Genomic DNA, 281,237 nt, shown 5'->3' with positions numbered 1-281,237 from the left:
ATCATTAAAATAAAAATATCACCAAAACCAAAGGCCTTTAAAGCATCAAAGAGAAAAATGTGATCCACCCAATCGAAACCCTTATCTTGGTCTAATGATAAAAGTCCCATTTCAATCTTGTTATCAAAAGCATAGTCATACACGTCTCTCACTAAATGTAGATTATCTACAATAGATCTATCTTTTATGCAATAAGATTGATCTTCATGTATGATTTCATGCAGTACATTACTTAATCTTGTGGCCAAACATTTGGAAATGATTTTATAATCCAAACACAAAACTGCCACAGGCCTCCAGTTCTTTAAGAGTGTTAGATCCCCCTTCTTAGGGAGTAGTGTGAGCACTGCACGCTGAAAGCTCTTCGGAAGAATTCTTTCAGTGACACTTTTTTGCAGAACTTCAAAGTAATCATGACCAATAACATGCCAGAAGCCTTATAGAAATCAGCAGACAGTCCATCTATCCCAGGTGCATGACCTACAGAGAGCCCCATAACTTCTTCATAGGTGAGTTCAGTCTCTAAAAAAAGTTTGTGCTTCGGGGTTAAAACCGAAAGGTCAAAAAGCAGTTATTTTCTACATTGTTCTTCTGATTCCTCAGAGGTGTATAAACTTGAATAGAAGTCCACAGCAATTTTTCGCATCTCTGTTTGATCAGAAATATCTTGACCATTACAGTCTTTTAAACAGTACATCAATTTTTCTTGTCCTTTTCTACGCTCTAGATTAAAAAAAAAGTAGGAGCATCCATATCTCTTGTTGTTACAAAACGACTCCTTACAAGAGAAATCTTTCATTTATTGTCAGAAATATGTTTTTAAAAGCATCACTTTCATAAAATTTTATGTGACATAATTTCCAGTAGGCAACTGACTGCAAACAGGCACATCAGGACACAAACGAGCAGGCTTATGTGCCGGGGCTGTGCCCCGGAGAGGCCCCGGCCCAATTTAACCACTGAGTGCTACTACCCTTCACATCGCATGTTCCGGCGATGTGACTATCGCTCATGCGCACATCGCAATGTTGATGTTAAAACAGAATATCGTTCAGCCCTACTTTAAATCCTACCTGTTGCCTTTCACCATCCACTTATTTAGCTGCTTTTGGTATCCCTTGACATGCCATCTCACTTTCCCTCTTTCTTTTTCTATCTTTAGCCCCAACAGTTTTTTTTTTGCTTTATCCATCTTTTTCAACAACAATTCACTACTCGTACCTGCTCGCTCAGTCAAGTCAAGTCAAGTATATTTGTATAGCGCTTTTCACAATACAGATTGTATCAAAGCAGCTTCACAGTATTAAATTAAAATAATACAACAAGGTTTGTTTCTAGTGGAATTTATTGATTGATAAAATAAAGTTAAATATCCCCAAATATTTAGCTCAGTGCTCACGGCGCCCCTCGCAATATTACGCTCGCGATATCTTCAATGTCAAAATTCTATGATGGAATCTTATGAGGGCGCCTACTCTAACCTGTTAGTCCTCTAAAATGTTATATAACATTGAGGAAATGCAGAAATGATTTAGAAATGCACAACAGCAGCTACATATAGCACAGAGGACCGGGACAGGATATTTTCAGTATTTTCAATAGCAGCCGCAACAGAAAGTCATTAAAACGAGGCAAAAAAAAAGTGCTGCGTTAATTGCGTTATTATTTTTTTAACGCGTTAACCATCTCAAATTAATCGCAAAGATTAACGCGTTAATTCCCCCAGCCCTAATATATATATATATATATATATATATATATATATATATATACACACACACACACACACATATATGAATACTTAAGATGTAAAAGCCTCTAAGTGCCATCTGAAATTTTCTTCTAGTTTGATCATTTTTATCAAGCTTGTATGTTTATGTTCAGTTATTTCACTTTAATGGCAATGAAAAAGACCTATTAATTGTCATTAAAGTGAAATTACTGAACCTAAATATACAAGCTTGATAAAAATGCTCATTTTAGAAGATCTTTTTTTCTTTTGCATCTGAAGTCTTCATGTATACACATGTATATGAATGTGTGTGTGTATATGTGTATATTGTATCTGACCTCAGTGTGTTACCCTACATGTATATGTATATATATATATATATATATATATATATATATATATATATATATATATACTGTATATGTATATGTGTGTGTTGGTATATATATACACTGTATATACACACACACACTGCTTGTGATATTGCCATCCATGAATGAATCAACAGAGATACACACACGCATACTATTGATTCATTCATGTTTATTCATTGGTGGTAATATCACAAGCAAATAAATTACTTTTTTCTTACCAAAAATCAACATCTGTCATTGTTCACAGGTTTATGTGTGTGTGTTTTTTTTTTTTTTTTTTTCTGAGGTAAAATGTATTGGCTAAATGATATTTAACTTATTTGAGAAATTACACAAAAGCTCTCGACAAAGGCGTGATCTGCGAGCAGCTGACCGACGACTCCTCTGAATTGTAAGCACGAACGACGTAAAAACGCAGACGAAAGCGGAAAGAAGAACTAAAAACATTGCTCTAAGTTCATACTACCCGTATTCATACTATATAGAGCGTACTTTTTTAATGGTCGCGAAGTACGTTCTAATTTAAATGTAGTACCTACTCCCATAGTACGCGATTTCGGACGCAGCTTTAATCCATATATGGAACACATGAAAAAGTGCCATAATCATCTGACATTCTGGGGATTTTTCAAAAGTGGGGTTGCAGCTTAATAGTTTAATTGACTGTTTAATTTTATAACTTTAAATTGTTCTGATTGAGGGAAAAAATTCTTAAAAGTAATATAATAAATAAATGAGCAATACTCACGTCAGTGTGTTGAGTTGACAGTGTTTATCCTGCAGTAGAGCAGCGATCTGATTCACTCGTGTGTCTCCTAGTTCATGTCCTCTTAGATTCAGCTCTCTCTGGAGTAACGGGTTTATACCCACAACTCTATTCACATACTGACAGGCTTCCTCTGCAGCAGGACTCGCAAACCTGCAGAAGAGGCAATTCAGGTATCAACTAAATGTCCACTGCATTACAAAAAATGATTGATACGATAAAAAACGTAATTATTGTTTTAAAGACCAGCTTAAATTAGTTATTTAGATGTCAAATTTTTCTTTAAACATTTAAATACACAAATATATATATATTTAAAAGAAACTAGAGCAACACTCAGTCCTAAAGCAAACATAAGCATAAGAACAGAAACGTCTCACAGAGCAGAAGGGCAAAAGCTCACTAGATCATGATTTTCAGTATGAATACAGAGTGTGAAATTAAGATCTTTCTGTCTTTAAAGCAGAAGGAGTGAGAAACGTCAGCACAGAGAAAACTGGCTTGTGAAACTGCATGTTTGAGAACGTCTCCGGTTACTTAACTGTAACCTTGTTCCCTGAGAAAGCGGAACGAGATGCTGCGCTGCTCAGCGCATTGGGAACGTCTTTAGTCGTGACCAGCTGTGAATATTGTGTGTAACACGTCGATAGAATTGACCCGGAGGTAATATAGCCTCGGTCGATGACGTCATCGGCGCGCACCCGCAACACGAGGCTATAAATAGATGAGCCACAGGTGCATCGTCAGGATATTTTGTCTGAAGAGCAGTCCTGGGACATCTTCAGCACGGCAAAGCAGCGCAGCATCTCGTTCCGCTTTCTCAGGGAACAAGGTTACAGTTAAGTAACCGGAGACGTTCCCTTTCGAAAGCTACAATCGATGCTGCGCTGCTCAGCGCATTGGGAACGAGAATACCCACGCCGCCGTGCTTGAACATGTCTGGACTCCCACACTTGTGCGTGTGTGTTTCACAAGAACGCAAGAAGGCCTAGACATTAGCTTGTGATGTCGACTCAAGGACATGAGAGCCCGGAGTGGCATGAACATCCAAACTATAAAATCTTATGAATGTGTGCGGAGAGGACCAACCTGCCGCATCACAAACCTGTTGCAAAGGGGCCCCCCTTGCCAAAGCACTAGAAGAGGCAACCCCCCTGGTGGAGTGAGCCCTAAGGCCTATAGGCGAAGCTTGGCCGCGCGCCTCATAAGCAAGAGCGATAGCATCCCTGACCCAATGAGACATAGTCCACTTGGTAGCAGCTCCTCCTCTGTTGCTGCCCCCATAACAGACGAACAGTTGCTCCGACTTACGCCACTGGCTAGTGCGGTGGACGTAAGCCTGAAGAGCACGGACTGGACACAGCTTGTGAGATCTTTCCTGCTACGGCGTTGTGAACGGCGGGGAGCAGAAAGCCTCAAGAGTGACAGGATGTACAGCCGAAAATGGAACCTTAGGCAGGTAATCAGGATGTGGATGCAAAATCACTTTCACCAAACCTGGGGCAAAGTCTAAGCAGGATGGAGAGATAGAAAGAGCCTGCATATCCCCAATTCTTTTCAAGGAAGTTATTGCCATCAGAAAAACCATTTTTAGAGTCAGAAGTTTATCAGACGCTGATTCTATTGGTTCAAAGGGGGTGTCAACCAGACCCTCAAGAACTATAGCTAAGTCCCATGAAGGGATCTTGGTTCTTACTGGAGGCCTCAGTCGCCTGGCTCCCCGAAGGAAGCGTGAGAGCAGAGGGTGTCTCCCAAGTGGCGCCCTGTCAACTAAGGCGTGGCAAGCCGAAAGAGCGGCCACGTAAACCTTAAGAGTGGCAGGACATGTGCCTGTTGATAATTTCTCTTGCATGAAGTCCAGCACTGAAGCAATCTGGCAGTTAACTGGATCTACATTGTGTTCAACGCACCACCTTTCAAAAACACCCCATTTAATAGCATAACTTCTTCTAGTAGAGGAAGCCCTAGCACTCAGAATGGTCTCAATAACATCCGGCGAAAGTCCAGTGTCTCTTAATTGGTTCCCATCAGGGGCCAAACATGAAGATTCCACAGGTCGGGCCTGGGATGGAATATCGTGCCCTCCGCCTGAGACAGATGGTCCCTCCTCTCCGGAATCGCCCACGGCGAGCCGTCGAGGAGAGCTATTATCTCCGAGAACCACACTCTGTTCGGCCAACGTGGCGCTATCAGCAAGAGGCAAGACCCTTGTTGGCGAACTCTGGCTAGAACTCCCGGGAGCAGAGAAACTGGAGGAAACGCATACAGGCGCATCTTGGGCCATGTGTGCGCCATCGCATCCAGACCCAGAGGAGCCGGGTGACTCAGAGAGAAGTAGAGGGGACATTGCGTTGTCTGCTGGGAGGCGAAGAGGTCCACCTCCGCTTCGTAAAATTTGGTCCAAATCTGTTTCACTACTTCCGGGTGGAGTTTCCATTCCCCCGTCGGTAGTGTCTGTCTGGACAATAGATCTGCTCCCACAATCAAATGCCCTGGGATGTATACTGCCCTGAGTGACAGGAACTTGCCCTGGGCCCAGAGAAAAATCTGCCTCGCTATTCTGTTCAGATTGCGTGAGCGCAGACCTCCCTGGTGATTTATATACGAGACTGCTGCTGTGTTGTCCACCCGCACTAGGACATGACAGCCCCTCAAATGATGGAGAAAATATTTCAGAGCCAGAAATATAGCCATCAGCTGGCAATTGATGTGCCAATCGAGCTGATGACCCTCCCATTCCCCTTGAGCTGGACGGCCATCCAAGACCGCTCCCCAGCCTATCAGGGAGGCGTCCGTCGTTAGCAGTTTGCGACGACACGGCGCCCCTAGAGTGGGACCCAAGGCGAGGAACCGGGGTCTGAGCCACAGAGATAGTGTACGAAGCCCGCGGCGCGTCACTTTTATTTGCCTTAGAGGATTGGCTCTTGGATGAAATCCTCTGGCTTTTAGCCACAACTGAAACGGTCTCATGTGCAACAGCCCCAGAGGAATTACCGTGGAGGCTGATGCCATGAGACCTAACATTCTTTGATACTGACGAACAGTATGCACTTGGCCTAGCTTGACTTTGGTCATGGTTTGCCGAATGGTCTCGATTCGAGCGGGAGACATTTGTGCCCGCATCGTAATCGAATCCCAAACGATCCCGAGATAAATCGTTCTCTGAGCAGGAGAAAGAACACTTTTCTTGGTGTTTAGTTTCAGCCCTAGAGAAACCAGATGAGCTAACACGATGTCTCTGTGTTGGAGCGCCATCTCTCGTGATTGTGCTAGTATTAACCAATCGTCTATGTAATTCAAAATGCGAATGCCCTGGAGTCGTAATGGAGCCAGTGCTGCATCCATGCACTTTGTGTATGTGCGGGGTGACAGTGCTAGACCGAACGGAAGAACCCGAAATTGGTACGCTTCGCCCCCGAAAGCGAACCTCAGGAATTTCCTGTGTTGTGGCAATATTTCTATGTGAAAATATGCGTCCTTCAGATCGATCATGACGAACCAATCGTGATGTTATATTTGCGACACGACCGTCTTGACGGTTAACATCTTGAACTTGAGTGCTTTGACTGTGCGGTTTAAGCCTCGAAGATCTAAGATTGGACGCAACCCCCCATCCTTTTTGGGTACTAGGAAGTATCTGCTGTAATAACCTGACTCCCTCTCTGGAAGAGGAACACGTTCTATGGCCTCTTTGATCAGAAGAGTTTGCAGCTCTTGCGACAGTACATGCATCTGCTCCGGTTTCACGGTAGTGAAAATCACGCCGTTGAAACGCGGAGGACGACGAATAAATTGGATTCTGTATCCTAACTGTACTGTGCTTAATACCCACGCAGAAACGCCCGGCAGAAGTTTCCACGCTGCCAGACTTTCCGAGAGTGGTATTAATTTTAATACTTCCTTTTGAGGGGATATTAGATGTTCCGTGTCCAGAATGACGGCCGGAAACGACGGAACATCTAATATTTCGCTGGAAACCGCTGCCCCCCGAGGCACGAGAGGTGGCGGGGATGGAGTGGTTTTGTGAGGGTAGCGGGAAGGGACGAATAGGTCTTGAGCGCGCCCCATCCCGCGGGGGACTACCCCCACTAGATTGGGCGCCAGAACATCAGGACTTCCGCTTCTTGTTAATAATAGTCCTGAGGTCTGGCTTGGGAGGCTGCTGAGTCTGGCGAGTCTGTCTCCAGTCTCTCTGAGGGGGAGCACGACTCGCCACACTCTGCTTCTTTACCTCCCTGGCTTTTGAAGGACCGGGGCGAGGCTGGGTGGCAGACGGCCCCTCCCCTTGAGTGCGGCGAGGAAGGAACTGAACGAAAGCTTCTTCGTGTTTCTTCACCTCTTTAAATCTGGTCACTACGGTGTTAACAGAGTCGCCAAACAAACCAGAGGGAGAAACAGGGGAATCTAACAGAAACAAACGATCTTTCTCTTTAATACCTGTCAGATTCAGCCACAGGTGCCTCTCCGTGCTGACTAAAGCACTCATTGAACGGCCGATGGCACGGGCCGTTTGCTTGGTCGCACGGAGAGACAGGTCTGTGGCTCGACGAAGCTCAGAGAACGCTTCCTCGTCGATGGTACTGCCCACACTCAAATCCTTCAATAGGTCAGCCTGGTATGCCTGTAACACTGCCATAGTGTGCAGCGCAGCACCAGCCTGACCTGCAGCTTGGTAAGCTTTACCCACAAGTGAAGATGTTATGCGACACGGTTTATTGGGGAGGGTAGGTTTCTTTATGGAAGATGCGGCTTCGGGCGAGAGATAGCTCGCGAGCGTCTCTTCAACCCGAGGCATCTCCGCATACCCCCGCGACTTCGCACCCACGATAGTCGAAAAAGTCGACGTCGAAGGCACAAAGACACGAGAAGTATACGGTTTACTCCATGACTTAGACAGCTCATCATGGAGGTCCTCGAAAAAGGGAAGAGACTGATGTTGTGGTCTCTCCCCCCTGCCACCGGACAGAAACCTATCCTCTAGCTTACTACGTTTGGGGGTCTCTTGTTCGCGTGGCCAGTCAAGCTGTAACCTGGCCACCGCGCGAGTAACCACCTCTAGCAATTCCTCGACAGATTTCTTTTCGCGCGAGGAATGCTCAGAGGCTGCCTGCTCGTGATCTGAAGAACCAAGAGATATCTCATCCCCCTCGTGAACCGAAGAAGCACCGGAGCGCGCTTCGAGATCACGAGAAGGGATGTTAGGATCTGGTGACGCAGCAAGCGAAAGGGACGGACCCGTCTCTTGCTCGTCATGCAGATCCATACGAGAGCCCCACGATGGTAATGCGGGTGCGGACTGGAAATAGTTCAGACGGGAGCGAAGCATCTTAACTGTGAGCTGGTCACAATGCTCGCACCCGCCTTTCTCTATAGCCAGAACCGCGTGCTCTTCCCCAAAACAAACAAAACAGTAATCGTGTGTATCCAGCTCAGACATGGGACGGGAGCATGGAGGAACACAACGCTTACTGATTTGTTGGCTCATTTCTCTTTCTTTTTTTACTTTTTAAACTCTTTGTTGTAACGTGAGAGAAAAAGATTTGAGAATGAGAAATTTCTGCACACTGCCTGACAAAAACTAACTCCTAACAAAAGATCTGAGAACAGATGAGAGTAGAGAGAGTGTTTTCAACGCACACATGCACAGAATGGTCTGAAGACAAAAGACCTGACGATGCACCTGTGGCTCATCTATTTATAGCCTCGTGTTGCGGGTGCGCGCCGATGACGTCATCGACCGAGGCTATATTACCTCCGGGTCAATTCTATCGACGTGTTACACACAATATTCACAGCTGGTCACGACTAAAGACGTTCCCAATGCGCTGAGCAGCGCAGCATCGATTGTAGCTTTCGAAAGGGAACATCTGGAGACTCATAGACCTGGTGTAGAGAGATGCAGTGAATCTGGGCTTGATGGAAAACTATTATTGTTAATTATCAAGGTATACTCCTGAATGTCAGCACACATATACTGACCCACAATGTCTATTTGACCTGTAGCTCGTATCAAAACTAAACTGTGTTGACGGTTATCATCATCATCATCACAGAACCTGCAGCATCTGATCTGATCTTGATCATTTTGATGCAACAAATTGTACAGCTTATTTTAAAACTAAAATAATATATTAGTTATGAATATTTAGCCTGCATATAGCTAATTTAGTTAATTATTTGATCCCGTCTCACCTCAGTGTCTTCAGTTGACAGTCTGGATCCTGCAGTAAATCACTGAGCTCCTTCACTCCTGATTGTCCAGGATCATTTCCTGTAAGATCCAGCTCTATCAGGTGTAAAGGGTTTGATCTCAGAGCTGAAGCCAGAGCTTTATAACCTTCTTCTGTCACACTGCAGTTAGAGAGTCTAGAACAGAGAGGAAAACATTCAGCTGATTAATCAGTTAAACCTGAACAATATAAATCCTTAAACTGAATTTAATTTTATTCTTCATACAAATGTATTGAAAGTCAGTAGCACAAACTGACAATTGAATATGGAGGCAAACAAAAGGCTCAGTGAACTTTAATATGTTAGACATCAACATCCCTTTCAAGATTGCAATTAACTAAAACTGTACAACTCTGAAAGTCTATGATCTGAAAATGGTTGGAAAATTAGAAAATTAAAGTTTGGGAATGGCCCAATAAAGTCCAGACTTCAATTCCATTAAAATGCTGTGGAAGGACTTCAAACACAGCTCATGTTGGAAAGCCTACAAATGTCACTGAGTTGAAGCAGCTTTGCAAGGATGAGTGAGACCAGGGGCACAGCTACCCAGTGTCAGAGGGGTATGAAGCAACAAATTTGGCAAACAATTTAACAATTCTTTGAGTGGTGGAGTTGAAACGGGTTACATGCTTATTTCACAGATAAGAATAAAATGTTAATTTGATTCAATGGTTATTTAAAGTTTTACTTGGCTTTTTCAGCCACACTTCAGAGGACTTTAGAGTGCTAATGTCTGTTAACATGAATATTTGAAAGCCTCCAAGCACAGACATCACACTTTAAATTAGGGCTGCACAATATTGGGAAAAAATTACATTGTGATATTTTTTTCCCAATGATATATATTGCGATATTGCGAGCCATCAATCCAGGCTATAAGACTGCTTTAAAACTTTCACAGAGACCTCAAACAGAAAGCACAAAGCCTTTCTTTAAAGCGAATTTCGTTTTGTATTAATTGTATCTTAATTTTAATCAGTGTTTCATTATCCAATTTCCTACATTTAATAAATAAAAAGTAAATATAGCAGACAATAGATAATCACGACATGGAGGCGCCAGCGCCTGAACTGGAGCTTAAGCTATCATCCATAAATCGAAACTCAGCGTATAAGGTAGCCGACTCGCCTCACACACCTAAAAAAAAATTGAAATATATCTATTATCTACAGAAATCTCTACTTTTAAACAGAACCATTCAAAACAACATAAAACTATGTAATTCGTATGAAATGTGCATTTCTCTCTGGCGCGTTCACTACTGCGAAGATCGCGAGCCAATATTGTCAACTTCATCTTTACAGCCGACACAGAAAACACTTGTTTATTAATAAACAATTAAAATGTCTCATTGCAATATTTTACATACTCATAATTAGGGCTGACTTCTAATAGTCGAGGATTCGACGATTCGATTCGGAGGTCTGATTCGACTATGAACCTCATAGTCGAATACATGGGCGTCATTTTGGTTTGAAATGTGCTGGGGACAGAGACGCATTCGCATTTTCATAAGGGCTGGGTACCACTTTTATTTTTATTTTTTCGCTATCGCGCAGGTCATGTTTTGAAAGACGATGTCCTGTAGCTTACTAATGTAAATAAATAAAAATGTATTCAAAAACCTGCTTCACGTTTTCAGCAGGGCTGCGGAGCGGCTGTGAGTTGATTCCACACGGTTCTCATGTGCGTTAAAAAGCTTTACGTGGTTTAATGTACCTAAACAATGATTACCAAATTCCCCTCTCATGTTGCTCCTCATAACCACTTAAAATGGTAAAAAAAATCGAACCCAGAGTCCAATTATTATGGACGTTAACTGATATTAAGCGTTTCTGCTTCACATTTTCAGCAGGGCTGCGGAGCGGCTGTGAGCAGACTCCACACGGTTCTCATGTGCGTTAAAAAGCTGACTCCACACGGTTCTCATGTGCGCTAAAAAGCTGACTCCACACGGTTCTCATGTGCGTTAAAAAGCTGACTCCACACGGTTCTCATGTGCGTTAAAAAGCTGACTCCACACGGTTCTCATGTGCGTTAAAAAGCTTTACGTTGTTTAATGTACCTAAACAACGATTACCAAATTTCCCTCTCATATTGCTCCTCATAACCACTGAAAATGGTCAAAAAATCTAGCAGGGCAGCGGAGCGGCTGTGAGTTGACTCCACGCGGTTCTCATGGGCGTGAAAAAGCTTTACGTGGTTTAATGTACCTAAACAACCATCACCAAATTTCTCTCTCATATTGCTCCTCATGTTTATGAAATGTTATGATATATGTGTGATATATATGTGTTTTTTAGCTCTTTTGTTTGAAATGGAAAAAATCTAGCTGCTATATCTAAAAAAAAAAAAAAAAAAAAAAAAGGTTCGACTATCAGTCGACTACGGCAAAATCTAATGAATCAGATTCGACTATGAAAATCCTTAGTCGAAAACAGCCCTACTCATAATAATTACTTTTGCTGGTTCTTTGTGACAGCTTTTAGGTGCCGTTTACATGAACGCGTCACTGCATCAGCACCGAAAACATAGAGAGTGGGGGAGAGAGAAGGAGAGAGGGAGAGAGAGAGAGAGAGAGAGAGAGAGAGAGAGAAATACTTTGACTTTAACAATCACTTTAATATAAGTCAAATTATTTCCTTCCTTTTTCTTCTTCTATTCTAGACAATTATACAGACAATGAGGCATCACAAAAAAAAAACTAACAAAAAATTAAATTTCCATCGTAATCAACATCACAAATACATTGATTCACACCCCATTTATATTTAAACGTTTCAATGTCATTAACCAATTTATAATAAGTGTACTCAATTTTTAATCGTGACCTTATTAACACACTTAGGACAGATTCAACATCACAAGACTCATTACCATTCATTTTTTCTTTCTGTGACACCCAAATGGCCATTTTAGCTTGTCCACATAAAAAGTTCATTAAGACATGGGCCTCTTTTTTACTCTTTTTATACTTCGGACCATATATGAAAACCATAGGTGAGAAAAACTTCTCCCAAGGTCTGACACCACCCTTCTATTATTGGAAACAACTGTTGTAATCTAGTACAGTCTAAAAATAAATGAAAAACAGTTTCTGGTATCCCACAGAAAGGACATCCCTCCCTCACCTGTGGATCAAGACGTGCTCTGTGTCTGTTTGTAGCTATTATACCATGCACTAACCTCCACTGAAGATCTCCAGCTCGTTTTTCAATAGGAGGTTTGTACAAGGTCCTCCAGCTGCCCTTGGGGGAAGCACCTAATCCAAACACCTCTTGCCATTTAGACTCTTTTAAACTCATAAGAGCCTGAAAATGCAGTATCTTGACACACAATGTGTACAATGATTTTTTTATCCGTTTTGCTGAAAAGTCCCAACTGAGGTGTCTTAAAAGTTAATAGTCCACCCTCAGTTTCTTCCCAGCTTCCAGTCTCAGCTGCAATGTTTACTTCTGGAAAATCACATATATTCAGTTCTCCATTATACGTTTCTAAGGAGAGTCTGTAACTCTGTGGCAAAAACTCAACTATGCGAGTCAAAATTTTCTTTGCCACTCGAATAGATCGTATGTCCATTTTTTCAGCAAAAATCTCAGCTGATATCCATTCACCTTCAGGTATTAAGTGTCCAATTTTTGTAATTTTTGCAGCCCACAGACTTTTCCTGAGTGATGCAGAGTTAAAAAGCAATGGTTCTTCTTTCTGCCACAAACTTTGTGCATTGCTTGACTCCCGGGAAATCTTAAAAAGTGTCCATGCTTTTAGGAGTGATCTATAAAACGATGTTAATCCTGCAAGATCCAACCTATTTATGTCCATCAGGAACAAGTGGCGATCTAGTCCCATGTCCCCTGCTTTCCTCAATAGGATGCACGCTATCCCAGCCCAGCTCACGTCCTTCCCATAGAGAAGTCTCTGAGCCACTTGAAGCCTGAAAGTCTTTAGTCTGGATCTGATGTCCACTAGGCCTTGTCCTCCTTCCTGTCTGGGCAGAGACAACACTGAAGCCTTCAGCCAATCAGGGATGGGACGGTATGAAAATTTAATATCACGATAATAGTGACCAAAATTATCGCGATTATCAATATTATCACGGTTTTGTTAAAACAAGATGAGAGTGTTCAAAAAGAGTTTATGCTCACACTGAAGACATTTCAACAAGTTTTATATTTGAAAATCAACAAACAACAAATAAAACAAGCAGCTCTATGCACTTTTTAAAGCAAGATTCTATTATGTGGTATTTCCTTCCTTATAATGACGGTCGTCAATAGCAACGCATTATAACACCGCGCACATCCATTGTAACGACCACCTAGTGTTAAGTAGTGTTCATGACATGAATGTGGATGTGCCTTTAAGATAACTTCTTCTATGGCGTATGTTATTGTATGCATGCTGTTTGTATGTGAGCGCGCACGCACAGTGAGAGTGAGATTGATCACGCAAAGAGGAAGATGACCGCTCTACTGCTGACCGTTGTTTTATTATAATGTGTTTACTTCCACTTTGATTTGTAGCGTGTTTTAGAGTGTTTTCTTTTCCTTTTTAGCATTCGCTCTTCGACATGTATGTGAAGAGTGTGCTTAACTGAGAGAAAACATCTATAAAAGTCTTGTGGAACTACCAGTTCATTTGCACTGTCATGTATTCTTTATCTGGGCAGACTTCAAACTCTCTGACAGACGTTACAACATGCATCACAATGGACGCGCTCTCTCGTTTCATTCAAATACAACTTGCCGTCTTGCGTCTCCGTTTTTAATTGTATTGAAAATTAATAAATCAGAGTTGATTTATTGTTTACAGAGTTTGATAATATTGTTGTGATCATCTTGTCTGAACGATTGTTTTGTACGCCGTACATGATTTATAAAAAGGTAAGAAAACATTAATCTCAATTCAATGTCCCCGTAATTATGTGGTAAAAAAAAAAACGGTGTAATAAGTGTATAATGAATATAAATTATTATCCCTTAAATGTCACTCTTAATAGTCTAGTTTGAACTTGTTCGTTCGTCTTTGGCTAAGCCACTTGCTGCCAACTTTTCTTTGCGGAAGCCTCACGTTTATTGATATAAAATAGTTCAACTTAAAACAACATTTCATGCCCAATTATTTCCCAGACGTAGTTTTGGTTTTGAGGTCAAAGTTAACTTGCCTTGCGTTCGCTATACAACAGTCGGTGATGGTCACACAAGACGACTCGGCAGATCTGAAGTTATTGCAGCGACTTTTTCTTGTGCATGTTCTGCTGACAGGGTGACTATCCTCGATTAAGTTTCCCTCAGGACTTTTGTTAAAGCCAAAATATGACCACACCTCAGAATTGGTTATTTTAAAAGGCTGAAAAATCTCCCGAGCACGGTCACTGCCTTCCGCAATTCCTTCTTGAATAAAAAAAATAACATTGCGCCTGCGGCTGCGTCAGACCGTTGCTGGCTGAACAGGATCTAAAATCTCGATAATCAAACACGGTTTTAATGATAATTAATTTTTAAACGATATTACTAACCGTTAGTACATTTTATCGTGGTTTATCGTGAAACCGGTAATCGTCCCATCCCTACAGCCAATGCTGTCCCGACCAGAAAAAATCCACCAGACATTGTCTCACAAGTTCTTCTGGAGGTTCAAGGATCATCATTCTGTGGCAAAGGGAAGAGGCTACAAGGTTGTTACATATCAGCACCCTTCCCCTATAGGACAGCTGGGGCAGCAACCATTTCCAATGAGACAACCGCGCACGTACTTTCTCCAACAGGCCCTCACAATTTTGCTTTCTGTATTCAGTTGTCCCCCAAAAAAACTCCCAGATATTTAAAACCTGCCCTTCCCCATTGTAGACCACCAGGAAGTGGTGGACTATTTACAATTTGGCCACACCACACAGCATCGCTTTTACACCAGTTAACTCTGGCAGATGATGCCTTTCCATAACATTCTAGAGCATGCTTTACCACATCAACATCTCTATCTTAAAATTTCTAAACTTATTGCTATACTGTGTAAAATAAAAACCTCTGTGAATCAAAATGCATTATATATACTGTACAATTCCCTCATCCTTCCATACCTTAGCTATTGTGTGGAAATATGGGGGAATACTTATAAAACTAATATACAACCCATTTTCTTATTGCAGAAGAAAGCAATTAGAGTGATTAGCTATGCAGAATACGTTGCTCCAACAAATCCACTTTTTATTAGATTAAATATATTAAAATTTCATGATCTTGTTGATGTTTACACAGCAGTTGTGATGTACAAGGCTCACAATCTCATGCTTCCTCACTGTTTACAAGAGATGTTTCAAACTAGAGAATCTAGATACAGCCTTAGAGGAACTGATCTGTTTCAAAAACCCATGGTGAAGAGTAATACTAAGAGGAGGTGTTTATCAGTTAAAGGAGTTGATCTATGGGACAGTCTTCTTATTCAACTTAAGGGCTCTAAAACTACTAATGCATTTAAGAAAATGTATAAGTTAAACATTATGGAAAAGTATAGAACACTTGAATGAAGAACATTAGAAAAGAAGTTGAAAGAGGATGCATAATATAATTTTGATTGTGAAGTTTAAGTTCTGTGCTTACATGTTACCATCGTTGGTATAAGAGAAACGGTAAAATTGTGTCATCTTGGGACATAGTGTCTCAGTTGTAAAAGGGGTTAGGCAAAATAAGTCTTGACTTCAGCCTAAATCCCTTCGGTCAGGCATTATTTAGCATTTAAATTCCTAATGTACACATTTTGTATTTTTCTTTCTAATGTACACATTTTTATTTTTTATTTTTTTTTATTTTTTTGTATTATGTACAGGATCTTTGAATAACATGTGACCTAAGATTTAAATGTTTATAATGGGGACTTCCGGTTCGACGAACCAGGAGATGGCAGCTTAGAGAACGTGCTCCCGACAATTTCGGACATAGTTACCCACTACAACTCGAAAATTTAGAAACAAACTTAGTTTACAGAGTGATTTAAGACAGTGGGTCTCGAGAATGCCCAGAGGGAAAAATAAAAAGTTAAAGCAGAAGGAGTTACTCGACGTTGAAGGAGCTAGCCAAACTTCATCGCCTAGCAGCGTAATGGAGGACGATGATGACGATACGCAATCGCAACTCGGAGCGGGTCAAAGTGAGACCGGGGACTTAGGCCTCATACTTGAAGAGTTGAGAGAGTTCAGAAAAGACAGCAGTCAGCAGCTGAATGCGATACGAGAAGAAATTAATAAATCCAATACTAGGATCGAAGAGGCGGAGAAGAGGATTGACGCGACTGAAACACGGTTACAAGTGGTGGAGGATACCGTGCAGGAGCTGCTACACCTTCAGATACACCTAGATGCTAAGCTGACTGATTTAGAGGGCCGCTCCAGACGAGAAAATATCAGAATTCACGGCGTTAAAGAGGGAGCGGAGGAAAATTCCCAATCGATGGTGATGTATGTGGAGCGCTTGCTGCGGGAGGGCTTGGAGCTTCCGGCTACATTTGAACTTCGAGTGGAAAGAGCTCACCGCGCCTTGATGCCGAGGCCGCCTGGGGAAGCCCCGCCGAGGTCCATCGTTGTCAAGATGTCAAGCTACAGGCAGTGGCGGATTTAGCAAATCGGGGGCCCAAGGCAAGGTAGAGCTATGGGCCCCCTCCCCATCCAATCTTTAAAAGAGAGCGAAAAAAATATGTATGGACTGAATGGTGGATAGGCATGTAAAGCTAATCTACGGGGATGTAAAGGTTAGAGAGGAGAAAAAACGTCCCCTTTAAACCCTGCATACACTTCTTTACTCCTAAACAGAAACATGTTACAATGTTTAGCCTACATGGTACAATTTCTGGTAAGCTATGTTTTTTTGTTTTTTTTTTGCTTGACAAATTTCACCATTTCGATTCAATTCTTGTGATTTGATTCAATATTGACTTATTTGGATAAATATTAGGTAACGTTTCACAAGATAGGCGTTACTTTTTCTCAAGAATAAAAAGCCCTATCAGCTGGTATAATTTAAGGTTAAAATAAGTAATATAGTAGCCTACACATATTTAGCCAAATACTCTCTAATAGCTCTTATTTTTCTAGCCAATTAAATGGCTTTCCTGAGGTAAAGTTATGTGACGATTGTTCTCCAGCTGTTTTACAGCTTTCCACGGTTGAAAAACACTTATTGATCGATATTATGAAAGAGGATTATACATTTCGGTAAGTTATACTGTATCTTTCAACATTGTTAATTCGTGTTTATTTACTATTAGCTAGAGATGATCAGTTCACGTGCCGCTATAGGAATCTGTCACGTAACATTAAAACGGCAAAACGGTATTTATTGTTTGTATTTCGTTATAGAATTGACAGAATCTGAGAGCTGAGATTTTTTTAAATATCATGATTCATAAACTGCTCAGTTTTGTCTGTCGATCTCCGTGTCCTCTTTGCTTCACGATTTTTCTGTGCGTTGGACTTGGACGTTGTTGTTCCTGATCTGTATCCCCAACAGTAGCCGTAATAATACTTATCAGCGTCTTTTCACTTATTTCTTTTATTTGAGCCGCTTGGGTAACCTCGAAACTTTAAATTTTCGCGTTTAGACTCGTCTTGCTCTGTTTGTGTATTTCCCAGTCCTCCTGTTACTGCGTGTTGTTTATCTTTCGCGCCGCGCACCTTTACGGACTTTTTGCTTTCCTCCCGCTTCCTCCTTTTTTCAGCACCGCTTGGGTAGCTAGCTTCGCTTCATTTTTACTCTGTCTACTACTCTGTACACTCTGTCTGTCAATCACTTCTTTTCTCCGTCAGTTTTTTGGCACAGCCTTGTCACTTTCGCAGATGCGCAGTAAGTGAGATAATGGAATAATCCAATGTAGTGAGGCGGGGGGGGGCCCCCTCCTGTCTGCGACACTAATGATTTGATGCCATTTTTCGCAAATGGAGTTTTAGAAATATATAATTAAAAAAAAAAACTTAGACATAAGTTAATAGGGCATTTTGGGGGCCCCTAGGTAGCTCGGGGCCCAAGGCAATTGCCGACCTTTGCCTAATGGTAAAGTCCGCCCCTGGCTACAGGATGAAAGAAGAGCTGCTGAGAATGGCCTGGCAAAAGCGAGGATTTCAATATCTCGGGAAAAGAGTCAACCTCGATCACGATTATGCCCCGGATGTCTTGAAAAAGCGAAGGGAGTATGCCGAAGCAAAAGCGATATTGAAGGAGAAAAAAAATCCGATTTCAGACGCCGTTCCCCGCCAGGTTCAGAGTTTTCTACCAGGAGGGAGTTGTGATGTACGGTTCGGCGGAGGAGGCTACGGAAGATATGGCGAAGAGGGGGTTCCCAGTTTCGGTAATTAAACACCCGGACTCGCTTTTGGAGCAGATTCAGCGGTTCACGTGGCATACCGTCAAGAGACCAGGGAACCGGCACAGAGCTGGCAGGGCTTTGGATTATAAGAAAAAATTACAGGCTTTTAGACACCAGGATTCAGGATGACTGTTAGTGAAATGAAAAATGCTGTGTACGAGTTTACTGGGAATATAACGGGTGAGTCCGTTGAGTTGTTATTTTCTTTTTCTTTTTTCGCTCGGGACTCCCGGAAGAGAGAGGAATTAAGACCTTTAACTCGTCCTGTTTATTAAAGAAACTTTGAACGGGCTGCATAACCAAGGGTATAATGTAAATGTCGGGGTTTTTTTCTTTTATATGTTGCCAAGACAGAGACGATATCATGCATGAAGGCCCTCTCTCACCTGTTAGGGGGGAGGCTTTACCTCAGAGCCCTTTTTCCATCAGGGCTTCATCAGGGTCAATATTAAGACCCCACAGTTGGAAGTCTTTTTATTTCTGTTTTTATTGTTCTTATTGTGTTTTGAGTGTTGCAGCAGTTCTTGCTGCGGTTCTTTGTAGTTTGTGGGATATAACCTGTGATTCTTTTTGTTACTCATGGTCACTATGGGATGAATTTTTTTTTTTTTCTAATTTTTCCCCTTAGTATACACTGAATGCAATCAGTTAAAATAGCAACTTATAATGTGAATGGCCTTGTCAACCCCATCAAGAGAAGTAAGATATTAACTAAACTAAAAAGAGAGAGAGTTGAGGTGGTGTTTTTACAAGAAACACATCTTTCGGAAACAGAACACGCTAAATTAAAATGATTGGGCTTTAAACATCAGTACTCATCATCATATAAGGGGGGGCACAGGAGGGGGTGGCAGTATTGATATCTAACAAGACTAGTTTCGAACCCATTTTTGAAAAAAAGGACATAGAGGGAAGATTTATTCTCGTAAGGGGAAATTTAGGGTGCTCATTGGTTATTTAACATCTACGCTCCTCCTAACTCTGACTGGAAGTTTTTCAAACAGATATTCGATTTAATAACAGCAGAGACCCATGGGGTCCTAATCTGCGGGGGGGATCTCAGCATTAGGTTAAATCCTAAACTGGACACCTCAAATACACACACAGTCCAGCCCAATTTGATAAGTAAAAAGATCAATCTGGCTTTGAAAGAAATCGGGTTAATTGATATCTGGAGAGAATTAAACCCTTCAAAGAGAGACTACACTTTTTTTTCAAATCCACACTTGGCGTATTCGAGGATTGATTATTTTCTTACTTTTGCTCAAGATCTAAACAGGGTAGTTGGTTGCGATGTAGGGAGCATGGACCTTTCAGACCATAGCCCCATGTATTTAAAACTAAATCTTGAACAATACCCGAAAGACACCTTATGGAGGTTGAACACATTTGTACTGAGTCAGATGAAGGAACAAATTAAGAAGGATATTGCTGAATACTTAGAACAGAATGACAATGGGGAGATTGGATACAGTGCTCATCTAAAGAGAATAGGACAAAAAGAGCTAATTCAGTTGGAAGTAGAATTAAAACAATTGGAACAACACCACAAAGACACAAATGATAAAAAAAATGGAGAGCTACTAAGGAAGAAAAAGAACGAAATAAATGAGATTTATACAAAGGATATACAAAAAAAGTTAATTTTTACAAAACAGAAATATTATGAAGGGGGTGGGAAAGCCAGCAAATTATTAGCTTATAGGCTGAAAAAACAACAAGCAGAGAATTCAATTCATAAAATAAAAAATCCTATTACTAATTCTATGCATTACAAATTAAACGAAATACAAGATTGTTTTGAAAATTATTATAAAAAACTATATTCCCAACCTCAAATAGATGGAGAGAAAATGGAAGATTTCTTTCAGAAAATTCATCTGCCTAAATTGAATAGTGAACAAAGTAGGAATCTCGTAGCAGAAATAACAGAGAAAGAAATTCGCTCAGCCATATCGCATCTTAAACCAAATAAGGCTCCAGGTCCGGACGGGTTCCCTCTCGAATGGTACAGAGTCATGGAGGGTTCTTTGACCCCTGTGCTGCAGTCCACCTTTAACTGGGTACTTAACCCTCAGAGAGTCTTCGGTCGCTTCTGACCGAAAAATTTTCTGTTTTGAATTTTAAAAAATCACAGCTTCATCGGAAGGTTATGATACTGTAATGCCAAACCAGCAGAGGGAGCCCTCGCCTGAGTACTGACTGTGTTCCACTCCCTCTGCTTCTTCTGCACTCATTTCCTGTTTGACTGCTATTTAACCAGAGACCATTCTTGTACTCATTGCGAAGTATTGCCAGTTATCTGCCTTACCGAGCGTTATTTTCCTGTTTATCCTGCCTGTCTACTGTGTATGATTCTGCCTGGTCCTCTGTTTATCGATTTTCTGGATTATCCCCTTTGTTTTGGTTGCCTGATCGGACTGATGTTTTTGCTTGGACCTATTGCCTGCCTACTCACTCTTGCCTTTTGGAATTCCCCTTTGTACGTTGAAAGATCTGACTGCTACCTTGGTTTTGACCCTCTGCCTGCCTCATCGTATTTGTCTGTGGAAACTTTCTTTAATAAACTTCTGCACATGGATTCCCACTCAGCCTCAGCGTCCTCGTTACAGAATACTTCGCCTCCCCTGAATCCAGCAGAAGTTTCGAACCTGCAAGCAGCATTCGCTTATCAAAGCAATATGTTAAAGGAATACCAGGAACAATTAACCAAGCTCCAATCAGTCAACGAACATCTAACGCACTACATCCAATCACTTCCACAACCCACGCCAAGAACGGTAAGCTTTGCCCTTCCTGAAAAGTTTGATGGTACTGCTGAACAATGTAAAGGCTTCGTTCGTCAGATCAGACTGTACTTTGATCATCAAGGGGATAAATTTGAGTCAGAGGAAAAGAAATGTGCATTCTTAATGACGCTGTTAACGGGGAGAGCTATCGACTGGGCTGCAGCAGTTTGGGACTCTGATTCACGGTTCAGATATTCAGTGGATTATTTCATCCAGCAACTCCGTGAAGTGTTTGAATACCCCGCCGGAGGCAAAGATGTGTCTACACAAATCATTAACATCACACAAGGTAACCGCACCGCTGCTGAATATGCTATTGAATTCAGAACACTTGCTGCACAGAGTGGTTGGAATGATATCGCTTTAAAAGCCATGTTTCAACGTAGTCTCAACACTGAACTGCAAACTGAACTAGCTTGTAAAGGAGAGAATTCCTCCTTTTCTGAATTTGTCACTCTTGCCATTAAAATTGATAACCTCATGAGATCAGGCAACCAAAACAAAGGGGATAATCCAGAAAATCGATAAACAGAGGACCAGGCAGAATCATACACAGTAGACAGGCAGGATAAACAGGAAAATAACGCTCGGTAAGGCAGATAACTGGCAAGCAGATGCCCTCTCCAGACGATACGACCTTCCCACAAAACATCTCACTCCAGAACCCATCCTTCCTTACTCTGTCATCCTCGCTCCAGTTTCCTGGGACATCATGGAGGAATTACAAGAAGAGCAACAACGTGAACCACCACCTGCTCACTGCCCTCATGACAAACAGTACGTACCACTATGTCTACGTCAACGCATCATGCAATGGATTCATACTTCCATTAGTGCAGGCCACCCCGGTATTTCTCGTACTATTCATCTGCTACAAAATTCATTTTGGTGGCCTGCAATGGCCAAAGAGGTCACCGCTTATGTAAAGTCTTGTCAAGTCTGTGCCCAGTCTAAAACCCCTAAAGAATTACCCTCCGGTCTCCTACAACCACTACCCATCCCACAACGCCCCTGGTCCCACCTATCCATAGACTTTGTCACTGATCTACCTCCCTCCGACAATTGTACCACTATCCTAGTCATTATAGACCGTTTCTCAAAATCCTGTCGCCTAATCCCATTAAAGGGACTACCTACCGCCATGGAAACAGCCCAAGCCCTGTTCCACCATGTCTTCAGAGTATATGGTCTCCCAGAAGATATTGTCAGCGATCGGGGCACACAATTCACTTCCCAGGTCTGGAGAGCTTTCTGCAAACAACTGGATATTAACGTTAGTCTCACGTCAGGATATCATCCTCAAGCCAACGGCCAAGTTGAACGCCTCAATCAAGAAATCGGCAGATACCTACGAACCTACTGCAGTCGAGAGCAACACCGATGGTCTGAGTTTCTACCTTGGGCAGAATATGCTCAGAACTCTCTCACACACACATCCACTGGCCTGACCCCCTTTCAGTGCGTCCTGGGGTTCCAACCTCCCTTGTTCCCGTGGTCTGGCGAACCTTCCTCAGTCCCAGCGGTGGACGACTGGATTCAACGTAGCGAGAGGGTGTGGGACAGTGCACACGTCCGTCTCCAGCGGGCCGTGAGAACACAGGAGTTCCAGGCCAACAGACGACGTCGCCCACATCCTCCCTACCAACCAGGACAACGGGTCTGGCTCTCGACAAAGAACATCAAGTTACGGCTGCCAAGCAGGAAGCTCAGTCCAAGGTATGTTGGCCCTTTTAAGATTCTTAAGAGAATTAATGAGGTCACTTACCAATTGGAGCTTCCTGATAACTACCGAATCTCTCCCTCCTTCCATGTCTCCCTCCTCAAACCGGTCCACCTGAATGCTGACCCTGGCCATGAGACCCCAGAACCACCACCTCCATTGGACATTGATGGAACTCCTGCCTATCAAGTGAATGAGTTACTAGACTCACGACGAAGAGAGGGTCAGCTCCAATATCTGGTGGACTGGGAGGGCTATGGACCTGAGGAGAGATCGTGGGTAGCTGCCCGGGACATTTTGGATCCATCTCTCATCGAGGAATTTCATCGAGCCAGACCCGACCGACCAGCGCCACGACCACGGGGACGCCCACGTCGAGCTCCAGGAGTCGCTCCTAGAGGAGGGGGTTCTGTAATGCCAAACCAGCAGAGGGAGCCCTCGCCTGAGTACTGACTGTGTTCCACTCCCTCTGCTTCTTCTGCACTCATTTCCTGTTTGACTGCTATTTAACCAGAGACCATTCTTGTACTCATTGCGAAGTATTGCCAGTTATCTGCCTTACCGAGCGTTATTTTCCTGTTTATCCTGCCTGTCTACTGTGTATGATTCTGCCTGGTCCTCTGTTTATCGATTTTCTGGATTATCCCCTTTGTTTTGGTTGCCTGATCGGACTGATGTTTTTGCTTGGACCTATTGCCTGCCTACTCACTCTTGCCTTTTGGAATTCCCCTTTGTACGTTGAAAGATCTGACTGCTACCTTGGTTTTGACCCTCTGCCTGCCTCATCGTATTTGTCTGTGGAAACTTTCTTTAATAAACTTCTGCACATGGATTCCCACTCAGCCTCAGCGTCCTCGTTACAGATACTTGGTGACTTTTATGGCATTAGGTATGTGTATGCAAAAAAAAATTGAGGTCATGATCCGAGCATGCTAAGTGGTCGTAAAAAAAATAGTCACACTCAGTGCCTTCAGTCAAAAATGACCGACCCATAGGAAATGAAAGGGAAATTTACAAAAACACAAAAATTCTCTGAATTTTTGTCTGTACAATCTACAAATCGGCCACGATTCTAAAAAAAAGTACACCGCAGTAAAGGGGTGACACTCTACAACATCAAGAGTGCAAAAAATTCACACCCACCCACACACACACACACACACACACACATACAAACACACTTTTATACACATACACACCAATAAATTCAGATTACAAAAAATCGGTTTTGAATTTTTAAAAATCACAGCTTCATTGGAATGTTACGAAACTTGGTGACTTTTCTGGCATTAGGTATGTGAACACAAACAAAAATTGAGGTCATGATCCGAGCATGCTAAGTGGTCGTAAAAAAAATAGTCACACTCATGGTCTTCGGTCAAAAATGACCCCCATAGGAAATGAATGGGAAATTGACAAAAACTCAAAAATTCGCTACAAATCGGCCACGATGCAGAAAAAAAGTGCTCAGCAATGAAGGGGTGAAACTCTTAAACATCAAGAGTGAAAAACATAACATAATTAATAATTATAATTAATATATATATATATATATATATATATATATATATATATATATATATATAATAATTATTAAAATTATTAAAATAATAATTAATAAAATGTTATAAACCTTGGCAAAAAGTATTATTTGAGAATTTCTAAAAAAATACAATCAATCCACATCTTAAAAGTAAGTAATTTGGTTCAAAAACAACTAGAATTCACAAGCAACTCCATTTAGAGCTATTACAGGCATCTAGTGGTAAACCCATGCAATAACATGATTTATTTAATTTTATGTTTAATAAATTTATTTATTTATTTATTTATTTATTTTTCTGAAAGCCTAGTCTCTATTTTAACCGAAAATAGCGCATAGAAAAAAAACAAAAAAAAAACAAACATTATTTTCAATGGCAAAAAATGGACAATAAATATTGCATAAATATTAATAAGTTCAATCAAATTGTCTCAAAATACTAAATTAAAAAGAATAAATATTATAGAACAAAAATAAATTGCATTGGTTTTTACTGGGATGGAGGAAGTTTCATTTTTAGGTGTCCGGTCACTTCTGACCGGGAAGGCACTGAGTGTGACTGCTAAACGAAGACTCTCTGAGGGTTAAAGAGAACAGTATACCTCCCTCCTGGAGGGAGGCGGTAATATCTTTAATTCCGAAGGAGGGGAAGGACAAGTCTGAATGCGGTAATTTTAGACCAGTAAGCGTGTTGAACCAGGATTATAAAATATTTACCCATATACTAGCCAAACGAATAGAGGGACTGCTACCATTAATTATTAGTCTTGACCAGACGGGTTTTATTCGTGGAAGACAAACTCAAGACAGTATCAGAAGGACTTTACACGTAATTAACCATATAACAGAATATAATTTAGATGCAGTACTAGTGGGGCTGGACGCAGAAAAAGCGTTTGACTGTGTAAATTGGTCTTTTTTATATAAAGTTTTGGACAAATTTGGATTTCATAGTACATTTATTAAAACATTACAAGCTCTCTACGATAACCCAAGGGCAAGAATTAAAATAAATGGGGCTGTCTCTAGCCCCTTTACATTAGAAAGAGGAACAAGACAGGGCTGCCCAATTAGCCCCCTCCTGTTTGCAATTTTTATTGAGCCCCTGAGCCAATGGATCATTCAGGACAACAATATTAAAGGAATCACTATGTATGGGGGAGAACAAATTATTTCGTTGTTCGCTGATGATGTACTGGTGTATTTAACTGACCCTGAGCAATCTTTGGCACGGCTATTGGAATTATTGGAGCAATATGGATCCTTCTCTGTATATAAGCTGAATGTTCCAAAAACACAAATTCTCTGTTTTAAAGCTCCAATATGTAGGAATTTTGTAATAAAATTTCCAAAAATAACTTGCACAGTGTGATATATTTCCTCCAGTTGTGTACTTACAATATCTCAAAAGTCTCCAAAGATTTTTTATTTCAGAGAAATTCCGATTTTAAATAACTGGCCGTCCCGGAAAAGAAATGTCACGCCTCAGTGACGCAATATCCCTTTTTTCCGGTGTGGACCATGTGATAGGATATTCCACCACACCGGATTTTTTTTTTTTTTTTTTTTTTTTTAACAACAACTTTATTGAGTTTTTTTTTCTTATCACAATAAACAATAAAGACGTCTGAAAAAGAATAAAAAAAGAATAAAATAAAAAATATGACCCACCACACCGGAATATCGCATGGTCAAATGCGGAAGTGGTGGTTAAAGCGTTATAGCCATAGACTGTATGGTTATAGCTGTTATGGATCACGAACTCTTTGGCGAGTATGGAAGTGCCAACAAAACGAAAGCGTCCATATTCGGATACACTCAGACTGTGTGACAAACGGAGGAATAAAACCTGGATAAATATCGGCAGGCGTTTTCGAGATGGAGAGAGCTGCGCGTCAATCTTGGACTTGACCGAGACTCTGGTCTCGCGAGTGTATTGATAGACAGGTAAGACATGCAACTGTCAATAATAGCACTTATAAACAAAGTTATATTGCTCTTTGTACTTTGGTAAGGCTTTTTATCACGTGTGGTGACCGAGCTTATGGCAGTACAATTAAATACAATCGGATATTATGTTAAAAAAATATATTTAGTCATTACTTGCAAATGTTCGTTCAAATTTACTTTTAGATATTGGTTTGAACACGTTACACAACACGGCATTAACCATAAAAACGTAAAACTGGACAACATTAACCAAACAAATCATTTGACAAATAGCTGTATGTTGTAACGGGATAATATAGCATAACATTTCACGTTCCTTGCAGTTCATTAATTATGATGAAATAAAATAATACGATCAGACATACAGGTAATACAAAAACGAATAAATTACCTCATCCGTGATCATGATTCATTAATTCCATGTAGATATATCGCTAGATGGTGAAAACGCATTAAAAAAAACGACATCTCCCATCGTCACCTCCTTCATAGCGTCATCAAGCTTCGCCTTTGTTATTGTTGAAACTGCGCCCTCTTGTGGTCAAATACCAAAGTCGCATACTGGAGCTTTAATTACAGCCCTTCTGTAAATATGAAAAATAAGTATAATTTGAAATGGGACTCGGTTTCAATTAGGTATTTGGGGGTAAACATTCCAATAGACTTGACAAATTTGTTCTCACTTAACTACCTCCCCTTGAATAAAAAGATTAGGGAAGACATAAGGAGATGGGATCTTCTACCATTTTTAGTTTCGGATCACGCGTGGAATCTGTCAAAATGGTTATTTTGCCGAAATTGCTGTATCTCTTTCAATCTCTTCCACTAGATATACCTGACCAACAATTTCAGGAGTGGGACAAGTATATTTCAAGGTTCATTTGGCAGGGACGAAGGCCAAGAATTAGATACAAGAGTTTACAATTGACAAAAAACAAGGGCGGGGTCGCTCTCCCATGCTTAAAAGACTACTATACTGCTGCTCAATTGAGGCCATTAGTATGCTGGTGCAATCCAGATTACTGTGCTAGATGGAAGGAGATTGAAGGTGCTATGTCAGATGAATTTCCAATTCAGGCTGCAATTGGGGATAAGGACCTATTGTACAATTTAAAGGAATTGGGAAACCCATGGATATGTTTGTCACTTAAGATATGGAGCAAGGTAATAGCTCAAAGTAACCTGAAGGATGGGGTAAAGGTTCTGAGATGGAGTGCATTTGATGCCGATTTTTTGCCTAATAGATGGGACGCAAGATTTAAGAGATGGACTTTGCAAGGTTTAACAGCGTACTGTACATTTTTGCATAAGGGGACTATAAATAGCTTTCAAAATCTGAAGAGGCAATTTGGCTTAGTTAAGGACGATTTTTACAGATTCTTTCAGGTCCGGCATTTTATTGACCAAATGCAGAAGAGGTGTACAGTGGGCTGGGATAACATTTTGTTAAAAGTGTTTATAGAGGCTTATCTGGCTGGCTCTAACCGGAAGCTCATCTCAAGAATATACAAGGGGCTACAACAAACAAAAGGTAGTTCACTGTATGTAAAGCAAAAATGGGAACGGGAAGGAAATTTTGTTCTAAAGGAAGAAGATTGGGAGAACTTATGTGAGATACAGTGGAAAACTTCCAGTTCATCTTTATGGCGAGAATTTTGCTGGAAAAACCTTATAAGGTTTTTCATTACTCCAGCTCAGAAGAAGCACTACACCAATTCTTCGGCATGCTGGCGACAATGTGGGTGCCTCGAAGCAAATCATTTTCACATTTTCTGGTCCTGTACATTATTGATTCTATTTTGGTGGGAGGTTTATAAAATTTTGCAAAGCATTTTTCAGATGGACATTCAATTTAAATTTGAGTCTTTATATTTAGGTGCCTTAACAACAGAAAATGTTTCTTCTCATGTCAAATACTTATTTCAGATCCTAAGTGCTGCTAGTAGAAAAGCTATTAATAGAAGGTGGTTAAAACCAGGAAAACCTACCGTGGAGGAATGGATTAATTTTGCTTTGAGATTGCAACAGGGGACTTTTTTGAAAAGATGGGAAAGATGGATAACGTATATCACTCCATTACGACCATCATTTGTTTAAAATGTATTTCGATGTTGTTGTTTTTTTTGTTTTGTTTTTCTCTTTTCCCTCTATTCCCCCTCGGAAGAGGGCTTTGTGAGTCATTGAAGTGTATCCCACCATGTTTGTTTTAGTTCTCGTTCTGATTTTACTATGTCTAAAAATTATAATGCATATGTAATGTAGAATGAAGGCCTATTGGGTCCTTGCTTACTTTAGTACTACTTACCGAGCCTGTGATGCTTTTTTTTTTTTTTTTTATGGGTTATTAATGTACATTTGCAGATGGCTTAGTGAGAAGTATGACAGTTATTATCATTGATTGTATTGTATGGACCTGTAAAATCAAAATAAAAAGATAATAAAAAAAAAAGGTTTATAATGACCGAAGAAATAAATTACTACTACTACTACTACTAGTTTTAGACTTACCAGATTTTAAATATAATATGGTCACACATGTGGCTTTAGCTGCAGTGCATTTCTAGATTGCTACAGTGCCAACTTCAATTTTATTTTCATGAATATGTTTCATAAAAATAAATTTCTAATAACTTTACAAAACTTTGAAGCTATTTAAAAAAAAAAATTCATTATGACAATAATTAATTCTACATTTACAATAAACTACCAGGTGCCAGCTTTCAAATGAGATCATACTTGTGCTTTTAGTGCAAAGGGATCATGAACTGTATCTGTTTCAGTTTGGGTATGTCATTTCTGGAGATTTTTCAAAAGTGGGGTTGCAGCTTAACAGGTTAAATATTATAATCCCCTGCAATTATTTGCATTACAGTGCAGCACCAAATGAATGCAGCACAAAATGAACGCTTAATGTCACTTCAGTATTACTCACTGAAAAAACACAACAACAGTAAAATGGCACAATGACAACCTCGCTTATATTGAACATCAAACTTTTATCAACAAAACAAATAGGACAGATGGCATAGTACACCCCCATTGTAACACTGAGAAATGAAGGTCTTATTGTTTTCCCCTAAATTTAAAACAAATGCTTAGTTTGTGGTTCATTAGTATTAATGAAAATACATCAATAATAAAATAGTACAATGATAAATTCACTTATATTAAACATTGGACTTTTATTAACCCTCTGAGGTCTGAGCTGTTTTCTGGGCCCTGGAGGTGTTCTGACATGCTCTGACATTTCTGGTTATTTCTGTTACTTGTGATATTTTCATGGCTAAAGTCTAATTACACTGTATTCAGCACAAACTCTGCTACAATAATATATCAACAGCATATATGTAAAAGTGTGTAGTTTTGAGATAATGACATTTATGCGTGGTTTGTGAAAATACAAAAAAAAATTCTCACTGAAATAAGGCCATGAAACCCATACTGATTATTTCTTCACAAGACTTTTGAAAATTGTATGACGTAGCCTAGAATATTTGCTGCAAAACTATGTGAAAATCACCCTGACGGCTCATTCAGAGAAGACAATATATTGATTTAAAATTTTTACGACGTGTTTTGTGTTAGAAAGCCTTATGCGGAAGGTGTGATCACCTCATTAATATGTAAGTTTTTCTCACCTGAGAAAGACAAAGAACCTCCCCAACGGCCCTATTAGGAGCTATCCTAATAGCTCCTAATAGCCCTGTCATTCTGAGCAACCTTGCACAAAACTGTAAATGAGGAGATTTAAAAAAGAATGGCTTTTAAATTGTTTGGATTTATTTACAACACAACATAACCCAAAGATACACAACACATGCCAAAAATAAAACACTTCAAAGACAGACCTTCGTGCCATTCCTAAAAACATTGTACATACCTTTAATTTCCAAGGTGTTTGATTTTCACTTTACCATGTTCATGTACAGAGACATGTACTGTGAATGTTGAAGTCAGCAGGACTCAGTGGCATCTGGGCCCTGAAAAAAAAGTGAACATACTGATATTAAGAGAAAGGCCTGCACGATTTTGGAAATAAATATTAGATTTTTCTGGTTAAAATTGCTTTTTAAAGTTCACAAAATACACACACACACACACACACACACACACACACACACACACACACACACACACACACACACACACACAAATGTTTCCAACAATATATAATATAATGAACACAAGGTTTATTGTGCCTTGTAGGCATAGGCTATGCGCAGTGCTGGGTAAAATAATAATAACAATAGATAGCAGTATAAATCTTCCAAAATATTTCAGTAACAACCAAGCTAGAGAAAAATATATTGATTATCATGTTACTTCAAATGTTTCCATTCGTTATGATGATATGAAATGAGATACTGTAATAGTAAAAACATGAAGCCGTTTGGTGCGTTTTGCTTTTCAAATTTTCAAATGATACATTCAAACGCGATCGCGCTCAAATATAAAACATTATGGTTACCATATACATATCTACGTTTGACCAGATATCCACAAACACAGTAGGCTTAACAGTAAACACGGGTCTAGATATTATCATATTCCCCATATATCTAGCAACAGTTCAACTGCAATGTGACATTTATGCAACAATAACAAACTAATATGTAAAAATTTCTTACCTTACATCCTTCTTGTCTTCATATCGCGTTGACAAGGAGTAAGTTACGAAGTCTCTGCTTCTTTGTTTTGAGGTGATGAGGGCGTTTACAGGTCTGCGTTTCTCCGCATGGATCATTTGCATGTCAATCGCTCGTGCGCTCGTAGGCGTGTTCAAATTAAATTTAATGAGGACGCGTTTGAAAAACTGTACATGCCGCTGCTTTCGTATGGATTACTTAAAAATAGAATATTTGTTTTTTATATTATTTACATACTTTAAAAATAGAGATTCCAAGTGTTGAATAGACATGCGTTTCAAGTCTGTGTGACAAACATTCGCTGAGTTACAGGTCATTTTCTTCGCGTTTCAGAATGAGTTTCACATTGAGAGAGACGGCAGAACGCGCATCATGTTTATTTTCTTTGTTTTGCGAAAAACACAACATTTTATTTTTATTATGAGTGTACACAAATAAAAGAAGACATTTAACAGTTTTGAATGTTGTACAATACAAGTATGTAAAATCAAAATCAACAGAGTATTTTACACTGATATAAAAAAAAACGAGCAGATCACGCCGGCGTGATTGTCGACCTCAGGGGGTTAACTAAATTGATAAGAAGGATGATATGCTATACCCACGTTGTAACAAATAAATAAAAGATCTTTGGACTGCTTAGTTTGTGGCTCATTATTATTTTGAATGAAAAACACAACAACAATAGAACAAAGACAAACTTACTTATATTAAACAAAGAAATGCAACTTTTATTAATAACTTTTAGCCTCTGGGATCGTCCCGTCAGTCATTGCACCTTACTTTAGTCATGTGACTCATGTGGCTCAACTTACCTCAGTATCTCCAATTTACACTTTATATTTTTCAGTCCAGTGCAGAGCAGCTTCACTCCTGAATCCTGCAGATTATTATTGTTCATGTTCAGCTCTTTCAGATTGGTATCTGATCCAAGAACTGCAGCCAGAGCTGAACAGCTTTTTTCTGTTAAGTTACAATCATTTAACCTACAATAAATCACAACACAGAATTAGATGGCACACATACAATACATTTTCTATAAGCAAATATTAAATACATTTTCCTTTTTTATTTTTTTTACATAAACAGCATACAATGCATTCAAACAGCATTCATCTACAAAAAAAATACTATTTCCAGTACATTAGCATTTTTTATTCAGTGACAAATTTCCTAGATAAAATTAAGCATGTTTGAAAAAAAATATTTGCATTAAGATTTATAGCTATAGGATTTCTTCTCTATTTCTGTCACCTGATGGAGTTTGGGTTCTTGCCACTGTTGCCTTTGGCTTGCTTAGTTGGGGACACTTAAAATTCAAAAATATTATTGACTTGACTTGATTGCACTGACACTATTAGATGAGACAGTTCACAGTTTTATGGCAAGTTAAAGGCCTTTCACTATAATTCTAAAAATGCCTTCATTCACATGTACATGTCTTTTTGTTATAAAATCTTTAATGATTTAAGTAAAGCTAAGATTACTTAAACCTAAGATGGGGTGTCCGATATAACGATTTTGATCATGGACGATTAAAATGTCTCCACGATCTGCTTTTGAAGAAATATCGCAGAATCATGCATTATATCTGTTCTGGCGCCTCTGTCCCAACATACTGAATAACGCGACATATATTCACATAAAATGTTAAAGCAGCGGAACGGGACACTGCAGTTCAGAAAAGTTCACAATTTGCATGTGTTTTAATGCCTTGTCGGTTAAACATTTAATTCGCATGCTGATGCACTGTTCTAACGTGTGCGTTTCTCAGCGCGTACATGTGAAGCTCACATGCACTAAAAGCCTGTCTACCAGCGCCTGGATACTGGACTAAGTTATCTTTCGAGTCTTATTGTGCTTATACTGTTAAATACACACAAGGTTTACATAAACAAAGTCGGTTATGTCTAAAGTGAAAGCAAACTTGAGAAAATTGAGAGAAAATCTGCTTGTCAAATGCGTGTATATTAGACGCGTTGCGTGCAACTCTTAAAGAGACAGTAGTAATAGTAAACACGCTGCCGCTTGTCCTTAAAGGGATAGTTCACCCAAAAATAAAAAATTATCTCATCATTTAGGCACTCTAATGTTTTTCCAAACCTGTATTAATTTCCTTCTAATATTTTCTAATACTTTTCTAATATTAATATTTTGAAGAATGTGGCTATCCAAACAGTAGCTGGTCCCCATTGACTTCCATAGGAGAAACATACACTATGGAAGTCACTGGGGTACATCAACTGTTTGGTTACCCACATTCTTCCAAATACCTTTTATTTTCAACAGAAGAAAGAAACTTATTCGAGTTTAAAACAACTTGAGAAAGTAAATTATGATAATTTGAATTTTTAGGAGAATTAACCCTTTAATGTTAATAAAACAAAACAATGCAAAGAGAAAATCACTCACTGCCCTTGACTGATAACTTTAATAGTAGCTTTAATAAGTATCAATGTATAATTTATACAGTGAAGTCTGTTTTGTTTTATATTCATATTTGTTCATTTAATTACTTTCTTCAATGCTACTGTTAAATACACCTACTGTAGCTGAAAATATAAAGCACTGTTTAGCCTACTTAATTTGTATATTAAGTTGTGTATGTGTAATGTGTATCTTTGATCTCAATATTTAATAACAAAGAAAATAATTACAAATATTTTTATCTTCTCCCCGTCTGCCTTTTTTTTTGTTACCTAAGGCTTTGTTTTTAAAATAGTGACATTAGATTGGCTGTAATGCTAAGTCACAAAATAGTAAAACCAACATAAAAAGAATTGTGATAAAATCGTGAATCGTGATTTTCCTGAAAAAAATTGTGATATGATATTTTTGCCATATCGCCCACCCCTAACCTAAGAACCTAAGAAATTGTATTTGTATTATTGCAAGATTAAGTTTAACCAACGACTGATGCCGATATCTTAGAGAGCAGGGTGATCAATGGGTGATATATCATTAATTTAAAGATAGTAAAAAAGCATCCATAACAATTACTGAAATTACATTTATAGTTTATTTTATTTAAGATTTACTAAATAAATAAATAAAAACATTGAAAAAAAAACTTTTTTGAACTTTTTTTGTAGAAAAAAACAACTTTAAATGTGTACATCACATATTATACAACAGGCTTTTGATTAATGTTTATTTGTAAATCTCTCAATCTACATATTACATTACATTATTATTACATTAAACTACAGAATTACTGATAAAAATAAGCATTTAAAATGTCTAATTACTAGGAGATACAGAGGGACTGTCACGGTGTGGTACAGGCAGAAGAAGACGAAGGAGAATCTAAAGTTCCAATGCAAACATTTACTCAAAATATAAATAATACAGGTACATAGAAGACGGGCAGAAGGTTCACACACACTAAATACGACGGAGATCGGACAAGGACTGACTGAACAGAATGGAACTTAAAGGTGCTCTAAGCGATCCCGGGAGTCAAAACTTCTTGTTGACATTCGAATTGTTGTCAAACAAAATGGAGGCTAGCTAGACCCTCCCTCCTCCTCATCCCGTCTCCTCCCCCCCCTCTCTTCCGGCATAAAGGAAAGTCAAAGTAGTCACAAACAAAGTCAAGTTTTACTGATACTTCATTCAATGTGTAATGTCGCCAAGTTAGAGAAATGCTTTTATATATTGCAGAACAGAATGCAGAAAAAGAGAAACATTATCTTAAAATCGTTTCACCACCTGAGGTTATAACTATAGCTCCCATACAAGGACACAATAATAGCAAGATAATGTTAGCTTCGCGTTTCCCAGTGAGCATAAACAACGGCGGCGTCGTAAACAAATTTAGTCAAAGTTTTTAATAGCCTATAAATAAACATTCAAATTCATAACAAACAGTGGGTGAAAACAATCATTCACACAAATTGTCGCCCTGTTGTGAATTTGCTTGATCATTTACAATAGAGATTGATCGCTAGCTGCTAGAAACATAACGTTATATATTGTATTCACCAAAGTTAACGCTGACTGCATAGTTCTAGCTAATTACATCCTTGTGTTGGTTTGGCGAACATGAACGTCAGTTTAGAAACAAAGATGGATTTAAACCATAGAAAGAATGGTGTGGTCTTAGCGGCCCCTAATTTATTAACAAATGATTGTTGCGACGGAAGCGAATCAATCAAAACTAACTTTAGCTGGAATATAACTTTATTAAAGAACCGCTATAAAGCCCAAACAATCTGTTACCTTAAATTATACGTTTATCTCTGTGAAGCTGCTTTGAAACAATCTACATTGTTAAAAGCACTATATAAATGAAGATGACTTGACTTGACTAAAACACTCATAAACTACAGGAAGTGTTTAGTCAAAACTAGCTGCAAAGCTGAAAGCAGAATCAAAGATACACAGCTCCCTCAAAAGCACTAAAATACATTAATCCTGTTATATACAATCTTTCTCCTGGATCTCACCCTCCTTTCTGTGGCACATTTACCAGCTCTAACAGAATCATCTGAATTCTGACTCAACACTAGGTATGCAAACAACGATTAAATCACTAAATTATAAATTACTATAAACAAAAACAGCACAATTTAAGTCTTAACTTATAAGTAGAATATACATATATGGAAAATACATTATCCATTAAATATTATAATCCCCTGCAATTATTTGCATTACAGTGCGGCACCAAATGAATGCAGCACAAAATTAATGCTTAATGTCACTTCAGTATTACTCACTGAAAAAAACACAACAGTAAAATGGCACAATGACAACCATTTTTTTATTGTTTGTTATATTGAACAATAAAACTTTTATCAACAAAACAAATAGGACAGATGGCATAGTATACCCCCATTGTAACACTGATAAATGAAGGTCTTAGTGTTTTCCCCTAAATTTAAAACAAATGCTTAGTTTGCGGTTCATTAGTATTAATGAAAATACATCAATAATAAAATAGTACAATGATAAATTCACTTATATTAAACATTGGACTTTTATTAACAAAATTGATAAGAAGGATGATATGCTATACCCACATTGTAACAAATAAATAAAATATCTTTGGATTGCTTAGTTTGTGGCTCATTATTATTTTGAATGAAAAACACAACAACAATAGAACAAAATAAACTTACTTATATTAAACAAAGAAATGCAACTTTTATTTATAACTTTTTAACTCTGGCATCGTCCTGTCAGTCATTGCACCTTACTTTAGTCATGTGACTCCTGTGGCTCAACTTACCTCAGTATCTCCAATTTACACTTTATATTCTTCAGTCCAGTGCAGAGCAGCTTCACTCCTGAATCCTGCAGATTATTATTGTTCATGTTCAGCTCTTTCAGATTGGTATCTGATCCAAGAACTGCAGCCAGAGCTGAACAGCTTTTTTCTGTTAAGTTACAATCATTTAACCTACAATAAATCACAACACAGAATTAGATGGCACACATACAATACATTTTCTATAAACAAATATTAAATACATTTTCCATTATAATTTTTTTACGTAAACAGCATACAATGCATTCAAACAGCATTCATCTACAAAAAATACTATTTCCAGTACATTAGCATTTTTTATTCAGTGAAAAATTTCCTAGATAAAATTAAGCATGTTTGAAAAAAAATATTTGCGTTAAGATTTATAGCTATAGGATTTCTTCTCTATTTCTGTCACCTGATGGAGTTTGGGTTCTTGCCACTGTTGCCTTTGGCTTGCTAAGTTGGGGACACTTAAAATTCTACAATATTATTGACTTGACTTGATTGCACTGACACTATTAGATGAGACAGTTCACAGTTTTATGGCAAGTTAAAGGCCTTTCACTATAATTCTAAAAATGCCTTAATTCACTTGTACATGTCTTTTTGTTATAAAATCTTTAATGATATAAGTAAAGCTAAGATTACTTAAACCTAAGATGGGGTGTGTGATATGACGATTTTGACCATGGACGATTAAAATGTCTCCACGATCTGCTTTTGAAGAAATATCGCAGAATCATGCATTATATCTTTTCTGGCGCCTCTGTCCCAACATACTGAATAACGCAACGTATATTCACATAAAATGTTAAAGCAGCGGAACGGGACACTGCAGTTCACAAAAGTTCACAATTTGCATGTGTTTTAATGCCTTGTCGGTTAAACATTTAATTCGCATGCTGAGCGCTGTTCTAACGTGTGCGTTTCTCAGCGCATACATGTGAAGCTCACATGCACTAAAAGCCTGTCTACCAGCGCCTGGATACTGGACTAAGTTATCTTTCGAGTCTTATTGTGCTTATACTGTTAAATACACACAAGGTTTACATAAACAAAGTCGGTTATGTCTAAAGTGAAAACAAACTTGAGAAAATTGAGAGAAAATCTGCTTGTCAAATGCGTGTATATTAGATGCGTCGCGCGCAACTCTTAAAGAGACAGTAGTAATAGTAAACACACTGCCGCTTGTTCACCCAAAAATGAAAATGATCTCATCATTTACGCACTCTAATGTTTTTCCAAACCTGTATTAATTTCCTTCTAATATTTTCTAATATTTTTCTAATATTAATATTTTGAAGAATGTGGCTATCCAAACAGTAGCTGGTCCCCATTGACTTCCATAGGAGAAACATATACTATGGAAGTCACTGGGGTACATCAACTGTTTGGTTACCCACATTCTTCCAAATACCTTTTATTTTCAACAGAAGAAAGAAACTTATTCGAGTTTAAAACAACTTGAGAGAGTAAATTATGATAATTTGAATTTTTAGAACTAACCCTTTTAATGTTAATAAAACAACACAATGCAAAGAGAAAATCACTCACTGCCCTTGACTGATAACTTTAATAGTAGCTTTAATAAGTATCAATGTATAATTTATACAGTGAAGTCTGTTTTGTTTTATATTCATATTTGTTCATTTAATTACTTTCTTCAATGCTACTGTTAAATACACCTACTGTAGCTGAAAATATAAAGCACTGTTTAGCCTACTTAATTTGTATATTAAGTTGTGTATGTGTAATGTGTATCTTTGATCTCAATATTTAATAACAAAGAAAATAATTACAAATATTTTTATCTTCTCCCCGTCTGCCATTTTTTTTTTTGTTACCTAAGGCTTTGTTTTTAAAATAGTGACATTAGATTGGCTGTAATGCTAAGTCACAAAATAGTAAAACCAACATAAAAAGAATCGTGATAAAATCGTGAATCGTGATTTTCCTGAAAAAAATTGTGATATGATATTTTTGCCATATGGCCCACCCCTAACCTAAGAACCTAAGAAACTGTATTTGTATTATTTCAAGATTAAGTTTAACCAACGACTGATGCCGACATCTTAGAGAGCAGGGTGATCAATGGGTGATATATCATTAATTTAAAGATAGTAAAAAAGCATCCATAACAATTACTTATAACAATTATTTAGTTTATTTTACTTAATATTTACTAAATAAATAAATAAAAACATTGAAAAAAAAACATTTTGAACTTTTTTTGTAGAAAAAAACAACTTTAAATGTGTACATCACATATTATACAACAGGCTTTTGATTAATGTTTATTTGTAAATCTCTCAATCTACATATTACATTACATTATTATTACATTAAACTACAGAATTACTGATAAAAATAAGCATTTAAAATGTCTAATTACTAGGAGATACAGAGGGACTGTCACAGTGTGGTGCAGGCAGAAGAAGACGAAGGAGAATCTAAAGTTCCAATGCAAACATTTACTCAAAATATAAATAATACAGGTACATAGAAGACGGGCAGAAGGTTCACACACACTAAATATGACGGAGATCGGACAAGGACTGACTGAACAGAATGGAACTTAAAGGTGCTCTAAGCGATCCCGGGAGTTAAAACTTCTTGTTGATATTCGAATTGTTGTCAAACAAAATGGAGGCTAGCTAGACCCTCCCTCCTCCTCATCCCGTCTCCTCCCTCCCCCCCTCCTCTTCCGGCATAAAGGAAAGTCAAAGTAGTCACAAACAAAGTCAAGTTTTACTGATACTTCATTCAATACGTAATGTCGCCAAGTTAGATAAATGCTTTTATATATTGCAGAACAGAATGCAGAAAAAGAGAAACATTATCTTAAAATCGTTTCACCACCTGAGGTTATAACTATAGCTCCCATACAAGGACACAATAATAGCAAGATAACGTTAGCTTCGCGTTTCCCAGTGAGCATAAACAACGGCGGCGTCGTAAACAAATTTAGTCAAAGTTTTTAATAGCCTATAAATAAACATTCAAATTCATAACAAATAGTGGGTGAAAACAATCATTCACACAAATTGTCGCCCTACTGTGAATTTGCTTGATCATTTACAATAGAGATTGATCGCTAGCTGCTAGAAACATAACGTTATATGTTGTATTCACCTAAGTTAACGCTGACTGCATAGTTCTAGCTAATTACATCCTTGTGTTGGTTTGGCGAACATGAACGTCAGTTTAGAAACAAAGATGGATTTACCAGTTCTGCAAAAACAGAGCAACTGAATGTCGGACTGGAAGCCCTTCTGCCGGCGGAGTTCTCGCCACCTTTAAAAGGTTTTTCCGATGTAAATTCGGTATTTCTCGCGTTCCTTATCCTTGTCCCTCTTCTTTGCAATTTGTTCATCGGAACGTCGTCTCTCTTTGGTCGTGTGTCGGCCATAATTCAAACTTCCCTCTTCATGCTTCTCTCTCCTCCACACGCTCCACACCCACTTCATGTGTACGCGCACTAACCCCCCAAACCCCACCCTCCAATACTTCTTGTCGGTGATTGTCTGGAACACTGTTTGTTGTGTTTCATGGTGCGGGTGAGCCCAGTTTGTTTTTGTTGCTGTTTGTGGAGCCTGTGGTGTCTAGAGAGACCGCGTTTTTTTAATGTGTTCAGGGGACAGGCAGCTAGCGGATAGTGAGATGTTTGCTGTATGTGACAAAAAATGTTTTGTCCTAAAAAACGCGTGGCATCGCTTTGAGCACCTTTAAATACAAACACACATTACACTGATTAACAGAACACAGGTGAGATAGATGACGATTAGTGGTCAACAGATATTGTTTTTTTGATGGCCGATGGCCGATGCCGATGCTGATATCTTAGAGAGCAGGATGGCCGATAGCCGATGTAAAGCCGATATTATTATTATATACTTTATATTTATTTTAATCAATATTTTATAAATTTTAAATAAATTAGAAAACAAATCTTTAAAATAAACATGCTTAGATGGCAACTTCTTGAATCTGCAATCCTATTACAGTATTTTTCACAAATAAAGTAATTGTTTAAAAATATATGAATATGTTAATAAAAAGGAAGCAAACACTGTAACAGGGCACTCAGTAATCTGGTAATATCGTGCGCACTGGTAATCATATTTTTGCAAATAAAGACAAGGTAACACTAATATTACATACAGCACACAGTGAAAACTATATGAACATGACACAGTGGCCAACTGGATATAGCACAGCATATTTTAATATGAAGGATTTAAAGTTTTTCGACCGCGTCTCCTGTGAAGCTGATCTTCTGTTCGCATTCACTCACTTCACTCGACCGTCACTCGCAGTCACACGTGCAAACTATCGCAAATCAAAGTGAAAGTAAATCGCAGACGCTTAACACACAATCATCTTCATTAAAAGTAAAGAAACTAAACGATCTTACCAGGGCTGTTGCCGCTCTCTCTTATTGTGGTCTTTGATTTAGAAAATTTTAGCTGATGATCAATAAAATGCTGCTCATATCTGTTGCTTTCGTGACGTGCACTCCATTAAATCTGCATATAGCGCGGGAATTGAAGATCGGATTTAAATCCGTTTCGCAAAAACACATTTATGTGACCAGGTGTAAATGGAATCATTTTGATAAACCAGATAGCTATCCGATCTGAGAAAACGCATGAAGTGGCCAGGTGTAAACAGCCCCTAAGTGTACACTTGCAGGTGTTTTGTTTCTAATTTACTGTTAGGCCCATTAAATAATAATAAGGATAAACAATATTTAAAAAGTATAGGCTATAATTATCTAACATCTGACTAATTAAAAATGAACATCAAGACATAACAAGCTAAATGGGGGATATCTAGCATAAAAAATTTATTGTCAGAATGTCGTCTCTCAGTTGTTGAATTTCGCGCAGACATTGCCACAACGTAAATGTGTTTACGCAGCCCTTGTGAAAGTGCGAATACCACGAATTGTATTTGTAGTGCTTATGATACGCAGTTTTCGCGTGCATATGAGCATATGCGCGCAAAAAAAAAACATTTTTGGCGTATAAATGGCACGAGAAATTAATTTCGTGGTATAGATACGCACAGTGTGGCCCTTGAGCCAAAAAGTTTGCCCACCCCTGCTCTAAAATGTTTGATATGTATTCCTTTGTTTCTCAGGTGTCTTCACATGCCATAATGGAAATACTGACAATTTTATTGTGTGTTAATCAAACTTTAATATAACATATCTCATGTAACTTTGCATTTCTATAACCTTCATGTGATGTGTCTGATATCTCTGTAATGCTCTCAATCTAACGGAGTTGAATTTCGATAACCAACTGCAGTAATTTGTATCATTTGACACATTTCATATGTCTTGAGCAAATCTTCTTAATTTAATCTCCTTATGACACATTCAAGTGGGCGTGTCTAAACAGGACAAAGGAAAAATCTTTCCGCCCGAGATACTCTAAGATGATTGGTTCACGCACGCGAAGGAGGCGTGAACCCAGCTTCTCCATAAGAGACTGACACCGAAGTTTCTCGGAGAGCACTTTTTCGGTGAGTGGTTTTCTGGGTCCATGGCTCCTTCGGGAGCTTTTCTCCGTTTCTCAATTCTTTTTCTTTAAGTCTTTTCTTTATTTTCGTCTTCGGACTCAGCGAAGCAAACGCAGCAAGCAACTTCAACTCAAAGAAAGAGACTCTTTTGAAAATCCCGTGACCGCGCTCACCGGAAGACACTAGAGCGCGAGCCCTGTTTTCTTAAGGAAACACACGCACGTTGCTCCTAACGACGCACGCACGACTCTGGGTTCTTCGGCAACAAAGAGAACCATTTTGCAAGATAAGTTTATTGAACTTTAATGTGATTTGATTCCTTGTTGTCTTTCAAAAGGTTACTGTCTGTGATTTAGTTTACTGTGATCATTTCAGATGATCTTTTGCTTTCACTTTCTCTCGCTCACTCTTTCATCCTCTCTCTCTCTCTCGCTCTCTCTCATCTGTTATCCGTTTGGTCTTGTAATGTTTTCGTCTGTATGTTTCTGTTGTAAATATATGTATTTACTCTGTGTATACTCGTAGTTTCGATGTAGTATTAGTCCAATTATTAAAATTCCATATATCCTTGATTGTCTCTGTTTTAAATGCCCATATAACCAAGTCAATGAGATGTTTCGATCTTAAGCTATATGCTTTATCTTGTTACGATTTCAGTAACCTAAATTTTATAAGGACAGGAGAGTTGTTTCAATGGCCAGAAAACAGCTTTCCTTGAATTATAAGAAGTGATAACTTTATTGAGAAATTGATAAGTTAATCTTATGGCTGGTTGCTGGACAAAGAACTGTTTGATAATTACATTAATTTCCATTAAGGATTATCTCAAATAAATCGATCTGAGATAAGACGATTGATATATGAATGAGGAATTATAAGTCGTTGTAATTGATTATTCATATGCAATCGATCTATTTTCAACTTTGATAAATTTAATGTAACTGTAAATATTTAATATATTAATTAATTAACATATTCATGATTAATTATTAAAATTCCCTATAGAACATTTGAGCTATTTGTTAATGTACAACCCAGTGTTGCTACAATTATAACCTTTCAGAATTTCATCTTACTTGTTGGCAGGGGCGTCATGCAAGCCAAAATTCTGGGGGGGGGCACAATCTGAGACGTTGCAATTGTTTTCTGACAGGTGATATGGATCATGTTAGGAGGGGTCAGGGGGTTTCTCCCCCTGAAAATGTTTAAATTCTGGCTGCTAAACATACCATTTCAATGCAGTTTGGGAGGGACAGAAATACCTTAACGGAGCTAGCAGCAACCCTCCTCTATCTGAGGACTAAGTTAAAGTATCTATTTTGTAAGTTTATGTAAAAGACAGGTTGATGAAAGAACTGTAAGCTCAAATTCAAAAGCTTTTGAAGTCTACTTCATTAAAGCATGTTTACACACACACTTACTGTACACTTAGGCCTACTACACATGATTTTATAAACAGTACCATTGCAGTTTTTATGTTATGATTTTAAATTGGTATGTGACCTAAGAACGATCTTACATTAAAGGTACATAAAGGTGCTGAGGTCTGACTTTGTGGTGCTCTGAAATTAAGTTATTTTAATATTAATATGTGATGAAGGACTTTGAAAGTGTCCCAACTATGCTGTAGCTATGCTGTAGCTTTCGAACGGGTAGCCTATCTTTTTTCACTGCATTTGAATTAGCTGCCTGATCCGTGAAGAACCGTGAATAACAGTCTATGGGAGAAACATCAAGTCGATGCCTTGATAACGTTAGGTTGGATTTTGTAGTTAGCCTACAACAAATTTAACACCCTCGTTTCTATGAAACTGAAAACAATTGAACCAGCTGGAGACTTTGACACAAGACAAAACAGAACAGATGTTTCAAAACCGATCAGATAACGTTACTATGGCTTTGTATGGCAGTAACGTTAGCCAACTAGTTTACGGTTAGACTAGGCTAGCTATCAATAACGTTACACTGACACAACTTAAGTTAATGCTCTGAATTCGCAGCTAATATCAAATCCATAACTTTTTGATCAAGTTAAAATTTCCAGGTCAACCACAAATAATCCCACTACCTTTTAATATCATCCGATAACTAATTCAATGCTGATTTGTTGCTTTGCCCACTTACCAGTTCAAGACCATCTGTAAAACAATGCCAGCTCAACGTGCGAGACGAGTGAGTTGCTTGAACACACACAGCAAAGATTCTAGAGCGCTCTAGAATCTTTGATACACAGACACCATATTAGGAAAAAGGGCTGATGCTGACCGATTTATTATACATCCAGAAGAATACATTTGAGTCGTTTTTGGCTCTGGTATATTATGGAGCATAATAGGAATAAAGTTGTGACAAAAAAATTATCAGGGAGGAAAAATCTGAGGGGGCACGTGCCCCCTCACTTTGAATGGGCATGACGCCACTGCTTGTTGGCAATATAAATAACATCTGTACCAAATTACATTATTTCCCCCACATTATTTCCCCAATTATTTTTCCACAAGTATTAGTATGAGCTAATATTTAATTCTATACAAGTCATTAAAGTCTGGTGTATCATATGATACAAGACAAACATGCAAACATTTTTACATGGTCTTTTATATTTTGTCTAAAGGTTTGATAAACTGTCTCCACACACACACACCCAAAAAAAATTCAGACTATTATTTCATATGTCAGGGTTTACAGGGATAAGTTCATGTTCATGATGAGGAATCACTATAGAGTAATGTAGATAAGACATTTTTCAGATGAGAGCAAAACATGACAAAATATATTAAAATACTTACAGAGCTCTTCTGGAGGTTTTGATGACTGCCGATAATCTAATGAGACACTCGTCTGATTTCTTGAATTTCTGAAGCTCAAACTCCTCCAGCTCCTCCTCTGATGTCAACAACACAAAGACCAAAGCAGACCACTGGGCAGGTGAAAGGTCACCAGATGAGAGACTTCCTTTGCTAAGGTGGGTCTGAATCTCTTTCACCAGAGTTTGGTCGTTCAGTTCATTCAGACAGTAGAACAGATTGATGGATCTCTCTGCAGGAAGATTATCTTCTAATTTCTGCTTGATGTACTGAACTATTTTCTTGTTGCTCTGGTCATTGTCGTCTTGCTGTGTCAACAGACCTCGTAAGAGTCGTCGATTGGACTGGAGCGACAGACCGAGGAGAAAGCGAAGGAAAAGGTCCAGGTGTCCATTGTCACTCTCGAGCGCCTTGTCCACTGCAGTCTTGAGCAAATCAATCATGGTTTCATTTCTGTTTTCCTGTTCTGTAGACTCATGATCAAACACACTTGTCTTGTTGATGTCTAGAAACAGATGTGCATAAAGGGCTGCAATAAACTCTTGAATGCTCAAGTGAACAAAGCAGTACATGGTACCAAGAACGATCCCTGTTTCCTCCTTAAAGATCTGGGTACACATGCCTGAGTACACTGATGCCTTATCGACGTCAATACCACAGGCTTCCAGGTCTGTGTCATAGAAGATCAGGTTGCTTCTTTCCAGCTGATGAAATGCCAGTTTCCCCAGTGAAAGGATGGTGTCTTTATCCCAGGAAACATCTGGTGCGTATTCTCCATCATACTTTCGGCGGCTCTGCTGGATCTGGAAGCGGAGAAAGTGTGTGTACATTTGTGTCAGAGTCTTGGGAGTGTCTTCAGTGTTTGATTCCGACTGTGTTTTAGAGATCTCATCAGCCTGAGTGTTTTTCACATCATTATTTCTTTTCTCCTCCAGAATGTTCTGGAGAACCGTGGCTGAAATCCAGCAGAAGACTGGGATGTGGCACATGATAAAGAAACTCTTTGATTGTTTAATGTGATCTAGGATTGTGTTGGCCTGATTCTCATCGGTGAATCTTTTTTTGAAGTACTCTTGCTTTTGTGCGTCACTGAATCCTCGTATCTCTGTCAGCCGGTCGATGCAGTCAGGAGGAATCTTACTGGCAGCTGCTGGTCTGGTGGTGATCCAGATGAGAGCAGAAGGAAGCAGATTTCCCTTCATGAGGTTCGTTAGGAGAACATCCAGAGAGGCTGGTGACGATACATCACTCAACGTCTCATTACAGTCAAACTTCAGAGGAAGGCGACATTCGTCCAGTCCATCAAGGATGAACAGCACTTTGAATTGATTCCTTCTTGTAAGGTTCAGTCCTTTTGTCTCTGGGAAAAATTTAGTTATAAGGTCCATCAAACTCAGTTTTTCTTTCTCCTTTAAGTTCATCTCTCTGAAAGGAAGAGGAAATATGAAGCGGATATCTTGATTTTCTTTTCCTTCAGCCCAGTCCAGAACAAACTTTTGCACAGAGACTGATTTCCCGATGCCAGCGACTCCTTTTGTCAGTACAGTTCGGATCTCCTTGTCTTGTTCAGGAGCTTCAAACAAATTTGTGCATTTAACTTGTTTCTCTTGTGCTTCATGACGCCTGGAAGCAACTTCAATCTGTCTCACCTCATGTTCAGTATTGACCTGTTCACTGCCACCCTGAGTGATATAGAGATCTGTGTAGATGTTATTCAGAAGTGTGGAGTCACCTTGCTTCGCAATTCCTTCAAACACACATTGATACTTCTTCTTTAGGCCACATTTCAGCTGATGAATGAGGAACAGCTCACCTAAACACAGGAACAGAAAATAGCCAGTTTTTGTCTCCATTTTCTCTCCTACATTTATAAGAGACAATCAGACAGATGATCATGAGTCTCTTACCTTCTAGAGCATCAGCAGCTTCATCTTGCTTCATCTCTCTCAGGTAATGTAGTGTGAGATCAAGAGCTGATTCTTTGATACTGGATCTGTTCTCAATAAAGTCCTTCACAAAGTGTTGTGTGTTCTCTTTTTGTAATATTTTCTTAAACTTCTCCAGCTCATTCTTCAGAAACGTGATTATTTTGCTCTCAAGATCCTACAAACAAAAGTAAGAGAAAAGACACAATTTAAACCAAATTGTACATCTACATTTTGTCAACACAATTTATTCAATAACTATAATATCTATTAAAAAAATCCAGTTAAAAGACTAACATGTTAACCAGCTGATATTTTTAACAAATAGAAAAATAACAAATATATAAGTGCTTCAAAGGAAAAAATGGATCTGGAGGAATTAAATAAAATGTCTTTGTTCAATAACATATTTGTTTGTTAGAATATTAAACATTTATAAAAATGTGTTTTCCTACTTGGAAGATTCCTAGAAGATTGTCTTTGAAATTCTCGTGGTTCCTGTGAGTCTGAACGTCTGAGTCTAATGTCTCATATTGAAGCCTGTAATCAAATAAATAAAATAAATACTGATTTTCCAGGCAAAATTTCACAGAAAGAGAAAAAGCATTAGCTTTGAATACTCTGATAAATATTTATCAGATCAAACATTTATCAGAGTAGTCAATAAGAAATATCATGATAAATGATTCAATGATAAATAATGATAAATATTGGATCTAAAAATGTTTCATGATTGGTATTCGCTGATATAACTTAAACACAGACAACGCGTGACAAAAAATTAGAAACTTATGAAATACCTTTTATTAGATGATGGTGTTTTCTCACTGAAGTTTGGTGGAAAATCTTTAGACCGATCACTCTTCAGAGAGACAGAGCTGGACACATGTGAGCCTGATCTTACACTGACGACACAAAGAGCAGAGAGAAAACACTTTACAACAGGAGATACTTTAGTCTCATTTGAAAAGGTTTAATGTTGCAAATAGTAATTAAATGCAGTATAGCTGTGCATTTGTCCATTTATGACTACAGTTGGATGGATAAACATATATACATGTTTAGTTTCATGATCTATTTTCCATAGTGTATTTGTGTCTCCTTGTGGCTGCCTGTGTAATTGTGTTACTGGAATGAGTTTCATAAGGTTCCCAGGAATTGAGTTTTATTGAGACTTATTGTTTCATTCAGTCAAGTTCATTCATATACACCACTGTAGACAAATAATACAACAATATAATGTAATGTAAACACACAAAATACCTTTTATTAGATGATGGTGTTTTCTCACTGAAGTTTGGTGCATGACCTTTAGACCGATCACTCTTCAGAGACACAGAGCTGGACACATGTGAGCCTGATCTTACACTGATGACACAAAGAACAGAGAGAAAACACTTTAGTAAAGGAGGATCAACTGTGTGTGAAACACATCTGTGTCTTTATCTAATCCTCCACAAAAAATACACACACACACAATTTACTGTTTTATAGTTAACTACTATTTTATTTTACTGGCTCACATTTCTTTAACATACATGAGAGAGATTTAATATGTTAAAAAATACTTGACTCTAATTTAAGAGACCATGTCAAGTTTTTGTTTATTGACAGAAATAGAGAGCAGAAATGTCTGTGTCTGACACAGTTGTGTTAGCATACTAGAATTAAATTAAGTGTATAGTTGTTTCCTAATGTCTGTCAATAATTGTATGATCTAAAAACTGAAGTCATTTATTTGGATTAATTCAGCGTCTAGAAGGTTATTAACAAATTATTAACTGTGATATTTTCTATAGAGCAAACAGGGCTTTATAGACAATGTCAGAGTTAATCTAAGAAGTTAAAAATAGAAATTGTGCAAAGCATGTGCAAATATGCTTAAAGTTGGGTTATTGACAGGGAAACACAAAGTCCAGTGGAGTTTAAACTGATGAAAACAGACGCAGTCTTACCTGTGTTTCTCTGAGAGACTCTTTTGAGAGAGAGAGTCCTTTCCTCTTTCCTCTGACATACTGCAGCTAAACTGACACTGAAAACTGATCAGCACTGCTTTCTGGAAACACTCAATCCTTCAGCATCACCTGGAAATGACACCATTTTACACAGATGAAGAACATCTTATTTAAGACAATAATGAAGAATGCGGAGTTATCATCAACAACAGCAACAGCAAAAACAATCTATTAAATAAAGTGAGTTACAGACAAATATATTGCCATGTAAAATAACCGAATGGTCTTAATCATTTCTGATTGTTTAATGAGTTTAACTGACTCTAAATATTAATTCATTGGGGAACAGAAATTGTGTTTAAAACTTTGAGTGGGAAAATTGAAGCTGATTTGTTATATTCTCTATTACAGTTTAATATCATTTTACAATCATATTTACCCAATCTTTATTAATTGTTGAATCGTTTGTCATTTAATCATTACTTCAAGTTCACAATGATGATTGATTTCATTACTTTCAAATGATCCTAAAATAACTGATTGAGTAAAAGCAGAATTATAATAGACATACTGTATAACTACTAACCATAATTGCTATATTTGAACTGAGGTATTCAGTTTAATAACAGCAGATTGTTGTTCATTGACGTCAGGCTTCATCTGTCTGTCTACTGTAAATGTCTGCTTCAAAAATACTTTCGATTTCACATCACAAAAACAACAGCCTAAAACTGAAGAGGAAATGGGGGAAAACTTTCAGAAACATATTCGTTTTCAATAAACCTTTCTCAATAAAACTTCATGTTTTAACTTCAAAAGATTGTAATTTCTGGCAGATTCTTCGTCTGTTCGGAGTAGCAGAAGAACAGCCTTCTGTAACTTCACATTTAAATCTCGCTTAATATACAATATGAAGTTCCTAATAATTACAAATGACTTTAATGGAGAATGTATTAATAATAATAATTATATGAATTTATAAGTATTTTAAACTCAGTAACGCTTGTTGTCAGTCCGCGCGCGTCGTTCTCAGAATCTCTTGCTGGTCTCGATGGATTGTGGATTAAACACATAAATGGCCACGAGTGTTATTAGATTTGGAGGCATTGTGCTAAATCTGGAGAAATGTTTTCTGGATCATAGATCAGATCAAATCCAGTGAGTAACAGGTTTGGGTATCATGATGTTTGTGTAATGGGGTAGAAGGGGAAGGACTACAAATCCCATGAATTAAGATACTATAAAGGGAAACCAAACTGTTTAGACTTCCTCTTTGTGGTACCATGTGGCAAACAGGAAAAGCTGTTTGGTGTCTTTCAAGGCTGTGTAATAGCAGATGAAAAACCAAGTTGATTTATAGAACTGAAGTGGGAAGGTAAGGGTTGTTGATTTATGAGACCATAGTGAGTTTGTCTAGTTTTAACATGTTTGTATTTGTTTTCTGTTTTAGTGTTCTTATGGGAATGGTGTTGATTGGTGCCTCAGAGAATTAAGCAGATATATTTGAGAATACAGGTACTGATATTAATTGAATTATTTAATAGGGAGATTTGGTTTTAAGTTTTATTTTATTTTATATTTGTGTTTTATGTTTTAATGATTAAGTTTTTTTTTAATCCTTTTTAAATATTTTATAGGGCAATCATCAATGTGTATTCTTTCTTTGTTTTCTTTACAGATGATGCATGATTGCCGTTTACTTTAGTGAAAGCATTGGTGGCTTATTGGGTGTCTGGAGAGATGACTTTAATGCTGAATTGGGTCTTGTGTATGGAAGTGGCAAAGGGATTGATTTAATCTGTGAAATTGTCTTTGTTTGTTTTGTTTTGTTTTATTTTGTTCTTGTTTTTTTTTGTTGTGGACCTACAACTGACGGTGGGGTTCCCATTTTCTTGTATGTGGTTTACTCTGTAAGGTTTTGGGAACAGATGGTAGTGCTTTGATTTACTTTACACTTGTGGAGTTTGGAATGAAAGTGTGTTTATTAAACTTGTGAGTGTGCACATAGTTTCAGAGCAATTTCCATTGGATAGGATTGGGAACCCTGTTGTCTGTAACGGTTACAATTTTGTTTGTTTGTTTTTTTATTCTCTTTGCCATCTCCAATTACCCCATGTGCTTTTTGTGAATCTTGTATAATAAACTTTGCTATATTTGCAACGAAACACACTGTGGTTGTGGCCCTTTCTGAGTTCTCCTCATCCCTTGTGAGATGATGGGGTTACAAATGGCGTAGTCGACAGGGTGTTTGATTTTTGGGCAGAAAAACGTTTTTTTCTGACTTTTTTTTTTTTGCATGTTCTCATCTTTTTCTTGTGTTGATAGCCACTCTTTTGTGTCGGTATCTAATAGGTAATTGTATAAGTAAACGGCAATCGTGCAAGAAAAACTGTTGCAATGGAGCAGGAGTTGACATAGTTGCGGGAGCAGATACGTAGTTTACGCGCTACGAATCAACAGTTAATGGAAGAACGTGCCGAATCCAACCCTGACACTAATCAACCTGTATCCAACCCTAATGCTCCACCTTCTGTGCCTTTCAGCAGGGTGATGTATGTTCCTCGGGAGCGGAAGTGTCGCCGTTTCTTCGGGGACTTGGACTCTAACTTGAACATTGAGGACTGGATTGAGGAGGCTGAGGCCTGCATTGGGGATGGGAGTTGGACTGTACGAGAAAGGGTAGCATTTCTGATGGACTATTTGGGAGGGGAAGCCAGAATGGAGATCAAACTCCGACCCGCAGCTGAACGAGGAACTCCTGAACTCATTTTTAATGTGTTAAGAAGTATGTATGGTGCAAAACAAACATTTGTGCAGTTGCAGAAGGGGTTTTATGATCGAAAACAAAGAGAGGGTGAATCCCTTGTGGAATTTTCTCATGCACTTATGTCTTTGATGGACTCTATTCTCGCAAGTCGTCCAGATGGTGTCCCAAATGCTGATCAAGTTCTTCGTGATCAGTTTGTTGAGCATGTTAATGATGTAGCGCTTAAACGCGAACTCAAACGGTTTGTAAGACAAACTCCACACTGTACTTTACTTGATGTTCGAAGCGAAGCTATAAGATGGAATGAGGAAGGGAAGAGGGAAGTTATTCCCTCTGCTGCTCAGTTGTGGTGTAATGCTGCTCAGGCTAGAGTAATTGAATCACAGATGCATAAGGAATTTACTGAGTTAAAAGAAATTAAGGAGCTGTTAAAGCAACAACAAGCTCAGATTGACGAGATTACTAAGCGTCTTGATTATCTTAAACCCTTGAGTAATGAACCCTCCATCGTTTCGACAAGACAAAATACTTCTCGAAGGTGTTTACGTTGTAATAAACTGGGTCATATTGCCCGATATTGTAGACAACCATGGCCTGTTGAGTCTGGATCTAGGCCAGCTATGGTGACGACAAGAGAAACACTTGTGGAGGAGAATGATCAATCTATCTCCCCTGTTGCTTCTAGTCAGACTACTGAAGTGGGCAGTGGAGGTTTAAAGACCTCTAGTCTTGTTTGTCCTACGGTGGTACAGCGTCTTATTGGCAAATGTCCTACTGTTACCATTCAAATGGGGAGTGTTCCTGTTTTATGTCTGTTGGATACTGGGTCAATGGTGACCACAATAACAGAGTCTTGTTTTGACCAACATTTTCGACAGCTAGCACCAGACACTTTGAAAAATTGTGGTTGGCTTCAGCTAAAAGCTGCAAACGGTTTGGACCAGGGACGGACTGACAATCTGTGCGTTCTGGAAAAGTCCAGAACGGCCATCCAACCGAGGGCCGTCTGCACAAAAAAAAAAAAGTCTAATAACGCAATATGCTACGTGTAAAAAACAACAACTGAGGAAGAAGAGTCGGCCTATAGCCACTGACACAAAGTTAGTTTTATAAGGCTGCACTTTTAAATTTGCTTACATTATATTTGAACAGCAGTGGTCTCCAACGTGGTGCCCGCTAAACACATTCTATAAATAGCCCCAACTTGCCGTCGGGGTTCCAGACTTCGAATAAATGGTATAATTTTGCGACCTTTTCAACTAAACGTTTCAATTTGAACTTTTGCCTCTACAAAATTACCCAACTCTCTTTAATTATATGCTGTCATTTGCGTTGCGTATGAGAAACATCAAATGGCAAACGCTCAAAAAGCGGAACAAAACTTGTTTGATCTGAGCAGCGCATTATCAGAAAAAAAGTGTTTTTTCGGCCCAAAAAACAGCGATCGCGGTCAAAGCAGCTGTGCGGGCTGATCTCGATCACGCGAACATTATTACACAGAGCTGCGCGATCCACTGAGAACCCAGCAAACATTTGGACGTTTAATGACCGTTGAAAAGACGTCCGTCCGAGACGTCCCGTCATGGTTGAAAAATAGTTCCAAAATGGAAGTTGAACCGACGTCTTTTCTGGCCGTGAATTCCACGTCTTTTCTGGCCGTGAATTCCACGTCTCTTCTGCGCGTCCCTGGACGTCTAAATGCGTCGTCATATGTGTTTAAATGTGTTGCTGCATAATTTAAGTGTATAAGCCTGCATATAAAATAATCACACACCTACTGTGTAACATCGTGAAAGGCAATCAAGTCTTGAGGTTTAGCCTACACATCTTGACAAAGGTTCTAAAAAGGTCCAAAATTGGTCCAGTCAGACCTGAACGTCAATAAAACGTTTTAATCACGTGTACATCAAAAAACAATAACACATTATTTGTGGACATAAGCAAAAAAGAAGCATGTTCTGATTAAGCACAACATTTTATTGATCTTGAACAGCCAAAATTTCTCTTTATTTTTTTCAATGTTTAACATTTCGTGAGCTTAGAATTATAAGGTTCTATCTCCACTTTTGGTCGAAATTGAGTTTTTGACAATCTGATCCATTAGGTGTTTATTAATGCCTGTGTGGTGTTATTTTTGTAAAAAAACATATTTTGTTAGTAGTTATTAATAAAATAAAAGGTTCCATCTCACAAAACATAAACCGAGTTTAAAAACTTTGATGCTCAATAAACTACAATAAACGGAGATAGAACCTTATAATTCTAAGCTCTCGATTTGTTAACCAAACTAAAATACCAATTGCAAAATACTGAATTAATATATAAAGATAGTTCACCCAAAAATGAAAATTATGTAATTTACTCACCAAATTCCAAACCTGTATGAGTTTCTTTCTTCAGCTGAACACAAAAGAAGATATTTTGAAGAATGTTTGTAACCAAGCAAATAGAGCATCCACTGACTACCATTATTGGAGAAAAAATGATTATGGTAGTTAATGGGCATCTGCTTGGTTACAAACATTCTTCCAAACATCTTTGTGTTTAGCATAACATAGAAAGGTATACAGGTTTGAAACATGAGGTTGAGTAAATGATGACAATTTTCATTTTTGGGTGAACTATCCCTTAAACACATTGTTTGGCTCATTTTTTGTATCCACCACCCCCAGCTCTTCCTGGAGCGTGTTTCAGGTGTTCTGCCATTGCTGCATCAATTTCAGTGTCTGTAGCATTTGGGCTCCACCTCTTCACAGCATCTAAGGGAAGAGTATATTTATTTTTAAAATAAATGAAAATGAAAAATTTGAGGTAAATGACATGCACTTATTTTCAAAATATTTGTATGATCTTCAGCTAAATTCAAAACAGCATTTGTCCCCTGCCTCTTCAATACCACTGTGGTGCCCTTGAGAAAGACCCTTAAAGGCACACTAGGTAACTTTTTAACCTTAACTGAACAGCTTCGGAGTCAGTGGAAAGGTTATATTCCTTATTTTGGGTTGAATGGTGGTGGTTTCGCACCCCCCTGGTGCCCGAGAGTGGAAAAAACTCACTTGCAACTTTGGGCTGGCGGGTCGGTGGCCTCGCCGTTAGGAAGTATCGCATGATATCAGGTCTCGCGATGTAACGAATTGCTTTACGGCACTGCACACAAAGCTACAGATGGTGGACAACCAGAATGAGACTTTTACCGCCGCCGTTCCTGCGGCGGCAAAATTGGGATGTGTATTTGCTGCCTTTTACCGCTGAGTGGCGCTGTAATCACAGACTTTGAAAAGTGTCAGTTTATTCTCTTTATGACGTAATCTGCCGCGGCAGTAATCTGAGCTGAGGTCACAGATAAATTCAAGATAAATATTGTGGTTAAACGAATTCAAATGCATTAAATTTAAACAAAGTAGACACACGTTAACATTGTGTGCCCAGTTTTTCTATAATTTAGAAAGGCTATGTCAATAGGTTACTTGTCATTTTCTTCGTGTTATTTTAATGTGTTTGTAGATTTATTAACTGACACATAACAGTGAAATAAATTAAAATAATTTACCGTGAAATTAAAACATTTTCAGGACTTGCAGCTCCTAACCGATGTAGTCGGTTTAAGCATTCTTTGTTATATTCAGAACTAAATTGTCACATGCTTGTCCTGTCTTGTGCTGCACATGGGTGTTTTTGTTGTTTGCCATGTGTTCTTGTTTATTGTCTAGCCCCTCCCATCTTGTTATCTGATTATTTGGTTAATTTGTCCCACCTGTTGTGTTCGTTACCCTCCTTTGTTTGTTCCCCTATTTAGCCTCCTTGTGTTTGTAGTCTTGTGCTGGCTCGTTGTCCGTGTTACCTGTATTTGATGTTCCTGTGCTGTTGGTATCTGAGTTCTGAGTTTTTGTATTTTGTCTATGTTTGTTTATTAAATCTTCTCTGCACTTGAATCCTCGTCTCTCGTTCAGTGTCCCGTGACAGAACGAGCCAGCCAAGTATGTGGATTCAGCAGAGCGAGATTTTTCCTCCGGGGGAGAACAAGGGAAACTCCATTTCCCTGTTTGAATATTTTGCCAGGTGTGCTCAGAGAACTTTGGAGGAGGAGAGCACCATGTCTGACGGTGATCAGATCGGAGGAGGTGGTTCGGTGGTTTCGGAGCCGGTGGTCAGGAGACGGAGGAGGAGGAGAAAGGCGCCACTTCAACGTCACGTCACATCTGCCCAGCCAGAGACTGTTCACGTCACGTCTGCCCAGCCAGAGACGGTTCACGTCACGTCTGCCCAGCCAGAGACGGTTCACGTCATGTCTGCCCAGCCAGAGACGGTTCACGTCACGTCTGCCCAGCCAGAGACTGTTCACGTCACGTCTGCCCAGCCAGAGACTGTTCACGTCACGTCGGCCCAGCCAGAGACTGTTCACGTCACGTCGGCCCAGCCAGAGACTGTTCCTGAGCCTATGTCTTCGGACAAGATGGTCGTCGCTGCCGCCGAGCCTGTTCAAGTTACGCCTGCCGAGCCTGTGTCCCCTGACAAGATGGCCGCCGTCGAGCCTGTGTCTGAGCCGGTGGTGTCTGTTCCTGAGCCGGTGGTGTCTGTTCCTGAGCCTGAGCCCTCTGTGACCGCGACACTGGCCATTATGGCCACAGCCATGTTGTGTGTGTGGGCTACGCACACACTTGAGCCGGTGGTGTCTGTTCCTGAGCCGGAGCCAGTGTCTGTTCCTGAGCCGGAGCCAGTGTCTGTTCCTGAGCCGGAGCCAGTGTCTGTTCCTGAGCCGGAGCCAGTGTCTGTTCCTGAGCCGGAGCCAGTGTCTGTTCCTGAGCCGGAGCCAGTGTCTGTTCCTGAGCCGGAGCCAGTGTCTGTTCCTGAGCCGGAGCCTGTGTCTGTTCCTGAGCCGGAGCCTGTGTCTGTTCCTGAGCCGGAGCCTGTGTCTGTTCCTGAGCCGGAGCCTGTGTCTGTTCCTGAGCCGGAGCCAGTGTCTGTTCCTGAGCCGGAGCCAGTGTCTGTTCCTGAGCCGGAGCCAGTGTCTGTTCCTGAGCCGGAGCCAGTGTCTGTTCCTGAGCCGGAGCCAGTGTCTGTTCCTGAGCCGGAGCCAGTGTCTGTTCCTGAGCCGGAGCCAGTGTCTGTTCCTGAGCCGGAGCCAGTGTCTGTTCCTGAGCCGGAGCCAGTGTCTGTTCCTGAGCCGGAGCCAGTGTCTGTTCCTGAGCCAGTGTATGTTCCTGAGCCAGTGTCTGTTCCTGAGCCAGTGTCTGTTCCTGAGCCTGTGTCTGTTCCTGAGCCTGTGTCTGTTCCTGAGCCTGTGTCTGTTCCTGAGCCTGTGTCTGTTCCTGAGCCTGTGTCTGTTCCTGAGCCTGTGTCTGTTCCTGAGCCTGTGTCTGTTCCTGAGCCTGTGTCTGTGTCTGTTCCTGAACCTGAGCCGGTGGTGCCAGTTCCAGTGCCCGAGCCTGTGGTGCCAGTTCCAGTGCCCGAGCCGGTGGTGCCAGTTCCAGTGCCCGAGCCGGTGGTGCCAGTTCCCGTGCCCGAGCCGGTGGTGCCAGTTCCAGTGTCTGTTCCAGTGCCTGAGCCGGTGGGGTCTGTTCCTGAGCCGGTGGTGCCAGTTCCAGTGCCCGAGCCGGTGGTGCCAGTTCCAGTGCCCGAGCCGGTGGTGTCTGTTCCAGTGCCCGAGCCGGTGGTGTCTGTTCCAGTGCCCGAGCCGGTGGTGTCTGTTCCAGTGCCCGAGCCGGTGGTGTCTGTTCCAGTGCCCGAGCCGGTGGGGTCTGTTCCTGAGCCGGTGGGGTCTGTTCCTGAGCCGCCCGAGGGGTCGTCTCCGCCCTGGCCGCCCGAGGGGCCGTCTCCGCCCTGGCCGCCCGAGGGGCCGTCTCCGCCCTGGCCGCCCGAGGGGCCGTCTCCGCCCTGGCCGCCCGAGGGGCCGTCTCCGCCCTGGCCGCCCGAGGGGTCGTCTCCGCCCTGGCCGCCCGAGGGGTCGTCTCCGCCCTGGCCGCCCGAGGGGTCGTCTCCGCCCTGGCCGCCCGAGGGGTCGTCTCCGCCCTGGCCGCCCAAGAGAGAGTCTCCGCCCTGGCCGCCCGAGGGGTCGTCTCCGCCCTGGCCGCCCGAGGGGTCGTCTCCGCCCTGGCCGCCCGAGGGGTCGTCTCCGCCCTGGCCGCCCAAGAGAGAGTCTCCGCCCTGGCCGCCCAAGAGAGAGTCTCCGCCCTGGCCGCCAGATGGACGGTCTGCACCGCCCTGGACTCTCGAACTTTGTGTCCCGCCCTGGTCTGTCCCTCCCGTCCCGCCCTGGTCTGTCCCTCCCGTCCCGCCCTGGTCTGTCCCTCCCGTTCCGTTCGGGTCTTGTGGAGCGTCTGGTAGCCGCTCCGTAGGGAGGGGGTAATGTCACATGCCTGTCCTGTCTTGTGCTGCACATGGGTGTTTTTGTTGTTTGCCATGTGTTCTTGTTTATTGTCTAGCCCCTCCCATCTTGTTATCTGATTATTTGGTTAATTTGTCCCACCTGTTGTGTTCGTTACCCTCCTTTGTTTGTTCCCCTATTTAGCCTCCTTGTGTTTGTAGTCTTGTGCTGGCTCGTTGTCCGTGTTACCTGTATTTGATGTTCCTGTGCTGTTGGTATCTGAGTTCTGAGTTTTTGTATTTTGTCTATGTTTGTTTATTAAATCTTCTCTGCACTTGAATCCTCGTCTCTCGTTCAGTGTCCCGTGACATAAATAGCCTTACATGTTACTATTTACATGCTACTAAAATAGTAGACGTTGGCGATTCAGACGATAGCTCTGTGGTCAATGTATTAACAATAGCCTCTCGGAGCTTCAAACGATCTGAGATCGAATCTCAGTGTAGCCGACAGTGTTTATGTTTTTCCGTTCTTGGTGCTTAAATATGCATCTGTTTATTAAAGTCAATCATCTTGTTTAATTATCAATTGTACATTACAACATAAATTGGTAACACTTTATAATAACTGCACGCTATTAATCATTAGTTAAGCATTAGCAAACAGTTAATTCATCATTTATAGAGCATTAATAGACATTAATAAGCAGTTTATAAATACAGCTATAAATGCTTTATTCTTGATTTATAAGCATATCTATAATGTGTTTAATAATTGTATTTTCATAATTTATTAATGATCAAATTATAATTTTTAAATGAAATATTGCATTATTTACAAACCCAGTTATTTAGATGTTGTCAGTGATTAATAAGATCACTTAGAAAGTGTAAGTAAATGTAGTAGATTCAGGTAGTTATAAAGCATTTAGTAGTGGTCAGTTAATTATTTTAGTGAGCTCATCTAAAGTGAGGACTAGTTATGCCTTGTAAAGCATTTATAAAGGAGATTTAAAGACTAAGTTTTCTTCTAAACAGAAAAAGGAAACAAACACAACACAGCGATAGAGAACATAGACATATTTAACAGCCTTTAAGTCTCCTTTATAAACGCTTTACAAGGCATAACTAGTCCTCACTTTAGATGAGCTCACAAAAATAGTGAACTGACCACTACTGAATGTTTGCCTGAATTAACTACCTGAATTAACCATGAATTACAGTAGAAATACATGTTAATAAAGCATTTATTAACACACTAGTAAACCACAAGTAACTATTACTGTATGTCTGAATAATAATATGTATTTATTACACAGTTTATTTATCATTTACTTACACTTTCTGTCTTATGAACCACTGACAACACCTAAATAACTACTTTGTAAATAATGCAATACTTCATTTAGAAATGATAAATTGATCATTAATAAAGTATGAAAATACAATTACTAAACACATTATAGATACGCTTACAAATCTAGAATAAAGCATTTATAGCTGTATTTATAAACTGCTTATTAATGTCTATTAATGCTTTATAAATGATGAATTAACTGTTTACTAATGCTTAACTAAGGATTAATAGCGTGCAGTTATTATAAAGTGTTACCCATAAATTTGCTACATTCCCGCTGCAAAGACGACACATCTGATGAAGGAAGACTGTCAGCCGATTGCACCAGAAAATGAAGATGATGAAGCTCGTCTTTAATCTGCTAAATTATTTTTTGTGAATCATTCACGAGATTGAGATGACTGACAGTGATACCCGGCCATAGCAACGGAAGACATTTTTCAAAACAGATCGAACAAATCAGAAAAATACTTTCAATACAGTATTGCTTTCAATTAAAAAAATAAACAATGAAAATGTAAAAGAAAAAGAAAATTAATTAAGTTTGAAAACCCATCGCACATTTCAAGGTATGAATAAAGTGTCGGGACAGTTTATTTATTTAAACAGGGTTGCATCGATAGAGTTTATTCCCTTTGTGATGCAAAATAAGAAACAGAGAATCTTATTCTTGCAACATTTAAAATTTCTATTGTTAATAGTTAATAATTAAAAAATAAAAACGGTACAAAACGGAAAAAGTTCAAAGCAACATAAATTAAGAACAGGCGTTTTTCTTTGCCTCTCTCGCGCTGGATATTTTTTTAGTAAGTTTGGTCTCCCTCACTGCGCGCGGCGGGTCTTTCTCGAAATTAAGCATTTCAGCGTAAAAAAACACCATACAGCTGATAATACTGTATATGTCGCTGTGTGTCATCCACACAAATCACGAAAGAAAAAACTGTAACAAATAGCTTTTGTTCCTTCAAAGATACAACATGCCTTGCTGAATTCACCTTGTAAAACGAGGTGGGTCGCGAATAAAAGAGCTCCATCTGCTAAATTGAAATTGTGTGTGGAAAACCTTTAAATACAATCAATAAAACTACAATATATAATTTAATAAGATATAGGGCCTACTGTACATAGGCTATGGACTTTTGGAGATTTTGAGATTAAACCTTAAAATAACTTTGCCTTTGCCTGCTCATCAGGCTGGCTCCGACACTCTCCATATGAAAGAAGGAACATTAACACCTCTTGTCCTGCACCCCCACGATAAAGCAACTATTGTCTTCTCCAAACCCCCCACAGGCTAGCTGAGTTTGCAAAACAAAACAAAGAGTTTGCCACTCGTCGTGGTGTGCCAAAACACTTAATTATAAACTTCAATATTTCATTCAAAACAATCTCAAAACGCTCTGTGACATTTTGAAAAGCCGTGGATGCATTACTGCCACTGGAACCATGAACGCAACAGAATAGGCTACTGGTTCTGATTTTATTGTTTGTCGTTTAAACGTCATATATAGCCTATGAATTGTTATAGGCTACAGAAGTAAAGTCATTGTATAATATTTGTTCCTTAGTGTAAAATGGAAATGCATGGCGATTTTATTTTGTAAATAGGCAAAAAACTATGTTTTAGAAGACAAATCTCTCTGCATAAACAATAGACTATAAAATGCATTAATAGGCTAATATAAAAACACCAGTAAGTTAGTTCGGGATTCGAACCCGTGTCATCTAAATGATCGTAACGTAAGTTCAACCACTCGGCCACGATTCACTTAGGGCCCTATAATTTCCGCGATCACGGAATCACGGACGGAATCGCGGAATTGGCAAATTAACGCGGAATCTAGTGTCAACGCGGAATTTCGCGGAATTTTACATATTTGGAATAAACTTATGTTTTTGTGTGGGAGAAAAACGTATGTATGAGCAAAATCGCATATTACTGAAAGAACGAGCAGAGAGAGAGGCCCGGTCGCGCGCGTGTCTTGCTCTCTCTCACTCCCTCGCGCTTCTAAATCTAGACAGTTTGAAGACGCGCGCGCGACCGGGCCTCTCTCTCTGCTCGTTCTTTCAGTAATATGCGATTTTCCTCAGAAATGTTTTCTGTGTTGACAAATCTTGTGCGATGTCCTAACTGCCGGGATAATCACACGCGTACAAGTCTTCTAATGATACGTCCGATTCGCGAACTAATGACTCCTTTGAACCGATTCACTTTAATGAATGGAAACAACTGGTCTGTCCAACACTGAATCGGTTCGGTGTATAACAAAATCGGAAACACTTTACAATAAGGTTCCATTTATTAAACTCTAGTTAACTAGATCAGTTAACATTAACTATTAATAAACTGCACTTCTACAGCATTTATTAATCTTTATTAATGTTAATTTCACCAGTAGCCTACATTATTTAAATGAAAAGTTGTAGGCCTATTTGTTAACATTAGTTAGCTTAATGCACTGTGTGAAGTACCATAATACAAATATAGGGTTAGGGTTAACTAAGATTAACAAAGATGAATAAATACAGTAACAAATGTATTGCTCGTGGTTCGTGTTAGTTAGCCTAATAGCCTACATTGAAACAAACCAAACCAGATTTAACATCTCTTAAAATGAGAATTTTGTTTGTTACCTCAATAAATGTAGGGTCATTCCTATTTTATTTGTGTACATTTTAATCATTAACATTAAAAACACTCTTTTTAAGACTAAAATAACAGTAAAGGGTAAAAAAACTGAATTCCCAAAAATTAAAACGGAAAAAACGGAATTTGCAAAAATTAAAACGGAAAAAACGGAATTTGGGAAAAAATAAAACGGAATTTGGGAAAAAATAAAACGGATTTTATAGGGCCCTATTCACTCGTTGCGACATGGCCTAACGTTCCAGTGTGTGTTCGCTCACACGAGCGAGAAGCGCTCTTCATTCAAATGAACGCGTTTGTCGAACACTAATTCAACATGCCAGAATAAAACCTGGCTTTGGAACAATGCATAGCGCCACTCGTCGTGGTGTGCCAAAAAATTACAATAATTTAGTTTAATTGATTTCAGTGTTAATGTTTGAGTTAAAAAAATCCTCTACAAATTAAATTAACCCAAAGTCGGCTGTAAGAGTCCTTTATAGGTTAAGTAAAAAGCAAAGGGCTTACAGTCTTAACATTTAGGCTACTTTGCTTAAATTCGATACATTTATTTTCAGTAGGGCCTAATAAATTTGTAGGGATGTAATTTCAGTATGCTTTACCAACGCTATGTATTCAGTTAAAGTTCCAAGAGGTCTGGTCTCTATATTTCCTTCCCAGCTGACACTAATATGCAAGTGCACAGCAAAAATCACAACTTGTGCTTGCTGCGAACGCAAGTTATTTAAGGTGTCTCAACTGTACACAGTCTACCCTACAGTGTGAATTCATTACAAGGTTTCATTTAATTACATTAATGTGCAGCAATTTGTACAAATAGAGTCTATAGGCCTACTATACTGTTGTAGACATTAAATAATCTCATTTAGTATCATATTTGTTAAAATATTATAATGTTGTTTTTTCCATCTATGTTGAATATGAAAAGTGAACAGCACGAAGATAGGATGCATTATATCGTGAGATGGATATGGAGTGGGTCAGACATGATTTTGACCACTTCATTAAGTTTTGTTTAGTAGAAAACCTTTCTTTAAAGTGAATTTCGTTTTCTATAAATTGTATCTTAATTTTAATCATTTTTTCATCACCCAATTGTCTGGATTCAATAAGTAAGAGAAGCAAACAGACACTAATCATGGAGGCGCCCGCGCGGTCACTTGCATTGCACGTCAGCTGGAGCACATCTCATCCTCCTAACTTAACGAAACTCAGCGTATGCCTCACACAGACATGATAAATACATCAAATACACAAAGCTTGAAATGTCTTCAAACGAAATAATTCAAAACGAAAAAGAAAAAGGCTACTCTCTGATTATGTCTTTGTGCATTTCTCTCTGCGTTCACTACAAAATATGGCGATCGTCAACTTCATCTTTGCAGTCGACACTGTCAGAAAACACTAGTTTATTGATAAAAATCATATGAAGACAAGGCATATATTAAGTTATTTTAGCTGTTATGAGAAAAATAAATCTAACAAAACCTAAAATCTAAATCTTATAAATAAAAAAATAAAAAATATTAACGCCAATTCAACATGCCAGAATAAAACCTGATTTTTGAACAATGCGTAACGCCACTCGGCCTGGTGTGCCAAAACACTACATTTTAAACTTCAATGTTTAAAGGTACCGTATGTAGGATTGTGGCCAAAACTGGTACTGCAATCACTTTAAAAATACTGTAGAGCCGTGTATCCCCTCCCCCTCCCCCCTGACTCGAGGTTGCCAGATAAGCTGCAGGATTCAGCAGAAACGTAGGCTGCTTCAATGAGCTTCCAATGGCAAGTGACGACGAGCCGTACACAGTAAGTTTTTTTTTCTGTTAATTGTGTTTATGCTTTATGAGAGATATTTTGATGAGTAATTACTTATTTAAAAAAAATGTACTAATTGTTGAGGTGCTGGGGCCATAATAGCTGAAGAGATAAGCGTTTTTGATTTGATATTTAATTTGATTTGATTTCTTTATTTTGAACATATAAATACAATTACAATTAAAAAAATCTGAGGAAAAAAAAGGATAACAGTAAAACAAAACAAAAAACATATAGACTTAAACAACAAAATAATACTTCCTTATTTTTCAATACGAAAAAAAAAAACCTCGATTTACAAGTGCTAAAGTTTTTGTCATAAGTAGGCTAAAAACAGAATAAACATTTGCCACAGAAATTATAACACGGGACAAATTCAATATCACCAATGGCTATCACAGGGTTGTTTTCAGTCCCATCAGAAAATATTGTTAGAGTAACTAAATTACATTAGCAATGGTCATACAGGTCAACTTGCAGCATGTGTAACTTAGTCCACGATATACGTGAAGAACGAATGACGGATATTTTTTTCTGAGGTAAAGTTAGGCTTGTCTCAATTACGTTTCAAATTGCCATAATGGGCGTGCTAATGTTTTCATCAGCGTCTCAGCATAATGACAGAGAAACGGGCTCCTATAATGCATTGCAAATGCATACGTCCATGTGAGCTAACGTTACGTTGCTTGAACATGCATAATTTGTTCGACTGTCATGAATATATGAAATGTCCATTGACATCCAGTACAAGTTAGCCAAGCATAGATGAATCTTACCTGTCCTGGAGAAAATTAGCAACGTTGGCGTCTGTGTTCAAATTCTTCTCCGTTTTCAGCCGCCTCCATCTTTCAAAAGCATCTCCTATACAAATTCTGGTTTTATTTCGGACTTTGTCACAACGAATTTCTGAATTATAACGAGGTCTTTTTGATTTAGTAACGTTAGACATTTTTATCCGACTAGAGTTAGGGTAGGTTAGGTTAGTTAGAGCAAAGCTGGCAACCCGTATCCCGAAACACTACTGACTTCGTGATTGGTCGATAGGTGGAGGGAGGCGCGTCAGGCCAAAACACAAAATGACAACATCAACATCAGTTGAGGGCTGCAAGTCCACTTTTTAAATGACAATATCCTAGCCATACTACTGTTGTCAGTGATATAAGTATTTGAAATGAACATGATTTCTTAATGTCTAGTGACACATCAGGGCAATTTTATGATTAATTGAAATAGATTTCTTACATACAGCTCCTTTAATTCAAAACAATCTCAAAACGCGTTGTGAATTTTTTTTTTAAAGCAGTAGCCAAGCCAATATAGATTAAGGGCATTGAAACCAGGATCTTAACTAAAACGTGTTCCGCGTAATCTCTCAAAAATTATGCCACTCTACTCCATGTTTTTTTTTTATTTTTTTTTTAAGGACTGCTTTTGAAATCACTATAAATTACTGTGCAATTGTATCGCTCACGAGAGCTCTTCGTTTATCTAATTCCTCAATAGAATAGTAAAAATATTCAGCGTCGTTGCTCCTAACATCGTCTCTATTTTTAACTTTTGATTCTATTTTTTCAGCTGTAAAATTGATTCTATCTTTGGTTCTATTCTGTTGTAGCCTAATAGGCCTATTTATATATATGAAAAATATGCCTATTAGGCTTAGGGTTTTATATTTAACCCACTTACATTTTAAAATACGGCAATGGGCTTTATGCACAGCTACACTACTTCCTGAACTTTAGCCAGCTCTTTGTTTCCTGTCTGTCATTATTGGACAAACTGATTAATCCAGGTGTGCCTGACCTCAGTAACAATAATCAGACACACCTGGATTAATCAGTTTGTCCAATAATGGCAGACAGGAAACAAAGAGCTGGCTGAAGTTCAGGAAGTAGTGTAGCTGTGCATAAAGCCCATTGCTGCTGTTTTGCACAATGTCCCTTTGCGCCACCTGGCGGTCATTTCGGGAACGACTTTGAAATGCGGCTGGTTTATTTTCGCCGCGGTAATTTCGCCGCGGCAGCTGGCGCGGCGGTAATAGGCATTCTGGTTGTCCACCATCTGTAGGAAAGCTTGTCGGAGCGGAGGACGAAAGAAAGAGGAAACGGCAGACTGACCAAGCAAGGAGTCAGACTCGAGTAAATATCGTTCTTGTTGATGGACTAGTAGACATCTTCAGAGGTTATCTGTGCCTGTTCGATGTCCGACGCTTTGTAACGCGTTCTGTCAGGAGGAGAAATAGGGATAGCTCACAGATGAAGTTATTACAGAGGCCAGACAGACTCACGGAGGCGATTGGCATCTCACAACTTGCACTTTATTCCCCAGTCGAACTCGTGTAACAGTCTGTCACCCGTTCTACCATCCACATCTTTACTTGATAAACAAAAGTAGGATAAGAATGAGCATCAAACTGAAATAACCCGCATACGGGTGTTCGAGGTGCACATACAACACAGACTGCCGACAACAGTTCAACAGGGCGCGCGCAGCTCTTAAAGGGGCCACACCTTATTTCCACTCATTACAGCTTCCACCCTATTGAACAGGTACCGGTATAGAGGGCGGAAGGGATCAGGCCGTGAGTGCAGAGACGGCTCTGCGCGAGTGGTATTTACGACAATAACGTTAAATACAAGTACTCCACAGCGACTCTAGGGGTCGCTGTTTGACAAAAACGGAAAGCTGCAAAGTGTGCCTTTAACTAGGTGTGTAACAGTGAGAAAGTGAACAGGACATTTCTGATAAAGACAGGTGGGCTGTGATGTCCCCTGAATAGACATGTTTAGCAATTCTAAAATTACAAAATATTTTTAAAGCAGTTACTGAAAAAATACATGTTCAAATCCAGCTAAACATTTCATTCTACTTCAGATAATTTACTTTCTGAAAGAAACTCTCAAAAGGCTACATTAATAATTTACAGTAATAACTTTGACTGTATCATTAAACATACTTTATACTATGGTATACCGTTGTATAAGTTCAAAGTAACTTTTAGCCTACTAGCTAATTTTAGCCAAACTCAGTTAACGTTAGCCAATTTCAGTTGACAACGTGGGCATCATTTCTTTCGGTTCATTCATGTCAAACAAGTAAAACTCTAGCACTTGAATCTAATAATACAAAATGTACGTACCCAACAGTAGATTTCTAATAATATGGACCTAAATTCCTCTTCTCTTCGTGGTTGTTCAAACTATAGTGTTCCGGAGTGAGTCTATGGGGAAAACGCGTTAACATCTCGCGAGATAATCTAACCTATCGCGGGATTTGGTAATGTCGGGAGATCTTTTGTTACATCTTGGCAGCACAGTTTTGGCAATTACATCCAACTCAGACATAAATGGTGACCAGATATATTTCTGTTTTACATGCATACATTCCATAAAAAAACAAAAAAAACAAAAAAAAACAACTTATACATCAGGTAGGCTACAGGTTGAAATAATGACTAAAATGCAGAGGCTTTGCATTCACTTAACCACACTGGGAACTGTGTGATTATAATTTATTTAAACAAGATAAAGTAAATATATTTATGGGGGGGGGGGGTTCTGTCTTGCTTGACTAGATGTGTAAAGGACGTCAGTGGACGTGTATTCACAGCCTTGACCTGTAAAGGACGTCAGTGGTCTTCACAACCTCTTAAAAACTACTTGGGCAATTAAATTAATTTTTGCAGTATTAACCATGCAAGGATTAAGCACAGCTTTTGCATATTTCACAAGGATTTCATGATGGAGGGTCATGATGGACTATAAATGCATGTGTAAAAGACGTCGCCAGGTGACGTCCTCTCACCCGATACACTATATATTGAACTACACGTAGCTAAAAGTCAAAATAACAATTATACATGCAACCCCAGAGAACTGTAGACATGTACAAATGTATCTGAATGCATTTTTAGGAAATGTTCTGTGATACATATTTTTACCGATTTATGCCGTCATACCGCGACTATTTTTGGCCAGGGACACGACGTTGCCGTCGGACCGATGTTTGCTGGGAAGCATTTCAATTCAGCGCAGAATTCTCTATCTCTATTATAAACCCACAAATGACTATGTGATTTAAGCATGTAAAAAGCCAGATGAAACAGCGCTGATATTCTCAACATATTCACGCAAAAAAACAAAACAAAAAAAAAAAAACAGGTGAAACATTGTTCCGAGAACAAACCAGCTAGAAGACATTTCACACCAAAACTTATGAATTAACTTTAGTAAAACAAACTTTTTTTGGCAGAAATATTCCTGTATTCATATTAAAAATGCTGTTATATTAATATAGTCATGTATTAAATGTAGCCTAATGCAGTAATTTTGTTTAGAAGTTATGGCAGTTTATTTTTCTTTTTTTTTCTTTTTTTTTCTTTTATATTTATACTAAATGTTTGGGCTACTGTTTTTGATAACACATACCCCAATAAATATTTTCATAATTTTTCAGGAATTGCTTTTTTTTTTTTTTTTTTAATGCTTGTAAGTCTGACCCAGAATATCAAGATATTTTATTATTTCCCATATGATGGTGACCAGAGCCATAGAGAGAAAGAGTTGCGACACTCCCATAGACCTCCGTTGTAAATAATGGCGGCGCTTTTAACCGCCTACTTCCGGGATTTGAAGATCGGAATAGTTCCAAACACTGTCATTTTGGCGTTGGACACCATTCACTTACATTCAGGCACGTGCACAGGTAGGGCTCAACCTGTGCAGAGCACATGCCCTTTTTGCCCTTACACTCTGAAGTGCCCTTTTTTTGGTGGTGTTTTGTGTTTTTTTTTTTTTTTTTTTTTTAATGCTATTGGTCACTCTTTACGTCTGTCTGCCTGTTTTAGAAATATTTAGCCAATGAAAGTTCTTAAAACGAGCTTGTGTTATCTTATTTGATCCTCAATCTGTCAGTAAGCTGATAACTCCGCCCCCTCCATATTCACTGAATCAACGGAAGTTCCACAGCAGCCGCACAGTAGACAGCAGCTGAACGAAGTTTTGCGAAGGGTAAATAAATATCTTGTTGTTTGAATAAGTACTACTAAACACTATGTCTATAAAGGCTCATATTTTATCTATTTGATGTCTGACTCACTGAGTGAGACATGTGGGACGTCGCCTGAGAGAGAGGTCTAGGCTAGCATTTGCCATCTAGTCATAGCCAATACATAGCCTACACTTAAATAGCCTGTGCATACAGTAGCATTTCATATTTTATAAAATGCAATTTTGGCCAAATATTTACAACAGGAAAAACTGAGCGCCCCGCCTATAGCCTACGTTAGCTACAAGTTTGTAACCTGTTGATGAGAATGTAATGTGATGCCGCCGGCGCCGTTTTAATGATGGACAAAAAATGCACATTCGCTGGTCAAAAACTATATATTGATAAGTAATACAACAACATAGCCTATAATTTTTTTTTTTTACCATCGGAAAATCATAACAGGCGCGCCCCCGCGCTGTTTCGTACTGGAACTTAAAGCGACGAGTGATCCTCGTCACCTAGGTAACATATATTTCTAAGAAGTAAGAAATTTCTTCTTTGATTTATGATTGTTGATACACTTAATTTATTAACATTTAGGCTAATCATGTTATGGTAATAATATTAAATTATGGTTAATTCAAGGCTGTTGATATGCACGTATTCGCTATCTGGCTAATTTTTTTATCTTAAAGGAACCGTATGTAGGATTGTGGCCAAAACTGGTACTGCAATCACTTTAAAAATACTGTAAAGCCGTGTATCCCCTCCCCCTCCCCCCTGACTCGAGGTTGCCAGATAAGCTGCAGGATTCAGCAGAAACGCAGGCTGCTTCAATGAGCTTCCAATGGCAAGTGATGAAGAGCCGTACACAGTAAGTTTTTTTTCTGTTAATTATGTTTATGCTTCATGAGAGATATTTTGATAAGTAATTATGTATTTAAAAAATGTACTAATTGTCATTAGTTAAATATAATCGTAAAGATTGCTGAAGAGATAAGCGTTTTTGATTTGATATTTAATTTGATGTGATTTCTTTATTTTGAACATATAAATACAATTAAAATTAAAAAAAAATCTGAAAAAAACATATAAACAACAAAATAAAACTTCCTTATTTTTCAATACGAAAAAAAAAAAAAAATCGATTTACAAGTACTACAGTTTTTGTCATAAGTAGGCTAACAAATAACCAAACCATTTGCCACAGCAATTATAACGCGGGACAAATTCAATATCACCAATGGCTATCACAGGGTTGTTTTCAGTCCCATCAGAAAATATTGTTAGAGTAACTAAATTAACGTTACATAAGCAATGGTCATACAGGTCAACTTGCAGCATGTGTAACTTAGTCCACGATATACTGTACGTGAAAAACGAATGACGAATCATTTTTTCTGAGGTAAAGTTAGGCTTCTGTCTCAATTACGTTTCAAATTGCCATAATGGGCGTGCTAATGTTGTTTTCCTCAGCGTCTCAGCATAATGACAGAGAAACGGGCTCCTATAATGCATTGCTAATGTTAGCATACGTCCATGTGAGCTAATGTTATGTTACTTTGCACGAACATGCATAACTTTGTTCAACTGTCATGAATATATGAAATGTCCATATTGACATCAAGTACAAGTTAGCCAAGCATAGATGAATCTTACCTGTCCAGGAGAAAATTAGCAACGTTGGCGTCTGTGTTCAAATTCTTCTCCGTTTTCAGCCGTCTCCATCTTTCAAAAGCATCTCCAATACAAATTCTGGTTTTATTTCGGACTTTGTCACAACGAATTTCTGAATTATAACGAGGTCTTTTTGATTTAGTAACGTTAGACATTTTTATCCGACTAGAGTTAGGGTAGGTTAGAGCAAAGCTGGCAACCCGGATCCCGAAACACTACTGACTTCGTGATTGGTCGATAGGTGGAGGGAGGCGCGTCAGGCCAAAACACAAAATGACAACATCAACATCAGTTGAGGGCTGCAAGTCCACTTTTTAAATGACAATATCCTAGCCATACTACTGTTGTCAGTGATATAAGTATTTGAAATGAACATGATTTCTTAATGTCTAGTGACACATCAGGGCCATTTTATGATTAATTGAAATAGATTTCTTACATACAGCTCCTTTAAGTATTCTATACTCTCCGCTCGTCCTCACATGTATAAAATGTAGTAAAACATGGTTTTACTACAGAAATGTTGTAGTAGTAACAAAAAAAAAAAAACATTAGAGAAGATCACTGTGAAATCTTTATATTTTATCATGCAGAATGTAATTCATGATTTAATTCATTCCAAGGCTTCATTTATTTGATCCAAAATACAGCAAAAACAGTAATATTGTGAAATATTTTTACAATTTAAAATAACTTTATTTGAATATATTTTAAAATGTAATTGATTTCTGTGATCAAAGCTGCATTTTCAGCATCATTACTCCAGTTCAGTACTCTTCAGTGTCACGTGATCCTTCAGAAATGCTTTTCACTGCAACTGTACTTTTCACACTATTTTTTTTTTTTCATTGCTGGCTTATTTTAGGGAAAGCATAGTGAATAAAGAGACCTTCAAGAGACCAACATCCCTGGTTCACAGAAGGTTGCTGTTGTAATTAGGTTTAAAGAAGCCCTTAAAACCCTGTGTTTTCTATATTATCTATATTATTATTATTATTATGGTTGTTATTAATCGTGAATAAATCTAAAGCTTTTGAGACTATTATTTTGTGTTATTGAAAATGGGTGGGGGTGCCCTTTTTCAGTTTCAGCACATGCCCCTCAAAAGGTCTGTGCACGGCCCTGAATGAGCAGGTATCGCGCTGTCTGTGAATGTCCTGACGCACAGACGACGCACAGAAAGACTCGCGCCAGTATCGAGCGCACAGACAGCGCGTCAGAATCAGTTTTGCTGGGCAGTTCTCTTTCGCGCTTGAACGAACAATAACACATGCCAAAATGTCCGTTTTGTCAAGTATCCTTATAACAGAAAAGCAGTCTTAAATTAGTTACATAAAGTCTTAAATGAACAAGAGTAAATGAGAAAATGAGATGCGTGAGAGCCTGTCAGCAGCGGCAGATTTTAAATTGACAGCATCCACTAATTCTGTCTGTCAGTAAAGTTAACCAAAGAACAAAGGGAACAGAGAAAATCACTCACTGCTCTTGACTAAAGAACGCTTGCAGCTTTAATAAGGATTAATCTAATTTAATTCAGAATTTATGCAGTGCGGACTGTTTGATAACCTAATTCAATTTCTGTATATTTCATACCTGTTAGACAGGAAGGGCACATGTAAATATTACATTTATTTTTGAGTTTATGTGAGGATAGTTTTAAGTTCACTTATATTAAAAGTTGTTATAATTTTCAAAAGTCAAAAATCATTTTCATGGAGACATCAGTAGCTACAGTGATACTGGCCTTCATTCATAAAAAAAATGCCATTAAACAATTATTTAAAATATACTGTCTTTATGTTGTTTCTATATTACAGTGGAAATTGAGTCTAACATTATTTAAATTTTATTTGCACACAAAACATTAATGGTGAACATTTTTGACTTTATAAAATGATTCTCTCAAGTCTTGGCAATTGGCCCCTATTAAACAATAAAGAAAGTAAGTCATATTTTTCTTATACATAGTTTAGTAGCCTACTATATTCCTTTTGGCAGAATTTATCATTATAATATATATTCACAGCTTAATTATTTCCTGGATTTTGTATCACCATAGTCACTAAAGGTATGTAAATGCAGTAAATGTGATTAAAATTGTGAAAAACATTGACACCCTAACCCCCCCCCCCCCCCCCCCCCCGCGCGCACTGATGTTTTACAGAGTCTCACTCCAGCCAAAGTCCCAAAACTCCCAACCCTGCCTAAAACTTGTCTCCAAATGCAAAACTGACATTAACAAAATGCAATAACAGCTGAAAAAGTACTTGGGTGTGAGTTTTATTTTATATTTACCATTCAATAATGCAATCGCTGCTGTCTGTCCCATAGAAGAACATGACAGCCAGCGTGTGTTTTGGAACTATTGGGGCTTACATGAACCACGTGACAGCCATAGCGGCGACATCAAAGAGTGTCGCAACTCTTTCTCTCTATGGCTCTGATGGTGACAAGTAAAAAAGCTTCACCATGTTGTGTATAATAAATATTGGAGTATAACAAATAAAAATCCCTTCTATATTATTTTATCCCTTGAGGTAGCCCTCGCACACAAAAAGGTTGTACCCTGGTATAGTAACTATATGTTTTATAATTACAAGTTTGTGTAATTTGGGGTTTCTGTAGCCAGTGACATTTCATTATTTGTATTTTATGGCATTGTACATTTTTTGTTTTTATTTGAAGGCTGAGGCTTCATTAAACACAACCCCAATAATCATCATTGGTTTTGAGATGTTACTTGCTGTGAATACCTTGTCTGATAGGCTACAGTATTGTGGCATATAGTATCAGGACATCCTGGCTATAGTGTCTGTCGCACATGGCTAGAGGCGAATGGCCGGATGATGGGCCTATTTGGGAGAAAGTCCAGGGCTGTTTTTTAGCCCCAGTCCGTCCCTGTCTGTATGTATAATTTTCTTAAAATGCTCTGTCTAAAAGCGACCAAAACGACATTTAACTCCAGCTCACCATCGGTTCGCCAAACTGCTCCGTCTCCAAAACGTTCGTACACATAGGTCACAGTTTGCGTGCAGGTGCGCACATTTTCCCGTCAAGTTTGTTTTTATAAATCACATCTTATGCGTCGGAAGTGTCGTCCGCCTCTCTCAGGGCCTGTTCTGTGCGACGCAGCGGTGATAAACGAGGCCCAGATGCTTTTACTTTCGTTTTCCTCTTCTTCCTGTGTTTCACTGAGGGTTTGGAACAGTTGCACACCGACACCTACTGCACTCGAGCGGGATATTATACCACATATATCTCTAAATCCTGTTTAAAACCTCTTAAATAGACATTTCAACAGTGCATCTGTTATATTCCCTGTTTCTGGACTATCTAAGATGCTGGATATTGTAAATGACTGACATCCTGAGGTTTGCATTTATTCTACATTCAATCATTTTGTTTTGTATAAGGACACAAATGATTCATAATTCATAAAATAGAGCTGGATATGGCCAAAAATATCATCATAATTTGTTTGTTCACAATTAAACTCCACAGAGTAAGCTACCTTTTAATTTAGGGCCCACATTTATTTATTTATTTTCTTCCTAAAGTGTGTTTTATTATATTTTTCTGGATTCTATGTTTTATGATTGAAAACAAATGTAGCATCAAATATGATGTGTTTTGAAATGAATAAAAACTTTCATTTTAAATGTAATCAGACAGTTTCAGTGTGTGTTTGACAGTAGTTTTCCTCAGATGAAACGGGGGAAAGCTTGTGAAGTGACTCTGAAGAGCAGCTCTGGAGATGAAGATCATGTGGAGTGTCCTCATACAGTGAGACTTTGTGTGTGTGTGTGTGTGTGTGTGTGTGTGTGTGTGTGTGTGTGTGTGTGTGTGTGTGTGTGTGTGTGTGTGTGTGTGTGTGTGTGTGCAGATGCTGAAAACACAGAGAGCCTCATACCTGTTTGAGTTTGTGTAGGAGACTGTTGTCATGTTGATTTATACTGTGTGATAGGCTGTTATATTAATCCATTTAGACAATCAGCCATAGTTTCATTAAAACATATATAATTCTTTTAAATTATGTAGATCCCCTTTGTGCATCTGCAGCGGAGAGCCCAGAGAGCCCAGCCGAGGAGTGGACGAGGCTGGCGATAGTGACGACTGCTCAGCTGGAGACGGCTCATCCGGACAATCCCACAGGCAAAAAGCTCAAGAAGAGAGCACAGCTATGGAAGGGCAAGGGGAAATTCACTTCCCAAAAGGCAGGCACCACATAGTCTATCCCAGTGTGTCACTGACTGTGTTGCACTTAGTAAATAGACAATGTCGGAAGTTCAGTGTTTTTCCTTTTTTTTATAAGCCTGAGGTAGTCGTGCTTCTACGGCTGCTGTCTCCTCTGTTACGGCCTCTACTGCGTCCTCATCTGGCTCCAGTGTCCAAAGGACGAGACAGAGTTAGATGACCAGCTTTGTGAGAACAGCAATTGGCCCTGTCAAACAAAGCAAAGTGGATGAGGAGTTGTCTAAAATGATTGCACTGGATTTTCAACCTTTTTCAATCGTCAGTGACACTGGATTTAGAAGATTCTAGAAGGCAATTGATCCATCATACATTTTACCGAACCGAAAGACTATATCAAACACTCTGATGCCACAGCTCTTCAGCAGAATTAAAGAAGAGGTGAAGGTGAAAGTCAGCAATGCCTCTGCTGTGTGTCTGACAACTGATGCCTGGACGTCTCGGACAACTACAAGTTTTATGGCAGTCACTTGTCATTTTATCGATGAACATGTTACTCTTTCATCACCTCTTCTTGACTGCTTTTCATTCACTGACCGACATACTGCTGACAACCTGGCAGCCGAACTTACAAAAGACATGTGAAGAGTGGGAATCTCAAACAAAGTGGTTGCTTGTGTGACTGACAATGCCAGCAACATGAAAGCAGCTTTCCGGAAAGCTGAATGGAAGCACTTGCCATGCTTTGCCCACACATTAAATCTGATTGTGAGGGAAAGCTTAAACCACATTCAAGGGACAGTGACACAAGTCAAGAGTGTTGATGAGTTTGTCTATCTATGTTTGTTCATGTTTATGCAGAGGTGCTATCAGCATCTGGATGTGGTGGACCAGTACCTCTTCCTAACCCTGACCCGACCCTGACCTGACCCTAACCCTAACCCTAACCCTAACCCGACCCTGACCTGACCCTAACCCTAACCCGACCCTGACCTGACCCTAACCCTGACCCTGACCTCACCCTAACTCTAGCTGCACATTGACCTCTGGGTCCAGATGTTGGTGACCACAGGTGCTCAATCATTATGGCTACTCTAACAAGGTGAACTCAGATCCTGGAAATGATGAGCACTGTGTCATAATCACTAGTCTAACACACACCAGTGTATGGATGTATGCAGAACACATGCAAACGTAGATGTCTACAACACACTCTTATTTCTGTTTAAGTTAGGAGTTATTGTAAAGAGTTTCATGTCATTGTGGGAGAATCTGCACCAGTGGCTGAGCCAGAAGGGTGTCCCAGTGTGGAGAAACCACATCAGCGTTTGTTGAATTATTGTTATTCTTACCATAAATTAAATCACGTGATAGTATTTATAACTTGAATTGACAGTTAATTTATTTAGTTTGCAAATAAAGTCTTTCTCCATTCTCCTCTACCTGGCGAACTGCTGTTTAGGTGAGCGCATTTACATTTACATTTATTAATTTAGCAGACGCTTTTATCCAGAGCGACTTACAAATGAGGAATACAACAAGCAGTTTGTGTCGAGAGAAAGCAGTAGCAGGAGAAGTGCTAGCAATACATGGTGTCAGTCATTGTCTGGAACAGTGAAAGCAAGGAGAGCACTTTCTGTGAAGATGTTTGTTGCTATTTTAACAGTCGTGAGGAGAATGCAGTTAAAGAGTTTCAGAATCAGTATACACAGTTTCTAAAGGACGTTATCGTGTGTGGAGGCCTCGTATCCATAGTGTGGTCTCACTTAAGACAAGCCTCACTGCTTTCAAACCTATTTTATTTATCTGACCTCCTCTCAGAGGGTAAAATAATATCTGTTCTGTTGAGTACAAGGTCTTGTAATATTTTTTGTGTTTATGTCAATATTTGTTGTTTAATAATTCCAAATTGGTTCAATTCATTAATGTGTTGTTTTGTAATATTACATTTAATATAAATGTCTTTTAACATCTACATTTTGTCATTTTACTTGTAGGCCTACTTAAAAAAAAACAAAACAAAAAAAAACGTTATATCTGAATACAGAAAATGTATTTATTTTATAACAGCATATAACCTATACACTATATTATCAGAGCATATATGTTCATACATCATTTATATAGAGCATATATGTTCATACTGATACATGGCAACTGCTCATAATCATTGTCATTTAGAAATAAGATCACGTGGGTGTTTGAATCGAGATCACAATCTTTTAACAAGTAATTGTGCTATCATATAGTAGACAAAGAAAACTGAAATTTAAGTCATTATTCACTAAAAATCTTTCCCTCTGCTGCAGCATTTAAATGTCATTCTCCATTCTGCATATTAAACAATTGCAATAGCGTTTTGCAATCAGTGTTGTCCTGTGAAACAGCAACCTGTCTTAGCACGCTGTTTTAGAATCTAAGCACAGATGCAATTGGAAGTTTTGGCTGCACTTGTGTCTGGTCCCTCTTTATAACCACAGTAGGGCTGCTTCTACCTGATCTGCACTCAAATCCAGTCTTAAAACATATCTCTGTTCATTGGCTTTTATTATCTTGTTTTGTTCTTCTCTGCTTTCTTTTATTTGTTATCTTATAGTCTTCTATTTTGTGTTGTACAGCACTTTGGTCTGCCTTGTTGCTGTCATTAAATGGTGTAGAAAATCCTGCTGTGATCTGATTGGCTGACTGAGTCTTGATAAAGAGCACCTGTGCCCCCTTACTAATTATGTCAGTCTCCTCTTGTTTGAACCAAAAAGCTGTCGTTCAGACATGGCTTGTGTGGAATTGTTGCGTTGTTGACCATGTAAGTTTCCTTTTTTGATTGTTTGTTTAGTTTACAGGATTATGTGTGTTTGATATGATATATTGAATTCTAGTTATGTTTAGTAGCTCTTCAGTGTTATACTCATTTGATTGTTAAAGCTGATTTCAGATGTATGATTGAAGGCTTGCAATTATGTTTGTATTTATTAATGGTTTTGGTTATGGGTTTTAGAAACCCACAATTACCATCACTGCCATCTGTGAAATGTCTACTCCTATATGTCACCACAAATATATTGGGAAAAGTACTTGATGACTAAATGAGTTTTAATGGACCCACCATTCCAGTAGCAACAGCCAAATCAGCCTAGAATTTCTGCTAAATTTCTACATGGTCCTTCGAGCCGGAGAGGCTACTGGAATGGAGACTGAGGATGACTGTGTGAAACCTAAACGTTCATCAAGGATTGTAAAACCTCCAAGATGGCACTGTTGGAAACTCAGAATCGAAGACCAGGAGACTTTGGGATCACGCTGTCGAAATCCGTTCCCTTTGGGAAGTTATTCTTTATTGAGGACTTCGCGTTGATGTGGCTGCAGTTCTTCCTAAGTCTGACTAAGTGGACATTCTCATACAGTTTATATACATTTAGGGGCAGATACCAAAACTTTGTGATGAGACAGGTTTAGGAACCTGTTTGAGACTGAGAGTGCTGCCCATCCTAATCCACTCAGCATATCTATTCAAATGCTGAGACCCGAGCACAGGACTGGCAGGACTCTCTTGCTAAAACACAAGCTCCAAGAGCCATTAAGAGTTTCAGTAAAACAGGACTGACCAGAGTCTTTTGTACGGAAGAGGATTAGGGCCAGGCAATAATAAAAAAAATAAAACCATCTCGAGATTAAAGTCATTATAATGCGAGATTAAACTCGTTAAATTTCGAGAAAAAAAGTCAAAATACAATCTTGAGAATAAACTCATTAAATATCGAGAATAAAGTCGTTGTGTTGCGAGAAAAAACTCGTTAAATTTCGAGAAAAAAGTCGAAATACAATCTCGAGAATAAACTCATTAAATATCGAGAATAAAGTCGTTGTGTTTCGAGAAAAAAACTCGTTAAATTTCGAGAAAAAAAGTCGAAATATAATCTCGAGAATAAACTCATTAAATATCGAGAATAAAGTCGTGTTTCGAGAAAAAAAATCGTTAAATTTCTAGAAAAAAGTCGAAATACAATCTTGAGAATAAACTCATTACATTTCAAGAATAAAGTCGTTGTGTTTCGAGAAAAAAAAGTCGAAATGAAATGTAGAGAATAACGCATTCGATCTGTGTTCATTAGCCTACTGATAGAGGACATGGCAGAGTTGGATCACTTAGTCAAGCTATATTTTAGACTTTCTTTCAGTAACAAAGCCGTCTAGGTCGGCTAGAGGAGGAGCTGTAGCCTACTATCATGGAATAATGTCCACTTTAATGCACCCTATAGGCGGGTGAGAAACAGCGCCATGAATTATGCAGAAAATGCAAGACTGCTCTTTGTGCATTGTGTAATGTGTCAAGTTCAAAGCTTCATAAAACAATAATTCCACAGTAAAAACTGCTTAAAATTTGTATTTCGTTAGACAACAGCTCTTCTATAATGGGATAATGTCCACTTTAACGCACCCTCTGATGCGGCCTAAATGCCCAACTAGTAGGAATTATGGCGCAATAAGGCGACTCTGAATTTGTTTGCCCCATTTAAAACTTTAACGGTCCATAAAAAAACCCGGTAGCCTACAGAAATTTGTGCCAATATTTCGGTTTCCACTAGATCAATACAGGTATATGCTCTATTACTCCCAGTCGGATTTAACGCACCCTTACATATGGCTGAGAAATGCAGAATTTCTTCATTCATTTCTAACAGCTTGGTGCGAGCAATGCCATACACACAGGGTGCTTAAGGAAGCGTTGCGTCATTTAAAGGGGAGGTCCGCGCGTCAATAACGAATAAGTAACTGGATTCAGCCTCGTATGCAATGAACTCTGATCGAATGCGTAATTCTCTACATTTCATTTCGACTTTTTTTCTCGAAACACAACGACTTTATTCTCGAAATTTAATGTGTTTATTCTCACGATTATTTCGACTTTTTTCTCGAAATTTAACGAGTTTTTTTCTCGAAACACAACGACTTTATTCTCGAAATTTAATGAGTTTATTCTCAAGATTGTATTACGAGTTTTTTTCTCGAAATTTAACGAGTTTTTTCTAGAAACACAGCGACTTTATTCTCGAAATGTAATGAGTTTATTCTCAAGATTGTATTTCGACTTTTTTCTCGAAATTTAACGAGTTTTTTCTCGAAACACAACGACTTTATTCTCGATATTTAATGAGTTTATTCTCAAGATTGCATTTTGACTTTTTTTCTCGAAATTTAACGAGTTTAATCTCGCATTATAATGACTTTAATCTCGAGATGGTTTTATTTTTTTATTATTACTTGGCCCTAATCCTCTTCCGTACTTTTGCTAGAAAACTCTGATAATAATAATTTAAATATCCCTTAAAGGGATAGTTCGCCCATTTAAGACATGAAGTTGTATGCAATCCTTACCAACACTATAGTGCATACACACTGACCCACTCTGTGGTCACCTCCCTGGTCAGAGTTCTGGCCGCTGGAAGTTTTTCAAGAAAGTAGTCCTGATTAGTTTCCGGGGCCTCAAAACTGTGCGTTTTTACGTGAAATTATATGCGTTTCAAAGCTTGATTAATTTACATCACAAAAAAACACTCCAGACAAAACTGACAAAAATACCTCAGTTTTAATCGGCACTATTTTCTTTCCATTTCTATCAATCCGCGCTGCTGTCAACGTCAACAGTGCGTACGTTCCGATCAGCTGTTCCATAGTGTTTACGCAATCGAATGACAACAACGTAAAAAGTAGAAAATTAACAATGGTGCGAACTTGTAAATTCCCAGGTTGTGACCACAAGAATGTGCCGGGATCACCGTTCAGATTCCATCGTTTTCCTGTTTCGGATATAGCTATAAGAGAGCTTTGGCTGGTTGCCATCGGCTACTCTGCGGGAGCTAAAATATCCAGAATTAAGGATTTTCGTGTGTGCAGTGCTCACTTTAGCGAAGACGATTACATCCCCAACCAAGGAGGAAAAAGAAAAAAACAGATTTTAAAGAATATTTTTTTTGCCTTTTATTATGATAGGACAGTATAGTATCAAGAAAGTTTGACAAAGCAGGACTTGAACTCGGGTCGCAATAAGCTGAAAAGCAATTAATGTTAGGGCAGAGTGTACGGACCACTAGGCTATTGGGTTTGGTAATTTACTGCAATTTGATGAATCTTAGAACCTCATTGTATAAGAAACATAGGGGGAACAGAATCCGACGGCAAATAGTTCAGCTGTCGAAATCCGTTCCCCCACCCCAATGATGAGAGATGTTGATGTATCGGCTTAAAATATGCTTATTCTATTCTGTGTGTGGATGGAGCTTAAACAGCATCAATGTGATAAATATTAGAACCTCAGTTTGTCAGAAATATGGGGGGAACAGAAACCGACAGCAAAAAAAAAAAAACAGCTGTCGGAATCGAACTCGGGTCGCAATAAGCTGAAAAGCAATTATTGTTACCGCAGAGTGTACTGACCAACAAAACTAATGTTGTTTTCCAATGCAAAATCAAAGTCAAAGAACCTTGTACCTAGTACTACTTCACGGGGTTCCAAGATTGAGTTTGTATCGCAGTACAAATATCTCGGTATATTAATTGATGATTCACTTTCTTTTAAACCTCACATTCAGCAGTTGGTGAAAAAACTGAAGCTGAGACTGGGATTTTATTTCAGAAAAAGGTCATGTTTTTCCTTTGAGGCAAGAAAGAGGCTTGTTGCTGCTACTTTCATGTCAGTGCTTGATTATGGTGATGTTATATACATGCATGCATCTCTTACAAGCTTAAAATTGCTGGACACGGTTTATCATGGAGTGCTTAGGTTTGTCACAAATTTTAGAACACTAACACATCACTGTTCTTTGTATGACCGGGTTGGTTGGTCTTCTCTGTCCGCTCGTAGACTTAACCATTGGTGCGTTTTTATCTATAAAGCAATTCTTGGTTTGCTTCCCCCATACCTTCAATCTTACATTATAAAGAAAAACATAGGAAGATATTCTCTTCGTTCCGAGGACTTAATGCTTTTATCTGTCCCTCGTGTACGGACCGAATTAGGAAAAGGGGCGTTTAAGTATGCAGCCCCCTGTGCTTGGAATGAGCTACAAAATGTAGTAAAACTTCAGGAGCGGGTCTCACTTTTTAAGTTTAAAGCAATTTTAAATGAGTTGGAGGCTACCCAAACTACCTGTAAATGTTATGACTGATCATCCGGACGATCCCAGCGAGCATCGCTGTTGTTTTATTGCTTCAGTTAAATATTCGCAACTTTTCTACCTTCATGACCTTGTAATTCACTATTTTTTTTTTACCAGGTTTATTTGTTATACGTTATATGTTAAATGTTGATGTATTTGTTTTATGTCTGCAACTTTGTTAATTGTGCTGCTGCCTGTCTTGGCCAGGACACTCTTGGAAAAGAGATTTTTAATCTCAATGAGTTTTCTTTCTGGTTAAATAAAGGTAATATATATAAGAAACATAGGGGGAACAGAATCCGACGGCAAATAGTTCAGCTGTCGAAATCCGTTCCCCCACCCCAATGATTGGAGATTTTGATGTATCGGCTTAAAATATGCTTATTCTATTCTGTGTGTGGATGGAGCTTAAACAGCATCAATTTGATAAATCTTAGAACCTCAGTGTGTCAGAAATATGGGGGGAACAGAAATCGACAGCAAAAAAAAAAAAAAACAGCTGTCGGAATCGAACTCGGGTCGCAATAAGCTGAAAAGCAACCAATGTTAGGGCAGAATGTACTGACCACTAGGCTATCGGGTTTGATAATTTACTGCAATTTGATAAATCTTAGAACCTCACTGTGTAAGAAACATAGGGGGAACAGAATCCGACGGCAAATAGTTCAGCTGTCGAAATCCGTTCCCCCACCCCAATGATGGGAGATGTTGATGTATCGGCTTAAAATATGCTTATTCTATTCTGTGTGTGGATGGAGCTTAAACAGCATCAATTTGATAAATATTAGAACCTCAGTTTGTCAGAAATATGGGGGGAACAGAAACCGACAGCAAAAAAAAACAGCTGTCGGAATCCGTTCCCCCACTTCCATTATGAGAGGTGTTGATGTAATGGCTTAAAAAATGCTGATTTTATTTTTGTGTGTGGATGGAGCTTAAACAGCATCAATTTGATAAATATTAGAACCTCAGTTTGTCAGAAATATGGGGGGAACAGAAACCGACAGCAAAAAAAACAGCTGTCGGAATCGAACTCGGGTCGCAATAAGCTGAAAAGCAATCAATGTTAGGTCAAAGTATACTGACCACTAAGCTATTGGGTTTGGTCATTTACAGGAATTTGATAAATCTTAGAACCCAATTGTATAATAAACATAGGGGGAACAGAATCCGACGGCAAATAGTTCAGCTGTCGAAATCCGTTCCCCCACCCCAATGATGGGAGATGTTGATGTATCGGCTTAAAATATGCTTATTCTATTCTGTGTGTGGATGGAGCTTAAACAGCATCAATTTGATAAATATTAGAACCTCAGTGTGTCAGAAATATGGGGGGAACAGAAATCGACAGCAAAAAAAAAACAGCTGTCGGAATCGAACTCGGATCGCAATAAGCTGAAAAGCAACCAATGTTAGGTCAGAGTGTACTGACCACTAGGCTATCAGGTTTGATCATTTACTGCAATTTGATAAATCTTAGAACCTCACTGTGTAAGAAACATAGGGGGAACAGAATCCGACGGCAAATAGTTCAGCTTTCGAAATCTGTTCCCCCACCCCAATGCTGAGAGATGTTGATGTATCGGCTTAAAATATGCTTATTCTATTCTGTGTGTGGATGGAGCTTAAACAGCATCAATGTGCTAAATATTAGAACCTCAGTGTGTCAGAAATATGGGAGGAAGAGAAACCGACGGCAAAAAAACAGCTGTCGGAATCCGTTCCCCCACTCCCATTATGAGAGGTGTTGATGTAATGGCTTAAAAATGCTGATTTTATTTTTTGTGTGTGGATTGAGCTTAACTTGCATCAGTTTAAAGAATATATTTTTTTGCCTTTTATTATGATAGGACAGTATAGTATCAAGAAAGTTTGACAAAGCGGGACTTGAACTCGGGTCGCAATAAGCTGAAAAGCAATTAATGTTAGTGCAGAGTGTACTGACCACTAGGATCTCAGGTTTGATAATTTACTGCAAATTTAATAAATCTTAGAACCTCATTGTATAAGAAACATAGGGGGAACAGAATCCGACGGCAAATAGGTCAGCTGTCGAAATCCGTTCCCCCACCCCAATGATGGGAGATGTATCGGCTTAAAATATGCTTATTCTATTCTGTGTGTGGATGGAGCTTAAACAGCATCAATTTGATAAATATTAGAACCTCAGTTTGTCAGAAATATGGGGGGAACAGAAACCGACAGCATAAAAAACAGCTGTCGGAATCCGTTCCCCCACTCCCATTATGAGAGGTGTTGATTTAATGGCTTAAAAAATGCAGATTTTATTTGTGTGTGTGGATGGAGCTTAAACAGCATCAATGTGATGAATATTAAAACCTCAGTTTGTCAGAAATATGGGGGGAACAGAAACCGACAGCAAAAAAAACAGCTGTCGGAATCCGTTCCCCCACTCCCATTATGAGAGGTGTTGATGTAATGGCTTAAAAAATGCTGATTTTATTTTTGTGTGTGGATTGAGCTTAACTTGAATCAGTTTAAAGAATATATTTTTTTGCCTTTTATTATGATAGGACAGTATAGTATCAAGAAAGTTTGACAAACCGGGACTTGAACTCGGGTCGCAATAAGCTGAAAAGCAATTATTGTTAGTGCAGAGTACACTGACCACTTGGCTATTGGGTTTGGTAATTTACTGCAATTTGATAAATCTTAGAACCTCATTGAATAAGAAACATAGGGGGAACAGAATCCGACGGCAAATAGTTCAGCTGTCGAAATCCGTTCCCCCACCCCAATGATGAGAGATGTTGATGTATCGGCTTAAAATATGCTTATCCTATTCTGTGTGTGGATGGAGCTTAAACAGCATCAATGTGATAAATATTAGAACCTTAGTTTGTCAGAAATATGGGGGGAACAGAAACCGACAGCAAAAAAAACAGCTGTCGGAATCGAACTCGGGTCGCAATAAGCTGAAAAGCAATCAATGTTAGGTCAGAGTATACTGACCACTAGGCTATTGGGTTTAGTACTTTACTGCAATTTGATAAATCTTAGAACCTCTTTGTATAAGAAACATAGGGGGAACAGAATCCGACGGCAAATAGTTCAGCTTTCGAAATCCGTTCCCCCACCCCAATGATGGGAGGTGTTGATGTATCGGCTTAAAATATGCTTATTCTATTCTGTGTGTGGATGGAGCTTAAACAGCATCAATTTGATAAATATTAGAACCTCAGTGTGTCAGAAATATGGGGGGAACAGAAACCGACAGCAAAAAAAACAGCTGTCGGAATCCGTTCCCCCACTCCCATTATGAGAGGTGTTGATGTAATGGCTTAAAAAATGCTGATTTTATTTTTGTGTGTGGATTGAGCTTAACTTGCATCAGTTTAAAGAATATATATATTTTTTGCCTTTTATTATGATAGGACGGTGTAGTATCAAGAAAGTTTGACAAAGCGGGACTTGAACTCGGGTCGCAATAAGCTGAAAAGCAATTAATGTTAGTGCAGAGTACACTGACCACTAGGCTCTCAGGTTTGATAATTTACTGCAAATTTTATAAATCTTAGAACCTCATTGTATAAGAAACATAGGGGGAACAGAATCCGACGGCAAATAGTTCAGCTGTCGAAATCCGTTCCCCCACTCCAATGATGGGAGATGTTGATGTATCTGCTTAAAATATGCTTATTCTATTCTGTGTGTGGATGGAGCTTAAACAGCATCAATTTGATAAATATTAGAACCTCAGTTTGTCAGAAATATGGGGGGAACAGAAACCGACAGCAAAAAAAAACATCTGTCAGAATCGAACTCGGGTCGCAATAAGCTGAAAAGCAATTATTGTTACCACAGAGTGTACTGACCACTAACCTCATTGTATAAGAAACATAGGGGGAACAGTATCGGACGGCAAATAGTTCAGCTGTCTAAATCCGTTCCCCCACCCCAATGATGAGAGATGTTGATGTATCAGCTTAAAATATGCTTATCCTATTCTGTGTGTGGATGGAGCTTAAACAGCATCAATGTGATAAATATTAGAACCTCAGTTTGTCAGAAATATGGGGGGAACAGAAACCGACAGCAAAAAAAACAGCTGTCGGAATCGAACTCGGGTCGCAATAAGCTGAAAAGCAATCAATGTTAGGTCAGAGTATACTGACCACTAAGCTATTGGGTTTGGTAATTTACTGCAATTTGATAAATCTTAGAACCCCATTGTATAAGAAACAAAGGGGGAACAGAATCCGACGGCAAATAGTTCAACTGTTGAAATCCGTTCCCCCACCCCAATGATGAGAGATGTTGATGTATCGGCTTAAAATATGCTTATCCTATTCTGTGTGTGGATGGAGCTTAAATAGCATAAATGTGATGAATATTAAAACCTCAGTTTGTCAGAAATATAGGGGAAACAGAAACCGACAGCAAAAAAAAACAGCTGTCGGAATCCGTTCCCCCACTCCCATTATGAGAGGTGTTGATGTAATGGCTTAAATTCTGATTTTATTTTTGTGTGTGGATTGAGCTTAACTTGCATCAGTTTAAAGAATATATTTTTTTGCCTTTTATTATGATAGGACAGTATAGTATCAAGAAAGTTTGACAAACCGGGACTTGAACTCGGGTCGCAATAAGCTGAAAAGCAATTATTGTTAGTGCAGAGTACACTGACCACTTGGCTATTGGGTTTGGTTATTTTCTGCAATTTGATAAATCTTAGAACCTCATTGTATAAGAAACATAGGGGGAACAGAATCCGACGGCAAATAGTTCAGCTTTCAAAATCCGTTCCCCCACCCCAATGATGAGAGATGTTGATGTATCGGCTTAAAATATGCTTATCCTATTCTGTGTGTGGATGGAGCTTAAACAGCATCAATGTGATAAATATTAGAACCTTAGTTTGTCAGAAATATGGGGGGAACAGAAACCGACAGCAAAAAAAACAGCTGTCAGAATCGAACTCGGGTCGCAATAAGCTGAAAAGCAATCGATGTTAGGTTAGAGTATACTGACCACTAGGCTATTGGGTTTAGTACTTTACTGCAATTTGATAAATCTTAGAACCTCTTTGTATAAGAAACATAGGGGGAACAGAATCCGACGGCAAATAGTTCAGCTGTCGAAATCCGTTCCCCCACCCCAATGATGGGAGATGTTGATGTATCGGCTTAAAATATGCTTATTCTATTCTGTGTGTGGATGGAGCTTAAACAGCATCAATTTGATAAATATTAGAACCTCAGTTTGTCAGAAATATGGGGGGAACAGAAACCGACAGCAAAAAAAACAGCTGTCGGAATCCGTTCCCCCACTCCCATTATGAGAGGTGTTGATGTAATGGCTTAAAAAATGCTATTTTATTTTTGTGTGTGGATGGAGCTTAACTTGCATCAGTTTAAAGAATATATTTTTTTGCCTTTTATTATGATAGGACAGTATAGTATCAAGAAAGTTTGACAAACCGGGACTTGAACTCGGGTCGCAATAAGCTGAAAAGCAATTAATGTTAGTGCAGAGTGTACTGACCACTAGGCTATGAGGTTTGGTAGTTTACTGCAAATTTTATTAATCTTAGAACCTCATTGTATAAGAAACATAGGGGGAACAGAATCCGACGGCAAATAGTTCAGCTGTCGAAATCCGTTCCCCCACCCCAATGATGGGAGATGTTGATGTATCGGCTTAAAATATGCTTATTCTATTCTGTGTGTGGATGGAGCTTAAACAGCATCAATTTGATAAATATTAGAACCTCAGTGTGTCAGAAATATGGGGGGAACAGAAATCGACAGCAAAAAAAAAAAACAGCTGTCGGAATCGAACTCGGGTCGCAATAAGCTGAAAAGCAACCAATGTTAGGTCAGAGTGTACTGACCACTAGGCTATCAGGTTTGATAATTCACTGCAATTTGATAAATCTTAGAACCTCACTGTGTAAGAAACATAGGGGGAACAGAATCCGACGGCAAATAGTTCAGCTGTCGAAATCCGTTCCCCCACCCCAATGATGGGAGATGTTGATGTATCTGCTTAAAATATGCTTATTCTATTCTGTGTGTGGATGGAGCTTAAACAGCATCAATGTGCTAAATATTAGAACCTCAGTGTGTCAGAAATATGGGAGGAAGAGAAACCGACGGCAAAAAAACAGCTGTCGGAATCCGTTCCCCCACTCCCATTATGAGAGGTGTTGATGTAATGGCTTAAAAATGCTGATTTTATTTTTTGTGTGTGGATTGAGCTTAACTTGCATCAGTTTAAAGAATATTTTTTTTGCCTTTTATTATGATAGGACAGTATAGTATCAAGAAAGTTTGATAAAGCGGGACTTGAACTCGGGTCGCAATAAGCTGAAAAGCAATTAATGTTAGTGCAGAGTGTACTGACCACTAGGCTCTCAGGTTTGATAATTTACTGCAAATTTTATATATCTTAGAACCTCATTGTATAAGAAACATAGGGGGAACAGAATCCGACGGCAAATAGTTCAGCTGTCGAAATCCGTTCCCCCACCCCAATGATGGGAGATGTTGATGTATCTGCTTAAAATATGCTTATTCTATTCTGTGTGTGGATGGAGCTTAAACAGCATCAATTTGATAAATATTAGAACCTCAGTTTGTCAGAAATATGGGGGGAACAGAAACCGACAGCAAAAAAAACAGCTGTCGGAATCCGTTCCCCCACTCCCATTATGAGAGGTGTTGATTTAATGGCTTAAAAATGCTGATTTTATTTTTTGTGTGTGGATTGAGCTTAACTTGCATCAGTTTAAAGAATATTTTTTTTGCCTTTTATTATGATAGGACAGTATAGTATCAAGAAAGTTTGATAAAGCGGGACTTGAACTCGGGTCGCAATAAGCTGAAAAGCAATTAATGTTAGTGCAGAGTGTACTGACCACTAGGCTCTCAGGTTTGATAATTTACTGCAAATTTTATATATCTTAGAACCTCATTGTATAAGAAACATAGGGGGAACAGAATCCGACGGCAAATAGTTCAGCTGTCGAAATCCGTTCCCCCACCCCAATGATGGGAGATGTTGATGTATCTGCTTAAAATATGCTTATTCTATTCTGTGTGTGGATGGAGCTTAAACAGCATCAATTTGATAAATATTAGAACCTCAGTTTGTCAGAAATATGGGGGGAACAGAAACCGACAGCAAAAAAAACAGCTGTCGGAATCCGTTCCCCCACTCCCATTATGAGAGGTGTTGATTTAATGGCTTAAAAAATGCTGATTTTATTTTTGTGTGTGGATGGAGCTTAAACAGCATCAATGTGATAAATATTAGAACCTCAGTTTGTCAGAAATATGGGGGGAACAGAAACCGACAGCAAAAAAAAACAGCTGTCGGAATCGAACTCGGGTCGCAATAAGCTGAAAAGCAATTATTGTTACCACAGAGTGTACTGACCACTAGGCTATTGGGTTTAGTACTTTACTGCAATTTGATAAATCTTAGAACCTCATTGTATAAGAAACATAGGGGGAACAGAATCGGACGGCAAATAGTTCAGCTGTCGAAATCCGTTCCCCCACCCCAATGATCAGAGATGTTGATGTATCGGCTTAAAATATGCTTATCCTATTCTGTGTGTGGATGGAGCTTAAACAGCATCAATGTGATAAATATTAGAACCTCAGTTTGTCAGAAATATGGGGGGAACAGAAACCGACAGCAAAAAAAACAGCTGTCGGAATCGAACTCGGGTCGCAATAAGCTGAAAAGCAATCAATGTTAGGTCAGAGTATACTGACCACTAGGCTATTGGGTTTGGTATTTTACTGCAATTTGATAAGTCTTAGAACACGATTGTATAAGAAACATAGGGGGAACAGAATCCGACGGCAAATAGTTCAGCTGTCGAAATCCGTTCCCCCACCCCAATGATGAGGGATGTTGATGTATCGGCTTAAAATATGCTTATTCTATTCTGTGTGTGGATGGAGCTTAAATAGCATAAATGTGATGAATATTAAAACCTCAGTTTGTCAGAAATATGGAGGGAACAGAAACCGACAGCAAAAAAAACAGCTGTCGGAATCCGTTCCCCCACTCCCATTATGAGAGGTGTTGATGTAATGGCTTAAAAAATGCTGATTTTATTTTTGTGTGTGGATTGAGCTTAACTTGCATCAGTTTAAAGAATATATTTTTTTGCCTTTTATTATGATAGGACAGTATAGTATCAAGAAAGTTTGACAAACCGGGACTTGAACTCGGGTCGCAATAAGCTGAAAAGCAATTATTTTTAGTGCAGAGTACACTGACCACTTGGCTATTGGGTTTGGTAATTTACTGCAATTTGATAAATCTTAGAACCTCATTGTATAAGAAACATAGGGGGAACAGAATCCGACGGCAAATAGTTCAGCTGTCGAAATCCGTTCCCCCACCCCAATGATGAGAGATGTTGATGTATCGGCTTAAAATATGCTTATCCTATTCTGTGTGTGGATGGAGCTTAAACAGCATCAATGTGATAAATATTAGAACCTTAGTTTGTCAGAAATATGGGGGGATCAGAAACCGACAGCAAAAAAAACAGCTGTCGGAATCGAACTCGGGTCGCAATAAGCTGAAAAGCAATCAATGTTAGGTCAGAGTATACTGACCACTAGGCTATTGGGTTTAGTACTTTACTGCAATTTGATAAATCTTAGAACCTCTTTGTATAAGAAACATAGGGGGAACAGAATCCGACGGCAAATAGTTCAGCTGTCGAAATCCGTTCCCCCACCCCAATGATGGGAGATGTTGATGTATCGGCTTAAAATATGCTTATTCTATTCTGTGTGTGGATGGAGCTTAAACAGCATCAATTTGATAAATATTAGAACCTCAGTTTGTCAGAAATATGGGGGGAACAGAAACCGACAGCAAAAAAAACAGCTGTCGGAATCCGTTCCCCCACTCCCATTATGAGAGGTGTTGATGTAATGGCTTAAAAAATGCTGATTTTATTTTTGTGTGTGGATGGAGCTTAAACAGCATCAATGTGATAAATATTAGAACCTCAGTTTGTCAGAAATATGGGGGAAACAGAAACCGACAGCAAAAAAAACAGCTGTCGGAATCGAACTCGGGTCGCAATAAGCTGAAAAGCAATTATTGTTACTGCAGAGTGTACTGACCACTAGGCTATTAGGTTTTGTAATTTACTGCAATTTGATAAATCTTAGAACCTCATTGTATAAGAAACATAGGGGGAACAGAATCCGACGGCAAATAGTTCAGCTGTCGAAATCCGTTCCCCCACCCCAATGATGGGAGATGTTGATGTATCGGCTTAAAATATGCTTATTCTATTCTGTGTGTGGATGGAGCTTAAACAGCATCAATTTGATAAATATTAGAACCTCAGTTTGTCAGAAATATGGGGGGAACAGAAACCGACAGCAAAAAAAAAACAGCTGTCGGAATCAGTTCCCCCACTCCCATTATGAGAGGTGTTGATGTAATGGCTTAAAAAATGCTATTTTATTTTTGTGTGTGGATGGAGCTTAAACAGCATCAATGTGATAAATATTAGAACCTCAGTTTGTCAGAAATATGGGGGGAACAGAAACCGACAGCAAAAAAAACAGCTGTCGGAATCGAACTCGGGTCGCAATAAGCTGAAAAGCAATTATTGTTACTGCAGAGTGTATTGACCACTAGGCTATTGGGTTTATCAATTTAACGCAATTTGATAAATCTTAGAATCCCATTGTATAAGAAACATAGGGGGAACAGAATCCGACGGCAAATAGTTCAGCTGTCGAAATCCGTTCCCCCACCCCAATGATGAGAGATGTTGATGTATCGGCTTAAAATATGCTTATCCTATTCTGTGTGTGGATGGAGCTTAAACAGCATCAATGTGATAAATATTAGAACCTCAGTTTGTCAGAAATATGGGGGGAACAGAAACCGACAGCAAAAAAAACAGCTGTCGGAATCGAACTCGGGTCGCAATAAGCTGAAAAGCAATTACTGTTACTGCAGAGTGTACTGACCAATAGGCTATTGGGTTTATCAATTTACCGCAATTTGATAAATCTTAGAACCTCATTGTATAAGAAACATAGCGGGAACAGAATCCGACGGCAAATAGTTCAGCTGTCGAAATCCGTTCCCCCACCCCAATGATGAGAGATGTTGATGTATCGGCTTAAAATATGCTTATCCTATTCTGTGTGTGGATGGAGCTTAAACAGCATCAATGTGATAAATATTAGAACCTCAGTTTGTCAGAAATATGGGGGGAACAGAAACCGACAGCAAAAAAACAGCTGTCGGAATCCGTTCCCCCACTCCCATTATGAGAGGTGTTGATGTAATGGCTTAAAAAATGCTGATTTTATTTTTGTGTGTGGATTGAGCTTAACTTGCATCAGTTTAAAGAATATATATTTTTGCCTTTTATTATGATAGGACAGTATAGTATCAAGAAACTTTGACAAACCGGGACTTGAACTCGGGTCGCAATAATTAAAGAGCAATTAATGTTAGTGCAGAGTGTACTGACCACTAGGCTATTAGGTTTAATAATTTACTGCAATTTGATAAATCTTAGAACCTCATTGTATAAGAACCATAGGGGGAACAGAATCCGACGGCAAATAGTTCAGCTGTCGAAATCCGTTCCCCCACCCCAATGATGAGAGATGTTGATGTATCAGCTTAAAATATGCTATTCTGTGTGTGGATGGAGCTTAAACAGCATCAATGTGATAAATATTAAAACTTCAGTTTGTCAGAAATATGGGGAGAACAGAAACCGACAGCAAAAAAAACAGCTGTCGGAATCGATCTCGGGTCGCATTAAGCTGAAAAGCAATTATTGTTACTGCAGAGTGTACTGACCACTAGGCTATTGGGTTTAGTAATTTACTGCAATTTGATAAATCTTAGAACCTCATTGTATAAGAACCATAGGGGGAACAGAATCCGACGGCAAATAGTTCAGCTGTCGAAATCCGTTCCCCCACCCCAATGATGAGAGATGTTGATGTATCAGCTTAAAATATGCTTATTCTATTCTGTGTGTGGATGGAGCTTAAACAGCATCAATGTGATAAATATTAGAACCTCAGTTTGTCAGAAATATGGGGGGAACAGAAACCGACAGCAAAGAAAAAACAGCTGTCAGAATCGAACTCGGGTCGCAATAAGCTGAAAAGCAATTAATGTTAGGGCAGAGTGTACTGACCACTAGGCTATCAGGTTTGGTAATTTATTGCAATTTTATAAATCTTAGAACCTCATTGTATAAGAAACATAGGGGGAACAGAATCCGACGGCAAATAGTTCAGCTATCGAAATCCGTTCCCCCCCCCCCAATGATGGGAGATGTTGATGTATCGGCTTAAAATATGCTTATGCTATTCTGTGTGTGGATGGAGCTTAAACAGCATCAATTTGATAAATATTAGAACCTCAGTGTGTCAGAAATATGGGGGGAACAGAATCCGAAGGCAAAAAAAAAACAGCTGTCGGAATCCGTTCCCCCACTCCCATTATGAGAGGTGTTGATGTAATGGCTTAAAAAATGCTGATTTTATTTTTGTATCTGGATGGAGCTTAACTTGCATCAGTTTAAAGAATATATTTTTTTGCCTTTCATTATGATAGGACAGTATATTATCAAGAAAGTTTGACGAACCGGGACTTGAACTCGGGTCCCAATAAGCTGAAAAGCAATTAATGTTAATGCAGAGTGTACTGACCACTAGGCTATTGGGTTTAGTAATTTGCTTCAATTTGATAAATCTTAGAACCTCATTGTATAAGAAACATAGGGGGAACAGAATCCGACGGCAAATAATTCAGCTGTCGAAATCCGTTCCCCCACCCCAATGATGGGAGATGTTGATGTATCGGCTTAAAATATGCTTATCCTATTCTGTGTGTGGATGGAGCTTAAACAGCATCAATGTGATAAATATTAGAACCTCAGTTACGTCAGAAATATGGGGGGAACAGAAACCGACAGCAAAAAAAAAACAGCTGTCGGAATCCGTTCCCCCACTCCCATTATGAGAGGTGTTGATGTAATGGCTTAAAAAATGCTGATTTTATTTTTGTATCTGGATTAGCTTAACTTGCATCAGTTTAAAGAATATATTTTTTTGCCTTTCATTATGATAGGACAGAAAAGTATCAAGAAAGTTTGATTTACAAGAAAGTAAATTGTAAATTACTCTTTTTCTTTTTTTACTAAATGCTTTATAACTACCTGAATTTATTAAATTTACTTACACTTTATAAGTGATCTTATGAACCATTGACAACTCCTAAATAACTGTTTTTTAAATAATGCTATACTTCATTTAGAAATTATAAATTTATCGTAATAAGTATGCAAATACAATCAAACAAATTATAGATATGGTTATAAATAATAATAAAGCATGTATAACTGTATTTGAAAACTGCTTATAAATGTATATTATTGTTGTATAAATAATAAACTAAATTACATTTGGTAGCATTATTAAACAGTTAATCTATTTGAGTATATATTACATAATGTTTTTTTGTCTTGAAGATCTGATGAAAAAATTATTGTTCACTGCCTCATGTGCCACAAGCCGCAGGAGGACATCGCCTCTCATCTGGCCACTGTGTGCATGATAGAGAGCACACAGGCTGAAAGAGAGGCTGAGGTCCTCAAAGCCAAGGCTGAGGCCAGTGATTGGGTCAGAAATGCAAGGACCAGGGATTTCCATCATCTCTGTGTGCTGCTGCCAGACAGAGGATGTCAAGTAATGATGCTGAAGGAGCTTCTCGAAGAAACTCCTTCAGCATCTGACTACCCTTCCTCTGCTGGTTTAAGCATACAGAATGTTGTCAGCCCTTCGAATAAGGAAAAGTAAGTGCAGTGTAGTTTGCAAGCATTGTTTGCGGTGCGACTTCATCATCTCAGTATAAAAGTTTGTAATAACACTGTTATCATCCACATTCACCTGTCTTCTCTCACATAATCTTAAGGGTTGTGTTTTAAGTATCCTGTCGGGTTTTTTTTTTTTCATGTTTAATCCAAACAGACAGTCTATTGCATTTTCTGCTTCTGACATTTCAAAATGTCCGAAGATTTTGAAGGTTGCAAAAAATGACGTACAAAGGATCCAAGAGGACCTGCAGTTGGGCAGGAAAATGTCTAATGCAGACAAGACCCTTCACAGGTATTACTGTGAGGCGGTCTTTGTCTATACACACATGCAGCTCCCAGGAGCTGTTGAAGACATGATGGTAAGTTCATGTATTTTAAGTAGTTTATTTGTTCACATATGGGGTTAGTAAATTCATTCAAAGTGGGTGGGCCGTACTAACCACGGCAGCAGAATGGTGGTACGGACACACCGTCTGAACACTGCTTTGAGCCAGGCTGAGGAAGCTGTAAGTTTCAGACACAAGACAAACATTAGATTGCTTATCATTAGTGTTTTACATTTAATAACTTTTTTGACTTTTTTTCATAGATTTTGCAGCAGTACTTCACTAAGATCCGCCCTGATAGTTTTCAGGCTGATCAAGCTTGCAACAGGTTTTTTGTGTCCTGTTCAGGTTCTGCAGTCCACAGCATCTCCCGGGACATGAACCGCCTACATTCAATGTACATACCTACACAGATCAATGTGCACGTGTGTGAATGTATACACTTAGTTACATCTTGTCAGTCACAGTCATTCCACGATTAACATTTCCTTTTAGATTTTATTTCTACAGGTATAAAGTGGACATGTTTACAAGCCAGGATGTGAGGAGGGCAGTTATGGTGGCTGTAAAAGAGCTGACAGCACACCAACAGGAGTGTATCAGCCTCTACTGAGCCCGTAACGCTGGCGCGGGCGCAAAGTGAGATTAGCAACTTGTCTAAATGTATCGTATATTACTATAAACTTTATATTCCTCACTTATACAGGACATGTTCAGACAAAGCAAGCAGTTGCTGGAACCAGCATGCGCCGTTCTTTTTCTGATTTTTTGGAAACATTTCCTGTTTCACTGGAGGGCCAGCCTCCAACTAAAGAGGCAGCGGATGGACCGTGGGTTCCCAGGGTTCCAAAGTTATATTATGATAAGTGGCGCCTCTCACAGTATGGGCAAAGAAAAGAATATCTACTTGGTCACCAAATCCATCAATACAGCATTAGCACCCATTCATTTGACATTAATTCACAGTGACAAATGACTTGCATGAGTAAAGTCTTGTCATTCTGTCTTTCAGGTTATTTCAGTCTCCGCAAGCCTTCTGCAGCTAAAGTGGCAAGGGTGATTGGTCAGGAGGGGTGGACACCAATTGCCCAAAGCCAGATGATATTGCAAAGCTGTGGAGGCCACCCTCTAAACAGAGGGTTGAAACAGATCCTTTTATCCAGCACTGTGTGGCTGAGCAGACCTGGACAGGCCTTGCTGTTAAGGACTTTGGTCCACCAGAAGGTTTTGGTAAGAAAACATTTCAGTAATTTTTAAGGGCAGAACAATTTTTTTTAAGTGAAAAGTTTACCTTTTAACAGCCATTTACTGCACCAAGAAGTAGAATTAAATCCTGTTTTTTTTTGTCTGCATTTAAAGTATGTTCAGTAACTCAAAATGTAATGTTTTCCTAATTACATGAGTGGTGGCAACCCGAAATTTAGCAAAAAACGATATAGTCTGTGATTATCACGGCCATATAATCACTCATCTGAAGGGAGGGCAATGATGGAGGACCTGAGAGATGGGTACAGGGTACCCAGATGGGCAGGGTACTTGTTTTTTTTTTAAATCAGGAACCAAAAGCCTCTGTAATGATGCACAAACCTTCCCGTGCCGCTGTCACCCCCATGCAGACACATTTGGCCAAATGTTTACACGCAATTTTGAAAACAGAGTTCTTTTTGTCAAAATATAATCACAATTATCCAAACACCACACTCAATTAGCAAAATTCCTAGATTGTTTGCAAAATGACACACTTCAGTCAAAACATACACACTTCAGTCAAAACATATACACATATTTGTGAAAATGCTATTTGTTTTCATTTAACCAACAGAGTCATCAATGATCATACACTATTGCAGCCAGTTTCACACCCCTGTGATAAATAAAAAACACATTTGTAAAAAAAAAAAAAAAAAAAGATTTTTGGCCAGACATTCTTACTGTATGTAAGAGATAATTTAGGTGACAAAAAATAGTGAGAAACTCACAACATTATTCATGATTTGTTTTGAGATAGGAGAATGTAGACAAATACTTTAGGCCTACTATAACCTTACCAAGCACTGCACAACACTTGCTGCAGACTGAATATTTCAAGTATTTATTTCAATACTTACAGTATTGTAAGTTACAGTAATCAACCAACAATATCAATTACTGTAAACAAATAAAATCTATAGACAAATAAAAATTACTGCATGAATTACAGTACATACACTTTGACTCTGAAGAAAAGTAAAGTAAAAGTAAACAGAAATGAAAGAAAACTCAGAGCAACAAGAATACTGTAACTATCCATCTCTCCGTCTGGCTGGATCAGGCCATAAGATTTCATCAACATCACAGGCTATGTCTTCATTGGCAAGGCACTGTTGGAAGAATCGCCTTGTGTGACGAATCCACCCCTGCACTGAAGCTGCTTCAATAAGATCACATGCCTGTTCCATGGCCTGAATGAGGGGCAAACGGTCATAAGGCCGCAGGTCATATACCTTCCACCGCCACGCTGAAAAAAATTCTTCTATAGGATTCAGGAAGGGGGAGTATGGGGGAAGGTATAAAACTTCAAAATCAGGGTGATCATGGAACCAGTTCTGGACCAGAGCAGCCCGATGAAATGAGACATTGTCCCAAACGACAATGTACCGCATCTGGTCCACTTGGTGTAATGCTGTGACAATCTCATGCAATCGGTCAAGAAATGCAAGTATCAGATTTGCATTATAGGGTCCCAGATTTGCATGGTGGTGGAGGACCCCATTTTGTGTGATAGCAGCGCAAAGGGTGATGTTACCCCCTCGCTGCCCTGGCACATTGGTGATTGCCCTGTGCCCAATTACATTTCTCCCTCTTCTTCTTGTTTTTGCAAGGTTAAATCCAGCCTCATCCACATATACAAATTCATGTTGAATTTCAGCAGCATCCATTTGCAAGACTCTCTGAAACACATTAAAGAAAATAGGATGCTATTCAATATCTATAGCACAGTATTTTTTTGTGACAGAACATTATGAGCAGTGCATGATACCACACCATAGTCAGATGAACAATGCATACCTCCACATACTCATTGCGCAGATGTTTCACTCTCTCTGAATTTCTGTCAAATGGTACCCGATACAGTTGCTTCATGTATATTTGATTTTTCTTTAGGATTCGACCTAATGTTGACAGAGAGACTCGTTGGATGTTATTGAAAATATTGTCATCATTGATGATATTGGCTTGGATTTCTCGTAGCCTGATACAATTATTGGCCAAAACCATGTTCACAATGGCGGCCTCTTGTGCACGACTAAACATAGGGCCCCTTCCACCTTGGTGTCCTCGACCCTCAATCCTATGTAAAAAAAAAAAAAAAAAAAATATATATATATATATATATATATATATATATATATATATATATATATATATATATATATATATATATATATATATATATATACACACACATATATATATATATATATATATATATATATATATATATATATATATATATATATATATATATATATATATATATATATATATATATATATATATATATATATATATATATATATATAAAAAAAATAATATATATATATATAAAATCAAATATACTGTCAAATGTCACAGTAAACAATATTGATTATACAAGCTTCAGTTTCAATGTATACTGTGTGGTTAGCTTACCTGTTTTCTCGATGAAATGTCCGAATTACTGACGCAACAGTATTTCTGCTGAGATTTGGTTGAACTCTTTGTCCAGCTTCCATCAGTGTCAGTCCATGGTTGATAACATGGTCAATAAGTGTTGCACGGATTTCTCGAGTCAAATTTGGTCCTCGTCTTCTTTTTTCAGGTTCTATCACCTCTTCAAGTCCTTCTCTACCTCTTCCTCTACCTAGGTGTCCTCCTCTTCCTCCTTCTCCTCTTCCTCTTCCTCCTTCTCCTCTTCCTCTACCTCCTTCTCCTCTTCCTCTACCTTCTTCTCCTCTACCTATGCCTCTTCCTCTACCTCCTTCTCCTCTTCCTCTACCTCTACCTCTACCTCTACCTCTACCTCCTTCATCTCCTCTTTGAGCTCCCCCTCTCATTCTCACTCTTCTTCTTCTTCTAACTCCTTCCATTTTTGTTGAAGACAGGTGAACTCACCTGCTGCCTTTTATAGCACACCTGGGTGCTGCGTTTTCAAATTAGCACATGTGTGCTTCCACACCTGGTAGATGTGTTTATCCAATTCGTTCATTAGTGTGGTAATTGGCAATCCGGTGCTTTGTAATGACAAGGAAGTAACCTCACAATCCTTAACTGTGTCTAAGGTGTGAAAATGTGTGTGGAGTTTTACAAATCACTGGGTGTAATGTTTTGCAAAAAGGGTGAAGCAGACATTGTGTGTAATGTTGTGCAAATCTGTGGAGGTGTTTTGCTCATTGGAGTAAAGTTTTGCTAATTGTGTGGAAATTTTAATTTTAGTGTGTAAACAATCGTAAAAAACTGTAATCACTCAAGTAAGTTGCCAAATCTTAAACCAATGAGCTGCACAATGACATCAGATGGGGAAGAGCGTGAAGTCGTTCTTTTTAAGGCTTTGGAGGACATCCCCGTTGACCGGGAACTCAAGTTTGACAATGGGGTGAGTCGAAAGTCGTTCCGCGGGGAAGGCTTTGACCTGGAATGGCTGGACGAGTAGGCCCCAGTCCATTATTTTTTGCACTTTTTTATAATTAAAGATTACAATTATTACAATTTGTGGAGATATGTGATAATATAAGTGGAGAAAAGATTATCAGTTGCACTGTTAGTATCTAGTGTTGAAAGCTGATCAGGTGGAGGAAGTGTGGATGAGACCAGAGAGGATAGACGAGAGGGTGAGAGTGAGCGTAGGTTTCGCCAAAAGGTGACCTGTGGAGGAGTGTGTGTTGTGTTCTGAGGCAGGTGACCTGTGGAGGAGTGTGTGTTGTGTTCTGAGGCAGATGACCTGTGGAGGAGTGTGTGTTGTGTTCTGAAGCAGGTTGAGGTTGAGAGTGAGGAGGAAGTGATCTGAGGTGTGCAGTGGAGTGACCAGTGTATGGTCAGTGGAGCAGTAGCGTGTGTAGATAAGGTCCAATTTATTACCTGATTTGTGAGTAGCTGCAGTAGATACTCGTTTGAGGTCGAATGAGGCAAGCAGAGTGTGGAAATCAGCAGCCTGAGTTTTTTCTAGGTGGATGTTGAAGTCTCCAAGAACTATGAGAGGAGGACCGTCCTCAGGGAAGGATGAGAGTAGCACATCAAGCTCTTCCAAGAAACTGCCAAGCTGCCCTGGGGGACAATTTTGAGATCGCCAAAAATGTCCGGGATTCGGCTTTTGCGTTCTACAGTCGCCATTCATCATGTTTACTGTGGCGAGCAGGACGAGGCTGAGGGTCGTGGGAGAACGGCGTGAGGCCGGTGGCGTGATTACTGATTAGCAACACCTGTGAGACGTACCAGTCTCGTATCTGTGGAAGCAAAAGGAGGAGAAACGACAGTGGAGATCGAGAGAGATGTTTATGTCTTATTTGATGTGACAGCAGTCGTCCGTGAGGGGCTAAATTGTCTTTTACTTTCGTTTTGTATTTGTTTTATTTTATGTCATTTAAGTCTTTAAATGTTCGCCGGTTCCCGCCTCCTTCTTCCCATAACAAACGAACCTCGTTACATTTTCAATATTTGACACTGACACGTACTTGCCAGCTTTGCAGCGTACTTGTTTAGTGTTCATGTAAACACTACATTCAGATTCACCAATCGCAATGAATTCAGTCCAATTGAAACAAAAGGTGTGCATGTAAACATAAAGAATGGCGGCTGTAGAAAGCAAAAGCCGATTTCGAAATCCCGGCCAGACATGTCCAGGAAAAAGAGGACGTACGGTTACCCCCACCACTTAGCTTTCTCCATAGAGCAAGAGCCTGTTAGCTTAGCTTAAAAAAAAAAAAGATGGCTGACACTATTTGTACATTCTGTGAGTGAGATCCCACCCCCTATGGGCGGGTTAAGAACATGCGGAACTTGCTCCTACTACTGGCTGTAGTCTCTCACCTCTGGCCAAAAAAGCCACCGATGACGCAAAATGATGATTTTTGATCTGAAGTTTTTTCCTGACAAAAAATACATAAATCTCTCGTCTCAGGGGGATATGAGGGAGTGAAGCACGGTGATTCGAAAATACTACAGGTTTTCTACAGATACAAAGCTTAATGCTAATCGGTGAAGTATCCCTTTAAGCTTAAATTCAGAGGATGAAATCCAGCGGGAACTGTAAAGTAGCGTGCAGTTCTACATCACCAGGCTATTTGCCTAATCATCACGGTACTTTAAATCACGGTGGAAACGCAGACAGCAACAGGTCTGGGGAAAAAAAAGTTCCTGGGACACATTGTTCCGGGTAATTTCGGTGGAAACGCGGCTTATGATTTTCGTCTTTTAGACGAATTCATCTGACAGAGAAAGAGTTTATTAATTTTCAATGATTATGAAAATTGGTGTATATTGTCTTGTAAATAACAATAAATTCTCTAAATATATAATAATAATGAACCTATTATTCAAGAAATTGCTGCACTTGAATTGGTGCTGTTGTTGTTTTTTCCAGAAATTAACAATGGAGAAAAGAGCAAAATATCAGGTTGAAGGAAACCTTCACGATGTGTCGAATGTTACTGAAGGAGCAAATTGGCGCAAATATTTCACTGCCGTTTTACAGGAGGCAGGAAGAAATAGTTGTGTTGTTATCTTTGACGTACAAAGGCATCACATATTTGTCAAAGCCCAGAAAGACAGGTAATTGTAAAAAGTGTGATAGGTTAAAGCAGAATTTTTTCATGAATAATTATTAGTTGCATGTTTGTCTATGTAGGATAATCTTAATGGAAGTTGTGCTTTGTTATTTTTGTAGGAGTCCTGTAAGGCTGTGTGAGGTGGGTTTGTCCCCTTCACGGCAGAAGAAAGGAGAGGTTGACATCATCGTAAACAGTTCATCCTCCTTGACACGTGTGCTTCGGCTGGAGTTTGCCTTCGATACCTGTTCACATGAGGTTGTGGAAGACTGGACATTGCAGCAAATTGTAGATAATCCCAGGTAATATCAATGGGTAGGTTGATGTTAATGACATGCACACATGAATGCTACAAAATTTCATGTGAGAAGCTGTGTGTTTTTGCAGTAGTGTTTGATTAATATGTTTGTTGTGGATGTAAAAGCTCTTTTTGGGAAATATGTGTTACAAGGATTTATTTAAGCTTTAATGTCAAGGGCGGTAGTTATTTTAACCCATTAATTGAAATGAAATAAATTAGCAATGTGGTTTTGTGTGATTTCTAAACTGCTCTTTGACGTATAATGTCCTCATCACTATACGTGATGTTTTGCCATGTTTAAATGTTTTGCCACTTGCGTGAGCTTTGTAATATATAAATCTAGACTATTACTATACAAGTATAAAGCAGGGCTGCCAACTTTTGAGTTTAGCTTGGAGTGAGATTTTGGGTAAAAACAAATATTGCATCACAATAAGTGTAATTGTGATTGTCAAAACATTTGGTAACTAAATAGAAGTTTAGTGACAACATGGTACAATGTTTACATTGTACAATGACTGGTAGGATACAAACATTTCAAGATTTCAATTCCATTCTTGTGATTTGATTTCGATTTTGATTCAATATTGACTACTTTGGATACATGTTTATTTAAAATTTTATTTAAAAAAATAATCTCACCTAATGCTGTAAACATAGAGGGCTCAATCTGCTGGTATTATTAAAGGTTAAAAATAACAAATGAAATTAAATATAATGCAGTTTTTGTTATAATAACAATTATTTAATGACATAAGTAAAAAATATAATAAATATGTAATATAGTGCTCAGCAAAATCTCCTCTCTAGCTATTTTTTCTATTCAATTAACATGCTATGGTCATTAAATGGCTTTCCTGAGGTAAATGTAACGTTATGTGACATAATTGTTCTCCTGCTGTTATATCGACCTCTTTCCGTGGTTGAAAAACACTAATTGGTCGATATTATGTATACTTTCGGTAAGTTGTACTGCATCTATAAATAAAAAAGTAACAGATGATCGGTTCATGTGCACTTCGAACTGAGGCGCTCAGCGATCTGTCACGTCACATTTACAAGCGCCAAACGTATTTTTGTCTGAATTTCGTAATAAAATTGACGGAATCTAAGAGCTGAGAATTAGTTTAATATTAAAAGTACCTCTTTGCTCCGCAATTTTTCTGTGCGTGAAAAAAATGGATGTGTGGCGTGAGAGCGTGTGAAAAGTGTCAATTGCTTGAGTCTCACGCTCAATGCGTGAGAGTTGGCAGCCTGTAATGAATTGATTAAAAATATTGTTCAAACGTGCGTTTAAATGTGACATCTATGAAAAAGTGTATACAAAGAGAATAGCAATGCTGATAAGCCATTTTATAACTTTTGGATTTGAAATAAAAATAAGTAAATGTTGTGTTTGTGATATACAGCGGGTTACATAGATTATTTGTGCACTGCAGATGTGGCATATGGGAAAGCACATGAGTGTGTGCTACTGCTGTATCACATATGCACTGAGTTTGTGTGAAACAGGCAGAAGAAAGCACAGAAACAGGGAAGTTGAATTCAGGGCAGGATAAGGACCAAAAATATATAAATATATGTTGAATACTTTGGATTCGGGAGAGATGATGTGTCAGAATTATGTAATTTGCAAGTCTTTTCAAATGATCACTGCGGCAAAACAAAGTATTGAGTATTAGGCCATTCACACAGAAGGTGTTTTCGAGATGCAGGTGTAGGGGCACGTTTTTTAAAAGTTGAACTTCTTTTACTATGAGTGTCGCGTAGAACATTGTGTCGTGTGCGAGATGCGAAAAAGATTCTTCCAAACCTATAATACAAGCATTTGCGTACTGGACAACATATGAAAAAAGTTTAAAAAGTATAAAGAAATAACCAATGATGTCACATTTAATTTATGAAAAGGTATGGTGGCTACAAATATTGGCAATAAAGCTATTTTAGGTGTATTAAAAATTGTTTTGCAATATTGATCAAAAAGTTGTGATAGATCTATTTTTGTCCATATTGCACAGCGCTATTAATGTTTTAAGTGTGGTTGTTAAACAGTCCTTTATGATAATAGTAGATAAAGTTTAGTTTAAGTAACTTAGATAAAGTTTAGTTTGTTGGATTCATGTGTGTGTGTGGTGTAACATCATGTTATTGCTGCCAAGAAAAGAGATTGTTGGTTAGTGTAACAATTATTGGCCTTGTATTTTGTATTTTAGGTGAATGTCACAATCAAAGTGCTCCAGTTGGATGAGGATACTCAGGCAATGACCGGCAACAATCAAAGATTGCAAAGAAGGTCTTATGATGTGGCAGATCAAACCTGTGGTTTGTCATTGACTGTCTGGGGAGGAGATATGCTTGAAACAGGGAAGTGGTACACAATCAAGAATGCATCTATTCGACAGTTTGATGGTTGCACTTGTTTGTCTACTACTAAACAGTCTTCTATAACAGTTGTGCCTGATGTATCAAGCAATGTTGCACAAGTAATTAACCGTTTTAAAGTCAAAGAGGGTGAAGTTGTGACGGCAGAGGTCAAAGCAGAATACCAATGTCCGAAGCTGCATCCTTTGCCTGCGGTCAATTTCCAGACATTGACAAGATGTCCACAATGCAGCATACTGCAAAACAGCAAGAGTGATGTCAGTCCTTCGTGCAGCTGTCACTGTACAGGACAAGAGTGATCAAATGAGCACTTTTGTAATAGAAGATGTTGTGCTTCATGAGTTGCTGGATGTGTAAATCAACAGTCGGCTGGAACCAGATGAGTTGGCAGCAAAGTTGCTCAGTGATGATCATGGCCATTTGCACATAAAATACAGAGGACAACGTGTTATCTCTGCATCATTTATGTGTGATTCTGAGTCAGCAAATCAGTCTTCTGAAGCACAAGGGAGAGACGTCGTGGTTCATACATCAAGCATGCAACGATCTACAGAAGCAATGTCCGAAGATTTGATGCTTGAAGAATTGTTGATGCTTGAAACTGCTGAATGTTCACAGAGCCAGGGTTTGGAGGAGATTTTGAGTCAGCAAAACAGTGTTTTGAGACAGAAGGCAAAGATGTGGTAAGTAATGCAAGCATAGAACAATTTACAGAAGCACTGTCTGAATATTTGATACTTGAACAATTGTTTATGTTAATTAGAATTAACACAATGTTTATAGTTTATACAACTTTATTCAGTGTTTGGCTAAGTTTCATCACTGTCACATTTCCAGACAAGCGCGCTGCTCATGTGCTAATCCTCAGCACACCGTGTCGTATTCAACAGTGTAAAAGCCCTTTGTGCCGTAATGAACAGTGTAGAGGGGAAATAACATGTTAACACATTAAACTTCTGATTATTTTTAGAGTCTGGCTTTGGAGGAAAAGGGAAAAGGAGGCGATGAAAGCAACAGAAGGTCTAAAGAAACTGCAGGACATAAGAAACAACAAGTTAGTCTTGAAGTGGGTAATGAGAACTTGTTTCACAGCAGCAAGGCTGGAGTTTCTGTTGAAGTTGCGTTGAAAGCAAATGTTGCTGAGGGTGAATTCAGTCTGAGAACTAAGGTAACTCATGATCTGCATGTCCAGAATGTCTCCAGTAGAAATTGGGAAAGTAATTGTGGTGTGAAAGGGGACTGTGTGTTAAAACAAAAGCTGCAGTATTTTCATCCAATCACTGGTTTCCCCCCTGATATTCTCCATGACCTCCTTGAAGGTATTGTGCCAGTCAAGTTGGCTTTATGCATTCAGAAAATGAAACACTTCGCGCTTGATTATTTGAATAGGAAAATTGAATCATTCCCATATCAGCATACAGATAAGGTTGATAGACCAAAGCCAATTTCCAAAACTTATACCACAAAAATAACAATAGGTGGTAATGGTCATGAAAATGCTGCATTACTTCGGCTACTTCCATATATGGTTAGCAATGTTGTACCAGAGGGAGATGGGCAGTGTTAATGGAATTGAAAGACATTGTGGAGTTAGTGCTGTCTCCAACATTTACTGAAGAGATGATTCAGTATCTACAGAGTAAAATTAAGGACCACATGCAAATTCTTCTTGAAGTATTTCCAGATTTTAAGCTTCGCCCAAAGCATCACTACGTCGAACATTACCCAGAGCTGATCAGATGTTTTGGACCTCTTGTACATTTATGGACCATGCGTTTTGAAGGCAAACACCGCTTCTTCAAACGGGTTGTGCACGATACACAGAACTTTAAAAAAGTGCTGAAGACACTGGCAAGCAGACACCAGCATATGATGGCTTACCATCTAAGTGCACCAGCATTCTTCAAACCACATTTGCAGACATCAACTGTGACATCTGTTTTAGTTTCAACACTACCTCAAGTGGCAATACAGTATATTAAACAGAAGACTGATAGTAGCACTATATACTGTGCATCTCGATTCACCATTTCTACTGGGAAATATTTTCCTGCTGGTTTTGAAGCAGGGTTACCTCAGTTTTGTAAAACTGAGTCAATCCTCCTTGTGAACGATCATGTGGCCTTCCTATGCACAAGTCCCATTATATTGAACACATAAGAGCCTTTAATCTGTGTTTAGGTGATATATCTATTAAAACAGTAACAGATTTGAGTGACACAGCCCCCCTTTCTGCCTACAGCATAGAGGGCCAGTTGCTGTTGACGCCAAAGCGATTTCTACCTTTACAATAAAGTAAAGATTTCTACATTGTTTGGAAATCCATGTCCATCTTGTTCTAAACTATATTTTTCACTTGTCTTTTACCTTGTTTTTTTTGTCTCCTAGATGGCGGAATCACAGAAACTTTTACTGAGAGTTTACATTGCTCCTGACATCGCCCACAAGATGACCCTTTCTACACGCCCAAGTACAGTAGAAGAGTTGATCACAGTGATTAAAGAGAAATTCAGACCTTGTCTTGATTTTGATTTCAGCCTCCAATATGAAGACCCAGACTTTGGGGGGCAACTCTGCTTTCAAACAGACATTTTTAGAACTGTATTGAAACTACACCGATCTGAGACTGATGCCGGTTCAGCTGCAACTCCAGACACAGATATACTGCCTAATGCCCCAGGACGCCTGCAGAGTTGGCCTTATTTGTTCCCAGTTCCTCAATTTTCATACAATGTCGAGCACAGCCTAAATGGTGGAAATACGGCCTATCAAAACAGTAGAAAAATTTTACAATTAACAAAAGGCCAAAAACACGATATTCTAGAAAATATGGCCAAGGCAATGCACATCTTTAGGGCTTACCCCAGCGACAAACAAGTATCTAAAGCAGCTGAGGCTCTTATTTCTAAGCACCCCTGCCTCACAGAACCAGGAAGTCAATGTGGATGGTATGGCTGGAAGACAAGTTTAAAGTTTAAAATGGGCAACTATCGCACAAAACTCAGCAGATCTGGCTGTGACGAGGTGGCTGTTAACTCGGGGAAGAGAAGCCAAAATAATCCAGCATCAAAAGAGCTCGTCGAGCTGAGGTAAACTACCTACCAAATTTTCCAAAAGGAGAGAGTGCTGAAAGCTTGGAACAACAAAGATTGCAAATAGTTGAGGAAGTGTCTAAGACAGAGAGAAGTCTTGGGCTGATAGAGAGACTCATGCAAAGTACATTTGCGCTGCGTCGCAAACAGATCGTTGTAGATAACCCATCACAACCAGTGAAGGACTTTTTGGAAAAGTGGCCTGCAATTCGTTTGGAATCTCAGGTCATTTTCTCAGTTGCTGTCCGTTAAATTCCTTTTTTTGTGTGTGTGTTTATGTGTGTCTGTTACTTTTGTTTTCTTGTTTAACATTTTTGTATGTTATTTGTTTGAATGCTTGCTTTCAGATTGCTGCAGAATTCCACAGAATTACTAATATCAGCTTGAAAAACAAGTTCTATGTAGAGCTGGACAACCATACTCCTCGACTGAGTGCTGGACAACCATACTCCTCGACTGAGTGCTGTTTACAGGCAGAAGGCTGCCCGTACTAGCAAGGCAGCAGAAGCACTGAGAAGCATATTTAGTGCCTATGATCTTATGGTAAAATTTGGTTAATTACATTTATAGTACAAGTTAATTGGTTAATGTGCACAAGTATTTTACTGCTATCTGTTAATTTTTTAAACCTGGCTTTGAACTTTTTTTTTTTGCTTTAAATTTCTTTCCCTCTTTCATCTGTACTTTTATCTCTATTTTTTTTCTTTTCTCTTGCACCACTAAGACAGTTCTGTCTTTTTTCAGGATCACTACGATATTAACAACAGATGTACAGCTGCACTTCGAGCCCTCCCTGTCTACTTGCGCGAAGATGACTCTGTGTTTTTCAAGATGTGGAATGTATGTTTTTATACATCTCATTTGAATTTTAATGTTATTTATCTGATTATGCTCATGAAGTTCAGACTAAAGAGGTGGATGAGCCAGACATTGCAGATTCAGCTGTAGCTCTTGTCAGCATGGTGAATGGAGACTCGAGTTCTACTGTTCAGTTTGACCCTGCTGGGATTGCTATTGTGCTGGAAGGTGACATTGTTCTAAGGGACATTTCCAGGTTGGCTGATGCTTTTCTTTTGATGTTTGGTTTGATATATGCATTACATCTCAACTACCCCAAAGAGCTGACCCACACCTTTAACTTCATCCAAAAAGTCTTACTGGGCTTGGATGACTCAAAGCCACTAACACTCAGATTGCTGAGTCAAAAAAAAAAAAAAAAAAAAAAAAAGAGCTAAGAGGAATGGATGTACGAGCTCTGTACAATTTATTTTCTGTTCTTTTCAGTTGTTGTGAAGACTGTAGTTGCCCTATTAAACACTGAGCTCAAGATTTGAAATTGCCCAGTGAAGTGGAGAATTGCATTTTCATTTTAGTATTCATTGGGATTTCATTACTGAAAGCCACTAGCACCCAGATTGCTGTCTAATTTTTGTTTTGTTTACCTTATTAAGATATGTTCTGCATTTCTGGATACACAAGAGACTGTTTATTGTCTTTTATTTCACTTGTTGTGAGTGACTAATATTGTTACAGTCTATTGTAATGTTATCGATTAGGCAGAACAATCCTTCCATCCACCATAGATCATTTTTCAAATAGCTTATCTGATTTGTCTCAGCTGCTCAGTGAACCCAAACAAACAGATGAACTTGAGGAATTAACTAGCACTATGAGCACCATTCTCTCTGGTACATTGGATATTGTTGCACCCATTAGACTAAAAAAGGTCAGAGAGAAAAGTAAAGCACCATGGTACAACAATACAACGCATGTTCTAAAGAGAGAAACCCGTAATTTAGAGCGTAAATGGAAAAAAACTAACTTAGAGGTCTTTAGAATCGCATGGAAAGACAGTATGTCACGTTATAAAAAGGCCCTAAAAGAGGCCAGGGTTGAGCATCTCCGCAATCTAATAGAAAACAACCATAACAATCCTAGGTTCTTATTTAACACCGTGGCTAGACTAACAAATAAACATATGTCTCCTGAACAAAATATTCTGTTACAGTTTAGTAGTAATGATTTCATGAAGTTCTTCACTGAGAAAATAGAAAACATCAGAACCACAATTGTAAACGTTCAATCCTCAATCGCGCCTTATAATTCGGCCTCAATTATCACCCCGCAAGAACAATTACAGTGCTTTACAACTATAGAACAAAAAGAGTTAAATAAACTTATCATTTCATCTAAAACAACAACATGTTTATTAGATCCTATACCAACTAAACTATTGAAGGAAGTGTTGCCTGTGGTGGAGGAGCCTCTCCTCCATGTTGTTAACTCATCTTTATCATTAGGTTATGTTCCAAGAACATTTAAACTGGCAGTTATAAAACCTCTCATTAAGAAACCACAATTAGATCCACATAATCTAGCAAATTATAGACCCATTTCAAATCTACCTTTTATGTCTAAAATACTAGAAATGATGTTTTATTAACAAGGTTCGGGAGGAGCACGTTCAGATAATTAACACAAGTGGAAAGCACTCAGCAATCAACGGTGAGAGGTATAAATACTCAGCAGTCTCACCTCATTCCATTGACAGTTTTTTGCAGCATGTAGCCAGACAGTATCGTCCTAACAGGTCCGAATCAAGCAATTCCCGTCCGATGAATAATCTCTCGTCTTTGAAGAACCTCTGCCGCAATCCTCTGACCAACATCGCGGGCGTCAGGCTTAACAAAAGGGTGAAACCGCGGGTGAAACATCCGCGATCTCCTTCCGCGTATTTCTCTACACCGGTCCATACAACAATTCCCGCCATTAGAGAAATGGTTAGTAAGGCAATGCCGCCCTCTTCACGCGAGGGAAAGGGTCTTCCTCCTTCGCCAGGCCGCCACAGCTGGCCCTAAAGTAAGCCGCGCCGTGCCGCGCCGCAGATTGAGTTCCGGCCAGTCCATACTCAACGTTTGCCGGGTCAACTCAGTGAGTGCTCAGCTCGGCCCCTTTTTCGTGTCTGTCTTGGTTGAGCTTGACATTGCTTCAGTTGTTTGAGTCACGAGCCAGTCATGCCATCTGTATACAGATTTGATCGGGGGAATGCAGGTTTTAAATTGTTTCCGTACAAATGATTTACTGTCATACAGTAGGTCGCAAGTTACGTGCAGATTGTTCACAGAATCATTAAGAACCTATCGTTAACACTGTCCTGCAATCTATCTGCAAAATCTCGTAAAAAAAAAAAAAAAAAAAAAAAAAGCTATACAAGCAATGTGTTTCATGCCAAGAGATTAGTAATCCTTAATTGAAACACAGTTAAATAAATACAAGATGCCTACATTTATGCAAGCTTCGTCTTTTACCATTAACCGTCTCTTTTGTACTTAACTAAATAAACTTCAGATAATCAAAATTGTTCTAAACGCAAACTATTATCATTGCTCGGTCATTTAAACTTCAATGTGCATTTCATCTCGCCTCCTTTTTCTCGCGTCTTTGATCTAAGCACAAGAAGACGAGCGTCGGTCCGCTAAGCCCCACTCTCCTCCTCCCTTTGTTCAGCCACACACCGCAGGGGCTCAGTTTCTCCAGGTAAGTTTATCCACTGCTGCAGCAGTGATGTCTCCTCTGGTCCTGGAGGAGCTCAATTTCTCTGGTAATTTCTCTAATATTGCAACAGTAATGTCTCCTCCGTTCTCACTAGAGCTCTGTTTCTCTGGCTAATCTTCTCCACTGCCGCAGCAGTGATGTCTCCTATGCTCCCATTGGAGCTCTTTTACTCTGGCTAATGTCTCCACTGTCACAGCAGTGATGTCTCCTATGCTCCCACTGGAGCTCTTTTACTCTGGCTAATGTCTCCACTGCCACAGCAGTGATGTCTCCTATGCTCCCACTGGAGCTCTTTTACTCTGGCTAATGTCTCCACTGTCACAGCAGTGATGTCTCCTATGCTCCCACTGGAGCTCTTTTACTCTGGCTAATGTCTCCACTGTCACAGCAGTGATGTCTCCTATGCTCCCACTGGAGCTCTTTTACTCTGGCTAATGTCTCCACTGCCACAGCAGTGATGTCTCCTATGCTCCCACTGGAGCTCTTTTACTCTGGCTAATGTCTCCACTGTCACAGCAGTGATGTCTCCTATGCTCCCACTGGAGCTCTTTTACTCTGGCTAATGTCTCCACTGCCACAGCAGTGATGTCTCCTATGCTCCCACTGGAGCTCTTTTACTCTGGCTAATGTCTCCACTGCCACAGCAGTGATGTCTCCTATGCTCCCACTGGAGCTCTTTTACTCTGGCTAATGTCTCCACTGTCACAGCAGTGATGTCTCCTATGCTCCCACTGGAGCTCTTTTACTCTGGCTAATGTCTCCACTGCCACAGCAGTGATGTCTCCTATGCTCCCACTGGAGCTCTTTTACTCTGGCTAATGTCTCCACTGCCACAGCAGTGATGTCTCCTATGCTCCCACTGGAGCTCTTTTACTCTGGCTAATGTCTCCACTGTCACAGCAGTGATGTCTCCTATGCTCCCACTGGAGCTCTTTTACTCTGGCTAATGTCTCCACTGCCACAGCAGTGATGTCTCCTATGCTCCCACTGGAGCTCTTTTACTCTGGCTAATGTCTCCACTGTCACAGCAGTGATGTCTCCTATGCTCCCACTGGAGCTCTTTTACTCTGGCTAATGTCTCCACTGCCACAGCAGTGATGTCTCCTATGCTCCCACTGGAGCTCTTTTACTCTGGCTAATGTCTCCACTGCCACAGCAGTGATGTCTCCTATAATACTTGATTAAACAAAGTAAGACTGACCAAACCAAAAAAGGTCACTTCATCTACATTTTTAACCTCGCTTCGCAAATCCAACCATACCAGTCAATTCTGGCATATCTGCAATGGAGAAGTTCTCAGGCTAAATCTCCTCTGGAACCCCTGTTCTTAGATGAATCCAAAAAACCCGTGACACGTTTTTGGTTCCAGAAACACCTCAAATCCGTTCTCCAACAGGCAGGCGTTCCAGCAAGAATTTTTCAAGTCACTCATTCCGCATCGGGGCAGCAACTTCAGCAGCCCAAAAAGGCCTCTCCCAACAGCAGATTCAAGCCCTTGGGAGATGGTCCTCCGATGCTTTCCAAAGCTACATCAGGACCAACCGGTTCCATATTTAAAAAGCTCACCAAATCCTCATCGAGTAGAGAGAAAAAAAAAAAAAAAAAAAAAAAAAAAAAAAAAAAACTCTTTCTCTTCTTTACTGTCTCCTCTTTCTGTCCAGCGAGCATTGGTCTCACAGCGGACGGAGTGAGAACTTTCCCAGTGGAGCACTTACGTTTTCTCTTTCATCCAATGATGCAGTGTGAGAAAATCTCCTGGGCAAGCACTCACTTTCCTGTTTCCTTTCCGTCCAGCGAGCATTGGTCTCACAGCGGACGGAGTGAGAACTTTCCCAGTGGAGCACTTACGTTTTCTCTTTCATCCAATGATGCAGTGTGAGAAAATCTCCTGGGCAAGCACTCACTTTCCTGTTTCCTTTCCGTCCAGCGAGCATTGGTCTCACAGCGGACGGAGTGAGAACTTTCCCAGTGGAGCACTTACGTTTTCTCTTTCATCCAATGATGCAGTGTGAGAAAATCTCCTGGGCAAGCACTCATTTTCCTGTTTCTTTTCCGTCCAGCGAGCATTGGTCTCACAGCGGACGGAGTGAGAACTGTCCCAGTGGAGCACTTACGTTTTCTCTTTCATCCAATGATGCAGTGTGAGAATCTCCTGGGCAAGCACTCACTTTCCTGTTTCCTTTCCGTCCAGCGAGCATTGGTCTCACAGCGGACGGAGTGAGAATTTTCCCAGTGGAGCACTTCCGTTTTCTCTTTCATCCAATGATGCAGTGTGAGAAAATCTCCTGGGCAAGCACTCATTTTCCTGTTTTCCTTTCCGTCCAGCGAGCATTGGTCTCACAGCGGACGGAGTGAGAACTTTCCCAGTGGAGCACTTATGTTTTCTCTTTCATCCAATGATGCAGTGTGAGAAAATCTCCTGGGCAAGCACTCATTTTCCTGTTTCTTTTCCGTCCAGCGAGCATTGGTCTCACAGCGGACGGAGTGAGAACTGTCCCAGTGGAGCACTTACGTTTTCTCTTTCATCCAATGATGCAGTGTGAGAAAATCTCCTGGGCAAGCACTCACTTTCCTGTTTCCTTTCCGTCCAGCGAGCATTGGTCTCACAGTGGACGGAGTGAGAACTTTCCCAGTAGAGTACTAATGTTTTCTCTTTTCTTCCAGCGACGCAGTGTGAGAATCTCAGAGGCAAGCACCCACCTTCCTGTTTCTGTAAACTACAACCGCTCCCCATTTACAGACCAACAGGGGACGTCAGCCGGGCAGGGAGCCACCATTACGGGCCTTCCCGGTCAAGCATCCAGGACTTCTTGAGATACCAGCCCGCCAACTCGGCACTCATTTGGGGGATCTTTAGTCCGGCGGCTGTCCTCTGCTTTAGCTTTGGGGGGAGTACTCTGGGTTCGGGCTGAACTCCGAGCTCGGAGCCCTCCCTCCGGACAGCACGCCATATACGCATTAAACTTACCCATTCAATTATATGTAAGTGTGAACTCGTGAAATGATGTTTTATTAACAAGGTTCGGGAGGAGCACGTTCAGATAATTAACACAAGTGGAAAGCACTCAGCAATCAACGGTGAGAGGTATAAATACTCAGCAGTCTCACCTCATTCCATTGACAGTTTTTTGCAGCATCCCTCCACCACCCCTTCTCCACACTTCTAGTACTAAACTTACATACGGGGGGAGTACTCTGGGTTCGGGCTGAACTCCGAGCTCGGAGCCCTCCCTCCGGACAGCACGCCATATACGCATTAAACTTACCCATTCAATTATATGTAAGTGTGAACTCGTGAAAAAGTTGTGTCCTCTCAACTGGGCTCTTTCTTGCAAGAAAATGACATCTATGAAAAGTTTCAGTCTGGGTTCAGGCCGCATCATAGCACTGAAACTGCGCTCGTTAAAATCACAAATGATTTACTTTTAGCTTCTGACCAAGGCTGTATTTCAATACTAGTTTTACTTGATCTTAGTGCTGCGTTCGATACTATAGATCATACAATACTCTTAGATCGACTACAAAATTATACTGGTGTTCAAGGACAAGCATTAAGCTGGTTTAGATCGTATTTATCTGACCGCTACCATTTTGTTTATTTAAATGGAGAAAAATCGATCATAACTCCAGTAAACTATGGAGTGCCGCAGGGATCTGTCTTAGGCCCTCTATTATTCTCAATATATATGCTGCCACTTGGAAATATTATAAGGAAACATGGAATTAGTTTCCATTGTTATGCTGATGACACTCAAATATATATTTCATCACGGCCGGATGAAAACGCTAAATTATCCAAATTGACAGAGTGTGTTAAAGATATAAAAGATTGGATGACGCACAATTTCCTTTTATTGAATCCAGACAAGACAGAGGTAATACTTATCGGTTCAAAAAACCACCCACAAAACCTCTCACAATACAACTTTAACATAGTAGGATGTCCTGTTACTTCATCCTCTACAGTAAAAGACCTGGGTGTTATACTAGACTGCAACCTGTCTTTTGAAAATCATATTTCATATGTTACAAAAACGGCCTTTTTCCACCTTAGAAACATTGCTAAGCTACGTAATATTCTATCTGTTTCTGATGCAGAAAAGTTAGTTCATGCATTCATGACCTCGAGACTAGATTACTGTAATGCTTTATTAGCTGGTTGTCCTGCATCCTCAATAAACAAGCTACAGTTAGTTCAAAATGCCGCCGCTAGAGTTCTAACTAGATCAAGAAAATATGATCATATAACACCAATTTTATCATCACTACATTGGTTACCTATAAAGTCACGTATTAATTACAAGGTATTGCTACTGACTTATAAAGCCCTAAACGGCTTAGCTCCAGTCTATTTAACCGATCTTCTATCGCCCTATAATCCATCGCGCTCTTTAAGATCACTAAATTCGAGGCTTTTGGTCATACCTAGGATATCCAGATCCACCAAAGGAGGGAGAGCATTTTCACATTTAGCTCCAAAACTCTGGAATAGTCTTCCGGATACTGTTCGTTGCTCAGACTCGCTCTCCCAGTTTAAAACTAGATTAAAGACGCATCTCTTCAGCCAGGCATTTATATAATACTTTTAATCTTACAGTTAAATCCGGTCTTTAGTTCATAAACGCCAGAGGAGAACTGGCCCCCGACCGAGCCCGGGTTCTCCCAAGGTTTTTTTTTCTCCATTAGGTCACCTGATGGAGTTTTTCGGTTCCTTGCCACTGTTGCCTTAGGCTTGCTCAGTTGGGGATATTTGGGGATATTTAATTGAATTAATCAATCAACGATACCATTGATCAGCATTACCAAACGTGGACGTTCCACTAGAAACAAACATTGATGTATTGTTTTAATTTATTACTGTGAAGCTGCTTTGATACAACCTATGTTGTGAAAAGCGCTATATAAATAAACTTGACTTGACTTGACTTGACTTAATGCTTATCTCAAATTTAGAAATTTTCCAGAACACAGATTTTGTGTTCACTTAGTATTCACTGGGATTGCGTTACTGAAAGCCACTAGCACCCAGATTGCCGTTTAAAAACATTATTTGTTAAAGAGTTTTTTCTGCATCTCTGGATGCACTAGTTTTCTACACCTTAGTATCTGTCCTTTTCATTTGTTGTGACTAATACAGTTACATTCTAATATATACATAGGTCTGTTATAACATTGGCACCAACAGTGTAAAAACTTCCGGAACTTTTAAATGCATTTTTATACATTATTATAAAATGTCTAGATATTGTGACACTTTGGTTATGTTCTCAAAAGGTAATGGCAGTTAGACATATTAATGCATCAGGTTTGAATTGTTATTCCTTTTGCAAAATAAAACGTACTTTCACATATGGAGTTTGAAATTGTCTTCCTTTCTAATGTTTAAGGAATAATATTTTGCGAATGTGAATTTTGAGGTCATATTTTCATTCTTGAAAATTGAAAATTAAGTATTGTATTTATTTTTAAATAATCAATTTCAAAAAGTAGAATAAAAAAAGTACCATTAAAAAGTTTGTTTTAACTAATAGTCAAATTTTCTACCATATACAATTGAATACAATTAGCAGCTAGCTAACAATGACTTGCTTTCCATATTTTTTTCACCTAACTCGTCTAAACTGAAAGATTTTCTTTGTAACTGTTCTACACATTGTCATATACATAACCTGAAAATACTGCAGTTTATTAAGGTTAAATCCTGCTAACCAATCTTACTAAATAAATGGGGTAAGCACACTTACATTGTCATTTTAAGAGGTGTTCTGAGTAAATGTGGTTTAATTAGTTTACATTAGTTATTGTATGAAGCTAAACATGAACCATGAGCAATACATTTGTAACTGTATTTATTAGTCTTAATCTTAGTTAAAAATACAGCTGTTCATTGTTTGTTCATGTTACTTCACAGTGCATAAGGCTAACTAAGGTAAACAAATACAGCTTTTGATTTAAATAATGTAGGCTACCAGTAAATGGTGAAATTAACATTGGTAAAGATTAATAAATGCTGTAGAAGTGCAGTTTATTAGTAGTTAATGTTAACTAAAGTAGTTAACTAGTTTGATAAATGGAATCTTATTGTAAAAGTGTTACCGATTTGTTATACACGGTCTCATGAGTTTAATGTTGGACAGATCAGTTGTTTTAACCATTCATTAAAGTGAATTGGTTCAAGGACCAACTATACCAATCAGTGTTGCCAGATTAGAAATGTAGAAGTATCGTACCAAAACCTCAAAATTATCGTTTTTTGAGAAAAATTATTGTACAAGAACCAAACGCATAAAATATAGCTATTTTCCAACAATTTTATTTTCCAAATAATTTTACAGCCAATTTAAAAAAGCTGTGTAATACGCTCACAATAACTGGAGGAAGTCTGGCTACTTAACTTTTTTTTGCCAAAGTGCAAAAGATATGACGACAGTCCACATTTTGAACTAGACCATAATTAACTCTTGACCATGTAGTCAGCTCCAGCTAAAATGGATAAAATTTCACAAACCATTCAGTTTAATATTTCCGCTTAGGGACTCTTACCACCATTGCTCATACGAAGGTGTGTTTAGTGTATGTTCACTTTTGGAATTGTGTTGGGATGTCAAAAGGTAAGAATTTTTAACTTTGTCTCAATAGCTCATTGTATATAACAGTCTTGATTTGTTCAAAAATGTAAAATGGAGTACTATTTCTCTAGAAGATTTGTGTATAGCAGAGTTGCCCTGTCCTGTTCCTGGAAATCTAACTACCTGCTAAGTTCAGCTCCAACTCTCCTCAGACATGTTACTCGCCCTCATGTTGTTCCAACCCCATAAGACTTTCGTTCATCTTCGGAACACAAATTAAGATTTTCTTGATTAAATCTGAAAGCTTCTGGGGGGTGTTTGGCTCGAGGTCATGGTGCAAAGGACCCTGGGTTGATTTTACTCCGAACCATCCCTTTAAGGTTGAGCCACTGTAGTAACTTTAAATATTTTAACAATGTTTTTACTAACTTTTCTTGGCTGGCAGAATGAAATGACATAGAAGCCTATTAAGGAGTGATCCAGCTCTCAGATTTGATCAAAAATATCTTAATTTGTGTTTTGAAGATAAACGAAAGTCTTACAGGATTGGAATAACATGAGGGTGAGTAATTACTGACAGAATTTTCATTTTTGGGTGAACCAACCCTTTAAGAACTTCAGGAGAACTTGTTGATTACAAACAGGTGTGTTTGATCAGGGCTGGAACCCAGCAGGTAGGCAGATCTCCAGGAACAGGAATGGACACCTTTGCATACATCTTTACTAGTGCTAGGCATCGTTGATTAATTGAGCTCTGCTTTCCTACACTTCATGCTCTGCCTTCCTACACTTCATGCTCTGCCTTGCATCTTTCACTTCATATAGTCCGAACTCTGGCAAATAGGACACATCATGAGGTGTAACAATAAAGTACACATGCTTCTCCTTCACCAGCATGAGCTCAATTTGTTCGAATTCAGTTGACTCGCCTTGGCTTTAACAAAGAAAGAACCCCTTTTTATACAGAGTGCCTTTCCACTGTATCTCTGTAGATGCCACAATATTGGTTTCCTTGTCAAAGGTTGTCCCCACAGCAGTCTGCACTGCGCTGCTATACAGTTCAGCATGGAAAGGAGTGAAATTCTTTGCCATCAATAAGGGTGCAAAAAAGGAGCCTGAATGTACAGTAGGTATGCTTGCAGAAGTTCCTGACAAGCGTTTGACACACGTTTTTGAAATTTTGTGTTCTTTGCGCACATCTTTTGAAGTACGAATGTTTGCTTTCAAACCGCATTGTCCACAACCGTATTAGTGGGCCCAATTTCAGTATCAACGCAGGATAGTGAGTGAGGAAATTATGCTTTGGTTTCAGTTTGTGTGCCGGAAACATTTCTTTCCTTGCCTCTAGATAGTCACGGATCTGAACATTAAGCAAAGCAATCTGAGGTACTGATATTCTAGGTGCACAAATGACCTCCACTACCTCTTTCAGCTGGACAGTGAGTTGCCAAACTGGATGCTCTGTATCTGTGATCTTCTCACCAATTATAACTGGTAGAAGCCTCAGCAAACACCAGTTTTCTGTTGCCTGGCCACCTAATTTTACACCCTTTTCAGAAACATTCGAGGGTGTATAATTACTGTCAGATCCTTGGTAGGTAAACTGCCTGATTCTGCAATTAAGTTCAGAATATGTGAAGAATTTCTTTACCTTGACAAAATAGTTGAGGTAAATGGCAAGGTCGGATGCCACTACACCCTCATGGCCAGTACAGGGTGGCAGGCCTGGCTGGCAGACATTAACAAAAGCCAGAGAATTAAAGACAGAGTTGAATTTCAAACTTCTGGCTTCACTAGCATCATGATTCTGCAGCTCTTCAACAGTGTCATTGTAGTCTTGAACTGTGCGGATCGGAGCCTGGTGCTCCAGATTATCTAGCTCACTTCTTGTTACCCTACAGTATCGGCAGAAATAGCGAGATGTACTAAAGTTTTCTGTGAAACCCCCGATATTATGTGAACCCAAATTATCGCCTGTGATGCAAAAGATTGTTGCCTTCACATTGTTTCCATGTATGTTTAGTCCATTTGTCTCCAGTTCTCTAAGATCAGATATCAGTGGAGAGAACACTTTTTCGTGGACAAATTGTTTGAAATCAGCTTCTCGGCACAAAAGCAAAAGCTGCATGTTGTCAATAGCGGATCGATGAAAAGGATCAAAGTTTGCTAAAGTGAAGTACACCCCAAGCATCTTGTGTTTTTTCTTAGCAGATCCAAGGGGATTAACCACCTCGAATGCATCTTGATACAGGATCACTTTCAAAGTGACACCTGGCTCCGAAAACAACTGACTGGATCTGAATACCAATCCATCACACACATCATTTAAAATGAGAGGTGTACTCTCATTCCTAGATGTACAACATTCTTCCCATACAGCAGGATCTTTCAGGAGTGCTGTTAATGTGTCTTTTATGGGAATATATTGGGCATGTCTCTCCTTACTGTTTTCATCAATCCCCATTGCATTTTGGATGCACATATGGAAAGTTTTCCTCAAAGTAATGTTTTCTCTTGTACTTTGTGGAAAGAGCAGAGCTGCATGATCCATGAATATCCATGTCCATAGGGTTTTCAAAGCATCTTCAATTTCTATCTCAGAGAGTTTAGATTTTGCTTGAAGAGATACTTTAAGTTGATTCTTTGTGTACTGCTGGCACACTCTCCACTAAGCTTATTTATCTCTTCTACGATTAACTGTACTGTTGAGGAAGGGATCAGGTGCTTTGCCTGCAACTTCATGAAAAACATGGACAGATTTCTCATGTATAAACTTTTCATTTGTGCAGGGTCCAGCATATCCTCCTCATGCCGATCGTCATCTGCCCCTTCACCTGAGTGGCTTTCAGTAACAGAGAACTGAGACTCACTAGGAACTGAAGGAAGACAGTATGCACCAGAGACATGCAAAGCTGTAGAGTATTTGTGCTTTCTAGATAGGTGGGACGTGAAAATGATCGATCACAGTTTTTGAAGGGGCAATGCACCTGCTCTCTTTTTGAAATGGGAAATTTAAGGTGACCCAAAAGATCTGAAAGATCAATCACATGTAACTTCACATGTGAAGGGTCCCTGCAGAGACCAGAAGATGACTGCAGATGATGACGGTAAACATGACATTTAAAGGAGAACTCGGCAACTCTAGCGAACTCTAGTCACTTCTTCGCTGATTTTCCCTTTTGTTGTCGCATGTTTTGCCCACGAGCTCCCCCTACAGCTGTGGGGGGGGGGGGCGTATATGTCACAACACGGTCGTAAAAAACTCACTTGCGGCTGCTTCCTCCCCCTCTCTACCGCTGCTCATGTGCGTTTGTTTTGATCGGAGCAAGCCAACTGAATCGTGTGGAGCTTTGTCTACCGAGGTGAGTAATCTGGTAATACATCATACATGCGTGTGTGTTTATGTTGAATTGCCGTAAAGCGATTCGTGTTTCGCGCTCGTTCTCGTTTCTCACGAGACTTCCAATTTCTATTTTGCCGGGACGGTAGTCCCCAAGTTGCAAGGTTGGTTTTCCGCCTGGGAACGCTGGGGGGAGCGGGGAAAGTCACCAATATCACCAGAACAGGTTGTTTAACCATCCAAATGATTTCTAGACAGTTTTATTAAGTTAAAAAAGTTACCAAGTTCTCCTTTAAATGCGTTGTAATTTCTGAAGCGTAACTTACAACCTGCCATGCAACATGCATATAGGTAATGTGCCTCATTTCTGTGTAGCCCTTGATGTTGTACATAACCTTTTAGCGTTTTCACAGAAACACTACAACTATTACAAGTGTAGTCTGCAAACATCTTTACATGGTACAATGATCACCTTTTTCCACTGATCTTGATTTTAGCAGCTCACGCAACTTGAGAAACAGTGCAGGGAGAAACAAAAACAAGCATGTAAGTGTATAGGACATGTTAAGAAATCTACAAATATTCTAAGAAATGTATTGATAAATGTATCTAAAGTACTGAATACTATCAGTCAATCCCTATTAGTTTATGTGCTCCTGTTTCAGTGTTTGTGCTTCAGTGACTACAGCATTTTCATTTTGAGTGGTGATTAAAGTTGGCATGAAAGCAAGTATATTGTATGTAAAATTGTCCCATTGGATTGTAGGAAGTTGGGCATTGCAGGGGGTGAGTTAGCGTTTTTGGACTTGCTCTACTATGCTTCACTCACAGGAGTGTGTGTTGTTGAGTCTCACAGGTTCAGTTCAGACTCTATAAAGCATCAGTGTGTGTTCATGTTAAAGACTCGCTCTACTACACTTCTCTCACAGGAGTGTGTGTTGTTGAGTCTCACAGGTTCAGTTCAGACTCTATAAAGCATCAGTGTGTGTTCAGCGTGTTAAAGACTCGCTCTACTACGCTTCCCTCACAGTAGTGTGTGTTGTTGAGTCTCACAGGTTCAGTTCAGACTCTATAAAGCATCAGTGTGTGTTCAGCGTGTTAAAGACTCGCTCTACTACGCTTCTCTCACAGGAGTGTGTGTTGTTAAGTCTCACAGGTTCAGTTCAGACTCTATAAAGCATCAGTGTGTGTTCAGCGTGTTAAAGACTCGCTCTACTACGCTTCTCTCACAGGAGTGTGTGTTGTTGAGTCTCACAGGTTCAGTTCAGACTCTATAAAGCATCAGTGTGTGTTCAGCGTTGTGGCGAGCAGGACGAGGCCGAGGGCCGTGGGAGGACGGCGCGAGGCCGGTGGCGTAATTATGATGAGCTACACCTGTGAGACGCACCGGTCTCGCATCTCTCACGGAGGAGCGGAGGCATAAAGGAGGAGCGACGACAGTGAAGAGGGAGAGAGGACAGGCCTGTGTTTTAGTTGATGTTTTGTTTTTGGTTTGTGTTGCCAGCAGTCGTCCGTGAGGGGCTGCTGGCTTTTACTTTCATTTTTGTATTTGTGTATTTATTTATTAAATATGTTTGAATGTCCGCCGGTTCCCGCCTCCTTCTTCCCGTAACATCTGAACCCCGTTACAAGCGTGTTATAGACTCGCTCTACTATGCTTCTCTCACAGGAGTGTGTGTTGTTGAGTCTCACAGGTTCAGTTCAGACTCTATAAAGCATCAGTGTGTGTTCAGCATGTTAAAGACTCGCTCTACTATGCTTCTCTCACAGGAGTGTGTGTTGTTGAGTCTCACAGGTTCAGTTCAGACTCTATAAAGCATCAGTGTGTGTTCAGCGTGTTAAAGACTCGCTCTACTACGCTTCCCTCACAGTAGTGTGTGTTGTTGAGTCTCACAGGTTCAGTTCAGACTCTATAAAGCATCAGTGTGTGTTCATCATGTCAAAGACTCGCTCTACTATGCTTCTCTCACAGGAGTGTGTGTTGTTGAGTCTCACAGGTTCAGTTCAGACTCTATAAAGCATCAGTGTGTGTTCAGCGTGTTAAAGACTCGCTCTACTACGCTTCCCTCACAGTAGTGTGTGTTGTTGAGTCTCACAGGTTCAGTTCAGACTCTATAAAGCATCAGTGTGTGTTCAGCGTGTTAAAGACTCGCTCTACTACGCTTCTCTCACAGGAGTGTGTGTTGTTGAGTCTCACAGGTTCAGTTCAGACTCTATAAAGCATCAGTGTGTGTTCAGCGTGTTAAAGACTCGCTCTACTATGCTTCTCTCACAGGAGTGTGTGTTGTTGAGTCTCACAGGAGTGTGTGTTGTTGAGTCTGACTGCAGCGCTGAGGGACATGATGGACGGTAGAGACAGGTGAAGGTGGGAACGGTGGTCAGCTGATTCATCAGAATAAACACACAGAATGAGAACCGCTGTGTTGAGATGGCAGTGAGATGTGGGGTTCACCGCCTGGAAATATGTGATTGCTAGAACAATAAGTTTGAATAAAGCTTTGTTTGGTGTGTTGTTGACTTGTACATGCATTTGTTTATTGTGATGGTCACTTTTAATCATTTATTCATGTTTCTTATTGTCAGTAAATATAATTATAGACTGCAAATTGAGATGTGTTCACTGCATTTATTTAGTCTGTATTCATGCTATGTCATATGACAAAACAAATTACATTTAGTTTGTTTTAATAAAATATATAATTTTCAATTTAAAAAGTAATATAATTAAGTATTGGTCACCATTTATCATTATAATTGTGTGTAAGTGTTACCGCTCGTTAAGCAAGTACTTATTGAAATTAAGGACCTACTCAGTGAATATGCGGTTTCTAACACAGTCAGGGTGTAGCAAACACACTCACAGTCCTTTTAAACAACAGTTAGTTAGTCATGTGACAATCACCTGATTATGTAATGTAGAATAGTCACAAGAGAGAAGAAATTGTTAGATAAATATAGAGGACATATCTCACCAAAAAAATACACAACACAACACAACATAATATAAATATATATAAATATATATATATATAAATATATATATATATATATATATATATATATATATATATATATATATGTATATATATATATATAAAAATTATGTATATATATATATATATATATGTGTGTGTGTGTCTGTATATATATATATATATATATATATATATATATATATATATATATTTTTTTTTTTTTTTTATATATTATGTTGTTGTGTGTATTTTTTTGGTGAGACATGTCCTCTATATTTATCTGATCAGGGGTGCGTTTCCCGAAAGCATCGTTGGCCAACTATGGTCGCAAGTTCCGTCGTTACCAATAGAGTTCAATGGACATTGCGATGAACTTGCGACCATATTTGGCCAACGATGCTTTCGGGAAACGCACCCCAGATCAGATCAGAGTCACAAATGTATTCCAGAACATAGATTTTACAACAAAAAAGACATGTTTTTATATAAGACATGTACAACTTCACATAAAATATCAATGAAATATACAAATCAGAATCAACAATATATTCCCAATTCCACAACTTGGATTTCACACAAAACTAAATAGATATTTATAATAATTAATAATTATATTAATTATTATTCATACTAAACCAACATTGATCATTCAATATCATGTTTCTAATACGCATGCTAACACACACGCTGCTTTATTTAACTGTGAAGTCTGAGTCTCTTCCACCTTTACACATTTACACATGTATTTCTCCTCATAGACAGTAGTGAGACTCTTCTGTGGATCAGCTGATGGTTTCTGCTCCTCTCAGGATCATTTCACACTACGATATAACACATCTGTCAGAGTCTGGAGATCGATCTTCATCAGGGATGTTTGGTGATCGATCTTTATCTACTCTGTAAAGTGGAACAGAAGAGTATGTTCTTGGATAGATATTTGTGTTTTTAAATATAATAGATGTAAAGCATGAATCATGTTCATGTGTGTGTGTGTGTGTGTGTGTGTGTGTGTGTGTCGGTGCGACTCCTATTGAGTCTCTGTAAAGGAGAAACTAATGAGTGTACGGCGTATGGAATAAACCACAGGGAGCAAATACAAATGTTATTTTGAGTTCAAACACAAACCTTTAGTTAAAGCCGTTTGTCCTCTAGTTTAAACATGTTTGTAGGCTCTTAGTAAATAACTGAGAGTAAAGTAAGTGTAAAGTAGTCACAGTAAAACACACTAGAGACAGAGACATTCCTCATGTGAGCTGGACGCTGTGAGCTGAAGCTGGAACTGCACTGATTTTAGCAGGAGTGCAGCGTTTTCCTACAATCTGACCCAGTCTGTTTTCACACTGAAATGATTCACTTCTACTGTTAATAAAGCAGGTGTTGATGTTGTAGTGGATTTTTTCCTAAATCCCGACTATCTAGCGTCTACAAATCGACACTTAATAAATAAAACTGTTGCGTCTACAATCGACACTTAATAACCTTTATACTCCAGCTCTTTGCGTCTTCCGTCGACAACTGGCCGAGTTTCTAACTAACTTGCTTCCCTAAACTGACCAGTTTAAGCAGAAATTAACAGACAGACTTTCAGCAAATGTCCTTTAAATGCTTTAATAACGGCCGGGAGAGTCTTCGAGCAGCTCTCAGAGAAACTCTCCCAAGAAGAATCAAGGCCGGAGGATCTCAGACAAATTCCATTGAGACTCCCAGCGTAAAACACAGATACAACAGTTTTTATAGAATCGAGGTATGGCATAAATGTCAGGCTGCATTACATAATTTCCCCATTATTTGATTGGTTCTTCATATGCAAACCCCTCTGTTACTAGGTAAAGCAAACTTTGTTTTAATGATGACTTCATTTGTTAATCACAAGATTCTAACAGACTGTCTAGATTCATTTCCCAAACTATGTTATTTGTACACACATATGCACACACTCAAAGACACGAGTTTTCCATTGGTTTCGTACAGTACATCCTGTTCAGATGTTAGATGTTAAATAAGGTTAGATGTTAGAAACATGGTTAGTTTAATATACAGTTTAAAATTTCTACGACAATGTATAAAGCTGTGACAGTGAGCTTTTGTTCTCTTTCCTCCTTTGTGTTAAACATTTCAATAACTTCACATTTTGTTCTCACACAAACCCTTTGTTGCAATAAAGCTTAATGATAATTTCCTTTCACGAATGTTTGAAAGGTTTGTTCACATATCAGAGGTAAATGAAGATCTCTTTAATATCTCAGAGATGTTTCTTCACCTCAGGACACAGTTTGAGTCTCGTAGCTCGTCTCTGCTGTGAGTCTCCTATCATATTGAGACTCAGATCAAGCTCTTTTAGAAACTGCAGTGCTTTTGAGTTAGTCAAAGACTGAGTTAGAGAAGAAACATCTGTAATGCCACAGTCCCGTAGACTAGAAAGACACAAACAGAGGAAGAGAGATTATCTTACAAACAAATCATGAATGTGAAGAATTTTACACAAATATAATGTGAACTCAGACTCACTGTGAGATATTGAGAATAAAGTGTTTTAGTTTAAAAAACCCAGAAAGTGCACTGCTATAAACAATGAAACATAAGCCCTGCTGTCTTCAAATAAATAAACTTCAGTCACACTGTAATTGTTGTACAGTATAATGATACTAACTGTAGTTTCTCCAGCTTGAGTTGTGGGTTCATCAGTAGATCACTGAGGTTTTTCACTCCAGAGTCTCCTAGTTTATTCCCGCTCAGGTTCAGCTCTCTCAGGTGTGACGGGTTTGATTTCAGAGCTGAAGTCAGGATGAGACTCTGTTTCTCTGTAATACTGCAGTTCCACAGACTGAAGACAGAAAGAGAAAATGACTCAGATCTATGATGATCAACTAACGTGTTCATCTTCATCCAGACTTTTGCTGACAAATAAACAGGGATATCAAGATAAAGGTAACATGGAGAAAGACTACACATTGTTCATTTAAATATACTACCAACACTGTAACAATACAAAGGTTGAAATTGTTGATGTATTCATGTTTACACATTCATTTAATTTCATTTTTAAAGGGTCATGAAACCCCAAAACACATTTTTTGATGACGTGACGCGTGACCTTTCCAACGTGATGACGTAATACGTGGCACACCTCAGAGATGGTACAAGACGGGCATTTGTGGTTAAAAAGTATATATATATATATATATGTATATATACCCCCTTTTTTGAATATGTTGGGAAGTTGACCTTCCCAGACAATCCTGAGTAAACTTAGTGTCCCACGTTTTTTGCTGCAAATGACTGGGCAGTAGTTCTTGGACCGTCACTCACAGCTATTAGTTAATGGTTGTTGTTTTTCTTCATTGTTACTATGTTGTTTGTCGTTTATTTTTGTTGATTCTTGGTGTTTATGTTTTTTTTTTGTTTTTTTTTTATGTGAAGGGGAACTTTGTTCTTATTTCATGTTGAAAATTTAATAGAGAGATTGATAAAAAAAAAAAAAAAGTATATACTGTATATATATAAACCAAAATACAGCGAATAGTCTTCTTGGCGCGCCTACTTTTGAAAGTCAACATTTAGATTATGTGAACTAAGTTAAATGCATTGTAAAGGCCTAGGTCACTCTGGAATAAATCACAACATGTTTCATGATAAAAACGTGACTTTAGTTTACAGTCCGGAAAATACAGTAGGTTATAGTAAATTATTTCACGGACCCCCTGGCACTTGAGAACTGAAAGCCTCATAAGAAAGCCCTGTCGAGGCTCTTCCCCGGTGCGGGTCGTGTCGAGCCATTAGTCTGGGTGTTTGATGAGAAAAAGATCAAATGTAGTAGTTGCAATAAACGCGTTCAGAATCCGTACAACCGAGCAGCGGAGGACTTTTATTCTGTTGAGCGGAGCTGAGGAAGAACTGATGACGGAACAGTTTGATCTTCGGCTGACAAATCAGAGGAAAGGAGCGTTTCATTCCCGCCTATGTGTAGAAATCAAATATTCAAGCTGTTTATAAATGTTTCTACCTGAGAACGAAAAGTGAAAAATCAAGCTGAATACTTGTTTTTAGTTTTTTTGAAAAAATAAAAAGACGAAGAAGGAAGCGTTTTCTCGTTTTTCTACTTTCAATATTACAGTTTTTTTCAATCGCTAACAAGCGCTTACCCATACTTAAGATACTTTTTCTAAACTCTTAACACAGACTCACACCTACAAAACACAATTGGCCAAATGGTTAATTGTCTTCTCAAAAACACATTTTGTTAAATATATACTAACTTTTCATTTCAAAACAGAAAACATGTTTCTCTGCGCACACACTAACTTTACCAAAACACTGGAAATCTGACTCAAAATAAGATTATTCTGTCAAAGAATAACACTTGTTTTCACTTCACAAGGTACATGCACTCAATCAAAGTACACCAGGTTTCAAAATCCTGGCTATTGTTGACATTACTAAAACTGCATAGACTTTTATGTTTCAGTTTTACAGGTATTTGCATGCAAAACGTGCAATCCACCATTTTACACTAAATTCTTGGTTGGGAACTGTCCACATGTACAGTACTGTTCACATTCATAATCATTCCAGTAAAAAGCAAATCAGTTTTTATACCTTTACTGTTTACTACAGGAGGTACAGTAGAAACACGGTTTGATAGAACAGAAAAAGTTTTACAGTATTGCTTACAGTGAACAAAATTTCCATGAAACACACAAGAGCATTCTGAACAAAAAAACAACAGCAAAAAAACCCATAAAATTACTGTATCTAATCTCTGCGATCTTCAGGGTTAGGCCACATGTTTTCATCAAGATCACATCTGATATCATCCAAGGTGATGCACCTGGGATAAAACTGCTTGGTATGTCGGATCCACCCTTGGAGCCAGCATCCATGGCTTCAAGGAGGGACATCTGGTCATGTGGCTGATGGCCATAAACCTTCCACCTCCACATTACATTTTGTCCAGGTTGATGCCTTTTGGCCAGATTGAATCCTGCCTCATCTATGTATATGAATTCATGAGGGGCCTGTTGGCCTCCAATTCCATAACTCTCAAAACAAAGTTTATGTAAATCATGTAATTTACTGTATACCATACTGTACTGTAACCTATTGCTGTGTAGGTTACCTACTTGCAAAGTGCAAAGCTTATAGAACTGGACATTGAATTGAATATACACTATACCTGGACATATTGTTGTAGCTCCTTGACTCTCTCACTGATATATTGTTTTTGAACTGATATCATTGCAGAAGCAGAGGTTTTTATAAACTTTCATATTGTGAAATATTACAGTAGTACAATTTGAAATAACTGATTTCTGTTTAAAAATATGTATGTCATGTAATAAATTGTGTAAAATTTATTCATGTGATGAAAAGCTGAATTTTCAGCATCATTACTCCAGGAAGAAAAGCTTGTTTCTTCATGACATTGTTCAAAAGCAACACATTTTGCTAGCAATCAAAATCACATTTTGCTAAAATCATGAAATTTACAAAAATGGTAAAAGTTTCATGTAAATGGTAAATAAATAAATGCAGTCCATACTGTATCTAAGGTTTGGAATATTGTTTTTGCTATTGTGGGATGTTGTGTGTTAACATTTGTAAATACTACAAAAACAATCCATCATTTTGTTGGGAGGTATAGCTTGTCTGTTAAGAAAATGTAAGCATTGTGGAAATGTGTTCACTGACTGCATATTGTGTGAAAACGACAAGAAATGTGTGAATGGTATGGCCACAAAAGGCTGATGCTGTGCTAATTGTGTTTAGAGTTTTGAAAATGTGACAACTGATTGGACAAACGCTTGTTAGCGACTGAAAAAAACTGTAAATAAAAAAAACAATGAACACATGACACAGTCCATGTATCATCTGATCATTTCATTTCCTGTTTGGAATGGAATAACGAGAAATGAAAAGACGGATCGTTTATTCGGTGTTTCGTTTAGTTTAACCCTCTGAGGTCTGAGCTGTTTTCTGGGCCCTGGAGGTGTTCTGACATGCTCTGACATTTGTGGTTATTTCTGTTACTTGTGACATTTTCATGGCTAAAGTCTAATTACACTGTATTCAGCACAAACTCTGCTACAATAATATATCAGCAGCATGTATGTAAAAGTTTGTAGTTTTGAGATAATGACATTTATGCGTGGTTTGTGAAAATACAAAAATAAATTCTCACTGAAATAAGGTCATGAAACCCATACTGATTATTTCTTCACAAGACTTTTGAAAATTGTATCACGTAGCCTAGAATATTTGCTCCAAAACGATGTGAGAATCACCCTGACTGCTCATTCAGAGAAGACAATATATTGATTTAAAAATTTTACGACGTGTTTTGTGTTAGAAAGCAATATGCGAAGGGGCGGATCATCTCATTAATATGAAAGCTTTCCACACCTGAGAAAGACAAAGAACCTCCCTAATGGCCCTATTAGGAGCTTATCAGGGCCCATCATTCTGACCAACCTTGCACAAAGAATGAGGAGATTTAAAAAAGAATGGCTTTTAAAATTGTTTGGATTTATTTACAACACAACATAATCCAAAGATACACAACAAAAAAGCACTTATTGAAGAAAGAGACCTTTGTGCCATTCCTAAAAACATTGTACATACCTTTCATTTTCTAAGGTGTTTGATTTTCACTTTACCATGTTCATGTACAGAGACATGTACTGTGAATGTTGAAGTCAGCAGGACTCAGTGGCATCTGGGCCCTGAAAAAAAAAAAAAAAGTGAACATACTGATATCAAGAGAAAGGCCTGCACGATTTTGGGAATACATTTTAGATTTTTCTTGTTAAAATTGCTTTTTAATTCACAGAATACACACACACACTCACACAAATGTTTCCAACAATATATAATGAACACCAGGTTTGTTGTGCTTTGTAGGTATAGGCTATGCGCAGTGCTGCATAAAATAATAACAATATAGCAGCCTATATATATTTTCAAAAAGATTTCAGTAACAACTAAGCTAGAGAAAAATATATTGATTATCATGTTACTTCAAATGTTTCCATTCGTTATGATGATATGAAATGAGATAATAGTAAAAACATGAAGCCGTTTGGAGCGTTTTGCTTTTCCAAAATATGATACATTCAAACGCGATCGCGATCAAAAATATGATACATTAAAACGCGATCGCGATCAAAAATATGATACATTAAAACGCGATTGCGATCAAATATAAAACATTATGGTTAGGCCTACCATATACATAGCCTATCTACGTTTGAGCAGATATCCACAAACACAGTAAGAGTAAACACGGGTCTAAATATTATAATATTCACCATATATCTAGCAACAGTTCAAATGCAATGTGAAATTTATGCAACAATAGCAAACTAATATGTAAGAATTTCTTACCTTATCTTTCTTGTCTTCAAATATCGTTCTTCTTCTTCTGATGTAAATCCAATGTAAGCTCAGGCACGTCTTTCAAACTCGACGAAAAGTGAAGTGAAGTGTTTTGTTGTTGAGGTAATGAGGGCGATCGCGTTCCATGTGGAGATTTGCATGTGAATATCTTTTGCGCGAGTGGGCGTGGCCGAATTAAAAATAATTAGGAAGCGTTTGAGAAGCTGGAAATCTTGTTGGTTTTATACAAATTACTTAAACAGAGAATATTTGTTTTCGTTTTGAATCCGATCATTTAAAAGTACACACTTAAATGTTTATAAAGGTGTATGGCTCATAAATGTGTAACAAGTATTCGCTGAGTTTTGTTTCAGTTTATAGACGTGCTCAAGAAAAAAAAGTTCACCGCGACGGAGAGGCAGAACGCACACACTGTTTATTTTCTTTATTTTACAAAAGCACAATGTTTTGATTTGATTGGAAGTGGACACATACAAAAGCAGAAATACCACAGATTCTTTTTTTATATTTATTTTTTCTGTATGACCATAAATGACGGAGAAATTTAAGTTTAAATTGCTACAATGTGGAGAAAATCCAGCAAAACGCGCCGGCGCGTTTGTCGACCTCAGAGGGTTAATAAACGGAAAATGAGATTTCGGCTCAATTTCTAACTTTTCGTTTGTGGTTTACAAATCAGTTTATGGCTTTGATATTTCATTTGCACATGTGGGCGGCGCTGAAACGCCCCTTTCATCTGATTGGTCAAACCGCTTCGTCTTCAGTACAGCCAGAATAAGAGTCCGTACGGCACACTCACATCCCACTTTAACCCCCTGTGAGCAATAGGGGAAACCCAGAAAGTTCACTGCTATAAACAATGAAACATAAGCCCTGCTGTCTTCAAATAAATAAACTTCAGTCACACTGTAATTGCTGTACAGTATAATGATACTAACTGTAGTTTCTCCAGCTTGAGTTGTGGGTTCATCAGTAGATCACTGAGGTTTTTCACTCCAGAGTCTCCTAGTTTATTCACACTCAGCTCCAGCTCTCTCAGGTGTGACGGGTTTGATTTCAGAGCTGAAGTCACATCAGAACAACCTTCATCTGTCATATAACAGGAGCTTAACCTACATTAGCAGAGAGAGAGAAGAAAATAAGACAGAAGAAAAGAAAACTCTTTATTCTGTAAAGACACATCATCTTCATAAGCAAATAAAACAGAGAGAGGAAGAGAGACCTTCATCTTTATTTCACCAGATCACAAAATACTAAGTTTGCACAAATACAGTGTTAAAGTGTTTTAGTTTAAACTGTTGAAGTGATTTTAAGCATTTTGATTCTTGTATGTGAATGTGACTGACCTCAATCTCTCCAGTTTACAGTGTGAATCCTTCAGTACGGCACATAAGTGCTTCACTCCAGAGTCTCCTAGTGTATTCCTGCCCAGGTCCAGCTCTCTCAGGTGTGACGGGTTTGATTTCAGAGCTGAAGTCAGGATGAGACTCTGTTTCTCCGTAATACTGCAATCAATCAGACTGAAGACAGAAAGAGAAAATGACTCAGATCTATGATGATCAACTAACGTGTTCATCTTCATCCAGACTTTTGCTGACAAATAAACAGGGATATCAAGGTAAAGGTAACATTGAGAAAGACTACACATTGTTCATTTAAATATACTACCAACATTGTAACAATACAAAGGTTGAAATTGTTGATGTATTCATGTTTACACATTCATTTAATTTCATTTTTAAAGGGTCATGAAACCCCAAAACACATTTTTTGATGACGTGACGCGTGACCTTTACAACGTGATGACGTAATACGTGGCACATCTCAGAGATGGTACAAGACAGGCATTTGTGGTTAAAAAGTATATATATATATATATATATATATACCCCCTTTTTTTTATATGTTGGGAAGTTGACCTTCCCAGACAATCCTGAGTAAACTTAGTGTCCCACGTTTTTTGCTGCAAATGACTGGGCAGTAGTTCTTGGACCGTCACTCACAGCTATTAGTTAATGGTTGTTGTTTTTCTTCATTGTTACTATGTTGTTTGTCGTTTATTTTTGTTGATTCTTGGTGTTTATGTTTTTTTTTTTTGTTTTTTTTTTTATGTGAAGGGGAACTTTGTTCTTATTTCATGTTGAAAATTTAATAGAGAGATTGATAAAAAAAAAAAAAAAAAGTATATACTGTATATATATAAACCAAAATACAGCGAATAGTCTTCTTGGCGCGCCTACTTTTGAAAGTCAACATTTAGATTATGTGAACTAAGTTAAATGCATTGTAAAGGCCTAGGTCACTCTGGAATAAATCACAACATGTTTCATGATAAAAACGTGACTTTAGTTTACAGTCCGGAAAATACAGTAGGTTATAGTAAATTATTTCACGGACCCCCTGGCACTTGAGGACTGAAAGCCTCATAAGAAAGCCCTGTCGAGACTCTTCCCCGGTGCGGGTCGTGTCGAGCCATTAGTCTGGGTGTTTGATGAGAAAAAGATCAAATGTAGTAGTTGCAATAAACGCGTTCAGAATCCGTACAACTGCAGCAGCGGAGGACTTTTATTCTGCTGAGCGGAGCTGAGGAAGAACTGATGACGGGACAGTTTGATCTTCGGCTGACAAATCAGAGGAAAGGAGTGTTTCATTCCCGCCTATACGTGTAGAAATCAAATATTCAAGCTGTTTATAAATGTTTCTACCTGAGAATGAAAAGTGAAAAATCAAGCTGAATACTTGTTTTTAGTTTTTTTGAAAAAATAAAAAGACGAAAAAGGAAGTGTTTTCTCGGTTTTCTACTTTCAATATTAAATCAAAAAACCAATGAACACATGACACGGTCCGTGTATCATCTGATCATTTCATTTCCTGTTTGGAATGGAATAACGAGAAATGAAAAGACGGATCGTTTATTCGTTGTTTCGTTTAGTTTAATAAACGGAAAATGAGATTTCGGCTCGATTTCAAATTTTTCGTTTGTGGTTTACAAATCGGTTTATGGCTTTGATATTTCATTTGCACATGTGGGCGGCGCTGAAATGCCCCTTTCATCTGATTGGTCAAACCGCTTCGTCTTCAGTACAGCCAGAATAAGAGTCCGTACGGCACACTCACATCCCACTTTAACCCTCTGGGGACCAAAAACGCGCCGGCGCGTTTTGCTCGTTTTTTTTTTTAGCAATGAAAAATAAACACAAAATGCTCTGTTAATTTTGATCTTTAGTTTTCGTGTTATACATCAATCGATCCTGTTCAGTTTCTATTTTTTTTCTGTATACTCAAAATAAAAATAAAGTGTTTTGCTTTTTGACAAATAAAGAAACTTTAACATGATGCGATTTCTGCCTTCTCTCTATCCGTAAACTCCCATTTGAAACGCGTTCGAAAATGATCTATAACTCCGCGAAAATTCAGTCAAACAGGCAAACAGACCCACGGGCATAAAGCTTGAGATCGCATCTGTTAAATGAAGTCATTTATATAAAAAACAAATATTATCAGCTTCTGTAATCTGTATAAAAAGAGAGCGACTCCAGTCGACCTCATTACGAGCTAATTCACAGTAATGTGACACGCCCACGGAGAGCGCGTGCTATTCAAACGCAAATTCTGAGAACTATTGAAGATCTGTGAAACGCCCACATCAGCTGTAAACAAAGCGCGTCGCGATCGAGTGAGGCATAATATAGCCTACCTTATGGAGAAAAGATTCCTCAGAACAGTGCTGATATGAGGAACAATATATCCTGATATGAGGAGCAGATCCCGCTGAGGAGTGAGGTAGGCTGTTTTCTTTTCTCACGTGTGGAATAACGTTATGGAATAACGTTAGTGTAGGCCTATGCAAACCGCAAAAAGATGAATCGCATTTCTATAATATGACTCGCCTTTCTGTGAGATGAATGAAGGGTACATATTTGTAAAGACTGTTTAGCCTAAATATAAATCGCGCGTCTGTGTGTGAAAGAATAAACTGCTTTGCTATAGCCTACTGAGATGAGTAAAAATCGACTGGAATATGTTGAAATAAAATGTATTTGTACAAGCAACGTATTAAACTGCAAATTAGCATTTATATGCCCTAATATTTCATAAAAACAACGCTACAGTCAGTCACTTGTTGACTAGATTTGGGTACAGTTTTTAGGCTACTGTAAAATATACTGCCACATAAAATAAGCTTTTGTTTAGCAATTTCTGCTCATATCTAACGTTTTATATATATATATATATATATATATATATATATATATATATATATATATATATATATATATATATATATTTGTCAAAAATAAAGTCATAGACTAAGATGTTAGATGTTCCAATGCGGCTATATTCAAACTAATGAATACATATGATAAAATGTAGGCCTATAATCTTTTTTTCTTTTTCTTTTTTTACAAAGAAAGAGTACACTTGAAATATTGTTGAAATTGTAATTATTGTTGTAATTGTAACATTTTTAATAAAATAGCAAAACATATTTACAAGAGAGATGTAAGCAAAATCTTAAATGGTCAATATAAGTCTTCTTCTAAATACATCCTTTATCCTTGTATTGTGGCTCAGTCAGTGTCACACCTGAAAGGATGGCTCATTAGGCAGAGTCATTATGCAGAGTGGGTGTGAACTACTCCTCCCCCTCGCATATTGGCTTTCCAAGCAAAACCTGTTTTACACCATTTAAATCAATGTATTTTTTTTTTGTGAACGATAAAGCAAGACTATTTTCATATAATTTTGAAGCTAGAACTCAAAGGGACCACATCCATTGGTCAAAAGTCTTGTGGACACATATTTAATATGTGTTTTGTGGTCTTAATTCAGCAACTTTCATTTTTATTTTTTCCAATAACCACGCATAAACATTATTCTCTTAAAAATACAAACATCTACATACAAGTTGCTTGCATATTATGGTAGCCCTGTTTGTGCTATATAGAGTGAATTTACACCTTTGTCATTAACATGTTTATAAATAACTGAAAAAAGCACAAATGTCAAGGCATGTCAGAACTTCTCAAGGGCCCCAAAAACACCTTGGTCCCCAGAGGGTTAACCCCCTGTGAGCAATAGGGGAAACCCAGAAAGTGCACTGCTATAAACAATGAAACATAAGCCCTGCTGTCTTCAAATAAATAAACTTCAGTCACACTGTAATTGCTGTACAGTATAATGATACTAACTGTAGTTCCTCCAGCTTGAATTGTGGGTTCATCAGTAGATCACTGAGGTTTTTCACTCCAGAGTCTCCTAGTTCATTCCCGCTCAGGTCCAGCTCTCTCAGGTGTGACGGGTTTGATTTCAGAGCTGAAGTCAGGATGAGACTCCGTTCCTCTGTAATACTGCAGTTCCACAGACTGAAGACAGAAAGAGAAAATGACTCAGATCTATGATAATAATAATAATTATTATAATTCATTACATTTATATAGCGCTTTTCTCGGCACTCAAAGCACTTTACATAGAAGGGGCAATCTCCTCAACCACCACCAATGTGCAGCATCCACTTGGATGATGCGACGGCAGCCATATTGCGCCAGAACGCCCACCACACACCAGCTTACTGGTGGAGAGGAGACAGAGTGATGAAGCCAATCAGTATATGGGGATGATTAGGAGGCCATGATGGACAGAGGCCACTGGGCAAATTTGGCCAGGACGCCGGGGTTACACCCCTACTCTTTCGAAAGACATCCTGGGATTTTTAATGACCACAGAGAGTCAGGACCTCGGTTTTACGTCTCATCCGAAGGACGGTGCTCTTTGACAGTATAGTGTCCCCGTCACTATACTGGGGCATTAGGACCCACACAGACCACAGGGTGAGCGCCCCCTGCTGGCCTCACTAACACCTCTTCCAGCAGCAACCTGGTTTTCTCAGGAGGTCTCCCATCCAGGTACTAACCAGGCTCAGCCCTGCTTAGCTTCAGTGGGCAACCAGTCTTGGGCTACAGGGTGACATGGCTGCTGACCAGTGTTGGGGAGTAGTTAACTACAAGTAGCGAAGCTACTAACTTAACTACATTTTCCAGTAGCTTGGCAGTAGCTCAGTTGCTTTTTAAACAGTGTAGCTTTTCCAGTAGCTAACTACTTTTTGCAGCAAGTAGCGGTGTAGCGCGAGCAAAAGCTAAATTGCGTTTTGTCGAGCCTACGCGAATCAGCGCAATGCAAGGATATTCTTCTTCTTGTTAGATTACAAACTAATTTTTTGCCATTACCGCCACCTGTTGTTTAATCACGCATCTTGCGGCTAACGGTTCACTGGCGTACAGAAGTGGGTTGACACCTAATTTTTTACAGTCTATGGTTGACACACCCATATTATCCATGATGGAGCAAGATGTGGCGGCAGACTTGGAGACCAGATAGTTCTTTCCCTGCCAGTGCCACATGTGAGCGGTTGTTCAATGTATTTTCTTGCCAAAATGCAACCATCTCACAATCGGTATTTTTGATACATGCAATTTACGTTGGATGTATATTTTGTTCTTGAAATGTTGTATTTGTTGCAATTTTGCACTTTTGACAAACAGTCTGAGATATTTGAGTGTTGTGTGTAATAAAACAATACTCGTTGAAATCATAATTGTATTGCATTGTTTTAAACACTCAATATTTTACTTAAAACATTCCTCAGACACTTATTCAGTTATTTATAATATAGCCTACGTTGTTCAAAAAAATCAAAAGTAGTTTCAATGTAGCTAGCTACTTTTTGATAGTAACTTGTAGTGTAGCTAACTACTTTTCCAAAAGGGTAGCTTGACTGTAGTTTAACTACTTTAACTTATGAGTAGCTTGTAGCTTGTCAAACTACAGTTTCAGAGTAGCTTCCCCAACACTGCTGCTGACTGACATGATGATCAACTAACGTGTTCATCTTCATCCAGACTTTTGCTGACAAATAAACAGGGATATCAAGATAAAGGTAACATGGAGAAAGACTGCACATTGTTCATTTAAATATACTACCAACACTGTAACAATACAAAGGTTGAAATTGTTGATGTATTCATGTTTACACATTCATTTAATTTCATTTTTAAAGGGTCATGAAACCCCAAAACACATTTTTTGATGACGTGACACGTGACCTTTCCAATGTGATGACGTAATACGTGCCACATCTTAGAGATGGTACAAGACAGGCATTTGTGGTTAAAAAGTATATATATATGTATATATACCCCCTTTTTTGAATATGTTGGGAAGTTGACCTTCCCAGACAATCCTGAGTAAACTTAGTGTCCCACGTTTTTTGCTGCAAATGACTGGGCAGTAGTTCTTGGACCGTCACTCACAGCTATTAGTTAATGTTTTTTTTTCTTTGTTTTTTTTTCTTCATTGTTACTATGTTCTTTGTCATTTATTTTTGTTGATTCTTGGTGTTTATGTTTTTTAGTTTTTTTTTTTTTGTGAAGGGGAACTTTGTTCTCATTTCATGTTCAAAATTTAATAAAGAGATTGATGAAAAAAAAAAAAGTATATACTGTATATATATAAACCAAAATACAGCGAATAGTCTTCTTGGCGCGCCTACTTTTGAAAGTCAACATTTAGATTATGTGAACTAAGTTAAATGCATTGTAAAGGCCTAGGTCACTCTGGAATAAATCACAACGTGTTTCATGATAAAAACGTGACTTTATTTTACAGTCCGGAAAATACAGTAGGTTATAGTAAATTATTTCACGGACCCCTTGGCACTTGAAAACTGAAAGCCTCATAAGAAAGCCCTGTCGAGGCTCTTCCCCGGTGCGGGTCGTGTCGAGCCATTAGTCTGGGTGTTTGATGAGAAAAAGATCAAATGTAGTAGTTGCAATAAACGCGTTCAGAATCCGTACAACTGCAGCAGCGGAGGACTTTTATTCTGCTGAGCGGAGCTGAGGAAGAACTGATGACGGGACAGTTTGATCTTCGGCTGACAAATCAGAGGAAAGGAGCGTTTCAATCCCGCCTACGTGTAGAAATCAAATATTCAAGCTGTTTATAAATGTTTCTACCTGAGAACGAAAAGTGAAAAATCAAGCTGAATACTTGTTTTTAGTTTGTTTGAAAAAATAAAAAGACGAAAAAGGAAGTGTTTTCTCGGTTTTCTACTTTCAATATTAAATCATAAAACAAATGAACACATGACACGGTCCATGTATCATCTGATCATTTCATTTCCTGTTTGGAATGGAATAACGAGAAATGAAAAGACGGATCGTTTATTCTGTGTTTCGTTTAGTTTAATAAACGGAAAATTAGATTTCGGCTCAATTTCAAATTTTTCGTTTGTGGTTTACAAATCGGTTTATGGCTTTGATATTTCGTTTGCACATGTGGGCGGCGCTGAAACGCCCCTTTCATCTGATTGGTCAAACCGCTTCGTCTTCAGTACAGCCAGAATAAGAGTCCGTACGGCACACTCACATCCCACTTTAACCCCCTGTGAGCAATAGGGGAAACCCAGAAAGTGCACCGCTATAAACAATGAAACATAAGCCCTGCTGTCTTCAAATAAATAAACTTCAGTCACACTGTAATTGCTGTACAGTATAATGATACTAACTGTAGTTTCTCCAGCTTGAATTGTGGGTTCATCAGTAGATCACTGAGGTTTTTCACTCCAGAGTCTCCTAGTTTATTCACGCTCAGGTTCAGCTCTCTCAGGTGTGACGGGTTTGATTTCAGAGCTGAAGTCACATCAGAATAACCTTCATCTGTCATATAACAGCAGCTTAAACTACATTAGCAGAGAGAGAGAAGAAAATAAGACAGAAGAAAATAAGACAGAAGAAAAGAAAACTCTTTATTCTGTAAAGTCACATCATCTTCATAAGCAAATAAAACAGAGAGAGGAAGAGAGATCTTCATCTTTATTTCACCAGATCACAAAATACTAAGTTTGCACAAATACAGTGTTAAAGTGTTTTAGTTTAAACTGTTGAAGTGATTTTAAGCATTTTTATTCTTGTATGTGAATGTGACTGACCTCAATCTCTCCAGTTTACAGTGTGAATCCTTCAGTACGGCACATAAGTGCTTCACTCCTGAGTCTCCTAGTGTATTCCTGCTCAGGTCCAGCTCTCTCAGGTGTGACGGGTTTGATTTCAGAGCTGAAGTCAGGATGAGACTCTGTTTCTCTGTAATACTGCAATCAATCAGACTGAAGACAGAAAGAGAAAATGACTCAGATCTATGATGATCAACTAACGTGTTCATCTTTATCCAGACTTTTGCTGACAAATAAACAGGGATATCAAGGTAAAGGTAACATGGAGAAAGACTGCACATTGTTCATTTAAATATACTACCAACACTGTAACAATACAAAGGTTGAAATTGTTGATGTATTCATGTTTACACATTCATTTAATTTCATTTTTAAAGGGTCATGAAACCCCAAAACACATTTTTTGATGACGTGACACGTGACCTTTCCAACGTGATGACGTAATACGTGGCACATCTCAGAGATGGTACAAGACGGGCATTTGTGGTTAACCCCCTGAGGTCGGCGGTCTCGCCGGCGATACCAGCTCGCTTTTTTTTTATCAGTGTAAAAGAAACTCATAAATACTCTGTTGACTTTGATTTTCCATAGGAGTTTCATACATCAATCGATTCTGTTAAATGTGTATTATTTTTGTGTATACTCACAATAAAAACAAAGTGTGGTGCTTTTCGCCAAATTAAGAAAAATAAACACGGAGCGAGTTCTGCCTTCTCTCTGTCCGTGCAGTCCATTCTGAAACGCGTCCGAAAATGAATCATAACTCAGCGAATACTTCTCACACAGACACGTGGTATATGTCTTTATGAAGCTTAAAATCTCTTCTTTTAAATGAAGTAATTAATATAAAAAACAAATGTTTTCAACTCATGTAATCCGTTTGAAAGCAAGGAGAGGTACCGTTTTTTCCTTCTGCCTCATTATCTCTATAATGAACCGAGGCCGCCCCGCCCCCGGCACTATTCACATGGTAAATAGTTTAGGTAATCTATGCTTCGCACCCGCCCCCCGATCAATGCCTTGAAAACACGAAGTTTCATCAGATCAGATTCACTGATAGTTCATCGCGTTTAGAGAGGATGGCTCGTTTCTCCGGTAAAGACGCCCTTCAGATGATTCTGGACAGCGAGGAATAACTCACCTTGGCTTTTCCTCAGAGGAAGATTGTAGCTCAGACGACGAACGGCAGCATTTTCAAGAGCGAATTGATCACGCCGACTAAACACCGAGTTTTCACGTGAGTAAATACGTGTACTCAAGTGGTCTAGTGGTAGAACATTTGCCTAGCGTGTCAGAGGTTCTGAGTTCGAATCTGCACTAATATAGTTTTTTTTTTTTTTTTTTTTTTATCAAATCAGATTATGTTTATCAGTGGTTGTATATCAGGCAGAGACATGTTTGTGTGTATTTTGTTTTGTAATTTCACTGGAACGAAAAGAGAGTCTCCACAACGGATTGAAGCGCGCGTCCGAGTGAAGACTGCGCAAACCTAAAACAAACACAGTTTCCGCGTCTGACTCGCGGGAATCCACGGCGCAAACCTGTGAGGGGCTGTGTTTTCTCGAGCCCCATATCAGCTCGAGAAAACACAAGTTTATTCAGATCATTACTTGTTTACACCGTCTCGCAGCGCTGTGAGGAATAATAATAAGGGAAAATGTCCCTCAAAAGGTAGATGTAAACAAACTATTAAAAGGTAAATATAATTTTTTTCTTTAAATAATTTTTATTGTGTTTTATTAGTAACAAATTTGGGGAGAGGATAAATATTCCAAAACTGAAAATACAGTATGAGAATTAACTGCACAATTACTAGACATGTTTACCTTGGATATTATACAATTTGCAAGCACAATTTGTGGAAAAAAAAAATTTATATAAAAAATATAAATACAATTTATTTTTGTGTATAAATATATACACATATATATGTGTGTGTGTGTATTCACATATATATATTTGTATAAGCAACGTATTAAACTGCAAATTAACATTTATATTTCTTATAATAAAAATGAAAGACCTATGTTACAGACATATGAAAGACAACATTTCGTTGATTAGTTTTGGATAGATACATTTTTACTGTAAAATATCTGCCACCTCAAATAAGCTTTTATTTGCCAATTTTTTTGTCAAAAATAATCAAATAATCAATCAAATCCTTAACTTTGAAATATGTATGATAAAATGTATACTTTAGATTTACAAAGAAAGATTACACTTGAATTGTTGTTTATTGAAATATTTACAAGGTAGATGTAAACAAACTATTAAAAGGTAAATATAAGCCTTTTCTTTAAATAATTTTTATTGTGTTTTATTAGTGACAAATTTGGGGAGAGGATAAATATTCCAAAACTGAAAATACAGTATGAGAATTAACTGCACAATTACTAGACATGTTTTCCTTGGATATTATAGGCCAATTTGCAAGCACAATGTGGAAAAATAAAAAAGAATTGAGATACTTCCAACTGTTGCTCTTGCATTCTTGTGGCTCAGTGACTCACCTGAATGAATGGCTCATTAAGTATGCGGTCCTCAGGTGTGAACCACTAAATATGCATGATCGTTGACGCCCACTCGAATATTGCCTTTCCAAACAGAAAGTGCTTTGCAAAATTCAAATCAATGTATTGTGTTATGTGAAGGATTAGGCAGGGTGATTTTCACATAATTTTGAAGAAAAAACACTAGGCGATGACATCCATTAGACAAAAGTCTTATTGGCACATATTTAGTGTGTGTTTTGTGGTCTTATTTCAGAAACTTTAGTTTTTAGTTTTTTCAATAACCACGCATAAAGATTATTCTCTCAAAAATGCAGACATGTACATTCTTGTTGCTCACATATTATGGTAGCCCTGTTTGTGCTAAATAGTGTGTAATTTTTTTTTGCCATTACTATGTTTATAAGCAACTGAAAAAAGCACAAATGTCAGGGCATGTCAGAACATCTCAAGGACCCCAAAAACACCTTAGACCCCAGAGGGTTAAAAAGTATATATATATGTATGTATATATACCCCCTTTTTTGAATATGTTGGGAAGTTGACCTTCCCAGACAATCATGAGTAAACTTAGTGTCCCACGTTTTTTGCTGCAAATGACTGGGCAGTAGTTCTTGGACCGTCACTCACAGCTATTAATTAATGTGTTTTTTTTCTTTTTTTTTCTTCATTGTTATTATGTTGTTTGTCGTTTATTTTTGTTGATTCTTGGTGTTTTTTTTTTATGTGAAGGGGAACTTTGTTCTTATTTCATGTTCAAAATTTAATAAAGAGATTGATGAAAAAAAAAGTATATACTGTATATACTGTATATAAACCAAAATACAGCGAATAGTCTTCTTGGCGCGCCTACTTTTGAAAGTCAACATTTAGATTATGTGAACTAAATTAAATGCATTGTAAAGGCCTAGGTCACTGGAATAAATCACAATGTGTTTCATGATAAAAACGTGACTTTAGTTTACAGTCTGGAAAATACAGTAGGTTATAGTGAATTATTTCACGGACCCCCTGGCACTTGAAAACTGAAAGCCTCATAAGAAAGCCCTGTCGAGGCTCTTTCCCGGTGCGGGTCGTGTCGAGCCATTAGTCTGGGTGTTTGATGAGGAAAAGATGAAATGTAGTAGTTGCAATAAACGCGTTCAGAATGCGTACAACTGCAGCAGCGGAGGACTTTTATTCTGCTGACCGGAGCTGAGGAAGAACTGATGACGGGACAGTTTGATCTTCGGCTGACAAATCAGAGGAAAGGAGCGTTTCAATCCCGCCTACGTGTAGAAATCAAATATTCAAGCTGTTTATAAATGTTTCTACCTGAGAACGAAAAGTGAAAAATCAAGCTGAATACTTGTTTTTAGTTTGTTTGAAAAAATAAAAAGACGAAAAAGGAAGTGTTTTCTCGGTTTTCTACTTTCAATATTAAATCAAAAAACGAATGAACACACGACACAGTCTGTGTATCATCTGATCATTTCATTTCCTGTTTGGAATGGAATAACGAGAAATGAAAAGTTTATTCGGTGTTTCGTTTAGTTTAATAAACGGAAAATGAGATTTCGGCTCAATTTAAAATTTTTCGTTTGTGGTTTACAAATCGGTTTATGGCTTTGATATTTCGTTTGCACATGTGGGCGGCGCTGAAACACCCCTTTCATCTGATTGGTCAAACCGCTTCGTCTTCAGTACAGCCAGAATAAGAGTCCGTACGGCACACTCACATCCCACTTTAACCCCCTGTGAGCAATAGGGGAAACCCAGAAAGTGCACTGCTATAAACAATGAAACATAAGCCCTGCTGTCTTCAAATAAATAAACTTCAGTCACACTGTAATTGCTGTACAGTATAATGATACTAACTGTAGTTTCTCCAGCTTGAATTGTGGGTTCATCAGTAGATCACTGAGGTTTTTTACTCCAGAGTCTCCTAGTTTATTCCAGCTCAGGTCCAGCTCTCTCAGGTGTGATGGGTTTGATTTCAGAGCTGAAGTCACATCAGAACAACCTTCATCTGTCATATAACAGCAGCTTAAACTACATTAGCAGAGAGAGAGAAGAAAATAAGACAGAAGAAAAGAAAACGTCTTGGTTACGAATGTAACCCTCGTTCCCTGAGTAGGGAACGGAGACGTTACGTCGGATGACGACGATTGGGGTTTCGCTTAGAAGCCTATCACCTTCGAGTATATAAAACGAGCCAATGGCAATGAAATGCCATGGGTCTGCGGAATTTGCATAGCGTATCTCCGCCCGCCGCAGGGGGTATATAAGGAAGTACGCCGGCAACATGCAGATATGTCTTCGCTGAGGAGTCGAAACTGGACCCAGGCGTTTTTCAGCGATACAGCGGAAGTGGCAGGAAGACGTAACGTCTCCGTTCCCTACTCAGGGAACGAGGGTTACATACGTAACCGAGACGTTCCCTTTCGTGGTCACTCCGAGTTACGTCGGATGACGACGATTGGGGTTCCAGTCTAATCACGCCATCTCGGCTGTCATCCAGTGCCCTGCGTAAGTCTGAGCTCCCTGTTGTGAGACTAGCACGAACGAAGGAGTCCTACTTAACACAGGAATACCAAGGTACACTGGGAAGCATATCTCAGGAGAAATATGCAATTATGCCCAACCATTAAGGGGGGGACTTGAGAGACACATATGACCCAGAGGGATGCATATGGAGTATCACTGAGGTGTCCAGCCGCAGGTGGAATATTTAAACCCCAGGGGTGGCAAGGTGGCTTGCCAAGGGAAAGACACATGCTCAAAAGAGACTTACAGTGGAAATACACATGTGGAGGTCGCTCAGAGGGGGGACCATGCGCATGGAGGCACCTAGTCAAGCGCAAAAGCTGCGTTATGGCAGATTGGCATAACTCAGGCGCTGACGTCACCGGTGCTGGAGGAAACTCAGAGCTTATCAGACTCACCTGAGAAGAAAATCGCACGTATCCCGTCCGTGGAGAGGAATGGCGAGCAAGCGAAGACCCCTGAGCAGAATCTAGTACCGGCTGGTTGAAGCGAGTACATGGGAAGAAACTGGCTCTACTCGGAGATTATAGAATCTCGCGAATGTGTTGGGTGTCGCCCAGCCTGCAGCTCTACAAATGTCTGTTAGTGAGGCGCCATGCGCTAGAGCCCAAGAGGAAGCCACACTACGAGTGGAGTGGGCTTTCACACCAAGGGGGCATTGACGACCTTGCTGCTGGTATGCCAAAGCGATGGTATCCACTATCCAGTGAGATAACCTTTGCTTTGAGAGAGCCTTTCCCTTCAGCTTCCCACCATAACAGACAAAGAGCTGGTCTGAGGTCCTGAAACACTGCGTTCTGTCTACGTAAGCATGAAGGGCGCGTACTGGACAGAGCAGTGCCAAGGCTGGGTCTGCCTCCTCCAAGGGCAGCGCTTGCAGGTTCACTACCTGGTCACGAAAGGGTGTGGTAGGAACCTTGGGCACATATCCAGGCCGGGGTCTCAGGATCACGTGAGAGTTAGCCGGCCCGAATTCCAGGCACGCTTCGTCAACCAAAAATGCCTGCAGGTCCCCTACCCTCTTGATGGAGGCCAATGCAACCAGGAGCGCTGTCTTCATAGACAGGAACTTAAGCTCTACTGATTGCAAAGGCTCAAATGGAGCACTCTGCAGGGCAGTTAGAACCACTGAGAGGTCCCAAGAGGGTACGAGGGGAGGACGAGGAGGATTCAGTCTCCTCGCTCCCCTCAGGAACCTGATGATCAGGTCGTGCTTTCCCAGAGACTTACCATCAACTGCGTCGTGATGTGCGGCAATGGCGGCAACAAACACTTTCAGGGTGGAGGGAGACAGCCTTCGCTCTAACCCTTCTTGCAGGAAGGAAAGCACGACACTGATCAAGAACACCAGTTGACGAAGAGGTTCCACTTCAACGCATAGGCATGTCTCGTGGACGATGCTCTAGCGGAAGTGATGGTAGCCACCACCACAGGTGGTAGGGTACTCAAACCTGCCTCGTCCCGTCCAGGAGCCACACGTGGAGGTTCCAAAGATCGGGACGAGGGTGCCAAAGGGTGCCCCGTTCCTGAGAAAGGAGGTCCTTCCTCAGAGGAATTGGCCAGGGAGGTGCTGTCGCGAGGAGTACTAGTTCGGAGAACCGGTTGTGTCAATATGGGGCAACCAAAATGACCTGCTCCTCGTCCTCCCTGATCTTGCGCAAGGTCTGCGCAAGAAGGCTCACTGGGGGAAACGCATACTTGCGTAGGCCCCGCGGCCAGCTGTGCGCCAGTGCATCCGTGCCGAGCTTGCCCTCGGTCAGGGAATAATACAGGTCGCAATGGGACGAGTCGTGGGAGGCAAACAGGTCTACCTGTGCGTCACCGAACTGATCCCAAATCAGCTGGACCGACTGGGGATGGAGTCGCCATTCTCCAGTGAGAGGCCGAACTCGAGACAGCTCGTCGGCTGCCTGGTTCAGGTGTCCCGGGATATAAATGGCTCGAAGCGACCTCAGATGCTTCTGACTCCATATGAGGAGGTGGCGAGCGAGTTGCGACATACGGCGGGAGCGTAGACCACGCTGGTGGTTGATGTACGCTACTGTCGCGGTATTGTCTGAACGGACTAGAACGTGCTGACCCTTGAGCAGCGCATGGAAGCGGTGCAGGGTGAGACGTACAGCCAGCACTTGAGGCAATTGACATGCCAAAGGCGCTGGGGTCCTGTCCAGGAGCCCGCGGCAGCATGTCCATTGCACATGGCGCCCCAGCCCGTGGTGGAGGCATCTGTTGATACAACAACATGCCGGGAAACTCGTTCTAGGGGCACTCCGGCCCGTAGAAAACTGAGGTCCGTCCACGGGGTGAAGGTCTGACGGCAGGCTGGAGTCAGTGCGACTCGGAGCGTGCCGTGTTGCCATGCCCACCTCGGGACTCGATCGCGAAGCCAAAGCTGAAGCGGTCTCATATGAAGCAATCCCAGCGGCGTTACTGCGGCTCGTAAGCTGCGCGCACATGGCGACCGAGTCGATCTCCATACCGAGAAAAGAGATCCTCTGCGCGGGGCAGAGTTTGCTCTTCTCCCAGTTGACCCGAAGGCCCAGACGAGCTAGGTGCCGGAGCACTAAGTCCCTGTGTTCGCAAACCTGGTCTCGAGAGTGAGCTAGGATCAGCCAGTCGACGAGATAGTTCAGGATGCGAACCCCGAGTTCCCGGAGGGGAACAAGGGCTGCCTCGACGACCTTCGTAAAGATGCGAGGAGACAGGGCTAGCCCGAAAGGGAGAACCGCGTACTGGTATGCCTGCCCCTCGAAAGCAAACCGTAGAAACGGTCTGTGTCGAGGTAAAATGGAGACATGGAAGTAGGCGTCATTCAGGTCGATCGCTGCAAACCAATCCTGCGGCCGCACACACTGGAGGATGTGTTTGGCCGTTAGCATCTTGAACGGCAGCCTGTGAAGGGAGCGGTTCAAGACGCGCAGGTCGAGGATTGGTCGTAACCCACCGGACTTCTTGGGTACAATGAAGTAAGGGCTGTAGAAGCCGGACTTCATCTCGGCTGGAGGGACAATCTCGATCGCACCCTTCGCCAGTAGGGTGGCGACCTCCGCTCTCATGACAGGGGCATTGCCACCGACCATAGTGAAGCGGACTCCCCTGAAGCGGGGAGGAGATATCGCGAACTGAATCGCGTAGCCGAATCTGATGGTTCTCGTGACCTAGCGGGACAGTCTGGGAAGCTCTAGCCAGGCCTCCAGAAAGTGCACCAGCGGGGTCATACGAACCACAGACGTACCGTCGGTGGGGTAGCGAGGCGGAATGACCGGCACCGGCGAGGGTGGCATAGCGGCCCTGTGCGGGGGCACGGTCATTAACCGCGTCCTGCCAGAGGAGGCCAGGGGAGGGCGCGCGTCCCACGGGGGCGTGCTCTGGCAGGGGTCTGGCGACAGAGGGGGATGAGAGGAGCGTGGCCCGTGGGCGGCGCGTGCTGTCATCCCGCACCTCTGGGACAGAGGAGAGCGGCAGTGGCGGGACCCGAGGGTGGCGCGCACTGCGGCCCTCGGACTCTGTCGGCTCAGGATTGGGGGATTCAATTCTGTCTGAGAACAAAAGATTCTCCCCCGGCCCTCCACCGGGGGAAGGAGTGGCCCTGCTACCAGCTCCTGAACAGAATTGAGCGCCAATCCTGAGCAGCCCATCTCAGGGGCGCCGCTTGGCCTGGCGTTTAGCGGGCCGCGGGGCCGGAGAGGGCTGTGGCGCCTTCCTGCGGCTTCCTCCACGACGCGGCCTAGATGAAGGCTGCTGCTGGGGCCGTGCGGGAGGGGCGGGAGCCGCGGGAGGGCGCCCTCGGCGGCGAGCAGGCTGAGGATTCTGTGCCGACGGCTGAGCAGCAGCGGAGCGTCGGGGCAGAATGTGCTTGATCGCCTCAGTCTGCTTCTGGGCGGTCGAGAACTGCTGGGCAAAGTCCTCGACGGCACCGCCGAAAAGGCCGGCCTGGGACATTGGAGCATCGAGCAGACGAGTCCGCTCGGGCTCACGCATATCGGCCAGGTTCAGCCAGAGATGTCGCTCCTGGACCACAGCTGTGGACATCACCAGACCGAGGGAGCGCGCGGTCACCTTCGGCGCTCGGAGAGAGAGGTCGGTGGCGGCGCGCAGCTCATCGAAGAGCCCTGGGTCTGTCCTACCCTCGTGCATGTCACGGAGCACCTTGGCCTGGTAGACCTGCAAGATGGCCATGGCATGCAAAGAGGCAGCTGCCTGTCCCGCCGCTCTGTAAGACTTCGCCACCGTAGTAGAAGAAAATCTACAGGCTTTGGATGGGTGCTTAGAATCACCACTCGATGAAGCGCTTGTCGGACACAGCTGCATCGCGACAGAACGTTCGACCGGGGGAATCCCAGTGTACCCACAAGCATCATCCTTATCGAGGGGAAGAAAGGCGGAGAAAGCCGACGAACGATCACGGGAAGACATGGGGGCCTTCCAGGACCGCGTGACTTCCTCATGCACTTCCGGGAAGAATGGTATTGGGGTTGGGCGGCGACGAGTGTCAGCGGCCACTCCCAAAAACCAATCATCCAGCCGCGAGCGCACTGGATCGGGTGGCGGGGACCACTCGAGCCCAATGGCCGCGGCTGCCCGGGAAAGCATGGCAGTCAGCTCGGGATCAGACTCGGGCAATGCTGGCACGCCCGAGGGCGGCAACACAGCCGAATCCTCACTTCCCGAGGACTCATGCCCACCTTGTGATGCAGTGATCGACATTGCATCCTCTGCTGGAGCTCCAAACGAAACACGCGGGGCCTCCGTAGAGGGACCAGCGGTCTCAGTTTGAACACTCGCGGGTACCAATGCTGAAGAGGGGCGTGTGGACCGTGGACGTATCGGCGGTGTGTCCCACACAGTCACCCTCAGGTCACCCCGGCCACCAGCCGAAGTACTAGCTCTCGGGGAGTCAGTTGATCGGGGTGTGGGTAGGGGGACTCTCGCTCTGGTGAGCTCATTGAGTCTCGACCGCAGCATGGAGATGGTCATGTTCCCGCAGTGAGAACATGAGTCATCCACAAACGCTGCTTTAGCGTGATCAACGCCCAAACACGCTAAGCAGAGATTGTGCCCATCAGGAGAAAATACATCGCGACCACAACCAGAAGTGCACGGGCGAGACATCTTTAAAAAGACGTGCCACATGCAATGCTCTATTTGTGAGAGGAAAACTCCGCGGATGTTGAAGCGAACAGGGAGAAATCACACTAACTGTCAGATCACTGACCAGATCAGCAGGGTAGTGTGCACTCGCTGAAATCGCCGTCACACCAACACCGGAGAGCTCGCTCGTCTCGAAGGAATGAGAAGAAATAACTCAGGATTTTGGCTTGCGTGGAGTGGAGAAGTTCTCAGCTCCGAAGCGAAAACATATCTGCATGTTGCCGGCGTACTTCCTTATATACCCCCTGCGGCGGGCGGAGATACGCTATGCAAATTCCGCAGACCCATGGCATTTCATTGCCATTGGCTCGTTTTATATACTCGAAGGTGATAGGCTTCTAAGCGAAACCCCAATCGTCGTCATCCGACGTAACTCGGAGTGACCACGAAAGGGAACTCTTTATTCTGTAAAGTCACATCATCTTCATAAGCAAATAAAACAGAGAGAGGAAGAGAGATCTTCATCTTTATTTCACCAGATCACAAAATACTAAGTTTGCACAAATACAGTGTTAAAGTGTTTTAGTTTAAACTGTTGAAGTGATTTTAAGCATTTTGATTCTTGTATGTGAATGTGACTGACCTCAATCTCTCCAGTTTACAGTGTGAATCCTTCAGTACGGCACATAAGTGCTTCACTCCAGAGTCTCCTAGTGTATTCCTGCTCAGGTCCAGCTCTCTCAGGTGTGACGAGTTTGATTTCAGAGCTGAAGTCAGGATGAGACTCTGTTTCTCTGTAATACTGCAATCAATCAGACTGAAGACAGAAAGAGAAAATGACTCAGATCTATGATGATCAACTAACGTGTTCATCTTCATCCAGACTTTTGCTGACAAATAAACAGGGATATCAAGGTAAAGGTCACATGGAGAAAGACTACACATTGTTCATTTAAATATACTACCAACACTGTAACAATACAAAGGTTGAAATTGTTGATGTATTTGTTTACACATTCATTTCATTTCATTTTTAAAGGGTCACGAAACCCCAAAACACATTTTTTGATGACGTGACACGTGACCTTTCCAACGTGATGATGTAATACGTGGCACATCTCAGAGATGGTACAAGACAGGCATTTGTGGTTAAAAAGTATATATATATATATATATATATATATATATATATATATATATATATATACCCCCTTTTTTTTGAATATGTTGGGAAGTTGACCTTCCCAGACAATCCTGAGTAAACTTAGTGTCCCACGTTTTTTGCTGTAAATGACTTTAATACGAATAAAGTATAATTATACTAACTGTAGTTTCTCCAGCTTGAATTGTGGGTTCATCAGTAGATCACTGAGGTTTTTCACTCCAGAGTCTCCTAGTTTATTCCAGCTCAGGTCCAGCTCTCTCAGGTGTGATGAGTTTGATTTCAGAGCTGAAGTCAGGATGAGACTCTGTTCCTCTGTAATACTGCATCTATACAGACTGAAGACAGAAAGAGAAAATGACTCAGATCTATGATGATCAACTAACGTGTTCATCTTCATCCAGCAGACTTTTGCTGATAAATAAACAGGGATATCTATGGAGCTAGAATTGTGTCTTTATTACATGCGAGTAAATAAGTTATCTGAGAGGAAAAAAAAAGTTTGAGAGAAAAAGTTATCACACTGATAGCAAAAAAGCATTTCATGAGAGAAAAAATTATATTTGAGAGAAAGTTTTCATACCAATAGTAAAAAATAATAATATTTGAGACTAAAAAAAGTTTTGAGAGAAAATATTTTAAAAATAAATAAAATCTCTCTCAAAATACTTTGAAAAAAAAAAACTCTCAAATATATATTTTTTGCTATCAGTGTAAAAAAAAAATTGAGTTTCTCTCAAAACGCTTTTCTTTGCTCTCGATGCAATTTCTTGCTCTCGTGTCAGGATTTAGCTTTTGCTGTGAAAATTGTGTCATGGGCGGGGCCACGTTCCTATTGGCCAGTCGGGTGAGCATCGTCTTGTCTTCCCAGCGGGCACCTTGATGTCAAAATGACGTCACGAAATAGGTCAAAAATTAAAGTCATATTGACGTCAAAGTGTCTGTCAATTTGGTGTCGAGATTTTGACCTCTGCTGATGTCATTTTGCCAAACAAAAAGGTGAAATGCATGGCCGTACACTTATTACCAGCTTCACTTAAAACTAACCAGAATTACTTTATTTAATTTCCGGTTTAATGAAATCATATTTTGTATTTTAAGGTCACCATGATGGTGGTTAGCGTTTGCTTTAGTTGTGCTCTTGACCCTTGACTCTTTAATATAAAAAATTCTCTGGCTGCTATAATTTTGTGTTTATAAAGCACATTTGTTGTAGCTAAAAAAGTCATGAGAAAATGAGATCAGGTCATGATGGCTGTTTATTGATGATGATATCATCATGTAATTGCCTGAATCCCTGATCTTATTCAGTGTCTAATGCTTTGATCATATTGGACTTGTGGTTTTAATATTGTTTTATAATAGAAGCTGTTTAATTTTACAGCATGAGAGTAATATTGTTTATCAAATAATGTAAAGGATTTAAAGCATTATACTTTTTCCTCTACATTATTACTTAGCCATCAGTGTATGACTCTCAACAATGGTGACAATCAATGAAATGCTTCATGCAGTGCATGCTGGGTACCACCAATCAAAACTCACCCATATCTCCCAACATGCATTGCGGCTTTAATAAATTATGCAGCTGGATTTTTTATAGTTTGTTTTATGCTCAGAGTTGATCTGATTGTCACTATTGTTGAGATTCACATGCTGTTCCTTGATGTCTGTGTGTGTCTAAGTACTACCATAGATGAAAGATTTTTGTGCACTAAATAGTTTTTAAAAACCAAGTATATTATTTGATAAACAACACTACTAGACATGCTGTGGAATCAAATGACTTATTTTGCCATTAATGATTATAAATAAAACAGTTTCAAAATCATGAGTCCTATATAATCAAAGCATTAGACACTGAATAAGACCAGGGATTCCGGCAATTACATGATGATATCTTCATCATCAGTAAACAACCAACATCACCTGATCTCATGGCTTTTTTTGCTACAACAATTGTGCTTTATAAACACACCATTATAACAGCCAGAGAACATTTAAAATTAAAGAGTCAAGGGTCAAGAGCACAACTAAAGCCACCATCATGGTGACTTTAAAATGCAAAATATGATTTCATTAAACCGCAAATTAAATAAAGTAAATCTGGTTAGTTTTAAGTGAAGCTGGTAATAAGTGTATGGCCATGCATTTCACCTTTTTGTTTGGCAAAATGACATCAGCAGAGGTCAAAATCTCAACATCAAATTGACATCGACACTTTGACGTCAATATACTTTCATTTTTGACCTATTTCGTGACGTCATTTTGACATCAATGTTGATGTCATATTGATGTTAAATTGACGTCAAGGTGCCCGCTGGGTTGTGAGTCGAACTGAATCATTACACCATTGTTCGGTTCACCGGCATAGATGTCGCCTCTGCCTTAGTTGAGTTTGTGCTAAATACAGAGTAATCAGACTTTAGCCATGAAAATGTCACAAGTAACAGAAATAAGCACAAATGTCAGAGCATGTCAGAACACCTCCAGGCCCAGAAAACACCTCAGACCCCAGAGGGTTAAAGCACCACCAAAAGCAAAAGTTTTAAATCGTCGTCTTGAGGGAAGAAAATGAACGTCAGCAGCTTCAGTAAGGTAACCTTCACAGGTTTCTAAAAGATCTAAAGGGACTTTCTTACAAACAATCTCATTTGTAGGGCATCACTTTAAAATAATTCAACATCTGTTTCTTTAAAAGCATGTGTACAAGATAGTAATTTTTGGATTTCCACTTGAATTTTTCCTACCCAAATTTAAAGTAAATAATTTGTAAAAAATTAAGCTCAAATATGTGATATGTAGCTAGAACACCAGCACCTCGATGTCCTTTTTTTTCTACCCATGGTCGCAATCAGTGACTGGATGGACTACCGTGAAAGTCGGAGGTCGGGGCGGAGGTCAGCTCCATCTTTAAAATATAGATGAAGAATTGGCACATTGGATTGTAGGGCTCATAATCTGTAAACGTGTTTATAGTTTTTTTGTTTTCTGTGTTGGCTTATTTATAAATATAATATGTATGTATGTATGTATTATATGTATTTGATCCATTTCTTATGTGTGTGTGTGTGTGTGTGTGTGTGTATATATATATATATATATATATTATACACACACACACACATTTATGAATACTTAAGATGTAAAAGCCTCTAAGTGCCATCTGAAATTTTCTTCTAGTTTGATCATTTTTATCAAGCTTGTATGTTTATGTTCAGTTATTTCACTTTAATGGCAATGAAAAGGACCTATTAATTGTCATTAAAGTGAAATTACTGACCCTAAATATACAAGCTTGATAAAAATGCTCATTTTCGAAGATTTTTTTTTCTACATCTGAAGTCTTCATGTATACACATATATATGAATGTGTGTGTGTATATGTGTGTATTGTATCTGACCTCAGTGTGTTACCCTACATGTATATATATATATATATATATATATATTAGGGATATCCCCGATCCGATTACGTGATCGGAAATCGGGTGTTTTCAGACTCGATCGGAATCGGACGTTACCTCCCGATCAGGACTCGGATATATATGTATATATATTCTCATTATTTTTTAACACATATGTAGTTATGCGGTGGCACAGAGTTACGCTGGTTTCACACTGCACGCATTAGCAGAGCATAAGCAGCGCAGGAGCAGTGTGTATGGTGAGCAGGAGCAGGACACGCGCGTTTTGCTTTCACACTGGCAGCGTTTGTCACGCGCGGTTGAACCACGGGTTGTGTAGGCTACAGACAGAGTACTCTATAATGGATAAGTTGGCATTGCTTTTTTTTTCGTTTTCAAATACATTTAAGAGAAAAGACTTGTCAAGAAGCTTATTTTATTAATAATTTCATGTAACTTTTGGTTCATCTTTGTTTTTATTGTTATGGCAACAAGTTTGTTTTTGGACATTTGTTTTCTTTTTAAATTGCTGTTGGTGATCTGTTTAAAACACAATAGATATCATCAATGCACTTTTTGGATAAAACTGCGGTGTATTTTGGCCATGATCAATGCATTGTCACTTTAATTCAGCGTAAGTGGCGCAGCAAAAATAGACTCGGCGCCGAAACGATCGCGGCACTTCTGCTCTGCTACTCACTGCCGCGCCACCTCTGCGAAAAAAATACGCACTGCACGCTCTGCTAACAGTGCAGTGTGAAACCGGCATAAGAGTTAGGAGTGCAGTTCCTAAAAGCACATTACTGGCTTTGCAAACACTATAGCACTTTTATTTTTTATTTGTTTACATGCCTGCCGGGTATTTTAAGTTGAGGTGCTATTTGTTTATATATTAGACTTTTTTTATATTTACTGTTGCACTAAAGTCCAAAAGTGAAGAATTTATTTATTACTTGATTGTTCAAGCTACCTCACAGAAGTGCTCTGTTTTTTAACAGAGTTGTTGAATGTTAAAATAAGGTGAATTAAATAAAAAATAAGGAACATCCTGGATCTGTTTTTTCGCTCTTCTTTATTTTTATTTTTTTATGTATTAACCCTCTGGGGACCAAGCTGTTTTGGGGGTCCTTGAGATGTTCTGACATGCCTTGACATTTGTGCTTTTTTCAGTTATTTATAAAGATGTTAATGGCAAAGGTGTAAATTCACTCTATAAAGCACAAACAGGGCTACCATAATATGCGAGCAACGTGTATGTAGATGTTTGTATTTTTAAGAGAATAATGTTTATGCGTGGTTATTGGAAAAAATAAAAATGAAAGTTGCTGAATTAAGACCACAAAACACATATTAAATATGTGTCCACAAGACTTTTGAGTAGTTTACACCTTAGATTACAATGTCCCACCCACTCTGCATAAAGACTCTGCATAATGACTCTGCCTAATGAGCCAGGTGTGACACTGACTGAGCCACAATGCAAGGACAAAAGATGTATTTAGACTTACATTGACCATATAAGATTTCGCTTACATCTCTCTTGTAAATATGTTTTACTATTTTATTAAAAATGTTACAATTACAACAATAATTACAATTTCAACAATATTTGAAGTGTACTCTTTCTTTGTAAAAAAAAAAAAAAAAGATTATAGGCCTACATTTTATCATATGCATTCATTAGTTTGAATATAGCCAACATTGGAACATCTAACATCTTAGTCTATGACTTTATTTTTGACAAAAATAGTAGGCTATTTTATATATATATATATATATATATATATATATATATATATATATATATATATATATATATATATATATATAAAACGTTAGATATGAGCAGACATTGCTAAACAAAAGCTTATTTGATGAGGCAGTATATTCTACAGTAGCCTAAAAACTGTTTAATACGTTGCTTATACAAATATATTTTATTTCAACATATTTCAGTCGATTTTTACTCATCTCAGTAGGCTATAGCAAAGCAGTTTATTCTTTCACACACAGACGCGCGATTCATATTTAGGCTAAACAGTCTTTACAAATATGTACCCTTCATTCATCTCACAGAAAGGCGAGTCATATTATAGAAATGCGATTCATCTTTTTGCGGTTTACATAGGCCTACACTAACGTTATTCCATAACGTTATTCCACATCAACACTTGAGAAAAGAAAACAGCCTACCTCACTCCTCAGCGGGATCTGCTCCTCATATCAGGAGATATTGCTCCTCATATCAGCACTGTTCTGAGGAAACTTTTCTCCATAAGGTAGGCTATATTATGCCTCACTCGCGACGCTTTGTTTACAGCTGATGTGGGGGCGTTTCACAGACTGAAATGGTTCTCAGAATTTGCATTTGAATAGCACGCGCTCTCCAGGGAGTGGTCAAATTACTTTTGAATGGCTCGTAATGAGCTCGACTGGAGTCGCTCTCTTTTTATACAGATTACAGAAGCTGAGAATATTTGTTTTTTATATAAATTACTTCATTTAAAAGATGCGATCTCAAGCTTTATGCCCGTGGGTCTGTTTGCCTGTTTGACTGAATTTTCGCGGAGTTATAGATCATTTTCGAACGCGTTTCAAATGGGAGTTTACTGACAGAGAGAAGGCAGAAATCGCATCATGTTCATTTTTCTTTATTTGTCAAAAAGCAAAACACTTTATTTTTATTGTGAGTATACAGAAAAAAAATTTAAACTGAACAGGATCGATTGATGTATTACACGAAAATGAAAGATCAAAATGAACAGAGCATTAAGTGTTTATTTTTCATTGCTAAAAAAAAAAACGAGCAAAACGCGCGGGCGCGTTTTTGGTCCCCAGAGGGTTAAGTATCGGATCGGGACTCGGTATCGGCAGATACTCAAAATCAAATGACTCGGACTCGAGGGCAAAAAAACCTGATCGGGACATCCCTAATATATATATATCAGTGTTTCCCACACATAGACTGATTCGTGGCGGTGTGCCACAGAATCAACACAGGCCGCCACAAATTGCGTTTTGTTATAATTTTTTTTATTTAAATTTACGCTATTTAAAACACGCAGTGTGTTCACTCAGCTGCATTTCCTTTCCCTGCTCTCCCTCCGTCTCTCTGTCACTCACGCGTCTCTCTCACAAGCAATTTTTAATAAGCGTCAAAGCCTTATTTGATCGGTGAGTGATGTAGATGATTATAAGCTGTGAATAAAATAAACTTACTATAAATAATGTTATGTCATTTTTTACTCTTACACTGAATGTTTGAATTTTGTGAAGGTGTGAATAATTTTTGACGACTCCTCTGAATTGTGAGCACGAACGACGTAAAAACGCAGACGAATGCAGAAGGAAGAACTAAAAACATTACTCTAAGTTGGTGCAGTTAGTGGAATGGGCTCTTTAAATTTTCACACTGATGTGACCGCGCATGTTATGTGACAATACCAACATGGTGCATGTAGTACGTCCGGACTCCATTCATACTATCCATATTCATACTATATAGAGCGTACTTTTTTAACGGTCGCGAAGTAAGTTCTAATTTAAATGTAGTACCTACTCCCATAGTACGAGATTTCGGACGCAGCTTTAGTCCATATAGGGAACACATGAAAAAGTGCCATAATCATGTGACATTCTGGGGATTTTTCAAAAGTTGGGTTGCAGCTTAACCCTCTGGGGACCAAGCTGTTTTTGGGGTCCTTGAGATGTTCTGACATGCTCTGACATTTGTGCTTTTTTCAGTTATTTATAAACATGTTAATGGCAAAGGTGTAAATTCACTCTATATAGCACAAACAGGGCTACCATAATATGCGAGCAACGTGTATGTAGATGTTTGTATTTTTAAGAGAATAATGTTTATGCGTGGTTATTGGAAAAAAATAAAATGAAAGTTGCTGATTTAAGAACACAAAACACATATTAAATATGTGTCCACAAGACTTTTGACTAATTGATGTTGTCCCTTTGAGTTCTAGCTTCAAAAATATGTGAAAATCATCCTGCCTAATTGTTCACATAAAACACTACATTGATTTAAACATTGTAAAACAGTTTTTTTGTCAGAAGAGGTTTATGCGTGGGAGTGGTAATGGGTCATCATTATTAATGAGATTCAGACCAGGGGTGTGACATAGACGCTCCCCCAAGTGCTAATGGGCCATCAAGTGAGGCAGCCTGAACAAAGAATGAGGAGATTCAAATGTTTTGTTTTTCAATCTGTTTTATTGTAATTTTGTAAAAACAAAAGTAAAGGCAGTTGGTAAATATGTACTTACTCTTTCTGATTTCTGACTGTGTTGCTAAGCGCACTCCGAGTTGCAGGCGGAGGTAGTGATGAAGCTACATTCCTTTTAAAAAAGTTGAAGAATATTATTACATAAATATAACTATAGTAGCATTAGTCTATAATGAATAACTGATGTAAATAATTTTAGACGCGTGCAATAAGCCTATATGCGTGTCAATGGGCCATTACCGGAGAGGCACACCGCAAACATTAGCCTAACACATTTGTGCACTTCATTAACTGGGTATATGTACACATTTCAGCACATTTACACACATTTACAACTGATATTTGCGAGCATGCATCGTTAATGATAATGAGGCAGCATTTATATAGTCAAAATATAATCTAAACACCTACTAGGCCTACTTTCTAAAATAATTTTTAAATTCCATCTTTCATGATCTAAACATATCACTTAGGCTACACATACAAATACACATTTCCTAACCAAGGGGTGTAGCATATGTACACAAAAAAAAAACATTTTTGACGTTGAAATGGTACGAGATATTAAATTAATGGTATAGATATGCACTTTCATTAGATCGTGTTGAATATAGGTAGATATCAAATGTCAATACTCTGGATGGCAAGTCCACCCAGTATAATATGTAAGCTCATGTTTGTCAACTGTTAACTAATGCAAGTAAGAATAAATACTTACTCATCCGAAATTCTATCCACGGCTGGATCAATTTGCTCTTCAAAATACAAACGGTCGTCATCAGAGTAGTTGCGCTCCTCTTCTGATGAAAATCTGGACTCTTCGTCGCTAGTATCCAGGACGAACTGAAGGGCTTCCGCACGGTGTACCGTGTCATCTTCCCAACGCGCAGGTGACTGAATGATGAAACTTGAAGCGTTTAATGCATTTGCTTGGGGGCGTTTACCTGTTTTGCATAGATGGCTTAGCACATTATCTTGTGAATAGCGCGCTCCGTGAGTAGGCGTGAACGAATTAAAGTCAATGAGCTCGTAATGAGCTCGACTGGAATCGCTCTCTTTTTATACAGATTACAGAAGCTGATAATATTTGTTTTTTATATAAATTACTTCATTTAAAAGATGCGATCTCAAGCTTTATGCCCGTGGGTCTGTTTGCCTGTTTGACTGAATTTTTGCGGAGTTATAGATCATTTTCGAACGCGTTTCAAATGAGAGTTTACTGACAGAGAGAAGGCAGAAATCGCATCATGTTAAAGTTTCTTTATTTGTCAAAAAGCAAAACACTTTATTTTTATTGTGAGTATACAGAAAAAAAATATAAACTGAACAGGATCGATTGATGTATAACACGAAAATTAAAGATCAAAATTAACAGAGCATTTTGTGTTTATTTTTCATTGCTAAAAAAAAAAACGAGCAAAACGCGCAGGCGCGTTTTTGGTCCCCAGAGGGTTAATAGTTTAATTGACTGTTTAATTTTATTACTTTAAATTGTTCTGGCTCTGTGTGACTGAGGGAAAAAATGCTTAAAAGTAATATAATAAATAAATGAGCAATACTCACGTCAGTGTGTTGAGTTGACAGTGTTTATCCTGCAGTAGAGCAGCGATCTGATTCACTCGTGTGTCTCCTAGATAATGTCCACTCAGATTCAGCTCTCTCTGGAGTAACGGGTTTATACCCACAACTCTATTCACATACTGACAGGCTTCCTCAGCAGCAGGACTCACAAACCTGCAGAAGAGGCAATTCAGGTATCAACTAAATGTCCACTGCATTACAAAAAATTATTGATACGATAAAAAACGTAATTATTGTTTTAAAGACAAGCTTAAGTTAGTTATTTAGATGTCAAATGTTTCTTTAAACATTTAAATACACAAATAAATATATATTTAAAAGAAACTAGAGCAACACTCAGTCCTAAAGCAAACATAAGCATAAGAACAGAAAGGTCTCACAGAGCAGAAGGGCAAAAGCTCACTATATCATGATTTTCAGTATGAATACAAAAGTGTGAAATTAAGATCTTTCTGTCTTTAACCCTCTGAAGTCTGAGCGGTTTTCTGGGCCCTGGAGGTGTTCTGACATGCTCTGACATTTGTGCTTTTTTCAGTTATTTATAAACATGTTAATGGCAAAGGTGTAAATTCACTCTATATAGCACAAACAGGGCTACCAAAATATGTGATCACCATGCATGTATATTTTTGAATTTTTAAGAGAATAATGTTTATGCGTGGTAATTGAAAAAAATAAAAATGAAAGTTGCTGAAATAAGACCACAAAACTCATAATAAATATGTGTCAATAAGACTTTAATGGATGTTGTCGCTTCGAGTTCTGGCTTCAAAATTATGTGAAAATAGTCTTGCTTTATCGTTCACATAAAACAATACATTGATTTAAATTGATGTAAAACAGGTTTTGCTTAGAAAGCCAATATGCGAGGGGGGCGTAAAGGGGGAGTAGTTTACACCTGAGAATACAATGTCCCACCCACTCTGCATAATGACTCTGCATAATTAGCCATTCATTCAGGTGTGACACTGACTGAGCCACAATGAAAGGACAAAAGATATATTTAGAAGAAGACTTATATTGACCATTTAAGATTTTGCTTACATCTATCTTGTAAATATGTTTTGCTATTTTATTAAAAAGGTTACAATTACAACAATAATTACAATTTCAGCAATATTTCAAGTGTACTCTTTCTTTGTAAAAAAAAAAGATGATAGGCCTACATTTTATCTATGTATTCATTAGTTTGAATATAGCCAACATTGGAACAGCTAACATCTTTATTTTTGACAAAAATAGTATTTTATATATATAGAAATTGCTAAACAAAAGCTTATTTGATGTGGCAGTATATTCTACAGTAAAAACTGTACCCAAATCTAGTCAACAAAATGTTGTCTTTCATATTTCGCCTGACTGTAACGTTGTTTTTATGAAATATTAGGGCATATAAATGTTAATTTGCAGTTTAATACGTTGCTTATACAAATAGCCTACATTTTATTTCAACATATTTCAGTCGATTTTTACTCATCTCAGTATAGCAATACAGTTTGCTAAAACATCATCATTCATTCACACACGCGATTTAAATTTAAACTGTCTTTTTGTGAGCTGTGGTAAACAGTGCGCATCTCTGCCGTTCATTCATTCACAAACAGAAACCCGATTCACGTGAGAAGGAAAAAAACTTACTACAGTATTCCTCAGCTCAGTCGGATCCTTGCTCCTCGATATACCCGCACTTCTGAGGTACATTTTCCATTATTATTATTCCTCACAGCGCTGCGAGACGGTGTAAACAAGTAATGATCTGAATAAACTTGTGTTTTCTCGAGCTGATATGGGGGCGTTCACAGGTTTGCGTGGATTGCCTCAATCATTTGCGTTTGAATAGCGCGCGCTCTCTGTGGGCGTGTCACATTACATTTGAATGAGCTGTAATGAGCTCGACTGTAATCGCTCTCTTTTAATACAGATTTCACAAGATGAGAATATTTGTTTTTTATATAAATTACTTCATTTAAAAGAAGAGAATTCAAGCTTCATGCCTGTGTGTCTGTATGCCTGTTTGACTGAGTATTCGCTGAGTTATTGTTCATTTTCAGACGCGTTTCAGAATGGACTTCACTGGCAGAGAGAAGGCAGAACTCGCTTCGTGTTTATTTTTCTTTATTTGGCAAAAACCACAACACTTTGTTTTTATTGTGAGTAAACACAAAAATAATACACATTTAACAGAATCGATTGATGTATGAAACTTGTTTGTAATATCAAAGTCAACAGAGCAAAATTAATTTCTTTTGAACTGATAAGAAAAAAAGCGAGCTGGTATCGCCGGCGATACCGCCGACCTCAGGGGGTAAAAGCAGGAGGAGTGAGAAACGTCAGCACAGAGAAAACTGGCTTGTAAAACTGCATGTTTGAGAACATCTGGAAACTCATAGACCTGGTGCAGAGAGATGCAGTGAATCTGGGCTTGATGGAAAACTATTATTGTTCATTATCAAGGTATACTCCTGAATGTCAGCACACATATACTGACCCATAATGTCTATTTGACCTGTAGCTCGTATCACAACTAAACTGTGTTGACGGTTATCATCATCATGACAGAACCTGCAGCATTTGATCTGATCTTGATCATTTTGATGCAACAAAGTGTACAGCTTATTATATAACTAAAATAATACATTAGTTATGAATATTTAGCCTGCATATAGCTAATTTAGTTAATTATTTGATCCCGTCTCACCTCAGTGTCTTCAGTTGACAGTCTGGATCCTGCAGTAAATCACTGAGCTCCTTCACTCCTGATTGTCCAGGATCATTTCCTGTGAGATCCAGCTCTATCAGGTGTGAAGGGTTTGATCTCAGAGCTGAAGCCAGAGCTTTATAACCTTCTTCTGTCACACTGCAGTTAGAGAGTCTAGAACAGAGAGGAAAACATTCAGCTGTTTAATCAGTTAAACCTGAACAATATAAATTCTTAAACTGAATTTAATTTTATTCTTAATACAAATATATTGAAAGTCAGTTGCAAAAACTGACAATTGAATATGGAGGCAAACAAAAGGCTCAGTGAACTTTAATATGTTAGACATCAACCTCCCTTTCAAAATTGCAATTAACTAAAACTGTACAACTCTGAAAGCATGGTTTTACCCATAGCGCTGCACTGTGGCGACCAGTAGAAGCAGTAGCGTAGAAGTAGTAACGTTGTTTGTTCGTTGTTTGTTTTTACTTATAGTTTTTTCTTCCCTCCATTGTCTACACTGAACCATCATGATGATATATCGCACGTTGGTGAACCATCTGATCGTTTGCCTACCCTTTGGATATCTTGTGAGAGGACAGCGTGGGCGCCTTCACTATAGTCATGACTTTCTTATTGAGTGCCGTGTTTTTGACTACGGCGCGTTGGATCAAATCCGCGACTGGCCGGCAGAAATTTTAAGGACTGAGTTTTCCACCGCGGGCACAGAAAAGACTACTAGCCAGAAGGTGAGGAAACGGGGAAAGAAGGGGGGACTGCGTCAGAGACTGCGTAAACGGGGATTGAATCGCATTCCACTTCCATCAATAATTTTAGCCAACTGCCAGTCTCTCAGGAATAAACTGGACGAATTACAAGAAAATGTTCGGTTTCTTTCGGATTATAGGAATGCATGTGTTATTTCCTTGACTGAAACTTGGCTTAAAGAACATGATTTAGACTCTGATCTGGAAATCGAGGGCTTTGGTGTTCCAGTGCGGTTGGATAGGGATGCCACTGTGACTGGAAAATCTTTGAGTGGAGGCGTATGCATCTATGTTAACCAGCGTTGGTGCAAGTCTGTGATTCTGAGAGAATCTGTGTGCAGTCCTGACATTGAACTGTTGTCGATATCACTTCGCCCCTTTTACTTGCCCCGAGAGTTCCCACAAATATTCATTTCTGTTGTATATATTCACCCAAAGGCTAATGTGGAAAATGCTTCAGACATTTTATGTAAAGTGGTGCACCGGCTGCAAAGCATCTCCCCTGATGCACCCAAATATTGTGATGGGAGATTTTAATAATTGTAAAATGAAGACATCACTTAACCATTTTGATCAATATGTGGACTGTCCTACCAGATATGGAAAATGTTTGGATCTGTGTTATGGGTCTATTAAAGGGGCATATAAGTCGTCTTTGAGAGCCCCTTTGGGCCAGTATGACCATAATGTTGTTTATCTGGCCCCTGTTTATAAACCTACCTTAAAAAGGGAAAAAACAGAAGAGATTAGTTCCTGTTTGGTCTGAAGACTCAATTGAAGAGTTGAGGGGATGCTTTGAATGTACCGATTGGGAACTGTTTAAATCCGAGTGTACTGATGTAGACGATCTTACTGAAACTGTGACTAATTATATTGTATTTTGTGAAGATTTGGTAATTCAAAAGAAACCTTGTATAGTTTTCCCGAATAATGAGCCTTGGATCACTAAACATGTCAAAAATTCGATTAATCGAATGAATATTTATTTTAAACAAGGCGATAGTATTTGGTACAAAGAGGCTAAAAAACTAGTTAGAAATGAGGTGAAATTAGCAAAATTACGGTATAAGGAAAAGATAGAAACTATGTTTACAAATGGGAAGTCTCATGTAGCCTGGGATGGAGTAAAGTCTATAATTGTGCTAAATACAGAGTAATCAGACTTTAGCCATGAAAATGTCACAAGTAACAGAAATAAGCACAAATGTCAGAGCATGTCAGAACACCTCCAGGCCCAGAAAACACCTCAGACCCCAGAGGGTTAAAGCACCACCAAAAGCAAAAGTTTCAAAACGTCGTCTTGAGGGAAGAAAATGAACGTCAGCAGCTTCAGTAAGGTAACCTTCACAGGTTTCTAAAAGATCTAAAGGGACTTTCTTACTAACAATCTCATTTGTAGGGCATCACTTTAAAATAATTCAACATCTGTTTCTTTAAAAGCATGTGTACAAGATAGTAATTTTTGGATTTCCACTTGAATTTTTCCTACCCAAATTTAAAGTAAATAATTTGTAAAAAATTAAGCTCAAATATGTGATATGTAGCTAGAACACCAACAACTCGATGTGCTTTTTTTCTACCCATGGTCGCAATCAGTGACTGGATGGACTACCGTGAAAGTCGGAGGTCGGGGCGGAGGTCAGCTCCATCTTTAAAATATAGATGAAGAATTGGATTGTAGGGCTCATAATCTGTAAACGTGTTTATAGTTTTTTTGTTTTCTGTGTTGGCTTATTTATAAATATAATATGTATGTATGTATTATATGTATTTGATCCATTTCTTATGTGTGTGTGTGTGTGTGTGTATATATATATATATATATATATATATATATATATATATATATATATTATACACACACACACACACATTTATGAATACTTAAGATGTAAAAGCCTCTAAGTGCCATCTGAAATTTTCTTCTAGTTTGATCATTTTTATCAAGCTTGTATGTTTATGTTCAGTTATTTCACTTTAATGGCAATGAAAAGGACCTATTAATTGGTCATTAAAGTGAAATTACTGACCCTAAATATACAAGCTTGATAAAAATGCTCATTTTCGAAGATTTTTTTTTCTTTTACATCTGAAGTCTTCATGTATACACATATATATGAATGTGTGTGTGTATATGTGTGTATTGTATCTGACCTCAGTGTGTTACCCTACATGTATATATATATATATATATTAGGGCTGTCAACGAATATTCTAAATTCGAATATATATTCGAATAGTTTTTAAAAACAGAAATTCGAATGTGAAAATTAATATTCGAATGTGGAAAAACGCCCGCAGTAGCAGAGGTGCAGCTGTCTGCTTTGCGAGTGGGTCAGCTAGGGACAGGTCTCTGGAAGAAGCGTTAACGCTTAACGTAAACAGAAACATTACTAAAGAGTAGGTTACTGTACTGACTGAAAAGATATTGCGCAGCATGAATAAGGTAGGAGATTCAGCAGTTTCATGCACTGCAGGCTTCCACTGGTTTGATTATTTACCGTTTCATGTCAAGGAAAAGTTAATTTACCACAGCACAGCTCTCTCGGAGCGTTCAATGTCGGATTCGCGTGTACCGCGTCTAGTTGGACTCTAGAACATTTTGAATTCGCGAGTCAAAAGCAAACGTTTGAAGCGCGGAGAGCGTGACTCCTCATTCGCGCCACAAGACCTCCAGACGCGCGTAAATGCGTCTTTACATTAACTTAACATTGAAATCACTCGCGCCAGACGCTCTATTCGCGTTTGGTGTGTGAACGCAGCGGGTTAGGGCGAGAGAGAGAAAGAGGGCCTGCGAGTGACCGAGCGAGAGTGAGCGAGCGAGAGTGAGGTCTGCGGTCTTGGCCATTAAGAGATTTACCGGTACTTGTTTGTTTTTGTGTAGGTAATACGTTGTCAAATATGTTTAAACTTAAAACTACCTATACAAGTAGTTAGGCTATGTCTCTTTGTATTAATTTGTCCTGTCATTGACGTAATGTGCGTCATTGACAAAATGCGCAACCAGATGTTCGAATAGTTCGAATATTCGTGTGTTTTTTAGAGGGAATATTCGAACGTCATTTTTGAGCATTTTTGACAGCCCTAATATATATATATATATATATATATATATATATATATATATATATATATATATATATATATATATATATATATATATATCTGTGTTTCCCACACATAGACTGATTCGTGGCGGTGCGCCACAGAATCAACACCGGCCGCCACAAATTGCGTTTCGTTATAATTTTTTTTTTAATTTAAATTTACGCTATTTAAAACACGCAGCTGCATTTCCTTTCCCTGCTCTCCCTCCGTCCCGCTGTCAATCACGCGTCTCTCTCACAAGCAATTTTTAATAAGCGTCAAAGCCTTATTTGATCGGTGAGTGATGTAGATGACTGATGCGCTTGCGATAGGAAGCATATTACCGAAAGAATGAGAGAGAGAGGCCCGGTCGTGCGCGGGTGCCCTCACCATCTTCAAACTGTCTTGCTCTCTCTCACTCCCTCGCGCATAATCAAAAAAAATTGAGAATTGACACTATGTTAAAAGATCGGAAGACCGAAGTTTCACGTGGAGAATTCGGATATTTTTTTCCTGAATAAGGCTACTGCTGGGTGTTGTGCTAAAAAAAAATTACGTTGCCTTATCTTCTCTGAAAAGCTTTCCGCCCATTCAGCTGACATGAAAAACACTTTCAATAAACAAAACAAATCTATGATGAAATGTTTTCTGTGTGAACAAATTTTGTGCGATGTCCTAACTGCCGGGATAATCACACAACCCGTACAAGTCCGCTAATGACACGTCCAATTCGCGAACTAATGACTCCTTTGAACCGATTCAACCAAAACAATCTTTTAGTTTAGACTGTTTGCGGTAGATGCAGTTGGGTTGTCGAGATCAAAACTCAAAATAAGCTGTGAATAAAATAAACTTACTATAAATAATGTTAATGTCATTTTTGGTTGGTGCAGTTAGTGGAATGGGCTCTTTAAATTTTCACACTGATGTGACCGCGCATGTTACGTGACAATACCAACATGGTGCATGTAGTACGTCCGGACTCCATTCATACTACCCGTATTCATACTATATAGAGTGTACTTTTTTAACGGTCGCGAAGTAAGTTCTAATTTGAATGTAGTACCTACTCCCATAGTACACGATTTCGGACGCAGCTTTAGTCCATATATGGAACACATGAAAAAGTGCCATAATCATGTGACATTCTGGGGATTTTTCAAAAGGGGGTTTGCAGCTTAATAGTTTATTTGACTGTTTAATTTTATTACTTTAACCTGTTAACCGTTGCCAGTGCGCCCGAAGCACTGAAGCGTTTTTTTTTTTTATCTAGTTCAAATTTACTATCAGATTTAATGTTATACCTTGACAAACTATGCATCATTAAAAAGATATAAGACTCAAGTTTCAGTATTTGACCACTATTGTATTCTGAGAAACTTATAGCGACAGTTATTTCTTAATTTCTGTCAGGAGTTATGAAATGAAAAAAAATGAGTCGATACCTTTAATATGAATTATGCGCGTCAGCCGCTTTCATTCATAAAAAAACTCTGTGCTGTCGTCATGACAGCGATTCACAAAACAACGTCCCTCAGGGCTTTTAGCTCAAAAATGTGCAGATTTGGAGAAATATTGATAGATTCTCATAGGTTTACATCAGATTTCTATTGACAGGAATAATATTTATTGAATTTATTCCCAAATGCATCGATGTAATCTTTATGAGCGTTTGGCACTCTCATTTACTGTGTTTTCAATTCATACCAATAGCCTGATGGTGCTATATGCACAATAATAACCCATATATGGAACATGAAGAAGAGCCATGATCATGTGACATTCCAGGACGTCACTGATACACACAAAGCTAACAAGAGATCGCTGTAACATGCAGATAAAGATATTTTGAAGACAATAAACATGATTGCAATGATATTTGAGTTACCTGTGTTTTTCAAGCCATGCCAGGTATTTTCATAATAATAGATTATATTTATAATGTAATGCTAATCTATATAGACTATCATTGTGCAGAATATGATCAAATAGTATATTTTCTGTCTGATTTTTTTATCTGATGCCAAATTAGATCACAGAAGATTATTTAAAACACTTCACTTGCGTTTTAAAGTAAGTTTGGAGCACAAACATGGTTTTAATCTCATAAATTGTCATGTATTGATGGTGTGCTAAGCTAACATGCTAGCTAGCTCTAGGTGCTTCTATCTTGAAAAAAAATTAACTAAATACAGAGTTTTAGACTTATCATCTTCATATTTTAAATATAATATGTTCAGACATGTGGCTTTAGCTGCAGTGCATTTCTAGATTGCTACAGTGTCAACTTCAATTTTATTTTCATGAAGATGTTTCATAAAAATAAATTTCTAATAACTTTACAAAACTTTAAAGCTATTTATAACCATTTTTTTCATTATGACAATAATTAATTCTACATTTACAATAAACTGCCAGGTGTCAGCTTTCAAATGAGATCATACTTGTGCTTTTAGTACAAAGGGTTCATGAACTGTATCTGTTTCAGTTTGGGTATGTCATTTCTGGGGATTTTTCAAAAGTGGGGTTGCAGCTTAACAGGTTAAATTGTTCTGGCTCTGTGTGACTGAGGGAAAAAATGCTTAAAAGTAATATAATAAATAAATGAGCAATACTCACGTCAGTGTGTTGAGTTGACAGTGTTTATCCTGCAGTAGAGCAGCGATCTGATTCACTCGTGTGTCTCCTAGATAATGTCCACTCAGATTCAGCTCTCTCTGGAGTAACAGGTTTTTACCCACAACTCTATTCACATACTGACAGAATTCCTCAGCAGCAGGACTCACAAACCTGCAGAAGAGGCAATTCAGGTATCAACTAAATGTCTACTGCATTACAAAAAATGATTGATACGATAAAAAACGTAATTATTGTTTTAAAGACAAGCTTAAGTTAGTTATTTAGATGTCAAATTTTTCTTTAAACATTTAAATACACAAATAAATATATATTTAAAAGAAACTAGAGCAACACTCAGTCCTAAAGCAAACATAAGCATAAGAACAGAAAGGTCTCACAGAGCAGAAGGGCAAAAGCTCACTAGATCATGATTTTCAGTATGAATACAAAAGTGTGAAATTAAGATCTTTCTGTCTTTAACCCTCTGGAGTCTGAGCGGTTTTCTGGGCCCTGGAGGTGTTCTGACATGCTCTGACATTTGTGCTTTTTTCAGTTATTTATAAACATGTTAATGGCAAAGGTGTAAATTCACTCTATATAGCACAAACAGGGCTACCAAAATATGTGATCACCATGCATGTATATTTTTGAATTTTTAAGAGAATAATGTTTATGCGTGGTTATTGAAAAAAATAAAAATGAAAGTTGCTGAAATAAGACCACAAAACTCATAATAAATATGTGTCAATAAGACTTTAATGGATGTTGTCGCTTCGAGTTCTGGCTTCAAAATTATGTGAAAATAGTCTTGCTTTATCGTTCACATAAAACAATACATTGATTTAAATTGATGTAAAACAGGTTTTGCTTGGAAAGCCAATATGCGAGGGGGGCGTAAAGTGGGAGTAGTTTACACCTGAGAATACAATGTCCCACCCACTCTGCATAATTAGCCATTCATTCAGGTGTGACACTGACTGAGCCACAATGCAAGGACAAAAGATATATTTAGAAGAAGACTTATATTGACCATTTAAGATTTTGCTTACATCTATCTTGTAAATATGTTTTGCTATTTTATTAAAAAGGTTACAATTACAACAATAATTACAATTTCAACAATATTTCAAGTGTACTCTTTCTTTGTAAAAAAAATAAGATGATAGGCCTACATTTTATCTATGTATTCATTAGTTTGAATATAGCCAACATTGGAACAGCTAACATCTTTATTTTTGACAAAAATAGTATTTTATATATATAGAAATTGCTAAACAAAAGCTTATTTGATGTGGCAGTATATTCTACAGTAAAAACTGTACCCAAATCTAGTCAACAAAATGTTGTCTTTCATATTTCGCCTGACTGTAACGTTGTTTTTATGAAATATTAGGGCATATAAATGTTAATTTGCAGTTTAATACGTTGCTTATACAAATAGCCTACATTTTATTTCAACATATTTCAGTCGATTTTTACTCATCTCAGCATAGCAATACAGTTTGCTAAAACATCATCATTCATTCACACACGCGATTTAAATTTAAACTGTCTTTTTGCGAGCTGTGGTAAACAGCGCGCATCTCTGCCGTTCATTCATTCACAAACAGAAACCCGATTCACGTGAGAAGGAAAAAAACTTACTACAGTATTCCTCAGCTCAGTTGGATCCTTGCTCCTCGATATACCCACACTTCTGAGGTACATTTTCCATTATTATTATTCCTCACAGCGCTGCGAGACGGTGTAAACAAGTAATGATCTGAATAAACTTGTGTTTTCTCGAGCTGATATGGGGGCGTTCACAGGTTTGCGTGGATTGCCTCAATCATTTGCGTTTGAATAGCGCGCGCTCTCCGTAGGCGTGTCACATTACATTTGAATGAGCTGTAATGAGCTCGACTGGAATCGCTCTCTTTTAATACAGATTTCACAAGATGAGAATATTTGTTTTTTATATAAATTACTTCACTTAAAAGAAGAGAATTCAAGCTTCATGCCTGTGTGTCTGTATGCCTGTTTGACTGAGTATTCGCTGAGTTATTGTTCATTTTCAGACGCGTTTCAGAATGGACTTCACTGGCAGAGAGAAGGCAGAACTCGCTTCGTGTTTATTTTTCTTTATTTGGCAAAAACCACAACACTTTGTTTTTATTGTGAGTATACACAAAAATAATACACATTTAACAGAATCGATTGATGTATGAAACTTGTTTGTAATATCAAAGTCAACAGAGCAAAATTAATTTCTTTTGAACTGATAAGAAAAAAAGCGAGCTGGTATCGCCGGCGATACCTCCGACCTCAGGGGGTAAAAGCAGGAGGAGTGAGAAACGTCAGCACAGAGAAAACTGGCTTGTAAAACTGCATGTTTGAGAACATCTGGAAACTCATAGACCTGGTGCAGAGAGATGCAGTGAATCTGGGCTTGATGGAAAACTATTATTGTTCATTATCAAGGTATACTCTTGAATGTCAGCACACATATACTGACCCATAATGTCTATTTGACCTGTAGCTCGTATCACAACTAAACTGTGTTGACGGTTATCATCATCATGACAGAACCTGCAGCATTTGATCTGATCTTGATCATTTTGATGCAACAAAGTGTACAGCTTATTATATAACTAAAATAATATATTAGTTATGAATATTTAGCCTGCATATAGCTAATTTAGTAAATTATTTGATCCTGTCTCACCTCAGTGTCTTCAGTTGACAGTCTGGATCCTGCAGTAAATCACTGAGCTCCTTCACTCCTGATTGTCCAGGATCATTTCCTGTGAGATCCAGCGCTATCAGGTGTGAAGGGTTTGATCTCAGAGCTGAAGCCAGAGCTTTATAGCCTTCTTCTGTCACACTGCAGTTAGAGAGTCTAGAACAGAGAGGAAAACATTCAGCTGATTAATCAGTTAAACCTGAACAATAAAAATCCTTAAACTGAATTTAATTTTATTCTTAATACAAATGTATTGAAAGTCAGTTGCAAAAACTGACAATTGAATATGGAGGCAAACAAAAGGCTCAGTGAACTTTAATATGTTAGACATCAACCTCCCTTTCAAAATTGCAATTAACTAAAACTGTACAACTCTGAAAGCATGGTTTTACCCATAGCGCTGCACTGTGGCGACCAGTAGAAGCAGTAGCGTAGAAGTAGTAACGTTGTTTGTTCGTTGTTTGTTTGTTTTTTGTTTTTACTTATAGTTTTTTCTTCCCTCCATTGTCTACACTGAACCATCATGATGATATATCGCACGTTGGTGAACCATCTGATCGTTTGCCTACCCTTTGGATATCTTGTGAGAGGACAGCGTGGGCGCCTTCACTATAGTCATGACTTTCTTATTGAGTGCCGTGTTTTTGACTACGGCGCGTTGGATCAAATCCGCGACTGGCCGGCAGAAATTTTAAGGACTGAGTTTTCCACCGCGGGCACAGAAAAGACTACTAGCCAGAAGGTGAGGAAACGGGGAAAGAAGGGGGACTGCGTCAGAGACTGCGTAAACGGGGATTGAATCGCATTCCACTTCCATCAATAATTTTAGCCAACTGCCAGTCTCTCAGGAATAAACTGGACGAATTACAAGCAAATGTTCGGTTTCTTTCGGATTATAGGAATGCATGTGTTATTTCCTTGACTGAGACTTGGCTTAAAGAACATGATTTAGACTCTGATCTGGAAATCGAGGGTTTTGGTGTTCCAGTGCGGTTGGATAGGGATGCCACTGTGACTGGAAAATCTTTGAGTGGAGGCGTATGCATCTATGTTAACCAGCGTTGGTGCAAGTCTGTGATTCTGAGAGAATCTGTGTGCAGTCCTGACATTGAACTGTTGTCGATATCACTTCGCCCCTTTTACTTGCCCCGAGAGTTCCCACAAATATTCATTTCTGTTGTATATATTCACCCAAAGGCTAATGTGGAAAATGCTTCAGACATTTTATGTAAAGTGGTGCACCGGCTGCAAATCATCTCCCCTGATGCACCCAATATTGTGATGGGAGATTTTAATCATTGTAAAATGAAGACATCACTTAACCATTTTGATCAATATGTGGACTGTCCTACCAGATATGGAAAATGTTTGGATCTGTGTTATGGGTCTATTAAAGGGGCATATAAGTCGTCTTTGAGAGCCCCTTTGGGCCAGTATGACCATAATGTTGTTTATCTGGCCCCTGTTTATAAACCTACCTTAAAAAGGGAAAAAACAGAAGAGATTAGTTCCTGTGTGGTCTGAAGACTCAATTGAAGAGTTGAGGGGATGCTTTAAATGTACCGATTGGGAACTGTTTAAATCCGAGTGTACTGATGTAGACGATCTTACTGAAACTGTGACTAATTATATTGTATTTTGTGAAGATTTGGTAATTCAAAAGAAACCTTGTATAGTTTTCCCGAATAATGAGCCTTGGATCACTAAACATGTCAAAAACTCGATTAATCGAAGGAATATTTATTTTAAACAAGGTGATAGTATTCGGTACAAAGAGGCTAACAAACTAGTTAGAAATGAGGTAAAATTAGCAAAATTACGGTATAAGGAAAAGATAGAAACTATGTTTACAAATGGGAAGTCTCATGTAGCCTGGGATGGAGTAAAGTCTATAATTGGAATTAAACAGAAGAACAAATGTATTACCTTAGGAGGGAAATCTGATCATGAATTAGCTGATGATTTGAACTCTTTTTACACATGTTTTGATAATCATGATTTTTCAAAAGAATTATCTGATTATTGTGGGAATTCAGTGACTCAGAATACTACTGTTAAATTTCAAATGAATAAGGCTGATGTATTTAGTTGTTTTGGTCAGGTTAAGGTTGGGAAAAGTCCAGGCCCTGATCATATTGGCGGTAGGTTGTTGAGGAATTGTGCAGAGCAGCTTTCAGGGATTTATTCATTTATTTTCAATGAATCATTACAACTTTCTAAAGTCCCTCGTCTATGGAAAGATGCCATTGTGGTGCCAATTGCGAAAAAAAAAGAAATTCTCCTTCTCTTAAAGATTATAGGCCTGTTGCATTAACCTCTTTGGTTATGAAATCTTTTGAAAAAATAATAAAGAAGGAGATTTTAGCCTCAACACAGTCAGCACTTGACCCTATGCAATTTGCATATAGATCCGGTAGAGGAGTTGATGATGCCACTTGTACCCTACTGAATATGATTTTAAGACATTTGGAAGGAAAAAAGAATCATGTACGTTTGCTATTTTTTTTTTCTTCTGCTTTTAATTGTGTTCAGCCTTTCATTTTGGCAAAGAAATTGATTGATCATTTTCATTTAGATTTAAACATTGTGCGTTGGTTGGTGGATTTTTTAATCAATAGATCCCAAAGAGTATGTGTCAATGGAGTGTTGTCGAATGTATTATTGTCTTCCACAGGTACCCCACAGGGTTGCGTTTTGTCCCCTCTTTTGTTTTCTTTATATACTGACGATTGTCGTAGTATTTTTAATGGGAGACACATTGTTAAATTTGCGGATGACTCCGTGATTGTGTCTCTTCTTAATGAGTTTGAATCAGATTCTGGTCCAGTGACAGATCATTTTATCCAATGGTGTGATGCTTCATTTTTAAATATTAATGCTTCGAAAACAAAAGAGATGTTAATTGATTTCCGTAAGAAGAGCTCTGTACCTGTGTTGCCTTCTGTTATAAAGGGACATCAGGTAGAAGTGGTTACCCAGTACAAATATTAAGGGACTGTACTTGATGATAAATTACAATTTGAGGCAAACACTGATATTATAAGAGGAAAAGCTCTTCAGCGTATGTATTTTCTAAGGAAACTTCGATCCTTCAACATGGATGTTTCTTTGATGAAAATGTTTTATACTTGTTTTATCGAAGCGGTTTTAAGTTTTTCTATTATTTGTTGGAATGGTAATCTTAATGTTAGGAATAGGAGGAAGTTGTCAAGCATAGTTATAATGTGCAGTAAGATAGTGGGGATTGAATTAAGAACTATTGCACAAATTTATGAGCATAGGACGACTAGGAAGGGCCAGTTAGTCCTTTCCTATGTCACTCACCCATTGTGTGTTGATCTTCAACTACTTCCTTCAGGATGGAGATTTAAACTCCCCTTGTGTAAATCAAATAGATATAGAAATTCATTTATACCTGTTGCAATTAGGTTTTTAAATGATTTATTGTAATTTGTGTGTCGTGTTGTTATATGTGTATACTGCTGTCTACACAAAGAATTGCCCTTGAGGACAATAAAGTTTAATCAATCAATCAATCAAGTCTATGATCTGAAAATGGTTGGAAAATTAGAAAATTAAAGTTTGGGAATGGCCCAATAAAGTCCAGACTTCAATTCCATTAAAATGCTGTGGAAGGACTTGAAACACAGCTCATGCTGGAAAGCCTACAAATGTCACTGAGCTGAAGCAGCTTTGCAAGGATGAGTGAAACCAGGGGCGCAACTACCCAGTGTCAGAGGGGTATGAAGCAACAAATTTGGCGAACAATTTAACAATTCTTTGAGTGGTGGAGTTGAAACGGGTTACATGCTTTTTTCACAGATAAGAATAAAATTTTGATTTGATTCAATGGTTATTTTAAGTTTTACTTGGCTTTTTCAGCCACACTTCAGAGAACTTTAGAGCGCTAATGTCTGTTAACATCTATCTTTAGCCCCGACAGTTTTTTTTGCTTTATCCATCTTTTTCAACGACAATTCACTACTCGTACCTGCACGCTCAGTGCTCACGGCGCCCCTCGCAATATTACGCTTGCGATATCTTCAATGTCAAAATTCTATGATGGAATCTTATGAGGAAGCCTACTCTAGCCTCTAAAATGTTATATAACATTGAGGAAATGCAGAAATGATTTAGAAATGCACAACAGCAGCTACATATAGAAAATACCAAAAAAAGAATTGTAATTATTTATTTATTTTACCATCGCATGGTGCTGCGTCCCTATGCGCCGCATATAGCGCATACCCACTTTTTAAGCCACTGAGTGAGACAAACGGACCAAAATACCTTAATACTGGTGTAAACACTCATAAACTACAGGAAGTGTTTAGTCGAGACTAGCTGCAAAGCTGAAAGCAGAATCAAAGACAAACAGCTTCCTCAAAAGCACTAAAATACATTAATCCTGTTATATACAATCTTAAGATAAGTGATTTCTACTAGATCTCACCCTCCTTTCTGTGGCAGATTTACCAGCTCTAACAGAATAATCTGAATTCTGACTCAACACTAGGTATGCAAATAACGATTAAATCACTAAATTATAAATTACTATAAACAAAAACAGCCCAATTTAAGTGTTAACTTATAAGTAGAAGAATATACATATATGGAAAATACATTATCCATTAAATATTATAATCCCCTGCAATTATTTGCATTACAGTGCAGCACAAAATGAATGCAGCACAAAATGAATGCTTAATGTCACTTCAGTATTACTCACTGAAAAAAACACAACAGTAAAATGGCACAATGACAACTTCACTTATATTGAACATCAAACTTTTATCAACAAATCAAATAGGACAGATGGCATAATATACCCCCATTGTAACACTGATAAATGAAGGTCTTAGTGTTTTCCCCTAAATTTAAAACAAATGCTTAGTTTGTGGTTCATTAGTATTAATCAAAATACATTAATAATAAAATAGTACAATGATAAATTCACTTATATTAAACATTGGACTTTTATTAACAAAATTGATAAGAAGGATGATATGCTATACCCACATTGTAACAAATAAATAAAAGATCTTTGGACTGCTTAGTTTGTGGCTTATTATTATTTTGAATGAAAAACACAACTACAATAGAACAAAGACAAACTTATATTAAACAAAGAAATGCAACTTTCATTTATAACCTTTAGCCTCTGGGATCGTCCCGTCAGTCATTGCACCTTACTTTAGTCATGTGACTCATGTGGCTCAACTTACCTAAGTATCTCCAATTTACAATTTATATTATTCAGTCCAGTGCAGAGCAGCTTCACTCCTGAATCCTGCAGATTATTATTGTTCATGTTCAGCTCTTTCAGATTGGTATCTGATCCAAGAACTGCAGCCAGAGCTGAACAGCTTTTTTCTGTTAAGTTACAATCATTTAACCTACAATAAATCACAACACAGAATTAGATGGCACACATACAATACATTTTCTATATACAAATATGAAATACATTTTCCATTTTTTTTTTTACATAAACAGCATACAATGCATTCAAACAGCATTCATCTACAAAAAATACTATTTCCAGAACATTAGTATTTTTTATTCAGTGACAAATTTCCTAGATAAAATTAAGCATGTTTGAAAAAAATATTTGCGTTAAGATTTATAGCTATAGGATTTCTTCTCTATTTCTGTCACCTGATGGAGTTTGGGTTCTTGCCACTGTTGCCTCTGGCTTCCTTAGTTGGAGACACTTGATATTCAACAATATTATTAACTTGACTGCACTGACACTATTAGATGAGATAGTTCACACTTTTATGGCAAGTTAAAGGCATTTCACTATGATTCAAAAAATGCCTTCATTCACATGTACACATGTCTTTTTGTTATAAAATCTGGCTTTTGATAAATGTTTATTTGTAAATCTCTCAATCTACATATTACATTACATTATTATTACATTAAACAACAGAATTACTGATAAAAATAAGCACTTAAAATGTCTAATTACTGGGAGATACAGAGGAACTGTCACGGTGTGGTGTAGGCAGAAGAAGACGAAGGAGAATCAAAAGTTCCAATGCAAACTTTTGCTCACAATATAAATAATACAGGTACATAGAAGACGGGAAGAAGGGTCACACACACTAAATACGACAGAGATCGGACAAAGACTGACTGAACAGAATGGAACTTAAATACAAACACACATTACACTGATTAACAGAACACAGGTGAGATAGATGACGATTAGTGGTCGACCGATATTGTTTTTTTGATTGCCGATGCCGATATCTTAGAGAGCAGGATGGCCGATGGCCGATGTAAAGCCGATATTTTTATTATATACTTTATATTTATTTTAATCAATATTTAATAAATTATATATAAACTAGAAAACAAATCTTTTTCATGCTTATACTTTAGATGGCAACTTGTATCTGCAAACCTATTACAGTATTTTTCACCAATAAAGTAATTGTTTGAAAATATATGAATATGTGAATAAAAAGGAAGCAAACACTGTAACAGGGCACTCAGTAATCTGGTAATATCGTGCGCACTGGTAATCATATTTTTTTCACATAAAGACAAGGTAACACTAATATTGCATACAGCACACAGTTACAAACAGGAACCAAGCAAAACTCGAACTGAAAGTCCAAACAAACAAAAACACGTGACAGGGACCACTAATATATGATGTGGTAATATATATGCACTTTATTTAAGAAGCCTGTTTTATAAAAAATCTCAATGTTTTATATTATAACCTTGCAGAATTTCATCTTACTTGTTGGCAATATAGATAACATCTGTACCAAATTACATTATTTCCCCCCAGTTTGGGTATATCAATAAAATATGTCTTAAAAAAATAAATAAAAATCAGACTATTATTTCATATGTCAGGCTTTACAGGGATAAGTTCATGTTCATCAATGAACTTAATATAGAGTAATGATGATTTAGAGTAATGATGATGATTAACTCTATATTCAGTTCATCATCATCTGAATATAGAGTAATGTAGATAAAGACATTTTTCAGATGAGAGCAAAACATAATCTCAAACTAATGACACAGACAAGCTCACCAATTACCCATTCAGCAATGTAGCTGCTGCGCACATGTTCATTAATCAATAAATTCCACCTGCTCTCCTCCTTACCTATGCAATTGCTGAATTTATTTTCCCCCTCCACCGTATAGCTACGTCAGCCTATCTCCGTTCAAGTGCTGCGAGCCCACATAGCATGGGTTTCCCTTAAGGTTCTCCAGTTAAACTTTCATTTCTCACTGCCGCAACAGTGCTTTCTCCCCTCATCAAAATATATTTCTCTCATTACCGCAATAGTGATTTCACCTACTGGTCTAACACCAGCTTTCAGAGTAAACTTCGTTTCTCACTGCCACAGCAGTGATTTCGGCCAGCTTTCAGGGTACATCCAGGCCCGTCGCCAAGGGGGGGCATTGTGATGAGAGAACGTCCCCCCTAATCATCATGGTCATTCAGTGAATTTACTATTGAGAGCAAATAACCTTAATTCAGTGGATTTGGCCATTCATTTATTCAATAATGAAATGTCTTCAGCAGTAGGCTATTTAGCGCAAAGGAGCTATAATATCGACAATGGTAAGTTTAAATTGTCTTCCGTAATATGAGTCGGAAATCAGTCGGAGCCGCAGCAGGCAAGGCTAACCCCTGGCCACGGACTTAATGATGAGGTGGTGACGCGTTCATGTAACCAGTGGGTGACGTCACTGCCACTTACACACTAAAAAACTGTCACAAAGAACTGGCAAAAATAATGATTATGAAGGTGTCAAATAAAGCTAGCAGACATTTTAATTGTTTATTAACCTGTTAACCGTTGCCAGTGCGTCGGCGCACTGAAACGTTTTTTTTATATATATAGTTCAAAGTTACTATCAGATTTAATTTTATACCTTGACAAACTATACATCATTAAAAAAATATAAGACTCAAGTTTCAGTATTTGACCACTATTGTATTCTGAGAAACTTATAGCGACAGTTATTTCTTAATTTGTGTCAGGAGTTATGAAATGAAAAAATGAGTCGATACCTTTAATATGAATTATGCGCGTCAGCAGCTTTCATTCATAAAAAACTCCCGTGCTGTCGTCATGAAAGTGATTCACAAAACAACGTCCCTCAGGGCTTTAGCTCAAAAATGTGCAGATTTGGAGAAATATTGATAGATTCTCATAGATTTACATCAGATTTCTATAGACAGAAATCTAATATTTATTGAATTTATACCCAAATGCGTCGATGTAATCATTATGAGTGCTTGGATACTCTGATACTGTGTTTTCAATTCATACCAATAGCCTGAGGGCGCTATATGCACAATAATAGTCCATATATGAAACATGAAGAAGAGCCATGATCATGTGACATTCCAGGACGTCACTGATACACACAAAGCTAACAAGAGATGGCGCTGTAACATGCAGATAAAGATGTTTTGAAGACAATAAACATGATTGCAATGATATTTGAGTTACCTGTGTTTTTCAAGCCATGCCAGGTATTTCCATAATAATAGATTATATTTATAATGTAATGCTAATCGATATAGACTATCATTGTGCAGAACACTATACAATAGTATATTTTCTGTCCGATTTTTTTTATCTGAAGCCAAATTAGATCACAGAAGATTATTTAAAATACTCGACTTGCGTTATAAAGTAAGTTTGGAGCACAAACATGGTTTTAATCTCATGAATTGTCGTGTATCGATGGTGTGCCAAGCTAACATGCTAGCTAGCCCTAGGTGCACCTGCCACCTAGCTAGCTGCTAGCAGTTATACTTTTATGATTTTTTTTCTACATAGGAATGCTTACTGAAATGTTTCTTTATTCAAGAAATGCATTTGATACAGTTTAAAATGTGAGGTGAACTTTGATAAAAGAAATTAGGAACTGAAACCCTATGAATAGCCTGTGAATAGCCAGTCGTTAGTAACTATAATGCAGACAAAAGAAATGCATATTTCAAGCCATAACCAGGCTGGAGAGGTGTGAATGTGTGCAGGGGGAGACTGAGACTGAATGGGGCTCGTTTGCACCACAAAACAATAGAGACAATAGACTGAATAGATGCTTAGAAGATGACAATAAACATCAGTTGCATTTTAGAGTCAAATCAAAATAAAGTCATTTGACATGGTCTTGAAAAACATTTAACTAAATACAGAGTTTTGGACTTATTATCTTCAGATGTTAAATATAAAATGTTTAGACATGTGGCTTTAGCTGTAGTGCATTTCTAGATTGCTACAGGGCCAACTTCAATTTTATTTTCATGAGGATGTTTCATAAAAATAAATTTCTAATAACTTTACAAAACTTTGAAGCTATTTATATTAAAAAAATTAATTATGACAATAATTAATTCTACATTTACAATAAACTGCCAGGTGTCAGCTTTCAAATGAGATCATACTTGTGCTTTTAGTACAAAGGGTTCATGAACTGTATCGGTTTCAGTTTGGGTATGTCATTTCTGGGGATTTTTCAAAAGTGGAGTTGCAGCTTAACAGGTTAACCCCCTGGGGTCGACAATCGCGCCAGCGCGATAGGCTCGCTTTTTTTCTCATGAGTTCAAAAGAGACTCAAAATACTCTGTTGACTTTGATATTACAAACAAGTTTCATACATCAATCGATCCTGTTAAGTGTGTATTATTTTTGTGTATACTCACAATAAAAACAAAGTGTTGTGCTTTTTGCCAAATAAAGAAAAATAAACATGATGCGAGTTCTGCTTTCTCTCTCAAGTCTCAAGTCAATTCTGAAATAGTGTTGCACGGTGCACTGATACTTCAAAAGTAGCGTGATTCTCGGAAAATAAAAACGTCACGATTCCTACATTTATTAGCATCGATACTTCTAAGAATGACCGCGTTCCAGATTTGTAAGGCCGGCGACACACTGGCTGCGTGGCGTGAGTGTCTCAGCTGCGTGGCATGTCCGTTTTTATTTCGGCTCCCATGTTAACAGGTTAGAACTAGCACACTGCCTGCGTGACGCGCGCCCGAGCTGCACGGAAAACGCGTGCATGCTAGAAATAGAACCAACGCCTATTTTTCATGCGACACACAAGCGTGTTGGAAGCGTTTCCAGGCAAAATAGAATAGGAAAAGATGTGTCTATGTCATTTTGACACGAATACATATTAATAAATGACATTTTGATGTTTGAAAGTCTCTAGGTTTTGACATAAATGCAGATATAAATGTAATTAAAAAAAATATATTATCGATTTTCAAATACTGTCATACCTGTCAATACAGAACAAAATATTCTGTAGCCTATTCTTCCATCAACACTGCCGACGTTGTCTTTGCTGCTATATATTTATGTTTAACATGAAGCATAAGCCTTCCACAACTCTATCCCCATATGTCAAATATATCACCAATGAGGCTTTACATTGGAAACACAGTTGTTTTTTTCACAAATTGTGCTTGCAAATTGTATAATATCCAAGGTAAACATTTCTAGTAATTGTGCAGTTAATTGTTGTCATACTGTATTTTCAGATGTTATGGAATATATTCTCTACCCAAATGTGTCACTAATAAAACACAATAAAAATAATATATATATATATATATATATATATATATATATATATATATATATATATATATATATATATATATATATATATATATATAGTCCTTGCATTCTTTCTTGTGGCTCAGTCACACACCTGAATGAATGGCTCATTATGTATGCAGCCTCATTATGCGGGGGCATTGTCTCCTCAGGTGTGAATCACACCCACTCGCATATTGCCTTTCCAAACAAAAAGTGTCTTACAAAAATTAAATGTATTGTTTTATGTGAATGATTAGGCGGGGTGATTTTCACATGATTTTGCAGAAAAAACTCTAGGCGACAAAATGCATTATTCAAAAGTCTTGTGGACACATATTTAGTATGTGTTTTGTGGCCTTATTTCAGAAACTTTCATTTTTTGTTTTTTCAATAACCATGCACAAACATTATTCTTTCAAAAATACAAACATGTATACATGTTGCTCACATATTATGGTAGCCCTGTTTGTGCTAAATAGAGTGAAAAAAGCACAAATGTCAGGGCATGTCAGAACATCTCAAGGACCCCAAAAACACCTCAGACCCCAGAGGGTTAATAAACTAGTGTTTTCTGTGTCAGTGTCGGTTGACGATGCTGACTTACTATGTTCACAGTAGTGAACGCGCCTCTAGAAAGAAATGCACATTTCAAACAATACGGATTACATAAGCTGAGAGTATAGCCAACTGTTTCTTTTCATTTTGAATTGTTTTGTTTGATATAAACATTTCAAGCTTTCTAAATATATATATTTTTTTTCATCATGTCTGTGAGGCAAGTAGCCTATACTACTCTGAGTTTCAATTCACTTATAAGACGAGCTCCAGTTCACGGGCAATGCCAGTGATCGCTCTCTGGTGCCTCCAAGTCCTGATGTCGGCTATATTTGCTTCTTATTTTTTAAATCCAGGCAATTTGTTGATGAAACACTGATTAAAATTAAGATTAATAATGCATTAAAATTAGTGATGCACTGATGTGAAAATTGTGGCCGATAGCGATAACCAATATTAATATTGCTGTTATGGCCGATACCGATATTTACAGATGTCGATATCTCTGTATAGAAAACACATTTTTATGATAATCAAATAAAGAGCTATTTTCCAAAACACATATTTTTATAATATAATGCACGACGACACACATGCATTATATTGCATTGCATATAATGTGTGCTGGTCAACTTGTCTAAAATTAAGAAACCCCTAGAAAAAAAGTAAAAAAAAACCAACAACAACAAAAAAACATAGGAACATTGTGTACAATTAAGATAAGCTGCTAATTTATTATTCCAATATCCAAATATGATATTTGGCTTCTATTTGTGATGTGCTGTCTTTGCGTTTGAACATTGCACATTTTAAACAGGCATTAGCTGAATAAATGTTAGCCAATACAAACATATTTATAGAAAACAGTTGACAATGAATAGACAGGAGTCCAATAATAGCATAACGAATCACTTATTCTAAAAATAATATCAAGAATAAGTTAGACGAATCCAACATATGAGAGCTGTGTTAACAGTAAAACATCCGTCATTTAACGAATTTTAAAAACACGGATGGATAATACAAAATGCTTTCTGATATTTTGACAGAAAAAAACAAACAAGCAAGAACAAAATTTAAACTTAGCCCATCAATTTTCATTTTACAATTATCTTCTCTCTCTCTGTGTGCGCGTCCATGTTTGTGAGAGAAAGCTCGCGCAGCACTGATACAACGGTACTTTTTAATCTATAAGTAACGAACGCGCTAGTTTTCATACAAAATAAATATGTAACATAATTAGGTAATTTAGTTATTATTAACACAATAACGCAACACATGAAGGCTACGTTTCTCAACACTGAGAATGAATAAATAAACGCCTGTTTCTCCAGACTCGCGCTTATCATTAATCCACAAATTAAACGTGCTTTCACTTTTGAGAAAAATCAAATTCGAACGGGTTTCAAATATCAAGCAATGTATTCGAATATCTACGAGTCAAAAAACTATCAGTCAAAAAATGTGTCATGAAGAGGAAAAAAACGTATAAGTCGCACTGGACTATAATCGCATTTATTTAGAAATTTATTTCACAAAAAAAAAAAATGTTATGGACGGGACAGTTCTCCGTTTCGGACGCGAGCGATCTGAAAGTGGCACTAAAAGACGGCTTTAAAACTTTCACAGTGACCTCAAACAGAAAGCACAAAGCCTGTCTTTAAATTTTATTTAGTTTTGTATTAATTGTATCTTAATTTTGATCAATGTTTCATCAACCAATTGCTTGCATTTAAAAAAATAAGAAGTAAATAGAAAATATTTAATCACGACACGGAGGCGCCAGCGCGTGAACCTGGAGCTCGTCTCATAAATGAACCGAAACCACATATATAGAAAGCTTGAAATGTGTACTTTTAAACAGAACAATTCAAAACAAAAGAAAAGACTGTTCTCTGCTTATGTCATCCGTATGAAATGTGCATTTCTCTCAGGCGCGTTCACTACTGCGAAGATCGCGAGTCAGCATCGTCAACTTCATCTTCATCTTCAACTTCACACGTCAAATACACAGGAATGACTATCGGCCTGTTCAGATCAGCCCTATTTTGACATCGGAACGATACCGATGTGTAAAAAAATGACCATATCGGCCAATATTATATCGGCGGCTGATATATCGTGCACCACTAATTAACCCTCTGGGGACCAAAAACGCGCCCGCGCGTTTTGCTCGTTTTTTTTTTTTAGCAATGAAAATAAACACTAAATGCTCTGTTAATTTTGATCTTTCATTTTCGTGTAATACATCAATCGATCCTGTTCAGTTTCTATTTTTTTTCTGTATACTCACAATAAAAATAAAGTGTTTTGCTTTTTGACAAATAAAGAAAAATGAACATGATGCGATTTCTGCCTTCTCTCTGTCAGTAAACTCCCATTTGAAATGCGTTCGAAAATGATCTATAACTCCGCGAAAATTCAGTCAAACAGGCAAACAGACCCACGGGCATAAAGCTTGAGATCGCATCTTTTAAATGAAGTAATTTATATAAAAAACAAATATTCTCAGCTTCTGTAATCTGTATAAAAAGAGAGCGACTCCAGTCGAGCTCATTACGAGCCATTCAAAAGTAATTTGACCACTCCCCGGAGAGCGCGTGCTATTCAAACGCAAATTCTGAGAACCATTTCAGTCTGTGAAATGCCCCCACATCAGCTGTAAACAAAGCGCGTTGCAATTGAGTGAGGCATAATATAGCCTACCTTATGGAGAAAAGTTTTCTCAGAACAGTGCTAATATGAGGAGCAATATCTCCTGATATGAGGAGCAGATCCCGCTGAGGACTGAGGTAGGCTGTTTTCTTTTCTCAAGTGTTGATGTGGAATAACGTTATGGAATAACGTTAGTGTAGGCCTATGCAAACCGCAAAAAGATGAATCGCATTTCTATAATATGACTCGCCTTTCTGTGAGATGAATGAAGGGTACATATTTGTAAAGACTGTTTAGCCTAAATATGAATCGCGCGTCTGTGTGTGAGAGAATAAACTGCTTTGCTATAGCCTACTGAGATGAGTAAAAATCGACTGAAATATGTTGAAATAAAATGTATTTGTATAAGCAACGTATTAAACTTTAGCAAATTAGCATTTATATGCCCTAATATTTCATAAAAACAACGTTACAGTCAGTCACTTGTTGACTAGACTTGGGTACAGTTTTTAGGCTACTGTAGAATACACTGCCACATCAAATAGCCTAAGCTTTTGTTTAGCAATTTCTGCTCATATCTAACGTTATATATATAACTATATATATATAACTATATTATTTATATATATTATATATATTTATATATATTATATATATATATATTTGCTATATTCAAAATAATGAATACATATGATAAAATGTAGGCCTATAATCTTTTTTCTTTTTCTTTTTTACAAAGAAAGAGTACACTTGAAATATTGTTGAAACTGTAATTATTGTTGTAATTGTAACATTTTTAATAAAATAGCAAAACATATTTACAAGATAGATGTAAGCGAAATCTTAAATGGTCAATATAAGTCTTCTTCTAAATACATCTTTTGTCCTTGCATTGTGGCTCAGTCAGTGTCACACCTGGCTAATTATGCAGAGTCATTATGCAGAGTGGGTGGGACATTGTAATCTAAGGTGTAAACTACTCCTCCCCCTCGCATATTGGCTTTCCAAGCAAAACCTGTTTTACACCATTTAAATCAATGTATTTTTTTTTGTGAACGATAAAGCAAGTCTATTTTCACATAATTTTGAACCTAGAACTCAAAGGGACAACATCCATTAGTCAAAAGTCTTGTGGACACATATTTAATATGTGTTTTGTGGTCTTAATTCAGCAACTTTCATTTTAATTTTTTCCAATAACCACGCATAAACATTATTCTCTTAAAAATACAAACATCTACATACACGTTGCTCGCATATTATGGTAGCCCTGTTTGTGCTATATAGAGTGAATTTACACCTTTGCCATTAACATGTTTATAAATAACTGAAAAAAGCACAAATGTCAGAGCATGTCAGAACATCTCAAGGACCCCAAAAACAGCTTGGTCCCCAGAGGGTTAAAATGCACATTCATGTACATTTTTTACATAAACACTTTTTACATAAACTTAGCATTTAAAATGTAAAATTATTGGGAGATACAGTAACAACCGATAATGTATATGTACTTTATTTAAGTAGCCTGTTTTATAAAAATATCAATGTTTTATATTATAACCTTTCAGAATTTCATCTTTCATTTTAGCAATATAAAAAACATCTGTACCAAATTACATTCTTTCCCCCAGTTTGGGTATATGAATAAAATATGTACTTTATTCCCCCTCAAGTATGAGTATGAGCTAATATATAATTCTATATAAGTCATAACAGTCTGGTGTATCATATTGATACAAAACATGCAAACATTTTTCCATGGTCTTTTATATTTTGTCTAAAGGTTTGATGAACTGTCTCCACACAAAAAAAAAATTCAGACTATTATTTCATATGTCAGGCTTTACAGGGATAAGTTCATGTTCATGATGAGAAATCACTATAGAGTAATGTAGATAAAAACATTTTTCTGATGAGAGCAAAACATGACAAAATATATTAAAAGACTTACAGAGCTCTTCTGGAGGTTTTGATGACTGCCGATAATCTAATGAGACACTCGTCTGATTTCTTGAATTTCTGAAGCTCAAACTCCTCCAGCTCCTCCTCTGATGTCAACAACACAAAGGCTAAAGCAGACCACTGGGCAGGTGAAAGGTCACCAGATGAGAGACTTCCTTTGCTAAGGTGGGTCTGAATCTCTTTCACCAGAGTTTGGTCGTTCAGTTCATTCAGACAGTAGAACAGATTGATGGATCTCTCTGCAGGAAGATTATCTTCTAATTTCTGCTTGATGTACTGAACTATTTCCTTGATGCTCTGGTCATTGCCGTCTTGCTGTGTCAACAGACCTCGTAAGAGTCGTCGATTGGACTGGAGCGACAGACCGAGGAGGAAGCGAAGGAAAAGGTCCAGGTGTCCATTGTCACTCTCGAGCGCCTTGTCCACTGCAGTCTTGAGCAAATCAATCATGGTTTCATTTCTGTTTTTCTGTTCTGTAGACTCATGATCAAACACACTTGTCTTGTTGATGTCTAGAAACAGATGTGCATAAAGGGCTGCAATAAACTCTTGAATGCTCAAGTGAACAAAGCAGTACATGGTACCAAGAACGATCCCTGTTTCCTCCTTAAAGATCTGGGTACACATGCCTGAGTACACTGATGCCTTATAGACGTCAATACCAAAGGCTTCCAGGTCTGTGTCATAGAAGATCAGGTTGCTTCTTTCCAGCTGATGAAATGCCAGTTTCCCCAGTGAAAGGATGGTGTCTTTATCCCAGGAAACATCTGGTGTGTATTCTCCATCATACTTTCGGCGGCTCTGCTGGATCTGGAAGCGGAGAAAGTGTGTGTACATTTGTGTCAGAGTCTTGGGAGTGTCTTCAGTGTTTGATTCCTGCAGGGTTTTAGAGATCTCATCAGCCTGAGTGCTTTTCACATCATTATTTATTTCCTCCTCCAGAATGTTCTGGAGAACCGTGGCTGAAATCCAGCAGAAGACTGGGATGTGGCACATGATAAAGAGACTCTTTGATTGTTTAATGTGATCTAGGATTGTGTTGGCCTGATTCTCATCGGTGAATCTTTTTTTGAAGTACTCTTGCTTCTGTGCGTCACTGAATCCTCGTATCTCTGTCAGCCGGTCGATGCAGTCAGGAGGAATCTTACTGGCAGCTGCTGGTCTGGTGGTGATCCAGATGAGAGCAGAAGGAAGCAGATTTCCCTTCATGAGGTTCGTTAGGAGAACATCCAGAGAGGCTGGTGACGACACATCACGCCACGTCTCATTACAATCAAACTTCAGAGGAAGGCGACATTCGTCCAGTCCATCAAGGATGAACAGCACTTTGAATTGATTCCTTCTTGTAAGGTTCAGTCCTTTTGTCTCTGGGAAGAATTGAGTTATAAGGTCCATCAAACTGAGTTTTTCTTTCTCTATTAAGTTCATCTCTCTGAATGGAAGAGGAAATATGAAGCTGATATCTTGATTTTCTTTTCCTTCGGCCCAGTCCAGAACAAACTTTTGCACAGAGACTGATTTCCCGATGCCAGCGACTCCTTTTGTCAGTACAGTTCGGATCTCCTCGTCTTGTTCAGGAGCTTCAAACAAATTTGTGCATTTAACCTGTATCTCTTGTGCTTCATGACGCCTGGAAACAACTTCAATCTGTCTCACCTCATGTTCAGTATTGACCTGTTCACTGCCACCCTGAGTGATATAGAGATCTGTGTAGATGTTATTCAGAAGTGTGGAGTCACCTTGCTTCGCAATTCCTTCAAATACACATTGATACTTCTTCTTTAGGCCAGATTTCAGCTGAGGAATGAAGAGCAGCTCACCTAAACACAGGAACAGAAAATAGATAGTTTTAGTCTTCATTTTCTCTTCTACATTTATAAGAGACAATCTGACAGATTATCATGAGTCTCTAACCTTCTAGAATATCAGCATCTTCATCTCGCTTCAACTCTCTCAGGTAATTTAGTGTGAGATCAAGAGCTGATTCTTTGATACTGGATCTGTTCTCATTAAAGTCCTTCACAAAGTGTTCTGTGTTCTCCTTTTGTAATATTTTCTTAAACTTCTCCAGCTCATTCTTCAGAAACGTGATTATTTTGCTCTCAAGATCCTACAAACAAAAGTAAGAAAAAAGACACAATTTAAACCAAATTGTACATCTACATTTGGTCAACACAATTTATTCAATACCTATAATATCTATAAAAAAAATCCAGTTAAAAGACTAACATGTTAACCAGCTGATATTTTTAACAAATAGAAAAATAAAAAATATTTAAGTGCTTCAGAGGAAAAAATGGATCTGGAGGAATTCAATAAAATGTCTTTGTTCAATAACATATTTGTTTGTTAGAATATTAAACATTTATAAAAATGTGTTTTCCTACTTGGAAGATTCCTAGAAGATTGTCTTTGAAATTCTCGTGGTTCCTGTGAGTCTGAACGTCTGAGTCTAATGTCTCATATTGAAGCCTGTAATCAAATAAATCAAATAAATACTGATTTTCCAGCCAAAATTTCACAGAAAGAGAAAAAGCATTAGCTGTGAATACTCTGATAAATATTTATCAGATCAAATATTTAGCAGAGTAGTCAATAAGAAATATCATGATAAATGATTCAATGATAAATAATGATAAATATTGGATCTAAAAATGTTTCATGATTGGTATTCGCTGATACAACTTTTAAACACAGACAACGTGTGACAAAAAATTAGAAACTTATGAAATACCTTTTATTAGATGATGGTGTTTTCTCACTGAAGTTTGGTGTATCATCACCTTTAGACCAGTCACTCTTCAGAGACACAGAGCTGGACACATGTGAGCCTGATCTTACACTGATGACACAAAGAACAGAGAGAAAACACTTTACTACAGGAGATACTTTAGTCTCATTTGAAAAGGTTTAATGTTGCAAATAGTAATTAAATGCAGTATAGCATTTGTCCATTTATGACTACAGCCGGATGGATAAACATACATGTTTAGTTTCATGATCTATTTTCCATAGTGTATTTGTGTCTCCTTGTGGCTGCCTGTGTAATTGTGTTACTGGAATGAGTTTCATAAGGTTCTCGGGAACTGAGTTTTATTGAGACTTATTGTTTAATTCAGTCAAGTTCAGTCATATAGTCAAGTCAAGTCAAGTCATCTTCATTTATATAGCGCTTTTAACAACGTAGATTGTTTCAAAGCAGCTTTACAGAGATAAGCGTATAATTTAAGGTAACAGAGATTGTTTTGGCTTTATAGCAGAGTTAAGTTATTTTCCATCTAAAGTTAGTTTTGATTGATTTGCTTCCGTCACAACGATCATTTGTTATTAAATTAGGGGCCGCTAAGACGACACCATTCCCTCTACACAGACTTTAAACGCGAACCTGTGAGAAACGCTGATGGCGTTCACATGCGCATTTAGAATGGGTTCTATAGTTCTTATTGAGACTTATTGTTTCATTCAGTCAAGTTCATTCATATACACCACTGTAGACAAATAATACAACAATATAATGCATTTATTTTACTGGCTCACATTAGTTTAACAATTTCTTTAACATACATGAGAGAGATTTAATATGTTAAAAAATACTTCACTCTAATTTATGAGAACATTTAAAGTTTTTGTTTATTGACAGAAATAGAGAGCAGAAATGTCTGTGTGACACAGTTGTGTTAGCATACTTGAATTAAATTAAGTGTATAGTTGTTTCCTAATGTCTGTCAGTAATTGTATGATCCAAAAACTGAAGTCATTTATTTGGATTAATTCAGCGTCTAGAAGGTTATTAACAAATTATTAATATTTTCTATAGAGCAAACAGGGCTTTATAGACAATGTCAGAGTTAATTTAAGAAGTTAAAAATAGAAATTGTGCAAAGCATGTGCAAATATGCTTAAAGTTGTGTTATTGACAGGGAAACACAAAGTCCAGTCGAGTTTAAAGTGATGAAAACAGACGCAGTCTTACCTGTGTTTCTCTGAGAGACTCATCTGAGAGAGAGAGTCCTTTCCTCTTTCCTCTGACATACTGCAGCTAAACTGACACTGAAAACTGATCAGCACTGCTTTCTGGAAACACTCAATCCTTCAGCATCACCTGGAAATGACACCATTTTACACAGATGAAGAACATCTAATTAAGACAATAATGAAGAATGCTGAGTTATCATCAACAACAGCAACAGCAAAAACAATCTATAAAATAAAGTGAGTTACAGACAAATATATTGCCATGTAAAATAACCGAATGGTCTTAATCATTTCTGATTGTTTAATGAGTTTAACTGACTCTAAATATTAATTCATTGGGGAACAGAAATTGTGTTTAAAACTTTGAGTGGGAAAATTGAAGCTGATTTGTTATATTCTCTATTACAGTTTAATATCATTTTACAATCATATTTACCCAGTCTTTATTAATTGTTGAATCATTTGTCATTTAATCATTACTTCAAGTTCACAATGATGATTGATTTCATTACTTTCAAATGATCCTAAAATAACTGATTGAGTAAAAGTAAGCAGAATTATAATAGACATACTGTATAACTACTAACCATAATTGCTATATATGAACTGAGATATTCAGTTTAATAACAGCAGATTGTTGTTCATTGCCGTCAGGCTTCATCTGTCTGTCTACTGTAAATGTCTGCTTCAAAAATACTTTCGATTTCACATCACAGAAACAACAGCCTAAAACTGAAGAGGAAATGGGGGAAACTTTCAGAAACATATTCGTTTTCAATAAACCTTTCTCAATAAAACTTCATGTTTTAACTTCAAAAGATTGTAATTTCTGGCCGATTCTTCGTCTGTTCGGAGTAGCAGAAGTGTTAACAGCCTTCTGTAACTTCACATTTAAATCACGCTTTATCTACAATATAACGTTCCTAATACTTACAAATGACTTTAATGGAGAATGTATTAATAATAATAATTATATGAATTTATAAGTATATATGAATTTAAACTCAGTAACGCTTGTTGTCAGTCCGCGCGCGTCGTTCTCAGAATCTCTGTGTCTCGATGGATTGTGGATTAAACACATAAATGGCCGCGAGTGTTATTAGATTTGTAGGCATTGTGCTAAATCTGGAGAAATGTTTTCTGGATCATAGATCAGATCAAATCCAGTGAGTAACAGGTTTGGGTATCAAGGCTCTCATTTATAAAACTGTTCGTAGGATCCTTACTAAAAGTGTGTGCGCCCGAAAGCCAGGCCTACGCCAAAAAAAAAAAATTCAGACTTATAAAACCGTTCGTCAGTTATCGATTATATTTCATCTAAATGTTTATATCAGAAGTAAAACATATTTTAAATCATTCTTTTATTTATTTAAACTGTTATTGTGAACATGCACTGTATTTACAAGGCCCAGATGCTGTTCCTTTCGTTTTCCTCTTCTTCGTGTGATTTACAGGAGGGTTTGGAACAGCTGAACAGATGCACACCGACACCTACTGCACTGGAGCGGGATATTATACCACATATATCTCTAAATCCTGTTTAAAACCTCTTAAATAGACACAAACGATTCATAATTCAAAAATAGAGCTGGATATGGCCAAAAATATCATCATAATTTGTTTGTTCACAATTAAACTCCACAGAGTAAGCTATCTTTTAATTTAGGGCCCACATTTATTTATTTTATTTTTCTTCCTAAATTGTGTTTTATTATATTTTGCTGGATTATATGTTTTATGATTGAATACAAATGTAGCATCAAATATGATGTGTTTTGATATGAATAAAAACTTTAATTTTAAATGTAATCAGACAGTTTCAGTGTGTGTTTAACAGTAGTTTTTCTCAGATGAAACGGGGGAAAGCTTGTGAAGTGACTCTGAAGAGCAGCTCTGGAGATGAAGATCATGTGGAGTGTCCTCATACAGTGAGACTGTGTGTGTGTGTGTGTGTGTGTGTGTGTGTGTGTGTGTGTGTGTGTGTGTGTGTGTGTGTGTGTGTGTGTGTGCAGATGCTGAAAACACAGAGAGCCTCATACCTGTTTGAGTTTGTGTAGGAGACTGTTGTCATGTTGATTTATACTGTGTGATAGGCTGTTAGATTAATCCATTTAGACAATCAGCCATAGTTTCATTAAACATTTAATTCTTTTAAATTTCTCTTTACATGTTTATGTAGATCCCCTTTGTGCAGCTGCAGCGGAGAGCCCAGAGAGCCCAGCCGAGGAGTGGACGAGGCTGGCGATAGTGACGACTGCTCAGCTGGAGACGGCTCATCCGGACAATCCCACAGGCAAAAAGCTCAAGAAGAGAGCACAGCTATGGAAGGGCAAGGGGAAATTCACTTCCCAAAAGGCAGGCACCACATAGTCTATCCCAGTGTGTCACTGACTGTGTTGCACTTGGCAAAAAACACAGTATAGACAATGTCGGAAGTTCAGTTTTTTTCTTTTTTTTTATAAGCCTGAGGTAGTCGTGCTTCTACGGCTGCTGTCTCCTCTGTTACGGCCTCTACTGCGTCCTCATCTGGCTCCAGTGTCCAAAGGACGAGACAGAGTTAGATGACAAGCTTTGTGAGAACACCAATTGGCCCTGTCAAACAAAGCAAAGTGGATGAGGAGTTATCTAAAATGATTGCACTGGATTTTCAACCTTTTTCAATCGTCAGTGACACTGGATTTAGAAGATTCTAGAAGGCAATTGATCCATCATACATTTTACCGAACCGAAAGACTATATCAAACACTCTGATGCCACAGCTCTACAGCAGAATTAAAGAAGAGGTGAAGGTGAAAGTCAGCAATGCCTCTGCTGTGTGTCTGACGACTGATGCCTGGACGTCTCGGACAACTACAAGTTTTATGGCAGTCACTTGTCATTTTATCGATGAACATTTTACTCTTTCATCACCTCTTCTTGACTGCTTTTCATTCACTGACCGACAAACTGCTGACAACCTGGCAGCCGAACCTAAAAAGATGTGTGAAGAGTGGGAATCTCAAACAAAGTGGTTGCTTGTGTGACTGACAATGCCAGCAACATGAAAGCAGCTTTCCGGAAAGCTGAATGGAAGCACTTGCCATGCTTTGCCCACACATTAAATCTGATTGTGAGGGAAAGCTTAAACCACATTCAAGGGACAGTGACACAAGTCAAGAGTGTTGATGAGTTTGTCTATCTATGTTTGTTCATGTTTATGCATGTTCATGGTATGAAGCAGAGGAGCTATCAGCATCTGGATGTGGTGGACCAGTACCTCTTCCTAACCCTGACCCGACCCTGACCTGACCCTAACCCTAACCCTAACCCTAACCCGACCCTGACCTGACCCTAACCCTGACCCTAACCCTGACCCTGACCTCACCCTAACTCTAGCTGCACATTGACCTCTGGGTCCAGATGTTGGTGACCACAGGTGCTCAATCATTATGGCTACTCTAACAAGGTGAACTCAGATCTTGGAAATGATGAGCACTGTGTCATAATCACTAGTCTAACACACACCAGTGTATGGATGTATGCAGAACACATGCAAACGTAAATGTCTACAACACACTCTTATTTCTGTTTAAGTTAGGAGTTATTGTAAAGAGTTTCATGTCATTGTGGGAGAATCTGCACCAGTGGCTGAGCCAGAAGGGTGTCCCAGTGTGGAGAAACCGCATCAGCGTTTGTTGAATTATTGATATTCTTACCATAAATTAAATCACGTGATAGTATTTATAACTTGAATTGACAGTTAATTTATTTAGTTTGCAAATAAAGTCTTTCTTCATTCTCCTCTACCTGGCGAACTGCTGTTTAGGTGAGCGCATTTACGTTTACATTTATTAATTTAGCAGACGCTTTTATCCAGAGCGACTTACAAATGAGGAATACAACAAGCAGTTTGTGTCGAGAGAAAGCAGTAGCAGGAGAAGTGCTAGCAATACATGGTGTCAGTCATTGTCTGGAACAGTGAAAGCAAGGAGAGCACTTTCTGTGAAGATGTTTGTTGCTATTTTAACAGTCGTGAGGAGAATGCAGTTAAAGAGTTTCAGAATCAGTATACACAGTTTCTAAAGGACGTTATCGTGTGTGGAGGCCTCGTATCCATAGTGTGGTCTCACTTAAGACAAGCCTCACTGCTTTCAAACCTATTTTATTTATCTGACCTCCTCTCAGAGGGTAAAGTAATATCTGTTCTGTTGAGTACAAGGTCTTGTAATATTTTTTGTGTTTATGTCAATATTTGTTGTTTAATAATTCCAAATTGGTTCAATTCATTAATGTGTTGTTTTGTAATATTACATTTAATATAAATGTCTTTTAACATCTACATTTTGTCATTTTATTTGTAGGCCTACTTAAAAAAAAAAGTTATATCTGAATACAGAAAATGCATTTATTTTATAACAGCATATAACCTATACCAGTGATCTCAAACTCAATTCCTGGAGGGCCACAGCTCTGCACAGTTTAGCTCCAACCAGCTCCAACTCACACCTGCAAGGAAGTTCCTAGTAATCCTGAAGACCTTGATTAGCTGGATCAGGTGTGTTTGATTAGGGTTGGAGCAAAACTGTGCAGAGCTGTGGCCCTCCAGGAATTGAGTTTGAGATCACTGACCTATACACTATATTATCAGAGCATATACTGTATGTTCATACCGATACATGGCAACTGCTCAGAATCATTGTCATTTAGAAATAAGATCACGTGGGTGTTTGAATGGAGATCACAATCTTTTAACAAGTAATTGTGCCGCTCTATCATATAGTAGACAAACAAAACTGAAATTTAAGTCATTATTCACTAAAAATCTTTCCCTCTGCTGCAGCATTTAAATGCCATTCTCCATTCTGCATATTTAAACAATTGCAAAAAGCAATAGCGTTTTGCAATCAGTGTTGTCCTGTGAAAAAGCAACCTGTCTTTGCACGCTGTTTTAGAATCTAAGCACAGATGCAACTGGAAGTTTTGGCTGCACTTGTGTCTGATCCCTCTTTATAACCACAGTAGGGCTGCTTCTACCTGATCTGCACTCAAATCCAGTCTTAAAACATATCTCTGCTCATTGGCTTTTATTATCTTGTTTTGTTCTTATCTGCTTTCTTTTGGTCTGCTGGTCTGCCTTGTTGCTGTCATTAAATGGTGTAGAAAATCCTGCTGTGATCTGATTGGCTGACTGAGTCTTGATAAAGAGCACCTGTGCCCCCTTACTAATTATGTGTCAGTCTCCTCTTGTTTGAACCAAAAAGCTGTCGTTCAGACATGGCTTGTGTGGAATTGTTGCGTTGTTGACTATGTAAGTTTCCTTTTTTGATTGTTTGTTTAGTTTAAAGGATTATGTGTGTTTGATATGATATATTGAATTCTAGAATTCTTCAGTGTTATACTCATTTGATTGTTAAAGCTGATTTCAGATGTATGATTTAAGATTTGCAATTATGTTTGTATTTATTAATGGTTTTGTTTATGGGTTTTAGAAACCAACAATTACCATCACTGCCATCTGTGAAATGTCTACTCCTATATGTCACCACAAATAAACTGGGAAAAGTACTTGATGGCTGAATGAGTTTTAATGGACCCACCATTCCAGTAGCAACAGCCAAATCAGCCTAGAATTTCTGCTAAATTTCTACATGGTCCTTCGAGCCGGAGAGGCTACTGGAATGGAGACTGAGGATGACTGTGTGAAACCTAAACGTTCATCAAGGATTGTAAAACCTCCAAGATGGCACTGTTGGAAACTCAGAATTTAAGACCAGGAGACTTTGGGATCACGTTCAAGAAGTTATTCTTTATTGAGGACTTCGCGTTGACGTGGCTGCAGTTCTTCCAAAGTCTGACTAAGTGGACGTTCTCATACAGCTTATATACATTTAGGGGCAGATACCAAAACTTTGTGATGTCTCCAGGTTTAGGAACCTGTTCGAGACTGAGAGTGCTGCCCATCCTAATCCACTCAGCATATCTATTCAAATGCTGAGACCCGAGTACAGGACTGGCAGGACTCTCTTGCTAAAACACAAGCTCCAAGAGCCATTAAGAGTTTCAGTAAAACAGGACTGACCGGAGTCTTTTTCTAGAAAACTCTGATAATAATAATTTATACCTAACCTTAACATGCTAAATTCAATGTAAACCTAAATTAAACATTTGAATAAATTTGTAATACAACCTTTTTATACGTGATCCCAAAGTCTCCTGGTCTTCGATTCTGAGTTTAAAATATGTGATATGTTAGATCATGCTAGCAGTATGAATCTGGAAACTTACTTAAAACCTGTTAACCGTTGCCAGTGCGCGGGCGCACTGAAGCGTTTTTTTTTTTATATATATAGTTCAAAGTTACTATCAGATTTAATGTTATACCTTGACAAACTAAACATCATTAAAAAGATATAAGACTCAAGTTTCAGTATTTGAGCACTATTGTATTCTGAGAAACGTATAGTGACAGTTATGTCTTAATTTGTGTCAGGAGTTATGAAATGAAAAATGAGTCGATACCTTTAATAAGAATTATGCGCGTCAGCCGCTTTCATTCATAAAAAAACTCTGTGCTGTCGTCATGAAAGCGATTCACAAAACAACGTCCTTCAGGGCTTTTAGCTCAAAAATGTGCAGATTTGGAGAAATATTGATATATTCTCATAGGTTTACATCAGTTTTCTATAGACAGGAATAATATTTATTGAATTTATACCCAAATGCGTCGATGTAATCATTATGAGCTCTGGATACTCTGATACTGTGTTTTCAATTCATTCCAATAGCCTGAGGGCGCTATATGCACAATAATAGTCCATATATGGAACATGAAGAAGAGCCATGATCATGTGACATTCCAGGAAGCCACGAACACACACAAAGCTATCAGAAGCCGTTTCTTAATACCAAGTTCGCAAAGTTCGGACTTGAGTCCTTGGTAGTTCAGACTGACAAGTTCGACTCAGGAGAACGAACTCCCGAGGACGGGAGGACACAAGTCCGATAATTCTGAAATGGAACAGCAGCGTACTTGATAGTGTCACTCATGCAGCTCGCTCTGGCTACTCCGGTTATCTCTTTATAGGCTACAAATAAAACAAAATATGTTATAAACCACCTTTGCCTCTTTTCATTTTCATTTAAAAAAAACTTTAACATAATGGCCACACAAATGTGGTTCAGGCAACGCAATTGATTATCTTAACTGCATATTTACAACAACACGAAATATAAAGCACAACCCTGACTCTTTGTTTTAATTTTAAAAATATGATGAATAAAAACATTATAATATTGATCATTAAAACGAACATTTAGCAAAAAGAGACAGGGTTGTGTCATATATGTATTTACAGTGAAGAGAATGTAGGCAACATGTAGGCTATAATAAAATATTTTATGTTTTAAATATATAAAATTCAAGTCCAATATATAAAAGACCAAGTCATGCCCTAAAACTCCCCAAGTCCAACACCAAATGCTTGGGGAGGAGTTTTCTTCATTCGGCTGTAACAACTTGGAACTGCCTCCCCTGTACTGTAGTAGGTGAAATCACCTCAAAGAATGTTCAGGCCTTCAAGAAGAGACTAAACAAACACCTCCTTAGCAAAAAAACTGTAACCTCCTGACGCTTAATGCCACTTATCCTATATATCTAGTCCTGAGCAGCTGCAGATCACGATAGGCTCTCGGAACATTAACTGTTAATGCCTGTATCTGCTTAAGCTTAAATAAAAAAAAAATAATAATAAAAAAAAAAAAAAAATGACATAACCTTTTTTTTGTTAAATGTCAGTTTTAATGATCAATAATAGCCATTCTAAAAGTATAAGTAGCCTAAAAGGTATAAGAAGCTATACAATAATAAAGCAAACGATTCAGTCAAACATAAGTCAGCTCTCTAGGCTTCATCGTTAAAGTTAAATAGACTAACGTTAAATAGAGTTATGAAACTTCACTTTGCCCTCAGCTAAAACGTTTTGCCAGGGAACAAATTATACATTAATGAGACAAATAAAATAAATAAATCGCCTGTTGGATATACAGAAGACGATTTATATCTCATGTTAAACTACTAGACTAGAGACATCCGAGCCAGCGGCAAGACAGCAGCAGTAGCCGAGGAAAGATTGTTCTCGGCGGGGTACGAGCGCCGCGCGTCCGATTGCCTGGTTCTCACAACTCCGAAAACGTCAGATCAAATTTTCAAATAGGCGCAATCTATATAAATAAACCAAAGATTTGAGCTTTAAACAACTACATTCTCGCCTGAAATACTCTTAAAACTACATTTCATGACACAATTAGCGTTATTTTTAAATTACGCGGGGTTTCTCCTCTGCTATTGACGTGTGCTGGTTGGTGTGAGATGCATTCTGGGATACCTGGCTGTCTCGAGTTCGCACAAGTCACCTCTCGATGCATCCTCGGTAAAAGGGGCGGATCAAGAACACATCCGGGGATTCGAACTGGACTTGGCTAGATGTGAACTTTGAATTGGAACAGTACTAGGGCAGCGACTGATGACGTTTCACAAGTCCACAAGAACACAAGTACAGACAAGTTCGCATATTGAGAAACAGCTAGAGATCGCAGTAATATGCAGATACAGACGTTTTGAAGACAATAAACATGTTTGCAATGATATTTGAGTTACCTGTGTTTTTCAAGCCATGCCAGGTATTTCCATAATAATAGATTATATTTATAATGTAATGCTAATCTATATAGACTATCATTGTGCAGAATACTATACAATAGTATATTTTAGACAGACAATAGTCAGATTTTTTTATCTGAAGCCAAATTAGATCACAGAAGATTATTTAAAATACTCGACTTGCGTTATAAAGTCCTAGGTGCACCTGCAACCTAGAAGTTATACTTTTATGATTTGTTGAATGCTTACTGAAATGTTTCTTTATTCAAGAAATGCATTTGATACAGTTTAAAATGTGAGGTGAACTTTGAGAAAAGAAATTAGGGACTGAAACCCTATGAATAGCCTGTGAATAGCCAGTCGTTAGTAGCTATAATGCAGACAAAAGAAATGCATATTTAGAGCCATAACCAGGCTGGAGAGGTGTGAATGTGTGCAGGGGGAGATTGAGACTGAATGGGGCTCGTTTGCACCACAAAACAATAGAGACAATATACTGGATAGATGCTTAGAAGATGACAATAAACATCAGTTGCATTTTAAAGTCAAATCAAAATAGTAATTTGACATGGTCTTGAAAAACATTTAACTAAATACAGAGTTTTGGACTTATTATCTTCAGATTTTAAACATAAAATGTTTAGACATGTGGCTTTAGCTGTAGTGCATTTCTAGATTGCTACAGGGCCAACTTCAATTTTATTTTCATGAGGATGTTTCATAATTAATTTCTAATAACTTAACAAAACTTTGAAGCTATTTATAAAAACAATTTCATTATGACAATTAATTCTACATTACAATAAACTGCCAGGTGTCAGCTTTCAAATGAGATCATACTTGTGCTTTTAGTACAAAGGGTTCATGAACTGTATCGGTTTCAGTTTGGGTATGTCACTTCTGGGGATTTTTCAAAAGTGGGGTTGCAGCTTAACAGGTTAATGGGTGACTTCAATATAGATTGGAATTCTTCTGACTGTCCTAGGAATAAATGAGAATCAAATAAATTAATGAGCACAGCAACAGTGGATTATCACAGGTAATTAATAAACCGACTAGAATATGTATAAAAAGGGATGGCACTCGATCAGCTTCCTGTATTGACCACATGTTTATAAATAGACTACAAGTTTGCTCAAATTGCTTATCAGTGCCAGTTGGTTTTAGTGACCACAATCTTATTGCAATTGTAAGGAAAACAAAAGTTCCTAAATCGGGTCCAAAAGTAATAATGAAAAGGTCATTTAGAAGATTCAATCATTTACAATATGAAGATTTCAGCTTTTTGATCAAACTTTAATGACAATTGTAGAAAACCATGCACCAATAAAAAAAGTTTACAGTTCGAAATGTCAACACCCCGTGGTTGGATCAAGAATTAAAAGATCTTATGAAAGAGAGAGATCTAGCTAAACAAGCAGCAATCATATCTAAAGTCAAATTGGACTGGCAAATATATTATAAACTTTTTTTTTTTTTTTTTATTGAAATTTTAAATTTCAGAAGTATAAATTGGGCTTTAACATGGAAATGACTCGTGCCAGACGCTCTATTCACCTTTGGTGTGAACGCATGCATTTATGCTTATCCTTATGCTTAGAGCGCCATGTATTTCTTTTGGATGATTTGAATAAACTGCATTTGGGTTCTCCAAGCTTGGCTTCAGTTGACCTCCATTACATTAATACCCGGTCTAAACTTAACCAGTGCAGACCTAAAATACATATTTCTTTATCAATAAAAACAAATATTTCAATGAGTACTGTCACATCTCACAACGCAGCTTATTAAAGGTATGTTGATTTGGTCAAAAATATTGCAGCATGCTCATTCAGTGATATCTCATGAAATCGATGAACAGTTTCATGATTTCACATTCTCTATGCAAACTGTTTTTTTTTTTTTTGTTTTTTTTTGGTTAATTAAAAATGTTTTTCATTGTTTAAAAAAAAAAAAAAAAAAAAAACATTTTCATTAAACTTTTCTCAATGCTATATTTTCCCAAAACAGTACTACAAAATCAAGACATTCAGAGAAAGTTTGAAACTTACTGTATCAAAGGTTCAGATTTTGCAATGTTCAAAATGATTAGGTTACTCTGAAAAAAGCTTCTTCTTTTTTTTGTAGTAAGATGCCATTGTTTTTAACTTAAATTATTATGTGAGTAGATAGTGTGCTGAGTGCATTTAGAGACATATGAAACTTGCAGTGTAGTGTAGTAGATTGGCTGGCAAAGTCAGTTTAGTGGTCGCTACAAAAATCTTACTTGGTAAGAGTTCTTGACGAGATTTCAAGGGCAGGCTGGATCAGACTCCAGTACATTTGCTCTAGTGAGGTTTTCCGCTTTAGCAACATTTCCAACTGCAGTGTTCAGTTTTAAAGATCAAATAAGGATCAAGAACTGCATTAAAGAACAAAAAAAAAAAAAAAAAAAAAAAGTGAAAGTATTAAAACGTCCTAAATGTGGACATTCCAGAACTTCTAATTCTGTAAATTTGTTATAGTAATTTGCTGCTCAATGTTGTCTGCACTTCTTGAAGATATTTGTATGTGATGAGTCACTCGCAACCTATTGAGTGAAATCAGAAGAGCTTTATTGCCAAGTGTGCTTGCACACAAGGAATTTACCTTAATTGAAGCTTCCATTACACACATATAAATATAACAAGACACATAACATATAAAAAGTATAAAGAGACAGATAGGTTTAGAATAAACATTTACAGATAATTAAAATATTTTCAGCATTGTGAATAATATTATGAATAAATAATGGAACATTGTCATTAAAAATAAATATATATATATATATATATATATATATATATACACACACACACACACACACATACACATATACACACACACACACATACACATATACACACACACACACATTCACATAAATGCATGAAAATACTTTTATACATGTAAATAAATATTATTCATAGATTTTTGAAATACAGATATCAAACAGCAAAGCAGAATACAATATAGAGTAAAGAAACCTAATTCGTAACAATCAAACAAGTCTGAAATAGAACATCATTTTAACTGGATACAGTGATGTCAGAGTAGGGCTCAGTTTCTGATTGGACGCTGTGATTGGGAGGCTTCTACATGATCAGGGATCAGCAGCTCTATCTGTTATTCACAACAGGACTGTTTGATATGTGTTTGCTTTACTCACTTCTGCATGAACAACGGAGATGTATGGTGTCCTGCTTATGCTCACTGTTATTGTGAGAACTGAGACTCAAGGTAAGTCAGAAAACTGTTTAATAAAATTATATCTGCTGATTTATAAAGTTAAAGTAGTGAGCAAGTATGATTAAGATAAAAATTAAAGGACTCAAAAGATGTTTAAAGATTTTTGTCTGGTACCCAAAACCTGTCAGCAGAATCTTGTCTGATACCCAAAATCAGTAACTACACTCTATTTTGTCTGATTAACAGCCTACTAGCAGCCTAAGAGTCAGACAGAGGAAGCCAGCGAAGAGCAGAAAGCAGGAAACTAATCTTAACTACTTTTATTTTTGGCTGTTTCAATGCTCAGTCAAACATGGTATGACCAGCACAAATTTAAGTTATACCAAAGAAATGAAAAATGCTTCACATCATGTGGCATTAAAATACTGAGATAGAGACATTTGTGAAGACAGTACACAACATAATATTAAATAGGAAAATATTATAAAATGACTGATCAATGAATGATTCTGTGAAATGAATGTATAATAAAAATGTATAATAAATGATTATATAATTAAATGGAATAATTCATAAATGAAATGAATGGATATTTAAAATAAAATAAAATAAAACCAATGGTGGCTCTCTTAAAACTTTTCACAAGGGTTGCTACGAAGAATCCTTAGATCCTTCAATATAGTATATTATCTATTCAAAAGCACTTTTTAGGGTTGAGAAACAATGTTTTAAATTGTTTGTTTCTAAATAGTAAATACTATTACTGTACTGATTGCACATCAGATAAAGTTCATCCTTTGTTATTTATCCATACTCTTAATTCATTCTGGCTAATATCCTGACACTTTCTCTGTTTCAGTTGTGAAAAGGAATTTTGGATATGTTGGATGTTCTGATACAGAGAAAGAATATGTGTATGGATTAGATGGAGAGGAACTGTACCATTCAGACTTCCTTAGAAAAGAAGGAGTAGTGACAGTGCCTGACTTTGGAGATTATATCAGCTTTTCTGGATTTTATGAGTTTGGTGTTGCCGTACTAGAGGCCTGCAAAAAAAACTTACAACATTACATTCAGATTTACAAATCCCCGGTTGAGCGACTAGGTAAGACATATACAATGCATATAATTATTATATAATATTAATATTAATAATAGATATATAATAATACAAAGTTGACTTTTTTGGAGATGCAAAGAAATCACCTGCAGAAATCATAACCAATATAATCAAGATTTTGGTTTGTAACATTTTTCTTGTGGTCCAAGATAAAATGTACACAGAAGTACAAATCAGCATCTATTTCTGAGTGTTCACAGAAATCCCAAATACTTCCATCTATTCGAAAGATGACGTGGTGCAGGATGCTGAGAACACCCTCATCTGTCATGTGACTGGATTCTTCCCTCCACCTGTCAATGTGTCATGGACTAAAAACAATCAGATTGTGACAGAAGGCATGAGTCTAAGCCAGTACCGCAAAAAAGATGACGGTACCTTCAACATCTTCTCCGCTCTGAAGTTCACGCCAAAAGAGGGAGACATTTACAGCTGCACTGTGAACCACAAATCCATTCCAGGCCAACCTGAAACCAAAACATGGGGTGAGACTGCTTCATAGATTCAGTGGATGTATGTTTTTTATTAATTGTTCACAAATTATTTGCTTTTGTCACAGTCACCACCTAATGCCATCGTCTCTGTCACGGTCTTGTGTTAGTCCCCGTCTGCAATACAGTTCCCTAAATCCTCCTTGGTCCACACCTGCACCTCCTTTACCATTACCCGCACATGCCTGCAATCATCATCACCATCTTCAGCTGTTGTCCTCATTCCTCTGTGTATATAAATTCCTCACATGTCAGTGTTCAGTGTCGATTATTGTTTGTGGTTAGTGCACATGTTTGTCTTATACACACTGTTTCGCATGTTGGCTTATTATCTTATTTTGGAATAAATTCTATTGTTATTTGCATGTACGGGACCTTCTTCATTTGAGAACCTGAAACGTTACAGAATAACCGACCCTCAAAGATGAACGGAAGACCCATGCAGAACCCCACAGAGTGTTGGGACCTCGCTGGCAGATCACGGCGGTGGCTCAAGGTAGCCGCGATCTGTTTGAATATATAGAGGGGTTTTATGATCTCGCCGTCACCAGCACCTTAAATGATGAAGCTATCAAGGCCTGTTACCGTATGGGGGCAAACTTCATCGATTCGAGGGAGCTCCCAGATCTCTCCGGTCTGGACTGGAGAGAGGCGCTCTCCTTTTTTCTGGAGAGCTTCATCCCTCACTACGCCTTACGCCTGATTTTCACGTCACACCTGTCCAGCCTGATCTTCACGTCACGCCTGTCCAGCCTGATCTTCAAGTCAAGCCCCCTGTCTTCGCCCTAAGCCCAGATTCTCGTACTGCCGAGACTACCCGTCCAGAGTCGCGTACCGCCGAGACTACCCGTCCAGAGTCTCGTCCCGCCGAGTCTTCCCGTCCTGAATCTCGTCCCGCCGAGATCGTCCCTCATGAATCCTCTGTTCCTGTCTTCATCCAAGGTCCAGAGGAAATTAACTTAATAGACTTTGACACAGAACCTGTGATTCTTCACGTCTGGTCTACCGAGTCTGCGTGGCTTCACTTCCTGTCGACCAAGCCTGAGATTCTTCGCGTCAGTCTTGCCGAGCCTGATCTTCACGTCATGTCTGATCTTCATGTCAAACCTGATCTTCATGTCATGCCTGATCAGCCGGATCTTCACATCAGACTTGATCTTCACACCATGCCTGTTCTTCACACCATGCCTGTTCTTCACACCAGGCCTGGCCAGCCTGAGCTCCACGTCGGTCCTGTCGAGCCTGAGCTTCTTCACGTTGGTCCTGTCGAGCCTGAGCTTCTTCACGTCGAGCCTGAGCTTCACGTCGGTCCTGCCGAGCCTGAGCTTCTTCACGTCGAGCCTGCCGAGCCTGAGCTTCTTCACGTCGGTCCTGCCGAGCCTGAGCTTCTTCACGTCGAGCCTGCCGAGCCTGAGCTTCTTCACGTCGGTCCTGTCGAGCCTGAGCTTCTTCACGTCGGTCCTGTCGAGCCTGAGCTTCTCGGTCCTGTCGAGCCTGAGCTTCTTCACGTTGGTCCTGTCGAGCCTGAGCTTCTTCACGTCGAGCCTGAGCTTCACATCGGTCCTGCCGAGCCTGAGCTTCTTCACGTCGGTCCTGCCGAGCCTGAGCTTCTTCACGTCGGTCCTGTCGAGCCTGAGCTTCTTCACGTCGGTCCTGTCGAGCCTGAGCTTCTTCACGTCAGTCCTGTCGAGCCTGAGCTTCTTCACGTCGGTCCTGTCGAGCCTGAGCTTCTTCACGTCGGTCCTGCCGAGCCTGAGCTTCTTCACGTCGAGCCTGAGCTTCTTCATGTCGGTCCTGTCGAGCCTGAGCTTCTTCACGTCGGTCCTGTCGAGCCTGAACTTCTTCACGTCGGTCCTGTCGAGCCTGAGCTTCTTCACGTCTTCACGTCCAGCCTGAGCTTCTTCACGTCGGTCCTGCCGAGCCTGAGCTTCTTCACGTCGAGCCTGAGCTTCTTCACGTCGGTCCTGTCGAGCCTGAGCTTCTTCACGTCGGTCCTGCCGAGCATGAGCTTCTTCACGTCGGTCCTGTCGAGCCTGAGCTTCTTCACGTTGGTCCTGTCGAGCCTGAGCTTCTTCACGTCGAGCCTGAGCTTCTTCATGTCGGTCCTGCCGAGCCTGAGCTTCTTCACGTCGGTCCTGCCGAGCCTGAGCTTCTTCACGTCGAGCCTGAGCTTCTTCATGTCGGTCCTGTCGAGCCTGAGCTTCTTCACGTCGGTCCTGTCGAGCCTGAACTTCTTCACGTCGAGCCTGAGCTTCTTCATGTCGGTCCTGCCGAGCCTGAGCTTCTTCACGTCGGTCCTGCCGAGCCTGAGCTTCTTCACGTCGAGCCTGAGCTTCTTCATGTCGGTCCTGTCGAGCCTGAGCTTCTTCACGTCGGTCCTGTCGAGCCTGAACTTCTTCACGTCGGTCCTGTCGAGCCTGAGCTTCTTCACGTCGGTCCTGCCGAGCCTGAGCTTCTTCACGTCGGTCCTGTCGAGCCTGAGCTTCTTCACGTCGGTCCTGTCGAGCCTGAGCTTCTTCACGTCAGTCCTGTCGAGCCTGAGCTTCTTCACGTCGGTCCTGTCGAGCCTGAGCTTCTTCACGTCGGTCCTGCCGAGCCTGAGCTTCTTCACGTCGAGCCTGAGCTTCTTCATGTCGGTCCTGTCGAGCCTGAGCTTCTTCACGTCGGTCCTGTCGAGCCTGAACTTCTTCACGTCGGTCCTGTCGAGCCTGAGCTTCTTCACGTCTTCACGTCCAGCCTGAGCTTCTTCACGTCGGTCCTGCCGAGCCTGAGCTTCTTCACGTCGAGCCTGAGCTTCTTCACGTCGGTCCTGTCGAGCCTGAGCTTCTTCACGTCGGTCCTGCCGAGCATGAGCTTCTTCACGTCGGTCCTGTCGAGCCTGAGCTTCTTCACGTTGGTCCTGTCGAGCCTGAGCTTCTTCACGTCGAGCCTGAGCTTCTTCATGTCGGTCCTGCCGAGCCTGAGCTTCTTCACGTCGGTCCTGCCGAGCCTGAGCTTCTTCACGTCGAGCCTGAGCTTCTTCATGTCGGTCCTGTCGAGCCTGAGCTTCTTCACGTCGGTCCTGTCGAGCCTGAACTTCTTCACGTCGAGCCTGAGCTTCTTCATGTCGGTCCTGCCGAGCCTGAGCTTCTTCACGTCGGTCCTGCCGAGCCTGAGCTTCTTCACGTCGAGCCTGAGCTTCTTCATGTCGGTCCTGTCGAGCCTGAGCTTCTTCACGTCGGTCCTGTCGAGCCTGAACTTCTTCACGTCGGTCCTGTCGAGCCTGAGCTTCTTCACGTCGAGCCTGAGCTTCTTCACGTCGGTCCTGCCGAGCCTGAGCTTCTTCACGTCGGTCCTGCCGAGCATGAGCTTCTTCACGTTGGTCCTGTCGAGCCTGAGCTTCTTCACGTTGGTCCTGTCGAGCCTGAGCTTCTTCACGTCGAGCCTGAGCTTCTTCATGTCGGTCCTGCCGAGCCTGAGCTTCTTCACGTCGGTCCTGCCGAGCATGAGCTTCTTCACGTTGGTCCTGTCGAGCCTGAGCTTCTTCACGTCGGTCCTGTCGAGCCTGAGCTTCTTCACGTTGGTCCTGTCGAGCCTGAGCTTCTTCACGTCGAGCCTGAGCTTCTTCACGTCGGTCCTGCCGAGCCTGAGCTTCTTTACGTCGGTCCTGCCGAGCATGAGCTTCTTCACGTCGGTCCTGTCGAGCATGAGCTTCTTCACGTCGGTCCTGTCGAGCCTGAGCTTCTTCACGTTGGTCCTGTCGAGCCTGAGCTTCTTCACGTCTTCACGTCGAGCCTGAGCTTCTTCACGTCGGGTCCTGGCGTGGGTCCAGGGAAGTCTCCGCCATGGCCGCCCGAAAGTCCGTCTCATCCTGGCCATCAACACTACCTGCTTTGCCTTGGTCTCCGGAACTGCTGATACAGTCCTGAAGTCATCGGCCCCTGGTGACCCTCCGGGGGTAGACTCCAAGACACCCTCCCTCCCTCCCTCGTTTCACCATGTACGGCGCGAGGACGTGCCTGCCAGGAGGGGTGAGTTCTGTCAGAGTCACCACCTAATGTCATCGTCTCTGTCACGGTCTTGTGTTAGTCCCCGTCTGCACTACAGTTCCCAGCATCCTTCTTGGTCCACACCTGCACCTTCACCATTACCCGCACCTGCCAGCAATCATTATCATCACCCCTCACCGTCTTCAGCTGTTGTCCTCCTTATTCCTCTGTGTATATAAGTCCCTCGACATGTCAGTGTTCAGTGTCAGTTATTGTTTATGGTTAGTGCACATGTTTGTGTCTTACACATACTGTTTCGCATGTTGGCTTATCTTGTTTTGGAATAAATCCTCTTGTTATTTGCATCTACGGGGCCTTCTTCATTTAAGAACCTGAAACGTTACAGCTTTAGCTCAACTGATATATTACAACATTAATAGTCTTAAAATAATTTAGGGCAAACATGACACATCCTAAAAAAATAGCTTTTATAAGAAAGACTTATGGAGACATTAATCATAAACACAGTGTCATAAATACAGTTAATTGGCCATATCTAGGAAAAAATAGGAAGAAAATGTCAAAAGTACAACTCTAAAAATGTCACTTTACAGTAAACATTAAATACATTCACATTTACATTCTGTGACATGCATCAACATGTGCTTGTACGTTTCAGATGTTGATGTAGCCCTCCCCAGTGTTGGTCCAGCTGTTTTCTGTGGAGTGAGTCTGACTCTTGGACTGCTGGGAGTCGCTGCTGGAACTTTCTTCCTCATTAAAGGAAACAACTGCAACTGATTTAAAAATGAACACGTTCTTATTTTGTGATTCTCATATATATATATATATATATATATATATATATATATATATATATATATATATATATATATATATATATATATATATATATATATATATATATATACCAAATTAATTATACTAAAACCTTAATTTACAAATAACTTTAATTGGAGGAGAATGTTAATTAGAAGTATAATATATATATTTATATATATATATATATATTTTTTTTTTTTCTTGTAATTGACATTCTCCTCCAATTAAAGTTATTTGTAAATTAAGGTTTTAGTATAATTAATTTGGTGTGCCATTGTGCATGACAAACTGTTCAAATTTGGCTAGGGTCCTAGTTGAAGTATTGTTCTGACACAGCATGATTTTCTTCCATTTGTTTAAAATTTGTGTGATCCAGATTTAATTTTTCCATTAAAAATCAAGACAAACATGCCATGCAACTTTTCAAGGTGCATTTCATAGAAGGTCGCTAAATGAGTGGATCCTTACCATCACCTGATAATAATGAAAAATAATTCATCCTTCAGTTCATGGTTTTCATAAAGTAAGAGTCAATGTTCTATAGTACAGTTCTGCAGTACAGATGTTTTACAGTACAAGTTAATGTCCACAGACACAGGGCTCTGACATTAAACAAAATAAACGCTGTAACAAACAATATTCTGGACAGACAATATTCATTTACTGCACGTTTACCTAGAACATTTCTTTATATTTAACGTTAACTCACATTCTATACATGTATATGTATTAAACGCTTACTGGAAGTTTATTTGCCAAATTATTGGTAATAGATGAGGATGATAGTTTTTTTTAAATGATTTTTTCTGGCATTTTTGCCTTTATTGGACAGAACAGTTGAAGAGAGACAGGATTAATGGGAGGAGAATGAGATCACAAGAGGACTTTGAACTCAGGTTGCCCATGCATTGCTGTGCTATATGTCACAGTGAATCTCTGATAAGGATAATGATAGTTTTGAAAAAACAAAATGCAGAAAATACCCCCAAAAAATCCTAAGACACATACACAGACATTAGAAATTACACAAGTATAGAGAAACCTGTACACACACACACAATTAGATTTTTTTTCTTATATTTTATATTTTTGCAGTTAATAAATCTTTCTGACATTCTACATCCCTTTATTGTTTGTTTTTGTTTTGTCAAGTGAAAGCATGTGTCCTGAAATATGTGCTATCTTTAAACTAAAATATTTTTTTATTCGCTTTGATACTATTTTTACTGCCTTTAATTGTATTTTGATGTCAATTTGATTAGGTGATGAGTACGTTAACAGTACTTGTGTTAACAGTACTCAAACAGCATCTCTAAAATTTATATGAAACATGTTTTGTACAAAATTCTTTGATACAATATCCAGATCTTTGAAATAACTAACATGAAAGACAATAATTTTGTTGTATTTTGGTTATTAAACTAAATGTTCTCATTACATGTCACACATGTCTGAGGCTTTTAAAGCAATGATTATATAAAAGGAAAACAATCAAATAAACAAATGTATGTTTTGCATGTTTTAAATGAATGATTTTCTGTGTATGGTCAGTTTTTGTTTTTGTAAGATTTTCTTTTGAAGACAAAATTGACACCTTTGTGAAAATAAAACCATGGCAATTAAGAAACCTTAAATCTTTTCAATTATTGTATAATTATTATACATAGTTGTATGAGCTTTATTGTTTCAGAGACTTAGTAGCCTACTTAAAAAAAAAATTGCCGCACAGCAGGACTATTTCGTTTTTCTTGAATTATTTCATAAATTTCTTCAAACAATGGTCCAAGTTTTCAAAACAATTAAAAAGCTGATGAAACAATTGATACAAACGACTGATGCAGATTCACTAAAAATAGGGTTTCATTGAGAACTTTAAAAATGTATGAGCCTTTTTGTGTGTATGGCCCTCTTCTTCATCTTCTACTTCCTCTTCTTTTTTGGAGCCAGCATCATAAATATAGATGTATTTATGTATTTGTAATGTCTTGTGCAGTCATCCAACTCCAAAGTTACAAAACAAAACATTAAAAGAAAACAATAACTTTGTCAAAGAGCCAACAATATCCGTAATACAATGGCATGCATGTTTATTAGATTACTATATAAGCAAGGTAGAGAAGAGGATAAATGCAGAAAGCATTTCTTGCTCTTTCCACTATAGCTACATTCACAATGGGCACTGATTCTGGAAAAATTAAATTTTCTAAATGTCAGTGTCCTCCCTGTCTATCACATGCGTCACTGATCTCTGCAGGTGGTTATTGGTTGACCGTATTAAATATTGTAAAAAACATTTGATACATTTTGTTGCACAGTGTTTTGATCAAATTACAAAGCATTTAAATGGATATGTTAATTGTTTTTTCATGAGCATTGACAATAATTTGGAAAAAAATTATATAATATTTGAGAAACACTGTAAGTGAACTGAAAAAAATCAAACGTGATTAAAAATGTATACAACTTAAGAAATAGGGCAATTTACAGCATCTGCAAACATACACTTTCCCTGAAGACAGAGTAGTATACCTGGACACCTACCGAAATCAAACTTTTGCAATGACGGTCAAACAAATAAAGATAAAGCAAAATTGTTCTTGTTCCTTTTTTACACAGATCAAATAAATATAAATTACTTAAGTACATTGTTATGGCTATATACACATATATTTTATGCACACACACAGTAATTGTCCATTGAAAAGAGGAAAATGAAAGCAGTTTTCTACCTAGCAACACTTGACGTTTATGTGAGTAGCATTTGATTTGCCAGATTATTGAGACATCTATCACAAGAACAAGCACTTAGAAAAAGTTCTTCATTTGGCATATTTAAAGAAAATATGTAAATATGTCTCTGCGAAAACTCTTGACTTTTCATCTCATATTGATGCTGTCTGCATTTACTGGAACAGGCAAGTACAATGAAACATTGAGCAAATTTAATGCCTTAATTAATCAGTAAACTTGTGTTTTTATATTTGACATTGGTTTTGTAGTTAATGTCATTGCTGTTAATTCAATTGCCTTGCTTATATAAAACATGATCATAAATATTACAGAATATATGAGTGAGATGAGCTAGTAGTTGTGGTGTATTGTAATGGGATTGTATCTATAACACACAGTAACTACACCAAAACAAAGTAATAGCAAATAGCAGATGAATACAGGTACTTTGTTTGTATAACTGACGTGCAATTTTACAAAAGCTGGAGATCTAACACTCTGTTTTTATGTTTCAGCTGATGGATATTATCTAAACACGATGGGTGAATGCGTCTACAGCACCAGTGATTACAGTGATATGGTGTTTCTTCAGTCATATTCCTTTAATAAAGTTATGGAATTACAGTACAACAGCACTCTGGGGAAGTTTGTGGGGTTCACTGAGATTGGAGAGAAGCAGGCAGAGAACTTGAACAAAGATCAGGCCATTCTGCAGCAGCTGAAAGCTCAGGTGGACACAAACTGCAGACATAATGCTCAGATCTGGGACCCAGCTGTCCGTGATAAAACAGGTAAGTGCCAAAAGACTCTCTTGTCTCATCTTTACTGCATTATAAAGATCTCTACTATGTGTGTCCACTGGCACAGAAGAAACACACTCAAAATGCATTAAAACAGAAGTCTGTTGTTTTGGTGCTGTTGAGTCTGCACAACGTGGTTGTCTTCAGTGATTTATGATTGTTTTTAATACAAAATCAATAAAATATACACTCACCTAAAGGATTATTAGGAACACCAGTTCAATTTCTCATTAATCCAATTATCTAATCAACCAATCACATGGCAGTTGCTTCAATGCATTTAGGGGTGTGGTCCTGGTCAAGACAATCTCCTGAACTCCAAACTGAATGTCAGAATGGGAAAGAAAGGTGATTTAAGCAATTTTGAGCGTGGCATGGTTGTTGGTGCCAGACGGGCCGGTCTGAGTATTTCACAATCTGCTCAGTTACTGGGATTTTCACGCACAACCATTTCTAGGGTTTACAAAGAATGGTGTGAAAAGGGAAAAACATCCAGTATGCGGCAGTCCTGTGGGCGAAAATGCCTTGTTTATGCTAGAGGTCAGAGGAGAATAGGCCGACTGATTCAAGCTGATAGAAGAGCAACTTTGACTGAAATAACCACTTGTTACAACCGAGGAATGCAGCAAAGCATTTGTGAAGCCACAACACACACAGCCTTGAGGCGGATGGGCTACAACAGCAGAAGACCCCACCGGGTACCACTCATCTCCACTACAAATAGGAAAAAGAGGCTACAATTTGCACGAGCTCACCAAAATTGGACAGCTGAAGACTGGAAAAATGTTGCCTGGTCTGATGAGTCTCGATTTCTGTTGAGACATTCAGATGGTAGAGTCAGAACTTGGCGTAAACAGAATGAGAACATGGATCCATCATGCCTTGTTACCACTGTGCAGGCTGGTGGTGGTGGTGTAATGGTGTGGGGGATGTTTTCTTGGCACACTTTAGGCCTCTTAGTGCCAATTGGGCATCGTTTAAATGCCACGGCCTACCTGAGCATTGTTTCTGACCATGTCCATCCCTTTATGACCACCATGTACCCATCCTCTGATGGCTACTTCCAGCAGGATAATGCACCATGTCACAAAGCTCAAATCATTTAAAATTGGTTTCTTGAACATTACAGTGAGTTCACTGTACAAAAATGGCCCCCACAGTCACCAGATCCCAACCCAATAGAGCAGTGGTGGAGCCAGAGGGGGGTCCGGGGTGCCGGGTCATCAGGGTCCTGAATCGGGTCCTGAAGTCACCAGGGGCCGATGACTTCAGGACTGTATCAGCAGTTCCGGAGACCAAGGCAAAATTTTATTTGCTACTGGCAGTTGCTGATGCTGATTTAAAAAAAAAAAAAAAAATTACGTTCGCCGGCAGCACGGCGCGCGCGCACTTTTCAAACGGACGAGCAGAGGACGAGAGATAGTTGCAAGATACCGAACTTCACCGAATAAGAAAACATCATATTTGAAGTAAGTTTTTTTAAGGTTTAGCATCAGGGGGGTTTGCTCCGAATACATTCGGCCTAATACACGCATACAGTAGGCTACCTTGCCGTGTGTACGTTACAGTATACAAATGTTCTAGCTAATGTGAAGATAGGAGATCTAAAAGCAGGCAAAGAAGAGCAGAAACAAGCAATATCATAATGCGATCACTAGGACTGTGAAGCTTTATGGGTGTAGGGTGTTGATGGACTCGATCTACTGTGTTTTGATCATCATTAAATCTGATCTAGATGTAGTCTTTGATAAAAATGCGATTTTCTCAGCTTTTTGATCATGTTGCTTTTTATGAAACTTGCCAACATTCAAGTGTTGATAAAAAAGACGCACGAAGCTAGAATAAAACAGTTTTTTTTTTTTTTTTTTTTTTTTTTTTTTTAAAGCACAGGGTCTATTCTTTCTTTTGGTATGTTCAGATATTCATACAACAAAATATTCTGGGGTGCCATGAAATTGTGAAAATTACCAAAAACACCATTTTTTTTTTAATACTGGAAAGAGTTAAGATAAAAATGTTGGTAATTGGATGAAGATTAGAATATGAATATGATTGGAATCATATTTTAAATTTGGCATATTTTTGAACAGGGTCAATTAAAGGAGCTGTATGTAAGAAATGTATTTCAATTAATCATAAAATGGCCCTGATATGTCACTAGACATTAAGAAATCATGTTCATTTCAAATACTTATATCACTGACAACAGTAGTACGGCCAGGATATTGTCACTTAAAAAGTGAAGTTGCAGCCCTCAACTGATGTTGATGTTGTCATCTTGTGTTTTGGCCTGAAGCGCCACCCTCCACCTATCTACCAATCACGAAGTCAGTAGTGTTTCGGCATCCGGGTTGCCAGCTCTGCTCTAGTTACCACAGCTACAGCTACAAACGTTCCTGCTGGATCCTGCAGCCTATCTGGCAACCCCGAGTCAGGGGGGAGGGGGAGGGGATACACCGCTCTACAGTAATTTGAAAGTGATTGCAGTACCATTTTTGGCCACAATCTTACATACGGCTCCTTTAAACATAAAAAGAAAGGGAGAGATAGGCTATAAGAGTAATTTTTAATAAGCACAAACATAGTCCAGTCATTTTATGAAAAAATGTTTAACACAAATTGCAACAGAAGCAAACTCAAATAATTTTGTATCCTCAATATGTCCTGAGTAAGGAAAAAAAGTCCAGAAGAATCCCATTAGGGGAAAGTTTTGAAAACTGTTTCTGGGGATTCACTTTTTATTTTACCTACCTTTTGTCTTCTGCATTCTCCTTACCATTGTCTCCTGTTCTTCCCTCAGACTCGTCCCCCAGAAACAGTCCCACAGACCCAAACCCCATCTCTTAATAATCAATACAGGCTGGTTTCTAAAGTACTTCTTCCTGCCTCTATGTATTAATGCTCATGGGTAGCCTAAATGGGTTCCATTCAGATATTAACATTAAAGTCCCTGTAAAGGCAATTCTATATAAAAATTCTAAACACATTATAAATGTTAGAAATGTATTACTAAAACATATTAAAAAGACTGTGAACTGTGAAGTACTGAATTGTCGAATTAGACCGTTAAACAGTTTTTCACCATTGCTGTTTTCCGGATTTTTTGGGCGGGGCTAAAAGGGGGCTCGATGACGCACTGAAGCCCCTGAGCTCCTGGACACGCCCCTTCTTGATGACGCACTGGAGCCCCTGACGCTGCCCCTCCCCTAACAATATAGCACATTCATTCACATCAGTTTGCCGATCGCGAGTTACTGTCAGTACTATTAGTTACTTACTACAGCCTACAGTTTGCTAGCTAGCTATGCCTTTGTCACGGAAATGAGTACTACCTGGATGCGATTACGTACAAAACAGATCGGTGTCCTTATTTAAATTTACGAAAAACGATCACATCAAGAAGAGGTGGATTAATTTTGTGAAGAGCCACCTTGATGGACAGCTGAGGATCACCGCCAAAACCCGCCACTGTAGTGATCATTTTACACGGGATAGTTTTATAAACTTCCTCATTTTTCCTCATTCCTCAACCAAATCATCCTCCCGTCGCGCCGACAACTGGTGCCATCGTCGGCAGTGCGAGCCCACCAATGAGTGTAAGTTGCCTTGTGTGCTTATGTTATAATTATAGTAGGTAGTCCAGGCTCGAACATGGCTTTGTAAAACCTAGGAGCATCCATTCCGGCTGTAGCGGTGACAGTTGAGTGTGGCGAGTCGGTGACGGCAGCTTTCCCGCGAGTGGGCGTGGTTTCAGCGCAGCCAGTGGACACGCCCCCAGCGTTTGAGAGCAGAGACTACTGCTCATTTTTTCAAGATTTTGATAGCTTATTTTATGTACTTGCCGGCTTTTTTTATCATTCAAATTTGGCTGGGTGGCTAATAACACATGTTTCTGTGGTGTGACAAACTCAGAACACATACTTCATTTTGACTTTACAGGGACTTTAAGTATTTTACAGTTATATGTCAACAAGATTCAACAAGACATTTTCACCTGGCTATACCCAATTGATATGTTGTGGTATTTATGCAAATTAGCACATACATAATTAGATTATGCACCATTTGTCCATGTTAACAAACAATTAAAAAAAACTTGTAATACATTTTTTGTTTGTCTTGATGTAAGTAATCAACTCAGTAATTTTCATGGTGATATCTAAAGGTTACAATTTTTATCCTATTCATATGAGAGAAAGAATGAATAGGCGTATGAATATAGGCTATATTTGGGTCTTTTTCGAAACTTTCCCCTAATGGGATTCTTCGGGACTTGTTTTTCCTTACTTAGGACATATTGAGGATACAAAATCAGTTGAGTTTGCTTCTGTTGCAATTTGTTCAAGGTTGACCCCCATTTTGGCTTAAAATGACTGGACTAACAGGCAGATCAGATGCAAACAGACCCCAGCCCTTGCATCACCACTGGCTAGTCAGAGTCAGTGTGGTCAGACTTCAGGACCAGCAACAGCTCAGAGCATCTACCAGACACAGGCAGTCAATCACATACCAAATTCAGGAATTTAAGTTGAGAAGATTTTGCCAGATTAAAAGGATAGTTCACCAAAAAATGAACACAAAAAGAGAATTATAAATTAAATAATTATAATTAGAAAGATGTTCAACACTTATAGACACAAACAGAGTGACCCAATTCCTTCCATAAGCTTTTCCACTGTCTGTCTGTCTGTCTGTCTGTCTGTCTGTCTGTCTGTCTGTCTGTGTGTGTGTGTGTGTGTGTGTGTACTGTGTTCCCCCCCGCAAGTAGCAGTGGCCACCCCCTTATGGCGTTATTTTTTAGTCAAAAGTCATGAGCGTGTAAGACATGCTCACGAGCACATTATGTTATTTCACACGCGCAAAAATGAACCTTCAGCTGACATGATAAAAGTACTCGCGCACAAATTCAACAACCGAGAGGTGTACAGGTAGCTGCGAGCGAGCGCCTGGCATACTCTCATGGGTTAACTCTGCTTGTACAGTGGAATCCTGCTCGCGGAGTGCTGTTTTGCTCGCGCAGTGGATTTCTGCTTGCTCAGCTGATTTCTGCTCGCTCGAGTCTACATGACTTTTGACAATTTGGGGGTGGAAACCAAGGAGGGCACTGACCCTCTTATGATTGGTCACTTTCATCATGGAAAATCTTGGGAAATCCTAACCCCCGCCCACCTTCAGACGCAGCGCGCGTCACTTAGCTCGCTCTGCTACTCCGGCTATCTCTGTGTATATTTTAGACAACGAAATATGTGATAAAACACCATAACATTTAAAGAAATCTTAAACATGATAGCCACACAAATGTGGTTCAGGCAACGCGTATTGATTATTCACTGCACATTGCCTATTTATAAAAAAACAAAACAAAATATAAAACACAAACCTGCCTCTTTTCGTTTTAAATATTTAATTTTAATATGGTCCAGGCAATATGTGCATTTGTACTAAACAACAGATTTTGCAGTAAACAACATTACAGTTTTTAAATTTTTTACATATACAATTATTACAATTTAAAATGACAAAACTCATCCCAGTCTCTTTTTGTTAAATTTCAGTTTTTAATCAATATTAGCCATTATAAAAGTATAAGTAAAAGGTATAAGAAGCTATACAAATAAAGCTATACATAAGCTATTTAACTTTACCGTTGTATGGTTAGACTAGAGCGCTGACTTTGTATGTTTGACTGAATTGTTTGCTTTATTTGTATAGCTTCTTATACCTTTTACTTAGGGACTGTTCGTTATTTATTTAAGGGGCCACCGGAGGAGTTTTGAGATCTGTTGTCAAAAAAGACATGACCCTCCCTTCGCCAGCAATAATTTTTTCTATGACCCTCCAAAATGATTGTGAAAAAAGGCACGTTTGTTTTTTAAACCATAAACTCTTGCTTTCTCATCTGGCTGTAACGATAGACCAAACCTATGATTCGGTTCGTATCACGATTTTTATTTTAGATTTGAAAAAAAAAAATCATGTTTTCGGTGCTGATGCAGTGTGACGCGTTCAACATGTGGGTGGCGTTGCGAATAAAGCATCTAAAAGCTGTCACAAAGAACCGGCAAAAGTAATGATTATTAATATGTCAAATATAGCAAGACATTTTAATTGTTTTTAATAAACAAGTGTTTTCTGTGTCGACTGCAAAGATGAAGTTGACGATGCGTCGCGATCGTCTTAGAACGCGCCAGAGAGAAATGCACATTTCATAAGGAGAAAGCAGTCTGTTTTCCTTCGTTTTGAATTGTTCAGCATGTTTAAAAGTAGACATTTCAAGCTTTCTATATATTTCTCAGGTCTATGAGGCAAGTAGCATACCTTACGCTGAGTTTCGGTTCATTTATGAGACAAGAGTCCAGTTCACTCGCCCGCGTCTCCGTGTCATGATTATCTATTTTCTACTATATTTACTTCTTATTTATTAAATCCAGATGAAACATTGATTAAAATTAAGATAAAATTAATTCAAAAAAACGAAATTCACTTTAAAGAAAGGCTTTGTGCTTTCTGTTTGAGGTCTCTGTGCAATTTTTAAAGTCGCTTCAGAGCAGTCATGTTTGTGCGTAATGGAGAACTGTCACGTCCGTAACATTTTTTTTTTCACATAAATGAAAACACGAAAAATAAAATAAAAATAATATAAAATTTAATTTTCTGTGGAGGCCGATCTTTATTCATCCGGTGGGTATATATATTTTGGTTTGCACAGTGTAATTTAAAGAATTACTAAAAAATATTTTGCCACCTAAAAGTTAAAGATTTTTTTGTGTCACGTCACATGTGTATTTCCCTCATATTAAATATAAAACGCATGTCTAGACTGATATTTTTTCTAATGTCTTGACTCCTTTCAGACGTTTCAAATAAATGCATTTTCTGATAATTTTTATTTTAAGTTTTGACTGCAAATGTCACGTCCATTCACTGGAATCGCCCAGTTTTAACGAATTTATCCTAAACTAGTTTTTGTGGTGTAGGTCTATGTATTTTATGTTAACTTAAATAATAGCCTACTAATAGTGATTTAAAGATGTGGTAGCGCTGCGAAGATCGCGAGTCGTCAACTTCGTCTAGCCGACACTGACATAAAAAATAACTGTTTTATTAGTAAACAATTAAAATGTCTCCTGCTATATTGAACATATTTGCCTGTTCCTTACAAAACACTGACAGTGGGGTTTTTGACCGTTTTTTTTTTTTTTTTTTTTTTTTGAGCAGCAGCGGACAAATTATTTCGACACACACACACACACACACACACACACACACACAAACACACAATATTGATAAACAGGATTTTTTTGTTGCTTTTTTAATACAATAAAAATTTAATTTAATTTGTTGTTTAATAAAATTATAAGCCTATTATTTTTAGTTTATTAACAGCAACAACAGCTGTAAAGATGAAGTTGACGATCGCCATCTCCGTAGTAGTGAACACGCCTAGAGAAATGCACATCATTACATAACCAGAGAGTAGCCTATTTCTTTTCGTTTTAAATTGTTAAAAAGACATTTCAAGCTTTCTTAAGATATATTTCATGTATGTGAGGCATATGCTGAGTTTCGTTAAGTTAGGATGAGATGCGCTCCTGTTTACGAGCAGTGCAAGTGACCACGCGGGCGCCTCTATGATTGTGTTGTCTGCTATATTGGTATTTGACAATTTGTTGATAAAAAAATATTAAAATTAAGATACAATTTATACAAAACGAAATTCACTTAAAAAAATAGTTTTCTGCAAAACAAAACTTAATTAAGTGGTCAAAATCATGTCTGACCCGCTCCATGTCTCTCGATATTGCGTATAGCCTACTCGTGTGTGCGGTTCACTTTTCAACACTCAGTTTCTAAAAAGTTTGAAATCTTCTTTGAATTATTAAAACAAACAACAACTGCACATGAGGAGCTTGAACTCATTCTCTCGCTGCTAGTACAGGTCAAGCTACGAACCGGAAGTAGGCAACCGGAGTCGTCGTCATGGCAGCGCACATTGTTTAGACTGAGCAGAAAAAGGTGGATACTTTTATAATGGCTAATATTGATAAAAACTGAAATTTAACAAAAAGAGACTGGGTTGAGTTTTGTCATTTTAAATTGTAGGCTAATAATTGTATGTAAAATTTTTAAAAAACTGTAATGTTTACTGCAAAATCTGTTGTTTAGTACAAATGCACATATTGCCTGGACCATATTAAAATGTTGAATGTTTTTATATTATATTTAAAACGAAAAGAGGCAGGTTTGTGTTTTATATTTTGTTTTGTTTTTTTATAAATAGGCAATGTGCAGTGAATAATCAATACGCGTTGCCTGAACCACATTTGTGTGGCTATCATATTTACCATTTTTACCATTTAGTATGGTGTTTTATCACATATTTCGTTGTCTAAAATATACACAGAGATAGCCGGAGTAGCTGAGTGACGCGCGCTGCGTCAGAAGTTGGGCGGGGTTAGGATTTCCCAAGATTTTCCATGATGAAAGTGACCAATCATAAGAGGGTCAGTGCCCTCCTTGGTTTCCGCCCCCAAATTGTCAAAAGTCATGTAGACTCGAGCGAGCAGAAATCAGCTGAGCGAGCAGAAATCCACTGCGCAAGCAAAACAGCACTCCGCGAGCAGAAGCCGCTGCGCACGAGCAGGATTCCACTGTACAAGCAGAGTTAACCCATGAGAGTATGCCAGGCGCTCGCTCGCAGCTACCTGTACACCTCTCGGTTGTTGAATTTGTGCGCGAGTACTTTTATCATGTCAGCTGAAGGTTCATTTTTGCGCGTGTGAAATAACATAATGTGCTCGTGAGCATGTCTTACACGCTCATGACTTTTGACTAAAAAATAACGCCATACCCCCTGGCCACCCCATGTATAAAACTCTAGTTCCGCCACTGCAATAGAACATCTTTGGGATGTGGTGGAACGGGAGCTTCGTGCCCTGGATGTGCATCCCACAAATCTCCATCAACTGCAAGATGCTATCCTATCAGTATGGGCCAACATTTCTAAAGAATGCTTTCAGCACCTTGTTGAATCAATGCCACGTAGAATTAAGGCAGTTCTGAAGGCAAAAGGGGGTCAAACACAGTATTAGTATGCTGTTCCTAATAATCCTTTAGGTGAGTGTAATTACAACTGGATCACTTTACACAGGAGTTATTTTACAAAATTTTAACTTTAAGATTTTTTTTTTATTTTTTTATTTTTTAAACTGAATAATATAAGGAAACATGTATGGTCTTTTTTTCTCAATAATCCATTTCCAAATATAAAGAAATTGCTTTATGGTTCATATAATTCATGTTGTTCATATAGTTTAATTTATTCAAGGATAATAGCTACTTGTCACCTAATGTATTTATATGTTTTTGTGTTATACATTATGTAAGTTAATTTTTGAGAGTTTTTTTCTTCTGGTTTAGTAAAACCGAAGGTTAAACTCACTTCAGTGAAGCAGGCTGAAGGCAGTCATCCAGCTGTGTTGATATGCAGCGCATATGACTTCTACCCTGAACAAATCAAAGTGTCCTGGCTGAGAGACGGTAAACAGATGACCTCTGAAGTGACCTCAACAATGGAGATGGCTGATGGAAACTGGTACTACCAGATTCACTCTGAGCTGGAATACACTCCTAAATCTGGAGAAAAGATCTCCTGTGTGGTGGAGCACGCCAGCTCACCTCAACCTATTGTTAAAGACTGGAGTAAGACAAAATATTCACTTTACAGTCTTTCCTTTATTAATAGTTTTGGCATATATGGGAGCAAATAGAAAATATGTAAATTATTGTATTATTACACTTGCACACCTAAACAAATATTAAACATGTAAATATTGAGAATGTACTAATATCATTCACTAACAGAGCATGATTTCCGTTCTCCACAGACCCCTCTATGCCAGAGTCTGACAGGAATAAAATTGTTATTGGATCCTCTGGTCTGGTACTGGGAATCATCATAGCAGCTGCGGGACTCATTTACTACAAGAAGAAATCATCAGGTCAGTGGAGATAAGAGCAAATCATGCTGATACTCATCCATATACATCAGTGGTTCTCAACTCTGGATCTCGACTTTCCAGTTTAGCTCCACCCCTAATCAAACAAACCTGAACATGCTAATAAAGGTCTTAAAGATTTCTAGAAGCTACAGGCAGGAGAACATGATCAAGGTTTGATCAAACCAAACACTGCAGGATCTCGAGGACCAGAGTTGAGAATTTCTGATAATATCATGTCTGTTCATCTAGCTTGTCAATAAATTGTTATTTTTACTTTGTCAGAGAGGATCCTGGTACCAAACTGACAACAGTAAGTCTAATGTTTCCTGAACTGAAAGAAGACCTCCTTGGATCACTGATGTATTCTCTTCGTGCCACATCTTTCATACAGTCTCCTTAACTTTTAATCTTTTTAACTTTAATAATTAAAGTAATAATGAAAATTAAATAATTGCATCAGCAATGCTTACATGCCTTGAATTTGAGCATATCTGTGTAATGTTGGTTGTGATAAAATAAGGTGTATTTTATTATGTGTAATGATTTAGCTTGAACTCTCTAGAGCTGATTATAGCCTGATGTGCATAGAAGCAATGTGAAGGGCTCTCAAGTGTCACGAATTGAGCGTGACAGTCACTCATTTTGGTCTTTTGTCACACACTCCCGCCACACATTGTATTTCTCACGCGGAAAAACTAAACTATTTATAATATATTTAATATGCCGCAGCTCCCAAAATTTCTCTGGCTGCGCTGCTCTCATTTTTATTTTTATTAACCCATTCAGACCCTGCGTCCATTACAATGGACATCACATGTCAACCCCCCTTTTTTTTTTTTACTTCTGGAGCATTCCACCTAGTTTAAAGCCTGCAGTCCATTAGATTGGACGCTTGTAGTAATTATAGAAAAAAAACACTACTTTGAAGAGAAGCATGTCAGCACTTCACTCCAAACACAGAAGCAAGCAACATTTTCTGTGGTTTTATTTACTTTTTTGATATGTTTGCCAGTATTTCATAGTTTGTATGTAAAATAGAAAGATTGAACTTATTAATTAAAGTTAAAAATCGATTGTAGAATTTCACATTTTAAATCAGGATTTTTTCAAATGCGTCTGTCCATTAGAATGGACAGTGGGTTCAAAAGCCTGTTACTGAAATCACATTCCAGTAATTGAAGTCCAGTAATGCTGATTGAAATTTCTTATATAAAAATCTATATCACAGTACCGATACTTTTTTTTTTTTACTTTTTCATATGCAGAATATATAGTTCTTGAAGTGCTTGAACATATAGCTGATGGAAGTATCTCAGATGTTGACTTTATGTGGAGTGATGATGAGGAAGATGGAGATGTAAGAAAAATATCCGTATTTAAAACTTTATAAAGTAAAATGACTAGCTTCCGGCCAAACGAAACATAGGATTTGACATAAATCGAAAGCGTAACTTGAAAATGAATTTTTTTTTCTTACACGAACGCATCGCTTCGCTTCAATAGGCCTTCATTAACCCCCAAGAGCCATGGAGCACTTTTATCATGGATGGATGCACTTTTATGGACTTTCAAAACAGAAACAACCATTCACTGCCATTATAAAGCTTGGAAGCCAGGACATTTTTTAATATAACTACAATTGTATTCGTCTGAAAGAAGAACAATGTCATATACACCTAGGATGGATTGAGGGTAAGTAAATCATGGGCCAATTTACATTTTTGGGTGAACTATCCCTTTATGGGTATAGTACATCCAAAAATGATATTTGTCATCACTTACTCATCCTCATGTTGTTCCAAATCTGTATGAGTTTCTTTATTCTGCTGAACACAAAAGAAGATATTTTGAAGAATGTCGGTAACTAGACAGTTGACAGTATAGCCATTGATTTCCATATTTTTTCCTACTATAGCCTATATTTCCTAATAACTACATATTATATTATTGTGATATAATATTATCATTATTAGTAATTATTTTGAAAATTATAATAACATTTATCAGTAATTTCTCAATATAGATATTACAACACCGCATAATTAATTACAGCAAAAGCAGATCAAATTACAAAATACAGTACAAATACAGTAAAGTACTATTTGGTAGCTTACAGTACTGATCTTGTGTACTGTAAAGTGAATTACAGTACATTTACTGGAAATCAAAATACAGGCAACCGTGCTGCCAGTAATGTAATGTAGAAATACAAGAAAATCGCTAACAGAGAAATTGTTTCAAGCATGCACACAGTAAATTACTCTAACGTGAATGCATTGATTGATTCCTAGGTTTATTTTGTTATGAATAAACAAATGTGCGATCTATAAAGCAAAAACCTTACAATTAAAGTTGAAATGTTGTAATGTTCAAGTTTTTGATCTAAAAAAGAAAGATTCGCAAAGAAAATGACTCTAACATGACCATATTGATTGATTCTAAGATATTTAGTTTATTACAAACAATGTGCAATCTGTAAAACAAAAACCTCAAAATTATAGTTGAAATGGTATACTGTTGAAAGGTTTTTGACCTTGAGAAAAAGCTTTAAGTATATACTAACAATTTAAATGTTTATTATTTAATTTTATGTTGGTACATTTTTGTGAAGTACACCTGTTTTGACGTGACGTCCATTGAAATGGACAAAAAAAATTACAATTAAAGCAAAACATTTTTTTTACATTTTTTTATTTGGTCTCATTTATAGAAGCCTCATGAGCTGGGAAAATGTACTTTTATATTTTTCAGAAACCTAAAACATAATTCAGGTCTGAATGGGTTAATTTTATTCCACCCTCCCCGCTTCCGACGGAGGAGTTGTCCCGATTCCTGAGTCAGCTCCGTGCACTTCAGTCGCAAAGAAAGGGAAAGTTGAACCCACACTCTCCGAGTTGCATGATAACATCGTGAGGCTTGTGGCTGAAAAAATAAAAGAAAACGCGGACAATCTTGCAGGCCTAAAAAGAAAAATGTGACACCATCGAAGCTTAAAAGGAATCATCAGAGTTTCAAGACATGAAAACAGAAATAACAACGAATAAAAATGCAAGTGTATTGCATATGTTAAACAGCGTATGATTGACACCTGTAAGGCAGTCATTCAAGACCCTGAAGAGGATCTTCGCTCCCAAATTGATGTAATCCATAGGTTTGGGAGGAGAGAGGATAGAAAAACTCGACCGGTGATAACAAGATTTACATCAAGATCGACCAAAGAAAAGGTATAGAAATGTGCGAAGAATTCGGAATTCCTCAAAACAAAGAATGTTAAAATTTCGGCGAAGACTTGACTACAAAAGACAAAGAGACATGCACTAAACTGTGGCCACAGATTGAAAAGGCACGGAAGCAAGGGAGGAGAGCCTTCTTCGTCGGAGCCAAAGCCATCATTGAGGGTAAAGAAATAAGAATGTAATGATAGCTCTGATGTGATCTAAAAGTGAAGTTGCCTACTTTGTTGAGAAGTTCAGTTGTATTCTAAAATACATCTAGTGATGTAGTGTGGAGAGAGCTTACTAGAGAGAGTAGTGCCAACACTCTGTGCAAACATTCATATTTCTTCATTTTCTTTCCCTTTTCTGAACGTTTCACCGTCATATGGACATTAACGGGTCTCTGCCTTGGGTTTTACCATGTCAGGAGCAGGTGAGTGTTCATGTGAACTGTTGGCCGAAAAATAAAGCTTTTGTGAATTTATTTTAAAGTAATTTTTCCCTGCTATATAATCGCTTGGCGTTAACTGATTACCCCATATAAATGCACGTCATGCATATGCAAGAGTAAAACCAGCAATGTTTGTGTACAAACACTGTGGCGTCTCGTGGAGACATTTTACGCCTTTATTAACAGCCATTTACTGCACCAAGAAGTAGAATTAAATCCTGATTTTTTTTTGTCTGCATGTAAAGTATGTTCAGTAACTCAAAATGTAATGTTTTCCTAATTACAGGAGTGGTGGCAACCCTGAAATTTAGCAAAAAACGATATAGTCTGTGATTATCACGGCCATATAATCACAGCATCTGAAGGGAGGGCAATGATGGAGGACCTGAGAGATGAGGCAGGGTACTTGTTTTTTTTTTTTTAAATCAGGAACCAAAAGCCTCTGTATTGATGCACAAACCTTCCCGTGCCGCTGTCACCCCCATGCAGACACATTTGGGTGACGTATTAATCACTCAAGTAAGTTGCCAAATCTTAAACCAATGTGCTGCACAATGACATCAGATGGGGAAGAGCGTGAAGTCGTCCTTTTCAAGGCTTTGGAAGACATCCCCGTTGGCCGGGAACTCAAGTTTGACTATGGGGTGAGTCGAAAGTCGTTCCGCAGGGAAGGCTTAGACCTGGAATGGCTGGACGAGTAGGCCCCAGTCCATTATTTTTTACACTTTTTTATAATTAAAAATTACAATTATTACAATTTGTGGAGATATGTGATAATATAAGTGCAGAAAAGAGTATCAGTTGCACTGTTAGTATCTAGTGTTGAAAGCTGATCAGGTGGAGGAAGTGTGGATGAGACCAGAGAGGATAGACGAGAGGGTGAGAGTGAGCGTAGGTTTCGCCGAAAGGTTACCTGTGGAGGAGTGTGTGTTGTGTTCTGAGGCAGGTGACCTGTGGAAGAGTGTGTGTTATGTTCTGAGGCAGGTGAACTGTGGAGGAGTGTGTGTTGTGTTCTGAGGCAGGTGACCTGTGGAGGAGTGTGTGTTGTGTTCTGAGGCAGGTGACCTGTGGAGGAGTGTGTGTTGTGTTCTGAGGCAGGTGACCTGTGGAAGAGTGTGTGCTGTGTGGAGGAGTGTGTGTTGTGTTCTGAGGCAGGTGACCTGTGGAAGAGTGTGTGCTGTGTGGAGGAGTGTGTGTTGTGTTCTGAGGCAGGTGACCTGTGGAGGAGTGTGTGTTGTGTTCTGAGGCAGGTGACCTGTGGAGGAGTGTGTGTTGTGTTCTGAGGCAGATGACCTGTGGAGGAGTGTGTGTTGTGTTCTGAGGCAGGTGACCTGTGGAGGAGTGTGTGTTGTGTTCTGAGGCAGGTGACCTGTGGAGGAGTGTGTGTTGTGTTCTGAGGCAGGTGACCTGTGGAGGAGTGTGTGTTGTGTTCTGAGGCAGGTGACCTGTGGAGGAGTGTGTGTTGTGTTCTGAGGCAGGTGACCTGTGGAGGAGTGTGTGTTGTGTTCTGAGGCAGGTGACCTGTGGAGGAGTGTGTGTTGTGTTCTGAGGCAGGTGACCTGTGGAGGAGTGTGTGTTGTGTTCTGAGGCAGGTGACCTGTGGAGGAGTGTGTGTTCTGAGGCAGGTGACCTGTGGAGGAGTGTGTGTTGTGTTCTGAGGCAGATGACCTGTGGAGGAGTGTGTGTTGTGTTCTGAGGCAGGTGACCTGTGGAAGAGTGTGTGTTGTGTTCTGAGGCAGATGACCTGTGGAGGAGTGTGTGTTGTGTTCTGAGGCAGATGACCTGTGGAGGAGTGTATGTGGAGGAGTGTGTGTTGTGTTCTGAGGCAGATGACCTGTGGAGGAGTGTATGTGGAGGAGTGTGTGTTGTGTTCTGAGGCAGATGACCTGTGGAGGAGTGTGTGTCGTGTTCTGAGGCAGATGACCTGTGGAGGATTGTGTGTTGTGTTCTGAGGCAGATGACCTGTGGAGGAGTGTGTGTTGTGTTCTGAGGCACATGACCTGTGGAGGAGTGTGTGTTGTGTTCTGAGGCAGATGACCTGTGGAGGAGTGTGTGTTGTGTTCTGAGGCACATGACCTGTGGAGGAGTGTGTGTTGTGTTCTGAGGCACATGACCTGTGGAGGAGTGTGTGTTGTGTTCTGAGGCAGGTGACCTGTGGAGGAGTGTGTGTTGTGTTCTGAGGCAGATGACCTGTGGAGGAGTGTTGGTTGTGTTCTGAGGCAGGTGACCTGTGGAGGAGTGTGTGTTGTGTTCTGAGGCAGATGACCTGTGGAGGAGTGTGTGTTGTGTTCTGAGGCAGATGACCTGTGGAGGAGTGTGTGTTGTGTTCTGAGGCAGATGACCTGTGGAGGAGTGTTGGTTGTGTTCTGAGGCAGGTGACCTGTGGAGGAGTGTGTATTGTGTTCTGAGGCAGATGACCTGTGGAGGAGTGTGTGTTGTGTTCTGAGGCAGATGACCTGTGGAGGAGTGTGTGTTGTGTTCTGAGGCAGGTGACCTGTGGAGGAGTGTGTGTTGTGTTCTGAAGCAGGTGACCTGTGGAGGAGTGTGTGTTGTGTTCTGAGGCAGGTGACCTGTGGAGGAGTGTGTGTTGTGTTCTGAGGCAGGTGACCTGTGGAGGAGTGTGTGTTGTGTTCTGAGGCAGATGACCTGTGGAGGAGTGTGTGTTGTGTTCTGAGGCAGATGAACTGTGGAGGAGTGTGTGTTGTGTTCTGAGGCACATGACCTGTGGAGGAGTGTGTGTCCTGTTCTGAGGCAGATGACCTGTGGAGGATTGTGTGTTGTGTTCTGAGGCAGATGACCTGTGGAGGAGTGTGTGTTGTGTTCTGAGGCACATGACCTGTGGAGGAGTGTGTGTTGTGTTCTGAGGCAGATGACCTGTGGAGGAGTGTGTGTTGTGTTCTGAGGCACATGACCTGTGGAGGAGTGTGTGTTGTGTTCTGAGGCACATGACCTGTGGAGGAGTGTGTGTTGTGTTCTGAGGCAGATGACCTGTGGAGGAGTGTGTGTTGTGTTCTGAGGCAGGTGACCTGTGGAGGAGTGTGTGTTGTGTTCTGAGGCAGGTGACCTGTGGAGGAGTGTGTGTTGTGTTCTGAGGCAGATGACCTGTGGAGGAGTGTGTGTTGTGTTCTGAGGCAGGTGACCTGTGGAGGAGTGTGTGTTGTGTTCTGAGGCAGGTGACCTGTGGAGGAGTGTGTGTTGTGTTCTGAGGCAGATGACCTGTGGAGGAGTGTGTGCTGTGTGGAGGAGTGTGTGTTGTGTTCTGAGGCAGGTGACCTGTGGAGGAGTGTGTGTTGTGTTCTGAGGCAGGTGACCTGTGGAGGAGTGTGTGTTGTGTTCTGAAGCAGGTGACCTGTGGAGGAGTGTGTGTTGTGTTCTGAGGCAGGTGACCTGTGGAGGAGTGTGTGTTGTGTTCTGAGGCAGGTGACCTGTGGAGGAGTGTGTGTTGTGTTCTGAGGCAGATGACCTGTGGAGGAGTGTGTGTTGTGTTCTGAGGCAGATGACCTGTGGAGGAGTGTTGGTTGTGTTCTGAGGCAGGTGACCTGTGGAGGAGTGTGTGTTGTGTTCTGAGGCAGATGACCTGTGGAGGAGTGTGTGTTGTGTTCTGAAGCAGGTGACCTGTGGAGGAGTGTGTGTTGTGTTCTGAAGCAGGTGACCTGTGGAGGAGTGTGTGTTGTGTTCTGAGGCAGGTGACCTGTGGAGGAGTGTGTGTTGTGTTCTGAGGCAGATGACCTGTGGAGGAGTGTGTGTTGTGTTCTGAGGCAGGTGACCTGTGGAGGAGTGTGTGTTGTGTTCTGAGGCAGGTGACCTGTGGAGGAGTGTGTGTTGTGTTCTGAGGCAGGTGACCTGTGGAGGAGTGTGTGTTGGGTTCTGAGGCAGATGACCTGTGGAGGAGTGTGTGTTCTGAGGCAGGTGACCTGTGGAGGAGTGTGTGTTGTGTTCTGAGGCAGGTGACCTGTGGAGGAGTGTGTGTTGTGTTCTGAGGCAGGTGACCTGTGGAGGAGTGTGTGTTGTGTTCTGAGGCAGATGACCTGTGGAGGAGTGTATGTGGAGGAGTGTGTGTTGTGTTCTGAGGCAGATGACCTGTGGAGGAGTGTGTGTCGTGTTCTGAGGCAGGTGACCTGTGGAGGAGTGTGTGTTGTGTTCTGAGGCAGGTGACCTGTGGAGGAGTGTGTGTTGTGTTCTGAGGCAGGTGACCTGTGGAGGAGTGTGTGTTGTGTTCTGAGGCAGATGACCTGTGGAGGAGTGTGTGTTCTGAGGCAGGTGACCTGTGGAGGAGTGTGTGTTGTGTTCTGAGGCAGGTGACCTGTGGAGGAGTGTGTGTTGTGTTCTGAGGCACATGACCTGTGGAGGAGTGTGTGTTGTGTTCTGAGGCAGGTGACCTGTGGAGGAGTGTGTGTTGTGTTCTGAGGCAGATGACCTGTGGAGGAGTGTGTGTTGTGTTCTGAGGCAGATGACCTGTGGAGGAGTGTGTGTTGTGTTCTGAGGCAGATGACCTGTGGAGGAGTGTGTGTTGTGTTCTGAGGCACATGACCTGTGGAGGAGTGTGTGTTGTGTTCTGAGGCAGGTGACCTGTGGAAGAGTGTGTGTTGTGTTCTGAGGCAGGTGACCTGTGGAGGAGTGTGTGTTGTGTTCTGAGGCAGGTGACCTGTGGAGGAGTGTGTGTTGTGTTCTGAGGCAGATGACCTGTGGAGGAGTGTGTGTTGTGTTCTGAGGCAGATGACCTGTGGAGGAGTGTGTGTTCTGAGGCAGGTGACCTGTGGAGGAGTGTGTGTCGTGTTCTGAGGCAGGTGACCTGTGGAGGAGTGTGTGTTGTGTTCTGAGGCAGGTGACCTGTGGAGGAGTGTGTGTTGTGTTCTGAGGCAGGTGACCTGTGGAGGAGTGTGTGTTGTGTTCTGAGGCAGATGACCTGTGGAGGAGTGTGTGTTGTGTTCTGAGGCAGGTGACCTGTGGAGGAGTGTGTGTTGTGTTCTGAGGCAGATGACCTGTGGAGGAGTGTGTGTTGTGTTCTGAGGCACATGACCTGTGGAGGAGTGTGTGTTGTGTTCTGAGGCACATGACCTGTGGAGGAGTGTGTGTTGTGTTCTGAGGCAGATGACCTGTGGAGGAGTGTGTGTTGTGTTCTGAGGCAGGTGACCTGTGGAGGAGTGTGTGTTGTGTTCTGAGGCAGGTGACCTGTGGAGGAGTGTGTGTTGTGTTCTGAGGCAGATGACCTGTGGAGGAGTGTGTGTTGTGTTCTGAGGCAGGTGACCTGTGGAGGAGTGTGTGTTGTGTTCTGAGGCAGGTGACCTGTGGAGGAGTGTGTGTTGTGTTCTGAGGCAGATGACCTGTGGAGGAGTGTGTGCTGTGTGGAGGAGTGTGTGTTGTGTTCTGAGGCAGGTGACCTGTGGAGGAGTGTGTGTTGTGTTCTGAGGCAGGTGACCTGTGGAGGAGTGTGTGTTGTGTTCTGAAGCAGGTGACCTGTGGAGGAGTGTGTGTTGTGTTCTGAGGCAGGTGACCTGTGGAGGAGTGTGTGTTGTGTTCTGAGGCAGGTGACCTGTGGAGGAGTGTGTGTTGTGTTCTGAGGCAGATGACCTGTGGAGGAGTGTGTGTTGTGTTCTGAGGCAGATGACCTGTGGAGGAGTGTTGGTTGTGTTCTGAGGCAGGTGACCTGTGGAGGAGTGTGTGTTGTGTTCTGAGGCAGATGACCTGTGGAGGAGTGTGTGTTGTGTTCTGAAGCAGGTGACCTGTGGAGGAGTGTGTGTTGTGTTCTGAAGCAGGTGACCTGTGGAGGAGTGTGTGTTGTGTTCTGAGGCAGGTGACCTGTGGAGGAGTGTGTGTTGTGTTCTGAGGCAGATGACCTGTGGAGGAGTGTGTGTTGTGTTCTGAGGCAGGTGACCTGTGGAGGAGTGTGTGTTGTGTTCTGAGGCAGGTGACCTGTGGAGGAGTGTGTGTTGTGTTCTGAGGCAGGTGACCTGTGGAGGAGTGTGTGTTGGGTTCTGAGGCAGATGACCTGTGGAGGAGTGTGTGTTCTGAGGCAGGTGACCTGTGGAGGAGTGTGTGTTGTGTTCTGAGGCAGGTGACCTGTGGAGGAGTGTGTGTTGTGTTCTGAGGCAGGTGACCTGTGGAGGAGTGTGTGTTGTGTTCTGAGGCAGATGACCTGTGGAGGAGTGTATGTGGAGGAGTGTGTGTTGTGTTCTGAGGCAGATGACCTGTGGAGGAGTGTGTGTCGTGTTCTGAGGCAGGTGACCTGTGGAGGAGTGTGTGTTGTGTTCTGAGGCAGGTGACCTGTGGAGGAGTGTGTGTTGTGTTCTGAGGCAGGTGACCTGTGGAGGAGTGTGTGTTGTGTTCTGAGGCAGATGACCTGTGGAGGAGTGTGTGTTCTGAGGCAGGTGACCTGTGGAGGAGTGTGTGTTGTGTTCTGAGGCAGGTGACCTGTGGAGGAGTGTGTGTTGTGTTCTGAGGCACATGACCTGTGGAGGAGTGTGTGTTGTGTTCTGAGGCAGGTGACCTGTGGAGGAGTGTGTGTTGTGTTCTGAGGCAGATGACCTGTGGAGGAGTGTGTGTTGTGTTCTGAGGCAGATGACCTGTGGAGGAGTGTGTGTTGTGTTCTGAGGCAGATGACCTGTGGAGGAGTGTGTGTTGTGTTCTGAGGCACATGACCTGTGGAGGAGTGTGTGTTGTGTTCTGAGGCAGGTGACCTGTGGAAGAGTGTGTGTTGTGTTCTGAGGCAGGTGACCTGTGGAGGAGTGTGTGTTGTGTTCTGAGGCAGGTGACCTGTGGAGGAGTGTGTGTTGTGTTCTGAGGCAGATGACCTGTGGAGGAGTGTGTGTTGTGTTCTGAGGCAGATGACCTGTGGAGGAGTGTGTGTTCTGAGGCAGGTGACCTGTGGAGGAGTGTGTGTCGTGTTCTGAGGCAGGTGACCTGTGGAGGAGTGTGTGTTGTGTTCTGAGGCAGGTGACCTGTGGAGGAGTGTGTGTTGTGTTCTGAGGCAGGTGACCTGTGGAGGAGTGTGTGTTGTGTTCTGAGGCAGATGACCTGTGGAGGAGTGTGTGTTGTGTTCTGAGGCAGGTGACCTGTGGAGGAGTGTGTGTTGTGTTCTGAGGCAGATGACCTGTGGAGGAGTGTGTGTTGTGTTCTGAGGCACATGACCTGTGGAGGAGTGTGTGTTCTTAATGCGCATGTGAACACCATCAGCTTTTCTCACAAGTCTGTGTAGAGAGAATGGTGTCGTCTTAGCGGCCCCTAATTTAATAACAAATGATTGTTGCGACGGAAGCGAATCAATCAAAACTAACTCTAGCTGGAATATAACTTTATTAAAGAACCGCTATAAAGCCATCTCTGTTACCTTAAACTATACGCTTATCTCTGTAAAGCTGCTATGAAACAATCTACATTGTTAAAAGCGCTATATAAATGAAGATGACTTGACTTGTGTTTTGTGGCAGGTTGAGAGTGAGGAGGAAGTGATCTGAGGTGTGCAGTGGAGTGACCAGTGTATGGTCAGTGGAGAGGTAGCGTGTATAGATAAGGTCCAATTTGTTACCTGATTTGTGAGTAGCCGCAGTAGATACTCGTTTGAGGTCGAATGAGGCAAGCAGAGTGTGGAAATCAGCAGCCTGAGGTTTTTCTAGGTGGATGTTGAAGTCTCCAAGTAGGATGAGAGGAGTACCGTCCTCAGGGAAGGATGAGAGTAGCACATCAAGTTTTTCCAAGAAACTGCCATGCTGCCCTGGGGGACAATTTTGAGATCGCCAAATGTCCGGGATTCGGCTTTTGCGTTCTACAGTCGCCATTCATCATGTTTACTGTGGCGAGCAGGACGAGGCTGAGGGCCGTGGGAGAACGGCGTGAGGCCAGTGGTGTGATTACTGATTAGCAACACCTGTGTGACGCACCAGTCTCGTATCTCTCACGGAGGAGCGGAAGCAAAAGGAGGAGAAACGACAGTGGAGATCGAGAGAGATGTTTATGTCTTATTTGATGTGACAGCAGTTGTCCGTGAGGGGCTCAATTGTCTTTTACTTTCGCTTTGTATTTATTTTATTTTATGTCATTTAAGTCTTTAAATGTTCGCCGGTTCCCGCCTCCTTCTTCCCATGACAAACGAACCTCGTTACATTTTCAATATTTGACACTGACACGTACGTGCCAGCTTTGCAGGTCATGCATTCTGCTTCACACCGATCCCGACCGACACGAAAACACAGGAATTTTCTTAAAACGCACATCAACCGATCACTTGTTTGTGTAGAACATGCGGAACTAGCTCCTACAACTGGCTGTAGTCTTTAGCCTCTGGCCAAAAAAGCCTCCGATGACGCAAAATGATGATTTTTGATCTGAAGTTTTTTCCAGACATAAAATACATAAATATCTCATCTCAGGGGGACATGAGGGAGTGAAGCACGGTGATTCGAAAACACTACAGGTTTTCTACAGATACAAAGCTTAATGCTAATCGGTGAAGTATCCCTTTAAGCTTAAATTCAGAGGATGAAATCCAGTGGGAACTGTAAAGTAGCGTGCAGTCCTACATCACCGGGCTATTTGCCTAAACATCACGGTACTTTAAATCACGGTGGAAACGCAGACAGCAACAGGGCTGGGGGAAAAAAGTTCCTGGGACACATTGTTCCGGGTAATTTCGGTGGAAACGCGGCTTATGATTTTCGTCTTTCAGACGAATTCATCTGACAGAGAAAGAGTTTATTAATTTTCAATGATTATGAAAATTGGTGTATATTGTCTTGTAAATAACAATAAATTCTCTAAATATATAATAATAATGAACCTATTAGTCAAGAAATTGCTGCACTTGAATTGGTGCTGTTGTTGTTTTTTTCCAGAAATTAACAATGGAGAAAAGAGCAAAACATCAGGTCGAAGGAAACCTTCACGATGTGCCGAATGTTACTGTAGGAGCAAATCGGCACAAATATTTCACTGCCGTTTTACAGGAGGCAGGAAGAAATAGTTGTGTTGTTATCTTTGATGTACAAAGGCATCACATATTTGTCAAAGCCCAGAAAGACAGGTAATTGTAAAAAGTGTGATAGGTTAAAGCAGAATGTTGTTTTTTTTCATGAATAATTATTAGTTGTATGTTTGTCTATGTAGGATAATCTTAATGGAAGTTGTGCTTTGCTATTTTTGTAGGAGTCCTGTAAGGCTGTGTGAGGTGGGTTTGTCCCCTTCACGGCAGAAGAAAGGAGAGGTTGACATCATCGTAAACAGTTCATCCTCCTTGACACGTGTGCTTCGTCTGGAGTTTGCCTTCGATAACTGTTCACGTGAGGTTGTGGAAGACTGGACGTTGCACAGCAAACTGTAGATAATCCCAGGGAATATCAATGGGTAGGTTGATGTTAATGGCATGCACACATGAATGCTACAAAATTTCATGTGAGAAGCTGTGTGTTTTTGCAGTAGTGTTTGATTAATATGTTTGTTGTGGATGTAAAAGCTGTTTATGGGAAAGATGTGTTACAAGGAGTTATTTAAGCTTTAATGTCTAGGGCTGTAGTTATTTTAACCCATTCATTGAAATGAAATAATTAATTAGCAATGTGGTTTTGTGTGATTTCTAAATTGCAGAAATCAAGATTTTTCCACCAGCACCCTAAGTTTGCAACATGAAAGAAGCATGCCTTAATTTAGCACAATAAGCAAGTATAAAGTATAGAATTCAAATATAAATGAATTGATTAAAAATGTCACATGTTGTGTGTTTAAATGTGACATCTATGAAAAAGTGTATACAAAGAGAATAGCAATGCTGATAAGCCATTTTATAACTTTTGGATTTGAAATAAAAATGAGTAAATGTTGTGTTTGTGATATACAGTGGATTATTTTATACATAGATATTTGTGCATTGCAGATTTGGCATATGGGAAAGCACATGAGCGTGTGCTACTGATGTATCACAAAAATAAATATATTTTGAATACTTTGGATTCAGGAGAGATGATGTATCAGAATGATGTAATTTGCAAGTCTTTTCAAATTATCACTGCGGCAAAACAAAGTATTGAGTATTAGTCCATTCACACAGAAGGTGTTTTCGAGATGCAGGTGTAGGGGCACGTTTTTTAAAAGTTGAACTTCTTTTACTATGAGTGTCGCGTAGAACATTGTGTCATGTGCGAGATGATGCAAAAGATGCAAAAAAGATTCTACCAAACCTATAATACAAGCATTTGCGTACTGCACAACATATGAAAAAAGTTTAAAAAGTATAAAGAAATAACCAATGATGTCTCATTTAATTTATGAAAAGGTATGGTGGCTACAAATATTGGCAATAAAGCTATTTTAGGTGTATTAAAAATAGTTTCAAAATCGTGATTAAGATCGAAATTGCAATATTGATCAAAAAGTTGTGATAGATTTTTTTTTGTCCATATTTTACAGCGCTATTAACTACATTGATCTGTAAATAGTGGTGGTGAAGATGGTATGCATCATTCTGGTCATGTGCTGCAGTTAGAATCACTATTGATGGAGTATATTTCAAAACAAAGTGCTTTGTAAAGATTTTGTTATATATAGGAAATATTATTAGAATGTTTTAAGTGTGGTTGTTAAACAGTCCTTTATGATAATAGTAGATAAAGTTTAGTTTAAGTAACTTAGATAAAGTTTAGTTTACCTGTAATACCTGAGATGTTATATAGAGACATACTTGTTTGTTGGATTCATGTGTGTGTGGTGTAACATCATGTTATTGTTGCCAAGAAAAGAGTTGGTTAGTGTAACAATTATTTGCCCTGTATTTTGTATTTTAGGTGAATGTCACAATCAAAGTGCTCCAGTTGGATGAGGATACTCAGGCAATGACCCGCAGCAATCAAAGATAGCAAAGAAGGTCTTATGATGTGGCAGATCAAACCTGTGGTTTGTCATTGACTGTCTGGGGAGGAGATATGCTTGAAACAGGGAAGTGCTACACAATCAAGAGTGCATCTATTCGACAGTTTGATTTTTGCACTTGTTTGTCTACTACTAAACAGTCTTCTATAACAGTTGTGCCTGATGTATCAAGCAATGTTGCGCAAGTAATTAACCGTCAATAAGGTCAAAGAGGGAGAAGTTGTGACGGCTGAGGTCAAAGCAGAATACCAATGTCCGAAGCTGCATCCTTTGCCTGCGCTCAACTTCCAGACATTGATGACAAGATGTCCACAATGTGCAGCATACGGCAAAACAGCAAGAGTGATGTCAGTCCTTCGTGCAGCTGTCACTGTACAGGACTAGAGTGATCAAATGAGCACTTTTGTAATAGAAGATGTTGTGCTTCATGAGTTGCTGGATGTGCAAGTCAACAGTCGGCTGGAACCAGATGAGCTGGCAGCAAAGTTGCTCAGTGATGAACATGGCCATTTGCACATAAAATACAGAGGACAACGTGTTATCTCTGCATCATTTATGATTCTGAGTCAGCAAATCAGTCTTCTGAAGCACAAGGGAGAGACGTCGTGGTTCATACATCAAGCATGCAGCGATCTACAAAAGCAATGTCCGAAGATTTGATGCTTGAAGAATTGTTGATGCTTGAAGCTGCTGAATGTTCACAGCCCCCAGGGTTTGGCGGAGAAGGGTAAAGGAGGTGATTTTGAGTCAGCAAAACAGTGTTTTGAGACAGAAGGCAAAGATGTACCACCATCTCCTGTGGTTCTTGAACCTAGGGAAGACACAAACATAAACACATCCAGACTGTCAACAGAAATTGACAGAAATGAACCCCAAATGATTGACAGCCCATCTTCTGGTTCTCTTAACCGCTCTTTACGCCACATTAACACAACAAGAAAACTTGTAGATTGGAGCCTCACATTAAAAAAGAGAATTGTCATCATTGGGGACTCAAACCTATCTAGGCTTCCTCACTATGAGGAACCCGATCTCCAAGTTGACAGCTTCCCTGGGGCTAAGTTCCAGCATGTGTGCAATCTTTTAGAAAAGGCCACAGTGGCCAGGGTACCAGAGCAAGTCGTTCTGTCATTTGGCATTAACAATGACAGCCAAAACAGTAATTCAGAAGACCTACAAAACTGCGAAAAAGGATCTTACCATAGACAGAAATAATCGTGCCTCTGATTAACTTCTCGAGAGTGCTGCCACAGGCAGAGCAGGACATGCTAGAGCACATGAATAGTTTTATTGAGAAGAACCTGAACTTTATTCCTCTGCTGGCATCCACACATTTCCATGTGGAGAAAGACGGACTCCATTGGAGACCTGCCACGGCAAAGGCTCTCCTCACACATTGGGCTTCGCATTTAAACTTATAAACCCTGATAACCCAAAATGCGGTTCTCACAAACTCATTATTAACCTGTCGAAGTCCTTTGTGTTATCAGAAGATCAAACCTCTCTTACATCCCCACCCCATCGAGCTGCAGAAAGAAAGAATTGTTAGCTGACATGCAGGCATACCACCGCAGACTCAAGCTATAAACATTCTTTGAGGGCAAGAAAAAACAAAAAAACAAAGTACCGTTCACTCACCCCTCTGATTGGGAGCCCACGTTATCTAACTTGCCTAAAGAAATTGACAAAATCATCAGAGCTGACAATTTTGCCTTCAAAAAATTACACTGGGGTTTGGGTGTGACTCCCAATTGCATTGAAAGCAACAGAAGGTCTAAAGAAACTGCAGGACATAAGAAACAACAAGGTAGTCTAGAAGTGGGTAATGAGAACTTGTTTCACAGCAGCAAGGCTGGAGTTTCTGTTGAAGTTGCTTTGAAAGCGAATGAGAAAACAACTGGAGAAGGTGTTAAGAGAGGCAACAAAACGTAAAGAAAGATGTTCAGTTGAGTACTTTGGTGAGAAGTAATTTTCTTGTTTTTGTCTTAATTTTGCTTAAAACAGGAAAGTGAATTGTTGGTTGATTGATAAACAAAAGATCTAAATGTGGGCAGTTTTGGTTTGGTCTCAGTCATAATTTAGGAAATTTTGTGTTCTGACATTTGGGAGAAGTTTTTATTTATTTTATTGTTATTCTCAGATGTTAGTGTTAACTATGAATGGTACATTATCAAACATGGTTTGTGTTTTTATACATTTTGACAGTAACAAAAGGTGTCAATGTATTTTCACAAGTGAAAGTAGAAAATGCAGGTTGGTGTTCCTCAAATGTTAGTAATGGAGTACTGAAGTATATGTAAGATTAGTTCACCCAAAAATGAAATTTCTGTCATTAATTACTCGTTTCACACCTATAAGACCTTTGTTCATCTTTGTAAAACAAATTTAGGTATTTTTCATGAAATCCAAAGGCATCTAAATCACACATAAACAGCAACATCATTGCACCTCTTGAAATCCAGAAAGGTAGCAAAAGCATGATTAAAGTAGTCAACACTACAACGACATGACGGTGAGTAATTAATGACAGAAATTTTATTTTTGGGTGCACTAATCTTTTAAGTAAAGGTAAATGTGAAGTGTTGTATATTGACAGGGTTTTGTTTACAGAATAACACAAAAAATTTTCTTTGTATTAAGCATTGTTCAATAAATGTGTGTGCAAAAAGGTATATGTAGGCTGAATATTGTTATGTGCACTCTTTTTAATTGTATTATTTAATTGTCTATGGGAGTGTTGTCCGTATGTAGTCCATAAGGTGGCAAAATAGTTTAATTTCATTTCGTGGTTGTGTTTGTGCACTTTGCATGAACATATTTACAACAATAGTGAAAAATAAAATATGTAAGCTTGGTGTGAAGTAATACAAGCAACTGCGATAACGACCAGTGCCACAAATTAATATCTGTGCAATGCAATTGCGTGCATACATCAATTGTCCCTAAATTGTTTAAATTTAGTTCAATCACTCCACAAATAACATTGCAACATGTAGACCTAAAGTGTGCCTGATCATTTTAGTAGGTCTATTAGCTAAACGCAACAAGTAAATAGTTTCAGTTTGATGACTATACTGTCACATTCTGATTCAGATTACTTGAATAACTTTTTAAAAAGTTAAGAAGTACAAACCAGGGGCTCGTTCTTCGTACGTTGCTTATTACATCCGAGATCAAATGACACATCCAAGATGATATCATCGTGCTAATCATGATCCGGCTAATTGGGTTCTTCGAACTCATCTGTTGTTTATGATTAGTATCGCTGGATTGAGTTATCTGAGATAACTGCGCGTTCATGCGCTGGCTTAAAAGGGGATATGTATCGATCGTAGAAACATTGATCAGCAACGCTGCTATTGGCTGTTCAGCGTGGCCAAAGAGCACGCACAGTTTTTCTCCTCAGCAGAGCAAGATAGTCGAAGTTTATTCGGAATTTTAATGTTTAATCAAAACGCCAGGAAACACAAAGTCTGCAAAAGCCAGGAGAGAGGGCTGGCAAAAAGTAGCAGACAATTTAAATCTGTTAGAAGTGGCCATGTTAGATGTTTTTATCACTTATTAGCCTTTTTTGTATTTTAATAATTGCATAATTAGGCTACTTTGTTCATTGTAATGTCAGAGTCACCACACTAGAACATGGGAACAAATAAAAGTGAAGTACAAAAATATTCTACACAGCCTAATGGTAATTTTTAGTTATATTATAGTCTCTTCTCTTCTATAAAAGGCACTGTTAAATAAATGGTTGTCTGTTTATAAAAGCAACCAAGAAAAAGGCTGAAAAAAAAGAAAAGATCTTAGTAGCCTACACTGTAAAATAATTGTACAAATATTGCTGCATTAAATGAAGGCCGCATTAAAAGTAATGATGAATTGCTTTGACTTGTTAAAGTGAAAACTGATAAACTTATATTAATGTAAAAATATTTTGCCATGAGTTATTGATCACATTTTCCCGAGTGTAGTTCATTGTAATGACATTGTGTTTTCCTCTTTTGTGCACTTTTACATAATACACCAACACTTGTATCTGTTCCCAAGAAAGTGGTGGCTGAAATATGTGCAGTAAGTGGACATTTTCTAACTTTCCAAAGGAAAGAAAGTATAAGACCTTGTAATGTCCATTTGTTTCCATTGCACTGAATAACCCCTCTCAGATAACTGTCATATGGAGGAATAGCCTACCTGCAAGTGCATAAATAACTTTACTTCATTTATACTTGTATGCTTTATGGCTGCAATATAAGTTGCAGGATTCCACATCTACAGAAAGGCCTACAGAAGAGTCTGCACAGACAGAGGAGACATAGGCCTACAGGTGGACAGTGTATAGCCAACTTTTCCTTTTTATTTGTTGCATGAGGCATGTGTCTAATATCTTGTTGCAGGCACTTGACCACTGGCTTTTCTTTACAAAGAACAATTGAAATAAAACTCAAGGAACTAAGCATATTTGTCTTTTATTAAACATTTAATGATTTTTTTTTTGGCAATGTTGTGTAATATGGCACATGCAACAATGTCACAGGCCCTGTCAGGTGTGCAACCCTCAGACTTTTCAGACACTGAAATCTTCCCTTTAGTTAGCTGAAGTTCATTTCATTGTGTGCCCTTGTCCTGGCTAGAGCTGCATTGTAACTGGTTTGGGTCAGGGAATGGGGTCATAAAACACCTGTCTGCAGGAACATGTCATAATCACCTATGAAAAAATGCAGTTCTGTTAGGATCAGCATAAGTGTATGTAATACAGTGAGCTTGATATTTAATTGTGGAACTTTCCTTACCACTTTCAAATAATGTGCAGGAATGTGAATCTCTGAAAATTCTTAAGTCATGCACAGATCCTGACCTTTTTGCTTTCACATTTGTGATTATGGAAGATTTGTCAACTGCCTTTTTTTTATTTGATATAATATTATTAATCTGGAATATTAAGAATCACAATAGTAACTGGGCTGCACATTTACATTGTGAACCCCCTTTCTGTTCACATAATCCCCTTCATTGAGGCCTTGATGGCAGCCTATAGTCTATGGTACCAATCACGTTAGTGAAGCCTGAGTGACATACTGTAATCGGCATGGTCATGATTGTATGATCTTCATAAAAAAAGATGATAGCCTAAAAAAAAATTTGCTTTAAAAAAAACTGCTTTACAACATTGGGTCTGAAGTGGCTTGGAAATGCCAAAAAAAAACAACTGTTTTTTAAACCTAAAAGCTCCAGGTAAACTCCAAATGACACGACAGACAGCACTTTCCATCAACTTCTCCGCATCTCCAGTGTAAAGGAAAGAGCCACTCGCAAATAATCTTAGGGCAATGCAAACAGTTTGTGCTGTATTTAAAGCCAGACTCCGACAAGTCGAAAATAAATGTGCGTTTCCAACAATTTAATAATGTAAACGACAATCTCACGAGTCACGAGGAAAAAAAACATCTCAGAAAGTGCACTATCGCGCTGCGCTGGACTTCCCGTATCAGCTCCGCTTATGAAGCCGCAAACTAATCCTGTTAACATGAAATAAGCCTGCTCCCGAGCAGGTTTAAGCTTGCGCAGCTGTTGCTATGACAGCAAGTCCAGGATGAGCTTCGAAGAACCAAACGATCCAAGATCATGCTAAATCGTCAACAATCAAATCCAGCTAACTGAGTTAGCGACGTACGAAGAACGAGCCCCAGATTATAGCCGCTAAACAAACCGCCGCAAACACAGAAACGATAATGGTGATGAACGATACTGATTCCACTGAACCACGTTGAGGCAAGACTCCTGCATGACATGACGGGCTTCAAGTTCAAATCCGAGCGCTCAGTTTCAAATGGGAATTATTTGTTCTCCGTTGTTAGTTTTTACAGTCATTTGAGTAAAACATGAAATAAACGGACATGGCATGATATGTTGACTCTTTGTTGTGTTGTATTTTGGATAGTTGTACCTGGTATGTTATGTTATGTGTTAAAAATATGTGAATAAAGTGCACTGAGTAGACTTCTTTTTCGTTGGCAGATTGGAAGGCAATAAAGCTCATTACTGCCACCAAGAGGCAAAAATTAGGCTATGGTAATTCGTTTTACTCCGTTGCTATTTTTACAGTCATTTGAGAAAAACATGAAATAAATAGACATAGCATGATACTCATGTTGACTAGTCTGTTTTGGAGAGTTTTACCTAGTATGTTTTAAAAATACACTGAAAAAAGTCTAACATTGCTGTTGTTCGTTTAATGTGTATTTTATCGCTGAAATAGCTTAAAATTATTAGTTTTTTCATTTAAAGTAAACGTTTTAGTTTATATTTATGGTTGAATCCATTTTTTTTACATGGATTCAATATAAATTGGCAGCGGGACATTAAACTGAATTTATTCATTTGATCAGAACATTTTGGTTAGATTAAGCATGATTTGCACATGCGCATTGTTGAGTTGGAGATCCCGCTCTCTGACCTGACCTGTTTAAACAAAGGATTAGAAAAAAAACGTCCGTCACAGTTGAACTGTCTGTGAAGAACACACACACAATGGCTGCGTCCGAAACCGCATACTTCCCTACTATATAGTATGGAAAAAGCAGTAGGCGAGCGAATAAGTATGTCCGAATCCTTAGTATCCATAAAAGAGTAGGCGAGAATTACCAGAGTGACGTACTAATTATCGCGAGATTCGGGCGTACATATACTTATAGTGCGTCCGAATATTACTACTTTCCTACTATATAGTAGGGGAAAACAGTACGTGAACGGAGTAGTATGTCCGAAACCTCAGTACTCATAAAAGGGTAGGCGAGAAGTTCCCGGATGGCTTACTGCTTCAACCCAGATTTTGAAGAGCTCGAAGTTGAATACTTTTCTATCCCAGGAGGCCACGCGAGAGGATACGTCATTATCAAACATCGCAGAGATCAGCGACGCGGGTGCTTTCAAATGTGAGTAAACACGGGTCCTTGTGTTAAAATCGCATGTGTTGAACTACTGTAGAGTAAACTGTTGAATTGTTGAAGGTGTAAAGACGTTACACAGTATAGTATAGTTGTGATTTTGCTGTAAAACCACGTTTTATTATGTATAACGTTAGCTAACAGGCGAGCTCCAGTAAGGACACGTTAGTTAGGCCTCTAAAGTGGAATTACATAAACCATATACATCTTAAAGACGCTTATTTTAAATGTACATTTACATCTGACAGGAAAATCTTCAGTAAGTATTGCAGAAGAGCACATCACAACATGAAATACCGTTGACATCTGAGTGATGAATGTGTGCTATTATGTAGAACAAATCTATAAAGTAACTAAACATAAGTTATCTATTTTATTTGTCCATTAGTACTGTTGATAAATTGAGGAACATTTATGTTGGATAAAAAGTTAAAACAAGCTCATAAATCACAGAGGTAATGTGAATCTTGTCTGGATGTTACAGGGTCAGATGAACAGATGTGTGTTTATCCGGTGGAGAGTGGCTCATGAAGCTGAATGCTGCCATCAATGGCTTTGAGTGAGTATACTACAGAAATTAATAACAACAACTGATTATTGTAATTTCAAACAGAGCTATTACAGCACTTTTCTGATTCTTGATTTCTGTGCATTAGCTGCACAGCTTTTGTGGTGGAGCAGGACCTGCAAGGGAAGATGATGGTGGCGTTTGTGAAAAAAAGTGGTTTTGTCTTAATAATACTGAAATCATATGACATTGTGCTGTTAAAATGACTGCTTTTGTGTTATGTTTGTGCATTTTGTAGGATCTGAAATGTCAGCAGACTGGTGTGAGTGCTGAGGATGAGGAGCCCTGAGCTGAATCCTGGAGATGGTGCCATGGATGAGTCCCTCCATCACTCCACCTGCCCTTACGAGACCAGCCCTTACGAGTCCCTCCATCACTCCACCTGCCCTTATTGCCTCAGATTGTGAAGCACAACACAACACGCAACAACCTCAGCGCCTTCAGCCTACATACATGATTGTAGTTTGAATAAAGCTTTGTTTCATGTGTTGACTTGTATATGCATTTGTTTATTGTGTGATGGTGACTTTCATTCATTCTTTTACTAATTTATTAATATTTCTCATTGTTGTCAGTAAATACAATAATTATTTAATAAATGCTTTATTTAATTGTTTGAATGCAAATGTAGATATGTTCACTATATACACATGTAGAGTGTATTCAGTCCTGCATAGCTATGTCATATGACATACATTATATTTTGTTTGTTTTATTGAATTGAATATTTTCAGTAAAAAGTAATTAAGTATTGGTCAGCATTTATCTTTGTTATTATTGTATGTTTTGGGGTGGGATATCAATGCAATTCATTCTGGGGTAAGATTCATTTTTAATATTAATGATACTTACATTTTTTGAGTATAAAATCAACAGTTTTCTCCAAAGGCAAATCTTTGCACAGCTGCCCTTTGTGCAGACATTACAAACGGCGAGAAAACCCGTTCTAGGTAGGGCTGTTGAGTTACTGATGTTATGAGGTGAGTATATATATATATATATATATATATATCATGGGTTTGCATACATAATATGAGATTTTTTTTACACAGGAAAAAAAAACCTAGTACAAGGATGAATATTTTAATATATTTTTTCTTAAATAATTCATTATAATACATTTAAAAATGCATTTTAAAAAAAATATTTATAGGCCTAGGCCTGAGGGATGAAACGAGAGTTAAATTCAACAAGAAAAAGAGGAAAACATAAAGCAGTTAGCCACTTTTGCTTGTGGATAAAAATGTTTGGATATAAAATAAAGAAATTAACAACATTCAAGAGATGACCATTTTGGGATTTCGTAATAAAAATAAACAATATTGTAAGGATAAAACGGTGGGTCACATTAGTAGGGTTAAATATAAGAACTTTAATCAACCCTAAATGTATTCACAAAATAAATGGGCAGCAGTTTCTTCAAAATGAGCAAGTTTAATCAATATCAATATTTACAGATAGATGAATTAAACGTGTCGTTCAAATCTTTTAAGTTGTTGCTCGTGTGATAATGCGTCGTAGGTCACATGATAACGTCAACATGGCAGATGTCCGGTTCGCATTCATACTCAACGAGATCTGGCTATAAAGTACCTACTCTTAAAGTTGAAGGAGGATTGAATGTTTTGGATTTTAAGACCTCTAATATGATATTTAAAATAAAATGGCTTCAAAATTATTTAAAATATAAGCAAAGTATATGGTATACGGTACCTAATTTTATATTTCAAAAAGTAGGTGGTATATAATTTATACTAAAATGTGATTATGATGTTAACAAAATACCTGTTAAACTTGCAAGTTTCCACAAACAAGCATTACTTTCATGGACTCTTATGTATAGTCATAATTTTCCCCCCCATAAATGTACCATATGGAACAACAGATGTATAAGGGTTAGAAACAAGTCAATATTTTTTGAAAATTGGTTTGAAAAGGGAATTATTTGGGTTAAGCAGTTGATAAAAAATGATGGTGTTTTATACAATTATAATGAGTTTGTTCATATTTATAACTTTTCAGTTGATCCTGTCCAATATTCTTTGGTTTTACATGCAATTCCCAAGGAAATTTTGAGATTATTAGAAGGTCATAATAATTGTTCTCTACAAACAACAGTAGAAGAATTTACCTTTTGTATTAAGTTGCAGGGTAAAGATTTCACAAGTTCTGGATGTAATAATATTTTTTTGCGGTCCCTTCTTCAATCTAAATGTATACTTGCTGTTACTACTCACTGGAATTTTTTATTTAAGAAACATATTGAGTGGAGTAAAGTTTGGATGACACCTCATAAGTATTGCATTACAAACAAAGTAAAAGAGGTTTCATATAAAATTTTCCATCGAATTTACCCAGTTAAGTCACTTGTGGTACAGCGTTTTAAAGTAAACATTGAAGATATTTGTGCTTTTTGTAAAATTACCCCTGAGACTATTAAGCATTTATTTTGGGAGTGTCCCAAGACCCAAATGTTTTGGAAGGAACTTAGTAATTACTTGCAAAGTAAAGTTAGGATTCTTTTTAATTTTGAAGAAATTGATGTTATGTTAAGATGTTTTTCATTTGAGGGTGATAAAAATCTTTTGTTTATATTTGATTTAATTGTTATAATTTCCCGTTACTATATTCATAAGGTCAAATGGAATGAAAAGATACCAAATTTTGAACATTTTAAAATTGATGTTAAGATATATTTAGAAACTATATCCAAAAGTAAAAACCTGAAAGCTATGAAAACTACACAGCTGTTTGACAAGTACAAGCTTTTTTTGTAAAAAGCCTTTCTATTTTTTTTTTTTTTTTTATTCTCTACCCCTGACATGTATGGACATGTATGGTTATGTGTACTCTTGTATGTAATATGTTTTGTTATTATTGTATTTCAATAAAAAAAAAAAAAAAATAAATAAATAAATAAATAAATAAAGTACCTACTCTTTAAGTAAGTACTCATTGAAATTAAGTACCTACTCATTGAGTACGCGGTTTCGGACGCAGCCCATCTGTTGAGCGGCGGCCATGACGGTACACTTTAACAGAACCCTCCAGCCAGGCTACAACACAGAAGAACTACGGGCAACATTGATACTGGTAAGGTAAAAACAATAAACTTTGTCTACCGTTAAATTTTTTTTCCAAGTATACCTGACTGGCCTTGACTCTGGCCGTAATTTCAGCACTCGTGCTTGATAGCATGTAAATTATAAGATAGCACTAGTAACGTTAGCATTCTTTATTCAAACTATACCGTTAACGTTAGGTTACGTTAGCCACCCTCTGGTCGTGGGTGAGTAATGCTATCACAAGTCGCTAGCTAACTGGCTAATTAATGCAAACTATCATTTCTAAATGCATTTTGTGGGGGCATTGACGTTAGCTAAAGTTACCACGTGTAAGTTAACGTTACAGCTAATGGTACTGTATGTTTGTAAATTCAAATGCATTTGTTCTGCTGAGTGTTTTTAACAGTTAACCCTCTGGGGTCTGAGGTGTTTTCTGGCCCTGGAGGTGTTCTGACATGCTCTGACATTTGTGCTTATTTCTGTTACTTGTGACATTTTCATGGCTAAAGTTTTATTACACTGTATTCAGCACAAACTCTGCTACAATAATATATCATCAGCATTAGGGCTGAACGATTAATCGCACTTTCCATGTAATCGCACTTAAATCGAGATGGCTTAATTGCGATTTTAAAATAGCAAAGGCTGCGATTATTTTTTATGCACAGTTTGTCAGTGATGTACGGCTCTGTAAACACTGCTCCATCTGAAAGCACTGTGAGTTTGAGTCAATTATAACGTTGTAACAACAATGACTTATTTTGGGGAAATAATTAGCTCAAATTAGCATTAATGAGAATATGCATATGTTGCTTACATGAATTCAATAATTCCCAACTAGGGAGTAGGTCAACTTCAACGTATATCAACAATTACACGATTTCTCGTTGTAATTAATGATATAGGCAGATAGAACTATGTTTCAATTTGGGGAAATTTTAGGTATAAGTTGAAGAATGTTCATTTATTGTACAAAATGTGCGTCCAGCACACGAATTGTACAATTCTGAACGGAAATCTAGCGTCTTTAACACCAAAAGATAACACTTTTCCTGTGGCCACAAAGAAAATAATTATCCTCGTGTTTAGACAATTTGAGATTTCTTTCAATAGTAAAATTGACCGTAGAGCTTAAGGTAAGACCTGCACTACTCAGGGACTCGGATTTGAAACAAACAAAGCAAACTTGATTCAAATGATTTAACAAGTTTATTTAAATGAACTAACTACTTTAAAATCACACAGGAGTAGATATGCATAAACAAAACAATATACGATCGCAATAAGAAAAACAACAAAATAAACATAAGAATCAAAGGTTAATATAGGGGAAGAAAAGGAGAATATAAGAGAGAGAGAGAGAGAGAGAGAGAGATGAGCAAAAGTGGTTAAGAGTGATTTTAAGAATGACTTCGTGTGTGTGTGGGTGTGTTGGAGCACGTGGTCTGGTGTTTTTGTCCAGAACCACGTGGGCATGTATTTAGGTGTATGTGAAGAAGTGTGAGTCAGTGTGAGTGAGAGAATTGCGAGATAGGAAGAAACAGTTCAATCGTTCACAACAAAAACCCAATAGGCACAGTAATATTAGACATTTGAAACAGCACTTCAGATTACAAATTTAAAGTCTACGTTACTCTTTGTCGGCCTTCCTGGTGCGTGTGTGTCGCGTAGGTGCAGACCAAAAAGCGCCTGGGTCACGTGTTCACCGGAGCAGCGGTTCACGGCGTTGTCGTTGCTATGGCAACTTGAAACGAGCGAAACTTAGCAAGTTGATCTTAGCTTTAAGTTGGTTTCGTTGTTGGTTGAAACAGACTATTTACTGGAGTAAAATAGTTAAGAAAATAAAACTTGGAAGAAAATGAAAATAAAAGCGAGCGAAGGTTTCCTTGAAGGAAGGAGGCGTGGTCTTCTTCCTCTCTCTGGCAGACTGCAATGTTTCCAGAGTTACGCGGCATTTTGAAGGAGCTGAGCTCACGCCTCTTGAGGTGTATGACCCAATCGCCTGGGAGGACGATGGTGACTACCTCCTGACGTTTTTGCGGAGGCTCACGCCCCCTTCTAACAGTTATGGAGAAGTTAAATTTGGTCCCAATATTAATAACATCGGAATTAATAAAAGAATGCGTCTTCGGAGATTTTGAGTTAAAGATTCACTACCGTTGAGATTTTTGGAAGAGAACAATACCGTGGACGACTATGTCATGATTTAAAGTCGTAAAGATATAAGATTTTTCACTATAACAAGCATTTCATTCTTTGAGTATATCATAAAACTAGGTTATAGCGGTCCGATTTATAAGGACCATCACATAAAACAAATACATTTCAAGAATACATTTGGAAAAGGGTGATTTTTGATCATAATGCCCGCACATCCGAGCTTCTCTGTGTGTGTAAAGGGGTACTGAAAGTTCACAGCTTGTGTGTCCGGTGCGTGAACTGCGTCTGCTCCCCCCCCCTCCTTTCTTTCCTGAGGGGGAAGACCAGTATGTATGTATGTATGTATGTGTGTTTGCACTCAATGGACAAAGGATCATGCCTACATCACGAGAATACATTTTAAACATTTCACAAGATGATTTCGATCCATACAATGGTAGGATCTGTGTGTGTTTCCTTGTGTGTGTGTGCGGACAGTCTTGAGGGTTCGAGCACGGGATAGAGTCTATGTGTGTGCGCATTACTAGTGTTGATTGAATTAGTCCGGTAGATAATGCTCTGTTGTGCTGAGTGATTCCAAGGAGGGCAATCGATGCATGCGCCATTTGGGTCCGCACGTCCTGCCTGGCGGCATTGTGAGACAATAGAGGTGTTTTGTGTATTAGAATTTGCGTTAATCTAATCAAGTCAGACAACGACAAATGGGGTTTGGTCACGAGGAGTTTGAGCAATTTTTAATTACATGCGCGGGCTGTCTCCTTTGTGTTACATTCCCCCTTTGATGAGTTGACGGGCGTGTATAGGTCTAGTCGAGTCATCACAGTAACAAAGGTCAGATGGCAGGTGCATGGCTAGGAGGAGGCAGTAAAGAGGGGTTGTTCAGACTGCAGGTTGAATCCGATGAGGTCCTCAGTATTCTCGGGTGCGGCGTTGTCCTTCCGGGGGTTTCTCCTGAAGCTGACGGAGACTGCTTCTGTGAGTTTGGCTGTGGAGGTTCGGATGGCGTTGATCCTTCGGTACAGGATATAGGCCAAGCCCAAAGCTAGGGCATGTCCGAGGATGCTGGTGATGCATAGGGCGGTGTCGGCTGCTGTCCATGTTTGGACCACAGGTGAAGTTTTCAGAATAGGTTGTCGAGACAAGGCCTGAAGGGCTGAGTCCAGTGGGGCTATGTCGATGAGTTGCGACCCCTCTTTCGCGATCCAACTTTCCAGTTCTGGATCTAGTGTGAAGTTGCGGTCCCTAAAGAAAGATGGAATCTCTAGTTCGGCTTGGTACTCTTCACTTGGGAGATGGTACAAGGCGAGGTCATCCAGGTGGAGGATGGCTCCTCGTGGGACTTGAATCCACATGCTTTGGTTCAGCAGGTTGACACGTGTAGCAGTGTCGTGTTGATCGTAGGTCAGTGTCGCTGAGCGTACTGGAGTGTTCACGAGCCATCGGTTCCCTACAATTTCAGCTTGCGTCTCGGTGACTTGGTTGCGAGATTTCGCGTCAGCCGGACAACGGGCGTCGCTAGCCAGCTGTTGGAGACCGCAGATCCCATCGGTGTTATCCCGGAGGAAAGGTTTGCTAGGGCAGAGGTAGTGTATGTCTTTTGTGAGGGTGCACATGTGCAAGTTAGGGGCTAGGTACAGCTGTGGGTCGCTGTCGTGGTACGCTACCACCTCTGGGGTCCGTACCTTAAATTGGGTATTTCCCTGCCAAAATCCAATGTTCACCACGTCTTTAAGTCGGTAGATTCGGCTTGACTCGATAATGGGTAAGTTTAGGAGGAAACCCACTTCTCGCTGCGCCGGGTCCACGTACAGGGGGATGGCACTTCCTAAGGAGTAGGCAAGATGGGTTTGTATAGGATCGGCAGGTGTGGTGATGGCGGAAGCCAGCACGGTCTGGACCAGACTCAGGGGTACCAGGTATGGTGGAATCCTGCCCATGGCTAAATTGTCTATGGAAGAGCTCACTTCTCTGAGCATGTCGCCCATTAATGCGGTGACCAATTGGGTCTGGGCAAAATCGTTCTGGAAGACTGTGAACATCTGTTTCATGGAGCTCACAGTCCTGTTCAGCATGACGCTATGTGTGTTGAGGACGGTGACCGTGCCTCTCAGTGTCTTGCCTATGGTGGTCAAAGATGCGCTCTGTGTGGTGAGTTGATCTTTCAGTTGTGGAAGTTCCGTCTGGATTTCTGCTACCTGTCGTCGTACCGTGGCGATGTTCACCGCGTTGACACTGGACATACCAATGTTGAACAGGGTGCCTACGGCAGCAGCGGCTCCAAGCAGGGCTCCTAGGAAACGTTTGGAGCGCCTGTTGTGCCCGCTCAATTCAGCCTGGGTGAGGGTCATCTTCTCGAGTTGGTTCAGCATGTGTTCGATATCGGCTTCAGCGTGTTTGAGGGCGGCCTCCGTCCATTTGGCACCTGCCCAGCTGTACAGGACGGCTGTCTTTGGGTAGTGTGCCCGGTAGACGTTTCGAGGGTCGAGTCGCACGTACACCTTCTGGGTGTGTGTCCGACAGTTCGTTATGAGCAGTCCGGGCTGCTCTCTCAACACAATTCCCGAGGCCGGAGCTGAGGAGACGAGGTCAGGTGGCGGCTGGCTTTCGGTCGTCGGGAAGCACATGATGACGATCCACAGCAGCATCCTATTATAGGCAAGAGAGAGAGAGGTGTGGAAGAGCAAAGGGGAAAGAGAAAAGGCACAGGTCAGCGAGGGTTGTCCCGTCGGAGGGTCCAGTCTTCTTTTCCTGTAACGACGGCGGTTGAGGTTAGCTTGCATTAGGCCCTTCCTGTCTGTTCCTGCTAGTGGTCACATATCTCTTAATCTGGTTGCGGTGGACCCATTTGAGGACTGGCTCTTTTGGTCCCCTTTTCAGCTGGATTTGATACGCTACGGGGGAGAGTTTGTTCACAATTTCATGAGGGCCACTCCAGTGAGGCAGAAACTTTTTTGACAGTTGTTTGGGAGGCAAGGCGAAACTGTAGTACAGAATTTTGTCGCCCACGCTGAGTTCTTGGTGCGATGCCTTTTGGTCGTAATACGCTTTCTGGCCCTCAGCGCTGGTTTTCAGGTGTTGCTGGGCGAAAGCGAAAGTTGTTTTCAAATGTCTATGGAGCTCGTCCATATATTGGGACGTGGTATAGGCAGTGACGAGGTTGTGGTCTCCCCGTTGGTACAACAGGTGTAATGGCAGGGTCATCTGCCGCCCAGTCATGAGTTCGAATGGAGGCACTCTGGTTGATTCCTGCGGCGTGGCTCGGATAGCCATCAGCACCAGGGGAAGTTTCACATCCCAGTCTTTCTGGTTAGTCGACACATTTTCTCAACATGGCGACCACCGTTCGGTTAGACCTTTCTACCTGTCCGGATGAGATCGGATGGTGGCTGATGTGAAGTTTAGCTTGTACCCCTAGAATTTTCCAGATCTTTTGCATGATCTCTGCGGTAAAATGAGTTCCTCGATCTGAGTTGACTCGGAGTGGTAGGCCGAATCGGGAGAAGATGTGGTTCATCAGGAGGTATGCCGTTGTTTGGGCAGTGTCGTTAGGTGCCGGCAAGCACTCTACCCACTTGGTAAACTGGCACACAACCGTGAGAAAGTACTTATTCCCTCGTGATGATCTTGGGAGTGGTCCTACCCAGTCAATTTGAAGGTCTGACCAGGGAAATGTGATTCCCCTGCGTTGCAACGGGGCTCTGTGTGTCAGGTTTGTTGGGTGAAACTGACAGCAGACCAGGCATTCTCTCACATACTCTGCCACATCCTGCTGCATACATGGCCAGTATGCCACCTGCCTAAGTGTCTCATATGTGGCTCTGGTACCGTGGTGTCCAGCATATGGTGCGTTGTGGGCGTGGTTCATCATCTCCCCCCTTTGACATCGGGGCACGACGAGCTTGGGCGAAGTAGTGTCATCGGTGACAAACCACAGAATGTCATCACGCACATGTAGCATATGTCTGGAGTTATAAAGGTGTCTTAGATCAGAGTTTTCAGTGAGATCCGAAGGTGTGATAGGGCAGGTGGTGGGGAGGTGGAGGTATGATTTAATTGTCTTTATGGCAGTGTCTGATGCTTGCATATCCGCAATATCGTTGTTGGAAATTTGCGGAGTTAGCGATAGCAGCTGTGAAGCTGGTTGTGCAGCAGGTAAGGGTCGCTTGCTGCGGGTTAGCACTGCAATCTCTGGGGTGGGTTTGGGTGTTGGGGATGACCACGGTTCTCCGTGAAGGGCGCCCGTTTTTGCGAGGGCGTCAGTGTGGTCATTTAAGTCTTTGTCTTGTCCCGGTAGTTTGGAGTGTCCTTTGACCTTCTTCCAGTAGACGGTGAGATCGTGCGTCGTTGTGATGTTATCACATTCTTGGAATAGGTGTTGGTGCTTGACTGGTTTGTTGTTAGCAGTTTTGAAACCATTTTGTTTCCAGGTTTGGAGATGGCATACAAAACTGAGTCTGGCATAGTTCGAGTCTGTGCAGATGAGCAGTTCTTTGAGGTTATGGGATGCTGCGATTTGCAGAGTGATGAGAATTGCTGCTATTTATGCATATTGTGAAGTGTTGGGGTGGGCATGGGTGGTTGTTTGTCCACAGTATCCCTGCGCCTGCTTTTAGGATGCCCTCGCTGTTGTAGGAACATCCGTCGACATAAGCTGTGGGCATGTCTTCGCACGCATTCTTGTCAAAGTACCTGTGGCAGGTCAGTTGTGGCTGCTGGGGCTCAGGTGTATGAGGCGTTGGAGCCGGAGAGTCGTCAGAGCAGTTTTGGCATGCCGCCAAGCCGTTACCCAGAGCAGATTTGTGACTTTGTGCATATCTGGCTTCGACATTTCGTCCTTGGAGAGCCATTAGCCATGTAGCTATGCGTGAGTTGGTGACAACACCGTCTCTTATCCGTTGGCTGTTAAGGAACATGACGGGCTGGTGGCAAGTCTCTATGATGACCTTCTGTGCTCCAATGTAGTTGGAGAAGCGCTGAATCGCCCATACTGTACAGAGCAAAGCTTTCTCACAGTCAGAGAATTTGCATTCTGGAGGGAGAAGTGTTTTGCTGGCATATGCGACCACCTTTTTGTCTTGGTCATGCTGTTGGTATAGGCCGGCACTGAGACATTGGTCTGAAAACCCAGCTTCAAGGTGGAATTCTTTTTGTGGATCAGGGTAGGCAAGGCATGGGGCTGAGCATAAATGTCTTTTGAGCTCTGCCATGGCGTGTTCTTGGGCGTCTGACCAGACGAACGGGCAGTCCTTTTTCAACAGAGCTGTGAGAGGCCTGGCGATGTCTGAATAATGTTCGATGAACTGCCTGGAGTAGTTGCATACTCCCAGGAAGCTTCGAAGTTCAGAGACGTTAGTGGGAGGCTTGATGTTCTGAATGGCATGAATACGGTTTGATTGTGGTTCAATGCCATGAGGTCCGATGAGCAAACCCACGTAGTTTACCTTTTTGCGACACCACTGTCCTTTGTGGAGTGCTATTTTGGCGCCGGCAACGGCTAGCTGGTTCAAAACATAGTCAATTTCTATTATGTGGTCGGCCACCGTTGTGCTTTTCATGAGTACATCGTCGACGTAAATCAGGTTACCTCTCAACCTGGCGTCTGGGCAGGCTTTGTTGAGGAAGATGTTGAATTCAGCTGGTGAGTTTGCATACCCAAACGGGCACCTGTTGAAGGTGTACTGGCGGTTGCCGAAGGTGAATGCCAACTTGTGTTGGTCGTCTGGGTGTACTGGAATTGTCCAGAATCCCGAGGCCACATCGAGTGTTGAGAAGATGGTGGCTCCTCTGATTCGGGGAATTTCCTGTTGCAGCTGAGTCATGGGCCACCGTGACAGTGGCACTTGTTGATTTAGTTTGTGATAATCGACGGTTGGTCGCCACTTGCCATTTGGCTTGAGCACAGGCCAAATAGGGGCGGAGTAGGTGCTATTACAATTTCTTATTACCCCTTTTTCAAGCATGGATTCGATGATTTCTTGCACTGGTTCATGTGAGGCGATGGGAATTTTGTATTGCTTGACGAAGGTGGGAGGAGCGTTGGGGTGCGTTGGGATGCGCACCGTGTGGAGGTTGGTGAGACCACAGTCTAGAGAATCTTTGGCAAAGTGTTCTTTGAATTTATACAGGACTTGTCGTAGCTTTTGGCGGTCGGCATTGTCCTGCAGTGCATCAGCATCTTGTAGAATTTGCTGCACTTGTGATTCAAAACCTTGGTATGGTTCTTCTGATGGTTTGTCATCAGTCGGGTTGGTCTCGAATGGCATGGCAGGTGCGTCAGTCTCATTGACAGGCTGGTGAGAGACTGTGTACACTGCGAGGTGTTCGTCCTCTGTGAGCTCCGTTCTGCATACCTTGTCTTTGGCCACTGACATGACAGATGTTAAGGTAATTAATTGGAAGGGTGTTGTGAGCACTGTGTTGTCAGTGTGCCCTTCAGATATCAGTGCAGATGGAATGGGCCCTATGACGGGTAATATCAGTTCAAAGTCATGAAAGTCTTGGCTGACTAGCCATCCCAGTCGGTAGGCTTTGGGGATGCTGATGTCAGCTGCTGTACAATTGTTGAACAGAATGTAGACTATTCGAGATGACACTTCAGTGAGGGGTGTGGCTTCGAGGGTGAGTCCGAGTTCCACACATTCGGGTGAAGGTTGGAAGAAAGCCAGTGTGTGGTTTAGGGTTTGGCCTTGTCGCAGGTTGAGCCGCACACTGACTCCTTTAGTGTAAGCAGGTACAACCGTTTCCTGTTCGTTGATGAGAGTGCAGACCTCTGGGATGGTCTGTCCTGACAGTAGGTTGTCGTGAATGACTGGAACAGGTGGCTGTGAAGTTAACGGTGCCCATACAACCTCGTTAAACATGTCCACATGAGCCTTGAGGCGAATCAAGATGTCGGCTCCAATGTAGACGTCGTGGGCTGGATCCTCCAGGATCAGGAAGTAATGGGTCAAGTGCCGGTGATTCCATGTCAAGTTCAAGGCACAGATCCCTTTGGCAGATGTCATTGAGGATGGGTCTGGGTTCAAAGGAAAACGGGTGCGTTTGCAGGTGTAGGGCAGGTCTGGAGTTTTTTCAATGATTGCATTGAATAGTGAGAGGCTTATGGCTGAGTTATCTGCCCATATTGCCAGGGTAATGTCTGTTGTGGTCACATCCTGCAACTGCAGGGGAGTGTGTACTTGAGGGCAGTAATTATCAGAGTCTGGCGTTGTTCTGAACGTGCAGAGAAGCGAACTTGAACCCTGATCAGCTGTGGGGACTTTGTCCTCGTGTCTGGCTGATGGAACTTCCGTGAACCCTGTGGCTTGACAGTCTGGTTCGATGGAGTTTTGTGGCTGAAGGGGGTGAGGTTCGCGCACCTGCGCCCACACTTGTAGGTGCTTGAGGTCTAATAAAGGTTCAAAGCGGTCCAGCAGGTCCTTGCCTACGAGAAATTGATAAGTGTTCATGGGCGAAATGTAGACAGGGTGGACTATGCTCATCGGACCGATTGTCAGGTGAATGGGAGCCACGTTCTTTAGCTGGATGTCATTCTGGCTGTATGACTGCACGTTCAGCTCACACGTGTGGAATTTAAGAGTTCTGTTTTGTCTTTGAGTTTCACATTTGAGTTTTTCAAACAGCTGAACAGAAATAAGCGTTAGATCAGAGCCGGTGTCCACCAGTGCTTCGATCTGCATTTCCTTTTCCAAGGTAACTGTTAAGTACAGTTTTCGTGCCACTCCTCTTTCAATTAGGTTGCCCAGAAGTTGCGGTGTTGAACCTTGCGTGTTGATTGACAAGCAATGAGGGTAGGTGTCAGGTGGCTTGCCGTGGGTGCAGATCAGCAAGACAGCACTGTCTGGTACTTTATCATGAGAGCTGCTGCAGTCCCGTTCAGGAAGTGGCGTTGTCAGCTGGTTGTAGTGAGTGACGCTGTCGTTTGGTGATGTAACAGCACGTTCAACAGTTTGTGGTTTGACAGTAGTGTTTTGTGGGGCTGTCAGCTGGAGGGAGTGAGTGGAGCTGTCATTAGGTAGTGTAACAGCAATTTCGACAGTTTGTGGTTTGACAGCAGTGTTCTGTTGGCCTGTCACCTGGAGGGAGTGAGTGGAGCTGTCATTAGGTAATGTAACAGCAAGTTCAGCAGTGTGGGGTTTGACAGCAGTGGTAGATGGGCTGTCAGTGCGTATAGCATTGGTTTCAGGCCTGTGGGTTAGTCATGCCGTGTCTGGTTTGTCTTTGTCTTCTTTGTGGGGTTTCTTTTTGAGAAAGTCTCTCAGAACGTTCAGAAGTTCTTCTGCTTCGGACGTGGCTGCACTGTTTTTGTTGGATTTGGGCTCTGCCTTGGGCTTACCGGTGTCCTGTCGGGAGGGGTCCCGTGGCCGGTTCTCTGGGCTTGTATCTCGGGGAGATCGGAGTCGACCCTTTTTGGGGTGTCGGTCGGCATCCCAGCTGCCCCCTCCCTTTTTGTTGTGGGAGAAGCGCTGCCGGTCCCAGGATTCCCCGAAACGGTCATTTCGCGGTTTTGAGCGGGCTCCCCCCCGCCCACACTGTCCTCTGCCAGCTTGGAACGGTCGTGGCTGTCTGTTGCCGGGTTCGTAGTTGGTAGGCTTTGCACCTTCTAAGTTCAGTTCTGGAAAAGGTGCAGCGACAGGGCAAACTGTGGGGTATTTCCCAGGCTTTTCAGACAGAGTCTTTTGTTTTACGTACGCTTTGTGAGCCAGGTCACGTAGTTGTTGGATTGACAGGGTCCGGGGACAGACGAGAACGCCCAAATGCGAGCTTTGGCTTGGATGGAGATTCCGCAGGAAGAGGGTTTTGAAATTAATATCATCTTCCATCCCCGCCATATTCTGCGGGCCAAAGTATGCTTGTCGCAGACGGTCATAATAAGCCTGGGGTGTTTCCAGTCTTGCTTGCTTGAGATCCATTGCCGCTATTACGCCTTGGCCGGATTCGGGGTCAGAATATTCTCGAATCAGAGCTTGTCGTAGTTGCGTGTAGTCCGCCTTGACCGATTCTGGTTGGCGGTCTAGGAAGCTTCGGACGGCACGAACACAGGACTTGGGTTGAACACAGGGATGTTTCTTGCCAGTTTGTCCAGCTCTTTAGACACTGCGCGTTGACCGACTCGTCCTTCCAGGACGGGGCCAGCAGGTGGGATAGTGTCATGACGTCGGCTTTCCTCTTCTTCTTTAAGCGTTTGGTGGTGAAGTGCAGGTTCGCTGGTGAGGGGAGACGAAGTGGCATGTGTCCCCCCCCCCCAGTCCACCTTGCAGTCCGTACGCATGTTTGAGTTCGCGGTGGACAATGTCCAGCTCGTCTTTGAGATCCTGTCTCTGTTGGATGAGCTCGTTAATTTCAGCTCGGGCTTTCTGCAACAATGTCTCACAAGCCTTAATTCTTGCTTCTTTGTCCTTTATTTCTGTGAGTGCTCTTTCTAGCTGAGCCTCTCCACGTATCAGATCGTCATTGAGGGCTGCAGTGGTCTGTTTCTCCGCCTCCACTGTCCTGTCCGTGTCCAGACGCAGGTCCTCCAGGGCCTGTTGTAGTCTTTCCACTTCCTGTTGTAGTTCCGGCCGGGTGTCATCCTCATCCTCCAGAAGTAGCTCCTCCAGACGCTGTTGTGCTTGTTCCTTTTGTGTGCAGGCCTCCTTCAGCTGAGTCCTTAGTCCGGCGGTGTCCTTTTCCAGCTTGGCCTTGTCCTCCTCCAGCAGACGTGCCTGGGACAATAGGTAGTGGGAGAGACTCCCGATGATGCGACTCCAGTCTTTTGCACTGTAGGCTTGCGTGGGGTCCTGGGCCATGATCTGGTCCACTTTGTCGTCCAGCTCCTGTTGGGTCAGGAGTTTTGGGTCACCGAAGTCCTTGGGTAGACAGCCTGTAGTTATGGCGGTTAACCACGCCTCGAGGCTATTCCAGTGTTCCGCAGGACTGGATGCACGGGACATTTTGACTCACTGTAGGCGAGAGAAACACAACACACAAGACACACAAGAAGGGCCAATGCAATCGAGTCGCGAGACTAATAAACTATAGGACGGTGTGCCGTCTATAGAACTTTGGCTAACTGACTTTAGACAGTTAGGCGGGTCCGCACAGGGCCCGAAAATAGAGGCTGTTCGTTGTCCCTCTGATTACTTAGCCTTTTGGGGTCTCGTTGGTACTCTGCAAGACAAGTTGCAACAGAGCATGCAAAGCAGAGTAGGCGAGGATTGAAAGGGAAGGAAGAAACAAAATTAACAAAAATGTCAGTGATTTGGTCTGGGCTGCAATTTGGACACTAATAGCACGAAGGATGTGCCTTAGGGGAAAAATATTTAAGATTATGCAATCTATGAGGAAGGCAAAGGGTTGGTTTTTCTTTTTTTTTCTTTTGATTATCAAAGTTCAGTTTACCTGAAATGGACGGAGGTCAACCCAGCCGGCCCCCGCGGAGCGCAGTCAACCTTTCTGGCGCCCAAACACCTGACCGCCGTGACCTTGGATTCTCTGTTACTCCGCTCACGGCCACGCCCACTCAAACAGAGTGACCGTAAGCACAATCCTAGTAGTCCCGGAGGTACCAGCCAACCGATTGCAATGTAAAGGTGGGTGCTGCCCAGAACCCACCAGCGTACGCTGGAGTGACAGGGGCTGTCGGTGGTTTGTGCAGCGGTCCCAACAATTAACTTTTGCGTCGGCGTGGAGGCTGGCACTCCGAGACACCGGATTGCTGATGTCACTACTGCGTGCCGCCGCCGGGGCAGAGATAAGAGAAACTCAAGAGTCACCGCACGGTCAGTGTTGGTAACGTCAGCTGGCCAACCCGACCCACGGAGGTCCAACCGGGCTCCCACAGTCCACTGCAGGTGCTGAGAGTCTTGCCTATGACACACAAAATGGAGTGAGCAGAGTAGCTTAAAGTGAGTTTAAGATTTCTGGCTTACACCAAAGTGAGTTAGGTGGAAAATAGGACAAAAACCAGGTGGCCTGTGACAGGTAAATGAAAACAATGATAATAAAATAAAATGTTAAAGAGAGAAAGAAAATTAAACTAACCCAAAAGGGAAGACACAAAATAAAGGTGTGGACGGCTTTCGCCACCTAATGTTTACAGTAGAAAGGAGTTTGGATAGAATGAGAGTTATTCTGAAATAACCTAACCCGATGGAAGTTCAGCAGTGACCTCAATGCAGGTGGAAACCAGAAGAGGGGGTGGTAGGCTGCTGCAGTGGCTTATTACGGCCTCAAGGGGGGCGTCTCTCTGTGGTGCACCCTAATTGTTTGACACAATTTACAATCTTAATTCAAAATTGGTTCAAGATCACATCCAACTAAGCCTGAGGAAGAGTCACAAGTGAATTAGAATCGATTCCTTTAGTGATTACAATAACTGAAGTTATTAAATTTAATAAATCTCTAAATTTGTAGCAGGCAGATAGCTGACTTGAGAAGGCTCAGCCACCAGGGGGCAGTGTCCTTCTCAAGGCTAAAATGACTGGAATGTGACAATGGGAATAACCAAAATTAAATTAAGTTCAAATTTCACTTCAAATCTAACTACCTTTGGAGAGAAAAAGTTCTGTTGTTTTAGAGAAATAGAAAGATCTCTAAAATAAAATAATCACTATAACATTGAATTTGTTATTAAATGATTATGAAATGGGAATAAAACCAAACAGAATCATTAAGGCAGATTTAGAAATGGAAACACAGCAGAGTAGAGAATTCGAACAGGAGAGGGATAGTTGACCCAGAGGGGTGTGGCCGCGAGGGGGCACTGTCCTCTTCCGGGTGAACTATCAGTGCTTTTTGGATCGAGACACCCTATGATTTCCGGTTCCGTTTTTGGGAATTTGACAATTCACCATAAAATGTCTCAGTCCAAAAAGGGTTGTTTTAACGAACTCAGCGCGCGGGAAATACAAATATGTATTTAAACAACTTTCTTAGATGTCAACGACCGCAAATTTTTGAATCACCAAAATCAAAGCGGAAGAAAAATGACCAACAGGTCTGTACCTGTGGTTGACCACGCGGTGGCAGTGTTGAGCTTACGCGGAACACGTCACCGGGCGGTATTTGGAGAAAGTTTCAGAACGCACAATTTCAAACGTGCAGGCCTTCGCACGTACACCAAACCACGCTGCAAATACTTCTTTTTAAAGATCACGGCAGATCTTTGCAAACACAAACACACTGCAAACAATTTAATAAGATCTCGGCGGATCTGTTTCTGGTCTGTACAGACGCTGAAACGGGGTTTTCTTTCTGGTGAGCAAAACCAGAATTTTATAACCCGTATTTTATCGTTACGAACGATTTACAATAGAATATATATTCTTTCTGACCGGAGTAGCTTATTTGCTCTTGGGGTTTTACAGAAAAATACCGGTAGTGCCTTGTGGGATTCCTCTGATCCACACACAGGTCTCAACACAGAATTACATGTACGGTCAAGTAAAAACAGATTTTTCTTAAACTCGCAACAATACTGTAACTGCAGTTTTCATCCACGACCAGATTTACTGGCGGATTATGGCTTTTCGCCCTTTGATCAGTTTTTATTTTTCTCGAGTCGACTTATTCAGTAATGCAATACTTATTCAACAACGTTATCAGATTCAAGCGCGCACAAAATTGTTAAACTTTCAAAATCACGCATGAATACAAAACTTGCACAATCTGTATCAAACCGAGTATGAGAGTGGCCGCATTCCAACACCATAAATATGTAACAACAATGACTTATTTTGGGGAAATAATTAGCTCAAATTAGCATTAATGAGAATATGCATATGTTGCTTACATGAATTCAATAATTCCCAACTAGGGAGTAGGTCAACTTCAACGTATATCAACAATTACACGATTTCTCGTTGTAATTAATGATATAGGCAGATAGAACTATGTTTCAATTTGGGGAAATTTTAGGTATAAGTTGAAGAATGTTCATTTATTGTACAAAATGTGCGTCCAGCACACGAATTGTACAATTCTGAACGGAAATCTAGCGTCTTTAACACCAAAAGATAACACTTTTCCTGTGGCCACAAAGAAAATAATTATCCTCGTGTTTAGACAATTTGAGATTTCTTTCAATAGTAAAATTGACCGTAGAGCTTAAGGTAAGACCTGCACTACTCAGGGACTCGGATTTGAAACAAACAAAGCAAACTTGATTCAAATGATTTAACAAGTTTATTTAAATGAACTAACTACTTTAAAATCACACAGGAGTAGATATGCATAAACAAAACAATATACGATCGCAATAAGAAAAACAACAAAATAAACATAAGAATCAAAGGTTAATATAGGGGAAGAAAAGGAGAATATAAGAGAGAGAGAGAGAGAGAGAGAGAGATGAGCAAAAGTGGTTAAGAGTGATTTTAAGAATGACTTCGTGTGTGTGTGGGTGTGTTGGAGCACGTGGTCTGGTGTTTTTGTCCAGAACCACGTGGGCATGTATTTAGGTGTATGTGAAGAAGTGTGAGTCAGTGTGAGTGAGAGAATTGCGAGATAGGAAGAAACAGTTCAATCGTTCACAACAAAAACCCAATAGGCACAGTAATATTAGACATTTGAAACAGCACTTCAGATTACAAATTTAAAGTCTACGTTACTCTTTGTCGGCCTTCCTGGTGCGTGTGTGTCGCGTAGGTGCAGACCAAAAAGCGCCTGGGTCACGTGTTCACCGGAGCAGCGGTTCACGGCGTTGTCGTTGCTATGGCAACTTGAAACGAGCGAAACTTAGCAAGTTGATCTTAGCTTTAAGTTGGTTTCGTTGTTGGTTGAAACAGACTATTTACTGGAGTAAAATAGTTAAGAAAATAAAACTTGGAAGAAAATGAAAATAAAAGCGAGCGAAGGTTTCCTTGAAGGAAGGAGGCGTGGTCTTCTTCCTCTCTCTGGCAGACTGCAATGTTTCCAGAGTTACGCGGCATTTTGAAGGAGCTGAGCTCACGCCTCTTGAGGTGTATGACCCAATCGCCTGGGAGGACGATGGTGACTACCTCCTGACGTTTTTGCGGAGGCTCACGCCCCCTTCTAACAGTTATGGAGAAGTTAAATTTGGTCCCAATATTAATAACATCGGAATTAATAAAAGAATGCGTCTTCGGAGATTTTGAGTTAAAGATTCACTACCGTTGAGATTTTTGGAAGAGAACAATACCGTGGACGACTATGTCATGATTTAAAGTCGTAAAGATATAAGATTTTTCACTATAACAAGCATTTCATTCTTTGAGTATATCATAAAACTAGGTTATAGCGGTCCGATTTATAAGGACCATCACATAAAACAAATACATTTCAAGAATACATTTGGAAAAGGGTGATTTTTGATCATAATGCCCGCACATCCGAGCTTCTCTGTGTGTGTAAAGGGGTACTGAAAGTTCACAGCTTGTGTGTCCGGTGCGTGAACTGCGTCTGCTCCCCCCCCCTCCTTTCTTTCCTGAGGGGGAAGACCAGTATGTATGTATGTATGTATGTGTGTTTGCACTCAATGGACAAAGGATCATGCCTACATCACGAGAATACATTTTAAACATTTCACAAGATGATTTCGATCCATACAATGGTAGGATCTGTGTGTGTTTCCTTGTGTGTGTGTGCGGACAGTCTTGAGGGTTCGAGCACGGGATAGAGTCTATGTGTGTGCGCATTACTAGTGTTGATTGAATTAGTCCGGTAGATAATGCTCTGTTGTGCTGAGCTGTTAATCAGTGTCTCAACGATCTCCAGGGGGTGTAAAGATGGCAGACTCGTGATTCCAAGGAGGGCAATCGATGCATGCGCCATTTGGGTCCGCACGTCCTGCCTGGCGGCATTGTGAGACAATAGAGGTGTTTTGTGTATTAGAATTTGCGTTAATCTAATCAAGTCAGACAACGACAAATGGGGTTTGGTCACGAGGAGTTTGAGCAATTTTTAATTACATGCGCGGGCTGTCTCCTTTGTGTTACAACGTGCATTTGAAAAAACAACACGCGTCAAACATCTTTCCAAAACATGAGAAGCATTTATGAACCTCGTCCAACAAGACAACATTTAATAACATGCATTTACTCCAAACTCACTTCATAACGACAGCTGAGCTCCTCATTCTGTGAGATGATGTGCCTTCTTATACAGAATAAGGCAGTAGTGTTTTTATAAGTCATGTTTAATCAAAGCGTTTCAATCTTCTGTTTAATCTTCTTTGGAATGATGCGCATTATTGTACTTCTGCGGCAGGGCATATTTATCGTGTTTGCGTGAGAGCGCCCTCTGACGTTCAAATGGGGCAGTGTTTACTACCGATCAGCCACACTCCACTGACAAGCTGCACATAAGATAATCGCAAATCGCGTGCGGTTTTGTTGCGATTAATCGTCCAGCCCTAATCAGCATGTATGTAAAAGTTTGTAGTTTTGAGATAATGACTTTAAGGCGTGGTTTGTGAAAAAAAATAAAAAAATTGTCACTGAAATAAGGTCATGAAACCCATACTGATTATTTCTTCACAAGACTTTTGAAAATTGTATCACGTAGCCTAGAATATTTGCTCCAAAACTATGTGAAAGTAACCCTGACTTCTCATTCAGATAAGACAATATATTGATTTAAAATTTTTAAGACGTGATTTTGTGTAAGAAAGCTTTATGCAAGGAGGCGTGATCACGTCATTAATATTGATAGATTTTCACACCTGAGAAAGACAAAGACCCTCCCCTAATGGCCCTATTAGGAGCTATCAGGCCCTGTCATTCTGAGCAACCTTGCACAAAGAATGAGGAGATTTAAAAAAGAATGGCTTTTTGATTGTTTGGATTTATTTACAACACAACATAATCCAAAAAAGTACACAACAAATGTCAAAAAGCACATTATTAAACACACTGAACTAAAGACAGACTTTGGTGCTTAAGGTAATAGGTGTCTCTCACAATGTCCCACACCAAATTAACATTAAAATAGTGTGAATTAGTGTACAATATTTTATAATAATAATTTATTCTATTTAGTGTCCATTTAATTCATTTAACTTATTTTTTAAATAACGCAATAGTTATTTTGCCTGGTAATTAGTTACTGTTGTAATGATGTAACTCAGTTACTAACTCAGTTACATTTTGTGAGAAGTAACTAGTAACTATAACTAATTACATTTTTAAAGTAACTTGCCCAATACTGCTTATTACTAACCAGAATGACTTTATTTCTGTCAGACATCTACAAAGGTTTTTGGTTTCATATTCTGAGAGTGCAAGCATGATGTTGAACCAACATCACATTGTAACATTGACTCAGTGCCATTACCATTGATTTATGGATGCAATTTCAACATTTTCTCAACATTAATTGCAGGAGCAACAGAGATGTAGATGTAAAATATATCGTGAGATTGTTATGCGCAGTAAAGCCGGTTCCTTGATTAGTAGTAAATCGCCATCACCTGCTTTCAGATGGAGCGGCATTTACTACAGCAAAAACTCCAGTGTTAAATTAACACTCAAGAGTGTTAAAGTTAATGAGATAATTAAGTGATTAATTTAGTGATGATTGAGCATTATTGAAGACACCTGATGTTAACAAGCAGAATCACTGAAGGAGAAAATCACAAATTGTAAGCCACCGTTATGGCGATCAGTGTTTGCTTTAGTTGGACTCTTGCCCCTTATACATTCACTTTAAATTTTGTTTGTCAGCTGTTATTGATTTATAACAGTCAATTGAACAAAGAAAAGTGTGATCTGATAGTGTTGGTTATGTTTTGACATAACCATGCTGTGATCTGAAAAATGAAACTTATTGAGATAGTTTGGTTTAACTTGTTAGCAACGGCTTTGTGATTTTACAGCATGTGATTATCAGTATTTTTCTTATAATCCAAAATATTTAATAAACATTGTTCTGATCAAAACGCTTTCAAATGAATTTATTTAGAAACACAGATATCAATAATCAGCCTGTGAATCTCAACAATGGTGACAATAATAAAGCATGTTGCAGTGGCTGCCACCAATCACAACTCATTAAATATTAAAATGTTATCTTTACTATAGAGGAACAACAAAACAATAGAAGGTTTAGAACTTTTAATATTTATTGCACAGTCAACAACTGGCCAAGAAATAAGTCTAAAAATAAATGATGCTTCTTAAGAAATGTACCAAAAATAAATAAACAGTAATAAAAAATATACATACACATACACTCTTTGTAGTGCAAATTAAAATGATAAAACTCACACACCTTTACAACTAGACATACTGTATAGCCTACTTGAAGTATTTTCTTCCTCACGAAAGTAAGCAGTTTAACAAAATGTGCTCTCAATATAATACTGAACAATATGTACCAAAATAAACAATAATAATAAAATATAATTTTGGGGGGGTTTATTTCTATAACCTACAGAGAACGTCACCATCAGAGGTTATTTAAGCCAAATTCTAGTCGTGTTTGCCGCACGTGTTCACAACCGGTCAGATGTGTTCTGGGAGCGTTCTCTGCAGGTTATTTTGGAGTTTTGTTTCATATGTAAACTAATTAAAACGTTGCAGATGAAACCAATATGCTACAGATATTATTCAAATGCTGAAGTGTGTAATTTATTTATAAACAAACTATATTATGCTCGAACACATTCGGTCTCTCTCGCGCACTTCCGAGCGCGCTCTCCAACGGTCTCTCTCGCGCACTTTCAAGGGCGCTCGCGGCGTTCGCCTCGCTTTTGTTCGCCTTGCTCTCGCCTTGACTCGCCATGACTGCCGGTCTGCCGCACATAATTAATTTTAAAAAGTAACGGACAACGCACCATATGGTAGTGGTAACGGAGTTAATTTATTTAAAAAGTAATGCGTTACAGTATTAGTTACTGTCAATAGTAACTGAGTTACAGTACTAGTACTAGTACTGAGTTACAAGTAACGCGTTACTGCCCAACACTGGTAATAAGTGAAGGTGGCAATGATGTTTATGGGGTTGTTTAATCCTCTTCTGATGAGATCTTGAGAGATTTAATGTCATCTTTTATCTTCAGGTGATTTCATCTAAGACTGTGTCTGGAAGTCAGTTGTAGTTCTTGTTTCTTCTCGTCTCTTTTTCTGTTCTCTTCTTTCCTTCAGTGATTCTGCTAGTTAACAGGCTTATTAAGAATGAGATGACTCCATATGTACAGTTTTTCTCAGTCGCTTTGGTACATTTCTCGAATCATTCTCGACATTTGCAAAACAGTAATTGCATTTCTCAAAACAATTCGTCCAAATAGCAAAACACCATGGATTGCAAAAGCCAGTCTCTTGCTCAAAATCCTTAGTTCATCTCTCAAAAGTAAACATCACAATGAATATCTTCTCTTGCGATGAAGCGTGGAAAGCATATTTTAGAGTGTCTTATCCAGTCTCTGCTGTGATGTAATAATTAATGAGATAATTAAGTGATTAATTGAGTGATTATTGAGCATTATTGAAGACACCTGATGTTAACAAGCAGAATCACTGAAGGAGAAAATCACTAATTGTAAGTCACCGTTATGGTGATTAGTGTTTGATTTAGTTGGGCTCTTGACCCTTACATTTTTAACTTTAGATTTAGTTTGTCTGCTGTAACTGAGTTATAACTACCATATGAACAAAGAGAAAATGTGATCTGTTGGTCTTGGTTATGTGTTAGCATCATTGTTTTTTTACCTAAACACATTAGAGCCTAATCTCTGAGTTAGATTTACTTTATTGATTATAGCAGCACTGGCCTTGTACAGTATGGTAATTTTAACATTTTCAATGTAATCCAAATGATTTCTTAAGTTATTCTGAAAGAAGAAGAAAGAAAAAAAATAGGCACACACAGAGACATCAAGATTCAGCATATGAATCTCAGCAATGGTGACAAACAGCATATTCAGATAAACAGATCAACTCTGACCATTAGAAAACAAGCGACTAAAAAGTCACATAAAAACAGCAGAAATAAAATAAAATTGTTAGAATAAAGGAAATTAACCTCATTATTTAGTCATGCAGCAATGCATGATGGGAGCCATGAATGAGTTTTGATTGGAGGTACCCAGAATGCACTGCAACATGCTTTATAATTGTCACCATTGTTGAGATTCACAGGCTGATTCTTGATGTCTATGTGTCGAATTGAAATAAAAAAATAAAGTAAGAAAAATTTCTATTCTTAGGATTCATTTTCACTCTTTTATCATATAGAGATCTGAGATTCTGGAAATAGCTGAGTGTTTACATTGGTTTGCAATGTGTTGCTGGAATTATCAAACAATTAAAACGCAGGATGGTCTGGAGGATCTGTACACTGAACGGGGCTGTAAAATCAATAGAATATCCCGTCTGTCTGGGAGAAAGTGTGAAAGAAAAATATGACAGCTCAATTCTGACACCATCTGAAGATTAGAGCCTTACAGGTAATGAGAAAATTGTGCCAATGTTTTTATACTGTACCGACAAAAGATTTTAAAGATTTTTTTAATGCAGTGTTTTTAAATAACCTATTTGATATTTTTCTATTATTTAATAGTTTATTAGTTAAAAGTGATGATTAAATGGCTCTATACTGTTTGTTTTATTTTCAGATGGTTAACATTGAAATATAGTAAAGCTGTATACTTTTCACTATCGGATTAAACTAACCTAAAAATGTATCTAAAATTACATCACAGATCTTGTAATAGCTAAAAGGTTTAACTTTTTATTTGCTAATTACTACCGGGTTAAAAAATATTTAAACAACTTTAGTTATAAAAATAAGTGATAGTTGATAAAGTTTAGTTGTAGATCTTTGAAATTTTTTTCTCCATAAGTTAGAGTGTTAATCAGGCTATTGTGAATTAAAACAAAAATGCGTGTTTGTATATATATATTGTATATCATATATATATATATATATATATATATATATATATATATATATATATATATATATATATATATATATATATATTCTACCTATTCTAATCAATAATATCATATAACAACATCAACATAAAAACACACTCCCCACACACACACACACACACACACACACACACACACACACACACACACACACTCTCTCTCACTCTCTCTCTCACACACACACACACACACACACACACACACACACACACACACACACACACACACCAGTTGAGTAAAATATGATATACAATATATTTTAAACGAAATTATTATAAATAAAATATATAATATAAATTAAACATCTTACTAAAATTTACTGAACCAATTATTATAGTTTTAGCTAAATTAATATATAAAAAGCACCTTACATTTATCAGAGAGCATGAAAAGATCTCCTTACACAGCAATGACCACACCATGAATTATGATTCACAAAAATGCAATAAGTAGAGATATAAAACATCTTGAGTGTTTCTTAGAAAGACAGAGGTGTGTGTTTTAACCAAAATGTTAACCAAAATGGCGTGACAGACACAACAGTGGGCGTAGGGTAGAGACAGGCATGGGGATTTCCATAGACATTATGATTTTAACTGTATATTATATCCCGGCCGCACACCTAAACAAGACCCTCACATTCTGCATTTCTACATTTTCAAAAAATATAAATGAATAAATAAATACATATAATTTATAAGCTGTTTTGCTCGGGGCAAAAATGTGTGGTATTACTAATCTTTTGACCATATTTTGTCCACACAATGTTGTGGAATACCTGAACCACACACACACACACATTGGGTCTATAAAAGGAATTTATCTCTATTTTAAATTAAATGATAATAAATAAACTCAATGAATAATAACAAATATGTTACAAAAATGTATTTAAACAATTTAAACAGTTTGTTATAAAAATAAGTTGGTTAAAGTAAATCAATAAATCAATAAATATAAAAAAACAACTTATATTTTTAGAGAGCTGGAGATGTAGTTCTTTATGCAATGATAAAAAAACAATCCAAAAAGCAAATAGTTTGAGTTGTCATAAACAAACTAGACACAGCGATGCACAATGTCACAGCATATGTAAAGTTCGTCTGCTTTTCAGAGTTTTATTCATACTAAAATTATTTAAAAGCATGATCTTAAAAGTTTAAATGAGATCTTTTAAAGTTGTTTAAATCAAATATTTAAAGTTTTATTAAAATTGTATCTTCTGTTTATCTTTCTAGAAGACTATATTGTATGGTAAAAATGATTTTGCTTAATTTTAACCTAAAGAATTATTTTTTTATTAAACAGCGTCTGTTAAAGTAGAAAGATTCAGGCAGTATTTTTGTCCATTCGACATGAAACATCCAAGGACATTTAAGAAATCCAAGGACTCGACATTGCTCATATTCAAAAATATAGTCCTTTCAGCTTAATAAGAGTCCGCAGTGAAACGACAAGGAATTTTGTCACAATTTTGAGGAAAATCGAAATCCTTTATTTGAACTGGTCCCCCTTTTGACAATGCTGCATCTCTCTCTCTCTCTCTCACACACACACACACACACACACACACACACACACACACACACACACACACACACACACACACACACACACACACACACACACACACACACACACACACACACACACACACACACACACACACTCACACTATGGCCAGTTGCTGTGCATTGTAAAAACGAAACCCCTGACATATCTGTTCTTCTCAGAAATTCAAGTGGGTGTCTGTGGGTGTTATCCAGCTATAGACACAAAAAGAAATCCTCATTTCAACAATGGTAAGTTCTCATACTCTTCAACTCATGCTTAAAAGTTTAAAACTAACTTTAAAATACTACTTATTACAATTGTATTTAAATTGTGCTTTTTTTGGACATACTTAATATATTTAAATGATAATCTACTAAGTGCATATTAAATGTATTATTTTGAAACAACTTCAAGTTTGTTAAGTGTATTTCAAGATATGCATAAGATCAATTTTAAGCTATTTGCAATATATTTTAATATATTAAATTGTGCTAAAATGGAACCACTTCAAGTGCATTTAAGTGTATTTTTGTACATTTCATTTAAAATATACTTTCATATTTCTTATTCTACAGTTAGAATATATTTGAAGCTTCATTTTAATGTAGTTCAAGAACATTTAAATAGCATTTCAGCTCATTAAAAATGTATTAGCATTACACTAATAGTTTATTATAAAGCTGTTTTATTCAGTATTCAAAATGGTTTTAAAAGTGTAAAAATAATTCAATATAAATGTTAAGACACACACACACACACACACACACACACACTTTAAAATCAAGAAAACTTTAAAATACTATCTTGTGTACATAACTAATATTGCAAAATAAATACATAAGAGTACATTAGAAAAGTACAGCAGCATATAAATCTCTTGAACAAAATACATTATAGCAAAGATCAGTGAAATGCTATGGCAAAGCTATATATATATATATATATATATATATATATATATATATATATATATATATATATATATATATATATATATGTATATATTTGTATAACATTTCAGTTATACCTGTATTACTTAAAAGTACACTGAATCTTATCACTAAATAAATAAGCATCACCATGCAATTTTCTGAAAAAGAAAAAGTAAAGTTATGGAAAAACAATGTGCAGAAGCGAATAGCATTTCAAACTCATGCCTACAAATGTATAGTTAGTGGTTTATTTAAACCGAGGGTATTTCCTATGAGCATGTCTATTGTGGGCATGATAACATGCACTCTCTCTTCACCTCTGTTGCAAAGAGGGAAATTAGAAGTTGTGCAAAATGTTGTATGCCAGGACAACTAACTAGGACAAGTGACTTGCAGCTTTCCTAAAAAAAAAAAAAAAAAAAATTAAATAAACAGATTTTTACATGAATGACTCTAAGGAAGCACAAATTAGACTCCGGAAATGGACACGTTGCTAACATTTTCCTACCAAGACTGACTGAATCACCTTTCATTAGGCCTGACTGATTCATAAATCTCTATAACAGAGGGGAAATGAGATTAAACCATACTTACTAGCTTGAACTTGATTTGTTTTCTTTTTAAGAATGACAGTACGCTGAGTACAATGTACTTTTATGCAGTTTCAGATCTATGCTCGCTTATAAGCGTCCCTTTTAACAATTTAATCTTTGTACTTATATGTGATTAGAAATATACTGTATATTAATTAGAAAGTAATCAAAAATGCAATAAGGTTGTCTTGCTTTAACAAATATAAACCTCAATCAACACACACTACCATAATTGGCTGGTCAGCTCAAGACAAAGTAACTTTATGTTCACAGCATGTTATTTTTCAAACTTTTCAAAGATCATTTACATCATAAAAATGAAGCCAAATTGTTATTGAAATATATTACCTTTTTCAATAGTACATTGCAAATATAGTAACAAAAATACTATTAAAGTATATTAGCATCATGCTTTTACCTATTTTCACAATACAACTTTTAACACACTTTAAAATAATTGTACTTTATTATATTTTATACAAATATACTTGAAGTGAAAATTCAGTTTATTTTTTTAAAAGTGTATTTATTTGCACTTTATTAAAAATATATTTTAGGGATATTTTAACTGTGTGCTGGAAATGATCATTGTAACAATGCATTGAAAGTATACTTTCAAAATACATGATAGTATACAATAGTATTTTGTACAAAGTATAGTTAAGTATAGTATTATTCGTCTATTAATGTCAATTTGTTATTGAAGACAAAGTGTGCAATTTGCAGAGGTGATAGTAGAAAAAAATCCTGAGGCTGAACTTTTTTCCCTGGGAGGTAAGCGAAATACCAAGAATCTAAGCCAAGATATATGCCCTGATCAACATAATTGTCAAGCGGTATGCAGGGGTGTGCTCCCCTGGGAGAACATTTTGATAAATAGTCCCTTAAATGATCGATTCTGGTGACTTTTGTGGATATAAATGGACATCATTCAGACATGAGATGAACAAACCCTATACAAGCCTATATTACAGTAGCATCTTTGTGTAGAGCACCAGAGCTCCTGGGACCCTGGGCCTGGTAGGCCTGTTCATTAATCCATCCCTGCTTTTAACTAGTCACTTACCTGCATACTTATTGCTTGTATAGCATACTGAGACTACAGATACTACAGCCATACCAAGAAAGGTCAGTGGGTGGCAATTATAATACTCCAAAGTAAACTAGGAATTGATTAGTAGCCTAACCATTGACTTAAGGGCATAAACAAGGAGATATTCATTTTTCTGCAAAATATGCACCATTTATTTTTAATATTTTTTTTAAACTAACTGTGCAACAAAACCGTATGTAATACAACACTCAATTTGTTTATTCAAAACCATTTGCTATTAAGAGAACAATAATTGGCAATAATTTAAAGTGCGTCAAGAACTGAAAAACAGTGAGAAATAAATACAAATAAGCAAATACAGTTTACTACAGAAAACATTTTCCCCTTCCTTTATTTCCTTTTAGAACAGGTTTTTGGGTTAGCAGAACCTTTCCTTTTCAACATATTCTGTGACAGTGCAGATGATGCTTTGGATTGGCCATAAAAGAGTGGCCAAAAAAATGTGTTGGTAAAGAGGATGTGGTAGCTGATGCTGAGGAGGTTGTAGCTGGTGCTGAGGTTGGGGAAACTGGTGCAAAAAGATGTTGTCTGTCTAGTGAAGAGGAGGCTGTGTCAAATGGAGGACATCTGGCTTGTCCAGAGGTGGTGGCTGGAGAGGATGAGGGTTTGTCTGGTGTTCTGGTCTGTTGACCAGAGGAGGTGGTGGCTTGTGCAGAGGAGGAAGAGACTGGCACAGAGGAGGATTTGGGTGGCCATTTCTTTTTCAGGGCCTGTTGACCAGAGGAGGTGTTGGCGTGTGCAGAGGAGGTAGAGGAGGGTTTTGTTGGCCTTTTGATTTTTCGGGCCTGTTGAACCAGTTTGTTTGCCTCCTTTGAGGACTGCATCCTTGCTGCCTCACTCAGCCTTTTCTGCTTTAGTGCCTGTTCAGTCTCTTTCTTTTTCTGTAAATGTAATTGGTAGTTTTGGAATTGTAGCAGTATTAGTTAGTGTAACGAGCTAGCGTACTGTTGGCCAATCCCTGTGTGAGGCTCCGTCCTATAAATATAGCGAAGTCCGTCTAACGCGCTCTCTTGCTCGTCAGTGACGGAAGTTGTGTTGTGCTTCCGGGTCGCTCTCTCCGTGTGCTCTGCTGTGTTAACAGGTAGGGTAGCGGCTTTGTTGTCTTTATGTGAATATTATTGTCCTCATCTGCAGTGATGGTTACTGTGTGTTGGACTCTTAGATCTCCAGTTGGAGGCTCAGTCTTCCACCTTGTTGTTCAGCGTATCTAATCAACGGATTTACTGCATTATTGGTGCCGTTGGCACGCGTCGAGCCATCTCCCTCGGTTGAACATGGATGCTGCTTGATCGGTATGTATGCCATGGCGTTGGGTTCATTTAGTTTATTTTAATTCATTTTAATGGTAATATTTGTGTGTAAACAACAGGAATGAGGCCGGTTTAGCTGGAGATCGTCGCCAGCAACACAGTATTGGGTTGCTAGCTGCTGTCTTGCCTATACGGCAGTGTTGCCTACGCTGCTTTGTCTGTCCGGCCGGTACGGCTGTCTTCCTGGACTGTTGATTTCCCGAACTGTTGTTCGCTTTGTATGTAACTTATTGAGTTCTGCGACAATAACTGGAGCAAATTGCTGTGTGCCCGTCTTGCTATTACAACTGCGGGTATAATTATGGCTACAGGGCCAACAGTATGTGCCACTTGCAATATTAGTTATTGTTTTTATGATGTTTGAACATACCTCAAGGGGTTGGGGCTTTATATTATAATCTTACTGATTTAAGGAGTTTGTTTTTCTTTCTTTTGTGTTATTTTTCTTTGTTTTGATTCCCAATTTAGATTCAAGTTGTATTTATTCCTTGGGTGATTTCTTCTTTTCTGATCATTGGATTTATATATCCATAGATATATAAAGTTTTCTTTATACTGCCCTTTTATAACCATTGTTGGTTTTGGCAGTCATTGTCTGTATTTTGTGACAAATTTATTTTTGATTTCTTTTTTTTTGATTACTGGAGTCATATACATTTATTTATTTTTCTTTTTTTTTGTGTGTTCTTTTACTGCCTCTCGAGGACCATTGTTGGTTCCGGCAGTTATTCATATTTTGTGATAAGTTGTTAGTTCTTTTTTTCATTTAAAGATATTGATTTGTTGTATTTTCTTTTTGGTGAATTTTTGTTAATGGTGTTTTTGTGGTTTCTTTTCTTTTCATTACAGTAACTGAGAGCCGATGGTGGTGGTGGTGTCTAGGTGGTGGTGTCCCCTTCTGGTGTGCTGTTGATTTTCTTGTTTTCCCTTGTTCACTGTGGTTGTTTAGTGTGAGATTTTCCCTGGGAGGTCTAACTGCCTTTGACTCCTCTCTCCTCCATCGGTAAGCCTCAGCAGTTCTAAATTGATTCTTTTGCTTACTATTATTTTTCTTTTCTTTTATTATTATTTTTTTTCCTTTCCGCTTCCTTGAGAGATGATTGTTAAATTATTGAAATAAAGGTGTTTATTCAAAATTGAACATTGTCTCTGGCTGTATTGTACGTTTACCTGTGTGTCCTTAATTGTATTGATATCATTGCAATAAGAGTAAAATCATTCCCTGGGTGAAACTCCCAGGGTGGCGTAGTCGGTGTTTTGTCTGTCCTTATATAGAACGCCACAGAATGATGAAAGGCAGGCCCACCTCAGAGGCTGGTCAATGGTCATAGTTGAGGCTGTCCTGTCCCTGGCTTTAAGTGTGGACTTGATTACTGCGAGGCTCTCATAAGTTTCCACATTCATGGAGCACCTGTCATCTTCAAGGATATCATCCATCAAATTAAATGATCCTTCCACCAAGGGGCCTGTGAAAATGGACAGTAGAGCTTTAACTAGCTTGCACAGGGTCGGATACCTCACATCCCTCTCTGCCTTTTTCAAGGAAGCAACATGGCTCCACCAGTCTACATCGACTCGACAGTCGCCTTCAGTGTAGCTCTGTAGACGAAGAAGCATGTCCCCATCCAGTTGGTAGGCCCGGCATTTTTCTACCAGCTGACCAATCTCTTCTGGAGGGACAACATTTGGCAAGGCTTCTCCTAATGCGGTCAAAGCTCCAATGACTCCATCAGATTGCATTAGAGATGGAGTAAGAGCAGAGAGTGATGATAATATGAAGGTTTTTTAGCAGAAACTCTGCTGACCTCATATTCCCTTCTCTGAGAGAGCCATAGATATGATCAACCCATACCTTTCTCTCCAGATGGGCTTTGTTCATTGCAATGCAGCAAAACTGTCCAACAGAGAGCCTCTTGTTTGGCAGTTGCAAATCCCTTCTCCGTACATCAACCTTGAGAATCTCCTTGTGACTCAGTGGGATAGCCTTTGGTCTCATAAATCTGCCCAGGAGCTCTCTTACAAGGGCCACCATTTCCACATGCACCAAATGCACCATCGGCTTTTCATGTTGAAGCTTTTTGGCAAATCTCTGAAATGTTGGATGGACCCCTGCAAATATAAAAGACAATATAATTTAATATGAGTAATTAAAACTCACAACCAGTGTTGGGAAATATCTGAACACAAGTATGATTATGCATTTAAAATACTATATATAACTAAATAATAATACAACTGAATTTTGCTCAAGCTAAATATTAATAGGGTGGTTTTATTAAAAAATACTAGTCATACTGCTCAACAGAAGAGATCACTTTTTGGTATATTCCTATTTGTATTTCTAGTACTGTATCTCACTGGTTTTCTAAAGATCATTTATTAAAATACAACCATTCACTGCCAATGATGTCTTCAGACGTCTTTTCAGTTTTTTTTAACGGGGCAAGCTGGGGAATGATTGGGGCGAAACTTGTCCAAATATACTTTGCTTGTAAATAGAGAATGTACTGACGAATTTATCCTGATCGCACAAAATGAACCACTAGGTGGCAGCAGATCACTTTCATCTACAGGAGTAAGGACAATGGGCCTCATTCACCAACCATTCTTATGAAGAAATTTGTTCTTAAAGGGGTCATATAATGCCATTTTTGTACAAGCTAATATGATTCTTTAGGGTCTAAATTAAAAGTTTGTAATATACTTTAATTAAAAATTCTCATTAGTATTGTAAGAAAACACTAATTTTACCTGGTCAAAAACAGCTCTGTTTTCAGCACGCCGTTTCAGTGCATGTGTCTTTAAATGATAATGAGCTTTGCTCACTCCGCCCCTCTGTTCTGTGTGTACACCGTTTGTAACACAATAACCACGCGTTGTTCATTATAAACCTGGGATTATGAATTATATTGAGAACTTCGTACATGGAAAACATGCTGTAATGTACCCTGAGTGTAAACCTTAGATGCATTCATCGTGAAGCCTGCAGCAAGGTTTGCAAATTTCGCAAAGATTAATATAAATACTAATATAAAGGTTAATAAAACATTACACTCACATCTTCTGGAGGTTCAGCAGTAACACGTTGGTACCGATCCGTTTTTTCTCGTTTGTAAAGCTGTCTGGTGTGAAATGATTGGCGTAAACATGAAAGCATGGACGATCGTGGGGAATCCCCGTGAGGGAATCCCCGCGTCAATCCTTTGGGCATATCGCTTCAAAAACAAAACTCAGCCACTGCATCTATAACGGCTCAGATTTAGGAACATCCAAATGACTGCTGTGTTCCTTATTACATCTAAGAACAGAACACCACAATCGCGTAGACGCCATTCTACTCCAGCATAACAACAATGGCGGACTACTATGACGATGGCTGTCACAGCTTGCTCAGGGCGGGTCTTGTGTTGAAGCACGGCTGTCAATCACAATCGCGGGAGGGGCGTACGATCTTATGACGTCACAATATCGAACGGCTTGATTTCATAGATGGTCAAACATATAAGGAGATTAAAACAAAACCACTGGATGGATTTTAATCATGATAGGATGGTTGTGTACAGGCACTGCCAACAGACATTTCAGTGCAATCAACTTGTAAAAGTGCATGTACCATTATATGACCCCTTTAAAACCCACTTACGCAGTTTTTACGAAGATTATGGTATTCACCAATGTATTCTTGTTCTGTGGTAAGAACAGATACTCTTACGCACATTTGAGAACTGACTTGTTTGTGCAAAATAAATGGTTATTGCATTTTCATCATATCTGCAGGTGTAAAATATAATAAAATTTACATTACAACTATATATTTTATCATTTAGGATATTTTTGAATAATTTTTTTTTATAAAATAAATTCCACTATATTACAAAGTATTAATGTATTTTAGAATAAATAAATTAACACAACAAATAACACTTTTTCACTTTTTATACTAGCTAGTAAATATAATGACGCATAAGTCACCTGAAATGTGCTGGGTACAATGACGCATTCATTTTTTTTCTCTTTCGCGCAGGTCATATTTTGAAACACGATGTCCTGCTTACTAATGTAAATAACTAAAAATGTATTCAAAAATGTGATGATGTCCGACTCTTTTAATAAAGAAGAAAGCCGTAAGTTTTCAAAAAGCATTAGACATATGCAGAGCCATAGAGAGAAAGAGTTGCGACACTCTTTGATGTCGCCGCTATGGCTGTCACGTGGGTCATGAAAGCCCCAATAGTTCCAAAACGTACGCTGGCTGTCATGTTCTTCTATGGGACAGACAGCAGCGATTGCATTATTGAACGGTAAATATAAAATAAAACACACACCCAAGTACTTTTTCAGCTGTTATTGCATTATTACATTTTGTTAATGTCAGTTTTGCATTTGGAGAGGCAGGGTGACAACGAAATACTGTATATTACTTAGATAAGTTTTAGGCTATATTTTTGGAGGGAAAAGCTTAGTGTTCATGTTCGCATGGGTAGTAGCACTGGGCACTGGCTTTAGCGGCTCTAACTTAACTTTTCCATATCATTCATCTGATGATGGACGTCTCATGATATTTATTTTAGCACAACTGG

At 39.1% G+C, this 281,237-nt stretch overlaps 5 protein-coding genes across 11 annotated transcripts; 3 read left to right on the top strand and 2 right to left on the bottom strand.

Moving 5' to 3' along the window:
• Positions 1-44,670: 44,670 nt before the first annotated feature.
• Positions 44,671-73,326, bottom strand: LOC308689819 (protein NLRC3-like; the record flags this gene model as incomplete). The annotated part of the gene is made up of 7 exons (XM_081363844.1): positions 73,104-73,326; positions 48,573-48,701; positions 47,881-47,985; positions 47,418-47,522; positions 47,073-47,157; positions 46,600-46,795; positions 44,671-46,505 (listed from the first exon to the last, which is right to left on the bottom strand). The coding sequence occupies exons 2-7, from the start codon at positions 48,629-48,631 to the stop codon at positions 44,671-44,673; spliced, it is 2,385 nt and encodes a 794-aa protein (XP_081219970.1). The 5' UTR covers positions 48,632-48,701; positions 73,104-73,326.
• On the top strand, positions 48,538-75,248 carry LOC308696610 (uncharacterized protein; the record flags this gene model as incomplete). The annotated part of the gene is made up of 6 exons (XM_081375462.1): positions 48,538-48,812; positions 50,023-50,087; positions 50,251-52,050; positions 74,193-74,347; positions 74,446-74,538; positions 75,186-75,248. Exons 3-6 carry the CDS (start codon positions 51,036-51,038, stop codon positions 75,246-75,248), a joined length of 1,326 nt encoding a protein of 441 aa, XP_081231588.1. The 5' UTR covers positions 48,538-48,812; positions 50,023-50,087; positions 50,251-51,035.
• A 50,009-nt stretch (positions 75,249-125,257) lies between these two features.
• Positions 125,258-193,723, bottom strand: LOC308689790 (NACHT, LRR and PYD domains-containing protein 12-like). 6 transcript variants are annotated; one of them, XM_081363785.1, is made up of 22 exons: positions 193,629-193,670; positions 192,813-192,957; positions 192,224-192,352; positions 190,985-191,092; positions 190,638-190,722; positions 190,165-190,360; positions 188,240-190,070; positions 177,703-177,873; positions 172,460-172,633; positions 169,756-169,926; positions 163,283-163,456; positions 160,567-160,737; positions 151,521-151,694; positions 150,838-151,011; positions 144,435-144,608; positions 140,044-140,217; positions 139,621-139,794; positions 136,250-136,423; positions 132,404-132,577; positions 131,996-132,169; positions 126,316-126,489; positions 125,258-126,079 (listed from the first exon to the last, which is right to left on the bottom strand). In XM_081363785.1, exons 3-22 carry the CDS (start codon positions 192,280-192,282, stop codon positions 125,908-125,910), a joined length of 4,878 nt encoding a protein of 1,625 aa, XP_081219911.1. In that variant the 5' UTR covers positions 192,283-192,352; positions 192,813-192,957; positions 193,629-193,670; the 3' UTR covers positions 125,258-125,907. The 6 variants fall into 6 exon arrangements, with proteins under 6 accessions (XP_081219911.1, XP_081219912.1, XP_081219910.1 ...); XM_081363786.1 differs by lacking the exon at positions 192,813-192,957 and adding an exon at positions 193,452-193,479 and having other exon boundaries at positions 193,629-193,646; XM_081363784.1 differs by lacking the exon at positions 192,813-192,957 and having other exon boundaries at positions 193,629-193,723.
• Positions 193,724-204,012: 10,289 nt separating this feature from the next.
• On the top strand, positions 204,013-225,252 carry LOC308699598 (H-2 class II histocompatibility antigen, E-S beta chain-like). Its single transcript, XM_081380493.1, has 6 exons — positions 204,013-204,124; positions 204,933-205,178; positions 213,741-214,016; positions 223,446-223,727; positions 223,913-224,026; positions 224,309-225,252. Exons 1-6 carry the CDS (start codon positions 204,073-204,075, stop codon positions 224,329-224,331), a joined length of 993 nt encoding a protein of 330 aa, XP_081236619.1. The 5' UTR covers positions 204,013-204,072; the 3' UTR covers positions 224,332-225,252.
• Positions 225,253-227,978: 2,726 nt separating this feature from the next.
• On the top strand, positions 227,979-241,228 carry LOC308699588 (uncharacterized protein). Of its 2 annotated transcripts, XR_014031202.1 has the most exons (4): positions 236,532-236,708; positions 236,831-237,028; positions 238,462-240,636; positions 241,077-241,228. XR_014031202.1 is itself a non-coding variant. In XM_081380477.1 (3 exons), exons 1-3 carry the CDS (start codon positions 228,235-228,237, stop codon positions 237,003-237,005), a joined length of 465 nt encoding a protein of 154 aa, XP_081236603.1. In that variant the 5' UTR covers positions 227,979-228,234; the 3' UTR covers positions 237,006-237,894. The 2 variants fall into 2 exon arrangements, 1 of the variants encoding a protein (XP_081236603.1); XM_081380477.1 differs by lacking the exons at positions 238,462-240,636; positions 241,077-241,228 and adding an exon at positions 227,979-228,336 and having other exon boundaries at positions 236,521-236,708; positions 236,831-237,894.
• The last annotated feature ends 40,009 nt before the right edge of the window (positions 241,229-281,237 follow it).

The sequence above is a fragment of the Scardinius erythrophthalmus genome (assembly GCF_964197995.2).
Source record: "Scardinius erythrophthalmus genome assembly, chromosome: 1".
Classification (NCBI taxonomy): domain Eukaryota; kingdom Metazoa; phylum Chordata; class Actinopteri; order Cypriniformes; family Leuciscidae; genus Scardinius; species Scardinius erythrophthalmus.
Note: the sequence above shows the minus strand (reverse complement) of the source record. Positions and strands in the feature narration are given on the sequence as shown.

Bases quoted from the DNA above. Each gene is read 5' to 3' on its own strand.
- LOC308689790 (XM_081363784.1), bottom strand. From the start codon at position 192,282: ATGTCAGAGGAAAGAGGAAAGGACTCTCTCTCTCAGATGAGTCTCTCA. The intron at 190,071-190,164 runs GTTAGAGACTCA...TCCTGTGTTTAG, and splicing joins AGATGCTGATATTCTAGAAG to GTGAGCTGCTCTTCATTCCT. The intron at 169,927-172,459 runs GTGAGACAGGAT...CCTCTTCTGCAG, and splicing joins TGTCAACTGAAGACACTGAG to GTTTGTGAGTCCTGCTGCTG.
- LOC308699598 (XM_081380493.1), top strand. From the start codon at position 204,073: ATGTATGGTGTCCTGCTTATGCTCACTGTTATTGTGAGAACTGAGACT. The intron at 205,179-213,740 runs GTAAGACATATA...TTTATGTTTCAG, and splicing joins ATCCCCGGTTGAGCGACTAG to CTGATGGATATTATCTAAAC. The intron at 224,027-224,308 runs GTCAGTGGAGAT...TTACTTTGTCAG, and splicing joins CTACAAGAAGAAATCATCAG to AGAGGATCCTGGTACCAAAC.
- LOC308699588 (XM_081380477.1), top strand. From the start codon at position 228,235: ATGTGCTGCACAATGACATCAGATGGGGAAGAGCGTGAAGTCGTCCTT. The intron at 228,337-236,520 runs GTGAGTCGAAAG...GTTTTTTTCCAG, and splicing joins AACTCAAGTTTGACTATGGG to AAATTAACAATGGAGAAAAG. The intron at 236,709-236,830 runs GTAATTGTAAAA...CTATTTTTGTAG, and splicing joins GTCAAAGCCCAGAAAGACAG to GAGTCCTGTAAGGCTGTGTG.